Source organism: Stegostoma tigrinum, chromosome 30 (assembly GCF_030684315.1).
Source record: "Stegostoma tigrinum isolate sSteTig4 chromosome 30, sSteTig4.hap1, whole genome shotgun sequence".
In the NCBI taxonomy this organism is placed as follows: domain Eukaryota; kingdom Metazoa; phylum Chordata; class Chondrichthyes; order Orectolobiformes; family Stegostomatidae; genus Stegostoma; species Stegostoma tigrinum.
The window spans coordinates 43,724,313-43,968,105 of record NC_081383.1 but is presented as its reverse complement, the minus strand read 5'-3'; the positions used below and the strand labels follow the sequence as shown (position 1 = coordinate 43,968,105).

At 41.4% G+C, this 243,793-nt stretch overlaps 5 protein-coding genes and 1 pseudogene across 8 annotated transcripts in view; 2 read left to right on the top strand and 4 right to left on the bottom strand.

The window, feature by feature from the left end:
* Window positions 1-466: 466 nt before the first annotated feature.
* LOC125465955 (zinc finger protein 462-like) lies at window positions 467-63,740 on the bottom strand. Its single transcript, XM_048559989.2, has 10 exons — window positions 61,840-63,740; window positions 41,615-41,820; window positions 37,708-37,754; window positions 37,049-37,213; window positions 29,815-30,049; window positions 21,940-22,193; window positions 19,817-20,040; window positions 16,264-16,375; window positions 7,580-7,698; window positions 467-1,837 (listed from the first exon to the last, which is right to left on the bottom strand). The coding sequence occupies exons 1-10, from the start codon at window positions 63,622-63,624 to the stop codon at window positions 1,826-1,828; spliced, it is 3,159 nt and encodes a 1,052-aa protein (XP_048415946.2). The 5' UTR covers window positions 63,625-63,740; the 3' UTR covers window positions 467-1,825.
* LOC125465956 (uncharacterized) lies at window positions 63,669-88,157 on the bottom strand. Its single transcript, XM_059638542.1, has 4 exons — window positions 88,066-88,157; window positions 66,957-67,182; window positions 63,883-65,087; window positions 63,669-63,689 (listed from the first exon to the last, which is right to left on the bottom strand). The coding sequence occupies exons 2-4, from the start codon at window positions 67,147-67,149 to the stop codon at window positions 63,669-63,671; spliced, it is 1,419 nt and encodes a 472-aa protein (XP_059494525.1). The 5' UTR covers window positions 67,150-67,182; window positions 88,066-88,157.
* A 146-nt stretch (window positions 88,158-88,303) lies between these two features.
* Window positions 88,304-155,646, top strand: smim7 (small integral membrane protein 7). Of its 2 annotated transcripts, XM_048559626.2 has the most exons (6): window positions 88,304-88,324; window positions 130,702-130,862; window positions 137,349-137,390; window positions 143,757-143,809; window positions 148,672-148,762; window positions 151,439-155,646. In XM_048559626.2, the coding sequence occupies exons 3-6, from the start codon at window positions 137,359-137,361 to the stop codon at window positions 151,452-151,454; spliced, it is 192 nt and encodes a 63-aa protein (XP_048415583.1). In that variant the 5' UTR covers window positions 88,304-88,324; window positions 130,702-130,862; window positions 137,349-137,358; the 3' UTR covers window positions 151,455-155,646. The 2 variants fall into 2 exon arrangements, with proteins under 2 accessions (XP_048415583.1, XP_048415582.1); XM_048559625.2 differs by lacking the exons at window positions 88,304-88,324; window positions 130,702-130,862 and adding an exon at window positions 134,732-134,871.
* On the bottom strand, window positions 101,182-131,375 carry tmem38a (transmembrane protein 38A). The gene is made up of 6 exons (XM_048559624.2): window positions 131,028-131,375; window positions 109,108-109,264; window positions 105,149-105,333; window positions 104,748-104,835; window positions 104,089-104,206; window positions 101,182-102,415 (listed from the first exon to the last, which is right to left on the bottom strand). Exons 1-6 carry the CDS (start codon window positions 131,149-131,151, stop codon window positions 102,185-102,187), a joined length of 903 nt encoding a protein of 300 aa, XP_048415581.1. The 5' UTR covers window positions 131,152-131,375; the 3' UTR covers window positions 101,182-102,184.
* On the bottom strand, window positions 137,847-141,186 carry LOC132206097 (basic proline-rich protein-like; annotated as a pseudogene).
* A 29,799-nt stretch (window positions 155,647-185,445) lies between the features above and the next one.
* The window catches only part of crsp7 (cofactor required for Sp1 transcriptional activation, subunit 7), a 159,696-nt gene continuing 101,348 nt past the window's right edge, over window positions 185,446-243,793 (top strand). The window contains exon 1 of one of the 3 annotated variants that reach the window (XM_048559835.2): window positions 185,446-185,922. In XM_048559835.2, the coding sequence (XP_048415792.1) occupies window positions 185,860-185,922 (63 nt within the window). In that variant the 5' untranslated portion in view covers window positions 185,446-185,859. Of the gene's footprint in view, window positions 185,923-197,243; window positions 197,342-243,793 lie in introns of those variants that run through there. The other 2 variants (XM_048559836.2, XM_048559837.2) reach the window with 2 other exon arrangements.

Here is a 243,793-nt window from a genome sequence, read left to right as displayed (position 1 = left end):
TTGGTTGGAGACACATCTAGTTCTAGATGCAGTTGTGATATTGTTAGGATCCAAAGTCTTCGATGCATCCAGTGCTTTCAGCCATTTCTTGATTTTATAAGGAGTGAATTAAGTTGGCTGAAGATTGACATAAGTGACGTGGGCACCTCAGCTGGCAACCACAATAGAACATTGGCTTTTCTAATTTTAAATCCAAATTCAGAAAAAAAAAGTACAAACATCTCCAAGTATTTGAACAAATATTATAATTTCAATAATGTTTAACCAAAGAGAAGATAATTACATGTTTTAAAGACACAGAACATGAGCACTGAAATACTCAATTTAACACAAAAACATTTTATTTCAACAGAAATTAAATCCAAGTCAACAGTTATTTAAATGCAGACTTTTGCTCCAATACTGGAGAACTTAAGTATATTGTTGTTCTGTAAATCCTATCAGTACAACTAAAACAACCATCCATAGGAAAACTGCCAACGTTCTTAAACAGTGCACTTGGCAGGAAATTCATTTAATTCAAAATGCCATCTGAATTAAACTATTACAAACATAAACATTAAATGAAATTAAAGATTGTCTGGCTTGCTAGCTCTCAATTTCTACCGTATAGCTCTGCCATTTAATTTTTTAAACCCAAAAATTCATATTTTAATCTTGGGAAGGGTGACGTGTTTGAAGAGATTACACACTGAAAAGTACGTAGATTAGAAGTGTAATGGAATGCATAATATGTACATTTTTAATCAAATTAGTTGAAAACCATTGAATGTACATAGGAACATAACTTTAAATATCAAATTTATGTTTAATTTTGAAAGCTTTCTTCCACAGGTTTGTGTGCGTTCAGTGAAAGATAAAGTACAGGGAACAAATGCTGTTTAATGTTTTCTGGGTAGGAAAAGATGTCTCGCGATCTCAGGTTCATCATCAACTAGAGTTATGAAACTACTACAGAGGTCAACAATATGTTAATTTTGTCACCACAGTAAATTTGCATCTCTACTTCTGATAAAGTGAAGCAATTGCCCTTATCTCAGTTATTACACTTTAGCAAAAATGTTCTGTGGTTGAGAATTTGCTTTTCTTCACTGTTTTTTAATATCTTAATAACCTGCAAGGCATGGAAAAATAATGTGCGCACATATTGGAACATGCTCATCAACATACATGCATGTCTTGTTGTGAACTTCAATAAAAGTTGATAACTTTCAAGAATTGTCTTGATGTGAACTTTTGGTCAATTTAGAGTAGTTGCATTTAATCAATTTTAGTATTTATTCTAGAATGACAACTGCTAGAACTAGTGCAACAATAATTGGAATTATGATTAGCCAATCATATTCAAAGATGCAAATTCAATGAGCAAATATTTTATACACAGACATTATAAATTCCCACCATAAATATCAGGTCACAACACTTCCCAGTTATAATACACCAGAAGGCTGGAGATATAGAAATACTAACAGCTTAAATCAATTTCATAACAAAGGCAAATTCTAGTTGACAGATCACTGCTGTGGGGGAAAAAAGAAATGTTTTATTCAAACATACGTGCCATAACTTTTCATACAGAATTATAAAGCACGCACTCTCTATTTATAGGTCTTCCAAGGTTATTGTTCACCACATTAATCAAAACAAAATGCAAAGAACACAATTTTGCTTTTATTCCTCAGGTGTTTCAACAAGAACCACAACAATGATTGACAAAAACTCACTGACAGTATTTGGAAGAAGAAGAGTCCTGTTTTCCTGAAGATGTTGAGATTTCTGGTCTTCATTCACAAATTCTTTCTGGTTTCCTCTCAATATGTCCTCATCAACTCCCAAGCTGGTTATTGCAAATATAATCATTAGCAACAGTCACAAAACAAACCATCTTAAAAATTGCTAGATCCGTGTATCATTGTCCCAAAATAAATTAGCATTAGAAGGATCAGCAAAGTCTATCAAATTCAATCATCTTGCTGCCACAAAATCTGACCTCATATGAAGTTTTTTGAAGTGTGAATTTTCACTATCACTCAATGAGTTCACTCCAAGGGCACTGTTTCTAAACTGGTGGACTTGAGTTTCTCAGAATCATTCTCAAAATGGTTTCCTTCCCATTGGGATCAATCTTGTTGCAATTTCCCTGGTGTATCAATGATTTTTTTACAGTATGTGACTACAGTTCACTTGGTATGATCTGGTTAGTACATTGTGAAAGTCTCAGTGTCCTGTTTTGAAAGATTAAGATCATATCCAATAGCAAGTACCATACTGCAGTTTAAAAAAACACTGCTGTCAAGCATAGCATTTGAAGGCTATTCCCAGAGACCTGTATCTGCTATTTCCCTCCCTGCCATTTTATTTTGAACTACAGCAGTGGCAGTTCAGTATGAGGTTTTAACTGCAATCAAATTGGTGCGATTGGTTTTGCTTTGTGCAGTTACCAGATATTTTACAAATGACATACAGCCTAATAGTTTATTTCCATTAAAAAATACACACATCATGATTCAGATATTGAGTTTGCCACCACCGTATGACCTTTACTAATCTTCTTGAAAGGTTGAATAAATTGAACTTATATTTATTGTACACATGTTGAAGCCAAGATGCGAAACTGCAAAATTGATGATGTGAAAAAAATAAGTTTCCATAATACAAATCTGAATGCCTCCATTAAAACTTTGAGGCATGTTTCTCTACTGCTCTTCTTTTAGTGCCAAAAGCCAAACCGAGTGATAAACTTAGTTAAAAAAATTAACAGAAGTATTTGAAATAGTAAGGACCTGAGCTCCAATCGATGCATCATTCAACTCTCCTTGACCACCTCGCATTGCCATAAGCCCAATCCACTATTCACAAATACTCAAGAACACGAGTTTCTTCTTTTTGGACTAAATATGCTGGACATCCATTAACATGTTGCCACTACCACTGAGAAAGTTTGCTGAACCACATGCCAATTTGCTGAAGAGATGACCAGTGCATTTCTTGGCTTTTCAGAGACCTCAACAGCAGTATCCACACACAGCAGAACCTGCCAGCCAGAGGCCAGGAACTTTCAGTTCCTGAAGCCTGCTTATGGCTTACTTTTCAAAGAATCCAACAAAAAGAAGGTATGTCTTTTTCTTCAGAGATAATGGGAACTGCAGATGCTGGAGAATCCAAGATAATAAAGTATGAAGCTGGATGAACACAGCAGGCCAAGCAGCATCTCAGGAGCACAAAAGCTGACGTTTCGGGCCTAGGCCCTTCATCAGAGACAGCTCTCTGATGAAGGGTCTAGGCCCGAAACGTCAGCTTTTGTGCTCCTGAGATGCTGCTTGGCCTGCTGTGTTCATCCAGCTTCACGCTTTGTTATCTATGTCTTTTTCTTTACTACTTGTGGCATGGCACAGCAGGGAGAGGGGATTCAGAGGGTACAGCTTTCAGAAGCCGCCCACCAGCACCTTATCCATACTTCGGAATACCTCCAGTTTGACAGCAACAGAGAAACCCCCTCCCACATCAGGAAACCAGCAGCATTTCTAGGGTAAACACTTGGATAAATTGAGATTTGAGGCCCTTAAGTGCCTGCTGATTAACCACTGAAGTGCCATCAAGAAAGTCCTAAAACTTCTAAGCCAATACCTCCCCAGTGCCAACTTGTTCAAATACTTTATATTCTCACCAACTCTCCCAACACTTGCAGGGAGGGAAACATTGCAACCACACATGGTGATGGCGAGCACGAGGGGGCATAGCTTTAAATTGAGGGGTGAAAGATATAGGACAGATGTCAGAGGTAGTTTCTTTATTCAGAGAGTAGTAAGGGAATGGAACGCTTTGGTAGTAGGTTTGCCAACTTTAGGTACATTTAAGTCGTCACTAGAATAGCATATGGACGTACATGGAATAGTGTAGGTTAGATGGGCTTCAGATCTGTATGACAGGTCGGCACAACATCGAGAGTTGAAGGGCCTGTACTGTGCTGTAATGTTCTATGTTCTATTAGATACCCTTCTTCCATTTAAGGGTGTGTAGCAGATCCAATTATTAACTGCAGGTCAGAACTATTTCTCAGAGATAAGCCATACATGCAGCTGGGCGAATTAATGTAAAGGCACCATGCACTGCAGTAAATGGCCACTAAAGGTAAGATTATTAAGAGGTAATATTGCAAGCTACATGGTAATTTGTATGATTCCATTGAGATCAAATGGCCTTTTCCTGTAAGTTGCCTTGAACGTATAGTTTTTTTTTCCTTTTCCATTCCTGCTATATATTTACATTCTGAGATAGTAACAAAGGCGAAGCAATGATTATGGGGCACTTTGGTCTTCATGTATGTTACCTTGGGGAATGGCTAAACCCCTCTGATAATTAAACTAAAGCTCAAACCCCAATCTGTTATGATGGGATTAGGAGTTCCCCTCCAATAATTACCCACGAAACACCCAGAGAAGCTCATCTTTCCCCTCAACCTATTAAAAGAGTAGTTAAGAGAAGAAAAAAATCCTTGATCTACACTTTACAAGTAACAAGAAACAATTTATTTAACCCAACAATGAACAAATTAACAAAATGTCAAACAAACCAACAATTCACCCTTAGACTAACAACTGCTCTCTAACTAGTCTAAATTCTACTGGAATGCTGTTAAAATAAGGACAAGTACGACTAATATAAACCCAACTAATAAGAAACAATAAATTATAACTTAATCTCTCCAAGATCACACAGACTGTCTTCTGGAATCTTCTGTCATCTCTAGTCTCTTCACAAACATCTTTCTTCTGCTAATTCTGTTGTCAGGGTTATTTTATTTCTATAATTTCTTTATTGAGAACTTGGAGAGAAAATACAGTGGTACCTTTAATTAATTAGATGATCTTTCTTGGAGAGCTGAATGGTGCTTACTCTGGCAGAGGTGGCAGCTAGCTCTCTCTTTCAGACGGCAGTTGGCTCTCCCCAACTTTCCAAATATCTTTGTCTTATGTACCCGTAATGACATAATCAAATTCTTATAATATGATTGGTTTCGGGTTGTTAACACTATCAGATTTAAATTCAATTAGCTTTTTCTATCTAGGTGCTTTGTTTAAATTAATTGGCCAAATTCAAACTTGTCGTCTTGGAAAAATGCCACTTGGCTGTTCTATAGAAAATGTTTCCATTCAGGCACACTCTGTGCACCTCCATTTGTAAACTTTCAAGCACAGACGAAGCACAAGCTCTTAAAGGGGCCACAGCACTTTCTCTCCCACCCCCAAAGTTTTTTAACCAACAAGTTCTAACTCCCCGAGTTCAATTCATGAATACGCTACCCAACTTGGTAACGTGTAGACTAGGATGATCAAATCGACAAGAGGAGTTTATTTGCCAAACTAGAGACAAATCTATTTGAAATCTTGTATTATACAACTAGACTAACAAACATGCAGTTCTGGCTTCAAGCTGTTGGATCTATCCCTGATAAGGATTTTTGGAAAATCCTAATAATACTACTGAATTTCATGTTGAGTTTGAAAGTGACATACCAAATTACAAACACAAATGCTAAACTTAAAGCCAACTGGATAGGAATGAGGAGAGAACTGATGGTGAAAATCCATTGACAATAATGACGAGTGAAAAACAGAAGCTCAGCAAGAAAGGTCCATCCATGGCTCAATCAGGAAGTTAAGGACAGAAAAGATGCCACTTTCTACTTAAAAATCCTACACAGTCTGAACAACCTCTAACAATTCTGGGGCTCCAGTAATTCTCATTCATCAAAATGGAGTCGTGATCAAAAACAGTTTGTGAAGTACTGGCTGACAACCTAGGTTCCTGAAAGAGAAAATTGCAGAGATTGTGGCCATTCTAGCCAAGATTTTCCGAAAATCCTTAATTGGGAATGGAGCCATCAACTTGAAAGTCGTACCTGTTAGACTAACATTAGTCACTGGGAATTGCTGGAATTAATTGTTAAGGATGTCTTAGTATTGCACTTAGAAAATTCCTCGTTAGCTAGTGTTTTCCATTCTCAAACTTTGGGGTTGGACAGGTTTTTGAAGTTGTGCCTCCCCTATGATCAAAAAGGATTGGCCACAATGGTTTGCACCATGACAAGCTGCAGAAGGCCAGATTTGATGTATCACATAGATGAAATGCAAGCTGATTTATACTTGGTCAAGGAAACATTCATTTACCTGATATTACTCTTAAAGTATGCATTTCAATGAATCAGAGAGATTTTCAACTGGGTTAGCACAAATAAGGTGCAAAGTAGTCAGCCAAACTATTTCCAATTAAAGGGTACAAACCAAATATTTTAGTATTGTTTGGGCTTCTCACATGTTTAATTGCCATAGAGCCATACAGCATGGAAACAGGGCCTTCAGTCAAACCAGTCCATGCTGACAATAATCCCAAACTAAACTAGTCCCTTCCACCTGGACATGATCCTGGTCCATATCCCTCCAAACCTTTCCTATTCATGTACTTATCCAAATGTCTTTTAAATGTTGTAATTGTACACATCCTCTGGAAGGTCATTCCACACATGAACCGTTCCGTGTAAAAAAAAAATATGCCCGTCATGTCCTTTTCAAAATTTCTCTCCTCTCACCTTAAAAATATGCCCTTGAGTCTTGAAATCCCCCATCGAGTGAAAAGATGACAACTATCATTAACTCTATCTATACACCTCATTATTTTACAAACTTCCATAAGGTCACTTCTCAACTTGCTACACTCCAGTGAAAGAAGTCCCAGCCTATTCAGCCTCTCTTTATAACTCAAACTCTCCAAAATCAGCAACACCCCAGTAAATCTCTTCTGAACCCTGTCCAGCTTAATAATATCCTTCATTTAACTGGGTGACCAGAACTTGACACAGTATCTCTGAAGAGGCCTTACAGATGTCCTGTACAACCTCACCATGACTTGCCAACTCCAATACTCAAAGGACTGAGTGAAGGCAAGTGTGCCCTTTTAACCACCCTGTCTATATGTGACACAAACTGCAAAGAAATGTGTACCTGAACCCTTGGGTCCCTCGGTTCTACAACACTACCCAAGATCCTACCACTAATTGTATAACCCCTACCCTCACTTGTTGTACCAAAACACAATGCCTTGCATTTATCCACGCTGAACGCCAACTGGCGTTTTTCAGCCCATTGACCCATTTCATCAAGATCCCTTCGTAATCTTAGAAAACCTTCTTCATTGTCTACAATGTCACTGATTTTGGTGTCGTCTGCAAACTTACTAACCATGCCTTCTGTATTCTCATGCAAATCATTTAAAAGATTGTCTGAAATAATACAAAAAGGAAAGATTCTCTCCAAAAAAGAAATCAACAACTTCCTCATTGTAGGCAGAACACAGGGCAACACTGGTATATTAGGAAGAGGAAACAATGTAATTATGTGAAGTGCACACTTCATTGTTAAATGGTAGTGGATAAGCACAGAACTGCTACACAGGTTAGCCTTGAAATATTTAACATGAACTCTTAACAAGCTGGCCATCTTAATGTCTCAGTCTTTTGTTAAAAAAAAATTCGCTCGTCTTTGTAACTGGTAGAATTATTGAACAAATCAGTGCAACTTACGGAGTGTCTTTGAACGTGACATTTCCATTCTGAGTGATTCAGGAACCTTCGACCACAAAATTCACAGGGAAATTGGGTTGCTTTAGATGAACAATTATGTCTTGTGCACCTTTGAATTCCTGGAGCAACAGAAAACAAAGGGAACTTAACATGCCATTTTGTTTTATACTCATTTAGGGAATGTTTATTGACCATCTATAATTGGCCTTGAGAGGTGGTGAGACCAATTCCTGAACAGAGTCTCATTGCAATACATTCCCTTATTTATAGTAGATAACGAAGTGTGAAGCTGGATGAACACAGCAGGCCAAGCAGTATCTTAGGAGCACAAAAGCTGATGTTTCGGGCCTACCTTATTTATAGTAACCATTTTTGGAACAAAATAATGACATGGCCTATTGTGGTACTTACCATGAAAGCACTTTGGCTTTTGACAGGATGGCATTTGTTAGGTGTGTCCAGGTGGATCTTTTGCAACAATATGCAAGTAGTCCAACTATGGAATGGGCCATACTAGGCCTGGTATTGGGGAATGAACCAGCTAGGCAATGGGAGTTTCAGTGGGAAAGCATTTTGGGGAATGGTAACTATAATTCTGTAAGTTTTAAGCTACTTATGGATAACAGTAGCCCCTAGCATCAAAGTACTGAAATAGGAGAAGGCTAACTACCACAATATTAGGCAGAAACTGCGGAATGTAGATTGGGAAAGTCTGTTTGAGGGTAAATCCACATGGGAATGTTTTAAAAAGGCTAGGTGACTACAGTTCAGGATCAGCATGTTCCTATGAAAATGACGGATAAGGATAGCAAAATTCGGGATCCTTGGATAACAAGAGAAATTGACAGCTTAGTCAAAAAAAGGAGGCACTTGTTGGGTTTAGGGAACTGAAGACAGTCAGGGCCCCCTAAGAACATAAAATAGCAGGAAAGAACCCACGGAATTAGGAGGGCTAAAACAGGCCGTGAAATGTCTGCCTTTGGCAAACAGGATTAAGGAAAATCCCAAAGCATATGTACGGAGCATGAGGATAGTGAAGAAAAGGGTAGGTCCACTCATGGACAAAGGAGGGAATTTGTGTGTGGAGCTAAAGGAAGTCGGTGAGGTCCTTAATGGGATATTGTAAAATTCAGAACTTTAATTGTTCATGGGTTGAAAGAATCAGCAATAACTATGCCTGGAATAAATTGTTAAGGGACGAGGACAAACTTGCAAAGGAACTGAAAGCAATTAGCTATGCCTGGGAAAAGGAGGAGTTGAAGGTACATAAGTAAAACTGTTTTAACAACTGCTTGATAACTGGCTGCTTTAAGCCACAAGATCAAATGGTTGCCCTGCAGAAGAATTATAAGGAGTTAACTTCAGGAAAGTTGAGTCTTTAAATAGACAGTCAATACCTAACATAACAAGGAACAGGGAAGCTACTTTCAATAAGAAAGGATGCTGCAGACTTGCAATGTTTTGGATGAAAGAACATAACAGGATCGTGAATAACATCACACCATAAATTTTGAAGGACAGGCAATTGTATATTAATTCAACTCCAAGACTCCGCTGCAGCAAAACTTCAAAGAACAACCCTTCACAAGGACTGAATGCTGGACATGAAGAGAAAGGCATCATTTGTTGGACTCGTAGGTAAATTCTATCATAAATCCAGTAATTGGGTTGTGAGGCTTGCTTACTTGAAGGGTCTTATTTTGGTTGCTACATGCAATAAAGTTTAAAGAATTCTTTCAGTGTTTGATTGTCTGTGAGATTTCATAAGGTAGTTTGTGATAACATAACACAGCATTTTAACAAATACTTCGCACTTATATTCTCAAAGGAGAACAACGTGGCGGGTGGCAAACTTCAGGGTGGTCTGTTGATACTTTAGGGCATGTCAGTATTAAAAAAAGGCTGTGTGGGTGTTTTGAAAAGCATTAGGGTAGACAAATATCCCAGAATGCTGAGGGAGGCAGGTGAGAAAATTGCTGGGGCTACGTGCAAAATCTGTATCCTCTTTGCTCACAGGAAAGGTCCCAGAGAACTGGAGAATAACCAATGTTGTTGCCTTCTTTGAGGAGGGCAAGGCAGATAATCTGGGAAGTTACAGGCTGATGAGCCTTATGCCAATCATAGGGAAATTACTGGAGAAGATTCTTAGGAATGGGATTTACTCTCACTTAGAAAAATATGGACTTATTGGCGATAGGCAGCATAGCTGTGTGGGTAAGGTCATATCTCACAAACTTGATTAAGTTTTGAGAAAGTGACAAGGATGATTGATGAGGAAAGGGTGATGGATATTGTCTACATGGACTTTGGCAAAATCTTTGACAAGGTCCATCAAGGCTGGCTGATATAAAAGATGAAGTTACTTGGGATCTGCAGTTCGTTGGTAAGATGGTTGCAGAGCTGGCTTAGTTATAGAAGCTAGAGTAGGGATGGAAGGGAGTTTTTCAGATTGGAGATCTGTGACTAGTGGTGTTCCACAGGGATTAGTGCTGTTATACAGTCAGAGCTGTACAGCATGGAAACAGAACCTCCTGTCTAACATGTCCATGCCAACCAGATATCCTCAATAAATCTAGTCCCATTTGCCAGCATTTGGCCCGTATCCCTCTAAACCCTTCCTATTCATATAAACATCCAGATGCCTTTTAAAGTGTTGTAATTGTACCAGCCTTCATCACCTCCTCTGGCAGGTCATTCCATACACACAGCATCCTCTGCATGAAAAAGTTGTCCCTTAGGTCCTTTCAAATCTTGGCTCTCTCACCTTTAACCTATTCCTGTCCAGTTTTTTTTTTTGACTTGCCCATCCTGGGGAAAAGACCTCATCTATTCATCCTATCCACGCCCTTTATGATTTTGTAAACCTCTATAAGGTCACCCCTCAGCCTCCAACACTGCAGGGAAAATAGTCCCAGTGTATTTAGTTTCTCTCTACTGCTCAAACCCTCCAGCCCTAGCAACATTCTTGTAAATCTTTTCTGAACCCTTTCAAGTTTCACAACAGCTTTCGTATAGCAGGGAGACTAGAATTGCATGCAGTACCTCAAAAGTGGCCAAACCAATGTCCTGTAGAGTCACAATATGACCTCCCAACTCCTATACACAATGCACTGACCAATAAAGGCAAACATACCAAATGCCTTCTTCACTATCCAGTCTACTTCGGATTCCATTTTCAAGAAACTATGAACTTGCACTTGAGGGTCTCTTCATTTAGCAACATGCCCCCAGACCTTACCGTTAAGTGTATACATCCTGTCCTGACTTGCCTTTCCAAAGCATAGCACTTCACATTGATATAAATTGAACTCCATCTGCCACTCCTCAGCCCATTAGCTCATCTGATCAAGATCCCAATGTACTCTGAGTTTTGTAATACTTATGTATAAATTATTTGGATAGGAATATAAGTGGTACAATTAGTATGCTTGAGGATAACACAAAGATTGAGGGAGTTGTGGATAATGAGGAGGATTACCAGAGAATACATCAAGATACAGACAGGCTGGAAACTTGGGTGGCGAATTAGCAGATGGAGTTTTAATCCAGACAAATGCAAGGTGATGTAGGAGGGACATATAGTATAAGTGGCAGAACCCTTCGTAGCATCAATACACAGAAGGATCTTGACAAACATGTCCACAGTTCCTGAAAACAGAAATATAAGTGGATAAAGGTAGTTGAGAAGACATATGTCATGCTTGCCTTCATCAGTCTGGGCACAGAACATAGAAACTGGCAAGTCATGTTGCAACTGTGTAGAACTACAGTTAGGCTGCATTTGGAACAGTGCACACAGTTCTGGTTGCCACACTACCAGAACAATGAGGTGGCTTTGGAAGGGGTGCAGGAAAGATTTACCAGGATGGTGCCTGGTTTGGAGGGTATTAGTTATGAAGAGAGATTGGACAAACTTAGTTTGTTCTCACTTCAGCATCAAAAGGATAAGGGGCAACCAAACAGCTGTTCACAAAAAGGTGGGAAGCATGAATAGAATTGACAGTCAGAGTCTTTTCCTGGGGTAGAAATGTCAATTACTAGGGTAAAAGGGAGTAAGTTTAAAGCAGATGGGAGAGGCAGGTTTTTTTTTGAAAAAAAAGAGGGTGCAACGTGTCTGAACTATGCACAAAGGAGATGGTAGAGGGAGACACAATAGCAATGATTAAGAGGCATCTTGACACTTGTATGAATAGGCAGGGAATAGAAAGATGCAGACAATGCGGAGGGAAACAATTTTTTATTTTAGTGAGGTATCTTGCATCACGGAAGCTCGGTGGGTGAAGGGCCCATTCCTATGCTATGCTGTACTGTACTGTTCTTTGTTCCTTGTTCCTTGTTGTCAATACAGCTTTGGGTAAAGAAGAGTAAGTATCCCGATCTTTTGTAATTCTTGCAACTGTGAAGTTGTGTACTGTTTCTATTGTTAAAAGATAGAATTTTCTGAAAACTATCTGGTATGACCTTCTTGCGTTCGTCACATAAAGAAATGGAAATGAGGTAATCCAGTTCCACAGAGATCTTGCAACTGTCCTTATTGTGCAAGCTTGGTTGAGAAACCAGACTCATTGAAGGATTTTTTTCTGAGGGGCATTATGTTTGTAGAATTGTTGGTATCTTTTGATAACAAGATGTAGAGCTGGATGAACACAGCAGGCCAAGCAGCAGCAGAGGCGCAGGTAAGGAGACGTTTCGGGCATAGACCCTTCTTTTAATTGGTTATGATAGGTTATTGTTTTTGTGAACTCAATGTTTAGTTGCTCAAAATGAAGAGATGCGAAGTGCTCAAAGGCTGTTGACGTTTTAAGGTCTGCCAAATTGACATTTGATGGGGTTTATGGGTAGGAATAGTAAGTTTTTTTTCCAAAGTAAGATTTGTGAATGGGTGTTTTGAGTATTTTGAGCAGTTTCACTATGGTTCACTGATTTTGTATGCAGAGTATATTCGGTGAATGGGAATGGCAGGAACATGAGCTGGTATGTGAGCCATTAGGGATCTTGGAAAAAGGGTGGGAGGCATGAGGTGACATGTGTTAGGATGGAGAGAGCATTTGGGAAAAAGAATGAATGTGGGTAAGATACTTGCAGAGCTTTCAAAATATTCCCAAATCCAGATTATAGTTCACAACTGCTTAAAAAGTGCAACAAACCATGAGACTTGGAGAACCTAGCTCAATTCCACAAAAATCGTGAATAACTGAGATGCATATCCCCGCAACGGAACTAGTCAGGTCAGGAGTGCAGAGTGCAAGCAGCAAAAATTAGAAGTGCCAGAGCTGACAGTGGGAATTCAGCCTGTACGAGAGACACAGGAATGGTGATGGAAGATTTGGTCAGGGACAATTCAGTATAATTGTATCATGCCATGCTGTTACTTGCCGAGTCTGTAGGTGAAATTTGCAAACTTTGGTAGGAGTCCTAATGTCAGTGAAGAGGACTTTCAGGGTTAAATGGGCAGGATGCATCTTTTTATGCTTCTAGGACCTAGGAAGTTGTGACCCATTCATTCAATTTTATAATCATTTGAATTTTCTGCAGCATTTTGATAACCCGAGTGGCTTGCTAGGCCATTTCAGAGAGTGGTTAAGAGTCAATCACATTGTTACAAGTATGGATTCTCACGTAAATCAGACTGGGTGAAGACAGCAGATTTTCTCATTAGTAGTTGCAAAATGTTCTGAAAATCTGGTATGCTTGTGATTATCAGAATTTTATTCCATATTTACTAATTTAATTTAAACACCCCAACTATATGGTGGGATTTGAACGCACGTCTCCAAGCAGATTAGTCTACTGCTCGAGATTACTACTCAAGGATGATTACTGCTAGATTACCAACCCCTGTACTTGCTGCTCATGCTATCATAGATTCCCAGTCTCCTGTGCTTGCTACAGTGCCAATCACAACTTCACTTTCTCTTCTCCCTTTCCAGCTGTTGTTTATTTTGGAGGATGTGATGCTTACAGCTCACTGGTAGTACATTCCACATTGCTGCCCACCAGCATGTGTGTGGATTTTACAGGAAACATTGCTCACAAGTGTCTCAAAATATTGACCTTACTTATTGAGAAACCACAAAGAAAATTAAGTTGCTCTTCTTGATTAAGTCAGTTGTTTCAGCAAGAGGGGTGTTCTGCAAAAAATTCCAAGGTACAAAGCTGCATGAGAAAAAACTCCCAATTCAGCTCACTAAGCCAATGTGAAGCACGAAAGCATCAAGCTCAGGTTCAACATCCAATCCCGCCACTGACAACAGGCAAATGGTTGCAATGTATTATGTATTGAAGCTCTGCAGTGCTTCATCTAGGTTTCTTCAAGCAGCATAAATACAAATTCTTATAAACACTCCCCTACCTCCAAACTAGGGAACAGTATGATCTCAAAATTCCCCTTTCATTTCACAAACCATTCTAGCCTCAAAAAAAATACTCATTATTCCTTCATTGCTCCCTGTCCAATAACATTACAGAAATATCTTCAACTCATGGACTGCTGCAACTCAAAGAGAAGTCTAAATTGCCATCACAGAGTGATCAGAAAGCGTATTATATATTGGCTTTAAAATTCCATCTTCATGGAATGAAGAAAGAAGTAATGCTTTCTTCCACAAGTCCTGAATATGACGGATGCTTAGATAAGATCATTTTCCTGTTAAAAAGGTTTTGTTTTCCCTCTACAAATATGACCGTATTATATGAAAATAGTGGAATATTGAAGATGTGAAGAGCATTTTAAGGATTTGTATTTCTGTATTCATCACTGTAATGATGAATATGCAAAGATGCATATGAGGGGCACTTCAGAACTTTGTTTCACAACTCAGCCTTCTTAGTGGCCAAGCCCTACAACATTGTTACAGACCGGAGATGCATAATTTTATTTTAAGGGGGGATAAGGGAAGAAACTCTTCCTCTTGGTGGACGGATCAACAACCGGGGGCCACAAATGGAAGGAAAGAAGAGGAGGTTCAGAGGAGGTGTGCAGAAACATTTTTCAGCCAGAAGGTGGTGAGAATCTGAAACTCACTGCCTGTAAGTCTGGTAGAGGCAGAAACCCTCACAATATTTAAGAGGTATTTAGATGGGTACTTGTGATGCCAAGGCATACAAGGCTACAGGCCAATTCTGGAAAATGGGATGAGAATAATTAGGTGGTTGTTTTTGACCAGCACAAACTCAATGGGCCAAAAGAGCCTTTTCCTGTGCTGTAGACGTCTAAGACTTTAATGACAGCTCTTATTCTAAGTACTTACGGAGAATTGCGGCAAATGCATGAGTACAAATGTGAGAACACAAATGTACACATACACTAGCTTTTAGTAATGATTCATTTATCACTATCATTTGCATAAAAGGCCTGAATGTCAAGATTGCTATTCAAATGCAATGGTAATTGAGAGCGGAAGCCCACTGTACGCAGTAGTGTTATATGAATATAATTTAGTTCTTATTTTTAAGGCAAACAACATTTCCCTATTTTACATAAAACTTTTACAACAAAAAGTAAACAAAGTCATTTATGACAATTTGGTAAATAGTAAATAGTTGGTTACACTCCAGTGTAAAAAGCTACAAACTGCAAAACAGAAGCATCAACACCACCATTTTAGGAGAGAATAATTACAGTGCAACAGGCATACATGTTTTGATTATAAATATGGACATTGGAATTTATAATTGTAAAATGATCAGTACAAAGAAAAAAAAGAATACAGGTATGGACTATTTTCTAAACGGTGAGAAAATTCGCAAATCAGGAGTGCAAAGGGATCTGGGAGTGTTGGTCCAGGATTCTCTAAAGGTTAACTTGCAGGTAGAGTCCGTAATTAAGAAAGCGAATGTAATGGTGTCACTTATCTCAAGAGGGTTGGAATATAAAAGCAATGATGTCCTTCTGAGACTTTATAAAGCTCTAGTTAGGCCCCATTTAGAATACTGTCCAATTTTGGGCCCTTCACCTCAGGAAGGACATACTAGCCCTGGAGCGTGTCCAGCGGAGATTCACACGAATGATCCCTGGAATGGTAGGTTTAACATATGATGAATGGCTAAGGATCCTGGGATTGTACTCATTAGAGTTTAGAAGGTTGAGGGGAAATCTAACAGAAACTTACAAGATAATGTATGGTTTAGAAGGGGTGGATGCTAGGAAGTTGTTTCCATTAGGCAGGGAGACTAGGACCCGTGAGCACAGCCTTAAAATTAGAGGGGGTAAATTTAAAAGTGAAATGAGACGACATTTCTTCAGCCAGAGAGTGGTGGGCTTGTGGAATTCATTGCTGCAGAGTGCAGTGGAGGCCGGGACGTTGGATGCCTTCAAGGCAGAGATCGACAAATTCTTGATCTTACAAGGAATCAAGGGCTATGGGGAGAGTGCAGGGAAGTGGAGTTGAAATGCCCATCAGCCATGATTTAAATGGCGGAGTGGGCTTGATGGGCCGAATGGCCTTACTTCCACTCCTGTGTCTTATGGTCTAAAGGTCTAACTAAAATAAATGATTCTGAGGGCAGAAATGTGTGTGAATGAAAATTTTATCTGCCAGTTGGGCTGAGTATTGCATATAAATGTGTACATACATGATGCCACCATGTTTTACTTTGGACCAGGCTCAAGCTACCTAATCTCCCATGCGAAAAAGTCAACTTCATTCCTGCAAAAAAAAATTCAGTAAGTGATAAATTCTCACTTTGTTCACGCTGGATTTTCTTGAGTCTCTTCCTTTGAAACTCTTCAATTTCAAAAACTAGGTCTGCTTCATTTAGGTTCACCGCACCCACCAGATCAAAGTTGCATTTCACCTATTTAACAAACACAAATGTATTAATGGTTTTATGACAAAAAGTAGATGATTAAATGGATTCGTCATATGTCAGATGCATGCACAGTTAAAAATATTAAAATCAAGCATATATTATAAATATGTTATATTTAACTTGTTCATCATCAGTTTCAGTGGCATTTTAAACAGGAATCGAGTTATAAGAATGAAATTCTGCAATAGCCTTAGAATGTATTATTTTATCTACATGAAAAGAAACAAAGTATTCAGATTATTTCCAATGAAATAGAAAAAGAGCAGTTGCTTTTGAAAATTAAATGCATTTCATGTGGAAATGCTTGAAATTACATTTACTAACGATGAATTTTAGCCTTGATTTTGGGAATTAATGAATCAAACAGCTTTTTATAAATCAGATTTTAACCGAAACTTGAGACTCTTGACATACGATGATGACACTTTGTTAAAATGTATCTCAAACATGTTAAAATATTCATTGTCCACGTTTCTTGTTCATGAGATCATGCTCATTAGCTCTTAAATTCATGACAATTCTTGGAGAAATGCTAAAGGAAATGAATATATTAGTAATGCAAGTGTTCCACAAACTTTACTTTTGATCTGGAGATTTACTTTTCCATTATTTATGTTAGGCTTTTAATGCTTTTTTAAAAATATTAAACTTACATATTTGTCTGTGTCTTCATGTCCTACCATCCACTTGAGTGATGAGCTATTTAAGTAAAATGATGGCTCCAATTTATAACAATCAATTCCAAAACACTTCTTTTAAACTCAATTGTACAATAGAGTTTGACTCCATTGAATCACTAGGAGGCCACAGCACATATGGTACTTTTGTTCCAAACTGTAATTCCAAGTAGCCATGAAAATCTAGCAGCCCAGAGATGAAAGACAGCAGATTCTGCATTTCATCATGCGTAAGTCAAATGATAATGTAGGAATCAGATGTCCAAATGTAAAGCTCCAAGTCAATTTTGCTCTGAAAGCAAAATTTTTTTGTTTGCATTCCTCAAATCAAGTTCAAACTATATTGAAATATTTAAGAAAGCAAAATCAAAATCTTTCAATAAAAGTTGCATTGTAGGCAGTGTTGATGGTGGCATAAAATTGCCATAAGATTAAATGGGTAAAACAAACTATCACAATAGATTTCAATGTATGCAAGTGTGAGGCCATCCATTTTGGACCTAAAAGAAAATAGAACAAAGGTACTTCACAATGGTGAAAAGCTGGAACCAGTGATGGTCCAGGTACACGGAATATAAAATATCACAAGCAGATACACAGTAAAATTAAGAAAGCTAATGTCATGTTGACCATATTTCTTGAGAATTAGAATCAGGGGATAGAAATTATTCTTTAATTATTCCAGTTGTGGTTTGGCCACACATGGAGTACAGGGTAATTCTGGGAATCTTAACATCTTCAGAATGTAATTCCTCCAAAAGAAATATAGTGAAGATTTTCTAGAATGAAACCCAGGTTAACTTATGAGGAGATTAAACAAACTCAGTAAAATTGGAAAATGCTGTAAGGTAGTGGTCACATCTGTGAGGAACAGTTAGCATTTCAGATCAAGGATCTTTTGTAAGATCCTGCAAATATAAATGTTGTCTCTCTGTCCACAGATGCTGCCAGACCTGAAAAGTAGTTTCAGCACTTTCCTGTTTTTATTTCAGATTTCCAGTAACTCCAATACTTTGTTTTACTAGAATAAACAAAAACCCTATTGCAGGATTATATTCTCTGGAATCTGAATGTTAAGGGACTATTTGGTTGAAGTTTTTAATGATACTAAGGGGAACTAAGATACGGTAAAGAGAGAGAAACCATGTTTGGCAAGTCTAGGACTAGTCTAAAAATTAGACTCAGGCCTTTCAGAAATGATTTTAGGAAACATTTCAACATGTGAAAGGGTGGCAGAAGTTTGGAACACTCTTTTTGCAAGCAAACAACTGGTAATTTTGTTTATGATTGATAGATTTTGCTAACTAAAGGTTTGAAGGCATGAGGGGCAAAGTCAGGTGAAGTTGGGTCACTGCTCAATCTTTAAATTAGATAAATCTCCAGGGCCAGACAAAATGTATCCTAAGCTGTTGAGTGAAGTAAGGGAGGAAACAGCAAGGGCATTGACAATAATTTTCAATTACTCCCTGGATACAGAACAGGTGCCAGAGGGGAGCAGCCAATGTGACAAAGTTAGTCAGGGTGGAAGCAAAAGATAAAACGAGGAAAATATAGGTCAACTAGTCTAATCTCCATGTTGGGGAAATGACTGAAAACTATTCTGAGGGGCAGAATTAAACTGGCAGTTGGAGGGACAAGGATTAATCAAGAGCAGTCAGCATGGCTTTGTTAAGGAGAGGTCACGTTTGACCAACATGATTGAAGTTTTTGAAGAGATGACTAGGTGTGTAGATGAGGGCAATGAATTTGATATAGTTTAATTGGACTTCAGAAAAGCTTCTGATAAGGTCTTGTATGAGCAACTGATAAAGTCATCGAACCATATAGCACAGAACCAGACCCTTCAGCCCAACTCATCCATGCTGACCAGGTTTCCTAAACTAAACTAGTCCCATTTGTCTGCATTTAGTACATTTAAGGTAAGAGATATGTGAGGAAAAACATTTTCCACCAGAGGGTGATGGGAATTTGGAACTCATTGCATGTAAGGGTGGTAGAGGCAGAAACCTTCAAATGCATTGAAGTAGTGCTTAGATGTACACTTGCGGTGCCAAGGCATTCAAGGCTATACGCCAAGTGCTGGAAAACCAACTGCAAGGTGATTCGTGGCTGATTTTGACACAGAGTCTCCATCGGCTGAAGGGCTTTATTCTATGCTATAGATCTCTATGACTTTCCAAAAGTCATTGAATGGGAAAGCAGGCTCAAGAGGCTAAGTGATCTCCTCCTATTTCTATATCTTGAGAGATTATTTTATGTTTTTATAAACTTCACATGTAACATGATATCACTTAGTAGTACTATGATTAAAATGAAAATGATTAGGTTTCTTTCCTCATAATTGCATTTTTAGATCATAACTCAATTTCTACATTCAATGGGGTAGAGTGCTTCAAATTAAGCAAAATTCCAGGGAAGATGCTATTCCTTTAAGACTGAATTGACCATATACTTTGCCTCAGTGTATACCACAGCTTTGTAACAGTATTACACTCTAGTTTTCTGAAGTGGACAGTGACTATAGCATTTCTACAAATAAACGGTTAAAATAGAATCTAACATTTATTCCTCTCAACAACATTTTGAAATTAGAAGCTTAACACTTGAGAAATTATGACACAGTGAGTGTAGGGAATGTTAAAATACATTCTTCTTAAAATGGCATTAAAAATGTTCTCACACAAATATATTATCTATTGCTATTTTCATTTATTATGTAAATTCACACAGGAATAAACTCTACAAGTACCTTGTGCTGCTCCTGCAGGTGAGTCTCCAGTTCTGTCTGCAGTCTAGCTTCAAAGAAACAGAGGCGACATTTATATGGTTTCACTGGGCTATGGGTGTCCATGTGATGTGTTAGGGTGTCCTGACTAAGTGTAACAAATGTACACCAATCACAACAGTATACCTTCCCAGGTAAAAAATGCATCAGTTCAAGTTGACATTCTTCCACATAAGGCAGCTGCCCATCTGAAGACCAAAAACAGGCAAATGTCAGGAGGTTATATTTTTAACAAATGGAAGGAACGATAGCGATCAAACATATTGAGGCCTCTTCATCATTCTATTTCATGTTGGCACACCAACATTCAACAGGGCGAACTGTGACTGTCAAACCAATTCTACTGAAAATGCATAATTTTATCATAGAACCACTATCTAATTGCAAAAGCACTGAAAGGCAATATGATGTGCTACATCCTTCTCTCTTTCACAATCCTAGGAAGTCAGGAGCACTGCAAGAACAGGTCTCTTCATTGTAGAGTTCCTTTTATGAAGTCCAGCAAAATAGTAATAAAAATGTTATCAATCTACCACATGTATAACTTACTCACATTGTCTGGAAAAGACAATCTTGTCATTGACTCAAAGCTGCCTTTGCCTTTCAGCTTAATGGAAGAGACAGTCATTTATTTAAAGTCAACTCCCATTAAACAATGAATCAAATAAATTGTTTTTAAATGTTGTAAGAGGGGAGTTATCCAACAATGCAAATTATTTTTGCACTTTTGCTTCAAGGTTCATGATTTTAAATTCGTGTGCAAATAAAGCAAGCGTGATGTGAGGAAAAACTCATTAAATCAGGGTTTAGGGGATCGATTAGCTTAGCTGGCTGGACTGCTTGTTTGTGATGCAGACTGATAACAGTGTAGGTTCATTCCTACACTGGCTGAGGTTACATTGAAGGACTCTCCGTCTCAACCTCTTCCTTCACCAGAGACATGGAGACTCTTTAGGTTGATGGCAGCCATTTCTCTCAAACTAGTGGGTAGCTCTATGTTCAGTAGGACTATGGTGACGTTACCTTACCTTTTAGTTAGAATACAAAAGGCACTGCCTGGAAATGTGATGGATGTAGGTTCAATTGAGGAAAACATTTGATGATTATTTGAACAGATATGGCGTGCAAGTATATGGGGCAAAGGCATGAGATTGGCATTAAAAGGCAACAGACCTTATGCAAGCACAATGGGCCAAATGGTCTCCTACTGTTTCGTAACAGCTCTGTGATTCTGAGAGACATTTACATTGTGATTGGGATACTAGTAAAGAGGCATCTTTTGCTGCAAACGTAATATTTATGAAAATGAGGAGCAGATGGTTTTAGCAACATGTCTGAAACATCAAAGAGGACTGTCCTAAACTTTGACAGTTAGTCTTATTCCAGAGAATGTGAAAAAAAGCTGCCAAAGAGAATCAGAACTATAGAAGAAGTGGAACAGCACAAATGCAATGATTTCATTCTACTGGAAACTTGTGAGCATTTGAATTCCACGTAACAAAATATCATGTATTTGTGCAGATACATGACAGATGCAGAGTAAAAAAATGTTATTAAGACTCACTAGATACATTAAATTTTGAGCATATTCAACAAATCCATGAACACTAGTTATATCCTACAGACCTGATGGCAAGTCAAACAAAGTTATTTTTTTTAAAAGAAAATATTACACCGTGTAATACACACCATTATTCTGAGGTATAACCATGTTCCTCGAACACTGAAAATTCTAATTGGTGCAAAATTGTACTGTAGTTGGGGAAATTTTGCACATTGGAAAGTACTCTTCAGTTATGATTTGGCATCCTGTATTCTAAGATCAGTACAGATGTAATAATGTCCTTAATGTCAAATTTATTACTTTATCTAATTGGAAAGACACTTAATTATGCACTCTTCAACAATATTTATGTTCAATTTCAATGTAATATTGCACTTAATACAAGATAAAAGAAGATGCAAACAAATTATCTGGTTAAACACATCTGCTATCCACAAAATTTAAATTTCCAGTGCAGCATAGTGCTCTACAATGATTAGTCAAATGTGGCTATAAATATAGATATCTAAATTGAAAACCATACGTTTGTGCTCCAGAACATGATTGACCATTCTGCTTTTGTGCTTGGTGTAGTAGAGGCACAGAGGACAATGCAATACTCCAGACTGAACCTCAGCTGAAGTCAGATCAAAGTCTTCTTTTAAGTGAACTGCAATCGTACTTCCACTTCCAACCATATGACTTTCTACAAAGGTGTTTTTATCCATTTTCTTTGCAGAACAATTCTTCTCACCTACTGTGAGTTCACATACTTCTGCATGCTGAGAAAGGGCATTCCTGAAAATAATTTAAAGGAGAAAGGATGAAGACAGGTGTTGTATTACCTTTCTTCCACCACAGACACCAACACAGTCACTATATACTTTCTAACTTTTTTGTTATGTTTTGTCAGATAGATGCTTACTAAATTTTAAAAGACGGGCCAAGTGGAAGTATATTACAATACACAAAATACCTTTGAAAGCAAAAAAAACAAAATGCAGCAGTCTGACAAGAGCTACTGGAGTCAAAATAAATATTAAACTGAACCAGACTCTCTACAACCCACAGATTGTAAACGGGTTCCGTTCTTCAGTTTGTTTGCAAGTCGATTTGTACACAAGTTGGAACCATTGCCATTCATGAGCACAGGAAATATTCATATGTCAGATTTGTTAAATTACAACACCCCTCCCCGCAACAATCTGTATCAGGGATCGTTAATCAGACATTCACAAATTGGGGACCTCATGTGCTGTCAGAAAGTTCCCTGATACACACAGTCAACATGACAAAACCACAAACAGCATCACTAGAAGGCCAGAAAAATACAACCTTATAAACCAGGTAACCTCCCACCCAGAGCCTCTAAACTCAACATTCTCCAACCCTGCACGGCCCGTTTCTATCTCCTTCCCAAAGTCCACAAGCCTGACTGCCCTAGTTGACCCATTGTCTCTGCCTGCTCCTGCCTCACCGAACTCATTTCCATTTATCTCAACTCCATTTTCTCCCCCTTGGTCCAGGAACTCCCCACTTATGTCTGCGATACTAGCCATGCTGTCCACCTCCTCCAATTCCCTGGTCCCCAACACTTTATCTTTACCATGGACATCTACTCCCTATACACTTGCATTCCCCTTGCAGATGGTCTAAAGGCCCTCCGCTTCTTCCTGTCCCGCAGGCCCAACCAGTCCCCCTCCACTGACACCCTCATTTGCTCAGCTGAACTCGTCCTCAACTTCAACAACTTCTCCTTCAATTCCTCCCACTTCCTACAGACAAAGGGGGTGGCCATGGGTACCCGCATGGGCCCAAGCTATGCCTGCCTCTTTGTAGGGTACGTGGAACAATCCCACTTCCAAAGCTACACTGGCCCTATCCCCCACCTCTTCCTCTGTTACATCGATGACTGTATCGGTGCCACCTCATGCTCCCACGAGGAGCTCGAACAGATCATCCACTACACCAACACCTTTCACCCCAACTTCAAGTTCACCTGGGCCATCTCTGATACCTCTCTCCTTCTGGATCTCTATCTCTATCTCTGGAAACCAATAAGCATTCCAAGCCTACCAACTCCCACAACTACCTAGAATACACCTCCTCTCACCTCATCTTTCTACAAAAAGGCCATCCTCTATTCCCAATTCCTTTGTCTCTGCTCCTGAGATGAGGCATTCCACTCCAGTACATATCAGATGTCCTCGTTTTTCAAGGACCGCAACTTCCCCTCCACAGTGGTCGAAAACGCCCTTGACCGGGTCTCTCACATTTCCCACAACTCATCCCTCACACCCTCTACCCGCAATAACAACCAAAACAGAATCCCCCTTGTCCTCACGTACCACCCGGCCAACCTCCAAATCCAATGCATCTTGACACTTCCTCCATCTACAATCTGACCCCACCAAAGACATTTTTCCCTCTTCACCCTTATCTGCTTTCCAGAGGGACTACTCTCTGTGACTCCAGTGTCCTCTCCATACTCCCCACCGCCCTCAGCACTTTTCCCTGCAATGGCAGGAAGTGCTATGCCTGCCCCCACACCAGGTCCTAAGATCTTCCACATCAAACTTATGTTCACCTGCACATCTGCTAATGTGGTATACTGTATCCACTGTTCCTGTTGTGGATCCCTCTACATCGGGGAAACCAAGCAGAGGCTTGGGGACCACTTTGTGGTACACCTATGCTCAGTCTGCAACAAACCTTCCCAGTCGCAAACCATTTCAACTCCACTCCCACCCTCCCTCCCAACACACACTCCTCGGACGACATGTTCATCCTGGGCCTCCTGCATTGCCACAATGCCGCCACCTGAAGGCTGTAGGAACGACATCTCATATTCCGCTTGGGAACTCTGTAGCCCAAGGGTCTCAATGTGGACTTCACAAGCTTCAAAATCTCCCCTCCCCCTACTGCATCCCAAAATCCAACCCCACCTCCCTAACCATTCCTCCCACCACAAGCCCCAACCCCCTCTCCTACCCACTAACCTCATCCCGCCTCCTTGGGCCAACCTATCCCCTCCCTAACTCCCCACCTTACATTCACCTTTACTGGCTCCATCCCTGCCTCTTTGACCTGTCTGTCTTCTCTCTACCTATCTTGTCCTTTATCCATCGTCTATCCACCTCCCCGCTCTCCCTATTTATTTCAGAATTTCCCCACTCCTCCCCCATTTCTGAAGAAGGGTCTCGATCCAAAACATCAGCTTTCTTGTTCCTCTAATGCTGCTTGGCCTGCTGTGTTCATCTACAACTTGTTACCTTATAAACCATTTCGTCTTCAGCGAGAGAATTAGTGGAGTTTTTTTGAAGCAATACAATGAGGAAATCAAAGTTAATAATGTCACCAAGGCTGATATGGAAACTATGCCAACTAATGAGTATTTAAAAGATTTGTCCACAGAGTTGTTCTATACAAGTAGAATCTTTTTGTGCCCTCAATGATCTTGATAGTTTCCAACTTTCAAGCCCTGTTTGGATGAGGGGCACAAATTTCATACTCCCTGCACGCAAGCTCTCAATTACATGAAAGAGCATGTCTTATCTGAGCTGTAGGGGTCCTATATTTAACTAGAAGTTTGAAGTTGGAGAGTATCAGCAGCACTCTGAACTATAACAATTAAGTAACCTATAAGGAGATTGTGTTCAGGAAGGAAAGCAAGGTATGAACAAGTGTACAAAAAGAGCAGGTGCTAGCAAGTTTACAAATGTACAGAATGCCTGAATTTTATGATCAATTCTGAAGTTTGTGAGGGGAAAAAAGAAATCAACCTCGATTCTATATAGATGGACAGGAGATTGCCCGGCAGGTGAAGGTCCGCCTTATGGGCCCTACACTTTCCTTGGATTATTCTCTTTCCCTTCATGTGCTTGCAGAATATCTTGCGATTCTCTTTAATCTTGCCTACCAGTGTTTTGGAGATTAGATTAGATTCCCTACAGTGTGGAAAGAGGCCCTTCAGCCCAACAAGTCCACACCGCCCTTGCAGCAGCCCACCCAGACCAATCCCCCTATAACCCACACATACCCCTGAACACTGAGCAATTTAGCATGGCCAATCCACCTAGCCAGCACATCTTTGGACTGTGGGAGGAAACTGGAGCACCCGGAGGAAACCCATGCATACACGGGGAGAATATGCAAACTCCACACAAACAGTTACCTGAGGCTGGAATCGAACCCGGGTACCTGGTGGTGAGAGGCTGCAGTGCTAACCACTGAGCCACTATGCTGCCCCTCTCTTATGCCCATCTCTTGTTTCTCCTAATTGCTTTCTTAGTACACACTGCCACCTCACCACGCCTTCCATAATCTACCACAGCGTTGGTTGATTTGCTCCCTTTGTAACCAGATCATAGACCATAGAATTCCTACCTGTTGGCCCAACAAGTCCACACCAACCCTCAGTATCCCACCCAGGCCCATCCCCTATGACCCACCTAATCGAACCATGCAATTTAGCATGGCCAATTCACCTAGCGTGCACATCTTTGGAGGAAACCAGGGAACCCGGAGGAAACTCACGCAGACACAGGGAGAATGTGCAAACTCCACACAGACAGTTGCCAAAGGGTGGAATTGAACCTGGGTCCCTGGCGCCGTGAGGCAGTAGTGTTAACCACCAAGCCACTGTGCGATCATACTTACAACTCAACAGAACCCACGAGCAGAATTTCCAAGGTGGACAAATCATACTTGTTAGCAATTGACAGCCAATTACAATGACAACTGTTCACCTACTGGCTAGCCAATCAAATATCTCCATAAAAGAATTCTAGATCGTTTTCCAGGTTTGGACTCCATTTTAAAAGCAAGTGTTGTTAAACTGTTGTTGTTCTGATAGATTTTGTGCTTAAATTGAACAAATTGCATACTCTATTTTCCCCCCAATCCTATCTCTCAAGAATGTTTAGATGTTTGTCTGTGTTGTGAAGCATTTCCTGATTTCTAAGAGCATTTGAAATAAATCCGAAATAAGGTTTAGCTTTACTAGTATTGTTGTAGTCCTTAAAACAATCGAGCAAACACAGAAAATTTCATCACACTCCCGACTTATGCCTTAAAGATGGTGTCCAGGATTTGAGCAATCTGGAGGAGAGTTACGCACCTCCGAACTCCAAGCTTCTGACCTACTTTTAGCTACAGTATTTACATGGATGGTCCAGTTGAGATTCTCGGCAACAATAAGGTCCCAGGACGATGGTACTGCAGAATTCAGTGACAGCAATACCATTGAATATTATGCACAGATAGTTAGGTAGTCTTTTGATAGACATGGTCATTACTGTACACTCTCATGCTGCAACTGTTGTTTGTTATTATCTGCTCAACCATGATTGTTGTCCAGGCCTTTCTGCAATGCGGACAAGGATTATTCCAGTACTTTAGGAGCTGAGAGTGGCAGTAAACACTATGCGGTTATCCTTAAACATTCCTATTTCTAACCTGATATGGGATAGATCAGTATGTAGCCAATGAATCCAGCTGTGCTAACGACAATGCACTTAAAAACTCCGGCAGTGATGATCTTGGTTTTGGATTATTGGCCTCCAACAGTCACAGCCACCTTGCTTTGGGCTAATGCTTCTTTGTGCCATGCTGTATCAAATACTCCCTTGATGCTTCACAATAGCACTGCATTTTTGGTAAGCTCAAGCAATATTCTCCTTTAGTTCTCATTGAACCAGGGATTGGTCCCTGGCTTTATAGTCATGTCCCACCAGGGTCACAATCTATACATCCAAACTCATTATTCTGAGAGTATTACCAAATATTGACTGCTTTTTAAAAGAAGATATGCACAGTACCTTGGTTAACTTTCAAACCAAGGTCAAGCTAGCAGCAGAGTAGCAGCGCAGTGTGCAGGTTCCTGTCTGGAGTTCATCTACACCGTCTGTTTTTGCTTTTCTTTTCTTCTTTCATTACTTCTTTGCCCCTTACTTTAAGCTACCTAACCTCTGTGAAGAGCTCAGTGGCCTCAAAATGTCTAGTGAGTCTGATGCAAGGTTTCCCTTCCAGCGGTAGCAGCAGCGAGACCTGAGTTTGTGCACCCGTGGTGGAAGGAGGAAGCGGGAGTGCATTCCCAGCAGTGACAGAGGAAGGTGAGTTTGGGCCCAGTTGGGACCTGACAGCTTTGCCAAAATTGGCCCAGTGCAGACTCACAGTGATGTCAATGATAGAAGCAAGATGGTGCTGGAGAATGGTGACTCAATCTGGCTGACTGTTCCCGCAGATGTTGGTCTATGCACTGGACAGGAAGATCCAGGCCCATGGCTAAGCACTTAAGGAGGATTTATATTTCTTTATTTTTCTACTTCATAGCTAAGACTTTGTACCTAACACAGCACCAGGAAAGGTGACTTTGTGGAATTTTCACTGTATTCCCATATGCTGTACTTGTGTGAACTTGACAATAAAATCTAATTCTATGGTTGATAGAAAGCACTGATTGGGTTTCTGTACCAGCCAAGAATTATTATTTATTAATTACAAGGAATTAGACCACAGTTACAAATGAACTTGGCATATAACACTGAACAAAATTCTGAACTCTTGACGAACTCTCCATTACACACACAATAAGTAGGAAAAATAGATTCAGAGGTAGTAGGAACTGCAGATGCTGGAGAATCTGAATCTGGAGAAAAAGGGTCCAAAGAAGGGTCTAGGCCAGAAATGTCAGCTTTCCTGCTCGGCCTGCTGTGTTCATCCAGCTCTACAACTCGTTATCAAGGGAAAATAGATTATTGGCAGAGGTAGAACAACTGGGAAGTCAGTTTGGTGATCCTTGCTGCCTGATTCCAACGTTGTGTTGATCATTCTTCAGCTAGACAGACCCTTGGATGTTGAATGGTCTTTGTTTAAATGTTTGCAATGGCTTTTAAAAGGGAGAAAGTGGATGGTTCACTTGTAAATGCTCTTTGATTAATCTACTCAAAAAAGTCACAGCTCACAGCAACTGCTGGAAGAAAGGTATCAGAGATAATGGGAACTGCAGATGCTGGAGAATTCCAAGATAATAAAATGTGAGGCTGGATGAACACTTGGCCTGCTGGAAGAAAGTTAACTGGTTTTCTTCAAGTCTCAACGGAGTTTTTTAAAAAAAATAGCAGAGAACAGACAACTTTTGCCAAGAAGAACAGACACAGAAGTGTATGCAATTTTTTCCTCTCTATTTCCATAACCTGTTTCTTTCTCTCTCTCTCTCTCTCGTTTCATCCTGGTTGGTTCTTAGCTAACCAATCAGTTTCGCTTGAAAACTCCTCGGCTGGAGATCATATGCACATCGCCGGAGAAACAGAGTTCACAATAGGTATCAGATTGCTTGCTGTGAAGTTATTCAGCCAATACGGTAAATCCTGTTCCTAAAAGCAGTTCTCTCATTGCAGTCCACATATTTTTTTAAAGACAGAAATCAAAAAGACATCGTATTTTAATGGCAATGGTCAAGTGAGGGATTGCTGAACCATTAGGTAATAGATTGCTGTTGAATACAACTCTGCAATCTACAATTGCTGATGGCTGACATTTCTTTGGATACTATTTCTGAGAAGAATGAACAAAGAACAATTACAGCAAAAGAGGGTTGTTGGCCCAAGTTTGCACCGGCACTAAACTAAAAACCTTTCATCTTTCCGTGGTACATATCCCTTTTTTCTGCCTATTGATGTTATCTGTCAAGACGCCTCTTAAACGTTACTTTTACATCTGTCTCCATTACCTCCTCCGCAGCATATTCAGGCACTCATCGTGTGTGTAAAAACTCTTGCTTTTCATCCTTTATCTTAAACCTATGTCCACTAATAATTGACATTTTTACCCTGGGAAGAAGGCTGACTATCCACTCCATCCATAATGACGTTAAAAATAGAAGTTTCAGTCTTAGGAATCAAAACAGCTTAGAAGGCAGCTAAAATGACTCACCAAGTCATGCTGACACTCTTATGAGCAAATTAATCAGTAACATTCATGTAACCCATGTGTTTCTTGTTGCTGGCTAGAATTCCAGTCCTTATGGTCAAAATTTGAATACCCTTTATTATTGTTAGTATTTTATTTGCCACCTTCCCTCATTCAACATTTATTTTGAACAATAAACTATAACAATAAAAAAAATCTGTTGCTTGAGTAATGAATCCCATTGAGTTGGAACAGAATGAAGCAGCATTCAGCATTGCTGTTTGTAAGACTGATCGTTAGTATAGGTTGGCAGGATCCTCAGTCCTTGTTCAATTGGATATATTTACACCTACAAACCAATACCAATTAAATTCAAGTTTATATTAAAATATAAAATATATTTTGATAATTTTGCTTTCTAGAATGCAACTATGCAGTCAACTAAATGCCTAAAATTACACGTTAGTGTCAGTTCTGCTAATATATCAAAGCTTAGAAGGAAGCTTACTTTCTCCCACTAAAGAAGTGGCATTTCCTGCATTCAAAATACAGATTCTCACGATGTACTTTACGATAATGCTTCTTTACATTCTGGAAATGGCAAGTGGTGAAGTTGCAGAATTCACAAGAATAGTTCTTCACTTCTGGAGACTTTGGTAAGGTTTTCAATGCTTCAATTCTTGAGTCAGAAATCTGAACACAATCTTGACATTCACTGTGTGGAAACTCCAGAAAGACATTTTCTGAAATGACAAAGCATCTCTGTAAATCCACACAATAGCTTCAATCTACAGGAACAGAAAGTCAAAATACAGATGACATGTTAGATTCATCAGCAAATAAAGTAAATAAATTGCATTTATACTTCTCAGCCAAAGAAATACTTTTGCAGTGTAGTCGCTGATGAGCAAATGCAGCAGTCAATTTGTACCGAGTCAGGTTGAACAGTCGAAAACAAAAATTACATGACACCAGGTTATAGTCCAACAGGTTTGTTTGAAAACACAAGCTTTTGGACTGTTCCTTCTTCAGGTGTTAGTGACAGAGGTGGTATCAGACACAGAAGAATTTAAGTAAAAGATCAAAGAGTCATAAAACAGATGAGAATGTACTGAACAAACCTAAGATGGCTGTTAAACCTCGAATCACTTGGAAAGATGACACAGGTTTCGATTGATTAATATGCAAATCCCAGAATTTCTTTCAAGTCATTGCCCCAAGATAAGTAAAGGTTTTATCAGTATACCAGAGGTGACATCTTAGGTCAAACATTGCATTTTAGTTGTGAGGCCTTGCTTAGTATCTGCCTATGTTGTAACTTGGAGTCAGACTGGATTTATTTCTAAAGTAGGAATTTATAAAATGTCACTGACTGTCTACAAGTTGTGTGCTTTTTGAACAAAACAGAATGTATTACAAATTACAAATCTGTAAATGCAAATTCACCCGTGGAGGTGGGAGTATGCGTGTGTGCGTGCGCATGTATCTGAGAGACTGTGTGCGAGCGAGAGCGAGAGTAGTGAATTTCAGAGACCGTAGGGATGGTCGATGCTGGAGTCAGAGATAATAAGGTATTGAGCTGAATGAAAACAGCAGGCCAGGCAGCAGAGGAGCAGGGAAGCTGACGTTTTGGGTCTAGACCCTACTTCAGAAATGGGGGTGGGGAAGTGAGCTCTGAAATAAATATAGGAGGGGGAGGCGACGATGGAAAGTGGATAGAGGAGCAGATAGGTGGAGAGAAGACAGACAGGTCAAGGAGGTGGGGATGAAGCCGGTGAAAGTGAGCGTAGGTAGGGAGATGGGATGGGTTGGTCAGTGAGGATGGAGGAGCAAGTATGAGGGAGGTAAGATGGACAGGTCAAGGAGGCATGGACGAGCTGGGCTGCTCTTGGGATGAGGGGGTAGGGAGATTTTAAAGCTTATGAAGTCCACATTGAGACCATTGGGCTGTAGGGTTCCCAAGTGGAACATGAGGTACTGTGCCTCTGGCCTTTGGGTGGCATCGTTATGACACTGGAGGAGGCCCAGAGTGGACATGTCGTCCAAGGAATAGCAGGGGGAGTTAAAGTGGTTTGCAACTGGGAGGTGATAATGGGAACTGCAGATGCTGGAGAATCCAAGATAACAAAGTGTGAAGCTGGATGAACACAGCAGGCCAAGCAGCATCTCAGGAGCAGAAAAGCTGACGTTTTGGGTCTAGACCCTTCCCGAAATGTCAGTTTTTGTGCTCCCGAGATGCTGCTTGGCCTGCCGTGTTCATCCAGCTTCACAATTTGTTATCTTGCAACTGGGAGGTGTTGTCATTTGTCACAAACCAAGCATATCCGGTCCCTTGTCCACTCCACACTTCCCACTAGTCCCACCATCCCTGGCACTTTTCCCTGCAACTGCAGGAAGTACTACACGTGCCTCATGCCACCCCCATCACCTCTGTCCCAGGCCCCAAAAAAACCTGCTACATTAAACAGATGTTCACTTGCACATCTGCTAATGTGGTATATCATAGCTGCGGTTCCTGATGTGGCCTCCTCTACATCGGGGAATCCAAGCAGAGGCTTGGAGGCGGCTTTGTGGAGCACCTACACAAACAACACCACCTCCCAGTCGCAAACCACTTCAGATGATGGTGATCAAAAGGTGCCTCAGCTCCCATGACTGTACCGAAGCTTAGGAATATAGTGATTTGAACGAGATTGGCCAGATAGATCTCTTTGGCCATGAGTTCGCTGATTGGCCCAGGTTAACAGCCCCAATCAGGAAGTCCTGGTTGATCAACATAAACAGGGGTCTCAGAAATTTTCCTCATTTGAGGGACGGGCTCTGAGATAGCTGGTCAGAGTCCACGTATTGTGCACACGTGGATAAAGAGTGACTTGGTGACAGGATACCAGCCTCCATGCAGTTATATCAGGCTGATAAGCAGTAAATATTGTTCGTACCGCACAAATTTCAGGTAATGGTCATCTCAAAAAAAAAAGAGACAGACAATCTAATCACTGCCCCATGACAGTCAAGGTGTTACCATCACTTAATCCTCCACGATCAACATCTTAGGGGTTTGAACTGATCACAAGCTCAACTGAACTCACCATATACATATAGTGATGCTAAGGGAAGATCAGAGGCTAGGAGTATTGTGGTGACTCCCCAAAGCCTGTCCGTCATCTGCAATGCGCAAGTCAGGAGCATGATGGAAAACTTCCCACTTGCCTGGAAGGATGCAGCTCTAACAGTACTCAAGAAGCTTGACATCTTCAAGGGTAAAGGAGTCTGCTTGATTGGTACCACATCCACATGCATCTACTTCCTCCATCACCAACACTCAGTAGCAGCAGTGTGTATCATCTTCAAGATGCAGGGTAGAAATCCTTAGATTTCAAAAATTCTTAGACAGCACCTCTCAAATCTATGACTTCTTCTATCTAGAAGGTCAAGGACAGCACATAGATGAAAAACAACCACCTCAAAGTTTCCTCCAAGCCACTCACCATCCTCACTTGGAAATATATTGCCGTTCCTTCACTGACGCTGGGTGAAAATTCTGGAATTACCTCCCTAAACAGCAATTGGGGTCTACTTATAGCATATGGTCTGCATCAGTTGCAGAAGGTAGCTCATCACCACCTTCTCAAGGACAACTAAGCACAAGAATAAAATGCTGGCCGGCCAGTGACACCCACGTACCAGTGAGTAGAAAAAAAAAGACTATACTTCAAAAGTAGTTTACTAAAGTTTTGGAGTAGCCTGAAAAGATGACAAATTCTTTAGTTTCTTTCCTCCGTAATCCATTACTCATTTTAGACTTATAGAACAGTACAGTACAGGCCCTTCAGCCCACGATGCTGTGCCAACCTATTATCCTACTCAAAGATCAAAACTAACCTGCATACTCTTAATTTTATTATCAACTTGAGTAGCAACTTTGAGGGATCAATGGATGTGGACCCCAAGATCCCACTGTTCCTCCACACTGCTGAGAATCCTGCTATTAACCCTGTATTCTGCATTCAAATTCAACCTTCAAAAATGAATCACTTAATGCTTTTCTGGGTTGAATTCTACCTGCCACTTCTTTGCCCAGCTCTGCCTCCTATTAATGTCCCATTGCAACCTATAACAGCCCTCCGTGCTGTGCACAATTCCAACAACCTTCATGACACCGGCAAGCTTACTAACCCACCCTTCCACTTCCTCAAAGTCATTTATAAAGATCACAAAGAGAAGAACAGATCCCTGAGGAACACCACTGGTCAATGAGCTCCAAGCTGAATACTTTCCATCCACTACCACCCTCTGCCTTCTATCGGACAGCCAATTCAGTATCCAGACTGCCAAACTTCCCTGAAAACTACGCCTTCTTACTTTCTGAATGAGCCTACCATGGGGAATCTTATCAAATGTCTTGCTAAAATCCACGTACACCACATCTGCTGCTTGACTTTCAATGTGTTTTGTCACATCCTCAAAGAATTCAATCAGGCTTGTGAAGCATAGCCTGCCCCTCAAAGCCATGCTGACTATTTCTAATCAAAACTGTGCTTTTCCAAATTATCATAGATACTCTCTCTCAGAATCCTCTCCAATAATTTGCCCACTACAGAACTAAGACTGATTGGTCTGTAATTCCCAGGATTATCCTTATTCCCTTTCTTGAACAAGGGAATAACATTCGCCACCCTCCAGTCATCTAGTACTACTCCAGTGGACAGTAAGGATGCAAAGATCGTCGCCAGAGGGGCTGCAATCTTTTCCCTTGCTTCCTGTAGCAATCTTGGGTAAATCCCGTCCGGCCCAGGGCATTTATCTACCCTCTGGTTCTTCAAAGTTTCTTGCACATCCACCTTCCTAATATCAACCTGCTCGAGCATATCAGTCTGTTTCATGCTGTCCTCAAGCTAAAAAAGGTTCCCCTCACTGATGAATACTTATGCTGAATGTATACTCAGCAGGGCAGCATGGTAGCGGTGCTGCCTCACAGCACCAGGGACCTAGTGTGGAGTTTGCATGTTCACCCCATGTCTGTGTGGGTTTTCTCTGGGAGCTCCGGTTTCCTCCCACATTCCAGTGACGTGCAGGTTAGGAGGATTGTTAAGATGCCCATACTGCCCAAGGATGGGTAGATTAGATGATTAATCATGGCAAATGCAGGATTACAGGGAATGAGGTAAGGGGGTAGGGTTGGGTCTGGGTAGGATACTTTTTGGAGGGCCAAATGGCCAGCTTCCATACCGTAGGGATTCTATGATTCTATGTATGGAAATACAATAAACCTAAATATTTTAATTACAAGTTCCTTTTAGTCAATTCAGGCCTTAATTTAACTTCTCCAATGTAGCTAGAATTAGTTTAGTGTCTTGGTTAGCTATATCATTCACAACAGGTACTGATTTGCTCATTTTGGGTACATAAGACAGATGGAAGGATTCAGGGTATACCACATTATCTTCAATCCATCAAGCTGCTTGCTTCAAGAATCTTTGCGCTCATTGTACTTAGGCTACATGTTTTGCTGATAAAGGCTCTTCAGAAACAGCAACTGAACAGTGACTGTTTCTGATACATTAGCTCATACAAAGTGGTGAGTAAGGGAGAGAGATTTGGAACTGGCATGTTTTAAATCCTCTCCTGCACAGATCAATCAAGTTCACTATTCATGTATTTATATTAAAACACTCCTACTGGAAATTTATTAGAAGCAGATAGCTAACTACATTAGATTGCCCAATGATAATGGTTAGAGACATTTGGCGTTTTATTTGCACAATTCTGTCAATTATTTAACTGTCAAAACATACACAGAATACAAACTTGCACGGGGCAGAGACCAGCTGTGTCACAAGAAAAAAAATTAGTGCTATTAAAATAGAAGAAACAAATATAATCTACTAACCTACAAAAACAGATTACTGCATGAGGTGTTGTATGTGAATTCATTATCCATTAGTTTGATAAGCTAAAGATTTCCTCATATTTACTGTGACATTATTGTACATAGACAGTCATAGAATTCTACAGCATGGAAACAAACCTTTTGGTCCAACTCGTCTACACCAACCAGATATCTCAATCTGACGTAGTCTCATATCCCTAAACCATTCCTATTCTTATACCCAGCCAGATGCCTTTTAAAGGTTGTAACTGGACCAGCCTCCACCACTTCCTCTAACAGCTTGTTCCATATATGCATTCCCTTCTGCATGAAAAAGTTACCCCTCAGGTCCTTTTTGAAATCTTTCTCCTCTCACCTTAAACCCATGCCCTCTAGTTTTGGACTCCCTGACCCTAGGGAAGAGATCCTGGCTACTCATCCTATTCATGCCCCTCATTATTTTATAAACCTCTACAACATCACCGATCAGCCTCCAATGCTCCAGGGCAAAAAAGGCTCTAGCCAGTCAGTCTCTCGCCGTAGCTCAAATCCTCCAATCTTGGAACATCCTTGCAAATCTTTCAGCACCCTCTCAAGTTTAGCAACCTCTTTCCTAATGAAGGGTGACCAGAATTGTACACAGTATTCTAAAAGTGGCCTAACCAATGTCCTGCACAGCAGCAACATGGTATCACAACTTGGATACTCTATGTTCTGACCAATGAAAGTGTGCCAACTACCTTCTTCACCACCCTGTCTTCCTGCAACTCCACTTTCATGGAACTATGCACTTGCACCTCTAGGTCTCTCTGGAGCACACCCCAAGATCTTGCCATTGACCATATACATCCTGCCTGGTTTGCCTTACAAAATGCAAAACCACATGTTTATCTAAATTAAGTGCCATCTGCCACTTCTTTGCCCATTGGCCCATGTGATCAAGGTCTTGTTGTACTCTGAGATAATCATCTTCCCTCTTCAGTACACCACGTATTTTAGTGCTACCTGCAAATTTACTAACCATACCGCCTATTCACATGCAAATCATTTATGTAAGTGACAAAAAGCAACAGACCCAGCACCAAACCTTGTGATCATAGGCCTCCAGTCCAAAAAGCAACCCTCTTCCACCATCCTCTTTCTCCTATCTTCAGGCCAATTTTATATCCATTTGGCTAGCTCTTCCTAGATCCCGTATGAAGTAACCTTATTAACCAGTCTACCACACAGAACCTTTTCGAATGATTTACTGAAGTCCATACAATGTCTAATGCTCTGCTTTCAATCTTCTTTGCCTTTCTGAACACATGTACATCCTGTCCATCAGAATCCCCTCCAACAACCTACTCACCACTGACATAGGCTCACCAGTCTACAGTTCTCTAGTTTTCCCTTACAGCCTTCATTAAATAATAGCACCACATGAGTCAACTTCCAGTCTTCCACCATCTTACCAGTAGTTATCAGTGATCCAACATCTCGGCAAGGGGCCCAGAAATCTATTCCCTACCTTACCACAAAGTTCTAGTAAACGCCTAATACATAGTGTCATCACGTGGAATGCATCTGTAACGTCTTATGCAAATACAGCAATTGGCATGTACGTGTTAAGGCTTGTATATTTTTGAAATGGGGTTCAGCAGTGGACAGTCAAGTTGCATGGGGCAGGGGGAGTTAGTGAGGTGAGGATTTGGGCTGGGGAGGGGAAGGCAAAGAGGATCAGAGTGGGTGGGAGAAGTGAGAATCAGAGGTAGGAGTGAGAATGTGAGGCGTTGGGCAAGTGTGTGGGAGTGCCTTGAGTGGGGTGGAGAGGGGGCAGGGAAAGAAGAGAATGAGATGGAGGGTGGAGAGCAAGAAGAAAGTGCAGTCCTACCATTTAATGCTTGGTACATGTATTCTCCAGCTTTTTCAGCATCTGAAGCCGCTGCACGCAGTTTTGGCATAAGAAATCTTCCATGTACTTTGAGTGAATGAGATCTTAACTGTTCAATTACAGGGGTCGAGTATGAACACCTCGGGCATCTGTAATTTCCACCTTCTGCAACATTCATACAGAAAAACTACATTCAACTTTTAACACAATTATGCATCACTTTATTCACAATTATATTTTCTCATACAATTACTCTGATAAAAAGTGAATGCTCCTTCAATAAAACTGAATTTTCAAGTGTTTATGTACTATATAATGCTACTGTGGCTTAAAGACATAACTCACATGAAAAAAATCTATGCATTTATTGTATCAATAACACAATTATTGCAGGTAATTCTATGTAGTAATACGCTTGGAAGCAGTTTAGTAACTTTGCTCAGTCAGAACAGCTCTAAACGGTCTTTAAAATCAGCCAAGCTTAATGAATAGACAATAGGTCCTGGAATAGGCCATTCAGCCCTTCGTGCCAGCACCACCATTCATTATGATCATGGCTGATCATCCACAATCAGTATCCTGTTCCTGCCTTATCCCCATAGCCCTTGATTCCACTCAGCTAAGATTTGATGACAATCCTAAGCAAGAAGTCAAAATACCTGAGCTAGTAATCTGGATGTCACTTTTCAAGCCGCTCTTTCTTTTTCTAATTTGGGTAAAAGGAAGAAAGGGTTAGCTTTTTACAGGTAATTCAAAGCCCCTCTTTTACCTTGCTGTTCTTGACCATTCAAATTGATTTTTAAAAAAGCAATATTATCTGAATAGACAAGAATGCTGAGTTCTGAGTTACAAAGGGCTCTGGTTGTCCCAGTGCATGAATTAAATAAAAAGTTAGTATGCAGATACAACAAATAATTGTGAAAGCTGATAGAATGTCATCATTTGTTGCAAGAGGAATTGAATACAAAGTTAGGGAAGTTATATGTCAGTTATTCAGAGCATTGATGAAACCATATCTGGAGTAGTGTGTAGTATTGGTCTCCTTATTTCATAGAATCATACAATCCCTCCAGAAAACAGGCCGTTCAGCCCAACAAGTCCACACCACCCCTATGTAGAGCATCCCACCCATCCACCTACCCTTTCTCTGTAATGCTACATCTCCCATAGCTAATCCACCTAATTTACACATTCCTGGACACAATGGGCAAATCAGCACAGCCAATCCACCTAACCTGCACAGCTTTGGACTCTGGGAGGAAACTGGAGCACCAGTGGAAACCCATACAGACGCAGGGAGAATGTGCAAACTCCACACACATCGCCAGAGGGTGGAATAGAACCTAGGTATAACAGTGCTAACAACTGAACCATCGTGCCCACCCTTTAAGGAAGGGTGTGAATTTATTTGATGTAATTTCAAACACGGCAACCAGAACAAACCCTGGAATAGATCGGTTTGTCTTATAAGGCAAGGTTAGATGGTGGTTGTATCAATTGTGTCCACCCCAGTCCAACACCAGCATCTCCACATCACGGTATCCAATGGAAATTAAGAAAAGAAAGATATGACTTGATTGAAATAAATATCTTGAGGGGTATTGACGGGATGCATGTGGAAAGATTGTTTCCTATTGTGGAGGAATCACAAACTAAGGGTCACTATTTCAAAATAGGGATTGCCCATTTAAACCAGAGATTTTAAAAAAATCTTTTTCTCACAGAAGGTTCTAAGTCTTTGGACGTCTTTTTCTCCAAAAAGGTGGTGGAAGCAGTCTTTTCAATTTTTTAAAGGCAGAGTTGGATAGATTTTTAGCATGGGGTTAAAAGTTTATCAGGAATCTGACGTAATTAGATCAGCTGTGATCTTACTGAATTGGTGGAGCAGGTTCAAGGGGTTAAATGGCCTAATTCTGCTCCTAACTTATATGTTCATATCAATATTATAGCAAGATCTTTCAAGTATTTTAATATCTTTTAGTTCATTTTCACAACTTGACAACATATAGAACGATTTAAAATTTTTCACTTTCAGATGTTGCAAACAAATTGCTTCCTTCAAATTCACTTAGTTGTACAAAACTTTAATATTGCTGAAGACTGGGCAAGGGACAGGAAGAGAAGAGACAGACAGCCATAGATATTTTGCCAAGGCTTTTTGTCTTGCAGTGGCAGTCATCAGGACTAACGCAAGTAACCCAAATTTCAAAATACGACTCAAATTGGCCAATTTGTTACCATGAAGCAAGCAACAGGTAACTTTTTAAAAAATAAATTCATTCATGCGTACGGATTTTGATCCGGTGACACTCAGATAGTGATATGGTTTCAAGTCAGGACAGTGACTCGCTTGAAGGGGTTCTTGCAAGTGGTGGTATTCCAATGTATCTGTTGCCCCTATCCTCAAAAGGCAGTGTTGTGGGTTTGAAAGGTTGTGTCTAATGGTGAATTTTGCAGCATTTTGTACATGGCGCCCACAGCCGTTTTTCAGTGTTGGTGGTGGAGGGTCTGAATGTTTGAGATATTTGTGGAACGATAAACTTCCCAAACTCCAGTGACAAGTGGTGTCCCACAGGGTTCAGTGTTGGGGCCGCAGTTGTTCACTTTATATGTTAATGACCTGGATGAAGGGACTGGAGGCATTCTGGCGAAGTTTGCCGATGATATGAAGACAGGTGGACAGGCAAGTAGTGCCGAGGTGAGGAGGCTGCAGAAAAATTTAGACAGTTTAGGAGAGCGGTCCAGGAAATGGCTGATGAAATTCAATGTGAGCAAATGCGAGGTCTTGCACTTTGGAAAAAACAATACAGGCATGGACTATTTTCTAAATGGTGAGAAAATTCATAAAGCAGAAATACAAAGGGACCTGGGAGTATTGGTCTGGGATTCTCTAAAGGATAACTTACAAGTAGAATCCGTGATTAAGAAAGTGAATGTAATGTTGTCACTTATCTCAAGAGGGTTGGAATATAAAAGCAATGATGTGCTTCTGAGACTTTATAAAGCTCTAGTTAGGCCCCATTTAGAATACGGTGTCCAATTTTGGGCTCCACACCTCAGGAAGGACATACTGGCGCTGGAGCGTGTCCAGCGGAGATTCACACAGATGATCCCTGGAATGGTAGGTTTAACGTACAATGAACAGCTGAGGATCCTGGGATTGTATTGATTAGAGTTTAGAAGGTTGCGGGGAGATCTAATAGAAACTTACAAGAAAACGTATGGCTTAGAAAGGGTGGATGCTGGGAAGTTGTTTCCGTTAGGCAGGGAGACTAGGAACCGTAGGCACAGCCTTAAAATTAGAGGGGGTAAATTTAAAACGGAAATGAGGAGACATTTCTTCAGCCAGAGAGTGGTGGGTCTGTGGAATTCATTGCCTCGGAGCGCAGTGGAGGCTGGGACATTAAATGTCTTCAAGGCAGAGATTGATAAATTCTTGATCTCAAGGAATTAAGGCTATGGGGAGAATGCAGGGAAGTGGAGTTGAAATGCCCATCAGCCATGATTAAATGGCAGAGTGGACTCGATGGGCCAAAAGGCCTTACTTCCACTCCTATGTCTTATGGTCTTAAGCTCCTTGGCAATTCAAATAAGGATACAAGGTTTTAATGTATTTATTCCATTTGTAGATAATGCGTTCTTGCATACGAATGCATGCTGTTTTTATAAACTGAAAATGTGCCACATTGAGGTCAATTGTTTTCTTAAGTCAGTTGTTAGTGCAGCTATTGGCATACTCAGGATTATCCAGCAACTAGGCCCATTTACAAAGTTAAACTAACAGTAAGACATTTTGTTTTGGTCAAGTATGCTCTGTACTCTGCCTATTATGAACAACTAAACATGGTTTGATTTGATTAGCTAGTTATGAGAACACATGGCCCATGGACCTGCCAATATACCCGCACTGAAATTCTTTATCCGACTGCTGATGCGATGCCAGGTGCACAGACAAGCTGTAGAAAATAACTAATTGAGGATAAACAAACTGGTATAATGATACAGTCCTGAAGCTTTAGGAGTTTATATTTAAGTTTAAATTTAGGACTAAGAGTAGAAGTGGTTAAGTGCTGTAACATCTATGTGCGAAAGTCTCATTTTCAGAAATTATCAGAATTTTTGGCGGCACGGTGACCGTGGTTAGCACTGCAGCCTCACAGCACCAGGGACCCAGGTTTGAATCCAGCCTGGGGTAACTGTCTGTGTGGAGTTTGCACATTCTCCCCGAGTCTGCGTCGGTTTCCTCCCACAGTCCAAAGATGTGCTGGTTAGGTGGATCGGCCATGCTAAATTGCCCGTAGTGTTCAGGGGTGCATGGGTTATAGGGGATGGGTCTGGGTGGGATGGTCCAAGGGGCGGTGTGGACTTGTAGGGCCGAAGGGCCTGTTTCCACACAGTAGGGGATCTAATCTAATCTTATCATTCATTCAGAAATTATCAAAGCGGACTATATTTCCAATGTGTAAGGAATGAAGCAGTAACACAATTAATTGAAGTGAAACATCATTTGCCAACATGCATTGGGAACATAAACAAATCACATCTGAGTAAATAAATCAGCATTACCTGCCCTTCGTTATGGGATGATGGCATGTTTTGGATGTAAAGTGAATCTTTTCATGGTTACGAAGTCCTGCCAGAGCTTTAAAAAGCCGTGTACATTGCCCACAACGATATCCTTCCACTGCGGCACTGTCCTTCACTGTACTCTCCAAGTATGTTTCTTTCACCCGAGAAGTAGGATCTCCCCTCAACACCTCATTTCCTGTTGTCTTAAGGTGTGTAAAATGGCATTAAATTTTCCAGGAAGTAACTAAGAGGGATGTTTTATACTGCACTCTTAAAATATCTAAAATTTGCAGTTTAATGCTCCTATTGTACGCAAAAACTTCTCATATCAAGCAAAAAATGACTCCCCTTGACATCAAGGCAGTGATTGATCACATGATGTCAAAGACCTCTAAATCTGGGTCAATATGAAGCAAGAGGGAAAACACTCCACTGCTCAGAGTCATATCTGTTGTATATGGGTCTAAAACAGTTACTACTAAGGAGTGGGCAAAAAACCTAGGTCCTCAAAGAATAGACATTTCGGCCTCTACAAAGTCTCAGTAAAAATAACTAATTGCTGTGATAAACATAAATTATGCTGATAACATGCACTAAAGCATGGGTGCAATCTGCCCTCCCTGGAGTAGATGAGGGAAAATAACTGCATGCATTTGTTCTGTTGACAAAATTAGCTCTTTCTTCCCAGTTCTGCAATTAAACGCTGGATGAGAAAGTCCATGGGCATGTTTCTCAATTCTCCAGCAATTAAAACCCTTAAGTGGGCAATTAATGTCAGTTCAAGGGCCTCAACTTGCCCCCCAACTGATCACCTACCTCTCTAGTGAGAAAGGAAGGTGACTACTTGCCTAATTGGAAAACCATGGCAACCTATGGCCGAGTGGTATTATTGCTGATCCAGAGATCCAGATATGTGTTCTAGGGACCCAGATTCGAATTCCACCATGGCAGATGGATGTGAATTCAATAAATATCTGGAATTAAGAATTTAATGATGACCATAAATCCATTGTCAATTGTTGGAAAAACCCACCTGGCTCATTAATATCCTTTAGGGAAGGAAATCTGCCATCCTTTCCTGGTCTGGCCGACATGTGATTCCAGACGCACAGTAATGTAGTTGACTCATAACTGCCTTCTGGGCAATTTGGGATGGGCTGCATAGCAGTGACACCCTCATCCCATGAATGAATAAATAAAAAATAAACAGATTTGGGGACTTTTGATTTCCCCAGATATTGACAATTGGAGGTATGGATTACTGGGCAAGAGGGTGGCTTCTGAGAGGAAAAAAAAAATCATCCCGCACCCAACACGACCAAAAATAAAACCAAAAATTTACCTTCACCACTGACCACACTCAGGCTGAAGCTTAGAAAAGGGAACATTACATCCTATATTTTGTTGACATTATTGAGACATAATGTTGAGAGACATTATTCTACTTAAATCAGTGCATTTAAAAGAAAAATAGAATCCCTACAGCATGAAACAGGCCATTTGGTCCAACTGTCCACTCTGAAGAGCATCCCACACAGACCCAGCCCCCCACCCTATCCCAGTAACCCTGCATTTCCCAAGACCAATCCATCGAGCTTGCAGATCCCTGAACACTATTGGCAATTCAGCACTGCCGATCCACTTAACCTGCACATCTTTGGAAATAAGAAAACCAAAGAACCCAGAGGAAACCCAAGTAGGCATGGGGAGAATGTGCAAACTCCACACAGTCACCCAAGGGTGGAAGTGAACAAGGGTCCCTGGCACTGTGAGACAGTAGTGCGAACCACTGAACCACTATGCCACCCCATTCATTGTGATGATTATGGCTTCAGTGGTAGCAACTGTGAATTCTTCCTCAGCCAAACTACACTAGATAGGACTTGTACTTCCCTACACCAAAGAGGATTAAGGCAGCAACCTTTCTTACAAGCGGCAGCTTGCACAGCATAGTGAACTGGCACATCTATTCAGCAATATTGAGCACAAAGAAACAGGGCTGCTGTTGAAAGCCATTTGCTCCCAGTCCCTAGACTTCTCTGCAGGGGTTCCTGGCCCAACTATCAGCTGCTTCATCAATGAACTTCCGCCTATCAAAGTCAGACAAAGGAACGCTCAACGATCACTGCAGTGTTCATTTATGACTCTTAGGATACTCAAGTAGTTACAGTCCATATTAGCAAGACCTGGAATACATTCAAGATTGGGATGACAAACAGCAAATAAGTTCTGTACCATATAGTTTCAGGAAATCACTGATGAAAGAGAATTTAACCCATCTCCCCATTCATGTTCAACAGCATTTCTGTTGCAGAATCTTCCAATAACAACATGGAGGGGTTACTATTGATGAGAAACTTAACTGGACCATCCATATGAATATTATAGCTGCAAAAGATATTATAGAAAGAACATTGTGATGAGTAACTTCCCTCCTGATTCCTAAAAGACAGTCTACCATCAGTAAAGTAGAAGTCAGCGTTGCAATGCAAAAATTTTGATTTGGTTGGTACCGTGCAGTAATCTAGAGTCAATCCACCACTTTTAAAACATTTACTCTCTCCAACACCAGTACAGGTAGCTGGGTGCATTACACACAAGAAAGGTGTGTTGCAGCAACCTGCCAACACTTCTTTGACAGCACCTTCCAAACCTGTGACCTCTACCACCCAGAAGGACATAGCAGGAGATACAGCACTTGTAAGTTCCTCTCCAAGCAACACATCACCTTGATGTGGAACTAAATCATTGCTCCCTCACTGTGGCTGGGTCAACATCTGGAATTTCTTCAGGGTATACATACAGCAGCCCAAGGTGGTGGCTCATTATTATCTTCAAGGGCAAACGGGGATAGACAGGAAATACTGGCCTTATCAGCAATGCCCAAAAGAAAATAATCATATGTGCTCTGCTCAAAACAGGTCCTTGGTTCATAATCCTCTCCAATATCTGCGTCCTCTACCAGTCTTTTCCTTTCCCAATATCTTCCTACAATTTTCACATAACTCAGAATAGGTAGTTTTGATTATGATCATCCAACTTGAGGTTTTCCCACTCCAGCTCCTCTCAAGATATGCTCTGCACAGCCTCTGCCTAAGTTTAGGAAACATGCTTATTTGCTCTTTGTTCTTAGAGCCTTTTCATCCGTTAAGTTTTCTGTCCAGCTGACCTTTTCCCATTCTTCTCCAAATCCACATTTCAAAAGCTATTTGATAAGTTGGACTCCACTTTCCATTGGTTCCAAATCTCTCATCCATCCAAAACAACACTCCAAATTAATATCTTCACACTGAGAGCAAAATAATTCTAATGCTAGAGATCTGAAACAGAAACAAAGTGCTGGAGAAAACCAGCAAGTCTTGCTTCACCTGTGGAGAGCTCCAAACAAGAGTCACATTGGGCTAAATTAATTTAGGATATTTGGTTGGCACAAAGGGTCTGTTTCTGTGCTACTCATCTCCATGTGTTTCTCACTGCATTGATGCTGCCAGAGTGGCGTTTCTCCTGTACCTTGATATTATTTAGATAATGAGGAAGCTTTGCTAGCATGGGATGGAATACGTACCATAGCAAGAAATTATACAGTCATATAGCCATTCGGCCCAACTTATCCATGCCGACCACGTTTCCCAAACTAAACTAGTTCCATATGCCTGCGCTTGGCCCATATCCCCCTAAACCGTTCCAATTCTTGTACCTGCCCAAATGTGTTTTAAATACAGTAATTGTACTCACCTCTGTCACTTCGTTCCATGTACTGTTGTGGAGTTGGGTAGACTATATGTGGATTGGAAGAAGGATGTTAGGATTTGAAGTTTGTAAAATAAGGGGTGGGGGAAAAGAACAAAAAAAAAGTGTATGGTCCCTTTAAAAGATTGTGCTTTTTCTGTGCTCAGATTAAAAAAAAAGCCTTTGGGCAGCTTGAAGGTTGCAGGTGCATAGACAGCTTCTGAAATCAAAACATTTATATCAAGGACTATATGGTTAGCAATCCAGGGAGCCGTTTTGTTCTGTTAGCAAGGCAACCAGCTTGAATTTCAGCCAAATTATTTAAACCTGACGGGTTTGACAACATAGGACCAATCCTATTGTAAGAAATTGATATGTAAATGGTATAAACAAAGAAGGTATTTGAAAATTGGTATGAGAGCAATTGTCAACTGATAGAGTCAATTACCATCAGCTCTAAAAAGAAAATCACTGGCTCTCATAGAATTCTAAGCATTCAGTGTAACCATCATCTAACCAAAAGGTACAATGGCACTCTGAGCTAATATTCCTGATGCAGGAATTCGACGGAGTAAGGCGTTCCTCACTGAAGATCAGCAGATAAAACACAGTTCCAGAAGACGTATCCTGGCTGTAATTGAGAGATTAATTTTTAATATTTTGATTTCTGTAAGTGGAACTTATATTTATTGCAACAGCGCACCATTAGAATTTTGTTTTATTTGGGAATAGTTAGTTGTAAAAGGGGAATTATTTGATTTGTTAATGGTTCAATTAATTTGTTCACTGTTAGAGTTAGATAAATAAGTTGTTACTTGTTGATTATAGTGAAGAGTTCATGTCATTTAACATGTCCTTTATAACAGCTTAAGAGTGAGAGGAAGGTTATACAATTTTTCACATTTCTTTTAACAGATTATAGGGCGAGGCAAGCATCTCTGGGCATTTCAGTTATCAGAGGTGGGGTGGGGGGGGGTTCAACCTCCATGTTGTAACAATTTGCACCACCCTCTAAGAAAAAGTTGCCCCTTGTCTCCCTTTTAAATCATTCCCCTCTCATCTTAAACCTATGCCCTCAAATTTTGGACTCCCCTACCCTGGGGAAAAGGCCTTGGCTATTCACCCTATTCACGTCCCTCATGATTTATAAACTTCTAAAAAGGTTAACCCTTAGCCTCCTATGCTCCAGGGAGGAAAGTTCCTGCCTATCCAGCCTCTCTTATAACTACAGCCTTCCAGTCTTGGTAACATGCCTGTAAGCTATTTTTTTGCACCCGTAGCAGTTTAATAACATCCTTCCTATAGCAGGGTGAACAAAATGGCATGCAGTGGTCCAAAAAAAAGCCTTACCAATGTCTTGTACAGCCATAACATGACATCCCAACTCCTGTTATCAATGCTTTGACTGATGAAGGCAAGCATGCCAAATGCCTTCTTCACCACCTTGTCTACCTGTGACACCACTTACAAGGAACTATGTACCTGCACCTCTAGGTCCCTCTGTTCGATAACACTCTTCAGGGCCATAACATTAACTTTTTAGTCCTGCCCTGGTTTGTCTTACCCAGATGCATGCACCCGCATTAAACCCCATCTGCATTCCTGGGCCTACTGGCTCAATTGATTTAGATCCTGTTCTATTTTTCGACAACCTTCTTCACCGTCCACTATACCACCAAGTTTGGTGTCATCCGCCAACTTACTAACCATGCCTCCTATATTCTCACTCAAATTGTTTATATTAAATGATAGACAACAGTGGACCCAGCACTGATCCTTGCAGCACACCACTGATCACAAGCTTCCAGTCTGAACAACAATCCTCTACCACCACCCTCTGTCTTCTACCATCATGCCAATTTTGTATCCAATTGGCCAACTCTCTCGATCACATGTAACTAACCTAACTACAGGTAGTTCTCCTATAAGGCAACACCCGCGTTCTTGCACTATAGAAAATCACATCATAGGGAAAAAACAGGAAAAGAAAAATCACTAAGCCTGTACAGCAGAAAGTTCACATTATACAAAGTGTCTGCTATTCATCAATCGTGTTACAGGCAATTTGCATCAACAAAATACACATTATAACAGAACTACCCGTAACCAGTCTACCAAGGCTTCTATTGTGCTAAAAGCTTAAGTTCCTGGCTGCTAGAGTGCAGTCTTAGTGAGAGAAAGGCTCTCTCTTGAAAATCAAAAGGGGCAGATTGTTTCTTCTGGACTGGAAACAGGCAGGATTTAAGAATAATAGCCATTTCTCTGAATTGCATTCTTGCTAAAGGAGGTGTTGTGAGATGCTGTGAGATGTTGCCTACATTGGAACAATTGATGATTAGCATCATCATCTTAACTATTTCAATTGAGTTAAATCCATGCCAGTTCTTTTCATTTGTATTTTACTTGTGTTAAGAATGAAGTGTGTTTTGCTAAAGCCTAGCAGTGGACCAACTGAATTACATGTGGAACACAATGCCAGAGTCCATCATGAAGGATGAAATAGCACAGCATTTAAAAATACATTATAGAATGAAGTAGAGTCAGTATGGCTTCGTATCTGATCAACGTATTTGCAAGGTAACAGGCACAACAGACATACAGAAGCAGCAGATTTAATATATCTGGATTTCCAGAAAACATTTGATGAGGTGCCATACGTTACTTAATAAGAGCTCACAATATTGGGGTAGTATATTAGCATGGATAGAGGATTGGTTAACTAATAGAACACAGAGTTGGGATCAGTGGTATTTCCAGGATGGAAATCTAAAACAAAGGCACAAGAACAGTGTCAGCAGCAGTGGACTGGGAAATGAGTTTAGTAGCAAGGATTGTTAATGAACAATGACAGATGTTAAAGAACATAGTTCATGACAAAAGATCTCTCTCGTTCTCTCTCTCTGACTTAGATGAGGAGGGGGAATGTACTATAGCAAAGTTTGTGAATGATACAAAAAACAGGTCAGAAGGCAGGAGGTGTGAAAAACACAAAAATAAACAATAGCACAGAGGAATATAGTCAGGCTAAGTAAGTAGGCCAAAATTTGGCAGATGGAATACAATGTGGGAAAATGAAGTTATGTACTTTAGCAGGGAAAGGGAAAAAAAAGCTGAATATTAGATAGGAGGAGAAAGACTACAGAAAGCTAGAGAACAGTGGGATTTGGAAGTCCTCACTCATAAATCACAGAAAAGCTAGCATACAAGTTCAGCAGGTATTGAAAATTGGCCTTTATACTCTATTCACTTTGAAATAAAAGTATGGAATCTTGACAAAACTTTACAACACATTAGTTGGACCATACCTGGAATACTGGGAACAGTTTTGGTCTCTTTCCCTAAGGAAAGACATACTGGCATTGAAAGCATTCCGGAAAAAAGGTTCACTAGGTGGATCGCAGGTATGGAGGGATTATTTTATGAGGAGAGGTCAAATAGGTTGGACATGTACTCATTGAAGTTGAGAAGAAAGGGTCAACCTTACTGAAACATGTACAATGCTTAGGAAATTTGACAGTATATATATGAATAGGTTATCTTCCCTTGTGGGACAGTCTAAAACTAGAGTGCATAATCTTAGCATCAGGGATGCCTTGTTAAGGGAAAAAAATTTCAGAAAAAATTTCTGTCAAAAGGTGGTGACTCTGTGGAATTCTTTAGTGCTGATGGCTGTAAAGGCTGGGTCTTTAATTACATTCAAGGGCAAGACAGACTTTTAAATCAGTAAGGGAATCAAGGGTTTTATTTCACACATAATGCAAGTGCTTTGTTGTATAAGAGGCAGAAATATTTCCAGGTGTAGAAAGCGGTGCACAAGGATTTGCAGTCCAGTAATTAAACTCACATCAATTTTGATCTTATATTCATTTCCAGTTCTGTATTTAGCAAACCGTATACAAATCACGAACAAGCACTCAGCCATTTGAAATACATGGCATCGATGAGGCAATTATTTAAACATATCTAGTTCTACAAATGCCTTTTATATCTCAGAATGCTGTTTCAAGAATCATTCTTGTTGCGGTTCTAAGATATTCTATTTTTGATGGAGTGCAACAATCATTCTTGCTACTCTAAAGCTCATCCTACTAATACAAGCTGCATAAAGTTAGCTCATGCTACTTAATTTACAATCCTATAACTTCAAGCTGCCTCCTCATTTGAAATAACAAAGTGTAGAGCTGGATGAACACAGCAGGCCAAGCAGCATCAGAGGAGCAGAAAAGCTGACATTTCAGGCCTTGGCCCTTCTTCATTTCTGATGAAAGGTCTAGGCCCAAAACATCAGCTTTTCTGCTCAGCCTGCTGTGTTCATCCAGCTCTACACTTAGTTATCTCAGATTCTCCAGCACCTGCAGTTTCCATTATCTCTCTTCATATCAAAATAACTGTTTAACACAGAATGGGTATTTGCAACAAAATACCAACAACAGCAATGTCCTTCTCTATCACTGCTTATTATGATTAATTACATGAGCACATTCATCTTTATTCATTTCAATGATCTGCCTAAAATCTCCCTTCTCCAAATTACTATCCACATAAACAGGCAAGAGAGGTAACTCAGCGCATTATGCTTATGTTAACTCTCGAAGAAGAACTCACCTAGGGCCATTGCAGATCCTAACAACCTGCTGTGCAAAATGGGTTTTCCTTATATTGCTGTTGCTTCTTTTGCAAATCACCTTAAAATGTCATCCACTACTACTGGATCCTTATGCCTATGGGAATAATTTTGGCCTGTCTACTTCACTAGACCCCTCATGATTTTGAATACTTCTATCAACTCATCCGTTCCTGGGAGAACAGCCCCAACTTCTTCAACATCCAACTTCTGAATTTAGCCATTCCTGGAATCATTTTTGGGATTCTTTTCATTTTGATAAGTTACAGAGAAGGGGTCAAATTTTGGGAACTCAGAAGTGTTATCCGCTCATAGGCCAAATGATTTTGACAGAGGTTACCCTCAGCAATTGGCAAGAAACTGTGGCTCCTAGATCTTTATACAATAAACCATTTGAAGCCAAATAGGGACAGCTTTAGATTGCTAGGGCATTGGGAGCATTTCCAGGGAAGTGGGACCTATACAAGTCGAATATGTTACATCTGAACAGGAATGGGACCAGTATCCTCATGGGAAGGTTTATTAATGCTGTCAGGATCCAATTTAATTTAAATCTACCCTAAGTAATTCAGAAGGAAGAGCAGCCAAAATATGCTTAGAAGGTAAGGACTGATTAGGGATAGACAACATGGCTTTATGCGCAGGAAACACAGAATCTCACGAACTTGATTGAGTTTTTTAAGTTACAAAGACAATTGATGAGGCGGAGCAGTGAATGTTGTCTATATGGACTTCCACAAGGAGTTCGACAAGGTTTGGCATGGTAGACTGGTTAACAAGATTACATCACTTGGAATCCAGGGAGAGCTAGCTATTTGTATACAAAACTGATTTTAAAGGTGGGAGATAGAGGGTGGTGGTGGAGGGCTGTTTTGCAGACTAGAGGCCTGTGACCAGCAGCGTCCTGCAAGGATGAGTGCTGGGTCCCTTGCTTTTCGTCATTAGTATAAATGATTTGGATGGGAATATAGTAGGTATGTAATAATGCTGTCATTTTAAGAGATTTAAGAGTTAAGACCACTTGAGAACACAGCTTGGAAGGCCTAGGGTTTTTTTTTAAATGCAGCCTGAATGAGTGTAGCCAACTATCTCAGATCAGAATTTAAGTAGAATCACAAGCAATTGGAGTTGCAATAGAGTTGGAAGCTACGTTCAATGTCTGCTTGCCTGCTGCTGCTCTCTGAAACTTTCTCCCTGGATGGGAACTGCATGCACAAAACGGTGTTGGAATTTTCCTTTTTGCCAAGGGGTATGTTTATGGGCTACCACTGAATCCCCCACCCACACTTCGAAAAATCTGACCACAGCACTGTGTTCCTCCTCCCAGTTTACAAGCAGAGGCTGGGACAGGAGAATCCTTCGTGAAATGAAAGCGTCCGGTCCGAGGCGGCTCAAGAATGTCTCCGGGACTCCTTGGACTTGGTGGATTTGACTGTGTTCAAGTGTTGAATAGAAAAACTAGGCAAGTATCCCACCACCGTCACCGATTTCATTCACAAATGCATAGAGGACTTTGTACCAAAGAAGTCAAACTGACTGTTCCTCAACTGTAAACCTTGGGTGAACCAGAAAATCCACTCACTACTGAAGACCAAAGATGCAGCATTCAAGTTGGGTGACCTGGACCAATATATAAAAAAATCCAGATATGACCTTTGCAAAGCTGTCAGGGAGGCCAAGAGGCAGTACTGGGCCAATTTAGAGGCCCAGAGCTATCAAACAGACTCCTGGCAAGGTCTAAACGACATTATGGGATACAAAATGCAACAGTGTAAGATTGTAATAAAGACACATCCCTTCCTACACGCTCAATGCTTTCTATGCTCAGTTTGAGCGGAATACCAGTGTGATGACACCTGTTCCCTTAGTCATCACTTCAGAGGTCCAGAACATCTTCCTGGGAGTCAACCCTAGGTAAGTATAAAGCCCAGGCAGCGTCCCCAGCCAAGCACTTAGATCCTGTATCTACCAACTGGCAGAGGTATACATCAACATCTTCATCTCCCTCCTACAGGCTGATGTCTCCACCTGCTTCAAGACCATCATCATCCCCATATCCAAGAAAACACATGCAATGTGCCTTAATGACTACTGTCCAAAAGCTCCAAATTCAATAATCATGAAGTGCCAAGGGGAGCTAGTCATGACCCACTTCAACTCCAGTTTCCCAACCTGTGTCGATTCCCTACAGTTTGCCTACCATTGTAACAAGTCCACTGACAATGCCATATCCCTAGCCCTGCACTAATCCCTGGAACATCTGGCCAAAGATACCTACGTCAGATTCCTGCTTGTAGACTACAGTTCCGCCTTCAACAACTTTATCCCTTCCAGACAATCTCAAAACTGTGTGACCTTGGTCTGGGCTCTGTCCTCTGCAACTGGATCCTCAGCTTTCTGACCTACAGGCTGCAGTAAGGATAGGTAACTGCGCCTCCTCCATACTAACACTCAACATTGGAGCCTCCCAAGGATGCATTCTCAGCCCCCTACTGTAAGCCATAGGTGTATGCGGAGGTGTTGCCAAATTCCCAGTGAACACCATCTACAAGTTCATTGTAGTGGCATGGATATCTAACAGAGGAGTCAAAATACATCATGGATATAATCGAGGGCTTGGCGACATGAGGCAAAGAAAACAAATCAGTTTCTCAACTTTGGCAAAACTAGTGAACAGATCATCATTCTCCTTTCTTTCTGAAGTCAAGCCCCCATCTACATCAACAGAACTGAGGTGGAGCATGAACAGCATCAAGTTCCCCAGAGTGGCAATAACTGACAACCTGTCCTGGACTTCCCATGTAAATGCAACAGTCAAGGCACAACAATCCCCCTTCTTTCTTAGGCAGTTCAGAAAATTTGGTATGTCCAGAAGGTCCCTCACCAACTTCTACAGATGCACCACAGAAAGCATACTGTCCGTGTGCATAATGGACTGGTATGGCAACTGCTCTGCCCAAGACTGTAAGAAACAACGGAGGCATAGCCCAGGCCAACACAGAAGTCAACCTTCTAACTGTGGACTCTATTTACATGGCTTGCTGATGCAGAAAAGGCAGCCAACGTCATTGAAGACCCATCGCACCTGGGAGATGGCCTCTTACAACCTCTTCTATCAGGCAGAAAATGCAGAAGCCTGGACACTTACATAAGTAGGTTCAGGAACAGCTTCTTTTCGACCATGATCAGAATGTTGAATGACATTCAACTAGTGGAACCTACAATGTAACCTATACACCTCTAAGTCTTTTTGATCTGTACGTACTTTGCTTGCTGGGATCTGCCTGTACCAGTCACAAACAAAGCTTTTCACTGTATTTAAGTACACTTGAAAATTAAAAAAAGTCAATATGGGATGTCAATCAAGATAAGTTATTCTAAATTCCTCTTTCTTTGGTAGTATTTTAACTACAGTGTTTAAATAAGTTGTGTTTTGCTTAACGTGAAGTTGTTTGACCACTCGCATTACATCTGGACAGTCACTTCACATTGGACTTAAAAAAAAATTAGGTCTTCTTAAATTATTTTGAGGGGGGCTGGTCCACAACAAGTATTGTTAGTAAGTTGCAGATGACACCAAAATTGGTGGTAAAGTGGGCAATTACCTCTGAGTACAATGGGACCTTGATTAGATGGGCCAACAGCCAAGAAGTGGCAGATGGAGTTTAAATTTAGATAGATATGCAGTGTTGTATTTTGGTAAGGCAAATCAGGGCAGGACTCATACACTTGATGATAGGGTCCTGGGGAGAGTTCCTGAAAAATGAGGTGTGGAGGTGCAGGTTCATAGTTCTTCAAAAGCAAAGTCACAGATAGTCAGGATAGTGAAGGAGGAGTTCGGTTTGCTTGCCTATTTTGGTTAGTGTATTCAGTATAGGAGTTGGGAGGTTATGTTGCAGCTGTACAGGACATTGGTTAGGTCAAGTTTGGAATACAGCATTCAATTCTGATCCCCCTGCTATAGGAAGGATGTTGTGAAATATGAAAAAGTGCAGATGCAGAAAAGATCTGCAGGTTGGATAGTGTGAGCTATAGGGAGAGGCTAAAACAGATTGGGGCTATTTTCCTGGGAGCATAGGAGACCAAGGGTAACCTTATTGATGTTTAGAAAATCACGAGGGGCATGGATAGGGTGAAACAGCCGAAGTCTCTTTTCTCGGGGAGGGGAGTCCAAAACTAGAAGACGTAGGTGCATGGTGAGAGGGAAAAGATTTATAAGGGAACTAAGGGACAACTTTTTCATGCAGACGGTGGTATGTATATGCAGTGAGCTGCCACAGGAAGGGGTAGAGGCTGGTACAATTACAACATTTAAAAGACATCTAGATGGGTGCATGAATAAGAAGGGTTTAGAGGGATATGGGCCAAAAGCTGGCAAATGGGACTAGATTAATTTAGGAAAGCTCATCAGCATGGATGAGTTGGACCAAAGGGTCTGTTAACTATACTGTACAAGCCTGACTCTAAATTAAAATGCCTGACAGAGAGTCCGGAAGGCAGTGGAAAAAAAAGTTCAATCAGGCGAACTGGAATACATGTTCATGTAAGGAGCTGGCAAGTGTCTAAATATGGGAGCATTTTAGAGACATTTAGGAGAGTTGCAGGAAAAGAGAAGGGTGGACTGAGATTAAAAGCTCTAAAAAGAGGAGAAAGAATAATTTTACTACAATAAGATTTGCTCATTTGGACTGGGAACAGCTCCTTAGATAAAGCTGTATCAGAACATTCAACAAGGAAACAAGGGTACAGGATAAATATGTCCCCATGAAGGTAAATGCTGGGATCATGACCAGATATCTTGGACATTAAGAGACAAAATAAAATGTAGGATTAAGGGGAAAAAAGGAGAATCTTACGACAGGCACTGAGGGATCAATGCTGCAATCCCTAGAAGAATACAAAAGGGAGTTTGAAATTAGGAGAACTAAGAGTATAAGTGAAAAAGCACTGGTGGAGTAATAAAAGAAAATCTTACGGGGTTTTCTTAAAAAATAGTACCGCTATGGTATCTATAAACGTGTTCCAGAAGATGTGGGAACCATCCTCAAATGATGAGTCTACAGTCCTCATAGTGGAAAAGGATAATGCAGGTATAGTCACGAGGGTATGGAGGACTGTGAAATTTTACAAAACAAAAAGAGACACACAGAACAGGGAGCAGGATGAACAGACAGAAAGAGAGGGAGGCAGTGGGAACAAGAGAGACACACAGACAGAAAGAGAGGGAGGCAGTGGGAACAAGAGAGACACACAGACAGACGAACACGCAGAGACAGAAAGAAAGAGAGAGGCAGAGGAGGTACTATACGCTCAGCAGTCTTAAAACTGGATAAATTCAATAGCTTAGATGAGATGAATCCAGATTATTGAAGGTAAAGGAAGAGATGTCAGGAGCACTGGTAGCAATTTTCAGATCCTCTCTCACCACTGGTGAGGTGTCAGAGGAATGGAGGACTGAAAATTGTCCCGTTATTAAATAAAAGGAGGAAGGGATAGACCATGAAATTATAGATCAGTCACGCAAACCTTGGAGGTGGAAAATTATCAGAAAGAATTCTTAGGGACAGAATAGATCTGTACTTTGGGATATGGATTAATCAGGGATCATGATCATGTATTTATTAAGGAAAGATGACATTTGAGAACACAAAACATTGACATTTGTACATAAGGAGCAAGAGGGTAACTAGAGAAAGTTGGCCCACTCAAGGACAAAAGAGGGGAAGTTATGCGAGAAGTCACACAAAATGAGTGAGATTCTTAATGAGTATTTTGTGTCAGTATTCACCAAGGAGAAGGAAATGGAGGTCAAGTCGGCATAAGTAGGTGTGGCGGGGGAAGTGTTGGGTATTCTAAAAGGCATTAGGGTGGACAAGTCCCCAGGTCTGGATGGGATCTATCCCAGGTTACTGAGGGAAGCGAGAGAGGAAATAGCCAGGGCCTTAACAAATAATCTTTGCAGCATCCTTGAGCACAGGTGAGGCCCTGGAGGACTGGAGAATTGCTAACGTTGTCCCCTTGTGTAAGAAGGGTAGCAAGGATAATCCAGGTAATTACAGACCAGTAGCCCAATGTCAGTGGTAGGGAAGCTGCTGGAGAAGATACTGAGGGATAGGATCTATTTACATTTGGAAGAAAATGGGCTTATTAATGATTGGCAGCACGGTTTTGTGCAGGGAAGGTCATGTCTTACCAACTTGATAGAATTCTTTGAGGAAGCGACACAGTTGATAGATGAGGGAAGGGCTGTAGATGTCATACACAGGGTCTACAATAAGGTGTTTGATAAGGTTCCCTACATTAAGCTGATGGAGAAAGTGAAGTCGCATGGGGTCCAGGATGTACTAGCTAGATGGATAGAGAACTGACTGGGTAAAGGGGAACAGAGGGTTGTAGTGGAAGAGAATTTCTCAAAATGGGGAACCATGACCAGTGGTGTTCCACAGGGATCAGTATTGGGACCACTGTTATTTGTGATAAACATAAATGATCTGGAGGAAGGTAGAGATGGTTTGATTAGTAAGTTTGCAGATGACACTAAGATTGTGGAGTAGCAGATGGTATAGGGGACTGTCTGAAAATGTAGCAGAATGTAGATAGATTGGAGAGTTGGGCACAGAAATGGCAGATGGAGTCAATCCAGGCAAATGCAAGGTGATGCATTTTGGAAGATCCAATTCAAGAGCGAACTATACGGTAAATGGAAAAGCCCTGGGGAAAACTGATGCACAGAGAGATCTGGGTGTTAAGGTCCATTGTACCCTGAAGATGGCAACACAGGTGGATACAGTGGACACGAAGGCATATGCCATGCTTTCATTCATTGGACGGGGTATTGAGTACAAGATTTGGCAGGTCATGTTACAGTTGTACAGGACTTTGGTTCGACCACATTTGGAATACTGCGTACAGTTCTGGTCGCCCACATTACCAAAAGGATGTGAGATAACAAAGCGTAGAGCTGGATGAACACAGCAGGCCAAGCAGCAGAGGAGCAGGATAGGTGATGTTTCAGGTTGAGATCCTTCTTCAGAAATGGGGGAGGGCAACGGGATTCTGAAATAAATATAGAGACAGAGACGGGAGGCAGATGGAACGTAGATAAAAGGAGCAGATAGGTGGACAGGAGACACACAAGTCAAAAGGGTCGGGTTGGAGTCAGTAAAAGGTGAATGTAGGTGGGGAGTTAGGGAGGGGGTAGTTTGGTCCAGGGAGGACGGAAAAGTCAAGGAGGCAGCATAAGGTTAGTGGGTAGGAGATGGGGATGGGGCTTGAGGTGTATCTGCCTCCCCCCTCTCCCTATTTATTTCAGAATCCCCTTCCCCTCCCCCATTTCTGAAGAAGGGTCTTGACCTGAAACATCACCTATCCTGCTTGGCCTGCTGTGTTCATTCAGCTCCACACCTTGTTATCTCAGATTCTCCAGCATCGGCAGTTCCTATGATCTCTGCATCAAAAAAATGTGGATGCTTTAGAGATGGTGCAGAGGAGATTCACCAGGATGTTGCCTGGCATGGAGGGCGCTAGCAATGTGGAGAGTTTGAGCAGATTAGGATTATTTACATTAGAAAGTCAGAGGTTGAGGGGGAGGCCTGATTGAGGTCTACAAAATCATGAGAGGTATAGACAGGGTGGATAGCAAGAAACACCCCCCCCCCCCCCCCACCCCAAAGAGTGGTGGACTCAATTACTAGGGGCCACGATTTCAAGGTGAGAGGGGAAAAGTTTAAGGGAGATATGCATGGAAAGTTCTTTATGTAGAGGGTGGTGGGTGTCTGGAATGCATTTCCAGTGGAGGTGGTAGAGGCGGGCACAATAACAACATTTAAGATGTATCAAGACAGATACATGAATGGGCAGGGAGCAGAGGGATACAGATCCTTGGAAAATAGGCGACAGGTTTTGATAGAGGATCTGGATCCACACAGGCTTGGAGGGCCAAAGAGTCTGTTCCTTTGTTCTTTGTTTGTTCTTGAGAAATTTAATTCAAATGTTTTGAGTACGTAACCAGGAGTGTTGGTGAGAGTATTTCATTTAATATGGTTTCAGTGGACTTTAACAAATTTTTGATAAAGTTTCTCATGGCAGACTGGTCAAGAAAGAAACAACATATGGGATTCAGTGTGAAGTGGCACAAACTGGCTGCGAGGCAGGAAGCAGAGGACAATAGTAGATGGAAATTTCTAGGACTGGAAGTCTGTTTCTAATGGGATTCCACAAGACTCAGTGCTGGGGGCCCTTGCTGTTTGTGATGTATGATTTGGGCTCAAAACATGTAAGGTATACTCAAGACATTCACAGACGACAGGTAAATTATTAGGGTGGTAAAATGAGCAGGACAGCCATAAATAGCAAGATCTTATCAATGTACTGGTCAAGCATGCTACTAGATTATAATTTCATCTGCTTGATTTTTCAAAATTTATCATTTTAAATATAGTTTTGGGGAATTTACAATTTTGTGCTTTTATAATTGATTGACACACCTATTTCAAGTTTCCAACATGGGAACTGTTTTGTGCGTGTGTAAATTTTCGTTCCAATCAGTGTAATGGGGGAAAAAAAACAAATTTCATGGAGGGCCTTGAACAAGTTAGGTGGTTGAGATAAAGAGAATGAACAAGGAGTTTTAAATAAAAATTGCTTTATAAATTTTGGAAAAGCTTTTGACAGTGAATGGAATTACACCTGTGAAATAAAAACAAAGTACTAAAGAAACTCAGCAGGTCTGATAGCAGTTGTGGTAAATACAGTTCTAAACATCTGTAATGTTGGATTCAAAACATTAACTGCTTTTCTCTCCACAAATGAGGTTAGAACAGCTAGGGTTCTTCAGCACTTTATTTCAGATTTCCACCTTCTGCACTATTTTGCTTTTATTTAGCAGAAATTATGCTGTTTTAATTCCTAACATTTAGCATGAGAAAATGCTTTCTCATTTGTTTTACCTGTAGGCATGTTTGAAATGGCCGTTCTCAAAGCTGTGGCCTCGGAGCACTCTAGTACACACTCTAGGATCTGGCCAACAACAACGTTAGTGCTTGCAATTCACAATATCAACAAAATGCTGAAACAGCAGCTGCAGCTGAATCAAGTCAAAAGTACTGAGTTCAATGTCGAAAAACTACTCAGAAATCTGTGCGTCAAATTAATAATTTCTAAATGAGTTCATGCAGCTTGGCTTTTGCTGAGTTTATCTTACTCTAAGTAGAATACAAAAAAATTCAGGTTAATTAGAACATCTGCTTATTTCATGAAGATTTGAGATCTCAGTATTTTTGCTTAAAATTTCTATGTTAAAACAATTTTGACAAAGCAAAATAAATAGCTGCAGTTACAACTTAAAACATAAAGGAGAAAGTAGCTTGAAAAAATTACCATACCCAAAACAAGCTGAAACTGACAAAGCCCTTGAGTATAGAGAAATTATGAAGGCTAAAAAGGGGCCATGAAATGTCTTTAGCAAAACAAGGTCAAGAAGAATCTCAAGGCTTTTTGTGCATATGTTAGAAGAAAGAGAGAGTTGCAAGGGAAATAGTAGGCTCCCTCAAAGACAAAGGGGAGGAAGTTATGCGTGGAGCCACAGCAAATGGGAGAGATACTTAATAAGTACTTTGTATCGGTATCGATCTAGGAAGAGGACAGGGCTGATGCTGATATCAGGGAAGAGTGTGAGAATGCTCTACAGAATGTCAATATATTAAAAGGAGGAAGTTTTGGTATCCTAAATTGCAGTAAGATTGACAAATCTCCAGGGCCAGATGGGATCTATCCCAGTTTACTATAAGAAGCAAGAGAAAAATAGCTGGGACAGTAGCAGATATCTTCACATCCTCCTTGACCACAGGCAAGATTCCAGAGAACTAGAGATTAGCTTGTTCCAGGAAATAATCCAAGAATTTACAGGCCAGTGAGTCTGACATCGGTGGTGAGGGAAGCTCTTGGAGAAGATACCGAGGGACAGGATATATGCACATCTGGAAGAAAATGGACTAGTTAGTGACAGGCAGCACGATTTCATTTGAGGAAGGTCACGTCTCACCAACCTGATCAAATTTTTTGAAGTGACAAAGATAATTGATGAGGAAAGAGCTGTGGATGTAGTTTATATGGACTTTAGTAAGTTGTTTATCAGTCCTACATGGCAGATTGGTACAAAAACTAAAATCATATGGGATTTGGGGTGGGCAAGCTGAATACAAAACTGGCTTGGTCACAGGAGATAGTGAGTAGTGGTGGGAGAGTGTTTTTTCAGAATAGAGACTGGTAACTAGTGGTGTTCCACAAGGATCAGTCTTAGGCCCTATGTTGTTCGTAGTATATATATATATATATATATATATATCTCTGGAGGAAAATGTGGGTGGTCTGATCAGTAAGTTTGCAGATGACACAGATTAGTACAATTAGCAACTGCACCAACGATTATGAAAGGATAAAGCAGGATAGAGATAGATTGGTAATGGGCACAGGAGTTAGAGTTAGGAGGATAGAGTTTAATCCTGACAAATATGTGAGGTGATGCACTTTGGAGGATCAAATTTAGTTGTAAATTACACTGTTAATGGCAGAACCCTTAGGAACATTAACATACAGACAGATCTGGGCACGCAGGTCCACAGTTCCCTAAAAGTGGCACAGTCAGCCAAAGTGATTATATGGCACGCTTACCTTCATCAGCTGGAGCATACAAGAGTTGATAAAACATGATGCAGCTAAATCAAACCTCTGTTAGGTCAAATTTGAAGTATTGTGTGCAGTTTTGGTTGTCACATCACTGGAAGGATACAGAAACTTTACAGAGTGTGTAAAGAAGGTTTACCAGGATGCTGCCCGGTTTTAAGAGTATTGACTGTGAGGAAAGGTTAAAAAGACTCGGATTATTTTCACTGGAAAGGTGATGGCTGAGAGAAAACCTGAGAGAGGTCTACAAAGTTAGGAGACGCATACATAGGGTGGATAGTCAGATGCTTTTTCTCAGGGTTGAAGTTTCAATTACAAGGGACACAAGTTGAAGGTGAGAGGAGGAAAATCTTTAAGGAGATGTGTGAGGAAAGTTCTTCCATGCAGATGGTGGTAGGAACCTGGAATGCACTGCCAAAGGAGGTTGTGGAAGCAGGCATGTTGGCAACATTTAAGAGGCATCTGGATGATTACATGAATAGGGAGAGAATAGAGAGGGAATAGAGAGATACGGACCAAATAGGGGCAGAAGGTTTGGTTTTTAGTCTAGTCAGGGCATGATGATCAGCACAGGTTTAGGAGGGCCAAAGGGCCTGTTCCTGTGCCATACTTTTTTTTTCTTTTTCAAATTACGTATTTTTAAAATCAACTGCTCAGACACATTACGACACACCACTGGAGCCAACAGACCTAAACCCAGGCCTCCTGACACAGAGATCAGAACTCAACCACTGTGTCACAAACACCCCCATAAGCAAATAATTATTTTTTACATCAACCTTGTCAGAGATGTTTTTACACATCTGTGGGTGGGGCCTTGTCCCTACTGGAGAGCCAGAAGATCTGGGTGCCATTTTAAGACATGTACAGCTGTCCTAGGGGTGTATTACAAACAGACCTGAGAAAGTTCATTCAAATAACTATCTAATTCAGTTGAGCTTTTACACCAAGTAACTCTGTTCTTTATATTTTTGTTTCAACGGTATTCAAACCAAACAGGTCAACAATGGATTAAAATATTGAAGTTAGCTTGAACCGCAGGTGTATCTCCCTATTTAGTGCTGTGTGATTTCAAGCCGATAGGTTTGTCAAACACGAACAAAGATTGTATTGTTCTTTGTTTTTTTTTCCATTCTTATGTCGCCCCAAAAGGAATTAAAAACAATTAAGAATCAGTGAGTCATACCAGGTCTCGTTGTTGCCAGTCATCTTCAGCACCAAATATAGATTCCTGGACTGTGATTTTATTCAGAGGATCACCAAATTCACAAAAAATGTCACTGCTGTCAACATTTTGCTTTCCTGGCATTAGGTTGTATTCTACGCTCCGACTTCCAGGTCTGTTCAGTGGAAATTGTTTAGATGGCAATTTTGTTACATCTAATGAGTTTGCAGTCATGATGGCCTTCTGCCCATAATGAAATGGGCTGTTGTTTTGATTTCTCAGGTGTTCTCTGACAGGCACTGCCATTATTAAGTCTCGATCTCTTTTACAGCTGATCAATTCAAGTTCACTGCCATCACCAAAGGCTGAAGGCTCCTTGGTATTGACCACACTCATTCCCCACTCCAACATAGTCTTTACACATTCACTTCCATTCTTGAAATGTTTTGCTTCACAAAATTGTGGATCTAGGTTTGTTGTATGCAAATTGGCATGATTTTTACATTCAATAGTGCACCTATTTTGGGAATAAAATCTTGGATGTCGTAATTTATAGTGGAACAAAAGTTCTTTTTGAGTAATAGCCTTAAATGAACATAGCATACATATCTGTTTTTCCATACCAGCTTTCAGATCCTCATCACTGGATAGGAATGAGACAAGTTCATTCTGGCCTGTCTTGATTCCACGAGAGCTAAATTGAGGTTCAATATCATGGTATATGAGATAATGATTAATGAGTCCTTCCTGAGTTAAATGAGTATACATACACAAGGCACATTTGTAAAGAATATCAAAGTCTTCAACTTGAGCACAAGTAACACTCTGCCTGATGCAATAGTGTCGACAAATGACTCGTCTTGATGAGCAGGTAAAATTACAGAGCTGGCACTGAAACACCACCTGTGGCTCACTGCTAGAAGTGGAAGCTACTGGAGCCCTGACTTGTAAATTGCTGACATTTCTTCTCTCTGACTCTTTCGGTCTCCCATATTTAGTTACATTTGTAGATGTATGAGATTTTTGGTAATGCTCAAATAAAGAAACCCAGTCTCCACTGAATGAACAATGTTCACAGAAACACAATGTTGAAGATCCAGTAAAACAAGGAATAACTGAATCAGCAGATTTAGAATCAAACCAAAATAAGCTGTGCTTGGGCAAAGGTAAATCTAATCCCGTCTGCACAGTCATCTTACTGCTATATTTCTGGATCTTGGGGGAAGGTATGTTTTCTTCGGGGTGTTGTCTATGACAGTGTGACAGAACTGACATAATACTGGCACTTGAAAAAGGACAGATGTCACATTTGTGCAACCGACTGCAAACATTTCCTGGTTCTATTTTTGCACTTGATGCAAGACTGAGAATTTCTCTTTTGTCTTCTGCTGCTTTTGCAAAGTTTACGTTTGAAGTTCCATAATTTTGACAGCCTTGTGAATAGTTACCGTTATCATCTGTATCAGATAGCACGACTTCAATTTCAGCCATTGCATCAAGGAGATAATCATCATCATCACAGGAAGAAAACTCAGCAGCTCTTTCAATCTTCTGTTGCTTTAAGAAAGTGTATGCCTCCATCACCCACTTAGCCTGCTGCTCCTCTGTTGTTCTACAAAATGGAATGCTTCGCCTGGGCTTTGCTATTCGATCATTAAGCAATGCAACTGTTGGCCTGCATTTGATTGGTGATGCCACACGACTTTTCAGGTTTTCCACTATGGCTTCCAATGCCAGGCACTTACTAGAAGGTGGCAGAGTTTTAATATTCAGATCACCATAGGTTATCTTCTCATAAGACGTCATCAACGGTGAAAAATGTGAAGGAGCTCCTGGAGGATCTTTAGGTATTACTGAACTTGTTTTAGCATCTGAATCATTAGCCAGAAGATAAGGTATTGAAAATTGTATTTGATCATTAATCTGTTGGACGAATGACACTTCATGACATGGATTAACATGTTGCTTTCTTAAGCAATTTTTAGATTCAGTAATATCTGATTCACTAGGGCAAAGTGATGGATTTGCAACAAAAGGCATCAAATTTACATTTTCACTTCTTACACTCCTATCTGGTTTGAGTACTCGGGAATCCTTTCTTTCCAAGGGCAGTGGACCACTGTTCAAAATTAACTTTTTTAAAGTGCACTCCTTTTTACCAAGTTTCAGTGTACTTAAACCATTGGAAAACCTGACACAGCCTTTCAGTTTAGGACTTCTAACGTGGCTATGATGCATACTCCTCACGTGGCGCAAGACACAACGACGGTACAAAGTATGAAATCGACAAATAACACAATGAAACAAACATAGTCGTTTCACATAGAATACAGTTTGGCTGTTAAGTTTTAATGTTGTTCTGACTTTTTGCCGAAAAGTAAGATGTGTTACAGATTTCTGTCGCATATTCTTGGAAGGTTTGTCACCACCAGTTATTGAGATGTCACCCGAATTGCTTTTTGAGAGAGGGTTTTCACGTTCAATTCTACACAGTTCACTCTCTCTCACTATTGTCTCTGCATTCCGAGAAGCATAATTCATTGAATCAACTTGAGAATTGGAGTCCTGTTCTTTACATCCCAAGTACCCTGGCTCCATTGTGGAGATCGGAGTCTCTTCGTCACTTTCAAAGTAACTATGTTGTTCTTTTGTATGACCTTCAAAGCATTGTTTATTGAATGTGTCATGTTCACACCACGAACAGGGCATCTTACCAGTCTCTGCAACTAATTTTCCATCTACTTCCACTTCCATCCCATCTTTGTTTGGTTTATCAGGATTAATCTGTTTTGGCAATGTATTCTGTCCTCCATCCAGAGGTAAAAACAACGAACTTTCAGACAGTTCCGTTTCCTTAGTTACTTCCAACATAGTTTCACGAAGTTGTGAGAGACCCAGGTTTGTCATTTCCGGTTCCTCAGCACTTTTGAAGGGCAAAGTAGCGTCCTTTAGCAGATCTAATTCGGACTCCTTGTTGAAAATGTTGGGTTTATTGCATTCATTATCACGTGCAATACTACACACATCCGTCACCTGCTCAATGGCAAATGTTGCATTCGTGTTGGAAAGAGCAACTTGTTTGTTTGACTCTTCTAGTGTTTCTAATTTCCCAACTGTCTCACAAGAGGAATTCAGATATTCCTTGAAAGCTGTGCATCCATAAGGATACTCACCACTCATTTGGAAATGGTCAACTGATGGAATAACATGACTGCTGTGGATCAAGTCCTCATTCAAGTCACTCTTGTTCCCAACTCTCAAGCCTTGTCCTACACAGAGGGCGAATATCACAGTAAAATTACTTAGGATTATGTAGAAGTATACAGCAAAAGACAAACACTTAGTTTTAAAGAAATATCTCTGGAATCAGAATTTAACTGTTCCTGACTCCACAGGTGCTGTCAGGGCCACTGAGTTTCCACGCTATTTTCTGTTTATATCCAGATTTCCAGCATCCATTGTATTTTGCTTTTACTGACTGAAATAATTTATTCGTAACAATCAGAAATCTGTCTCATTTACTGAGACAGAGTTCGACATTTATTTATTTGGTGATCCTGAGAGAAACACTGGACAATTAAGTTGCAGATCAAAACAACAATTAACCCTATCTGGATTGTACTGTCCTGCAGATTCTATGAAGTCAATCCATCACTTCGCTCTGAAATTATATTGTCAGAGGCTGTAACAGTTAAAGCGACAGATGTTTTTAAGCATCTTTTTAAAGTATTTGAACACAGTTAAGATGGAACAAGGCAGGATGCTCTAAAAGAGAGAACAAATGTCTGAGCAGGGGTGGGGGGTGGGACAAGCCATATGTCATTTCGTCATAAGTGTCACTCCGCCACCACAATTGTCTCAACCAGGAAAATGACTGAAGGTACAGTCAAGTATAAAATAAATCATTAAAACATATTTGGAAGATCTGAATGAAAAATGAGCAAGATTATAAAATTCCAGAACAGAGGATGTTCCTAAAACAAAGTACACTAAAAAAGATAATAGGTAAGTCAATACATTAAGGCAGACATTTCCTACTCTGGATAGATACATGCCAAAATGAAATAATTCAAATTCACACTAGAGGAACAATTACTTGTCTCCATGTTGTTATTGAATGATTTTGGGACTGCAATGGATTCACTGTTCTTCCTTATATACGCAACTTAAATAGCGGCACCTTGGTGCACTTGGCAGAGTTTCAAAGCTTACAGACAACTGAAATTTTTGATATATTAGAAACTGTGTGGAGGTTAGCATAAAGGTCAAGGCATGTTGATGGATTGAATAGGCAATTGGCAGATTAAATTTAAGGCAGGAAAGTAGTAAGTTCTACAATTTTGTTAGAAAGAATGCCAAAATTGACATAAAAAAGGGCGCAATTATAAACTCTAAATGATGTGCAAGTGCATTTTGTAGTTGATAAGGAATGCAGTTTCCTGCACTTTATACACAGGGGTACAGAGCACAAAAGTAAGACAGTCATGTTAAACCCATGTCTGATAACAATATCTGACAATGTGTGGTGTGGGTGACCAGTGCCTACGGACTGTGCCCCATAGTGGTGGTGTCCAGGAAGGAGGTCCTTTGGAACAAATACTGAATTGAAATCACCAGGTACCCATTTTGATTTTCATGTAAAGATTTGTCAATTTCCAGCTCGTTGGCAGATTTACTAAGATAAGTTGAATATTAATGAGGCGTGTTGGGCCTTTAACTAGGTGTTTAACAAGCAACAATCCCTCCTAATTGACAATTCATCACTGCATGGCAAGAAACCTACCACATCACTTGTCAAAAGCACACAGGATGGCTTGTGAAGCTTCTGACATTTAGATAGGCCCCATCAGAAATTTTGCATGATTCTGCCACAAGTCTCACGGTATATCCCATATTGTTCTAACCTTTGAGATTCCACCCTGCATGTTTATAATAATGAAGTAGGAACATCTGGTTTTATTGCTATAATTAAGTACTCAGTGTATCCAACATATCCACTGAACAATGTTTTTCTTGACAGCAACGAGCTGCATTGCTTGCACACCTACCAGTACTTAACCTAATTCCATAAACTGAACACAGTTACATGCTGGAAAAAGAAGCAAAAGAAAATAACAGTTTTATGAATGCATTCTTACCAGGATTGACAAATATCTGCATGTCAGGCTGACTGGATTGTAAATTGGAGCATGTCGAAACTGGAAAAATCTGATTGGATAATTTGTCAGGAGGGCAGTCAGAAGGCTGAAAGTCTGTATGTGTCTCTAGAATGTGAATATCTAGCTCATCAATGCACGCTGTCCCCAAATCACAGTAACCACAATGGAACATCTCAATTGCAGTTGATCACACCTTTTGGAAAACCTTCTGAAAAAGAAAATAATGTTATCCTTCTTCCATTCTTTTCAGCAGAGGTGAAACAGCAGGATATTTGAATAGGAATTGCAAATCCAATCTCTTCCCAAATTTCCAGTTTCAGTTGCAATGCTTATGGGGTCAGGTGAATGAAGAGGGAATTTAAGAAAATGAGCAAGATATATCGAATAGTGAATTATCGCTGGCCCAAGCCAACACACAGCCTAGTTGTTCACTTTAGTCTTAAGGAATACATAAGACTTCAAGAGCAGAAGTAGATCATTCAACCCACTGTGTCTGCTCCATCATTTCTGCAGTCTTTCTCCATTAAAATAATGTTAAACTCTTCCATTCTTCCCGCCAAAGTGCAGGACCTCTCAGTTTGAGAAATTACATTCTGTCAAGTTTTCATCCACACACCTAACCAGTTTGTATACCACTCTCATCCTCACCTTTCCACCCATTTTTGTGCATAACATAGTTGGCAACATTACATTCATTTCCATCATCTATATCATTAATATATGTGATAAACAATTGTCCCCCAGCACTGATCTCTTTGGCATTCCAGTAATTACTGGTGGCCATCCTGAAAATGCCCCCCCATTCCAACTCTGTGCCATTTATTAGCCAATCCTCTACCCACACTCATACATTACTTCAATACCATGTACAGTTACTTTAAATACCCTAATGTGTGGTACCTTGTCAAACACTTTGGAAATCCCAGTACATTGCATCTACTGATCTCCATTCGTATATTTGTTATTCCACAAAACTAATAAATTTTTCAGCCATGATTTTACCCTCACGAGGTTATGCTGACTCTGAGTATATCAAGCATTTTTGAATACTCTGCTATTACCTCCTTTATAACAAACTCTAGCATTTTCCCTATGCTAAGGATTTAGCTAACTGGCCTATAGGTGCTAGGTTCTTGACTCCCTGCCTTCTTGAATAAGGGTGGTACGTCAGCAGTTTTCCCAACCTCTGTGACACTTCCCAAAGAGAAAGATTCTTTGAAATTATGACCATTGCATCCAACATCTCTGTAGCTACTTCCTTTAAAATCCTTGGGTGCAGCTCATCAGGTGTAGAAATCTGACCAGCTAACAGCCCCATTACAGGAAAAAGTACTATAGCTGATCTGCAATTCTTGTTATCTGTCTCTGACTCAAGGTTCTCACACTTGAACTGAAAGCTGAATTCAACATTGCTTAATGATCATTAAGTTTATTTCCTCACCTGCCAGCCTCTCCTCCCCTGCAATTATTTAGTATTTTTGGAATGCTTTTTTAATGTCTATTACCATGAAGATTGAAGCAAAGTATTCACTGAACTCTGTCATTTCCTGGTTCCCCATTATTTCCACAGCCTTACTCACCATGGGGGTCTATGTTCACTTTGGCCTTCTGTAAAAATATCTGAAATGTTTGAATTCAACATGTTATGGTCACTGGTCCCTCAGGGATCATTCATTCAGACGACTATCAAACCTGCCTCATTATCAGGTCCAAGACAGCCTGAACGCTGGATCCACAACATGTTGTTCTAAGAATTTCATGAATTTTTCCTTGTGGCTACCTTTGATTCAAAATTTCCCAATCCACATGAAGGTTAATGTCACCCATGATTAATGCATTGCTTTTTTTGTTACATGCCCTCATGCCCTGATTTATTGGCTGCTGTGCTAGGGGCCTGCAGACTGCTCCTAACAGTGACTGCTTTGGCTTGTTATTTCTTACCTCCAACCACATGATTCTACATCAACCAATCCCAGACCCTAATAGAAACACAAATGTTTTCTCTCTCCACATATTACCAAACCTGTTTTTCTACAGTTATTTTTTGTTCTCATTTTTGATCTCCAGTATCTGCAATAATTTGCTTTTTAGTCACCAACAACTCCAGTTTACCAGCAAGCTTTGCCATTTCCAAGGAACTAGGACACCTGCTAACCTGCCTGAACTCAAGTTTTGCACTCACAACACAATGAGTCTAAAAACTTTAAACTGAAATTATTTGAAAATTCTGCCTGCATGGACACCATCTGATCCGCTCTTTTTTTTCCTAAGCTTACTATCTTTGGTGCATGCATACACATGCGTGAGCACGTGTTTTAATGTCATGTGTTCTTGATGCATTGGTTTTAATAGGGCATAAAACATCAATCTCCTTCATGCCATATAACCTTGGAATTGGGTTTCCTGTTAGATCTGGCTACCTAGATTTAATTGAAGTGTTATAACTACGTGTCAAAAAAAATAGCATTTGCTTTGACTGACAGGGTGTGTTGATGAGAAAGGAGCACATCATCCTCCTCACCAAGTTGTAACATGGCAGTAGCAATCAGAGGCAGAGAGTCATATAACACAGAAAGAGATCCTTTGGTCCAACTTGCCCATGCCGACCTATATTCCTAAACTAAACTAGCCCACACGCCTGTATTTGGCCCATATACCTCTAAATCTTTCCTGTTCACGTAGCTGTCCAAATGGTTGTACTTGCATTTACCACTTCTGGCAGTTCCTCCTCCAGACAAATCACCCCATGTGTGAAACGTTGCCCTTCGGGTCCGTTTCAAATCTTTTCTCCTCTCACCTTAAAAATATGCTCTCTAGTTGTGAATCCACCCACCCCCACACTAGAGAAAAGACCTTTGCTATTTCCCTTATCCATGCCCCTCATGGCTTTATAAACATCGAGAAGACCACCCCTCAACCTATGCTCCAGGAAAAAAGTCCCAGCCTATCCAGCTCTCCTTATATCTCAAACCCTCCAGTCTCCACAACTTCCTGGTAAATCTTTTCTGGCCCTGTCCAATGTAATAATATCCTTCCTACAGCAGGAAAATCAGAACTGTTTCGACAAAAAGTGTTCCAAAAGTGACCTCAACATCCTGTACAACCTCATCATGATGTCCCAACTCCTTATATTTAGTGGTTTGAGCAATGAAAGCGAGCGTGCTAAATGCCTTAACCACGCTGTCTACCTGGGACCACACCTGAACCGCTAGGTGTCTCTGTTCGACAACATTTCCCAGGGGCCTACCATTAACTGTACAAGTCCTGCCCTTGTTAGTTTTACCAAAATGCAATACCTTGCATTTATCCAAACTAAACTCCATCTGCCACTCTTCTGCCCACTGGTCCAAGTGATCAACAGAAACTTACAGAAGTATCAATTTGGTACTAAATATTGCAAGATACAAGGTGTGCAGTAAAGGTAAGAAAAGAAGAAACGAAGTAGGGTAGGGGGTATTGGTTAAGAAGTGCAGTGCAATGGAAAATGTCTGTCCTGAAGGGGTCAAGAACAAAACTCATTTGGCTAGAGTAATGAATAAAAATGGTTTAATTGCTCAGTATTGTCTAAAAACCACCAAATAGTGGGAAAAGGTGTGGAATAACAAAGCTAGAAGGTAATTACAGAGAGTTACAAATATTTGTAGATTAGCTGTAATGAGAAACTTGTATTTGTCTGAATGTTAACCAGGACAGTTGCAGCGTAAAGTGCAGAGATACAAGCGTTCCTTGATTGAGTTCAGGAGAAATTCTCGACAGCAGACTGTGTCCAGTCCAGCAAGCAAAGAATCATGCTCAACCAGTGGAATAAGGTAGGCCAAGTAGTTTAAGTCCCTGCAGGGGAGCATTTAAAGGGTCAGTATTAGATTGTTTCATGAGATTTAGGATGATAGTGAAAAAGAACAATGAATAATCCAGAGCAAAAATAATTACCTGGGAGAGACAGCTGATTTCAAGAGGGCAAGAATGGACCTGGGCCAGATAGATTGGAGCCAAAAAGAAAAAGACTATCTACCTTCTGGGGATGGTTCAGACACAATCAAGGTGCATTCTCTCAAAAGCAAAAGGCAGGGCAAACAAATCCTCAGATCCCTGGATGAAAACGAAGATAGAAACTAAGATAAAGGGAAAAACTGTTTTTAAAACAGATGCCAGGTAGAAAATACAATTGAGAACCAAGCTGAATTACATGGTTCAGAACAGATATGACAAAGCAACAGAAAGAAAAAGGTATTTGGAGAGAGACTGGCAATACCATACAAAGGAAAACCAAGTCTTCTATAGGCACATACATAGTAAAAGGATGTTAAAAGAAGGAAGGACTAATTCAAGGTCATAAAAAGGGAATTACACAAAGCAGGAGCATGGCTAAAGTATTAAATAAATACTGTGTATCTGTACTTTACCAAGCAAACAGATGCAATCCAGAAGAAGGTGAGAGAGGAGAAAGTTCAGCCATTAGAAGAGTTCAAAATTGATACAGAGATGGTTGTGGACTGACTGTATTTAAAGTTGATAAAGCAATAGACCAGATGAAATGCATCCAAGGATATTGAAGGAAATGACTATATTAATTGCAGAGGCACTGGCCACAATCTTTCATTCCTGAGACCTGATTAATTGCGAACATTCCACTTGTTCCCTAAAAAAAAAGTAGCAAGGAATAGCCTGTCAGCTACAGACCAGTTAGTTCAATAATACAAGATAATATTAATAATCATATGGACAAATGTGCATAAATTAAAGATAGCCAGTGTGGATTTCTCAAGCCAAAAACCATGTCTAACTAAATTATTGCAGTTTATTAGGGGTATAGAGGATTAATGAGGGTAATGCTGCCGAGTGGTGCACAAGCATTCCAAAAAGATGTTTGGCACAGTACCACACAACACAAGACTCAAGTTCGAGCTCAGATTATGAGAGACAGCAGCAACAAGGATACAAAATTGGCCACATGATAGGAAACAGTAATTGTGAATGGATTTTTTTTGAGCTGTAAGTTCGAGGTGGAGTTATCCAGGAGTCTCGCTTTACTTGACATTGGCCTTGGAGCACAAGGCATCAGTTCAAAATTTGCTTACAAAAGATATGTTGTGATGAAACAGGAAAGAAAGAAAAAAAGGCAACAAGAAATGTATTTGATTCGGGGCAGCACAGTGGCTCAGTGGTGAGCACTGCAGCCTCACAGCGCCAGGGACCCGGGTTTGATTCCAGCCTCAGGCAACTGTGTGTGTGGAGTTTGCACATTTTTCCTGTGTCTGCGCGGGTTTCTTCCGGGTGCTCCGGTTTCCCTCCACAGTCCAAAGATGTGCAGTCTAGGTAGATCAGCCATGCTAAATTGCCGGTAGTGTTCAGGGGTGTGAGAGTTATGGGGGATGGGTCTGGTTGGGATGCTTCAAGGGGCGGTGTGGACTTGTTGGGCCGAAGGGCCTGTTCCCAGACTGTAGGGAATCTAATTAATCTATCAATTTAAAATTAACTCCTTTGGCTTCATGTTGAGTACTTTGGGCACCCCCAGCATGCAAATTAAATTATGCACTCACTGCTTTTTATTCGGGTATTGAGGAGGTTTCATGAACTGAAAAAAAAGGGAGAAAAAAAGATACATCCCTCCAACACCTACATTCATTTTGTCTCAAAGACACAACTACTTTCAAGGCAATTCCAGATATGGTCTTCTTTTTTCACTTCTCAATTATATTGTCCAATAATGCAACAAAAATAATACACATTCATTAGGTGCAAATCATGGAAAAGACTTTAGCCAAGATCACTGCAGAAGCTCATGCCATTTATCCCAAGCATGTCCAAGAAAAAGAAAATTTCTGAAGAAGGGTTTAGGCACGAAACGTCAGCCTTCCTGCTCCTTGGCCTGCTGTGTTAATCCAGCTCTACACCTTGTTATCAAAGAAAATTGGGGATCTTGCATTTCAAGTGTTTTACAGTATTAAAAAAACTCCAAATTTTATTTTCTCTCTCTCTCTCCTTAAAGACAAAAAACAGAGAATGAAATAAAGGCATGAGTGATACCAGTGTTAGGGAGACAACTGGAAAGCATAACAACACGTACTATATGTTTCTTGGAGAGTTTGTGGCTTATGACAGATTTTCAACAACATTTTATGAAATGCAGATTTTTTTGAAGAACTTACAGAATTTACTAGAAGAGTAATTGATCTGGCTGACAATGATTTCCAAAACATTTTTCATAAAATATCAAATATTTCCTGAGAGTACTCATGAAATTATTTAAATATTATCAAGCATGCATAAGTAATTGAAAACACAATGTCAGTTATTCATGGAAAGATCTGACAGAAACTTAGCTAAGAGCAGAATTCTCGATGGGGTCTTTACTGGGTCTGTTCATTTTCGTCATTAATTTTTCTATGTCCTTGCCTAGATAAAACTAGACAAAATTACAGTTGATAGATAAAACATTCATGAGGGTTAGCAATTTGGAACAGTCAGGCTGTAGATTGGTTTAGATAAATTGATAAAACGGGCCTCATATGGCAGACATTATTGAACATGGAAGTGTAGTCTTTCACATGGGGTTAGGAGAGTTCTTGAATGTCTATAACCATGATGCAATACTAATTAAAGATCAAACAAGGACCTCATTATATTAAGATAAAGTGAAGCAGCTGTAAAGGAAAGAAAACAGGGTGTTGAATTGCAAATAAGGGAAGCTTTCAGTGTGATGGGTAAATCACAAATGATTTGGCCACTAAGTGCCATATTTTCCTGTGAAGGCTCCAGCATCAATGTTCACTTTCTATGAAGTTTAGAAAGACTATGAAATTTAAGCAGGAATAGGCTATTCACCCATCAAACCTTCTCGATCATTTAATCAAGATTGCAGCTGACGTGACTGTGACCTTAACTGCACTTTCCTGCCTGCTTCCCATAACTTTTGATGATGTCAAAAATAACAATATATTTGAGGCTGTATTAGACGATTACCCTGGCTCCAATGTTATTTGTGATGAAGAATTCCAAAGGCTAACAATCCTTTAGTAGAAGAAATTCCTTCTTATCTGTTTTAAATGAGAACCTTTACTTGAAACTGTGCTCCAGTTTTGGATTTTCCATAAGGGAAAACATCCTGAACTGCCACTAATGCAAGTATATCATTGATGAAGTAGAGATTCCAGAACTGTACACAGCATTCATAAGTGCAGTCTCACCAAACTCCTGTACAGATGCAGCAAGATCTCCCACTTTTATACTTCATCCTGCTTGCAATATATATCACATTCCATTTGCCTTTCCAAATAAAGTTATTTTCAACAGCTGTGTGCTAATACTTTCTGATCTATAGGCAAGGACACCAAGATCCTTCCGTGCTCTGAAGTCTCTTTCCATTTTAATAATAATTTTGCTTTTCTATTCTTCTGGCAAGGTGGGCAACCAATGTGACAATATTACAGTTTACTGCATTACATACTCTTGCTACAAAACTTTTGTTCTTGCGTCAGCTTTTCCCACTTTAAGATCATCCTGCAGTCAACGTCGCAATGAAGCCAGTTGGAGCAGGATCGGAGTGAACCTGGGGGTAAACAGCAGCAGTGAAGCTTCCTGATAAAAGACGAGGTTCAAATTGTGATCTGCAGTAGCAGTGGGAGCAGAGTGATCCTTCAGTAAATTTAGAAGCAGAGCTCGAGGGGGAAAAAAGATGTGCTTAATACTACTTTTAATTGCTTACAATTTCTAAGGTCTTTGTTTTGGCTTTACAGTTTTTAAAGGCTATAGTGGAGAGGACCTCAAATACTTAAGGTTATTTGATTTTAAGAGCAGTCTAAGGATTTAGTTTAAAGATGTAAGGCACAGAGGAGAGCTCTAGTCTGCATTCTGGTACAGTTCCACTGCCCAGGATCAGAAAATGCGCAGGAAGTGTCTTCAGCTGCAGCTCCTGGAAGCCTGAGCTTCAGAGCTAAAGGGGCAACTAGGGATAGTCTGGAGCATCCACAAGGCTTGAAGTAGTGTGGATAGCACAGAAGTGGTCACTCTGCAGGCAAGAATGGAATAGATGATCACCAGCCAGAGAGAGAGAGAGAAAGAGGAAGAGGCAGCACAGGAGAGCCTCTGGCCATTCTCCTGAAAAACAGGTATACTTCTTTAGATGCTGTTGGGCAGAATGTCCTCTCAGAGGAAAGTAGCAACCGCCAAATTTGTTACACCATGCCTATACCACATGGGTGAGGAGAAATAAGCGCAGAAATGCAATACCAATAGGAGAATTAAATGTAAGAAGAGGGGTTTCTGTGGCTCCGAGACTCCAAGATGGTATACTGTCCCCAGGGTGCAACACATTGTCTCCAGCAACATACATATTAAAAACGATGAGTTGAAGCAGAATATAGGGAATTAGGACGTCAGTTATGAAGTACAACAAAACTAGCGATCTCAGGATTGCCAATGTCATGCCAATATAAAATCAGATGAATATATAGAGGCTGCAAGAGGGTGGGTTTCAGATTCCTGGGACATTAGATCCATCTCTTGGGACCGGGGCAAGTACAAGTTGAACTGGTTGCAGCCGAGTAGGACCAGGACCCAGGGTTGAATTTGCCAGTGTGGTTGAGGAGAGTTTAAACTAAAATGGCAGGGGAATGGAAATCTTTACAGGGTGAGGGAAAAGAGAAAAAGTACAGTAAAAACAGAAGACAGAATGGGAAATAAAAGAGATTGACAGAGAATTCAAGGGCAAGAGTTGAAAAGGTCCACAGTGCATAATAATGCGAATGGGGCTAAGAACATTTAAAATGATAAGTCTTAAGGCCTTGTTCTTAATACACAAGACATTCACAATAAAATGGATGAACTAGTTGTGCAAGTAGATGCAAATGGAAATGATATATTTGGGATTACAGAGAAATGGGTGTAGGGTGACCAGTGATTAGAAGTTAATGTCCAAAAGCATTCAGTTTTTAAGAAGGACAGATAGAAAAGAAAAGGAAGCAGGGTACTGTTGTTAGTTAAAAAGAGTGCATTAATGCATTAGTGGAAACTTTAGCTTCAATGAAGTGGAATCTGTATAGGTGGAGCTTAGAAACACAAGGGGCAGAAAACAACAGTGAGAGTTCTCTGTAGAATCCCAACAGTAGTGATGTTGGGGATGGTATTAAATACAAAATTAGAGTTGAAAGCAATAGATGTACAATATAATTATGGTCAGATTTATCTTACCTATAAATTGGGCAAATCAAATCAGTAACAATACTACTGAGGAGGAATTGCTGGCGTGTGCAAGAGGTGATTTTCTGACTCAATCAAAATGTTGAGGGCCTGACAAGAGGACAGGTCACCCCACCGTCATTGTGCAATGAGAAAGGGGTAGTTAGCAATGGAGCTATACAAGGTCCCTTGGGAAAGTATGACTGTAATACAACAGAATTATTAATTAAAATGTAGTTGATTCTCAGACCAGGGTCCTGAATCTAGATAAAGGAAATTGCAATGGTATGAAATGCAATGGAGAACATTACTTAAAAGGGAGGACAGTAGATAAGCAATAGCAAACATTTTAAAAGCATATGGGAGGAACAATAACAAGTTTAATTTCTGTCTGACACAAAAATAAAATGGAAAAACTGACCTGACCATGGTTAATAAGGGAAACTAGAGGTAGTACTAGGTCCTTGGAAAGGGTATACAAATTGGTCATAAATAGCTGATCTGAAGATTGGGAGCAGCTTGCATTTTAGGATGCAGGTGCAGCAGTTGGTAAAATAGACAAATGGTATGTTGGCCTTCATACTTAAAAGATAAGTACGGAGTAGCAGTATCTTGCTGCAGTTACCTTGATGAGATCACACTTGGAACATGGTGTACACATTTGACTCCATATCAGAGGATGGATGTTCTGGCTATGGTAGGAGTACAATAAAAATTTACCAGACTGATTCTTGGGATGGCAGAAATGACAACTGAAAAGAGATTGAATCTGTTAGAGCTACATTCATTGAAGCTTCAAGGAATGAAAGGGAGTTCATAAAAACAATTCCAACAGGAGTAGAGAGAGTAAATGCAGGAAAGCTGTTCCCAATGAATGAGGAGTCCATAAACAAATGTCAAAGTCTAATGATAAGGGGTAGGCTAAGACTGAGATCAGCTGAAATGTCTACACCCAGGGTTTGGTTGAGGCCAAAATGTTCAAAGCTTTCAAGGAATTAGACATAGTTCCTAGGGCTAAAGGGATCAAAGGGTATGAGGGGAATGGGAGACCAGGTTACTGAGTTGGATGATTGGCCATGACCATACTGAATGGCTCTAAGTGCCAAATGGCCTGCCTTCTCCGGCTCCCATGTTTTTTTTTAAAAAAGAAGAGAAACTCGCAAAATATAATCAGCTCTTATCAAGGTCAATACGATAAATAGTTGAGACCACAGCACTATTTCCTACTGCACTCCACAGCTTATAGTTTACTAATCTGAAAATAACCCATTTATTCCAATTCTGCTTTGTTTTAGCTGATCCTCCATCTAATTCCTAGAACAACTTATTCGCGTACGCAGTAACTTACTATGTGGTACCTTGTTGTCCAGTTCTCTGGAGCCTCACCTGAGGCCAAACACGATTCAAAGATAGCTGTTAAGGCCCCAGCTATTCTTTCCCCTGCTTCCCACAGTATCCTGGGATAGATCCTGTCCTGCCCTGGGTACTTTCTACCTTACAATATTTCTAGACACTCAACACTTCCTCTTTCATTATGTTGCCCTGCCCGAGTATTCACATACCTTCCCATACCTCCAAATCTCTCATGACCATGACCCTCTCTTTGATAAATAATGTAAAGTACTCATTAAAAGGATCTCACCAATTTCCTCCAGCGCCACACATAACCTCCCTCCTTTATCCAGGAGTGAGTCTAATCTTTCCTTAGCTACCCTCTTGTTCCTAATACATGTATTAATACCTTGGGATTCTCCTTAACCCTGCTGGCCATGGACATTTCCAAGTTCTTTTATCCCTCCTAACTCCCCGTTTAAACTCGTTCCTACTTCCTCAATATTCAAGAGCTTTGTTTTAGATGCCTAGTCCTTGGATGTGCTTCTTTTTTTTGACTAAGCTGATATTTTTCCCCCCGTCATCAAGGTTCCTGAATCCTGCCATTCCTGTCCTTCACAGGTGCATGCCGGTCCTGCACTCTTATCAACTGGTCTTTTAAAAACTCCCACGTCAGACATGGACTTAGCTGCTCCCAACCCACATTCTCCAATTCTTGCCTAATTCAGTTATAGCTGGCCTTCGCCTAATTTAACATCTTCATACAAGGTCCAATCTTGGCCTTATCCATAAGTATTCAAAGACTTAGGAAATTACCGTCACCATTTCCAAAATACTCCTCCACTGAATCTGTGATCATTGGCCAGGTACATTTCTCAGTACAAGGTCCAGTACGACCCCCATTCCTCGTTGGGCTTTCCACATACCGGCTAAAAAAGCTCTCTTGGATACTTCCAGCAACTTGCTCCCTATCCAAATCCACGACACAAATGGAGTCCCAGTCAATACAGAAATTAAGAACACTCACCACAACAACATTATTTTCACATCTTTCCAGAATCTGACTGCATGTCTCTTCCTATATCTCCTGCTGACAGCTGGGAGGATTGTAGTACAATCCCAGCACTGTGATTGAATCCTTCCTATTCCTGAGGTCTATCCATAATGCCTCACTGCAAGATAGCTCCAGGGAGTCCTCCCTCAACACAGCTGTGACATGTAATGCAAATCCACCACCTCTTTTGCTTCTTCCTGTCTCATCTAAAACACAGATATCTCAGAATGTTAAGCTGCCAATCCTTTCTCTCTTTCAACCATGTTTCTGTGATAGCAACAATTTTACAACTGCATGCACTAGTCCAGGCTTTAAGTTCATCCATCGTTACTGTTATACTTCTTGCATTGAAGCAAATACAATCCAAGCCTCCAGTTCTGCTGAGCTCAGCAACCTCTCCCTGACTGCTTTCCCTCTTAGCTATAATTTTCCTTAGACTCAAGCACTTCCTCAGTCTCTATACTAGTTATCTGCTGCTCCAGGTCCTATCCGCCTGCCATATTAATTTCAACCTTCCCAAGTGGCATCATAGAACCTTCCTGTGAGGATACTGATGACCCTCCAGTTTAGGTGTGATCCATCCTTCCTGCACAGGTCCCACCTTCCCTGCAAGACACCCCAATGATCCACATATCTGAAGCTGACCCCCTAAACCAGCTCTTCAGCCATCTGCTCAATTGTGTTGTCTGTTCCTAGCCTCAGGTGCACGTAGCATGGGACATAATCCTGAGATTACTACCCTAGATGTTCTGTTTTTAAGTTTACAACCCAAGTCCCTGATTTGTTGTTGCAGGATCTGGTCATTCTTTCTACCAATATAGACAATGTATTCTGCCTCTTTACCCCCTCTTCAGGAATGTTCTGTACCTGCTCAGAGATATCCATAACCCCAGAACCAGGGAGGCAGCATATCATCCTGGAGTCTCTCTTGCGATCACAGAAGTACCCATCTGTGCCCCTGACTATTAAATCTCCAACTGCTATTGCTTTACTATGCTTTGTCCCTCCCTTCTGTTGGCAAGACATCGTGCATTGCTCTGGGTGTTGCTGTCATCACCGGATGGGCAAACCCCTCATTAATATCTAAAACAGAGGACTTGTTTGACAGGGGGATAGCTGCAGGGACCCCTGCTCTAACTGCCTGCCCCACCTAGTAGTCACCCATCTACCTTCCTGTACCTTCAGTGTGACCACATTTCTATAATTTCTATCTATGCCGTTCTCTAACGTGTGTGCTCCTTTGTGTCTCCAATTGCTACTCAAGTCAATCCATTCGTTTAATAAGCAGCTGAAGCTGGGTACTCTTCCTGCAGATGTAGTCATCAGGCACTCTTAGCATCCATGACTGACAACATCTCGCAGATGGAATACAAAACCGCATCAACTGACATGACTAACCCTCTGCTGGCTGTTAGGTAGCTAAGTTTTAACTTGTAATCTAAAAATTACAGTTATCACTCTCTAACAAATAGCAGCACCACCCCCCCCCCCCCACCAACTTACTCACTACCTGAACTCCCTGTACTAAGTAGAAGATGAACTGACTGTACTAACCCTTTAGAAAAGCTGAGGTACTTAACCTGTACTGCAGTGAGATTCCTTCACTTGAAATGCAAAGTGTTCACTGCTCTACTTTTGCACTGATTTAAACAATGCTGACTCACTGCACACCACTCCCAGTCAGCTTCACAGCAATGTTGACTGCTGCACACTGCTCCCAGTCTCATTTTCAATTATTTTTAGAGTCACAGAGGTACAGCGCAGAAGGAGGCCCTTCGGTCCAACTTGACCATACCAACCAGATGTCATAAATTAATCCAGTCCCATTTGCCAGCATTTGGTCCATAATCCCTCCAAACCTTCCTACATGTTTTAGAATTAGAATATCTTTATTTGTCATATGCACTCAAAGACAGAAGTACAGCAGTACAGGGAATGTTGCCTCTTACGGCACAATCTTAGGTACAAAGTGCCTAGGCACAAATCTTAGATACAAAAAGGAATAGAAAAGAAAGAGTATCAGAGATAATGGGAACTGCAGATGCTGGAGATTCCAAGATAATAAAATGTGAGGCTGGATGAACACAGCAGGCCAAGCAGCATCTCAGGAGCACAAAAGCTGACGTTTCGGGCCTAGACCCTTCATCAGAGAAAGAGTAGTTGCATTACTTTACAGTGATTCATAGTATATGTTAAAAGGATAGACATTACAATCAAATAAGCAAATGACAAATAAAAAATTACATTGCAGTAGCTCATCACAGGGGCTTCCACACATGGTCTGACCACCCATGCCCAGCAACAGTCCAACAACTGTCTCCACTCCAAGCCTCGAGTCCACTCTGCACCGGCTCTCGGCTGCTCTAAGATTAGGTTTTCTCCAGGACTCATTTCCCTACACCGACCTCCAGTCTGGGACTGCTTCCCCGTGCTGGCCTTGGCTCCGGAATTCACCTCCGGGGCTCTCCAGCTCCTTCATTCCCCTCTGGTTAAGTCCCGGTCAAAACGTTGAAAAAAACAACCCAGACAGAGAGAAAGACAGAGAGAAAGACAGAGAGAAAGACAGAGAGAAAGACAGAGAGAAAGACAGAGAGAAAGACAGAGAGAAAGACAGAGAGAAAGACAGAGAGAAAGACAGAGAGAAAGACAGAGAGAAAGACAGAGAGAAAGACAGAGAGAAAGACAGAGAGAAAGACAGAACGGAACAGTGGAGCGTCTTAATCTGCTGCTATCTGCCTCCAATTATCAATGCTCTAAAATAGCCATCTAGATGCCTTTTAAAATGTTATTGTACCATCCTCCACTTCCTCTGTCAGCTCATTCCATACATAACCACCCTCTGCCTGAAAAATTTGCCCTCAGGTCCCTTTTAAAACTTTCCCCTCTCACATTAACCTATGCCCTCTAGTTTTCATCTCCACTACCCTGGGGAAAAGTCCTTAAATAGTCGCCCTATCCATGCCACTCACGATTTTCAAAATCTCTAGAAAGGTCACCCCTCAGCCTTCGACACTCCAGGGAAAAATCCCAATCTAATCAGCCTCTCTCTATAGCTCAAACCCTTCAAACCTGGAAACATCCTTGTAAATCTTTCCTGAACACCTTCAAGTTTAACTACATCCTTCCTACAGTAGGGAGACCAGAATTGATGTAATATTCCACAAGGGGTCTAACCAACGTTCTGGTGTGTTTCATTATTGTTTATATGCCTTCTTGATCTCAGGTGCTTACTTTTTGTTCTGCCTAATCTAAATCCCAATCCTTACATGCTTCCACATTTATTTAGTCTACTCTCCATGACCGAAACCTGCCCTCCAACAATAGAATGTGTTAAGGTCATGCTCTGCCGGTGTATTTTCTATTCAGCCCAAAGCTCCTCTCACAAAGGCAACATGTTTCAGTTCCCTTCCATGGAATGCAATGCAATCTCCGCAGATTAAGGAAACATATGTTTGAACTGCTCAGCTCTCCCCACTTCATCGTAGTCCTGGCCTGATTTGTCACACTGCTAATAAGCCAAAATGACCCACATGTCCTTAACTTTTAGTGCAGATGAAATAAATAAATCAAATTTCAAAATGTTAAAAAAAAATTAAAAGTTACTTTCAATTCTATAACTTTGTTCACTTCCATCACTTGGCTCACCCCATCTGTTGCTGAAACACTGAATGACACTTTTGGCACATCCACACATGATCACTTAAATATCTTCATGAACAGCCTCTTATCGATAGTCCCCCGCCTCTATAATCTTTAGTTCATTCAAAAGCCAAATTCAAAATATTTTTAAATAAATTGGCTTCCAACTTCCATATTTAAAAGTTTTAGCAAAGATCTGTAGCTCGGGTTACAGATGAGGTTGTTGACTTGCTTGTCGAGCTGGCTTGTTTCTGTTCAGACGTTTCATCACCATGTTAGGTGGCATCATCAGTGGAGCCTCTGATAAAGCGATGTTATTCTACTCTTCTTGGAATTTAAACTGTCCAGTCTGTACATGAACGTCAGCTAACAGCGAAACAGCATGACAAACTCTCCTTAGTATCGGAACATACAGACAATGAAAGCCATCAGTTTAACTGGGACAAGGTAAACATAGTAGCCCAAAACTAACACAGACATGCACGGGAATTCATACAGGCATGGGTCTCCAACCATACTTCAAATCAACAAACATACAGAATTGGACCCCATACACAAACTCACACAGATCAAAACCAGAAATGACAGCACTCAGCATAACAGAACAGACAGTGTAAATTTCAGGCAAATTGCTTCATTAGAGGCTCCACCTAGCATGGTGACGAAACATCTGATCAAAAACAAACCAGCTTGGCAGGCAAATCAACAACCTCAACTTCCGTATTTCTCTGGGTTATAGAGGTGTTGCATTTTTGCAATCCATGCCTAGTTCAAAAACTCCTCCAATAAATTTGTGTATGTAAATATGTCATTTGTACAGGAAAGGTGTGTCCCTGTGATCTTAATCAATAGTATCCACCTGCAAGCACAAATTCTACAGTTTATTCTAACCTGAACACATGTTAGCAATACCCAAGTAGTACAGAGCCTTCATTACAACGTAAAACATTTTTCTTTAAAAGCACTGAACATGTTGAGCATGAGAAAATTTTACCCATCAGGAAACAAAAATATGTTTGTCATCTTTAATGCAGAACAAGTTGGGAGAAGTCCCATGGCCCCTCTCTTTGGCCGTCATACTCCACACACCTGTCCAACATCTTTTTTAAAAAATGGAGATCAATTTCTGCTATCTTCTTAGGCAGAGGATCACAGATCCACACAAGTGAAATAAAGCTCTCATAATAATCAACTGCATGGGTACATGAATAGGAAGGGTTTAGAGGGAGACAGACCAAATGCTGGCAAATGGGACTAGATCAGTTTTGGTTATCCGGTCAGCACAAAGGAGTTGGACCAAAGGCTCTATTCCCGTGCTGTATGACTATAAGAAGTATGTGCCACTGGTATGGTGAGCATTTGTCGCCGTTCTCTAATTGTGCACGAAAATGAGTGGCCTGCTCGCATTTAAGGGTCAACATAATTGCTGTGGATCTGGAGTCACATATAGGCCTGGGTAAAGGATGGCAAGAGTTCCTTTGCTAAAGCATTTCATTGAACCATGTTATTCTTGATAACGATTGATGATAATTTTGTAGTCGCCAGTGAGACAAGTTTTATATTCAAGGTTGTATTGAATTTTTTAAAAAAAATGTAGACAACAGATCATTCCTTGGAAATAAAATAACTGCTTTCTTGGGACACTAAAAGCAACATTGGCCAACTGTACAAGAAGCTAGGAATTGGCTCAAGGCAGACAGCTATGCAAGCCATTTATGTTGATTGATCATATTAAATTGGTGTTAATGAGACAATGGGATGGAGATGGTAAGACAGGAAGTTTAAAGAATTCACTGTCAAACTGGATCAAGCCACACATATATGCAAACCATTTAGCTTGATTTACTATTTGAATAGGTGTTGATGGGACAACAATGCAAGGTTTCCGGTGGAACAATTGATCAGAGTTTCAATGGGACCGTTTTGAGACTGCCCAGCTCCTAAGGTTGGCTTAAATCAATAGGGGAAATTACAATATCCAATACTGCCTTTTCCAACACCCTTCTTGGGACAGAAGTGCAATTTACATGGAGGATCTGAGCTGTGTTGACTACAACGTTATATCAAACTGCTGTTGTTAAGTAATAGCGAGAAATCACAACACCAGGTTACAGTGGTGTTGTTACAATGGTATCAATGTGGACTTCACCAGCTTCAAAATCTCCCCTTCCCCCACCGCATCCCAAAACCAGCCCAGTTCGTCCCCTCCCCCCACTGCATCCCAAAACCAGTCCAACCTGTCTCTGCCTCCCTAAACTGTTCTTCCTCCCACCCATCCCTTCCTCCCACCCCAAGCCGCACCTCCATCTCCTACCTACTAACCTCATCCCACCTCCTTGACCTGTCCGTCTTCCCTGGACTGACCCATCCCCTCCCTACCTCCCCACCTATACTCTCCTCTCCACCTATCTTCTTTACTCTCCATCTTCGGTCCGCCTCCCCCTCTCTCCCTATTTATTCCAGAACCCTCACCCCATCCCCCTCTCTGATGAAGGGTCTAGGCCCGAAACGTCAGCTTTTGTGCTCCTGAGATGCTGCTGGGCCTGCTGTGTTCATCCAGCCTCACATTTCGTTAACCAGGTTACAGTCCATCAGGTTTATTTGAAAACACAAGCTTTTGGAGGGTGAGTCATTGTACAGAAGGACTGAGGCTCCGAAAGTGTCTTCAAATAAACCTGCTGGATTATAATCTGGTATCATGTGATTTCTGACCTTATCCACTCCAATCCAACACCAGCATCTCCACATCGCAAGTGACAGTAAGCCATTATACTTGGAGATGCGCTGGATAGCTGTATTTAAAGGGGACTACTCAAATCAAAGGACTTGCCACTCCTTCCGACAATATTAGCACCAAGATGCAGGAACCTTAGGACTAGAAGAAATTCTCAGTTTGGCCAGTTGCAATTGGGGTTGTATAAATTTCTTTACCATCTTGCGTTTCTAAAGTGGATTTTAAACTAGTGTGAGAACATAGACAGTTAAGAACTGTAAGGTTACTTGGGAAATTAGAGCGAAAGACAGCTTTCATAGAACTACATGCATACATCGTGTGTCAATGATAATAAACCATGTCCCTTGGTAGACCACGCCTCAAATAAGTACCACTAGGTAAATCACAAAAACAACACTTATTAAATTCTAAGATAGTAGGAACTGCTGCTGCCGGAGAATCTGAGATAACAAGGTGTAGAGCCGGATGAACACAGCAGGCCAAGCAGCAGAGGAGCAGGAAAGCTGATGTTTCGGGTCAAGCTCCTTCTTCAGAATTGGGGGAAGGGGATTCTGAAATAAAGAGAGAGAGAAAAAGGGAGGCAGGTAGAAGTTGGATAAAGGACAGACAAGTCAAACGGGTGAGGATGGAGCTAGTAAAGGTGATGTAATTGGGGAGCTAGGGTGGGGGTTCATCAGTCTGTGGAAGATGGGCAGATCAAGGAGGCGGGGATGAGGCTGGTAGGTAGAGGTGGGGGTGAGAGGAGTGGATAGGTGGGAGAAAGGATGGACAGGTTAGGGAGGCGGGGATGAGCTGCGTTGGTTTTGGGATGCTGAAGGAGGAGGGGAGATTTTGAAGCTTGTGAAGTCCACATTGATACCATTGGGCTGCAAGGTTCCCAAGCAAAATATGGAGGTGCTGTTCCTGCAACCTTCGAGTGGAATCATTGTGGCACTGCAAGGAGGCCCAGAAGGGACAGGTCGTCCAAGGAGTGGGAGGGGGAGTTGAAGTGGTTCGCAACTAGGAGGTGCAGTTGTTTGTTGCAAACAGAGCATGGGTGCTCCACAGCGGTCTTCAAGCCTCTGCTTGGTTTCCCCGATTTAGAGAGAGCCACATCGGGAACAGCAGATACAGTATGCTACATTAGCAGATGTGCAGGTGAACATCTGTTTGATGTGGAAGGTCTTCTTAGGGCCTGGGCTGGGGGTGAGGGGGTTGGTGTAGGGCAGGTGTAGCACTTCCTGCGGTTGCACGGAAAAGTGCTGGGTGTGGTGGGAAACATGGAGCTGTCAAGGGAGTCCCTCTGTGGGGAAGGAAAAAAACTTATTAAATTCTTCCAGTCACCACAAGAGAATTATCACCTCGGAATTATCCTAGGCCTCTGCACCATCAGTCCAGTGACATTGCCCAGCAACACAGTGGCTCAGTGGTTACCACTGCTACATCACAAGTGCCAGAGACCAGGGTTTGATTCAGGCCTTGGCTAGTTGTTTGGGAAAGTCTGCACCTTCTCCCCAGGTCATTGTGGGTTTCCTCCAGCTTTCTCCCACAGTCCAAAGATGTGCAGGTTAGGTGAGTTGGACATGGAAAATGTAGGGTTAAAGGGATAGGAGAGGGGGTGAGTTCGGGTGGGAAGCTCTTTGGAGGGGTCTCGATGAGCTAAATAGTCTGTTTCCACACTGTTGGGATTCTATGAATCAACTACTGTCTCTCCAAATTGGTAGACAATAAAACTTACACAATATTATATCAAATTGTGGTTTTGTCAAAATCTTTACAAGGAAAGACAATGTATAACGATTTCACAATGTGTTAAGATCTAACAGGTTCAGTAATTTCAAACCTGTTCAGAAACAAAAAAACTTAGAATCTACACTGCACAACGCAGAATTAAAGCATCGCTGCATTCTGTCCAATTTGCATCAAACTGCATTATGCATTAAAGGAGAAGGTGATGGCTTAATGATATTATTGCTGAACTGTTAATCCAGAGCCCGAGGTAATGTTTTGGGGATCTGGGTTTGAATCCTACCATTGCGATGGTGAAATTTGAATTTAATTTAAAAGAATCTGGAATTAAGAATCTAACGATGACCACAAATCCATTCTTTTTTAAAAAAGAACTGCAGATACTGTAAATCAAAAACAAAAATAAAAATTACTGGAAACACTCAGCAGGTCTAACATTTAAGAACAGAAATCAGAGTTAACGTTTCAGGTTCAGCAATCCTTCTTCAGAAGGATTCTGATGAAGGTTCACTGGGCCCAAAACTTTAATGCTGATTTCTCTTTATAGATGCTGCCAGGCCTGCTGAGCATTTCCATGAATCCCATGTTGATCATTGGGGAAAAAAAACCCAATGATTCACCTATGTCCTTCAGGGAAGGAAGCTGCTTTCCTATTTCATGCTAAATGTGACTCCAGGCCCACAGCAATGTGGTGGACTCTTAACAGCCCTCTGGGCAATTAGGAACAGGCAATAAATGCTAGCCTGGCCAGAAATATATAGAATACACAGACACTGGGTTGCATGTTTGGCAGATTCTCCTTGTTCTGGTATTCCAAATCTGGAATTTTTAAATTATTTCTGTTTAGCTCTTAAATCGCTTTGCAGGTTTCCACCCCCCGCCTTTTTTATTCCCTAACTCTTGCTTCATGTTGGTCTAACAACTTGCAATGGTCATATACCAACAATGTACACAGAAAAAAGTGATGGGGGTTGTTATTGACATAGGTCAGTGACAGCGTAGTTCCAACTGAGTTCTCGGCAGCAATTTCACCAAAATGTTCAACGTTCCTCATATCCCAAGTAGTCAATTGTCCTCAGCAGAGTCCTGACATAGGGAACATTTTAAACCAAACTGAAAGTGTTTACATTGAAACCCAGTACAGCAAAAAGTGCATCTAAACGGGAGATTGCGAACCCACTGTTGTCCAACTTACAACTGACACATGTACCTTCAAGCAACAGTGAAAGCTAGCGAGTGTGGGTGGAATGAGGCCCTTATTATCAGTCAGTTTTTGAACGATTCATCAAATATAGGGTAAAGCCAGTGGCCTCTCACTGGAAGGCTCATCCCAACCGCCAGATTCAAAGCCAACCAGGAGGGAAGCAGGTGGCCAAGCTAGTGAAAATCCGCATCTAGTCTATTCCCTACAACATTATCTTTACCTCGCACCCACGGCCAGTCCAAGAGCATCAATCAGAAGCTGTTATACAAACACCATATTGCCCGGCAGCCCTCGGCCACCACTTCGCTCTCGAAGACCCAAACGGCCGTTGGTGCTCCTGTCAGCATTGATAAACGAATGAGCCAATCAGAGCTGCCATACCGGGGTTGTGGGGGGCGGTTACTGTCACTGCACCAATCAGTGCTGTGGGCGGAATCGTGCACAGGTGAAGGCGGGAAAGGTGTGTGAGGGAGTTGGTGGTAAGTCAGATCTTCAGGGGGATAAACGGTTAAATAATGGTTATAATTACAGATTATATGACTTAATATTTTCTTTTGAAATGTTTTCAAGTTTGTATAGGGTGATTTTTTTTCCCTTGGGCTAGTTAAATGTACCAGACTGTCATGTCGTTGGTAGAGAGTTCGGAATTAATTGCGATGGGAGTACGGATCTCAGGGTGTCACATTGCCTGCTGGTCTCCAGTTGAATGGGAGTGACAATGTCAATCAGCCGAATGAAAAACAAGAATTTTAACTTGTGAATGTCCAATGTTTTGAGTGTACTTTGCGATTACTCCTAATTGATGAGAATGAGAAGCTGTTACGTCGGGGTTTTTAGCGAGTGAAGACCCAAATATTTTGGACAAGTTTAATGGTGAATGTGACTGAAAACGAACCCAAATAGTGCTTGCAAAAAGAAACTGAGTGAATCAAGCAAAAATGCCCACTGCATGAATAAACATCTCTCCAGTCCAGAACCCAAAATTGTTAAAATGTAGGAGGCCATTTAGCCTATTGTATCTGTGGTGGCTGTTTAAATGAACATCTAAACAAGTACCATCCTCTTGCCTTCTTCCTGTAACTATGCATTCTTCCTCTTCAAGGCCCACCTCTGTCTTGATGACCACTTAAAGTGAGAGCATAACACCTCATCACGTCGTAAAATGTCATTGGACTCCCTTGTCCTTGGAATCATTCTTACAAATATTTTCTGCACCCTCTAATAACATTATATTTTCCCTAAGTCTGAAGCTAAATCAGCATTTCATGAAGAACTTTTGGTCTTGCTTTTTCTCCCCAACTATGAAGTCCAAGATCCCATATTAATTATGTCTTAACTTGCCCTGTTGCTTCCAACAGTTTATCTCCAGGTCTATTTGACCCTGTATTTTCTTTAGAATCGTACCCTTTGTTTTGTGTTATACTTTCCCATTGACAGCTTTCTGCATTAAAACTAATTTACAAGATGCCCACCCTTCCACCAGCATATGTTCTCTTGTAGTCTAATGTATTACCATCCTCCCTCACTCATAATACTTATATGTTCTGTAATAACTACACAATAAAAATTGTGACTTGCATACTGAAGCCCATGTTATTAATATATATCAAGGAAAGCAGTGGCCCCAGTACCAACCCTAGGAGAACATCAGTACAAAATCCAGCCAAAAACAACAATCATTCATCAATACTACATTTAATCTCACTGAATCAACTTTGCATCTGTGTTATTGCTGAATATTTGATTTTTAAGGACTTCAATCATGCTGGCAAGCGCAGTAAGTCGAATTCAATGAAACGCTTCTTGTAAATCCATGTGCAGCACTTCGATCACTTTGCTCTCTACCACCTTCTCTTTTACTCATCAAAAACTTATCTATGTTAATGAAATATGATTTACTTTTTAAAAAAATAAGTGCTTTCTTTAATTAATCCCCACATGCTTAAATCATTGTACAGTTTGTCCCAGATAAGCATTTCTAAACACTTCTCTGTCATTGAGATGCAAATGACTGGCTTCCAATTGTTAGGTTTATTCGTACATTCTTTTTTGGAAAAGGATGCACATTTGTAATTTTCAATCCTCTGGCACCACTCCTATACCTAAGGACAATAAAGGATTAATTCTAGTGCCTCCATGTCTTCTACCTATCCAACCTAAGAATCATGAAGTGCAAACCATCTGATGCTGGTGACTTTTCAACAAAGTACAGACAACCTTTCTAGTACCTGATATCAATTTGGAGCCTATCTAGTATCTCAACTATCTTCTCTTTCACCCTGACTTTGGCAGCATCTTCTTTCTTGAAAAAGACAGATGTCAAAATTATCATTTAGTACAAAAACAAAATATTGTAAAGTTGGAAATCTGGTGCAAAAATTAACAACTTTGAAATATTCAGAAAATCTGGTAGCATCTATGAAGAGACAAACGGTTGATGTTTCATGTTAGTGACCTCCTGTCAGAGCAGAGAAAAATTAGATATGTAATAGATTTTGTGCAAACAAAAAGAGGGAATGTGGGAAGAACAAAAGGCAAGATCTGTGATCAAGCGGAGGGCAGGACAAAAGGTTTAATAGTGCAAAGCTGAAGGGAGTGATAATGGAAAAATCAAAGGAACAAATAAGATGTGCCTGCAGAGATGTAAATGGCAAGATGCTGATGTGATAATGCTGTCACCTTAAGAGGTTATTTTGTCCTTTCTTTTGAAGAGAGTTGTAAGGTGGAGGTAGCGAGCAAACTACTAAAGACCATTTGAGTAAACAGCTCGGGAGACCTTGGGTATTTTTGAAATACAGCCTAAGTGTTACAGGGTCAAAATGCTGAAATCAAAATCTGTCCCTTGAGCTTGTGTTGACCTTCATTGGAAAAGTAAAGCAGGCCGAGGACAGTAAGTTGCTTGTTTGAGCAAGATGGAGAAATGAAATGAAAGGCAGCAGGAAGCTCAGGAATGCAATCGTAGGCCATAGGACATTGAAGCAGAAAAAGGCCATTCAACCCTTTTGTGTGTGCTCCACCATTCAATGATATCACGGCTGACGTCATACTTTTCTTCATTTAACCCTGTAGCCCTTGGTCTCATTATTAATTAAATATCTGTCTGTTTAAGCCTTGAATATACTTAATGACCCAAGATCAATGTCCCTCTATGGTAGCGAATTCAACAAATTGACTACCTCTGATTTTAAAAGAAAGTTCTTCATCTCTGTCTTGACCATTTATGCTGAGATTATTCCCTTGTCCTATACATTCCACAAGTTGATGCAACTTCCTGCATCTAGCCTGTCAAGCTCCCCAATAATCTTGGATATTTCAATAAGGTTTCTTCTCCTCCTTCTAAACTTGAATGAATATAAGTCTGAGTCTACTCTCTTTATATCTAAGAAAATCCTTCCATACCCAGAATCAACCGAACGAACCTTCCCTGGACTGCCCCTTATATCAGTATATCTTTCTTTGGATAAGAGGCCCAAAACTGTTCACAGTAATCCAAGTGTGGTCTGACTAGTGCCTTGTATAGTTTTAGCGAACTCTATCTAATTTTATACACTACTTCTTTTGGAAATAAATGCCAACCATTCCATTTATCTTCCCTATTACTCGCTGAACTTAAATGCCAACATTTTGAGATTCAAGGACAAAGACTACCAAATCCATCTGTTTCTTAGTTTTCTGCAGTCTTTCTCCACTTAACTAGTATTCAATTACTCTGTCTCCCTGCCAAAATGCATAACCTCAAATTTTCCCACAGGGTATTACATCTGTCAAGTTTTTCCCATTCTTTTAACCTGCCTGTATTCCTCTGCAGACTCATTGTGCCATCCTCACTACTTGTCTTTTCGTGAGAGCCATAAATTTGGCTTCTACTTTTATATTGAAATAATCCTGGCCCCGGCACTGATCCCTGTGACACTCCAATGTTTCAGCTTGCTGTCCTGAAAATACTCTCTTTATTCCAAATCTTTGTCTTCTATTAGTTAACCAATCCTCTTACCATGCTAATGTACTTCCCTCAACATCATGGGCTCTTATTAAACAGGTTATGTGCAATACCTTATCAAACACCTTTTGGGTATCCAAATATATTATGTCAACTGGTGCCCCTTTATCCATTTTGTTTGTTACTGCCTTGCCACTACCTTCTCAAAGGCAACTAGGAACGGGTGATAAATGCCTTCCTAGGCAATGACACCCACCATCCTAGGAGTGAATTGTTAAAACAATACTGTAATAAGGTAATAAGTTCATCTCGAATGATCTTCCATTCATGAAGCCATGCTCATTGCTTAATGTTATTACACATTTCTAAATGCTTGTTATTACATCCTTGATAATAGAGTAATGTTTTTCCAATGATAAATGTAAAGCTAATATAAGCTAAGCCTATGGCTACCTATTTTGTTGTCTCCCTCATGTTTTAAATAAGGGTGTTACATTAGCAGTTTCCAATCCTTTGGGACTTCTCCCAAAACTAAGGATTCTTCGAAGCATTATCAGTACATCCACTATCTTTGCAGCTTCTTCTTTTAAAGCACTAGGATGTGGTCCATCAGTCCTTGGGTCTCAGTAGTCTTTAGTCCTACTGGTTTCCCCAGTACATTTTTTCTAGTGACAGTTAATGTAATTTCCAACCCCACTTTTGCCCTTGGATTATTTAGTAGTATTGGAATGCTATTAATGTCCCCCACTGTTTTTATTCATGTCTTCTACCAGTTCCTGGTTTCCCATTATTATTTCCCAAGTCTTGTTTTCTATTAGGCGATATTCACTTTCGGCCCCTGTTTCCCTTTTCGTATGTTTAAAGAAGGTCTTAATGTCCATGTTTATGTAGAGTCATAGAGATGTACAGCATGGAAACAGACCTTTCAGTCTAACTCGTCCACGCCAGCCCAGAAATCCTAAATAAATCTAGTCCCATTTGCCAGCATTTAGCCCTTATTCCTGTAAACCTGTCTTTTTCGTATACCTATCCAGATGCTTTGTAAATGTTGTCATTGTACCAGCCTCCAGCACTATCTCTGGCAGCTCATTCTATACATGCACCACTTTCTGTGTGACAAAGCTGTCCTTAAGCCCTGTTAATATCTTTTCCCTCTCACCTTAAACCTTTGCCCTCTTGTTATAGACCCTTGGGGAAAAGACCTTGTCTATTTGTTCTATGCATGCCCCTCATGATTTTATAAGTGTCACCCCTCAGCCTCCGATGCTCCAGGGGAAATAGCCAGAGTCAATTTGGCTTCTGCCTGTAGCTGAAGCCTCCAACCCTAGCAACATCCATATAGATATTTTCTGAACTCTTTGAAGGTTCACAACGTCCTTCCTGTAGCAGGGAGATGAAGATTGCATGCAGTATTCCAATAGTGGCCTCACCAATGTCCTGTATAGTTGCAACATGACCTCCCAACTCCTATACTCAATGCACTGACCAATAAAGGCAAGCATACCAAATGCTGCCTTCACTATCCTCTCCACCTGTGACTCCACTTTGAAGGAACTGCAAATCTGCACTTCAAGGTCTCTTTGTTCAACAACGTTCCCCAGGGCCTTACCATTAAGTGTATAAGTCCTGCCTTGATTTGCCTTTCCAAAATTTGGCACCTCACGTTTATCTAAATTAAACTCCATCTGCTACTCCTGGGCCCATTGGCCCATGTGTTCTCTGAGGTAATTGTGTTCGCTGTCCACTACACCTCCAACTTTGCTGTCATCTGCAAACTTACTCACCATGCCTCCTACATTCACATCCAAGTCATTTTTATAAATGACAAAAAGCAGTGGACTTAGCACTGAACCTTGTGGCACACCACTGGTCTCAGGCCTCCAGTCTGAAAAGCAACCCTTCGCTCTCGCCCCATCTTCTACCTTCGAGCCAGTTCTGTATCCAAGTAGTCAATTCTCCCCGTATTCCGTGTGATCTGACCTTGTTAACCAGTTTACCATGAGGAACCTTGTTGAATGCCTTACTGAAGTCCATATAGATCATGTTCACAGCTCTGCCCTCATCAATCCTCTTTGTAACTTCTTCAAAAAACTCAATCAAATTTATGAAACAAGATTTCCCATGCACAAAGCTATGTTGACTATCCCTAATCAGTCCTTGCTTTTCCAAATACATATAACTCCTGTCCCTCTGGATTCCCACCAACAACTTGCCCACCACCAATGTCAAGCTTACCAGTCTACAGTTCCTTGGCTTTTCCTATCACCTTTCTTAAATAGTGGCACCACATTAACTAATCTCCAGTCTTCGGGCACCTCACCCTCAATGACACAAATATCACAGCAAGGGGTTCAGCATTCTCTTCCTTAGCTTCCCTGGGGGTTGCATGGTGGCTCAGTGGTTAGCACTGCTACCTCACAGTGACTAGGACCAGCGTTCAATTCCCCCCTTGGGCGACTGTCTGTGTGGTATTTGCACATTCTCCTCGTGTCTGCGTGATTTCTTCTGGGTGCTCTGGTTTCCTCCCACAGTCCAGAGACGTGCAAGCTGGTTGGATTGACTATGCTAAATTACCGCATAGTCACCGGAGATGTGTACATTAAATGTGTTAGCCATGGGGAAATATTAGATGGGTGATGGATCTGTGTGTGATGCCCTTCAGACGGTCGGTGTGGACTTGTTGGGCTGAGGGGCTTTTTCTCTGTTGTAGGGATTCCCTATTCTATTCCCACAGAGATCTAGGGTACAACTGATCAATTCCCAGGGATTTATTCACTTTTATGTATTTTAAAATGTCCAACACCTCATCTGTAATATGGATGTTTTTCAAGCTGTTGCTATTTATGTCCACATGTTCTCTATCTTCCATATCCTTCTCCACAGTAAACACTGATGTAAAATACTCGTTTAGTATCTCCCCCAACTCCTGCAGTTCCACACATAGATGGTCTTGCTGATCTTTAAGGGGCCCTGTTTCTCTCCCTGTTACCCTTTTGTCCTTAATGTATTTGTAGAATCCCTTTGGATTCTCCTGAACCCTAATTGCCAAAGCTATCTCATATCTCCTTTTCGCCCTCCTGGTTTCCCTCTTAAATGTACTCCTACTGTTTTTATACTCTTCTAGGGAATCACAGATTTCTGCTATCTATACCTGCCATATGATGCCGCCTTACTCTTGATGAAAACCTCAATTTCTCGAGTCATCCAGCATTCCCTACACCTTCCAGCCCTGCCCATCATCCTAACAGGAACATACTGTGTCTGGACTCTTGTTATCTCATTTTTGAAGGCTTCCCATTTTCCAGCCATCCCTTTACCTGCAATCATCTGCCCCCCACCCCAAACAACTTTTGAAAGTTCTTGCCTAATACTGTCAAAATTGGCCTTCCTCCACTTTAGAATTTTAACTTTTAGATCCGGCCTATCCTTTTCCATCACTATTTTAAAACTAACAGAAATATAGTCACTGGCCTCAAAGTGCTCCCCCACAGACACATCAGTCACCTTTCTGGCCTTATTTCCCCACAGTAGGTCAGGTTTTGCACCTTCTCGAGTAGATACATCCACATACTGAATCAGAAAATTTTCTTGTATACACTTAACAAATTCCTCTCCATCCAAGCCCTTAACAGTATGGCAGTCCCAGTCTATGTTTGGAAAATTAAAATCCTTTATCATAACCACCATATTATTTTTACAGGTAACTGAGACCTCCTTACAAATCTGTTTCCCACTGACTATTGTGGGGTCTATAGTACAATCCCAATAAGGTGATCTCATTTCTCAGGTCCACACAAATAACTAGCCTGTACATATTCCAAAGGATATCCTCACTAAATACAACCATAGTGTTATCCCTAATCAAAAATGCCAGTCCCCTGTCTCTTGCCCCCCTTTCAATCCTTCCTATAGTATCTAGACCCTGGAGCATTAAACTGCCAATCCCATCCATCCCCGAGCTATTATATCCCAGGCCCATGTTCCTTACCATGTCCTGAGTTCATCTGCCTTACCTGTTCATCCTCTTACATTGAGATACATGCAGTTTAATTTATCATTCTTACCGTGTTCTCAACAGTGTTCTTGCCTTCCCTGTCTATTTGACTTACTCTTTTTCCCAACTCTACCAGTCTCAGACTGATCACTTTCCTCACTATCTTCCTGGGTCCCCTCGCCACTGCCCCACCCCTGCCCCCCTTTACTAGTTTAAATCCTCCCGAGCAGCTCAAGCAAGTCTCCTCGCCTGTATATTAGTTCCCTCCCAACTCGGGTGCAGTCTGTCCTTCTTATACAGGTCACTTCTACTCCAGAAGACATTCCAGTGATCCAAAAATGTGAATCCTTTTCCCCTGCACCAGCTCCTGAGCCTTGCATTCATCTGTTCTATTCTCCTATTCCTATCCTCACTAGCACATGGCCGTGGCAGTAGTCCACATATTACTACTCTTGAGGGACTGCTTCTTAAATTCCTGCCTAACTTCTCTCTCCTCAGAATCTTGTCTTTTTCACTTCCTATGCCGTTAGTTCCGATGTGTACAATGGCCGTCTGCTGGTCCCTCTCCCCTTTGAGCATATTCTGCACCCTCTCAGACATATCTTTAATACAGTCTTCAGGGAGACAACATACCATTCTGATGTCTCGCTGTCGGCAGCATCTTCTGTATGTGCCTGTAATTAGAGAGTCCCCTATCACAGTTAATTGCTTGCAACCTGGCATACTCCTCATTACCTTACAGCCAGTGTTGGTACCAGAAAGTTGGCTACATTCCTCTAAGAATCCATCATTCCCTACATTTTCCAAAACAGCATACTTGTTTGAGATGAGAGCCACAGGAGACTCCTGCAGTACCTGCCTCCCTTCCTACCTTTTCTGGAGGTGACTCAACTACTTGACTGCAACTTCAGTTTATCTCCCTCCCTGCAACTGCTATCCATCACATTCCCAGCTCCTGTAAATTCTTCACTGCCTCTAACTGCCGCTCCAACCAATCCATGTGATCCAGTAGGATTCACAACCAAACAGACTTCCTACAGACATGATCACCAGTAACATGGAAACTGTCCCTAATCTCCCACATCCAACAAGAAGAACAGGTCAGTCTACTGAAGGCCATATTTGCACCTTAATCTACAGACTCTGAAAATAGCACAATCTTATTGCTCTAAAAATACTGCTGCAGACTTAGTACTTGTGTTTTTATACTTTTAAAGTTTAGCCAAGAGAGGGATCTCAATAACCTATAATAAAAATAACTCACTCTACTCATTATTGTACATTTACAAAAAAACCAGTAAGGTTACACATTAAAAAGCCACTTTGCTGCTCTCCTGCTGTGAGGTCCTACACACAGATTTTTCCAAAGCCAGCTGTGAATTTCGCTGTTTGTTTATTTTTCTTAGAACTAACTCATTGATACTTGAAAACAGACTGCAAAGGTAGCAGCTGTGCAGGTTACTGCTGGGTGAGACAGCAGTGTAGGTTTCGTTCTCTGTTTGAGTCACTGCCAATGTAGTCACTGCCCTTTGTCTGTCTTCCTGCTTTTTTAAAAAGGCCATTGTTTTGATCCTTTTTCCATAAAGTTCCAAAGCAATGCAACAGCTTATAAAACAGTAATTACTGTTCCTGGAATTTGAAGAAAGCGGGTCCAACACTAAAAATACCTCAAAATAAAAAGAGGAGTGGCTCTTACAGCCACTTTTTCCCATCTTCCCTCTTGGATTTTGACTTATTGTTTACCCTCAGTTTATTTTCTCCATTTTGTTGGGTTTTCTTTGGCTTCTACAACATTTGTGAACAGAATGGTCTCTCTTTTGTAGAGGAGACAATGTCATGAGCAGCCAGTACAGGGTATACCAAATCAAAGTACAAGTAAGTTGCTGTTTCACCCAATAAAAAGGCAAATATTATGCCTCCTGAAAGGATCATATCAGGATGACTGAGGAATCAATCTGAGTATTGTAGAAGGATCACTTTCTTTGAATGAAGAAAGAAGTGGGAAGGTAAGGAAAAAATGTAGCAGTGGCATTGCTCTAGGGGTGTGGGTAAAACTTAGTGGATAACGAATATGGAGAGGAAATAAGAGAGGACAAGGAGAACACATATTTCTGGGAGGAGATCAAGAAGTCAGATCAGTGTACATAAAGTAGAATGGATAAGTTTTAAGGCCCCATTATTACTTATTTAGTGTCTCAACTAAATGTCCTATCCTTTTTGATACTGAATGAATTGGTTCTTAATTGAATCCATACACTTTATGCTGGTAGAAGATATGTGAATTCCCTTCCATTTTAGTAGAAGTCTTCTCTTAAACTTTTGTGTTTCATTATATTCACTTCCCTTCTGAATTTGCTACCATTAGCCTTGTTCTTTGTTGTATTACAACCTGACAACTGCCACACATTCCCTTTTTTTTGTTCATTTTACTTTGTCTCTTTAATCATTCCGGAGAATCTAGCTTTCATTCCTTACATATCAGCCTCATCCAAACAAGCTCCTGTTTATAGGTTGTTTTGAGGCTGATGTTGTAGAAGCATTTGAAAATTTTTAAATAAAAGGACAAGTTGTTGCCCAGAAACATTTTAACAGGCACCAGTGAAGATGACAGGGTCAATTACATCTTTTATGGCAGGAGATAAAGGGTTAAATTTTTTTTAATAGCTGGAAACAGTGAGAATTTTTTAAAATCCAGAAAAAATGTTAAATATATGTGTATCTGGCCTAAATTCTTAATAAGGCCTATCTTATTGAAATTGGGCTGGCTTCAGTTAAAATCAAATGCTGTAGTTTATTGGCATCATATAGATGACTTGTAGGCATCTTTTATGATGCATGTAGTTTTTTTTTGTAGGTTGGGAGCAGTGGCTTTGAAAACTTTGCCGTATTTGGATTCAAAGAAGATTTTGAAATTGAAAATCAAGTTTCAGGGGTTTTCAACTACCCAGACCCCCACCACTCTCTGGGTGAAAAAATGTTTTCCTCAAACGTTTGCTAAACATCCTGCCTTTCACCTATAATTATATCCCCTTGTTAATGGCCCTTTAACTAAGGGGAATAGCTGGTTTTTGTTCATCCTGCTTTTGTTCATGGCAACATCCTGGTGAATCTCTTCAGCAACCTCTCTAGTGCAATCACATGGCTTTATATGTGTCAAAAAAGTGTCAGTTATTTGGAAAATAAATTGCTACCTTATGCCTGTGGTCTTTTGCTAATTGAAATACTCTTGTAAATTTATGTTTTCTTTGCGTTGTGCTTTTAAATTTAATGGAGGGCTGATAATTGAGGACATGGATGTATATAGAATAGTGTAGGTTAGATGGGCTTCAGATTGGTATGACAGGTCGGCACAACATCAAAGGCTGAAGGGCCTGTGCTGTGCCGTAATGTTCTATGTTCTATGTTCTATGTATTTGTGAATTCTTCTAACTCTGCTTCTGTTGAGCCCAGATGCCCATAAATCACCACAATTACAGCAGGTCATGACCAAACGACCCAATATGTAAGTTAGTGAGAATGAAAAGGTAACCCGTGGAAATCAAAAAATAGCCCCTGGGAAAATCTCAAGAGGAGCCCGTAAAAATAATGATAGTGTTGCACACCAATTAATGAAACACAACAGCTTAGATTTTTCAAAAACTTTCAACAGCAGAGGCATTATCCATATAGCTCAAGATCCCTGAACATTTAAATCCCAGTTCAAACATAACACAGTTATTCAACATAACAAAGTGTGGAGCTGGATGAACACAGCAGGCCAAGCAAGCATCTTAAGAGCACAAAAGCTGATGTTTCGAGCCTAGGCAGTTTTCTCTGTCAAAAAAAAGCACTGTAATGTTACAGTTGTACAATGGTGTCAATGTGATCTTTATAAATGACTTGGATGAGGAATTCAAAGGGTGGGTTATTGAGTTTGCTGATGACATGAAGGTTGGTGGAGTTGTGGATAATGTGGAGGATTGTTGTAGGTTGCAGTGGGACATTGTCAGGATGCAGAGCTGGATAAAGAAGAGGCAGATGGAATTCAATCCGGGAAAAATGTGAAGTGATTTATTTTGGAAGATCGAATTTGAATGCAAAGTACAGGTTAATGGTAGGATTCTTGGCTTTGTGGAGGAGCAGAGGGATCTTGGGTGCTGGCTTGAAGGGCTGAATGGCCTACTCCACCTATTGTCTATTGTCATCTCTGTAGATCCCTCAAAATTGATGGGTTGTTAAGAAGGCATATGGTGTTTCGGCTTTCATTGGCAGGGGATTGAGTTTAACAGCTGCGAGGTTGTGCTGCAGCTCTATAAAACCCTGGCTAAACCACACTTGGAATATTGTGTTCTGCTCTGGTCGCCTCATTATGGAAAGGATGTGGAAGCTTTAGAGAGGGTGCAGAGGTGATTTACCAGGATGCAGCCTGGAATGGAGGGCAGGTCTTATGAGGAAAGGTTGAGGGAGCAATGGCTTTTCTCATTGGAGCAAAATAGGATGAGAGGTGACTTGATAGAGGTGTACAAGATGATGAGAGGCATAGATAGAGTGGATAGCCAGATACTTCTTCCCAAGGTGGAAATGACTCTCACAAGGGGGCATAATTTTAAGGTGATTGGAGGAAGGTATGGGGAGATGTCAGAGATAGGTTCTTTACACAGAGAGTGGTAGGTGGATGAAATGCACTGCCAGCAGTGGTAGTAGAGTCAGATACATTAGGAACATTTAAGAGGCTGTTGGATGGGCGCATGGATGATAGTAAAATGAAGGGTATATAGCTTAGTTTTGATCTTGGAGTAGGTTATTAGGTCAACACAACATGTGGGCCAAAGAGCCAGTACTGTGCTGTACTGTTGTATGTTCTTAATGTAATAATCAACTTATCTATGCAGGACAAAACCCTATAGGTTAACAACTCAAGAAGGAAAAAAGCACATTTAGCTTATCACACAGTATTTAACTACTGAAGACTGCAAGAAGATTTTTCTTTTTATTTCAAAATCTTGTGAGAAAAGAACTCAAGGACCGGATGATTTTTTTTTTGTTTACCCACTTGGGACTGAGTTCTCCCTGTGGTTCATTTCTCCTCCAAGGTGCAGTAAACCAGAATTACCAAAATAAACCTGACTCCATGAAAATGGAAGGGCATCTGAAATTCCCCCCTCTCAATTTTTAGGCAGGCAGGTGATTGCTTAGTGCAGTAGTGAAGTTGTACTACCCGCGATCTTTTCTTAGGGTTATAAAAATCCCACGTGAGAGGTGGGAATCCTGGAGACATGTCCTGGCACTATTTTTAAATCCCAATTTACATTCCAACATACACAGGCATGAATATTTGGGCAATATTGTTTGATAACTAGTGAATTTTGTTGTAGAAAACATAGCAGATAAGGGGCATTTAATATATTTCAATAAACATAAAATGTCTTATATTTAATCTTTATTATATTACATCTGTTTCATTTCTTGGAAGACCACAAATATAACACATTTCCTTACAATTTATTTTTTGGCAACAATGGAATACTCTCTACATTCACCTGATAAAGATTGTTTTGTGCATGTTTGTACAGAATTACAGGAGAATGCGGTTCTCATTTTTAAAACAAGGCACGTTGACCTACTTTCGGCCTGAATTTTCCTGAAGTGGTATTTTGGCAAATATTTGTGGAACAGATACAGCTGTTGCACTTTATGCAATAGATGTTGCTGAACTAGTAGTTAACACATACATGTGGCATTCCGCTGTCTATTATTCAATGGAAACTTTGACCTTTTGTTTGTCACAGCTCCACTGTCTGTACTGGAGTTAGTGTCTGCATTTCCACTGTGAGTCCAGAATGAGAACAATGCAGGTGCTCTAATTATCAGCAGAGGTCATTTCACTTTACCACTAGTTGGTATTTATAGCACCTCCATTTTGACTTTTGGCTGTCCAGTCCAAAGTCTGACATAATCCTGCTGGAATATAGAATTTATGTATGCTTTTACAAATGGTGACAAAATAAAGTTCTCTCCAATCTAATACAGTGTTGGCTAGATGTGAATAAAACATTTCCTCTTACATTGTTCCAACAATACACTCCATCAATTTTGGAAAAGAAAATGACTATTATCATTTTCTTCACATTGTGTAGCTGAATGGTCATTCAAAGACATTGATAAATCATTACCATACTAATGCTGTCTGCTTTATCTAGATGGAACTTGATGAGGAAATACATCCTTGGGAAGGATAGGCTAACTACTGTTTGTTCACATTTTTCTTTCCATTTAATGAGACAGACAAGCTCAAACGCAAACCCTAGTAGACTGTATGAGTACAATTATGTCGATTTTCCTCATAGTAACAGTTTCCAGATCACATTAAGTCCCAGAAATTGCACTTTCTGCACGCCTTGATAACTGTGGTGGGAGTCATATCACTTATTCAGTCTTTTTGCATTTCTTCTTCCTTGTCCCTTCATTAAGTTCCTCCTTTGTCTTGGCTGAGTACGGAGACAGATTGCAAGGGGTGCAGCTCTGTATATTGTCACGAGAGCAGACACGATCATGATCATCATAGGTACCACAGGCATTCCCAAAGATAATAGGGCAAATAAAGGCTTCAAGTGGAGCGAAAGGTGATCCATGGGAATGTGTTGCTGTCATGAATACCTAGAATGATAGATGTAAAAATACAATAGCTAGAGATATCCATTTATTTTTAACATTCGTTATTTTTCTCACATTATTTTAGTCATTTGCAAGTTTGGAATAGGAATTAGGCAGTGAAGTATGTTCCACTACTCAGTTAGATCTTGGTTGATCTGCACCTGAACTCTGCTTCACTAAGAAAAATCTAGTGAATGATACAGCATTGGCAGTGTTTTTGGGCAGAGGTCAAGATTTCCAGTACCCTTTGTGTGAAAATATTTTTCGTGATATCATTCCAGAATGGTTCAGATTATGGCCCCTTGACCACAGCAGACTTGTTATTTGATCTGACCTATTGAGCTGACTTACCTGTATTAAACTCCATCTGATACAGAGTTTGTCTAGAACATAGCACGTGCTGCAGATGTTGGAAGTCAGAGTCAAAAAAATGTGGAGCTGGAGGAGCACAGCAGGTCAGACAGCATCTGAGGTGCAGTAAAGTCAATGTTTTGGGTCAGGATCCTTCATCAAGACTGGGGAGGGGGAAGGGAGCTTGGAAATAAATAGAGGGAGGGTGAGGGAAGCTGGGGGATGGTAAGTGGGATAGTAATAGTTGGATGCAGAATGGGGGCTGTAGAGATTGGTCAATGGGAGGGGTGGAGCAGATAGGTGAGAATGGGATGGACTGGTTGCATCAGGTCAAGGAGGTGGGGACATCTATGTTTTGTCTTTTTTTTAAACTTGCTGCCTACATCTATAGCCCTTATTGTATCCTCTTACTGCGATTTGCAATGTATGGTGAAAATCTCAGTATATTCATCTCTGGATTTTTAAAAAAACTGTTATTGACTGGTGTGGTGAATCTTGTTGCTTCTGTTTATGAAACAATCACCAAATTAGTGTCATCCCAGTAGTAGTAGTATGATTTGTTATTTTGGTAGCATTGTGTATTGGTAAATTAATTGGTACAACACTGGCACAGAATTTTTTGGATTATTTCTTGGAGTATGTTCAGTGTCAACCAGAAGCAAGGTTTTTAAGACCTAGTAATGTTTAATGATGCAGGATTAATTAATAACTTCATAGTGAAAAGAGCCTTGAGCCAAAAGTAATCATAATGATAGAATCTCACTGGCATACTGTGGCAGCATTGTCTTCGATCTACAAGATGCACTTCATCGAATTACCAAGGCTCCTTTGACAGAATTTCATGCCTATAACCTCTATTACCTAACAGGACAAAGCCTTCAGGCATCCAGGAACACCATCCTGTGCAAATCTGTCCCTGACTGAAACATCACCCTTTACAATTAATGGGCCTGGAACTGGAAATCCTGCATCTCCCTATCTAACTGTACTTTGCATGTGTGCACACCACTTGGACCACGACAGTTGACCAGCTAGTAGTGGACCACCTTCTTGAGGCCAATAAGGAATGAACTGATGAATATTCATATTGCCAGTGACTCTCATTCCATGAATGAATAAAGACAAAAGTATCTTAATTGACAATGTTTTAATATACTGAAAGAAACACTGGAAGTTTTTAGTCACAATCAATATTGAGTTTCAATATTTTAATCTTTCATAAACTTTAGATTGGAAAGGAAAGTAACACTCTTGCATCCACTTGCATAGCATATCACATAGCTTAAACCTGTTTTTATTTTAGTCAATTGAAAAGATATATTTACCTTCGTAACAACCATAAAGATGGTGAACAGGAAGACGATATTGTGTTTGGATATGGGAAGCCAGCGGGCCTGCTGTAGGGTGAAGACAACAGCTCCAACCAAACTAGCTTTTGTTGGGCTATAAGAGATCAGAATAAAAATGTACAGTTAGTTTTGTTAGTTGTGTAATGTCTCCATTTTTGTTTTTTTTTTTAGTGACCATTTTTGTGCAATCAGTTTCCCACTTTTGGATGAGCTACTTTTATAATTGAAAAGCCCAGTGGATTATCTGCCTTCAGATTCTGCTAAAAGGTTTCAGATCAGCAGCAATGCTGTTCATTACTCTTCTGTTTCCTTGTGGAGAGGCACCTTGTCTTTGCTCAATGTCCTTACCATTACCCTCCACCAACTCCCCCATTTCCCCATCCTTCTTGTCTTTCCATATCCGGAGAACAGGACTGAACTTGCACATGTCACGGTATCCAAATACTGCACCATTAATTCCTCTACTTGGAAATACTAAAGAGGTGCTAAGGAGCTTTGAATGGCAGCACAAACCAGGTTTGAGTTAATTTGTTGCCACTTTACAGTCCATACTTCAAACATTCATTTTCTTTTACTAAATTGCTCAGGTTGTAAAATATGCTGCCCTTTTATTTTGTGCTGTAATTTTCACTTACAAGGACATATTGAGAAACTCATTTGTGTCAGGCTTCCAGACTCCACGAATCAGCTGCTCAAAGTTGGAGATCAGTGCAACTCCAGCACCTGTGAGGAACAAAAATAACAATGACCAGTACTAAGTAATGGCCTAAGTGCTCTGGATATTTTGTTGCCTTTGACTATGTAGCTGGGTATCTTTCAATATGGACTGCAGTTTCTCTGTCACAAAATTGGACATTTTGTTTCATGCCGATACCAAGTCCATTTTAGTTCTGACTTGAACAAGATGAATGTTTTTGGAGGAATATGCAGCTCGAGGGCAGTCCTTGGCTAGGGGACTGGTTAATACAAAATGACTGTATAGCACTGTAATATCCAGTGTAACATTTCAAAAATAAAGCAATAAAAGGCAACTTACCTTTGGCCCATCCAACCAAAGCCATTATGATCCATCCGTGGTGGTAAGCATGGTGTGCATGGACTACACCCACACTAATTTTGCGGACTCGCACCACCTCTTTCATAGCAGTGAGGACCAACTTCACAGGCATGAAGGCCACACATTTGTAGAAAAGGTTCAGTGGGCAATAAAAGATGAGGTACCTAAGTTGAAATAATGGTGTTTATTTCAGTAATGACAAATGTTCAATATTAGTAACTAAATCTTATTTAATTGGTGATATGTAAACCACATTAGTTTCAACAAATATACGGTTTTAACATGATTTAATGTCCTTAATAGAAGTTTTCTTTTCACCCGTTGTAGACTGAAATAGTAGGCACAGCAGGTACAAGCTGTGCCATGCCTTTGCTGGGTATTGAAATTCATTAAGTAAATTAGACAATCCTAAATGGAAGCAGCTTAAAATAGAAAGGGGGAAAATCAAAAAGGTAAGAACATTAACAGACCTCTCCCACTGCTTGACTATAAAGCAGTGTTTGTGGACACCGTGAAGAAAGTCACCAAGTAATGCCCTGTTGGTTCAGTAAAGTTATGTACTGTGTTAAAAGAGAGGGAATCAAGCCAATAGGTGACACACAAACCATGACACCTTTCTTTGTGCATAGAGTTTATTCACTACTCAGGATTACAGCTCCTTCCACACTCCAGTCTCCCTTTATATCTACCCCAGTCAATTTAATCAATTAATCCCAAAAACTATTTAACTACTTCCTGTAATAAGAAACACCCTTTTCTTTGAATAAAACGTTTGGAAACAAACAATCCTCATATTCTAGATCTTACCTTGTAATACAACTGCAGTAATCAGTAATGATATTTTTCAAATTCCACACACACAATCAATCTTTCATATTCCTTTCTCTTGAAACAAAATATGTTATAAATGCTCTTAGTCACAAAGTGACCCAAACAAAAGTTGATTTTTGTGTTCTTGTAATGCCTAGTATCAGCCTATGTCTAATTTCAGGATCTCCAAGATTACTTTTGTAAGACAATGTGTTAGCCACATTACATTCTATGGGCCATTTTTTTCTCAGATTGTCAAAATTTATAAGACTTTGTTTAGAATATTGGATAAATACACACGTGTCCTTGCTTCTGCTGATGTGAAATACCCTTTTTTTATTTTCTTGGCTCCTACCAAGAAAATATTTTTCCTTCTTTCCCACCAAGAATGTAATAAACTATGCTATACACAAATACCCAACTGGAGGATTGGCATGTGCAGCATCACTAAAAAGCTATATGTCTTCTGGGTCATCCAGGTCTGGAAAAACAGCCTACCTTCACTCAATATTCAACCCATAAACACATTTGTTTACTTCCTTAGTTCCGCAGTTTCTCTTCTATACTGCCTGCTTCTTTAAGTGGTTTCAAAAACGCTACCCTTTGAAACTTGTCACCTTGCAAAAGGGCAACTTTTATATGAAGTGACTTATATTACCAAGAGTATGTTTCTAAAAGAACTAAGATCTTCAAGATCACTTTTTCTGTGTTAGGGCAATTGACAGTTGCATCTGACTACCAGATTTTTAGTTGAAACAATATTCTGTCCATACCTATCTTTATGAAGAGCCTGGTGGTACCCTATTTGGTACCATAGTATATACTAAATTCTTTCCAGCACTCCAACTTTTTTTGTTTGGCATCCTTCGTCAACTTCTAAATAATTTGTAGTCACTAAAATGTTTCAGTGCGACATTTGATGGTGTTGTCGGCATTTCTGTCTTCTCTATTTTTTAGATTCTCTTCTTGTATTGATGCTTTCAGCCTGTATCTGAGTGGTGTCTTTTTGCCATTCCAATCGAATCCTCCATTCTTTGTGCTGCTGTTGAATACCCCAATTGAGCCAGAAGGTTGCTGGTAGTGAATATTCTTCAAGAATTTTTTTAATGCTTCTGATATCTTTTTCAGAAGTGTTTCTATCTGAAAATGGTTGAGACTCTAGTCCTGAGAATACATTACACCTGATCATCTTTTTAGTAAGTGGGTAGAAGAGGCAATTACCTTTTTCTCTTGGTCTAGCTTTAACCTATGTACACGTATCTGCTTCATTTTCCCATGGATTGCTAAGTTCACCTTAACGAAATGTCACTGGGAAGTCAACACTTTGCACTTGGTTTCAGCATTCTTCTCCAAAGTAACTCCAATTATAATCATCTGCCTGAAAAGAACCTTTAGTTTTCAATCCTTCCTTAGACTGCCATTTATGCTACTCCCAATGTCAATCTGCATCAAAGTCACTCAGTGAAACAGAAACCAAGACATCATTCTTTGTGGGTAGAATTTATCAAGTATTCAGCCGTACAGTTCCTTGTATGCACCAGTCCCACCTATTTCCTCTTTACAGCTTATTTTAATCAACCTGTTTGGATATGTTTTGATGCACCCCTGAAGGAGTTGTGACTTGAACTTGAGGTTCTTCTAACTTGAGGTAGGGACACTAGCGCCAAACAACAAGTGTACTTGTATCCCCTCCATATCTACCCAGTCAATTTAATCAATTAACCTCATAATCTGCTAAACTACTTGCTATATTAATGATTGCATTTACTTTCACAATGGTGTAACCATGGGAGGTAGGGAGGAACAATAGTATTTCTCCAATTTCTCTGAAGGTTGATCAATGAAACAGTTGGTAGCTAGGGGCTTGATGCCATTGTTAAGTTTAATTATTTGACAATGAGTGAACATAGAGTGATAGCTATGATCAGCCTCTTTTAAATCATTGATCTAACTTGTAATTATGCAAAAATAGGAAATATGGATTTTTTTCCTTTTTTAATATTGAATAATTTAGAATTTTACAATGTAAAAACAGGCCTTTTTGTCCACAGAAGCCACCTCCTGCATCAGTCCTCCTCAATTGCACAAGTTATCTAGTTTTTACAAATTCCTCATATCAATGGGTCCTTGACATAAGCATTTCCAACTTCTAGCTTTTTGTTGGATCTGCTGCTTCACAGTATTCTCATTTGAAAAACCAAGTGCAGTAAGCCAGTTTTAAAGACTATACTTGTCCCTAAGTTTTACTTGCCACTTGCTTCACCATTAGTGGCTGTTCTTTCAGTTGCCTAGTGGCGAAGGTCTGGAATACATCATTCACCTCTCTGGCTCTCAAATTCACTTCCTCCATGGAGACATTTCCATAAGATGTTGGAAGAGAATTAGGCCAGTTGGCCCATCGAGTCTGCTCTGTCATTCAACCATGGCTGAAAGTTTTTTGACATTTGACCTAACATTTCCTAATGTAGCTTAGTGTTACATTTTGTGACACAGAGTCATACAGTTGTGGTGCCTTGCACTTCAGCACATATACCACATATATCTCAACTCACCCTAAACCATATAAAAATAACAACAACAAAAATTCTAAAGCCAATTAGGGTTTGGGGAAAGACTTATAGCAGGTGATCTAGAAACATGCCCAGCTTTTATTTAAAGAAATTCAATAAATCAACATACCTACTCAAACCAACAACCTGTTTTGTAAATTCCTCTATCCTTACGCGATCAGTAAATATGAACACATTCTCCCTAATCTTTACAATTGGTCGATGCAAAAACATTTCATTTCCAGTAAGTTTATAAACTTTGGTCAAATTACTCTTAAATTTATGTTTCCCTAGACGTCCAGCTCTTAGAACCAATCTGGATAACTGCAGTGTTCTAAATTGTAAACTAATCCGAATGTCCTTCTCCATATTTATTTCTCAATATCACCAAGCAGAGTAGTATTTTAACGTGGGGAACAAACAAGAACAAACTTTGAGTTATTTTATACTGAATGATACTATAATTATACTTTCATACCCTCATGTTCTCCTCTGCCCACCAACCTGATTCTTATCACACCCACCCACAGCAAAAAAGTGAATTTAACAAAGTGAATGACAAAACCTGTGTTCACTCACCAAACAGCAGTTGCCAGTAAGATGTGAGAGGTGTTGTTAAAATAATGGAGGGGTGATTCTCCAAGCAGTACGTCAGCCATTATGTAACTGGCAAAGCAATAAAGCATTGCACACATCCATGAGGCAATTGGATTACGACGGGACACATCCACTGATCCTGGAAAAATAAAGAAACCAATTAGCCATTTTTACTCGTCATTTATGCTTTAATAATTGTTATTGAAGCTGAGATACCTTCCCTGCCCTTGATCTCCATCATGCCCACATACCATTTACAGCCAAAATAACTGAAAATTTGGTCCTTGCCTCTTTCCATGTCACCCTGAAATTGATGGTGCGAGAGTTATGAGAGACTTGGATTTGTATAATATCCATCATGCACTCAGCATATTCCAAAGTGCTTTTCAGCCAATTAACTACAAATTCTAGAGATAGTATTAAACTTGGCAATGTGAATTAAAGAAAATAAGCAGACTGGAAGCAGACAGACTGATGAAATAGGCAGAAACATTGCAATTATTTAAAACAATCTGGGATAAAACAACACGGACAGGTAGTTGAATCTAAATGGTACTATTTTGGTGGATGTGCATATTGCCAAAACTGGCGGTGGAAGAGCATGTTGTTAAGGCAGGTCTCTGTTTAGGCATAAGCTGGAATGTTGTGTATACAATTTTGATTATTTGGGAAGTGTGTTAACATCTTGGAGAGGATATAGAACATCCATGTATTTCCATGGAGGAAAGAATTCAGTTATAAATATGCTAAAATCAACCTGTTAAGATATGCTGTCACACACCTTTGGAGAAGGTGGAACTTGAACCCTGATCATTTGGTCCAGCTGTGGGTTCATTACCACTACACCACAAAAGCCCTTTGAATAGATTTATGTAATCACATCGAAGAAACTGATATAAGATGTAGGAGCAGAAATACGCCATTCAGCCCATTAAGTCTGCTGCATCATGTAATGAGTTTATGGTTGAACTAATAATCTTCAACTTCTCTTTCCAGCCTTTGATTCCCATAACCCTTGATTCTCTTACTGCTTTAAAAAAAAGTCTACCTCAGTTCTAAATATATTTAATGACACAGCCTTGCATGTGTTCTGCAGTAAAGAATTCTACATATTCAGTACCCTCTGAGAGAAGAAATTCCTCCTCACCTCTTTGCAAATGTATAACCCCCTTATTCTGAGATTATGCCCTCTGCTAGACAACCTAACAGATAAATGGGCCTAGATGATGATGGATATCCTAAAAATTTTCGATGAATGCAATGGGGTTTAAAATTACATTCTCTACAAGAATTGAAGATTCCCTAAGATCATCCAGAAATGCATATTTAAGCTAAATGTTGCGAAAGTTTGGCCTGTAGGGGAATACTTGTGCACCTCATTGTTAAATGAAAGAAATCCAAGCAATTGAAAGAACAACACGTTCAGGAACCAAAGTAAGCTGCTGAGACCATATATCAAAAGAAGAGAAAGGAACTCAAACAATCATCAATGAAGTTGATAGCAGGGTTGTAACGAGAAAAATGAAACGTAAAAATTACCAAATGAAAGTTTCTTTTGTTTGAAGTTTCTCTTTAAAAGTTAAATGTGATTTATTGCTTTGATTGTAGCGTGACTTATCTTGTGTAGTTTTGTCTTGAGTGTTGGCAGCATACAGGCATGTTTTGTTTTTGTTTGTTACTTACTTGTCCTTCACATGTGTGTGTCTACGCTTTGGTAAAAAATTGAGTTATAATTTTCATTTCAAAAGGGTTGAAAATCTAAACAACTCTTTGGCTGAAGACCCAAGAATATCACGAAAGGTTTGGCTCTTATGCATTCATAATGTATTATAGGAATTCATATTTCAAAGATGCATGTAAGTGTGACTTTGTCAAGTACGTTTATTTCAATTTGAGAATCTCCAGAATTGGAGTACTAAAATGTTATAAATTAAGGATGCTGTGGATTTATTTTGATTAAAATTTCCTTGCACAACTATGAAAGGCCCCAAAGATTTTGCTTTCATGAAAGAAAAGCTTCAGCCGTGAAGTTAGCTTTTCTGGAATGCGTGATAAAAACAATCAAGTTGTACTTTTATTTGGACCAATTTAACTTTACTTGTATTTTTTATTAGGATTTACGTAAAGTGTCACAATTATGTGTATCTGAGAATGTTTCATTCCACATTTACTGCAAACAAGCAGAGAAATTGACCCTTTCATTGACAGCTGATATTTTATTCACCATACAACAGTCTTACTTCAGTAAATATGAATGTATATATTGGGTACTATTTTTAAAGTTATAGACAAACTAATTGTTTGTGATCTTGCCTTTTGAAGAGGAATGTGGTTGTATTGGAGACAGTTCAGGAGATTGATTCCAGAGAGAAGTGGTTTGTCTTATGAAGAGATCAAGCAGATTAAGTCTATACTCTCTAGAGTTTAGAAGAATGAGAGGAGGTCTAATTGAGGTATATAAGATTTTAAAGGGATTTGATAAAGTAAACAGAGAGGATATTTCCTCATGTCGGGCAATCTAGAACGAGTAGTCATAGTTTTAGGATAAGGGGTATTGAATTCAAATTAGATGAGGAGAAATAACTTCTTTCAAAGTGCCATGAATTTGTGGAATTCATTACTCCTAGAGTGTGGTGGATGTCAGGACATTGACTAAATTTGAGGAGGAGATAGATGGCACGGTTGCTCAATGGTTAGCCTCACAGTGCCAGGGACCTGGCTTCAATTTCACCCTTGGGTGACTGTCCGTGTGGAGTTCGCATGCTCTCCCTATGTCTGCATGCGTTTCTTCTGGTTGCTCCAGGTTTCCTCCCACAGATCAAAGATGTGTGGGTTAGGTGGGTTGGCCATGCTAAATTGTTCATAGTATCTAGGAATGTGTAAGCTAGATGGATTAGCCATGGAAAATGTAGGGTTATAGGGATGGGGTGGGATGCTCTTTGGAGGGTCAGTATAGACTTGATGATTTGAATGACCTACTGCCACACTAAGGATTCTGTGATTCATCTAAGCACTTCTTAAAGATTGTGAGGTTTCCCACCTTAACTACCCTCCCAGTAATGTGTTCTGGATGCTACCCCTTTTTAAAATCCGTCTCTTCCACTTTAAAATTATGTCCCTCTTATATTGATCCTTACACTAAGGGGAACATCTGCTTTCTAGTCACCCTGCCCATTATCCCGCATAATCTTATAGACCGCTATCAGCTCCCTCACTACCTTCTTTGTTCTAATGAAAAGAACTTGAGTTTATCCAGCCTGTATTCACAGCTGAAATGCTCCATCCCAGGCAGTACTCTGTTGAATGCTTGTAACGGGAAGACAATGGCCTAGTGGTATTATCGCTGGACTATTAATCCAGAGACCCAGATAATGTTCTGGGGAACCCGGGTTCAAATCCCACCATAGCAGATGGTGGAATTTGAACTCAATAAAAGTATCTGGAATTAAGAATCTAATGACCGTGAATCCATTGCTGATTGTCAGGAAAAACCTATCTAGTTCACTTATATCCTTTAGGGAGGGAAACTGCCATACTTAAGTGGTCTCGCCTACATGTGGCCAGACCCACAGCAAAGTGGTTGACTCTGAACTGCCCTCTGGGCAATTAGGGATGGGCAATAAATGCTGCCTGGCCAGCGATGCCCTTATCCTGTTGATGAATTTTTTAAAAATCTCCTCTACATCCCCTTCTTTTCAAGCACATCCTTCCCCTGTTCTTATGCAGACTGACACTGGATTCTTTGAGATTTGCTGATAAAGGAATAATGCTATTGAAGCTTTTCTGATCTGAATTTAAAAAGCTTGCCAGTTATCTCAAGTCTACCTTGTTATCTCAAATGCTGAGAGGATGTTTCCCTGCATGGGAGAATCTAGGATCAGAGCACATTGTCCCAGATTAAAGGAGTGCCAATTTAAGAGGGATGTCTTCTGTCAGAGGTTTGAGAGTCTTTGGAACGCCTTACCACAGAGAGGTGTGGGAGCAGAGCCCTTGTGTGTTTTTAAGGCTGAGATAGATAGATTCTTGATCAGCTGAGGGAATTGAAGGTTGCGGGGAAACTGCAGGAAATCAGACATGAAAAATATTGGATCAGCGTGATCACAGTGAATGACAAGATTCGGCTCAAGTGGCTGAGCAGCCTATAGCTGTAACTATTTCTTATGGTCTTAAATTGAGACTAATTGTTTTCTGTCAATATGAAAAATCTATTTGTTTTAAGAAATTAAGAACTCGCCTGAATAGCATTTCTAGCTCCAACTGAAGGTGGGATCAGACACTGGCAAGGAGATAAAATTTCTGGCACAGATCATTGCGCTGTAATCTCATCAATAATCCTGGCACAGCCAAGTTTCACCAGCACTAGGAGCTTGTCCAATTCATTAGCTATGTAACCAAAAGCTCATTTAGCTCTTGCTGAAGAAAGTCCAGGTGCATGGAGGTAGACACAGATTAGGGTTCCAGTCACGCTGACCCAGGGAATTTGATTTCCATGAAAGGGAGAATTCTAGAGGGGGATTCAGCAGAAAACAGGGGGAATCCTTGTGAGCATATGAGGTGGGCACAGTGGTCAGTGAGATTTTAGCCCTTGAGGGATTTGGCATCTTGTTGGAATTAAAGAAGCATAAGACGAAGGAGACAAAGCTTCCAGACACAGTTGGGAGGCCACCTGATTACAAGGTAAGTAGCAGGATCACAGAAGCTGTTACATCCTGCAGGATTGCATTTCATTCCCGGCAATAGCTATTAAAGTCACTTTGGACTTAAATTACATTGGTTTTGAACTTTTTTGTCTCTCAGCTATGAATTTTAGTAGCATCTTGCAAAAGTGTAAATGACTCAGCAACTCACAAGTCATCTCGCAGGTACATTCAATTCTAGACAGATGGAAACTCGCAAGCAAAGGGCAGTGGCTTTTATTTTTATTGTTGAATTCCACCAAGATTAGGGCATCATCATTTGCACTCCCTGAACACGCTGTGTAGTCCATCAACAACAACAGCTTTCATTATTTTCAAAGTTCATCTTGTTTGAAGACAGATCTAGAGCTTCCATCATATGTAAGTTCACTTTCCTAGTAATTTTATGTCTTCTTCCTCTGCTGATCTAGGCTGCACAGCTAGAACCCCAAATTCCATGACTGAATTCTGTTCAGCAGGGGCTATCCCTTGATGAGATGCCATTCACTTACTACAATAACTCAACACAGAGGAGCTACAACTGAAACAGTTTGCTCACTGAGACCATCATCAAGCAAGCCATTAATCTTCTGAAAATGTGGTTCCCATGGCAGAGCAACGTACATCGTACACTTCTCATTCAGTCCCATTTTTGGCAAGGGCCACTAAAATATTATCTGCACTGGTGATAGTTCGTTCATTTCTATGATGACAGTGCTCAACCTGAGCTCTGCTCTGACAGCTTGGCTTAGTGATGATCAGATATCAGTTTTAACACTTCACTGTCTGAACTTGTAAGACACATTGAAGAGATCATGAGACCTAGCCTTGGAAAGCAGAAGCTTTGCAATACTGAGGCTTCCTCATGAAGCTCGGTCTTCAGAATGGTGTTGGCAGGGGCTGGTATTTAATAGACCGCTTTGATCTTAGGATTCCAGTCTCTTTTCCAACTTTCCACCTGGTATCCCATCTCATCTTCACAACATAATGTTCATCAGCAACCCTGATGATGTTCATGGCTCCCTCTTCCATTATGGTGATATCATGTGGCTGGGGACACCTTCCTCCTGTCTGAACATTCTTCCAAGCATTATGCACCCATCCTTCCTGCAAGGGTAACAAGAGATGGTACTGTTGGCCTTTGCAGCCAATATCAACAACTTATTGACCCCTCATCAAAGCTCATGAATATAAGTACCCTGGACTGCAGCCTGTACCTTCAGACAACTCAGCTGGTGTATTTGCTGAGGGTGAATATCTGACTTATCGTGTGAGTTCAGTGTTGCAGACATTTTGACAGACCAAATCAGGCCCTTGAATCTTTTCCAGCATTGGACCCAATTCCTTTAAATAAATTCTGGTCTGTTCTCTTTCTGCACAACTTCTATCCAATGGTCCCCTTCTGCCAGTCACTGGGAAGCGGGACTCTTTTTTCTCTCCCTTGATGAAGGCCTCCAGTTCTTCATCTGCAAAATGAGGGGAAACGAATCCCCAGATTTTGGGTTTCTGCACGCTCCTTGTTTACATCAGGCCCGCACATTTGCAGTCCCACCTCTGTTTCTTCTGTTAACCATTCACCCAAAGTGACTTCCAAATCATTAACAGCTCAACTCCATGATGATAAAATGCTAAGTCTGGTTGGTTCCCTTGGAAGTGAGACCTGGATCCAAGGAAACAGTCCCATCATTTGTTTTCTGCTGTCAGGAGGAAAATCTTGCCTCAAAACGCATAGCATATAGAAACAATTTGAACTAAAGTGTTTGCCTTACAAAGATTTCAAAGACTGGGCTCAACTTGTTTCTTTTCCCCGGACAAATGTTTAAGGAGGGAAATGTAGAAGCCACTTCCAAAACAACTGTATACACCATCAAGCATTGTTACTGAGTACAAAAAACTGACATTAAAGAGAATAATCACATTCTCAGTGAAAAGAAAGTCGTGGAAAGCAGAGTGGTTAAGAAAGCTGAATTCTGATTTCTGAAGAAGGGTCTCGACCCGAAACGTCAGCTTTCCTGCTCCTCTGAAGCTGCTTGGCCTGCTGTGTTCATCCAGGTCTACACCTTGTTATCTCTGAAAAGAAAGAGGACTTGGGGTAATATTTCATTACAGGCCTATCAGCAGTGACTCATTCCCTTAGTGCCTATCTTGCAGAGATCTCTACCTGGCCTAATGTTTCTCCAAAGTGCTATTACTGTGACAGGATGCTACTATCCAATGAGACTGAATCTGGCTTTTCAGGATGAACTTGAGGAGGTCAAGACCTTAAGATATGGTTCCAAACTGAAGCAAATCAGCATCAGTGCAAACAGCAAAATCAATGGTGTAATTGCAATGGTAGCAGAACAAGTACTGCCATCCTGAGAAAGGATAGCAAATTTGCATTCTGTGATACCATTGCCTGTCCCCCAGGATAGTAGCTTGCTGTCAGATCCTACAATCCTCTTTGAAAACTGGTGTTCGTAGCCATGATAGCAACTGACTGAGCCTTCATAATAATCCTAACTTGCACAATAGTTGGCTGAGCCTCCATGACTTCAGCTAGAAATTCCACTGTAGCATTTTGGATGGTTCTGGCTCATCCTGCACTGGAAACTGAGACATTGGTCATGGGACACTGCAGTATGATTGAGTCTGCAAGTCACAGAGTGGGCCAACATTTCTGTGCTGGGCTTCGTAGGTCTGCAGATAGCCCCATGCCTAGTTGGTGCCAGACTCCTCAATACTCCTTTATATTTGGTTACAGGTTGTGTGACAGGTTTGCTAGTGCATCGAGCATATCATTGTGCAAAACGATCAAACTTCTTCTGCATACCCTCCCATTGAAGTTCTCTTCTAAGTATTCTGCAAATCTGAAGTGTAACCTTGCCTTCCAACGTGGTGTGGTACCATGTGAAGATCCCTGTCTCTTAGCTATCCTATAAAGTACATGCGGTGTCAGTGCCTGAGATGGTGGCTGCAAGTGTAATATCTAGTGATGATGTCTGTTCATCATCACTGCCTTCTTTTACTTTGACTACTCCTGTGCAAAGTGATACTTCTTAGTTTCTAGAAGGAAGGAAGCAAAGGCAAGGCTGTATTGAGGGATGGGGTGAAAAGCAAAGGGTTCACATTTGAACACTGGCATTCACATTTTCAAATCCGTAGTGATGTGGGATGGGGAGGTAGTGGAATATGAGCAGAGGAAGCAAGTATAACCATGCCAGCCTCAGTGCTGGTATAATCTCAGTCATGACCCCTCAGTTGATAATGAGTAGTATAAACAGACCATGTGTTCTAATCAGAGATTTATGATGCTGCTTAGCCTGCTGTGTTCATCCAGCTCTACACCTTGTCATCTCATGTGTTCTACTCATCTTGGACTGTGTTCTTGTGTTTCTCTGTTGGTACAAGGATATGTAGGTGTGTCTGAAAGCATTGGCTAGAAACAACTTAGGCTGCCTTGTCCTGCAAAAGAGAGGCAAGCTTGTCAGTGACTGTTGTCTGGGTGAGTACAGACTAGGTGATGTGACTATCATGATTGAATATGTAAGTTATAAGATGTGGGCGTAAGGCTTGCCACTGTGTGAAGTGTGTAAGGATGAGATGAAAATGTGAGTGAATGTAACATTGTGATATAAGTTGAGAGTAACAGGGATGTGATGCATTAAGCAGTTGTGAGACTAGTAGCAGCTATCCATGGGAATTGTATTTCAGCTCATTACACAGGGGCACTTTGTTCAAAAAGAAACCAGAATTCCAGATATTCTGATAAAAAGGTTGCTATTTCAATCTAATAGCAATTTTTCACTCAGCAGAATACAGGATTTGCATGGAAATATGTTACAAGGTACAGTGCAGAGACAGGTTAGAAATCTCAGGTGTTTATTTGCCTTAAGCGTTTTAGAATCACACATGAGGAAGCCTTAGAAAATGCTGACCACTTCTTATGCCTTGGAAGTGTGCTGCCAACCAAAGCAGCTATTGATGAAGAGATCTAGTATCGTCTCCATTGTACAAGCACAGTTTTCAGCCGTCTGAGGTAAAGGGTATTTGAGAACAACAATATCAGATCTGATACCAAGATCATGGTTTGCAGAGCTGAAGTGGTTCCTGCCACCCACCCCCCATATGGTTCTGAGATGTGGTCTGTCTACAACAAACACCTCAAGACGCTGGAGCAGTATTACCAATGTTGCCTATGAAAGATCCCACAAATCTGCTGGGAAGAAAGATGCAACAACACTGATGTCCTCAACCAGGCCAACATCCCCAGCACCGAGGCACTGACCCCCCACCCCCTTGATCGGCTATGACGGGCTGAGTATATCGTCCATAGGACCTACATGAGACTCCCTGTGTGGGTGCACTACTCCCAGCCTCGAAATGACAGATGACAGAGGAAGCGCGTCAGTGATACACTCAAGGCCTTAATGGCGAAGCGCAGCATTTCCACTGACACCTGGGAGTCATCAGCCCAAGGCCGTCCAAAGTGGAGGAGGAGCATTCGGGAAGACATCGAACACTTTTTGAGGCTTGCTGTCGGGGAAAAAATGGAAGTGAGTTGAAAACAGCAAAAGCAGCGCGCTGCCACATCCATGTCACACTCTTCTCTTCCCGTGACGACCACCTGCCCCAAGTGTAACAGAACATCTGGTAGCCGCATCAGCCTGTGCGGCCACCTCTGGTCCCACCCTGAGATTGTAAGATAGTCGTCCTCACCTGCAAGAGACCACTGACAATGATGATGAGAATCACATATGTAAGAAGCATGTCTGGGAAAAGAATTGAGAAATATGATAAATATCAAGTGTAATGTCAGAATTTGACTCTGGTATGGGAAAATCTGATCATTCCCGTCCATTGTGACACCACGCCATGCCAGCAACGTTCTTTCTTGAGAATTCCTTGACATACAAATGCACAGCTATACTTTCTGATTTCTATACACATTTATTATTTACTGCTTCAGTTTTATTGCATAATGTGGAATATCTGTATTGACTGATGAATGATAGTTAATAATGTAGTATATCAGAGTGACTCATTGGGAGGTGAGGATCATCAGTATCTAAAAGGAAATGATCCATCATACTAAGACCAGTTGTACACAGGACAGTTATGTGAGGCATATTGTTTATCAGTGTTATCTAGTAATTGGAAAATGGAATGGAAAAAATGAGAGGACAACTGGCGTTTATATATTGACTTGTGTTTGACATATTAAAGCGTTTCACGCACTACAATTTGAAGACTTATACTGATACTATGGGTCAGAATGCTGGGTAAGGTGTGCATATTTTTGACTTGTGTCATATGTCAGAATGTCACTGGGAGGATAAAGAGGTTGCTGTACCTTCAGCAGATTCTTCCAACAGAAATATCTCTTGCTCCGCAAGGCCAATATTTATTGCTCATTCCTAATTGCCTTTTACATTGCTCGGCCATTACAGAGGGCAGCGAAGAGTCAACTATATTGCCAAGGATCTGGTGTCACAGGTGGTCCTGGAAAGGGTTGGCAGTTTCCATTCCTTAAAGGATATTAGTGATGATTTCCTGGTCACCAATTGAATTGAAATTTCACGAGCTGTCATGGTGGTATTTGAACTCATGTCTGTAGTGCAGTTCTCTGGCTCTCTAGATTATAATCAAGAGTTGTTACTGCTACGCCACTATCTGTCCCTCTCTTTCGAGTTACTTAGAAACTGAGGAAGAGATTGCAGAATATTTATTAACATCACAGAAAATGATAAAATAGTGAGTGGACATGTGAACTTGGATTCAGGTCTACCTAATATGTGATAGAAATCGGAGCTGAAAGTATGAAAAAATCAGAGGCTTATGCACCAAGCTTCATTTACCCAATATGTATTTTCGAATTGGTCTACAATAAGAACCAAGCTTATTTCTAGGATCCCATTTGATATTAGTTTGTTCAAAAGGCTGTACTGAACTCCTGTTTAACACGTATTATCATTTTAAAATTGATTACTTTTTAAATATCCTCCAACATACAAAATACTTAAAAATTTTCTTCTGAAGGCAAGATCACTATTCCAGTCTTGTTAATGGTAAACAAATTTATTATAAACTGTTTCTAATGGCTGTAAATGTGCAGGAGTTAATCTTCCCAAACAGCTGCTCTCAGGTCCATTATAGACTGATGAGGCTGCAGATCATGTGTAAGAGATACGGGGATTCTAAAAATATCATGATAAGATCACTTCCAACACCCTCATCCTGAATACCACCAATCCCATCCCCTGTCACCTGCTATACTCCTTCACCCAACTTGTCAGATGTAACCATAAGCAACACATATCTACTTTATGTGAAGACCAAAAGCAGTGAGATGCTAAGCTGCGAAATAACTTTTTTAATTTGGTAAAGAAATAAATTAGATTGTATATATGTTAATATATTGTTCAAAATCATTTAGGGTAATTTTAACTGAACTGGCCAAATAGCAACCCACTGACTTCAATGGAAATTAAAATTTACATGGGTGTAAAATCAATGTTAAAACCCAAATCTATTAGCTTTTGAACTGGAGGATTGTTTAATTACCCATGCCAAAATATTAGACTCACTCAAAAATAACCAAACTGTTGAACACTTTTGATGTGTCTGCTTTGCAATTTGGCAAAAATACAAGAATAAATATTTGAAAGCAGACAGGTCGCTTGTGAGACCATAATTGCTTAACTATTTTCTTTTTACTGAATTTCTAGATTGAATGATTATGTTCATTATTGTGTTAATATGTACCATAATGGAAGGAAAGGAGTTGTTTCACTGCTAAATCAATCCTGTTGAGACAGGAGTTGCCTGAAAGGCGCTCCTGATAAATTTGCATTTTTATCAAAAGGCAACAACTTTTATTGATATGTTTCTCATGCCTACAAAATATTTTTGAAATTATTTCCATGATATTTTGAAGTTACTTCCATGGGTAATTTCTTTGTTTCTAGTCTGGGACCATAAGCATGATATTTTCATATCTATGGATGCTCATCACAATCCAAATACAGCAGTGTTAATTCTTGAATGGAATTTTGATTTAGTGAGTGAACTTGTCCAACAGAGAAATATCTGCCTTGTTCTGGTGAAAGATCATTGGCCTAAAATGTTAACTCATTTTTTGTCTTGGATACTGCCTGACCTCCTAAGTACTTGTAGCATTTTCTACTTTCATATTAAATATTTGTTTTGGTTTGTATTTTATTAAATATCACAAAATATCAAACAAAAAAGAAACTATTTAGGTCATTTCTTCCACAGAGAGTACACAATAAACCATGTCACAGGTTCTTCTGCAAGAGGCTAGATAATATCTGGCAAACTTTCAAATGAACAAAACTGAAATTTGTGCATGATCTCTAAACACAACAATGGCAACTTCAAATATAACATTTATTCAGATCCAACTGATGGTCACCTACAGTTGGCATATTCATGGTCCCAAAGGGATGAGAATCCCAATTATTCTATAGAGTAATTGATTCAAAGATCATAGAATCCATACAGTGTGGAAACAGACCCTTTGGCCCAACAAGTCCACACCGAACCTCAGAGCATCCCACCCATATAACCCACCTAACCTACACATCCCTGAACAGTATGGGAAATTTAGCATGGCTATTCCACCTAACCTGCACATCTTTAGACTGAGAGAGGAAACTCGAGCACCTGGAGGAAACCCACGCAGACGTGTGGAGAATGTGCAAACTCCGCACAGACAGTCGCACGAGGGTGGAATCAAACCTGGGTCCCTGGTGCTGTGAGGCAGCAGTGCTAACCACTGTATGACTTCTTAACTCTACAGGTATTTCCGTAGCTTTTTCTTTTCACTTTTACACTGACAAAACTGTAGTGCCAAAGTTTTTAAGTTACTTATTTACTTTTCAACTTATGTAATTAAGATTTTGTGCCTGGATACTTAAGATACCACTGTTTCTGTCCAATTCATCTTCGGTTTTATTCTTGACCAGGTATTCATCCAGATTCTGGTTCGAAAGAACTAACATAACTGTAAACCCAACGAGAATCTATTCCACAGATAGAGAGAAACATGTTTTGATAATTGGCAAAAGACTGGTCGGGATCTTGAGTGCAATTCTTGAGAATGTAGCGAAGATGGAGTCAAATCAAAGGGAAATTAGGTTATGACTTAAAAAGGAGAAATGATGGGACTTTTGAGAGGAAGGTGGAGAATTGGCTGTAGGTGATATGCTTCTTCCAAGAGCTAAATTACTTCCTTTTGAGCTGTGACCACTCTTTGATTATTAAACTGGAGATTTGTTTTAAATATATTGCCAGCTTTAAACCCCTGAATTATGGATGGGAACTCCACAAATAAGTTTCCATACTGTCACTTTCGCTAAAACCAGATTATATTCACATCCAAATTTCTCCAACTCTAATTCTAAATCTGTCTAATGAGGCTGACATCAAAATTGTCAAAGTTGACAGCAGACAAGCAGAGGGACCAAGTGTGATTTTAATGCAACTTGTTGGTAAACAAATTGCAACACATACCGTTTTAACTGCTAATTCTTTTTTTCTGTCTTAAGGACTTGATTACAAACGCAAAGCCCCCGTACAATTATATTATTTAAACATATGCAATTTCAACTGCGAGTCAACTAAGGTCTGCATAGCCTTGGAGCATGCTGTAGGCAAGATAAGCTAGAACAGGATCAAGTTGATCTTCATTTTCTGTCCGGTCTTTTCATGATGGAAAACTAGGATCGCCTTAACCTCAGACTTGTGCACTTCCCCAATATCCACCACTATCCAAGAAGCCACTACCTTCCCATATCCCTGTCACTTAAACTATTCGGGGTCTGTTTTCTGGCAGCTACCTGCAACCATGCCATTTTCCACTCACACCTACTGCCTCCAAATCTTCTGCTTCAGCTTTAATTGGGAGCCAGTGAGGAGCCATTGAACTGAAGCCCAGGCCTCACGATCCATCTAGGCTGGATAGATTAGAACCCAGTTTAGCCCCCACATTCACAATGCTTGCTCCAGGTTCAAATGAGAATAACATACACAGTTTGGAGCATTGCCCACTGCTGCCACTGGAGAAACAAAATTACCTGTGAATCTAAGGATGTCAATAAACATGCTTCAATGTTGGGACTCTGCTGCCTAAAATTGTCACAACTACATTTACTGTTGTTTCTGGGATTTCTTCAGAAGCATAGATCAGCAGCATAAACAATTCTTACAATCTCATCTTGCTAAGTCTGTTTTATTTTAATCTTATAGCCTCTGCCTGGTTCATTGTTTAGTTAAAACTCAAGAGCCTTCTTATGTCCTCACCATCTGTAGCTCCCAACAATTCAGATACTTAAATTGTCAGTCCCCTGTCCCCAACACACAGAGAAACTTAATGCCTCTAATAATAGTTCTCTAATTCCACTCATATTTCAGAACCAGCCATTTGGCCTTCAAGCCTGTTCTGCCATTCAATAAGATCATGTCTGATCATCCAATTCAGCATCCCTGTTTCAATTTTGCTCCATATGTTTGATCTCTTTATCCCTAACAACTATATTGAACAATCTGGAAACCATCACTACTGTTATTTTCCCAACCTGCTCCAAATGCAAAATTACACACAATTTAAACTCATCAGTAAACACTGAAGAACTCCTGGCATCAAACACAATCCGCAAACGAATAACTCAAGTGTAATAATTGGAATCAGGTGGATCTGTTGACTATGAGATCCTTAATTGTGGTTGTTAACCTGGGCCAATCAGGAAGCCTTGGCTGACCAATGTAAACAGGAGATCCCAGCCCAACTGTTTGTTTTGTGGCGCTGTGAAATCTGGGAACCATGCATGTATTGTGTATGAGTGCTTGCACTCCCTTTCTAATTATCTGAAAGATCTCCTTTTGTGTTTTTGGTTGCACTTCAGCCCCAGCTCGTGATCTTTGGGCACCCGGTGTGGAGGGGAGTGGGGAGGTCAGAGGATCTCCTGGTGGTTCTGCTCCTGGGCCTGGCAAAGCTGGTCATTAATAGGTCCAGGCAGCAGGCCGTGGAGAGGATCATTATGGCCGACTGCCTGCCCCTTTTCCGTGGTGACATTAGTGCCTGGGTGTTCTTGGAAAAGGAGCATGTGGTGCCCATCAATTCTTTTGATATGTTTCAGGAGAGATGGGCACTGTGGGATGTGGAATGTTTTATTTCCCCTTCCAATTCCAATTTGATTTGATTCTTACCCTCCCCTTCACCTTTATGTTAACATAGGCATTGCCCCCCTGGGGCTCCTTAGTCACATGGGTTTCTTTCCTAATGGTGGTATGTTCATAAAGTTATTTACCCACACCTCATGTTTTTTACTGTGTCTCACAAAACAAAATAAAATTTAAAAAAAGACAGGAGATTAAAATCTCCTTTGATCAGGCGAATAAAAAATAAATAAATATAGACAAGGGATTTAGATTCTCCTTAGTTCAAGCAACTGACTCTGAGCTGGCTGACTACTGTGCTCAAGTAAATAAAGGGTGACTTGGTGACAGGATACCAACCTCTGTGCAGTTTTATCACAAGAGATTGATTGGAAATTTAAAATTATAAACTGATCCAGCACAGAAAGAGACTGTTCAAAGCATTGAGTATATGCTAGCCCTTTGAAAGAGCTCTCCAACTACTCCTTATCTGGTGATCATGCAACCAAATCCTGTAATTCTCTCCTTTTTTTAAGTGTAAAAACTATTTCATTATTTCGTAAATGAGCTGCTTTTCTTCTGTGGTTTTCTTCTCGACTTGGCTGTGTTTCTAAGTATCCACAAGTGAACGTGTAGAAAAAACAATGAAATTCAGATGTTTTAGTTGGCACAAAACTCGTATGCAAAAAATTGATCCCTAAAACTCTTAAGATCTATTCATCCAAACTTTTACTGTTTGGTGAAGATCAGCTTCCTCTAAAGAACAAAAACAGAAATTGCAAGAAAAATTCAGTTCTGAGGAGGGTCTCCGGACCCAAAATATTAACTCTGCTTTCTGCCCACAGGTACTGCCAGACTTGTTCAGTTTTTCGAGCAATCTCTTGTTTTTGTTTCTGATTCTCAGCAACCGCAATTCTTTTGGTTTTCACTCTAAATAATTCACTCTGTTTCCTGCCCCCATATACTGATACCATTACATTTATTGGAAGATTTGATCAGATCAGTATATATTTGTCCCTATGGCCTGACATTCCACTCAAATCCATATTTAATTAATATCCTGCTTTGTATTATCCAATGGAGCACTAGGTAATGACAGTTGAGAAACATCCAACTTATCCATCCAACTCAAGACCTTTATAAACATCTATCTTCTACTTTAGTCCTTAGTGACCTCTTACATTCTGACAAACATTATGAATGGAATATAACTTCTGCCAGAAAATCACTTTGAAGTTCAAAATAACCATTAGTTTCAAAAATCATATAACAAGGTTTGCAGATGACACTAAACTTGGCAAAACTGCAAACTGTGAGGAGGATAGACTGGAACTCCAAAAGAATTTGTAAAGTCAGTGGAGTGAGTCAATAGATGGCAGATGAGGTTTAGTGAAGTGTGAGAGAATACATTTTGGTCAGAAGAACATGAAAAGACAATAAAAGTAGGGGATATAATTCTAAAGAGGGTGCAGGAGCAAAGGGTACCCGTGTATATGTCTTGAAAGTGGCAGGACAAGTAGAGAGAGCAGTCAGTAAACATTGGACTTCCTTAAAAGGAGTACAGAATACAAGAACACGGAGGTGATGTTGAACTTCTATGAGACACTTGTTATTAACTGTGGATGCCATGTTATAGGAAAGACGTGAATGCATCGGTGAGAGTGCAGAAATAATTTTCAAGAATGATTCCAGGAATGAGAAACTTCAGATCTGATAAAGGTTTTCAAAATCATGAGCAGGTTGGATTGAGTAGATAGGGATAGACCATTTCTATTTGTAAAAGAAACAAGGATGACAAAGCATAGATTTAAAGTGATGCAAAGGAAGCAAGGGTGATAGGTTAGGGCCTGAATGCACTGCCTGGAGATGTGGTGGAGTTTGTGTTGAATTGTACTATTCACAAGGGCATCGATGATTATTTAGATAGAAATGGTGTGCAAGGCAAGAGATTAGCACTAGGGAATACCTTTAGTGGACTGAATGGCCTCTTTCTACACAGTTATGATTCTGTGAACACCTAAGCGTACAGAATGTTTAGAATCAGCGGCAATTTATTATCATCATCTTCTTCTTTGAGTCATATTTGAACAAAGTTTAGTCTTCAATTAATGGTAACACACTTTCTTCTATGTCGAAGATAATAGGTGGGATTTAATGGACGCAATAAGGGTCTGAGTCAGTAAGAGTCCCACATTTCCTGCCACAGGGTATGCCGGCTGAATTAAGTGTTAGGCACTTGACCCCTGAGAGCTGCCTGGCTGATCAGAGGCAGACAGTTCCGTAATGAAGGGAGAACAGTGGCTTCTATTGGTAATGGAGTGGGAGGAGATGGGGGATGACAGACACCAAGGGTATGGGGGGAGGAGGTGGGGATCCACAGAAAGGACAGGGTAATAGCTTTCAGTGGGCCTTACCCCCTCCAATACAACATCTCTCAATCAGTTCTGAGCGCCTTTCAACAAGCTACCACACCCCCTGCTCCTTACCATCACCATCACTACATCATCTTGGAAGCCAACAAGCAACTGCACTAGAGATTCTTGCATGGCATGACCCCACCGGCTACTGGGTTCATTGATGACTGAAGAACCTCAACTGTTGGTGGAGTGTGAAGGCCTTCCATTGGCCTTCCTAGCCCCGCTTAAGTGAGGAAGAAGCAGAAGGTGGAGGGGTCCACAACTACCACCCTCCTGCCCATTTAAAATGCTCTCCCTCCACTAAATCCATCTTGGGAAGGGCATTATGCTATGCCCCATGAGTTCCAAACCCACTTCAGAGATCTAAGCACAAAATCCAACACGATGCTGAGGGAATGCTGCACTATCAGAGGAACCATCTTGCAAATCATACACTAAACCACAGTATTGTTAGTCCTCTCAAAGGGAAGCAGGAGAGTCCATGGCCAATTTGAAGGGCAATGGAGATATCCCTAGTTCTTTGGCCAATAGGTGTCTAATAATCAAAATTTACTGAAATATATTTATTGGGCATTTATTGCTTTGGTGTTTGTTGGATCTTGTTGTGCACACTGAGTTTGTTGAAAGTGTGTGTGATGCAAAATAAGTGCAACTCATTTCCTATTTAAAAACACAATTCGCCTCTAAATGTTTCTAAGCTGATCAACCCCTGAATTTTGGGGTGTCATAAAGATAACCCTGATTAGCTTAGTAATAATTAAAATGTTATGACCTCATCCTTTAGCAACTGACTGTGCTGCAGCCTAATATGAGATCACTACCCATTTCCTAAGTGCATTTTCCCATCCACCTTCTGCCACCATCTCTCAAATTATTCACCTGATTTTCAGCTCATATGATTCAAGGGTTGTTCCATTGCAATGATTTCAAATACTAAGTTAGAAGATTTTTTAAACAGTGACTCATTACTTGATGTTTGAAGAGTGAAGTTTGGATCAGGATGGCAGTGAATCCTATTTGTACACAGCATCTATATAAATATCAGTAGAGCTAGGAGCTGAAATTATATCCTTTTGTAGGAGTTAACTTTTGACCCCACAGTTATACCAGATTATTTCACCTGTTGGTCTGATAACGTAGAATATTGTAAGTCTCTGAGAAAATGAAGACAAACCATCGTCTACGCTGTGTAACCTCAATACGCTTAACAGGGCTTGATGTCAATTGTAAGTTACTCCAAGAAATTCTTAATGGAGCCCATGTCTTGCTATAACTCTGATGTAGGTGGAACAAAGGTTTAGGTTGAGGCAGAGTAGGTGGGTTGTGACCGGAACCATGATCTCGAACATTCAGGAAGGCAATAAGAGGTATATTTGAAAGCCAATGCCAAGGATAATGGGCAAAGATGCGAACAATTGTTGGAAGAAACTTAGAAAATTGGTAAAACTGTGAAACTGTGTAGCCAACTGAACACACTATTCAGAAATCAGTCTCTTTTTTTTCAGATACTAAGGAAAGTATGTCCTCCAAGGCGTGTCTGACAATGAGACACAGAAATTAGATTTGAGGTTTGAGAAAAAAATGGCTTGTAATACCAATATAGTGCTATTTTGAAGACCCTTTATATAGATTTCAATGTAGCTACTTACTCTCCCAGTCTTTAAGTAGAAGATGGTATTCAAAAATACAAGATCTAAGGCTGTTTGAGAATAAGTTAGTTCAGGAAATAGTTGCATGTGGGAGATAGCAGTCCTATGGCTTGGGTTACAGACAGAAAAGTGAGAAGCATGAGCTGATGGACACTGGTCTATTTTATGGTGTGAGGCGAGGCCAGACAGTTGATGCTGATTTTTCTCAGGTGTGGAGTTGTAACCAAAATGAAAAAGACTCAAGGAAGTGCCTTCTTTAACAGCAATAGCAGGACTTGTCACATTCACCAATGCATTAATAAGGAGAAATACAGAGAATCGTTCATCCCAATACATCTGCATTGGCCTTTCAATTCCACATCCCTGCTTTTTGTTCATTATGCTGTTTGTCTTTGATTCTCTAGTATACGTTTAATTCCATTTTACAATCATTTCAGGAATCGACTTCCACCACCTTTTCAGATTGGGCATCCCGGATCTAGCAAGCCAGAAGATTAGGGTAGTACACTGACTGTGTTCTATGACCAGTAGTCCAGATCTCTGCAGGAACAATTGGAGGACGAGCTCATATTTTATCACTGTAACTGGGAAGTTTAAACTCAATTAAATAAATCTGGAGTGAAAAATTGTAAAAATTATATGGTTTAGGGAAGGAATTTGCCATTGTTACTGCCCTCTATGTAAGTCCAGACCGACAGTTGACTCTGGAATTGTCTAATGTTCAGTTATCTCATCGGCATTACATCGGCCTTACTAATGATACCCACATTTGATGAATAATTTAAAAACCCAAACAAGTCTGTGAGTTAAAAATATTTGCTCATCTCCTGTTTAGACCATTTCTCAAACATTAGCTTAAATTAAGGATCAGCTTGAAAGTTGGAATATTTTTTCTTTATTTATTTCATCAAAACCTCTCATTATCTTGAAAAGCTTTCGTGAAAATTGCATTTTAACTCTGTGCTCGGGAGAACAGTCCTAACCTTTCCAGTGCCTCTTCACATTTAAAGGTCCATCATCCCTGGCCCATACCTTTTCTGTTCCCTTTGCATCTTTCCTGAGGTCTGGTGCTGAGAACTATCCACAATACTCTAGCAAGACTTTAGCCACTGTTCTATAGTTTGAGCAAGATCTCTTAGCTTATATATTCTGTCCCTTTGTTTATAAACCCAAATAATTCATGTCATTTTGACCACCGTATTCAACTGATTCTATCACCATTTTGTATTTGAACATCAACATCTTTGAATCATTTCAGTACAGAGGAGGGCCTTTTGGCCCATGAAGTCTGTATTGCCAGAAATGCACTACTACCTACACTAGTCCCAATTTGCCATGACTCTTGTTATCTACACCAAGGTTTCCCAAAGTAAAGGTGGAACCCCAAGTGGGGTTTGTGAGTTAACATTTTGTGGACCCAAGCTCAAAGGCAGCAATGACCACAATGTAGATCTCATCAAGTTCCAACAATTGTACTCCTTCTTCAACAATCCCTTACTCTCACATGACTTATTCCCCACTCCCCCAGACCAACTCTCACATTTCTCTCTGAGGGGGTTGGACACAACAATTTTCAAACTTTGAAAATCAAGGTGGGAGCTTTAAGAAGAATTCCAGTTTTAAGAAAGAGATTGGATGAAGGAAAAGATGATTGTTAAAAATCCCAGCAGCAGCTCCCATTGTAGATGGAGCTAAATCCCATTCAGGAGGTGGAAAGGGATGGAGTGCAAGACTGGTCATGGTGAAAGGACGTTTGGGAAATATTACTGCTGTAACTTTTCAAACTTGAGCCATTTATAATCTACTGCCTTTTTGTATCTGTGCTCCCAAAGCTCTTCACACTTAAAGGATAAAAGAATAGGTGACAAAGAAAAAATAATTAAGTGTTCAAGATAAAGAAGTGGGAAGATTTGAACAATACTCAGAGATAGCAAGAACTGCAGCTGCTAGAGTCAGAGACAACACAGTATGGAGCTGTAGGGTCCAGACCCGAATCGTCAGCTTTCCTGCTCCTCTGATGCAGCCTGGCCTGTTGTGTTAAAGCTGACTACGGTGTTTTTGGTGATGGACCATGTACTCTGACATGGGGATATGAAAGAACAAGAAGCAAAATGGGAGTCTTCAATCTTGCTTTTATCGGCACCAACGTTTGTAATGACCTTTGAGCAAATTGTCCATCAGGCAGATTTAGCACTTGGAGGGCAACTGCCCAGATCAGGGAATTTTGGGTCTTTGTATGTTGATAGTATTGCTCTTTGACGTGAGCAGTTATTACTTTTTGATGTCTGATCAGAAATATTCAGTGAAGCATTAAAATTTGTTTTTTTTCCTTTAGATCCCTACACCATCTGTGTTTTCTTCCCTTTTGGTTTTCTTCCAATTGGAAATAGTCTGGTTATGAGAAAAATGTGAAAGTCAAGCTTCCTGCATCTATATTAAGAATAATGTAGCCTCGTTGCCCCTACTGGGAATTGGCAGGTATAATCCGGACAGCTGCAGCTATTCTCGGAGAATTCTATTTAGACTCTTCCCTCCTGACACATCAGAAGATTCCTGCAGATTCTGTTCATCCCAAGTGTGTCATAAATGATAATCAATGATTCATTGATAATTTGATTTCAGTTTTAAGGAAATGAATTGGTGAAGGAAAAGACGATTTTTAAATCCCTGCAGCAGCTCTCATTGCAGATGGAGCTATATCCCATTCAAGAGTTGGAAGGTGCAAGACTGGACTCTGCTTCTGGCCAGCATACTGAAGTTTCCGGGATCATTGCTGTTGTTCCTCAGAATTTATTACGATCACCAACAACATAAATAGCACAGAGTCATACCTTAAGGTACGTCATTTTATGGTTCATGGGAAAACGCCCCTTGCATTGCTAAACCAGTTAAAACACAGTAAATCCCACGCATAACAGAGCGCTGAAAACGATGCAGAGACCGCGATAACAAAAAACTGAATAGTGCCCTCAGTTACAGCAATGAGAGTGAAATGTACAGACCTGGTTCGTATTTTAAGTAGAGAATGGACACGATGTAATAAGCCAGGTCAAACAGCGGGAACATGGACATCTTAGAAAAATAAAGAGCGATTTCGCTCAAGTTCAGCACCGCCAGGATATCCATACTAAGGGAGTTCGGCGTTTGCAGCTCCTGCGTGTGATTCCGATAGCTGCTTCGACCAAATGCCTCTGAGTCTCGTCTCCAGTTCCTGGTCTCTGATGTCTCTTTCTCTCTCTCTATCACTCTCTCTCTGTCTCTCTATATCTATCTATCTATCTGCCTTACCCCAGCCGCGGTTGACAGTGTAACTGCCCCCAACCCAACCCTCGTCCCTCCTCGGCTATCACAAATAACCCCCTGACGTCAGGCACACAGCACACAATTGCACAGCAAACGTCTGATCCAAGCCAATCAGGGACTGAGTGTAATTGCAGCAGAAATAAACAGGACACACACAACGACATACACAGAGTCCTAAAAAGGCAGCAGAGGAAGAAGTCATCAGGTTCAGGCCAGTCAATAGGCAAGGCTTCACTGAAGGCAAATGTCTCCACGTACTCCTGGCCTCTTACGTGTGCAAGAGGGAGAGTGCAAGCCTGAGGCTCTAGAAATTCTGATAACAGCCTTTAAACCTGAACTCAAGACGTACGTTTTGTTAAACAGAAGCAACGTGCCGCAGATCTTGAATATTTGAAATTAAATCAACACAGAGATAACACCGCAAATGCTCAGAAGGTCAGGCAACGTCCCTGGTGAGAGACTCAGAGCTGGTGCTGAAAGGCAACAGCTTCTCAGATCAGGATTCCTGAGGGATCGAGATGTTAACCGAGACCCGGAAGAGTTTTTGAAAAATCGCCATCACCGCACCCACTTGCACACAAACCTGTACGGACAAAGTTAGAAACACAAAAACACACATTTAGAGCACGGAAAACAGACCCATCAGCCCATATGGTCCATTGGGACCAAGTTAACTGAACTGAACTTTGCCCACATTTTTTTTCCTGAAGAAGGGTCCAGACCCGAAACGTCAGCTTTCCCGCTCCTCTGATGCTGCTTGGCCTGTTGTGTTCATCCAGCTCCACGCCTTGTCATCTCGGATTCTCCAGCATCGGTAGTTCCTACTATCTCTGAACTTTGCCTACGGTTGGCTCACATCCCTATAGAACTTTACTGCCCAAATGTCTTTAAATGTGGTGATTGTACCTATCTCTACCACTTTGCCAATCCTGGAATATAAACTTTCCTCCTATCTTTCCCACGAACTGGAGTGCGAACAGATTTCATTTATTGCAATAAAAGGAACACAGCTCCTCGCTTTACAAAAGAAAAAAAATTGTGTTTCAATAAGCCTGTCAAATCCTGAAGGATATCGCAGCCTGTGAAATGTGGTCACTGTGGTAAAGGAGGCAGTCAATTTACATGCAGCAAGGTTACTCAAATAACAGCAAGGAAGCAGGAATTGCTGGAGAAATTCAATCGGTCTGACAGCACCTGTGGAGAAAAAGCAGAGTTAATGTTTAAGAGTCCGATTATGTAATGTTAACTCTGCTTTCTCTCTAAAGATGCTGCCAGAGCTGCTGAGTTTGGCAACTAATTTCTGTCTCAGATTTCTAGCATCTGCAGTTCTTTGTTTTATATTGAAGCAAGTGTAGAAGAAATAATCCAGTTTCTTTGACAGCAGCTGTCAGACCTGTACCTTCCATCACTTAGAAGGAAAAAGGCCTTGGATGCTGAAGAACAACTATCATACCCAGGTTCCTCTCAAGTAAAGCATTATTCTGTCTTGGAAATATACTGTTCTTGTTGAATCCTTGTTTCAAAGACATGTGGACTGTAGTGATGCAAGAAAATAACCCACCTCCATCTTAAGAGTAAATCGGATGGTCAATAAATACAGTCAAAGAGCTGTACAGCAAGGAGACAGAGCTCTCAGTCCAAGTCGTCCAGGCCGACCAGATATCCTAAATTAAACTAGTTCCATTTGCCAGCTTTTGCCCATATCCCTCTAAACCCTTCCTATTCGTGTACCCATCCAGATACCTTTTAAATGTAATCGTACCAGGCTCATTCCATACATGCCCCACCCTTTGTGTGAAAACATTGCCCCTTAGGTCCCTTTTAAATCTTTTCCCTCTCACCTATGTCTTCCAGTTTTGGATTCCCCCACCTTTGGGAAAAGACCTTGGTTATTCACCTTATCCATGCCCCTCATGATTTTATAAACCCCGAAAATAGTCGCCCCTTGGCCTCTGATGCTGCAGGGAAAATAGCCCCAGTCTATTCAGCTTCTCCCTTTTGCTCAAACCCTCCAACCCTGGCAACATCCTTATAAGTATTTTCTGAACCTTTTCACATTTCACAACATCATTCCTTTAGCAAGGAGACCAAAACTGGATGTGGTATTCCAAAAGTGGCCTAACCAATGTCCCATACAGCCAATAATATGACCTCCCAACTCCTATACTCAATACACTGACCAATAAAGGTAAACATACCAAACACCTTCTTCACCATCCTGTCTACCTGTGACTACTTTTAAGGAACAATGAACCTGCACTCCAAGGTCTCTTTGTTCAGCAACACTCCCCAGGATCTTACCATTGAACGTATAAGTCCTGCACTGATTTGCATTTCCAAAATGCAGTACCTCAAATTTGAATAAATTAACCTCCATCTGCTTCTCCTCACCCATTGGGTCATCTGATCAAGGCCTTGTTGTACTCTGAGGTAACTTTCTTGGCTATCCATTACACCTCCAATTTTGGTGTCATCGCAAACTTTACCAACCATACCTCTTAAGTGCACGTCCAAATCATTTATATAAATGGTGAAAAGCAGTGGACCCAGCACCAATTCTTGTGGCACTCTGCTGGTCACAGGCCTCCAGTCTGAAAAGCAAATCTGCCACACCACTCTCTGTCTTCTTCCTTTGAGCTAGTTCTCCCACTATTGCATGTGATATAACTTTGCTAACCAGTCTACCATGAAGAACCTCATCAGATACTTTAATGAAGTCCAGATAGATCACATCCCCTGCTGTGCCTTCACCAGTCCTCTTTGTTACTTGTTCAAAAAATTCAATCAAGTTAGTGGTATGCCATTTCCCACACACAAAGCCATGTTGACAATCCGTATTCAGTCCTTGCCTCTCCAAATATAAGGATTTAGAAGGATATAGGTCAAATTGGTCGAGATCAGATTAGGATATCTGGTTCGCATGGATCAATTGGACCAAAGCTCTAATTCTATGCTCTCACTTAATATGGTTGGAATTTAAGGTTGGTGAGGATTTTTTGCTGGCAAATGTGTTTCGGCATAGCTATTTTGGGAAAGAGGTTAGATTCGGGAGGGCGAGAAATCTTGGAATCCCTGCAGTGTAGAAGCAGGTCATCGAGTTCACGTGGACCGTCCGGAGCGAATCCCACTCCCCCGATCCCTGTAACCCCACATCTCCGATGGCTAATCCACTTAAACCTACACATCTTTGGACTGTGGGAGGAAACCCGCACAGACACGAGGAGAATGTGGAATCTCGGCTCGCTGGAGAGGCAGCAGTGCTAACTACTGAGCCACTATGTGCAGAAATACTCAGGGCTAGGTGACCCGCAGTAAGACCGTCTGTGGGTCACGTTCAGATCTGGTGGGGTTCGAGCGCGACGTCATTGGGCAAGTGACGTCAGGCAACGGCCAACCCAGCTTGCTGAAGGGAACTGACTTCCGTCGATTCCGATTGGTTGCTGGATCTGAAGCTTGCGCCCTGATTTGCTGTTCACCCACTGTAGGGTTCGGTTGTGCGGCGACGAGTTGGAGGAAAATGATCGGAGACTTCCTGCTGTTTGGGTAGGCCCGTGGGGGCATGAGGAGGGATACAGAGCTTGGCCGGGGGTGGGGAGAGGAGGAGAGCGAACCTGAGGGTTGGGGAGCAGTGAGCGGAATGGAATCTTCGGGGGGGGGGGGGGGTGATGGCGAGAAGTGGGAGCAAGGAACCCGGGGGGAGTGGGGGTAATGATGGGATGAAGGAACCTGGGGGCGCAGCAGTTCAAACTTCTGTGGCCTCGGCTTGTTGCTGAAAGAATCGTATAATTAATCTACAGTTTTTGTTTTAGTTTTCTAAACAAGCTCTTGAATCTGCTGGATTTTTATGCAGAACATTTTTCTCAGCAGTCAGTTTGACTTGAGGGCTAGCAGCAGATTGATCAGTATGCATGCAGATCTGATAAATGTGTTGCTGCGAGTCTTGAGGTGCACTGCTGTTGTTTGTATCTGTGGACCAGGTTCAAGTTTGACCTGCTCCGGAAGTGTGTAATAACATCTCCGAGCAGGTTGATTAGAAAATATCTAAAATTTCTTGCTAATCCAACTTGTTTCATTGCTTCCAAATTTGCATCATTAGTATCCTTGCAAATAGCCTTTTCAGTTTCAAAGTATTCACATTTAAAGTGCATACAGAAAAGTGTATTTTCATTAATCATCTTGAACTGTGCAATATTGCTTCAGTTGTTTTATTTCACACCTTCCTTTCAGAAACGAAGTTTGGTTTAGTCATTCCAGCGCTGTTCCAAACAGCCCATGCCAGGGTATATAATATTTTAATGCATTTCTAATACGAAGTGACTCGGCTTCTTGCTGTTTCCGTTATTGTGTGGTGCCTTTAGCTCTCAAATCAGACCAGAATGCCCTGTCTGAACTGTTCAACCTTTCAATGCACCTTAATTTCCCTTCTCTTTTATCTGATGTGAAATGCCAGAAATGTAAAGATCTTCATACATGATTTTTTGGAAAAAAACTTTTAGCCCTGAATTCCAATTAGCTAGTTTTGAAAGGCAAAGGCCGACTTAACAAATACAGTTTTTGATTTGCATGGTCCGGTTGTCTGCTGCATGTGATTTTTACCTATTCAATCCATTACGACAGACCACACCACAAGAAACAGCGTGGCTAACTGGATAGCACTATTCCTTCTGAGTCAGAAATTAGTTCAAGTCTGACTCGAGATTTAAGTGTACAACCTAGGCTGACACTTGAGTACAGTATTGAAGGAGTGCTGTCCTGCTCCTTGGATGAGATGTAACCCTAAATCTCTCAAAAAAAATCTGGTGACTATTTGTGAAGCTGGATGAACACAGCAGGCCAAGCAGCATCTTAGGAGCACAAAAGCTGATGTTTCGGGCCCATAAGGGTCCATAACTCGGATTCTCCAGCATCTGCAGTTCCCATTATCTCTGGTGACTACCTCATGGTTTTCCTGCATTACAGCATTGTCTACATCTCAAAAATACTTGGTCATAAAATTCTGGACCTTTTTCAGACACTATTGACACTCTCAGGAAATTTTTGTTCAGTTATTAATGAAAACATATCCCGTTGAATTTTTTTTATTTTGTAAGTATCTTTTAGCCCTGAATAAATTATACAAAGTAGATAGGAAATGACAAATATTTAGTAATTAATTTATCATTCACAACAATATATTCCCGTAACAAATAACAATCTCTCATTCTGTCCAACCATGGCAAATGAGACGAATAATAAGCCTGATTGGTAGGAGGGTTTTAAAATTCACTGAAGGGCAGCCATGAAATTAATGATGAAGTGAAGGTAGAATATGTATCAAAAATGGCATTTTAAAAGTTTCTGTAGGTATTTACTTAAGGAAGACATGAGTTTTATTTGGGTCTCTTAGTGGCAGGGACAGAAGAATTTGTAATTAGCAATAAGAACATTTTTATAAAAGCTCATTCATGAGCTGTAGGTGTCAGTAGATAGGCAAAGAGTTACAGGCAGTCCCTAGGTTGCAAATGGGGTTGGTTTGCAAGTCGATGTTTCTGACTTATGGACGCAATGAAGAACAATATAAAGGAGCAGTTAGTAAGTACAGTTCATATATTGGATCTTTAAATTACATCCCTACGTGGGATTGCGTTCATAAGTACAAATATTCCTAAGTCAGACGTTTATAAATCAGGAACCCCCCCCAAACGAATATTTGTAACTAACATCACAGTAGAAATCATAAAAATGGAGATGTATTAGGGAACTGAGGGTGTAATAAAATGAAATCTGTTGGCATCAGACCAAAAGACATTCAACGTTTTTGAATATTTGTGGAGAATTCTTAAAAATTTAACTGCAACAGTAAAACTTCCTGAACTAATCACGTTCCTCCTCTCCAATGAGAAAGCTGAATTTTTAGTCACTTGGTTGTGTCCTGGCAAATAGTCAATGAAAAAGGCAACCAGCATTGGTAGATGGTAAAGACGGGTAAATTATAGCTAAAATTATTGCATCTTGTGTTCACTTTGTTTAATCTTTTGCAGCACCTTGTTGATGAATGCAGGAGCTGTGCTGAACTTCAAACTGTGAGTATGCAAATCTGTCTGGAGGTGGAACCAGGCTGCAAAATACATAGGTGTCATGTTTAGAGATGAGCTTGGAGGTCTTCTGTGCAGTGAGAGTAAATGTGGTGACATTATGGGCACAAGGAGCATTCATGGCACAGTATGATGAGCTAGTCATTAGCCCAGAATTCTCCCACCTAAAGGCAGACAAATTGTCTGTGTGCAGCAACACATTTTAAATGGGTGGTGGGGTGGTGGGTGGGTGGGGGGGGGGGGCGGGGTTGGTGGGTGGGTGGGTGTGGGGGGGGTGGGTGTGAGGGTGGTGGGTGGGTGGGTGTGGGGGGGGTGGTGGGTGGGTGTGGGGGGGTGGTGGGGGGCGTGGTGGGTGGGGGGGGGTGGTGGGTGTGGGGGGGGGTGGTGTGGGGGGGGGTGGGAGGGTAGGGGGGGGGTGGGGGGGGGGGTGGGTGTGGGGGGGGGTGGGAGGGTAGGGGGGGGGTGGGGGGGGGGTGGGTGTGGGGGGGGGGGTGGGAGGGTAGGGGGGGGTGGGGGGGGGTTGGTGTGGGGGGGGGGTGGAGGGTAGGGGGGGGTGGGGGGGGGGGTGGGTGTGGGGGGGGGGTGGGAGGGTAGGGGGGGGTGGGGGGGGGGTGGGTGTGGGGGGGGGGTGGGAGGGTAGGGGGGGGGTGGGGGGGGGGGGTGGGGGGTGGGGGGGGGGGTGGGAGGGTAGGGGGGGGTGGGGGGGGGGGGTGGGGGTGGGGGGGGGGGTGGGAGGGGTAGGGGGGGGTGGGGGGGGGGGTGGGGGTGGGGGGGGGGTGGGAGGGTGGGGGGGGGTTGGAGGGTAGGGGGGGGGTGGGGGGGGGTGGGAGGGAGGGTAGGGGGGTGTGGGGGGGGGGGGTGGGAGGGGTTGGGGGGGGGGTGGGAGGGGTTGGGGGGGTGGGGGGGGGTGGGGGTGGGGGGGGGGGTGGGGGGGGGGTGGGTGGGTGTGGGGGGGTGGTGGGTGTGGGGGGTGGTGGGTGGGTGTGGGGGGGTGGTGGGTGTGGGGTGGGTGTGGTGGGTGTGGGGGGGGTTGGGGGGGGTGGGGTGGTGGGGGGGTGGGGGTGGTGGGGGGGTGGGTGTGGGGGGGTGGGTGTGGGTGGGTGGGTGTGGGGTGGGTGTGGGGGGGTGGTGGGGGGGTGGGTGTGGGGGGGGGTGGTGGGTGTGGGGGGGGTGGTGGGTGGGGGGGGGGTGGGTGGTGGGTGGTGGGTGGGTGTGGGGGGGGTGGGGGTGGTGGGGGGGGGGTGGTGGGGGGTGGGTGTGGGGGGGTGGGGTGTGGGGGGTGGTGGGGTGGGTGGGTGGGTGGTGGGTGGGGGGGGGTGGGGTGGGTGGGGTGGGGGGGGGTGGGTGTGGTGGGTGGGTGGGTGTGGGGGGGCGTGGTGGGTGGGTGGGGGGGGTGGTGGGTGTGGGGGGTGGGTGGGTGTGGGGTGGGTGGGTGTGGGGGGGTGGGTGGGTGTGGGGGGGTGGGTGGGTGTGGGGGGGGTGGGTGTGGTGGGTGGGTGGGTGTGGGGGGGTGGGTGGGTGTGGGGGGGGGTGGTGGGTGGGTGGGGGGGGTGGGGGGGTGTGGTGGGTGTGGGGGGGGTGGTGGGTGTGGGTGGGTGGGTGGGTGTAGGGGGGTGGGTGTGGGGAGGGGGGGTGGTGGGTGTGGGGGTGGTGGTGGGTGGGTGGGTGTGGGGAGGGGGGGTGGTGGGTGTGGGGGGGGTGGTGGGTGGGTGGGTGTGGGGGGGGTGGTGGTGGGTGGGTGTGGGGGGGGTGGTGGGTGGGTGTGGGGGGGGTGGTGGGTCGGATGGGTGTGGGGGGGGTGGTGGGTGGGTGGGTGTGGGGGGTGGTGGGTGGGATGGGTGTGGGGGGGTGGGTGTGGGGGGGTGGTGGGTGGGTGGGTGTGGGGGGGGGTGGGTGTGGGTGGGTGGGTGTGGGGGGGTGGTGTGTGGGGGGGTGGGTGTGGGGGGGTGGTGGGTGGGTGGGTGTGGGGGGGGTGGGTGTGGTGGGTGGGTGTGGGGGGGGGTGGTGGGTGGGTGGGGGGGGGATGGGTGTGGTGGGTGGGTGGGGGGGTGGGGGGGGTGGGTGTGGTGGGTGGGTGTGGGGGGGGGGTGGGTGTGGTGGGTGGGTGTGGGGGGGGGGTGGTGGGTGGGTGGGGGGGATGGGTGTGGTGGGTGGTGGGGGGGGTGGGTGTGGTGGGTGGGTGGGTGTGGGGGGGGTGGTGGGTGGGTGGGGGGGGTGGTGGGTGTGGGGGGGTGGTGGGTGTGGTGGGGGGGGGGTGGTGGGTGTGGGTGGGTGGGGTGGGTGTGGGGGGGGTGGGTGGTGGGGGGGGGTGGGGGTGTGGTGGGGGGGTGGTGGGTGTGGGGGGGGGTGGTGTGGGTGGGTGGGTGTGGGGGGGGTGGGTGTGGGGGGTGGTGGGTGTGGGGGGGTGGTGGGTGGGTGGGTGTGGGGGGGTGGGTGGTGTGGGGGGGTGGTGGGTGTGGGGGGGGGGTGTGTGGGGGGTGTGGGTGGGTGTGGTGGGGGGTGGGTGGGTGTGGGGGGGGGTGGGGTGTGGGGGGGTGGGGGGGTGTTGGGGGTGGGGGGGGGTGGGTGGGGGGGGTGGGGGGGGGTGGGGGTGGGGGGGGGGTGGGGGGGGGTGGGGGTGGGTGGGGGGGTGGGGGTGGGGGGGGTGGGTGGGGGGGTGGGGGGGGGGTGGGAGTGGGGGGGGGGTGGGGTGGGAGTGGGGGGGGTGGGGGTGGGGGTGGGAGTGGGGGGGGGTGGGGGGTGGGAGTGGGGGTTGGGGGTGGGAGTGGGGGGGGTGGGGGGTGGGGGTGGGAGTGGGGGGGGGTGGGGGGTGGGAGTGGGGGTGGGTGGGAGTGGGGGGTGGGGGGTGGGGGGGGGTGGGAGGGGGGGGTGGGGGGGGCGTGGGAGGGGGGGGTGGGAGGGGGGGTGGGGTGGGAGTGGGGGGGGTGGGGGGGGGTGGGAGGGGTGGGGTGGGGGGGGCGTGGGAGGGGGGGGTTGGGAGGGGGGGTGGGGGTGGGAGTGGGGGGGGTGGGGGGGGTGGGGGGGGGGTGGGAGGGGGGGGTGGGGTGGGAGGGGGGGGTGGGAGTGGGAGTGGGGGGGGTGGGGGGGCGTGGGAGGGGGGGGGTGGTGGGGTGTGGGGGGGGGCGCGTGGGGGTGGGGGGGGGTGGGGGGGTGGGGGGGGGGGGGTGGGGGGGTGGGAGGGGGGTGGGGGGGGTGGGGTGTGGGGGGGGCTGCGGGGGGGGTGGGGGGGGCGGGGGAGTGGGGGGTGGGGGTGGGGGGGGGGGCGGGGGGGGTGGGGGGGGGTGGGAGGGGGTGTGGGGGGTGGGAGGGGGGTGGGGTGGTGGGTGTGGGGGGGGGGTGGGGGTGGGGGGGGGGTGGGGGGGTGGGAGGGGGGTGGGGGGGTGTGGGGGGGTGGGGGGGGTGGGGGGGGGTGGGGGGGTGGGGGGGGTGGGGGGGTGGTGGGGTGGTGGGGTGTGTGGGAGGGGGGGGTGGGGGGGTGGGGGGGGTGGGTGGGGTGTGGGGGGGGGGTGGGGGGGGTGGGAGTGGGGGGGGGTGGGGGGTGGGGGGGGTGGGAGTGGGGGGGGGGGTGGGGGGGTGGAGGGGGTGGGGGGGGGTGTGGGGGTGGGGGTGGTGGGGTGGGGGCGGGGGGGTGGGGTGTGGGGGTGGGGGGGGCGGGGGGGTGGGGTGTGGGGGTGGGGGGGGGGGGTGGGGGGGGTGGGAGGGGGGGTGGGGGGGGTGGGAGTGGGGGGGGGGTGGGGGGTGGGGGGGGTGGGAGGGGGGGTGGGGGGGTGTGGGGGTGGGGGGGTGGTGGGGTGTGGGGGGGGGCGCGGGGGGGTGGGGGGGGCGGGGGGTGGGGGTGGGGGGGGCGGGGGGGTGGGGTGTGGGGGTGGGGGGGGGCGGGGGTGTGGGGGTGGGGGGGGCGGGGGGGGGGGGGGTGGGGTGGGGCGGGTGGTGTGCGGGGTGGGGGTGGGGGGCGGGGGGTGTGCGGGGGGGTGCGGGCGGGTGGGTGTGGGGGTGGGGCGGGGGGGGGGTGGGGCGGGGGGGTGGGGTGTTGAGTCGGGGGAGACTACCAGGGGAAGGCCATAGCAGAAAGGTCTCTGGCACTGCGCCTGGCTCTGTGGCACAGAAGGGAAGGGTGAAGAATAGGAGACCAATTGTCGTTGGGGATTCAATAGTAAGAAGGCACAGACAGGCTGTTCTGTGGACACGAGCAAGATGAAAGCTTGGTATCTAATCTCTGGTGGCAGAGTCTGTGACGTCTCGGATCATGTCTTCAAGATCCTTAAGGGGGAGGGTGAGCAACCAGCAGTCATGGTACACATCGGGTACCAATGACATAGGTAGAAAAAAGACTGAGAATGTGATAAACAAGTACTGCGAGTTAGGTTGGAAGCTGAAGTCCATGACAAACAGGGTAGGCTACAGGCTGGTGTAGGAGGGAGGGCTTTCGTTATGTGGATAATAGGAGCACATTCTGGGGAAGGTGGGACCTGTACAGTAAGGACGGGTTGCACCTGAACTGGAAGGCCACAAATATCCTGGAAGGGAGGTTTGCTTGAGCTACAGGGGACAGTTTAACCAAACTTGGAACTACGATGTGGCCATTACAGAAACTTGGGTAACTCAGGGACAGGAATGGTTGTTGGAAATTCTGGGATTTAGATGCTTTAAAAGAAATAGGGAAGGTGGTAAAAGAGGCGGGGAGTGGCATAGCTAGTCAGGGCGAGTATAGCAGCTACTAAAAGGCAGCTCGAGAATGATATGTCTACAGAGTCAGTTTGGATTGAGGTCCAGAACAAGAAAGGAGCAGTCACTTTGTTGGGGTTTTTTTACAGACCCCCTGATAGTTGCAGAGAAGTGGGGCAGCGGATTGGGAGGCAGATACTGGAAAGGTCCAGATGTCACAGGGTTGTAGGCCTGTGCTGGTCGATGTTCTAATGTTCTCCAACGCTGTCCAGTTTGTGTGTTTCGCAAGTTCTGGCCTTTTCTTCAGGCCCCGTTTCTCATGCTCCAAAACCGGTGCCCTTGTTCCAGCTGCCTGGTGTGTAAGCTCTGGAATTATCTGTTGAAACTACTGCACCTCTTTTATTTTTTGTCGGGTTCAAAATGAGGTTCGGATGTTGTGTATGGTGTGGGGTTTGGCCAGGAAAGTGGAGTTGTAGCCACAATTAGATCAGTCTCGATCCTGTTGAATGGTAGGACAGGGTTGAGTGTCGAATGGCTTACTTGTATTTCTTATAATCTTAAAACACTGCTCAAAGCTCATCTCTTCAGCTCATCAATGGGTCACCTGTCCTGCGATCTCATCTGACCCCATGTCTTGTTGTCTTGATAATGTTGCCTCTGGTGAAGTTCCTTGGGTTCAGTCACCAGTTTAAAACAAAAATGAAGAATAACGAATAATCTTGATGCTGAGCAAGATTTCCAGGCAGTCTGTTGGTGGAGATGCTATTTTGACTGTATCCTCATGGAATACTTGAGCAAGAGTGAAACAGGCCATGTTTTAAGTGGCCCCAACTTTAACTGGCGAAACCTGTGAGTTTCAGTCCGTCATGTGCATTGCCACAGAAGAATCACAAGTACTCTGCTTATATTTGCCATCTGTTTTGAGGGCCATGCTCTGATCGTATTCTATATGTCATCTGTACCTGTACTCTGATTATAGTAATAAGATATGTGTCAAATTCAGGGTAAAATATTATGGCAAAATATTTTTCCCACCTAGTCCACACTACAGAAGGTACATGCAACTATAGATTTATGCAGTTTGTCTGCTGTAAGAGTCTCTTAAGAAAGCACTTTAGGTTTTTCTCTATCGAACACCAGTGGAAGATGGACCACCTCTGTATGGATGGAAGAGAGCAAATTGACGTGAGGGGATAGAGGTTGTCGGTGGGACAGAGATAATAAATGGAGAGTAACATAGAGAAGGAGATAGAGGGAAGGATAGAAGTTGGAGATGGGCAGATTTTCCTTGTAATCTATGTATCTTCAAATTGTTTCTATGTTCTCTGTGATTATCAAGATGATCTTCATGCTATAAGCTGGTATGGCTGTAGACTTACTGTTTTAATGTTTTGTGTTTGTCACACCTTCTTATAAAATAATGCCTTTGTAAAGCACTGCTACTCCCCACACATTGGCATCTATGTCGCAAGATGTGCTCTGGATTCTCTTGAACAAAGGAAGCCATCAGCCCCACCATTTACTTAATGCCTTTGTGCTTGTGTCTGATGCAGTGCAATGTGTCCAGTGTCTCCTTCATACCTGTATACTCTTTGAAGATATTAAAGCTCTCTTTAAGGTAGCTTTGGTTATTTTTTATCTCACTTAATTGCACATTGAATAACTTTTTAAAAAAAATTTGCATTCCAGAAAGAGAAGAGAGCTGCAGGGTTTTGGAGATGATGGACGTGAAACAACAGCGGGTAAAAATATGTATTTAATTCTGACCCAACAGTAATCATCGAATCCCTTTCAGCCTTTCAGCCCAACAAGTCTACACCAAACCTCAGAGCATCCCACCGCCCCCCCCATAACCCACCTAACCTATACCTCCCTGAACACTACAGGCAATTTAGCATGGCCAGTCCACCTAGCCTGCACATCTTTGGACTGTGGGAGGAAACCCCCGCAGACACAGGGAGAATGTGCAGCCACCACACAGACAGTCGCCTGAGGCTGGAATCGAACCTGGGTCCCTGGCGCTGTGAGGCAGCAGTGCTAACCACTGAGCCACCGTGCCACCCCTATAAAGAAGGCTCCACCTAGACTTGAACTCGAGTCATAGGGCTCAGAAACCAGTGCACTCGCCATTACACCATGGCAACCACAGCCACGGTAATGTCACAGTACTAGTTATTGAGGGGGGCAGCATGTTGGGGATTAGGTTCCAAGGCCCACCCCGTGACAGCTGGTGAAATTTATATTCAGTTGATAAAATATGGAATTATAAAGCTCTTCTCTGTAACAGTTACCATGAAAACTATCATTGATTGTCACAAAACTACGTCCTTTAAGGGAAGGAAATTTGCCAACTTAACCCAGTTTGGAATCACAGCAATGTGGTCAACTGTTAACTGCCCTCTGAAATGCCCAAGGAAGCCATTCAGTGCAAGGACAGTTGGAGATGGGCAGTTCAGTAATACCCAAATCCCATACAGGAATTTAAATCTGTAACTCTCGCCTCTGTCATTGAGGTATGGGTTATCTCACTGGCTATCATGTTTCCCCTTGCTGCACTCAGTCCATCTCTCTGCCCCCTCCTGAATTCACTTATCCCACACATGCCATTTGTATCCATATTGCTGATTAGTGGATACACAAGTTTTGAGAATTGCTTTCATTCAGGTTTGACTTGTGACTGCCCAACATTGTTTCGTTTCGGTATCAGCTGTTGAGTGTGTTGTTTCTTTTGACTTTTAGCAGTATCAGATACAGTATTTTGTACATTTGTGGAGCGGAAATCTGGTTGGGTAAACACAAGTTCACAGCACAGGATCTGAGTGTAAAATTGGTGGGCCATTTGAGAAAAGGGAAACTCAGAGTTTGAAGGTTCACAGCTCTGACAGAAACTATTCCATAGCAAGAATGATAAATACTTGGATATGAGATTCTCCAATGAGAATGAAGAGATTTGAAATGCCTGTGTGATAATCAAATAGGTAATGTTGCATGCAAAGTGGTGCACATTCCAATGCCTAGCCACTGGGGGGCATTCTCTGACCATGTTTCAGAAGCCCTTGCTCATCTGCACCTTGTGTGTGGTTTTGCAAAAATTCAGAAATTCCAGTGGCTTTGTCCAGGATTTTATGTCCACTGAGTTGTTAAAAGCAGACTTCAGAAGATGTAGTTGACCCAAGTTTCTGGGGTTGCATTGTCTAATTAAAAATCGACAAAAGCATAACTGAAGAAAGAAGGTAAGTTGAGAGGCAGAAAGTCTGGGTGAATACTTTTTAATTCTGTGTGCTCGCCATTTTTGAAAAAAACTGCAGTTTTGCTATGTGAGTATTTTGAAGGGTTTACCTGATGTAAAGATCCCAGTTTGCAGTGTTCCTGGTTTTATGATGTTGGCATTTATGGCTGTGAATTGTATCCCAGTCAGTACCTAGTCAATTTGCTTACACCAGAGGTAGATATGAGACAGGAGAAACCCCAAGTGATCCTCAGGGCAAATGTCACTCACCTGTTCCTCACAAACAGGTGACATTTAATCACATGCATGTCTGAAATTACTCATTGAAGAAGAAGCATGCTGTCTAGTTCAGGATGAAACACGGTCCCAAGAGATCAGATCTTTGTGGCTTATGTAGTTAATTAAGGTGCATTTTGCTCCAAACTCTCTCTGATTGTTTTTTTAAAAAAAAGTCACTTTTATATTTTTCTGATTTCTTCAATTTATCTGAATTTGATATTCCTGTTTTGTTCTGCTTTTTTCACCATTACATTTAAAATTTACTGTCGAACAACCATCCACATATCCTTCTTTATGATGTAATATTTCTGTGAATCTCTGAGTCCTTCTTTCTCTCTGCTTCTTTTCTTCTCCAGCACCTGGGACTTGCTGGAGAGTCTGCGTTCCAGCTGCTGCTGTCTTGCATGTTCATTGAGTAGGATGGGGAAGGGGATAATTTACCTGGCAATGGTTAACTCCCTGGTGGACTTGTCTTAGTGGAATTAAATACAGCTCTTGTGTTCTTATGTTTTATTGAGGGAGTGTTTTGCACTTCGCTATCTGTGGTGCTTGTTGACTAAATCAGTCTATTTTTAATGTGTTGCCTCAAAATCCTGCCAGTCACCTTTCTGTGCTTCCCTCAGTGGCTCACCACCTCTTTATGTATTAGAAACGTTTGTTTATTTATCACTTTGGATTCTTCCTCTTCACAGTTTTTTTTTAATGTTCATATATAGTCTTGACCACACACACTTTTCCTTTCCCACACATTAACTGATTAGGGAAGTTTTTCTTTCTTGTTCTAGTTCACTTTATAGTTCTAATTACCTGAGAATGCTTCCAGAATTTCCCTGGTGGATACTGTTTGGAAGAGATAGCGCAGATGTGGCAGATTCGACCTTTTGATCCTGGCTATCTTCTAACCCCACCAGGGTGGGTCCAGATGCCCACCCCAGTAACTTGTTGCCAATCTTCATCCCTATAATGAAGTGGAACTTCTAAAGTGATGCAAATCTTAAAATACATGTTTAACGCCCTTGATTAGGAAGGCAACCCAATAGTTTCTGACTAACGTGAAAGCACTAATGACAGGTACGCACTGCTGCGATCATTATGAGATGAAAACCTCCTGACCATTTTGCACTTAAAAAGTCTTGTGTTAGAATAGCACTTTTCTTGACCTTAACATAATCCGAAAGGTCTTGACACCCAAATAAGTAGCTTTTTGAATTGTGTTCATTGGACCATTGTGATATGGGAAACAAAACAACCAAATCTGTGCTCAGAGAGACTCCATAAAAAGAAACGTGATGTACATGAATCTGCTTTGGTTGTATTGTTTCTGAAATAAGTAATGGGCCAGAACACTGGACCAAATACCCTGCCTCTTAGAAAATGCTGGGGAATGCTTTGTGTCCACCTGAGGCAGCAGATGGGATTTTATTTAATGCCTCTGTTCCAATTACGTAGAAAATGCTAATATCATTTCAAAATTACAAACATTCAAAGGACAAGAGAAGAGGTAATAAAAACAATAATTACAATAATATATAATTATACTGCTATTATGTTGAGGAAAGTATCAGAGGGAAACTAATGACCAGTAGGTCTCCTGCGCCTGGTTGGTTGTGTCCTAGGATATGAAAGGAAGTAACTACAGCGATAGTGAATGTAATGGTAGTAACCTCCCAGGAGTCCTCACATTCCCATAGGATTGAAAAATGGCCAATGAAACATCTTTTTTGTCCTGTTTCTTTTTAAATAGAGGTAACTCTAGACCAGTTAGCTTAACATCTGTTGGTGGGAATATATTCAAGTGCATTATAAAGGATGTAATAGTGGAGCGTTTAGAAACATACAGTATGATCCAGCAGAGTCAACATAGCTTGGTGAAGTGGAAATCATGCCTGACAAAGTCACTAGAATTCTTTGAGCTTACTAGAATTCTTTATCATGCAGGATAGATAAAGGGGAAAAAGTAGATATAATGTACAGTATTTGAATTTTCAGAAGCTACCTGAGAAGTTACCAACATCAGACCACTTAATTAGAGAAGAGTTTATGATGTTAGGGTAGTATATTAGCACAGATAGAGGATTGGATCAGTCATAGAAGACAGAGTTCGGATAGAGGGTTGCATTTGGATAAAGGATGATAATCTGTAACTCATGGAGCACCACAGGGATCAGTGCTGGGGCCACAATTATTTGCAACTTAGATGGGGAAAGTGAATGTGCAATAGCCTAGGTGAGAAGGCAAGTGAGGATGAAAGAGTTAGAAATGTATAAATAGGTAGGAAGAAACTTGGCAGATAAAATATAATATTCAACATGAGGTTGTGTACTTTGACAGGAAAAATAGTGGACCTGTGTAAACGAAGGGAGACTGCAAAAAGCTACAGCAGAGAGGGATGTGGCACCACATCCACAAACATCCATTTTCTCCATCACTGGCACTCAGTACATGCTGCTCTTACTAGCTACAAGATGCACTGCAAAAATTTACCGGAGATCCTCAGATGGCACCTTCCAAATCTACAATCACTTCCATTTAGAAGGACAAGGGCAGCAGATACCCAGGAACACCACCACCAGCAAGTTCCCCTCTGAGCCTTTCACCGTCCTGACTTAAATACAATATGTGAACTGCAGCTCACCACCACCTACTCGAGGGTGATTAGTGACCAGCAATAAATTCTAGCCAGCCAACAACGCTTACATCCCACAAATAAATTAAAAAAGAATATTTGGGATTCCTCGTCTAGGAATCACAAAAAGCCACCATACAAGTTTAGGTAATGGGGAAGGCAAGTGGAATGTTAACCCTATTTCAAAGCAAATGGAGTGAAAAATACGGGAATTTTTCTCAAACTATGGACAGTATTAGTCAAACCACTGCTGGAATATTGTGAACAGTTTAATCCCCTTACCTCAAGAAAGATATTCTGACATTTGAGGCAATCTTTTAGAGAAAGTTCATTAGTCTGATCCTGACTAATGGATGGACCGACTTATGCGGAGAGGTGAGCAGTTTGGGCTTGTACTCGTTGACGTATATAGAATGTACTGAGACCATTAAAGGCACTATCTAAACGCAGGATTTTTGCTTCTTTCTCAGGTGATAACATCAAAGATTTTTTGCTGAGTCTGCGCTACTTTCGGATCTTCATTGCCTTGTGGAATATCTTCATGATGTTCTGTATGATTGTGTAAGTGCAGAGACTGCCATTTTCCTCATTGGAAGTTTTTTTTTTAAACAAAAGACAATTTAAGAATGACTAAATAAATAAGGAGAGAAGGGGAGGTGGACCGAAGATGGATAGAGGAGAAGATAGGTGGAGAGGTAGGGAGGGGATAGGTCAGTCCGGGGAGGATGGACAGGTCAAGGGGGTGGGATGAGGTTAGTAGGTAGGAAATTGGGGTGTGGCTTGAGGTGGGAGGAGGGGACAGGTAAGAGGAAGAACAGGTTAGGGGAGCGGGGACGAGCTGGGCTGGTTTTAGGATGCACTGGAGGGAAGGGAGATTTTGAAGCTTGTGAAATCCACATTGATACCATTGGGCTGCAGGGTTCCCAAGCGGAATATGAGTTACTGTTCCTGCAACCAACGGGTGGCATCGTTGTGGCACTGCAGGAACCCCAGGATGGACATGTCGTCTGGGGAATGGGAGGGGAGTTAAAATGGTTCGAGACTGGGAGGTGCAGTTGTTTATTACGAACCGAGTGTAGGTGTTCTGCAAAGCAGGCCCCAAGCCTCCGCTTGGTTTCCCCAATGTAGAGGAAGCTGCAGCGGTAACAGAAGATGCAGTATACCACATTGGCAGATATGCAGGTGAACATCTGCTTGATGTGGAAAGTCATCTTGGGTCCTGGGATGGGGGTGAGGGAGGAGGTGTGGGAGCAAGTGTAGCACTCCCTGCGGTTGCAGGGGAAAGTGCTGGGTGTGGTGGGGTTGGAGGGGAGTGTGGAGCGGACAAGGGAGTCATAGAGAGAGTGGTCTCTCCGGAAGGCAGACAAGTTTGGGGATGGAAAAATGTCTTTAGTGGTGAGGTCGGAGTGTTCTGTTTTGGGGAGGGAGTCCCAGGATTTTGATCCAGTGAAACTGAAGGAGCAGGATGGTAAGTGCCTTGGAGAGGAACCTGCAAGTAGTGGTGTTGCCATGTGTCTGCTGCCCTGGTCCTTCTAGATGGTAGCTGTTGTGAGTTTAGAAGTTGTTGTCAAGAGGGTCTTGGTGAGATGCTGCAATGCACCTTGTAGCACACTGCACCCACGGTGTGTTGGTGATGGAGTGAGTGAACATTTGAAGATGGTGGCTAGTGTGTAAGTCAAATGGGCTGCTTTGTCCTGGATGCTGTTGAGCTTCTTGAGTGTTGTTGGAGCTACACCTGTCCAGGCAAGTGGGGAGCATTCCATCCCACTCCTGACTGGTCATTTGTGCATGGTGGAGAGTCTTTGGGAAGACAGGAGATGACATATTGCTAACCTCTGACTGCTGTTGTAGGCACAGTATTTTATGGCTATTCTAGTTGAGTTTCTCGTCACTGATAACCCCCAGCATGTTGTTAGTTAGGGATTAGGTGATGGTGATTCCATTGAATGTCAAGGGGTGCTGATTAGCGCCTCTCTTGTTGGAGATGGTCATTGCCCGGCACTTACGTGATGTAATGTTACTTGCCACGTATCAGTCCAAACCTGGATGTTCTCCAGATCTTGCTGCAAATGGACACAATGCATTGGCAGTTAAGTTGTCTCAAATGGTACTGAACATTGTGCAATCATCAGTGAACATCCCCCGTTCTGACCTTTTGGCAGAAGGAAGATCAGTGATGAAGCATTTGAAGTTATTTGGGTCATGAATTTTGACTGGTGAGAAGATGGGCATGTCTATGGAGCCTCCTTCTCCACTGAGTTCTTTAATTGTTCACTACTCCTCACAACTAGATATGGCAAAACTTCAGATCTTGGATCTTTCCATTGATTGGGGTCATGTGTTCTTAACTGTTGAAGGCTTTTTTTCTCTGCTTGGCATGCAGGTAGCCCTGTGTTGTTGCTTCACCTGGTTGATGCCTTTTCTTTAGGTATGCTTGGTGCTACACCTGGCATTCCTTCCTGGACTCTTAATTGAACCAGGGTTGAGCTGCCAGTTTGATAATGGTAGAGTGGAGGATATACAAGGCTTGTAAATTGTTGTTTAATTCACCCTTACTGCTGCTAATGGCCCACAGTGCTCATGGATTCCTGGGTTTGAGCTGCTAGATCTGTTTGAAGTCTGTCCCATTTAGCATGGTGATAGTGCCTCTTTCCTCCATTTAAACCCTTTTTAAAGCTCCCTCTTTGACCAAGCTTTGTTATCTGCCCTAATACTCCCTTCTGTTTCCTGGTGTCAAATTCTCTTTATAATTTGCCTATGCAGTTCCTCAGTTGCTTTATTAAAGACACTATATAAATGTGAGTTGTTGTTGCTGTGGCCCAGTTAACCTTTCAGCCTGTGTTTGGTGCCTTGACACCGCATGTGTTCAGCCTCCAATCCTAACAACCATAAGTCGTAGAATAGAGCCTAGCTGCTCCAATGCAGGCAACTCTTCCAGAAAGACTTGTCTAATACCAGAGCTCAGTCAGGGGTCAAATGAACTGTGAAGAGATTCTAGGAAAGTGGAGTGTAATGAACACCTGGGACCAAATCAGACCTACAACCTGTAAAGCTATCTATGCTGTGAGGTGCTTTGAAACACCCTGATGTTTTGAAATGCTTTGCCCTTGAAGATGCATTAAATCATGTTTGCTGGAACATCTTGAGTTATCTAAGATCATTCTTATAAAGTCATTGTGTTAAAAGTCAATTTTGTCAAAACATATGGCTGATTTTTTTTCATTTGTTGGTTTCCAGATTATTTGGATCTTGAAGCTTACCAATGCAGCGAAAGTGATGCAATTCAGGACAGTCCCCGGATTTGAATTTGTAGCAGGCTCTTTACCTTTCCTCTATAATTTTTACATTTGTTCAGTCTAGAGGGTCAAGCGTGTATTTCCAGGTTTGAAATTGTACCTATTCAAAAGTCTGTGTTCTGTAACAGCAGCTATCTGGGTAGCCATCCCAAAATTTTCACCTCCTTTGATAAATCGTGGTTAGAAAATTTTCCACACACTTTCACACTGCACAATGGGAAGACTTGGTTGTTGATATTTATCTACATAGTTCTATTGAATGTATCCCAGTTAAATACTAATCCAGATCGAGAAAGTCAGGCATGCTGCGGAATTCTGCCAGAAGCAAATACTTCATGAATATTTAAGTTATGTTGTGTATGTAAACAGGTTGTTGCTATCTTGGCAAGTTAATTTTGCTTTTGGAAAGTAATTTTCAAATGGACAATTGCATTGGTATTTAGAAAAGAATACTTGCTTTCGTACGAATGATAGTTCAAACTGTAAGTACACCCTTTGCAATCAGACACGAACTGTACAGTACGCAATCTGCAAGTTTGAAAAGCAATGTGCTGCTTTGGTCACACTGGTCCTGACTGGCTCAGAAATAAGAGCTAATTAACACATAGTGTCTTGTGGATATCAGAGATGTTGAGGTTTTATTTGTGTTGAAGTCCCTCCCAATCTGTAGCTCTCTCATAGTGCACCCTCTTTCAGTGATATTTTTAACATGAATTTTAGCTGTATTTTCCTCCCAGATAACAATGGGATGTGTGCAATTGGAGAGTAAACACACTAAAAGTGATTTTTGAAACTGCACCACAAAAAATTCTTTTGGAATTTTCCAGTAGAAATTTATTCACATTTATCCTGATGTTATGTCTCTAGCCATTAATCTACTTGCACGTACGTAAAATAATTGTTTGACTTTCCTTTGTCTGAGTGAGTTAGTAGCTGAGGTGCAGTAGTATCCTAATTCTCCTTACAGATTTAAACTTGTTGTCATATTTGTGTTCTTTGCATGCAGATTTTTAACCATCATTTAACCAGCACCAAGTCCGTGAAATGAACACTTTAATGAGCTGTAGTTTGTCACCAAGAAGAGTTAATCACGTGCTGTTCCCTACAATAAATCAGTGATGGTAGTGATAATATTCATGGCCTGTGCCTCAATACTTAAATCTAGCCACACTGACCCAGCATCTTATGCCACTGTTTTCAGGATGAGTGCTTTTTGATTGCATTAAAAATGGAATGCTTTCAAAATGTAACCAAATCCTTTGGTTGACCATTGATCTGTGCTGCAAGCATGTGTTAGAAATTCTATCCATAATTTATACATTGATCATTCTCAAAGCAATAATCTACATCCACTTAATGCTTGAAAACTAAAAGGAGTAACACTCCTCTTATCAACAGGACAGTGGGGACCTGTAGCATCTGAAGATGACATATTGGATATACCGTGCTCTGTTAGGTGAATGGAAAAATCAATTACAGAAATAGCCTCCAACAGATGAAGTGAGAGAACACATTTTGACTTTAGCAGAAGAATTGTTACTCTGCCCTCATGTCATAACATGAATAAAGTGAAATGCTATAAATTGGCGTTGGTGTAGCAAGCTACATGCTTACAAATCCTGCTTTGCCACTGATGTTTGCACCAATCTCCATAAACGTTACCATTTGCACCATTAAAATGAAACTAAACTCAAAGCTGTAAACTTTTACAGTGAGCACATTCTGTAAAATGAAAACCTGTCAATTGATTTCAAATCCCTTGAATTCTCAGAAAGCTATTGAAATGAACTTTCACTATGTATAACTCTGTTATCTATTTGCCTGCAGATATTTTAAATCTAAGAATGAGATTGGAGATTTGGTCATATAGAGCATTTGTATATCTGATACACCATGTGTAGATACCATTACGGTGTACCAAAGTCATCGTATCTGGTATGTGATCACAAAAACTAAATGCAGCAAAACTGGATTCTGAGAGTGAAATGTATTTTTTAACCATATTTGTGTACTGTATCTGAATGGATGCAGTGAACACTTTATTGCTTATTTATATTTAAAGTATTTGTGACCTGCTTCCATTTCAAGTACTTGACCATGTAGATCATCACATTTCAATGGACTAAGAAGGGGAATAAAACAGGGTATTTGAAATACATTAGCTTGTGCATTGAATGCAGCTTAACTATTCAGACCATGTTTATAGCCTGAACTCTCAATACATCATAGCAGCATCACCATTGTTTCTTATTTCAATGGTTTAAAATTATTACACTGCAATACTCAAATGTTTCTCCTTTGATATTTTTCTTAAATCCCTTGGCTCCACATGGAGTCCCTCATCTTTCTATTCCAATCAGTTTAGCAATAATTGCAACCAGTTAAGCCTAACAGCTACTGGAAGGCACCATTGTCAAATATCCAAGTATTGGGCCCGCAAAGTGTATTTACTAGTTTGACCAAATCTTTGGATAATTGGGAGGTAATGCTGAAGTGGAAGTTAAAATTTCCTGAAATGTAGACAAGCTTGTTTACCACACAACTTCCCAGTGTCTTTCTGGTGAGCTAGCAATGTAATCTGATGTTCAGGAAAGCATAATAATGCTATCTGTTTAGGCCCAACAGGATTTATTAAAAGTAAATCTGGCTTCAAATTTTCTATAGCTGCAAAGATCCCAATGTAAAGTGAATTTTCTCAGTCTTGGTTGTTTGTTGATCTACAGTGTGATAACTAGAAGTGCTTAATCCTACAACTGTATTTTAAATAGTAACATTAATTCACTTACCATATTCTTAATATTTGTGTAGCAAAATAGTTTTCTTTTCATCTATTTCTAAGGATTGTGAAAGTTCACTGCTGATTCATGTTTGCTTGGTACTCAGTTTGTGATCATTTAGTGTAAGCTCCAAAGATTAAGTTGTATTACATTTACTAGTTGGTGAGTGACAGTGATTTGAGGTTCATAGATCATAGAATACCTACAGTGTGGAAACAGGCCATTTGGCCCAACAAGTCCGCACCATCCCTCGGAGAAGCATCCCACCCAGACCTATTACCTAATTTACACAACCTTCGACACTAGGGACAATTTACTGTGGTCAGTCGACGTAGCCTGCATATCTTTGGACTGTGGGAAGAAACCGGAGCACCTGGAGGAAACCCACACAGACACAGGGAGAATATGCAAATACCACACAGACAGTCACCCAAAGCTGGAATCAAACCCGGGTCCCTAGAGCTGTGAGGCAGCAGTGCAAACATGGTGACTCAGTGTTCTTCATACACATCCAATTTATAAAAAGACTCTCTGCATTATCTCCTCCTTCACCATTCTTTTACTGTACTTTGCAAAAATATATTTTATTCATAAAGTTTGCAAAATAAAATTTAGGAAACATTGACTTGAAAATTACTGTAATAGCAATAAAAGCAAACTTACACCGTATTACATTCTTAGCCATGTTTCACTCTGAGGTGCCTCAACACAATTTCAAAACACTTAGTACTGACAATGTGCTTTTTAGGCATGCAGCCCTAAAGGTGCAATGCACTATCAAACTTAGTGCCACAAGGGATTAGAAAATCAACATGTTAATGAACAGGAGCCATTCAGTCCACTTGTTCCTAAAATTTAGCACTCATGCAGAGTTTGTGAGCATTGCTTTCCTCTTATCCCTGCCCAGAACAACAAGTTAAATAAATTCAAAATCTGTCCATTTCCTTTATAAATATCTCAACTTAGCTACGTGATAGTTTTTAATTCACAAACTACAAAACATGTAGCAATTCATTGGATTTTCAGCTTTGCTTGTGATCCTAGGCCAATTATTTTTCTCTGAAGTACAGGAGAGTTATTGAAGATTTTAGTAACTATGCGCTAACCAGAAATGTTGAGATCTGAAATGTGGTGAGATTTAGTGTGCTGCAATTCAATCATTTTGGTTGCTACTGGTGTCTTGCATTTTTGACAACATGGCTAACTTTTTAACATTTAAAGTCAATAAAGACTTTTAAAATTATGTACTTGGAGCACTTGGTGCCTTGTTGGGATGATCCACTGTGGTTATGTAGATTGTGGTTCAATCCTAATAACAAAAAGCTGAAATAAAATCTACCAATGATGGGACTTATTTCTTAATCTCATGAAATTGATGGTGTTCCCAGCGTGCAATGTTTAAATTTCAATACTGAATGACGAAATTTATGACTTCTGTTGATTCACCGACCACATCACCACTTCTGCTTCCATCACATGACCATTCCCATACACATACCCAGTCCTCGCTCCAGTTTTACACTAAGCTCCGGCCCCAAGCCCTGCTGGGTATTCACCATTGCTCCAGACCTCCCCCTTGCTGAAGATAAATGGACAGTCCTTTGTGGAGGACTCGGTCCCCACACACCCACACGTCAACGAATTTTGCATATGTCTAGATGTGGAACTTTTTTTTCCCCACTGTCTGCACCTCTGCGCCTGTTACTTCAAATGGGAATACAAAACATACTATGCAGACTCCTGGACACCACCCCACTGCCTCCTACCCTCTTTCAACCTCCTCATCTCCAACTGCCATTGTGACATTGACCGCCTGAATCTCTCCACCCTTCTCACCTACTCCTTGCCAGCAGAACGCATAGCCCTCCGCTCCAACTCCACCCTTACCATTAAACCCGCTGATCAGGGAGGCGCCGTCGAAGGATGGCATACAGATCTCTACATTGTTGATTCCAGATACCAACTGTCAGACACCACCTCCTACCGTCTGTTTGATCATGACTCCACTCCTGATCTCCAAACCATCATCTCCCAGATCACAGCCTCCAACCTAATAGTTCGCCAAACCTACACCACCCATTTCCATCTCCTACCCAAAACCCACAAACCGGTCTGCCCCAGTCAACCCATTGTCTTTGCCTGCTTCTGCCCAGTGAACACATCTCTGCCCACCTCGACTCATTTTTACACACACACACCCCATTCTCCCCCTCTCCCTGGTCCAATCCAGGTACTCCCCACCTGTATTTGGGACACTACCCACATCCTCCTGTCCTCCACCTTCTCCAAGACTTTCAGTTCCTCGGCTCCTAACATGTCATCTTCACCATGAACATTCAGTCTCTACACCTGTGAGGAGGGCTTGAAAGCCCTCCATTTCTCCCTTTCCTGTCGGTCCAACCAGTTCCCCATTCCCCCACTATCACTCTCATCCACTTGGCAGAACATGCCCTCACCCTCAACTTTTCCTTTAATTCCTCCCACTTCCTACAAACTAAAGCAATGGCTATTGCAGGCAGCTATGCCTGCCTCTTTGTAGGATATGTGGAACAGTCCTTCTTCTGCATTACACATTGGCACCATCCCTCACCTCTTCCTCCACTACATGGATGACTATCAATGCTACCTCGTGCTCCCACGAGGAGCTTGAGCAGTTCATCCACTTCACCAACACTTTTCACCCTGACCTCAAATTCACCTGGACCATCTCCGACACCTCCCTCCCCCTCCTGTATCTCTCCACCTCTGGCAACTGACTGAGCACCGACATCCATTTCAAACCCACTGACTCCCATAGCTACCTGATGACACCTCGCCCACCCTGTTGCAAAAATGCAATCCCATGCTCCCATTCCTCTGCACCTGTGCATCTACTCCCAAGATGAAATATTCCATCACATATCCTCCTAATTCAAGGACCGTTTCTTCCTCTCCCATAATTCATAATACCCTCAACCACATCTCCAGAATTATCTGCAGTTTAGCCCTCAAACACCCTCCCCACAACAATAAGGATGAGTTCCCCTGTCCTCACATATCACCCCACCAATCTCCAAACACAATGCATCATCCTCTGCCATTTTGACCATCTACAATCAGAACCTACTACCAAAGCACCCCTATCTGCTTTCCACAGGGACCATTCACTCTGTTGCACACTCCCCACCAACCCCACCACACCCACACCTTTCCCTGCAACCACAGGAAGTGCTACACCTTCCCCTACACTTCCCCTCTCACCTCCATCCAAGGCCCCAAACAATCATTCCAAACCCAACAGGGTTCACCTGTACATCTTCTAACCTGGTCTATTGCATCTGTTGCTCCTGATGTGGTCTCCACCATGACCAAGCGGTGACTTGGTGACCAGTTCGCAGAGCATTTGCACTCTGTACGCTCCAATCAGCATCACCTTCTGGTTGCCAGCCATTTTAACTCACCCTCCCACTTCATTGGTGACAAGTCCATCCTGGGGCTGTGACAAAGAGGCCACATGTAAACTGGAGGAACAAGTTTTATATTCTACCTCAGGAGTTTACAGCCCAATGGCCTCAACGTAAAATTTATCGGCTTCAAAAACTCCCCATCCCTGGCCTCATCCCATGTCCAACCCTCCCTCTCATCCCCACCTCCTTGACCTTACACAACCTGTCCATCCTCCTCACCTATCCACCCCACAATTCCCATCAACAAATCTCTACAAATGCCTACCTGGATCCACCTATCACCATCCCACCTACCTTCCCTCAGCCCCACCCCCACCACTATATATTTCTGCCCTCTCCTTGCCCTCCCTAGTCCTAATCAAGAGTCCTGACTGGAAACATCAACTTTCCTGTTCCTTGGACATTTTCTGACCTGCTGCGCTTCCCAACTCCACATTTTATCAACTCTGATGTCCAGCATCTGCAGTCCTCACTATCTACTATTTATATTTTCTGTAATGAATGCAGTTCTTCACAAGGGTTAGGAGCAAGACAACGGTTATTCAGCTCTTCAAGTCTGTTCTGCCATTTACCAAGGTCATGGCTGATTTAATTATGATTTCAAAGCTCTTCTGTATGTCCTCGTAACCTTTTGACTCTCTAATCTGACAAAAATCTATCTGACTCAGCCTGAAATATACTCATGGATCCAACTTTCTTTGCTTTCTGGGGAAGAGAATTCTACAGAGTAATAATCCCTTGAGAGATAAACATTCTTCCTCATCTCAGTCTTAAATGGCAGACTCTGCTTCTTAGTTTCAGCTAACCACCCCACTGGCCTCTTGACATCCACCTTGTCAAATCTCGTCAAGATCTTTTATGTTTCAATAACATCACTTCATTCTTCGAAAACTAAGGAGTATAGGCCAAACCGGTCTAACCTTGCCTCGTGCTAATTTCTCTGTCCCTGGAATTGGTTGAGTAAACTTTATGTTTGCCATTTCTAATGGAATTATATCCTTTCTTAAGCCAGGAGTCCAAAACTGTATTAGATATGTGCTAGATTGCAATCTCACTAAGATCTTGTGCAGCTGTAACAACACTTTCATACCTTTGTACTCTATTCCACTGGCAAAAAAAGTTTAACTTCTTGTCTCAATCAGTTGTTGTACCTGCAAACTGACTTTTTATGATTCCTGTACTAGGACACCCAGATCTCTCTGTACCATAAAATTCTGCAGTCTCATCCTATTTAAATAACATACTGCTTTTCAAATCTTCCTAGCAAAGTGAACATGTCACATTTTCCCATGTTATACTTCATTTGCCAAGACATTGCCCACTTAAATAATCTACAACAGAATTTAAATAGCTTACATCCTCTTGACAACTTTGTGATCTCTGCATATTTAGAGAATTTAGCACCAAACCCAAAATGTAACTTATTGTCTAGGTATCTTAATTAGATATGGCTAATTTTACAGTAACTTTAGAACTTCTGCATCGATTGCTCAAGATGAACAAGGAAATGTCCATTTTTTTAAAAAAGCTAATAATCCAACAATCAATAAACTGTTCCTTGAAGTAACAAATTGTATTGGTATTTCAATTAATCGTGCCATACAGTGGGATAAGTTGGCACATGTTTGTCCATGTCAGCAGGGAATTTGAGTCAATTGATCAGATGCCCAAGGGGGAGAGAGTCGTGGGGTGAGCTAATATGCCTTGTTCTGAAACAAGTCCCAGTGGAGTACTGTTGCAGTGATGAGAGAATAGGTGTTGCTCATTGCCAAAGAAATAGAAAAATATAAACACTGGGCTCCTGTATTAAGATGTATGACCCTTTTTTATATGGCAGTTACTTATATAAGATTCAAAATTAAATAATTCACTCTCCATGAAGCAGTTAGAGAAGTTTGAGGGATGTGATAAGATGCTAACCTTTGTTTTTAGCCCTTGAAATGACAATGATTTATAATAGTAAAGAAGACATTGGTGACTACTTAAATACTAACCAGTGCAGTCTTTGATATTATTGAGGTCAAGATGAAAGTCGTGTTTCTCTTACAATTTAGGACATCATGCAACAACCCTCTGTGACATTTTTTGAAATTTTTATAAATAATTGTCTCTACTCCACACTTCTCTCCAATAAGAAAAAGACTTCCGATATAAGTTTCTTCCAAAGATCTGAAATAGGCAAAGTTTCAAATGCAAACTTTTATCGGTCCTGTCATTTGTTTCCCTGCTATGTCTCTCCTGAGTCTTCTCTGCTCCTGAAAATAAAAGGTTCACAGTGGAAAATATCAATGGCATACCAGAACTTCAAGAGAGTCAACGGACAGAAGTGATTGTAATGACTATCACTAAGAAGAAGGTGCTGGGGAAGTTGAAAGATCTGAAGATGGATAAATCACCCGGATCGAATGAACCAAGCCCCAGAATTCCGCAGGCGTTAGCTGAGGAGATTGTGAAGGCATTGATTGTGATCCTTCAGGAATCACTGGAGTCAGGGAACGCCCCAGAGGATTGAAAAAATGACTAATGTCACATTCCTTTTTAGGAAGAGAAGGAGGCAGAATAAAGAAAATTATAGGCCGATGACCTCGGTCATTGGTAAGATTTTAGTGCCCATTATTAAGGATGAGATGGGAGTATTTGGAAATGCAAGGTAAAATAGGGTTGAGTCAGTACAGTTTCATGAAGGGGAAGTCATGCCTGACGAATCTGTCAGAATTCTTTGAGGAGGTAATGAGCACATTAAACAAAGGGGAGCTCGTGGATGTGATCTATTTGAATTTCCTGAAGGCTTTTGACAAGGTGCCACACAGGTGGCTGCTAAACAAGATGAGAGCCCTTGGTGTTAGGGGCAAGATATTGGCATGGATTTGCTGACTGGCAGAAGGCAGAGAGTGGGGATGATGGGTCTTTTTCAGGATGGCAGCTGGTGACTAGCAGGAGTCAGTGCTGTCACGTTATACATGAATGATCTGAATGAAGGAACCAAGAGCATTATTCCAACATTTACAAAGATAGGTGGAGGAAGCAGGGAGACTGCAGAAGAACTTGGACAGGCTAGGAGAATGGCAAAGAAGTGGCAGATGGAATACAATGTGGGAAAATTTGAGATTATATGCTTTGGTAGTAAGAATAGAGGCATAGACTATTTTCTAAATAGAAACATAGAAGCACAGATGATAGCAGCAGGAGGAGGCTATTCGGCCCTTTGAGGCTGCTCTGCCTTTCATCATGGCTGATTGTCCAACTCAATAACCTAATCCTGTTTTCTCCCCATAACCTTCAATCCCATTCACCCCAAGTGCAATATCTAGCCGCCTCTTGAATACATTCAATGTTTTGGCATCAACTACTTAGTGGGGAAAGGCTTTGGAAATCTGAGGAGCAAAGAGACTTAGGAGTCCTAGTTCAGGATTCTCTTAAGGTTAACATGCAGGTGTGCTTGGCAGTTAGGAAGACAAATGCAACGTTAGCTAGAATACAAGAGCAGGGATGTACTGCTGAGGCTATATAAAGGTCTGGCCGGACCACGTTTTGATTATCGTAGCCATTTTGGGCCCCATATCTGAGGAAGGGTGTGTTGACCTTGGAGGTAGTCTAGAAGAGGCTTAAAAGAATGATCCCAGCAATGAAGGCCTTGTCATATGAGGAACAGTTGAGCACTCTGGATCTGTACTCAATGGAGTTTAGAAGGATGAGGGCAAACAAATTGAAAATTACAGATTACTTTCAGGTCTGAATCAAGTTAACATGGAGAAGATGTTTCCACTAGCAAGAAAGATTAGGATCCAAGGGCACAGCCTCAGATTGGAGGGGCAGCCCTTTAGAACTGAGATGAGAAGGGATTTCTTTAGCCAGTGGGTGAATCTATAGAATTCTTTGCTGTGGAGGCCAAGTCATTGAGCGTCTTTAAGTTAGAGATGGATTCTGTTCCTGTATCTGATGGTCTAATGGCTAGATGAGAATAGTGTCAAGGTCAAATAACCTGCCTGCTGCCCTTGCTAACATTTTTGATTTACCACGTGTGTATCCAATTAAAGGGCTGTTAGAACACATTTTTGGTTCTACACATTCAGATCAGGATGCTTCTGTTTGCTTGCTATTTCTGCCAATTTCAGAAGAGAAAAGCTTCCATTCCAACTTTGCACCATTATCTAGTGATTGCTCGAGAATGATCTTGTATCTCTGAATAGGTACAAAAATTTAGATGTTCTAGAGCAGAGAAGAATAAAAATGTATTGTCATGTGTACTTTTACATGAAAAATACAGTAAAATATTTTATAAGTCACTACCACAGTGCCTATATTAATAATCTTAAAAGTTAAATTAAGACAAAGTCCATCACATGCTCTAGCAAACCAAAATTGACTGATGCTAATACAACAATTCTAAATGTGCACTTTTATTTTGTTGCCTACTATTCCCAAAACAAAATGGATTTTGAATGCCTGGCAGCTTGATGATGCAACAGATGTGTGTGTTGAGTTAATGTGCCATGCTAGCTGGTCAGCTTCTTGAATTGCTATGGTGGTTCTGTTAATTAAGTACTAATGTAGAGGTGTAACATTAAATCCCTCATGCTATATCCTAAAAACCCAACTGCTTTCTTTAGGAAAGGAAGCAGACCTTTCTTACTCAGTCTGGCACATGGGTGCTTCCTCTGAAATTGTCCAGCAAGCCATTCAATTTTATCAAGTTATTACAAAAAAACTACTCAGCATTGACCAAATTGTTGGACCTGGCTACGTCAAAGGCACATCCAGCCCAAACAGCCCTAAAAAGGGAGGCGTGGGCCTAGTGGTATTATTGCTACACTATTAATCCAGAGACCCAGGTAATGTTCTGGGGATTAAGGTTTGAATCCCAACTGGAATTAAGAGTCTAATGATGACCATGAGTCCCACCTATGTCAGATGGAGGAGGTTAAAGTCGATAAAAATGTGGAGATAAGAATCTAATGATGACCATGAAACCATTACCAATTATTAGAAAAACCCATGTGGTTCACTAATGCCCTTTAGGGAGGAAAACTGCTATCCTTACCTGTACAGCCACATGTGACTGCAGATCCACTGCAACATGGTTGATTCTTCATTGCCCTCTGGGCAATTAAACCTAGAAACATAGAAAATAGGTGCAACAGTAGGCCATTTGGCCCTTGGAGCCTGCACCACCATTCAATATGATCATGGCTGATCATGCAATCTCAGTATCCCATTCCCACCCTTGCCCCATATTCCTTGATCCCATTAGCCACAAGGACCATGTCCAGCTCCCTCTTGAATACATCTAATGAACTGGTCCCCAAAGCTTCCTGTGGTAGAGAATGCCACAGATTCACAACTCTCTGAGTGAAGAAATTCATCATCTCAGTCCTGATGTGAAGGTGCTTTTGACCTGTACATCTCAGTCCTGAATGATTTCCCCCTTATTCTTAGACTTAAGGATGGGCAATAAATGCTAACTCAGCCAGCAAAGCCCACATCCCATGAACATTTTTTTAAAAAAAACTTCACTCCAGTCCTGCTGCATTATCATGCTTGGATAAGTCATGTTTCACGGGCAGGACAGAATTTGCCAGGGGTAGGTAAATGAAGGAATGGTCTTGGCAGTTATAGAATATAGAATCCCTACAGTGTGGAAACAGGCCATTTGGCCCAACAAATCCACACCACCCCTCCAAAGAGTATCCCACCTAGACCCAACCCCACGTCAGTTCAATCTAACCTAAAAGTCCCTAGACAGTATGGGCGATTTAGCATGGCCAATCCACCTAACCTGCACATCTTCGGACTGTGGGAGGAAACCCAACAAAATTCCACACAGATAGTGGCCTGAGGCTGGAATTGAACTCAAGTCCCTGGTGCTGTGAGGCAGTAGTGCTAGCTACTGAGCTACCGTGCAACTCCTCAAATTGACTCTGGACTCCAGAAAGCTTCACTGAATCAGGTCAAACAAAGGAAGTGAAGAATTCCACTGATCACAGACTATTGCCTCCACTCAGTTCTTCTTCATTTTCAATACCACATGGCAGAAGTAGCAGTGCCTTATTGCAATTACACAGAGCTTTGCTGAGACCACACCTGATGTATTGTGTGTAGTTTTAGTTTTCCTACCTCAGAAAGGAATACTTTCCATAGACAAAGTGCAGTGGAGGTCACTTAGACTGAGACGAGAGATGGCAGACTTCCCTATAATGAGAAATTGATTCAACTGGTTCAGTAGTTAAGAATGATGACAGGAGATCTGGTTGAAATATAAAAAATTCGAACAGGGCCGGACAGTTCAGCTATAGGAATGATGTTTTCCTGAACAGATCTAAGATTCTCTCTCACAAATACACAGATCCCATCCCTTTTCTGCTTGTCCTTCCAAAAGGTTGAATATCGTTAAGTAATTGGATCCAGATTTTGGTGTGCCTTTAGCCACACCTTGTAAGTACAATTAGATCATACCCACGTACTTCTATTTGTGACATGCCATATGCATTCAGACAGAATGCCTTCAATGTTGCCTTTTTGACATTATTCAGTCTTTTGATCCTATTTAATGTTGGCATCTTTTCCCACTGCCTCACAATTTCATTCGCTACTTTTCTACTTCCCAGGTGTGCAAAATGGGGTTAAGGCAGTTGTTGTGATTTATATGGATTCATCAAAGTTTTTGATATGGTCCCACATGGGAGACTGATAAGGAAGGTAAAACCATGTGATCCTGGGTAGATCCCCTAGAAGATGGATCCAAAATGAGCTTACTGGCAAGAGACAGAGGGTAATGGTAGAAAGCTGTTTGTGTGATTGGAGGTTAGATCCAGGTTTAGGTATCTTACTGTTCATTATCTATATAAACAATGTAGATGAGAATTTGTGGGGATTGGAAATCATAAGTACGTTTGCAGATAACGTGAAGCTTGGCTGTGTGTTGACAATGTGGAAGAAAGTTTGGGGTTATGGGTAGATTGTTTAGATGGGCAGATATATTGCACTTTGGAAGAAATAACAAGACAAGGGAGTACTCAATGAATGTCACCTCACTAGGAAGCTCAGAGGAATAGATAGATTGCAGGGTGTTTATCGACAATCCCTGAAGGTAGGGCAGGTTAAGGGTCTAGGCCCGAAACGTCAGCTTTCCTGCTCCTCTGATACTGCTTGGCCTGCTGTGCTCATCCAGCTGTACACCTTGTTATCTCAGATTCTCCAGCATCTGCAGTTCCTACTATCTCTCAGGCATACAGAACACTTGCCTGCCTGTCACAACCTGCCTGCCCTGGTCGACCCATTGTCTCAGCCTGTTCCTGCCCCACCGAACTCATCTCCACCTGTCTGGACTCCATTTTCTCCCCTTTGGTCCAGGAACTCCCGACCTACATCCGTGACACCACCTATGCCCTCCACCTCCTCCAGAACTTCCAATTCCCTGGTCCCCAACACCTCATTTTCACCATGGACGTCCAGTCCCTATACACCTGTATTCCGCATGCAGATGGCCTCAAGACCATCTGCTTCTTCCTGTCCCACAGGCCCGACCAGTCCCCCTCCACCGACACCCTCATCTGCCTAGCCGAACTCTTCCTCACCCTCAACAATTTCTCTTTCGATTCCTCCCACTTCCGACAGACAAAAGGGGTGGCCATGGGTACCCACATGGGCACCAGCTATGCCTGTCTCTTTGTAGGTTACGTGGAACAGTCCCTCTTCCGCACCTACACAGGCCCCAAACCCCACCTCTTCCTCCGTTACATTGATGACTGTATCGGCACCGCCTCTTGCTCCCCAGAGGAGCTCGAATAGTTCATCCACTTCACCAACACCTTCCACCCCAACCTTCAGTTCACCTGGGCCATCTCCACCACATCCCTCACCTTCCTGGACCTCTCAGTCTCCATCTCAGGCAACCAGCTTGTAACTGATGTCCATTTCAAGCCCACCGACTCCCACAGCTACCTAGAATACACCTCCTCCCACCCACCCTCCTGCAAAAATTCCATCCCCTATTCCCAATTCCTCTGCCTCCGCCGCATCTGCTCTCACGATGAGGCATTCCACTCCCGCACATCCCAGATGTCCAAGTTCTTCACGGACCGCAACTTTCCCCCCACAGTGATCGAGAACGCCCTTGACTGCGTCTCCCGCATTTCCCGCAACACATCCCTCACACCCCATCCCCGCCACAACCGCCCAAAGAGGATCCCGCTCGTTCTCACACACCACCCCACCAACCTCTGGATACAACGCATCATCCTCTGACACTTCTGCCATCTACAATCCGACCCCACCACCCAAGACATTTTTCCATCCCCACCCTTGTCTGCTATCCAGAGAGACCACACTCTCCGTAACTCCCTTGTTCGCTCCACACTGCCCTCCAACCCCACCACACCCAGCACCTTCTCCTGCAAACGCAGGAAATGCTACACTTGCCCCCACAGCTCCTCCCTCACCCCTATCCCAGGCCCCAAGATGACTTTCCATATTAAGCAGAGGTTCACCTGCACATCTGCCAATGTGGTATACTGCATCCATTGTACCCGGTGTGGCTTCCTCTACATTGGGGAAACCAAGCAGAGGCTTGGGGACTGCTTTGCAGAACACCTACGCTCGGTTCACAATAAACAACTGCACCTCCCAGTCGCGAACCATCTCAACTCCCCCTCCCATTCTTTCGATGACATGTCCATCATGGGCCTCCTGCAGTGCCACAATGATGCCACCCGAAGGTTGCAGGAACAGCAATTCATATTCCGCTTGGGAACCCTGCAGCCCAATGGTATCAATGTGGACTTCACCAGCTTCAAAATCTCCCCTTCCCCCACCGCATCCCTAAACCAGCCCAGTTCGTCCCCTCCCCCCACTGCACCACACAACCAGCCCAGCTCTTCCCCGTCCCCCACTGCATCCGAAAACCAGCCCGGCCTGTCTCTGCCTCCCTAACCTGTTCTTCCTCTCACCCATCCCTTCCTCCCACCCCAAGCCGCACCTCCATTTCCTACCTACTAACCTCATCCCACCTCCTTGACCTGTCCGTCTTCCCTGGACTGACCTATCCCCTCCCTACCTCCCCACCTATACTCTCCTCTCCACCTATCTTCTTTTCTCTCCATCTTTGGTCCTCCTCCCCCTCTCTCCCTATTTATTCCAGAACCCTCACCCCATCCCCCTCCCTGATGAAGGGTCTAGGCCCGAAACGTCAGCTTTTGTGCTCCTGAGATGCTGCTTGGCCTGCTGTGTTCATCCAGCTTCACACTTTATTATCTTGGATTCTCCAGCATCTGCAGTTCCCATTATCACTTGCCTTTATCAGTTGAGGCATGGATTTACAAGGGCAGGGAAGGTTTGTTGGAGCTGTCCAGAACTTTAGGTTGGTCACAGTTGGAGTACAATGTGCAGTTCTGATCACTACATTACAGGAAGGATGAGATTGCAGTTGGGTGGGGGGAGGGGCAGAATGTTGGCTGGCATAGAGAATTTCAGCTCTGAAGAGAGGCTGGATAAGTTCTGGTTGTTTTCATTAGAGTCGACAAACGTGTGGGGGCCTGACAGAGTTGAGTTAGATTATGAGGGGCAAGGACAGTGTGAATAGAAAGCAAATGTTCCCTTCAATCAAAGTGTCAATAACAAGGTGGGGGAGGGGCATAATTTCAAGGTGAAACACAAGAGTTTTACAGGAGGTTTCAGGAATATGTTCTTATCCAAAGAGAGTTGGAATCATATATACACTGCCTGGGAGGGAAAGAACCTTTGAATAACTTTTAAAAACTCCTTGGATGAGCACTTGAAATGTCATGATATTTAAGGGTCTGGGCCTAGTGCTGGTATAGATTTAGTGTAACATTAGTGGTATAGACTTGATAGGTCAAAGGGCCTCTTGTACTGTCTGATTCTATGATTACCAACGTTGATTTTGTCCTTTATAAATTCTTCTTTGATTTCCATCTCTCTGATAATCTAATACCACTACTCAAGAAAGGACGGAGAAACAAGAGGGTGAACAATACGACAGTTAGCCTGACATTCAGGCAAGTGCTGGAATCTATTCCAAACACAGAAAATGCTGGAGAAACACAGCAGGTGTGCCAGCATCTGTGTAGAGAAATACTGAGTTAATGTGTCAAGTCTAGTAATACACTTCTCCATTGTGAAGAAATCAGACTGGTCTGGAAACATTAACTCAGTTTCTTTCTCCACAGATGCTACCAGAGCTGCTGAGTTTCCCAGCATTCTCTGGTTTGTTTCAGATTTCTAGCATCTACAGTATTTTGCTTTAATTCCTTGTATCTATTATTGAGGAAATCTTAAAATTGACTTAGAGACCCAGAGTATGATCAAGGTTGTAGTGGTTCACAGAATTGAGTTTTTTTCAAGATGTAATCAGCAGTGTAGTCAAAGGAGAGCCAGTAGATACAATATTCTTGAATTTCCAAAAAGTATTTGTCACAGTGCCACACAAAAAAAAGACTCATGTAATTGGGAGTAAAATGTCAGTCTCAATGGAATATTAACAGACAACAAGCAGTGAGTAGTCAAAATGGGCATTTTCAAATTATCATGCTGTCACTGTTGAAGTGCCACAGTGATCAATGCTAGGGTGTCAACTATTTATAAATTAGATTTATGACTTAAGATGAACCAACCAAAAACTGTACCTAAATTTATTGACAATACAAAGTTCTTCACCAGCAGGAGCCATACCTAGCACAAACAAAAGTGCTCATAGTTGTTAGTAGCAAACCATCTCAGCTCTGGGACATCACTATAGGAGTTCCTCATGGTAGCATCCAAGGTAAACTACCATTCAAATGGTCCATTGATGATCTTTGTTCCTTCAGGAAGTCAGAAATGGGATGTTTGCTCGTGTCACAAATTGTATAATTTCATTTGCAAATCATCAGATCATAGAAGGCCATTCGGGCCATGATGTCTGCACCAACCCTCCAAACAGCATCCCACCCTGATCCAGCCCCTAACCCATCACTGTAACCCTGTGTCACCCATGGCTAGCCTAGACTGCACATTCCTGGACTCTTGTGGGCAATTTTCTAGCATGGCCAATCCATTCAACTGGTCTAGAGACACGCTTTTTGCTTTCAAAGTGGATGTAAAATTCGATCGTATTGTGGTCACTGCTTTTAGTCTGAGGTAATTGATTAAAACAGTTGGATTGCACAGTACCAAGTCTAATAAAACCCTTTTTTTCTGAATGCTTTCAGATATGCTACTCTAAGAAACTACCTCAAAAGATTTTTTCAGTTTATATGTAGATTAAAGCCACTCATGATTATTTGAAGAAATTTTCGAGACCTGCATCCTCCACCTAGGTTGTTAGCTGACAAGTTACATTCACAACATATAACTGCTAGACAATAAACATTTCCATCTTTTCTTAACATGGCTAGTGTTTATTAAAATGACTGATGGGAGGAATGTTCTGGTAATAAAGCCCCACTCTCCACAATCTGTACCATTTGTACAAACGTTATAAGTCAATAACCAAAATGTCCAAATTGTTTTTATTACTACTATTTAGAATAAAAGACATTTCCACCAGGTTTCTTTAATAAACTCAAAAAATAATTTGTTTATCATTGAGGAAACGTGTTATTTTAAAAGATGGAAAAACTAACAATGAAGTTTATTTCAAAATTAAACTATATCCCCTTAATCCCAAACACATTCACATGACAAACAAAATGTAGTTGCGCAGACCTGTTAAAACAGGGAAAACAAGAGTGTGCTAAGGGTCCGAATCAAAGGACAAAATGGAATAACTTATCAAGATTTTCCAAGATACTTGTTGACTAGATCAAAATGCTGACCACCATACAGTGAGGAAAATCTTCAGTTCAGGTGGAAAGATAGTTAGATTTGGTGCTTGAATAGAAGTAGCAATTCAATTATCATGGTTTATGAGGTAGTCAGAGAGATTGACTTTTGGAGCATTCTCAGATTCTCAAATATTTCACTGAGAATATGGCTTTGTTTTAAGATTTCTTTTTAGATTTTCAGGAGGAAGTGTTTTGCTTACTGCAAATTTTGGAGATTTTATCTTTTACTGATACAGGTATATTGAAATTGACGCAAGAAGAATGTTGGAACAAATTATTGTAGATGCTGGCATTTGCACTGTGATCGCCAGCACTTGTTATTTTTAGTCCAGAAGAATGTCGCTAGGTAATCTCAGGCCACATTTCTTACAAACCAACTTTACCCAGCAATTAAACCACTGAACCTTATGTCTTGTCTCTCTTAAAAGCTTTTAGTGTCTCCCTTCCAGTTACATGCCTTTTCCTTAATTAGCTGGTGAGTCACAGCTTGCATTAATGTTGAATCATTCCAAGAAATGACACGTCCCTTCAAAACCTTGGTAAATTCTTCGAATCTAGAATCTCCAAACAGTGCGTTAATTCAGTTCCTCATGGTCCTTAGATATAAATACACATTCCCAACAGCTTCATCTACATAATGCACTGCAGCTACTTCAACAGTTACTTCTAAACTTATAACCTCTACCACTGAGAACAACAAGAGCAGCTTGGGAACATAACAGCTGCAACTTCTTCTCAAAGTCAGCAACATTCTGAATTGGGATCTATATCACTGTCAAAACCTTAGAACTCCCAACATAAGGCCACTGAGAGAGTAACTTCACCACACATCAGTTCACAAAGTAACCAAGGCCGATTATAGATGGTCAATAAATGCTGGTCTTGCCTGTACACTCCATTTTGTGAATGAATGAAATTAAAAAAAAGGTGTCAATTGTAGTTAGAAGTATATTATTGGTGTCAGATCTTTCCCTGTCTCTCTACCACACATTTTCAAAGAAAATGGAGCATGTATTGGATCAGGAACTTCCTAGAAATTCTATTTAATCCCTTCACATCCTTGGTTCAACAGCTGCACTTCATGCACATGAGCAATGTTCAATCAGCGAGTCAAATTATAAATGACAATTTATTCAACTATGAAATTTGTTACAGTCAACTCCCATTCCTTCTCAGAGTTTCAGAATAATGAGTGGAGTTCTGGCTGATTTCATTTTTTTTTCACTTGTCTTTACCCTCAAAAGAAATTAATTGTAACTCTTTCTCATCACTCCAGTTAAGACCAGCCCCAATACAGAGATCTGATCAATGAACTGTTTACAAAGACATCTTAAGCTACTCCTGAGACATCTGATGAATTTTTATTTGAATCAGTAAAGGAAGGAGAGATGCAGAATGAACAATAATAGAACACTGTTCTCTCTTTAAAATAAAGTGCATAAATCCTTGACACATAATCAACATCATTGGCGATCCTTCTCAGATGAGAATGACTTTCTTCCACTCTCAGGATGAGTTTGTTGGTGGCTGTACAGACAAATAACAACTTCTTCAGGCTCTGTAACTTTTGGGACACATGGTAGTTGCTGGAAGGGGTGGGTGGGGCATTGAGGTGGCAGCATGTTCCTTACACTATTTTTGTCTGGCTTCTGCTTTTTCCCTACAACAAATCTTGATTTGCTCAACACCTGTCTGGGTGCTCCTCCTCCACTTTGGATAGTCTTGACCTAGTGGTCTATGGGAATGCTGCACATGGCCAGTGAGGCTTCGAGGGTATCACTGAAGTGCTTCCTGTCCATTTGCGGCTTGTCTGCCATTTCGAGCACCTGCTTTGGAGTCTCATGTTGGTCATGCAGACAAGCCCAGGCCACTGTATCCAGTCAAGGCTGGTTAGTACCTCAAAGCTGAGGATGTTGGCCTGGTCAAGGACGGTGGTGTTGGTGCATCTTTCTTCCCAGCAGATTCCCAGGATCTTGCACTGGCAGCGTTGATGGTCCTGCTCCAGCACCCTAAGATGTATGCTGTAGACAGTTCACATCTCAGAGGGCAGAAAGCACTGCAATTCTGTAAACCATGAGCTTGCTGTTGAATTTGATGTTATTGTTCTTGAACAACCTTTCCCTCAATATTCCAACCCATCTGAGAATTAATCAATGCTTGTTCACAACAAAGCCAAGAATTCACAAAATCTTTCCACGTTCATTTCGTCAACCAGCTTAAAATTGCATCAGTGATAATAGGAACTGCCGATCTGGAGAATCTGAGATAACACGGTGTGAAGCTGGATGAACACAACAGGCTAAGCATCATCAGAGGAACAGGAAAGCTGATGTTTCATCTCTGGACCCTTCTTCAGAAAATGAAGAAGGGGCCAGACCAGAAACATCAGCTTTCCTGTTCCTCTGATGCTGCTTGGTCTGCTGTGTTCATCCAGCTCTACACCTTGTTATATTAAAATTCCATCCGTGTTTTTAATACTTTGCACAATGTGCCACTGAAGATTTTACTGGACTGATATTCTTTAATTATAAATTCTTGTTTCTGTCCTCTTTCATGGAGGAGAAGGAGACAACTAAAATGGATGTATAATGATTAAGTTGGGTATCCCATGTGGAATCATAATAAAGAGCATGATGGAAGGAGCTTTACATCAGATCTGGTCTGGGATTAGCAGCACTCAGTACCTGAATTATATTTAAGTGAAGCTGCAAGCCAAAATGAATGATTTTTTTTTTGCTTAACCCCAATTATCACAAGGTCCAATCAATGGGTATGTCTAAAGAGTAAATATATTTGGGGAAAAAAGCAAACACCCATGAATACTGGAAATCTGAAACAAAACAGAAATATCTGGAGAAACTCAGTTGGTCTGGCAGCATCCATGAAGGAAAAACAGAGTTAATGTTTTGGACATAGTGACCCTTCTTCAGAACTGATCGTAGCTCATACTTCTGACAAGGGAGGGAAGGGAATATGTGATGGTAAAGGCATTCCTTTGGAGGTAACAAAGATGGCAACTTACAATCATTTGGATGTGGAAGCTGTTGGGATGGAGAGCAAGGGCCAGTGGATCTTATTGTTGTCATGGAAAGGAAAAGAAGAGGGTGAGGGCAGAAGTGCAGGAAATGGATGTGACATGGCTAAAGGCCCTGTTGACAATAATGGGTAATGCCTGGTTGAATAAAAAAGTGGACATTTCTAGGTCCCCGTTTGAAATATGGCATCAACAGGATAAATACCATGAACGTAGAGAAACTGAGAGAATGGAATGGAGTCCTGACAGGAAGCAGGGTATGAGAATGTATCATCAAGATAACTGTGGGAGACTACGGGATGTATCTCCATAAAGGAAAACACAGCCCCTGAGGAAGGGAAAGTATGAGTCAAAAATGGACCCGGTGAAGCTGAGAGATGAATGGAAATTGGAAGCAAAATTGAAAAATTTTGACAATTCCAGATGAGAGAGGGAAGCAGTACAAATAATGTCATTAATGTACTGGGGAAACAGTTGTGGGGAGGGACTGAGTAGGAATGGAATAAGAAATGTTCCACCAACCTCACAAAGAGTCAGGCATAACCGGGGCCAAGGTGGATATCCGTAGCCAAACTTAGATCTGAAAAAAGTGAGAGAAGTTCAAGAAGTTGTTCAAAGTGAGGATGAGCATGGCTGGACAGAGGGGGTGGTGCTGCAGGTGGACTGTTCAGGCCTTCTTTTCAGGAAGAAGCAGTAAGGTCCAAGACCATATTGTTGGTGAATGAACGTGGATAGGGATCAGGGATCTTAGGAACTGCATGTTCCTAAGGCTGTGAGGAACTCATATTCCGCTTGGGAACCCTGCAGCCCAATGGTATCAATGTGGATTTCACAAGCTCCATGCTTCTCTATTATTGTCACATGTACTGAGATACAGTGAAAGATACTGTTTTGTGTGCTGTCCCAGGCAAATCATACCATAAGTACATCAGGTATTAGAAGGGAAAGCAGAATATAGTATTACAGCTAAAGAGGTGTAGAGAAAGATCAACTTTAACATTTCCATTCAAAAATCTGATGACAGTGCAAAAGAAACTGCTTTCGAATCTGTTGATACGTTTTCAAACTTTTGTATCTTCTACCTGATGGAAGAGGGTGGGATAGAGTATATCTGGGGTGGGAGGGGTCTTTAATTATGTTGGCTGCTTTCCTGAAACAGCCAGAAGTATAGATCAAATTAATGGATTTTCATCAAATTGTCTGTTTTTGTTTGGTTCCTGTGCATTAGTGAGAAGGGGCACTGAGTTCAATTTCATTGGCAACATCTGGATGGATTAAAAGAGATATACATATAGGCATAGAATAGAACTGGATTGGGAGTTATATGCTTGTCATGTGTACCTATGTTATATAATAAAATATATATATAGGGGATGGCTCTGGTTCTATCTCACCACTACTGGGATTCTGGAATAGAAACAACACAAATTTCTCTCCATACTCTAGGTCACTGTTTACCAACATCATTAAAAAGAAACAAATTATCAATGTCAAAGGGTGACAGTTAGATTCTCGATTGTTGGAAACAACCAGTATCTGGCATTGGTGTGGTATGACCATTACTTGCCATTTGTCAGCCCAAGCCTAGATATTGTCCAGACCTTGCTGTATTTGGACATGGACTGCTTCAGTATCTGAGGAGTCATGATGCTGCTGAAAATTATTTGCCTATGCATCCACATTTTTATTTAATTTATTAATTCATGGGGGGCATTGCTGGCTAGACCAGCATTGCTTGCACAGCCCACATTGTCCAGAGGGCAGTTAAGAGTTCACCACAATAGTATGGGCTGAAGTCACATGTAGGTCAGACCAGATAAAGACAGCAGATTCCCTTTCCTAAAGGATATTACAGAACCAAAAGGATTTTTACAATTAAAAGTGGTTTCATTGTCATTATAAGATTCTTAATTCCAGATTTTTATTGGATTCAAATTCTACCATTTACCATGGCAGGTTTGAAACCACATCCTCAGAATATTACCCAGTTCTCTGGGTTAATAGCTAATCCTAGCAATAATACCACTGGGTGATTGCCTCCACTTCTGACCTTACTATAGAGTAAAAGTCATTAATGAGGTATTTGAAAATGATTGGGCCTAGGCCACTACTCTGTGAAAGTTTTGCATAAAAGTTCTGCAGATGAAATAACTGACCTTTAACTATCACAATTATCTTCCTTTGTGCTAGGTATGAATCTAACCAGAGGAGTGTTTTCTCTCTGATTCCCATCATCACCGGTTTTGCTAGGGCTCTTTTCTGTCACATTTGGTCAAATGTAGCCTTGATGCCACTTTAACCTCATCTCTGGAATTGTGCTCCTTAGTCCACATCTGGACCAAGGCTGTAATAAACCAAGTAGCCCTGGCAGAATCCAAACTGAACATCAGACAGGAAGTTATTGCTAAGCAAAAGCTACTTGATAGCACTGTTGATGACACCTACCATCATTTTACAGACAATGGAGATTAGACTGATGGGTAATAACTGGCCAGGGTGGATTTGTCCTGCTTTTTGTGTGCAGGACATACCTGGCCAATTGTCCACGTTGCCAGGTAAATGGCAGTGTTGTAGCTATACTAGAATAGTTCAGCTCAAGGCATAGCAAGTTCTGGAGCACAAGTCTTTCGGACTATTTGCAGAATGTTGTTATGACCTTTGCAGTTTCGACAACCTTCAGTTGATTCTTGATATCACATGGAGTGAATTGGCTGAACAACTGGCATCTGTGATGCTGGGGACCTCAGGAAGAGGCCAAGATGAATCATCTACTTGTTTCCAAGATTGATACAAATGCTTCAGTCATTTCTTTTGCACTAATGATCATTGAGAATGGAATCTTTGTGGAACATCCTTCTCCAGTGAGTTGTTTAAGTTACCATCACCATTTACATCTCGATGTGGCAGCACTGCACAGCTAAGATTGATCCTTTGGTTGTGGGATTGCTTAGCTTTATCTATTACTAGCTGTTTATGCTGTTTGGTACACTAGTAGTCCTGCTTTGTAGCTTTATCTGGTGCACACTTCATTTTTAGGTGTGTCCGGTGTTGCTCCTGGCATCCTTTCCAGAACAAGGGTTGACTCCCAGGCTGGTTGGTAATGTTAGAATGGAAGATATGCTGTGCTATGAGGTTACAGATTGTGTCAGAGTATACTTTGGCTGCTGATGGCTGACAGCAGCTAATGGACGGCTTTTGTTGAATTGCTAGATCTATTCAAAGTCTGTCTCATTTAGCACATTTACACTACCACACAACATGATGGAGGGTTCTAATAAGGATCCGGGAATTTGTCTCCACAAGGACTGTTCAATGGTCACTCTTACCGATACTAACTGGACAAATGCATCTGCAGCAGGTAGAATGATGAGGATGAGGTAAAGTATATTACTCAGACTTGACCAGCTCACTGAGTCATGGTGGTACCAAATCACTCTTCGTGTTTAAGCCCCCAACTTGGAATGCATTCAACACGCTTATCACTCTCAGTGCTTCCTTTAACATGGTGGAGTACTGATTCATCAGCTGTCAGGAACAGGTTGCATGGTGATCATTGGGAAGTTTTCTTGCCCATTCTTGATGTGATGCCATGGAGACTTCACGGGATTGAGAATGAATGTTGAGGATTCCCTGGGCAACTCACTGCTGACTATATATCGCCGAACTGCTGATAGTACAGAACATACACAGGAATCATGATGGTGTTTTCTGGACATTGTTTGTGAGGTATGTTTCCATGAATACAATTATGTCATGCTGTTGGTTGCTTAGTCCAGGACAGATCTCTGAATTATAGCCCATAGATGTTTGTAAGGAAGACTTTGCAGGGTAGACATGACTGGTGAGTGCCAATGTCATTTCTGGTGTCTTGGTTGATTCCAGCTATTCCCACTTTCATATTTTTAGACATTGTAGTGGTTGATGCAACTAGTGGTTACTTACTAGACAATTTCAGAAGTTACTTAAGAGTCAAACATATTGCTGTGGGTCTGGAGTCACATATGCGACAAACTAGTTTACTACCCTAAAGGACATTAGGGAAAAACTGTTATATAAATGTGAGTTCTTTCTATGAAAATATGATTTGATTTTTTTACTGTCACATGTGCCGAGGTACAATGAAAAGTGTTCTATTATATGTGTTACAGCCAAATTGTACTATATAAATGGATCAAGGTAACAGAACAGAGTGCAGAATACAGTGTTACAGCTGCTGAGAAGGAGTAGAGAGAGATCAACATTAACATTTAAGAGGTCAATTCAAAAGTTTGAAGAAGAAAACTGAATTATTGAGATTGAACTGACTAACTAGTAACAAAGTATTAACATCTCTCTATATGAATATAGCTGTTGTTTGAAAATCAGGATGGTGGGGATATTAAATTTGCTGCCACTCTTCTCACAGCCATCATATCGAGAAAACAAAGCTTCTATTTATACATTGCACTGTTAGTATAGATTTATAGGTTGAGGGCGACCTTATAGAGTTTATAAGGTCATGGAGGCACAGATAAGGTGAATAGGAAGGGTCATTTCCCTAGGGTGGGGAAGTTCAAAACTAGGGAGCATACTTTTACAATGAGAGGAGAAAATTTTAAAAATCCATGAGGGGCAACTTTTTTTACACAGAGATGGGACTGCCATAGGAAGTGGTGGATGCCACTTTGAAAAGACATTTAGGTAAGTGCATGAATAGAAAAGGTTTGGAGGGATATGGGCCAAATACAGGCAAGTAGGATCAGTTTAGTTTGGGAACATGGTTGGTATGGTCTAGTTGGACCAAAGGTTCTGTTTCCATGCTGTAAGACTGCAGTATGACTATGGAAATAATTATTTTCTAAGTAAAAATGTTATTTTGTACACAAACACTGCAGCTGATTAACAAAAAACAAATTCCTGAATGAAAACAATGAGGTAAAAGATGTTATGGCTCATATGTTGAGTTTTAAAATGTACTTCATTACATTAAGTACTCTATGTCACTTGTGGATACTGTAAGCTTATTATGTCTTAGAAGTAGATTTTGTATCAGTTTTGCGATTATACTATTTTGGAAAATAAATTAAGATTTGCACAGCCTGCATTGCTTATAAAATGATTAAAGAAAATCAGAAAGGAGAGATAGGTTGAGAGTTGAAACAACACATACTGTCTTTAACCACTTAATGCCACTGCTAATTCATTAAGAATTGATTTTTAATGTTGTGGTTTACCAGAATAACTGATTTCAGATAGTTTACATTCCAGTAATTGAAACAATTTGTAAACTGCGATGCAATAGTCACATTTTAGAGGTTTTTATCAGCACAGTTCTAACACAGAGACTAAATGTTTAGTTAGAATATTCAAAACACCAATGAAAGATATCAGGCACCTGCCTTCCTTCCCATAATTATATTGAACCAAATTACACATCACTACTGAGTATGAACTATTTGAATGATTGATGGGAAGATGGCATATATAACAAACTTAACATTAGTCTTCCCCTTCAAAGACCAACAACAAATCAAGAGAAAACACCTGATTCTTGGATATTGGACACCCAAGCTTCATTCGTTACTGGAGCAAATTTGATATTCTAGGTTCCTGGAATAACAATTAAAATAGTTTACCTGATCTTATGACAAATATTGGAAATATGATGTGGAAAAAAACACACTGCATTTTGCATCAATTGGAGATATTAGTCAAGAGTTTTATCTTATTATCCATTGATATCAGCAGTTTATGAAATATCTGGAATGCCCATCAGTTTCAGCAATGCTAGTCCAAGGCTCAGATAACTCAGCAACCAAAGCCACCATTGAAGAAAAGTTCGGAAAAATTATCAAAGCCAGCTACAGATTCAATGTATGCTGTGATAATCAAAGGGGTTGCTGAGTTCTATCTAAACATTCCACTTGCATTCACTTTGGACTTGCAGTCAACATTCAAATCACATCAACCTCCAAAGCCAACACCAGACAGTGAATCCTCAAACTGCAGCTCATTCAACCAGGGTGATGTGGAGAAGACAATGCACTTCCTGAAGGAGATATTCTGATGCACGGGGGATGTTGCCTTACAGGATACTTCAGATAGAATATGCTGCATAATCCTAGCATGCTCTGTTCAGCACAACTGAAGCAGGCCAACAGGAGACATGATGAAACATTTGAAGGCTTTTCATTATTTGATATACTTACATTGAACAATGAGATTCTGTTAAGCTATACTGAGTGTTGGGCAATGAATAGCACTCTCTTAGACAAGGTTCTAAGACTGGATGATGTTAAGGATGGATAACCTATGCAATTCAGTTCTTAAAGTGCAATACATTTCCAAATTGGCACCCATATTTACAACAAAATATCAGTTGTGCCACATACATGCCCTCTGAAGCATTTCTTTCTTCCTCTCCCACTAAAATGTACTATGAAAATCTGCTCCAGGCCTAAAGTGCTTGATCTGGGGTAAAATGGTGCTGGCAGGGGAAACCAAAGAGGCCAGTACTTCCGCCATTGCTGAGAAGAGGACTGTGAGATCAGGGCACCCTCAATGCAGAGCTAATGAGGTGAGTAGTGGAGAATAATTTGATAGACCTAATGGAGAGAAACACTTCATGAAACTTGTCAAAACTGAAACTGCCAATTTGTGATAAAATTCAGCCATTATTTCCAACTGCCATTTTTAATAATCATGTGTGCCAACTTTGCAATTATGAGGGTATAAGAAAAAAAGTTTTGATTAACAAGTTGTTATGACCAGCAATGTCTGATTTTAGGGGATGCAAAGGAGAATTGGATAAATTCTGGATGGGTCAAAATTCCACTGTTATGAAAGAGGACTGGGGAATGGGTTTGATCAGTTACTTCTTTCAAAAAGCTAGTAGTGACATAATGGGCCCCAAAAGGTGACATATAAGTCTATGATTATAAATTCTTTCGATCACATTTACAAAGGAAACAAACAAAAACAAATATGCTGAAAATAATCAGTATGTCAGAGAGTCTCAATGGAGTGAGAGAAAGACGGAGTTAATGTTTCATGTCAGTGATTCTTGTTAGAATGGCAAACACTTAATAGTTTTCAAACATATACAAAGGCAGGAAAAAGAAGGAAGAACAAACATGGTCTATACGATTGAGGGTTTATGACATAGTGTAAGGCAGACATGATATTTTTAAAAATCTGTCAATGGGATGCAGAAAACACTTGCAAAGCTAGTGTTTATTGCTATCCCTATTTGCCTGAGAGAAATTGGCAGTGTGCCTGCCGGTACACACACAGTGTTATTAAGACAGGATTTCCAGGAATTTGGCCAAACAAAAGTGAAGGAACAACAGGGTAATCCCAAGCCAAAGTTCTGGAACTCCTTCCCGAGCATCATTGTAACTGTAACCATACCAAACAGACTGTAGCAGTTCAAGAAGCCAGCTCACTACTATGTTCTCAAAGGTAGTTTGTGATATTCAATAAATGCTGGCCCAGTCAGAAAAACACATATCCCAAATGATTCAAGAAAGGTCATGGTGGTGTGTGGTTTAATGGGGAACTTGCAGGTGGTGGTGTTCTCATTCATTTGCTGGTTTTAACAAGGTGTGGAGCAGGATGAACACAGCTGGCCAAGCAGCATCTTAGGAGCAGGAATGCTGACGTTTCGGGCCTAGACCCTTCATCAGAAATGGGGGGGGGGAAAAGGATTCTGAAATAAATAGGGAGAGAGGGGGAGTCGGATCCAAGATGGATAGAGAAGATGGGTGGAGAGGAGATAGACAAGTTAAAGAGGCGGGGATGAAGCCAGTATAGGTGAGTGTAGGTGGGGAGGAGATAGGTCAGTCCAGGGAGGACGGACAGGTCAAAGGGGCAGGATGAAGTTAGTAGGTAGAAAATGGGGGATGTGGCTTGAGGTGGGGGGAGGGGATATGTGAGAGGAAGAACAGGTTAGGGAGGTGGGGATGAGCTGTGCTGGTTTTGGAATGCTGTGGGGGGAGGGGAGATTCTGAAGTTTGTGAAATCTAAATTGATACCATCGGGCTGCAGTTGAGAGAGGAGGTGTGGGGGCAAGTGTAGCACTTCCTGCGGTTGCACCCCACCATACCCAGCACTTTTCCCTGCAACCGCAGGAAGTGCTACACCTGCCCCCCGACCCCCACCCCAGGGCCCAAGAAGACTTTCCACACCAAGCAGATGTTCACCTGCACATCTCCTAATGTAGTATACTGCATCCACTGTTCCCGTTGTGGCCTCCTCCACATCGAGGAAACCAAGCGGAGGCTTGGGGACCGCTTTGCAGAACACTATGGTCGGTTCACAATAAACAGCTGCATCTCCCAGTCGCAAACCATTTCAACTCCTCCTCCCTTTCCTCAGACGACATGTCCATCCTGGGCCTCCTGTAGTGCCACAACGATGCCACCCGAAGGTTGCAGGAACAGCAACTCATATTCTGCTTGGGAACCCTGCAGCCCAATGGTATCAATGTGGATTTCACAAGCTTCAAAAGCTCCCCTCCCCCCACCACATCCCAAAACCAGCCCAGCCGTCCCCGCCTCCCTAAACTGTTCTCCCTATTTATTTCAGAACCCTCTCCCCATCCTCCTCTCTGACGAAGGGTCTAGGCCCGAAATGTCAGCTTTTGTGCTCCTAAGATGCTGCTTGGCCTGCTGTGTTCATCCAGCTCCACATTTTATCTCAGATTCTCCAGCATCTGCAGTTCCCATCATCTCTTCCTCTCACCTATCCCCTCCTCCCACCTCAAGCCGCACCCCCATTTCCTACCTACTAACCTCATCCCGCCCCCTTGACCTGTCCCTCCTCACTGGACTGACCTATCCCCTCCCTACCACCCCACATACACTCACCTTTACCAGCTCCATCCCCGCCTCTTTAACTTGTCTATCTCCTCTCCACCTATCTTCTCCTCTATCCATTGGGATCCGCCTCCCCCCCTCTCCCTATTTATTTCAGAACCCTCTTCCCCTCCCCCATTTCTGAAGAACGGTCTAGGCCCGAAACGTCAGCATTCCTGCTCCTAAGATGCTGTTTGGCCTGCTGTGTTCATCCAGCTCCACACCTGGTAATCTCGGATTCTCCAGCATCTGCAGTTCCTATTATCTCTATTACATCTGCTGGTTTTGTATGCTTAGATGGTAGAGGTCACAGGTTTGGAAAATGCTGTTCAAGGAATCTTAGTGAGTTGTTGTAGTCCATCTTGTGGATAGGAAACAAAAGTTTAAGGTGGTAGATGGATGTCAAACAAGTGGGTTCCTTCATCCTGGATTTTGCTGAGTTTCTTGATTTTGTTGAAGCCTTACTTGGAATTCCACAGCACACATTATTTGTAGACGGTGGGCAGGTTTAAGGAATCAAGGTGTGAGTTACTTGCTCCCAGCTGTCTCATCTACTCTTGATCCAGCTAATTTTATAGTGAATGGTAATGCCTTGAATCTGGAAAGTGACAGTTTAGCAACAATAATGCCATTTAATGTAAAGGGGGGAGATGTTTGTTATTAGATTTTAGGAGCATAAATAGGCCATTCAGTCCATTAGTTTGCTCTGCCATTTTGAGATCACGACTGATCTGATAATACTCAATCATGCTTTACTGCCTTTTTTCCATTATCCTCAATTCCTTTACTGATTAAAAATCTGCCTATCTCAGCCTTGTTGATCCAGCCTTTACAGCCCTTTGCAGGAAAGAATTCCAAATTCACTATCCTCTGAGAAGAAACTCCTCATGTGTCTTAAATGGGTAACCACTTAGTCTGAGATTATATACTCTCTGATCCTAGACTCTCCCTCAAGAGAAACAACTTTTCCATAACTATCCTCCAGGTCCCCTAAGTGACTTGCATGTTTCAATTAGGTTGCCTCTTATACTTTTAAAATCCAAGGAGTTCAATCTCTCCTCAACACATTTCCCCTGAGTTCAATTTTGTGGTCAATCTAATGCCACACTTGCTACCTGATGTCAAGGATGGACATACCATTCTTGACTTTAGTATGAAGGTCTCTGCATGGCTGTCTAGCCAGGATATGCTTGTGCTGTTTGTAATGTATTGATTAATGTCAGGTGGTCCATTTGTTTATATTCTTATTCAACTTTTCAACTGGGTATGGTTTGCTTACTAAGCCATTTGAAATGTCAGTTAAGAGTTAACCACATCGCTGAGATGTGGAGTGATACCTACCAGAGCAGACAGTCAGCATATTTCTTCCCTGAAAGATACTAGTGAATCAAGTGAGTTTGTTTGTATGACAATCCAGTATCTTCATGATCATCATGACTCAGACAAGCATTTTATTGTCGACTTATTAAATAAATTTAAGTTCCTTTGTGATATAATTTCAAATTATGTCACCAGAGTATTCATCTGACCTCTGGATTACTTTTCTCGCAACATTATCACATGTTGTCATTTCAATTCATTACTGCAATTCCACCACAAATTCAGTGGCCACAGCCTGCATCACACATTTGCTTCTAAGCAGTCCTAGTCCCCAAAGAACAAAAGCAAAATGAAAACGAAAAGCATCAGAGGAACTCAGCCGAACATGAGACCATAAGACATAGGAGCAGAATTAGGCCATTCAGTTAACTGAGTCTACTCTGCCATTTGATCATGGCTGATATGCAACAGAGTAGGATTCCTCAGCCAAGCTCATCTGCTCTATCCGTTTCTTTTCTTTTTTCCTCTCCCTGTTTTTTTCTTTCTGGCCTCCTGTCCTCGGGCAGCATTGGCAGCGTCCAGGGCGAAAGCCAGTGTAAACTCTCAGTCCTATGGTGGCATCGACTCTGGCCCCAGGGTGGACATGAAGTCCTGGCCTCAGTGTGGGATTGAACTCCTAGCTTTGAGGTGAAGCCCGGTGTGATCTGAGTTGGAAGACCTGTTGTTCTGAACTCTTGTTTCCCTGTTTTTCTGGTTAATTGTTGGACTTTTAATTTCTTTGTTTTTCAGAATTTTTTTCCCTAAGGAATTTGTACTTGAGAATCTGTACCTAGGTACCTAAGTTGGTGCTGTAATTGGTGAGTTGTAAACTCTTCACTGTACTCATGTGAGTATGTGACAATAAAGCTAATTCTAAATTTCTCAACCCCATTCTCCTTTCTTCTTCCTGTACCCCTTGCTCCCCTAATTAGTCAAGAACCTATCTACTTCTGTCTCAAATACACTCAATGGCTTGGCCTCCACAACCTTCTGTAGCAATGAGTTCCAAGGACTAACCACTCTGGCAGAAGAAATTCCTCCTCGACATTCTGAGGCTTTGCCCCCCAGGTCCTATTCTCTCCTACTAATGGAAACAGCTTCTCCATGTTCACTCTATCCAGGCCTCTCAGACACAGTAAATTTCAGTGCGATCATCTTCTACACTCCTTCTAGTACAGACCCAGAGTCCCCAACCATCCTCATAGGATATGCCCTTATCCCCGGATTATTCCTGCAAACCCCCTCTGGATCTCCTCCAATGCAAGCACATCCTTCCATATGGGGGTCAAGGCTGCTCACAATATTCCAAATACAATTTGACCACAGCCTTTCACAACCTCAGCAATACGCTCTGTTCTTGTATTTGAGCCCTCTTGAAATTAAAGCTAACATTGCATAGCCTTCTTAACTGCCAACCAAATATGCAAAGTAACTTCAAGAGACATCTGAACTAGGACGAAGTCCCCTTGTACTTAAGATGTCCAAAGCCTTTCCCCATTTAGAAAATAGTTTACACATTAATTCTTCAAATCAGATACCTGTGGAGAAAGAAACAAAGAATTAATATTTTGAGTCTTATAACTCTTCTTTGGAACTGAACAAAAGCACAATACTGTGGATGCTAGAAATCTGAGATTAAAAATAGAAAAGACTGGAAACATTCAGCAAGTCAGGCAACATCTATGGAGAGAGAAACAGTGTCAATATTTCAGGTTTTTCACTTCAAAACTTTTACCTAATGGAGAGTCATTGACTTGAAATGTTATCACTCTTTCTGTCTACAGATACTTAATGACCACCTGAGATTTTCCAGCAATATCCTCATTTCATCAGCAAAAAAAATCCTGTGTATATGAAAAGTGCTGAAAATCCAAGTCTTTCTTTTTGTAATTAATCACCATATTCCATAGAAAGAGAATATAATTGCTTAAACTGAGACTGAATTATATTCAATATGTTTTGAAGGAACAATATCAGACTGGAAACATTAACTCTGTTTCTCTGCTACAGATAGTGCCAGATCTGCTGAGTTTCTTTCCACGTGTCTGTTTCAGATTTCCAGCGTACACAGTATTTTATCTGTACTCATGGTATCCTTGGGCTCACTCTGTCACCGTCTCCACAATCTCGCACTCGGTCATGGCACCCAAAGGACATGTGCTTCCAGTCTGGACACTGACTTTGCCGAAACGTCAGCTTTTCTGCTCCGAAGATGCTGCTTGGCCTGCTGTGTTCATCCAGCTCTACACTTTGTTATACTGGCTTTACCCTGACAAGTCTGTTATGAAGAAAAGATCACCTCATAAACTTCTGGAGAATCTCTTCCCACTTACAGTCTCGTCTCATGAGTTCTCCTGGAGACGCTTTCCGAGTGGTTCGTCACCATGGCAACAACCGCCCGCTAACAGACCGGCCACGTGCTCATCACCCCCAGAATGGTTGGCGACCCCAACAAATCTGCGCCTGCGCACTCCGAGGGGGTATGAATGACGTCAGGATTGCGACGTGACGGTACGGCGCAGGACGTGCGAAAGGGACGGGGTAATGGAACTGGAGCGAAAGTACGGGGACGCGCCCTAGCGCGCCGTTATTCTGTCTCCGGCGCACGCATATGGCGGATGATGTACTCGCGCGCGGTTTGTGACGCACGCGCGTGTGCGCGCAACCGGAGCGCAGGCTTCCCGTGGTGCAGCGCGCGGCCTCTCAGTTAGACTCGGTGGAGAGTGAGTGTTAGCTTCGTTTCGCTCTGAGCTGTTCTCTGTTCGGTGGCGGCTGCTGCTGCGGCGGTGTTAGTGCCGGTTCCCTTCAGGCAGCTGACGGACAGCCGGGAGAAAGTGAGGCGCACACTGGACGCACGGAGCCACCCGAGAGCGCTGCGGCGGAATATGACGGTTCCGAGCGGCCCTGCTGCAGCCGCCGCCGCCGCTCTTCGCAGCCACTTCCTCAGACTCTGCGCTTCTTGTTAGCGGGGCTTCCATCCCCGTCCCTCTCTCCCTCTTCCCTCCCCATCTCCTCTTGCCCCCTTCCTTCTCCCCTCCAAACCCCCACCTCGTCCCCTCCACTGCTGCGCCGCCGCCGCCACACTGCCGCCAAATGACACCCACCCCGCAGCAGATCAAGGACCAGCTGCTCCAGGCCATAGACAAGGATGCCAATGTAAGAACCAGGCCGAATGCCTGCACGCAAGCCCCTGGTTCGGGCCTGTGACGGCCTGGGGTTGGTCTGTGTGAGAAAGCGTGTGTGCATAGAAGAGAGTGAACGCGGCCTAACGGGACAGGCTTCGAACCCAGGCCCGCGATGAGTGAGTGAGGAGAGGATTGGAGTGAAGTGGTTGTGGGTAATGGGTAGAGAGCCTGGGCTGTATTACGGCTTGTTCAAGGCTTGGGGGAATTAACCTCCCAGCGTGGAGCAGCAGCAGGATTCCTCTAAACCGTTTCAACTCCCAGCTTCCACGGGGTTTTACAACACACTCTGGGTGCATCTAGCATATCACAGTTACACTCAATGATTCGTCCCAGCATGTATAAAGCGTTTAAGCATCTGCTAATGCTTGTGGTCATCCAAATTGTTGGGAAGTTACTCCTATTTAAAATGGTGACCAACTGTTGTACTCTTTACTGCCTTTTTTAAAGTTAACTGTACATAGTCCTTATGAGATGACATTGTACACATTGCCTGAAATGGGAAGTTTATTTGGTATATATCTATTTATTAATCAATAAATCATTTGATTAAATTGGAGATATAAAATTAAACTTTTGCTTCTGCAACTCTTACCCCTACCCTAAAACAAAGAAAGCTGGGAGTTGGAATGAAGTCATACTGTGGCTAATGTTTCAGCGGGAGGGCATTGAATTCAGTATTTTCACGTTGAAGTGGTTGCTTCAGTGTCAGGGAAGTACATACGGGAGAGCAGATAAAATAGGCAAACAGGAAGTGGCTACTGGAATGATGGGTAACTTGGAGCTCCCGACTAACATTAGCACAGAGTAAATGTAATGGGAATGTACTGAATTTTAGGATAATTCTAATTTAACTTGTAAAAATTTGCTGGAATTTTTCACATGAATCTTCTGAGCTTCCACAAATCAAGATTTATTTTGTGTGGTGAAGTTACAACTAAATAGTAGAGGAATTCTGCTGCTGTATATTTGACAAATGTGATTGTTTCACTATTTCCAAAGTTGTTAGTGCAAATGAAGGTTATACTCTACTCGTTGATAATCTGTGCAGACTTGTGATAACTGAATAATAGGTTTAAACCAGAAAACTGGTTCAACGCATGTGTTTGTGTCACTAAGCTCTTATGAGACAATCTGAATTTCGGAACATTTGCAAAGTGTTGTTATAGTGTTCAGTTCCAAAATCAAATTTCTTGCTGCTCATGATATAGAATAAAGTGAAACTTGTGCATCTCTTTATGAAGCGGTAAAATTTGCAGTTTATCTCTGAGACTCAGATTTGCTGAGGAAGATTTCTTTCATATGGTGAATTGGATCTGCTAATTAGTGTTGGTCCAGTTCTGCAGTTTTGCATCTAAGTATAGTTTACAGCTATGCATAGTTTATTTGATTCCAGAGAATGTTGAGGAAAATTTTACAATCTTAGAAACTTGCAATATGTCCATGCCTGCATTCATACTCTGAAAAAGCAGTTGAGATTCCTTTTTCTGATGAAGGGTCTAGGCCTGAAACGTCAGCTTTTGTGCTCCTAAGATGCTGCTTGGCCTGCTGTGTTCATCCAGCTCCATGCTTTGTTCTCTGAGATTCCTTCTCCTTTGCTTTTTGACTGTGCCACTGAGTTCCTTGATGTCAGTACCTGTTCACCTCCCTTTCAAAGCTATTAATAAAATCAATTTCCATCATCTTGAGTAAATGATCCAGATTTTGATACACTCAGCTTTTCTCCAACAATTTTGAATATGTCAAGTCTAGATATTGACTCACTAGAGCAAATGTTTTCCCCTTTCACGTAACCTGCCATGTATCTATTAGGAAACATTGAAATCTCTGTTCAAAGGAGAGAGAAGGATCTCATCCGTGGTAACACCCTGGTAAATTTCCTCTGTGCCCTTTCTCGTGTCTTTGTATCTTTGCTGAAATGTGATGCCCAGAATTGACTGCAATGAGGCCTTAACCTTTGATTTATAATGTTCTGCCATAATCTCTTTGCTTTTCTATTTGGTTCCTTTGTTTATAAACTCAAATAATCCATGTGCTTTAACTACATGATTAATTTGCTATGCCGTCTTTAAGATGAACATCAGGGTATCTTTACTCTTGTACACTTTTCTAAAATTGTGCCGTTGTGTGCTTGATTTGTTAGTTGCCCACAATCTTCACTTCAGTTGAGTTTGATCTGTTGTGCTCCAACCCATTTCACCATTCTGTACCAACCTGAAGGCTATAAAACTGTGTTTATCATTGACTACTTTACCTTGGCTTTCATATTATCTATAAGCTTTAAAAATCTATCATTTATAAAAATTGTGAAGCATGGTTCATGAGTAATTGATTGTTTTTGCAAACCACTCTAAATGCCCTCCAAGTGTGAAAAATGTTTTTGCTGCCACCACCTATTGTTTTCTTTCATTGAGCTTATTTTTGTATCCATGCCAACATTCTCCCTTTATTTTTATGGAGTTCCAGCTTCTGAATAAGGCACTTTTTGTCCCAAACGTCCATGTTTGCAGTGGCTGCTTCATTACTTTGATCAACATTCTTCAATCTTATCAAAGAATTCAACTAACTTGGTCAGACGTAATTTGCCTTTATCAGTCTATTCTGGCTGTTTGAGATTAACTCAAATTTCTACAAATAAAGTTTTAGTCCCCTAGATTCCAGTGTCTTTCCCAATGCTGATTCTGTGGACTATGTAGTTTATTGGTTTATCCTCCCTGATTTTTCAGTATTAGTATAATATCAGCAGTTTTGCAGTCCTCTGGCACTGATCTTCAATCTAGTGAAGATTGATCACAATATGTCAATGTTGCTTGTAATTCTGCCTTTGCTTTTGACAGTGTAGGATATCTTCATTTGGATCCGCTGACCTTTCAACATTCAACTGCTCTTCTCTATTCCTGTTCCATTGATAACTGTTGTCTCCCCGTTTAGTGTAATTTTCACATCATCCATTCCCAGGTACAAAGCATCGTTTAGAACCTTAGTCAGGCCTCTGCCTCTATGTAAAGATTCTCATCCTGCAACTACTTCTCTGGCAAGTGGCTCTCAATTTTTGTATAAGTTGTTTGTGTTTCATTTAATGTAGCCTTTATATTATTGCTTTTTTTCAATTTCATCCTGTACTTTCTCGAAGATTTCTCGTTATTAATAGTCTGACATTGGTTGTAAGCCTTCTTTCATTTCATTTTAGACTTCGAAGATGCATTAGATGCCCTCCTTTTCCCTTCAAAGAAGTACTTGCCATGACTAACTGACCATTTTTTTCCTGATTAGCTCTCCGTTGATATCTGACTGTTTCATGAGTCCTAGCTACACAGTCCCTTCTTAAATAATTTGAAATTGGCTTTTTCCCAGTTGAGCATTTTTGTCTTGATGTTTTTGGCCTCTTATCCGCAGTTACTTTGTGGTGAATCTTAGTTAAGTAACACACTGTAGTGCCTTCCACTTCCGTACTTTATTTCCCAGATCCAGATTCCTTCATTCCTTGTTAAGGTGGAGTCATTATGATAGTTCTCCTGTGCACATACCTTTATTAGAAATTCTTCCTCCATGCCCTTAGAATTTGCCCAGCCTGTATTGGGGTAGTTGAAGTCTTGTAATGTTTGTACTGTTTTTAATATTGCATTTGAAATTTAGCAATCAATTTCCTGCTGTCATCTCCTTACTCCTGTGCAAGGGCTGGCTTCCTTACAAGATGTTGTGCTGGTGCTATCACTGCTGTTGAATATAACAGTGTACCACATTGGAGTGTTTGCTTTCTCCAATTCTGGGAAATATTGCCCATTTCCTAGTGATTTTAATATTTTTAATGTGTGTGATTAACTTTAGCCATCTTATGTCCTAACGCTTTTCTTGCATTTATTTGAATTCTTTAGACTAAATATATTTCATTTTTGCCATCACTCATCTATAGATTTATTTATGGCTTTGTTTTTTTTCCCTGCTGTTTATTCTCATTTATTCAGACCCAAATGTTTTCACCAAATGATGTCTAAAGATTTTAAGAATCACCCAAGAATTGGCTGGCATCATTACTCTTAATTCTTGAACTTTCAGAAGCAGCTATCCAGCATGAAATTTGACACAGTCCACAAAAAAACGAGAAAACATTGTGGTACTGACTAGACATAGAACATAGAACAATACAGCGCAGAACAGGCCCTTTGGCCCTCGATGTTGCGCCAACCTGTGAACTAACCTAAGCCCCTCCCCCTACACTATCCCATCATTATCCATATGCTTATCCAAGGACTGTTTAAATGCCCCTACTGTGACTGAGTAAACTACATTGGCAGGCAGGGTGTTCCATGCCCTTACCGCTCTGAGTAAAGAACCTGGCTCTGACATCTGTCTTAAATCTATCACCCCTCAATTTGTAGCTATGCCCCCTTGTACAAGCTGAAGTCCTCATCCTTGGAAAAAGATTCTTACTGTCCACCCTATCTAATCCTCTGATCATCTTATATGTCTCTATTAAATCCCCTCTTAGCCTCCTTCTCTCCAATGAGAACAGACCCAGGTCCCTCAGCCTTTCTTCATAGGGCTTGCGCTCCAGACCAGGCAACATCCTGGTAAATCTTCTCTGCACCTTTTCCAGTGCTTCCACATCCTTTCTGTAATGGGGTGACCAGAACTGCACACAATATTCCAAATAAGGCCGCACTAGTGTTTTGTACAGTTGCAGCATGACACCACGACTCCGGAACTCAATCCCTCTACCAATAAAACCTAACACACTGTAAGCCGCCTTAACAGCATTATCAACCTGGGTGGCAACTTTCAGCGATCTATGTACATGGACACCAAGATCCCTCTGCACATCCACACTACCAAGAATCTTTCCATTGACCCTGTATTCTGCCTTCCTATTATTCCTCCCAAAGTGGATCTCCTGACCTTTATCCGTATTAAACTCCGTTTGCCACCTTTCGGCGCAATTCTGCAGTTTATCCAAGTCTCCCTGCAACCTGCCACGTTCTTCCACACTGTCCACTACTCCACCGACTTTAGTGTCATCTGCAAATTTACTAACCCATCCACCTGTGCCTGCGTCCAAGTCATTTATAAAAATGACAAACAGCAGTGGTCCCAAAACAGATCCTTGAGGCACACCACTAGTGACCTGACTCCAGGCTGAATATTTTCCATCAACCACCACTCGTTGCATTGGTTGTAACCACAAAGGACCAAATGAGATTCAAGAATCAAGCCCAGTAGTGTTCCAATCACCAACACTGGCGCAAGCAAAAGTTAAGTTTTCTATGTTGTGTGTTCCTTTTGATATGGATTGAGGTTGATATTATGATTTTTAATCTGCAAGAGTGTACAGAGGAGGGGTGGCAGGAAAGTGGAGTTAAGACCACAGCCAAATCAGTCATAATCTTCTTGAATGATGAAGCATGCTCAATTGACTACAGTCTATCACTTTTTAAAATGTACTTTCTTGACTGATGTCTGGTAGAATTTGAAGCAACCAATCCTGTTCTTTTTCATTTAATTGCAACATTGAGAGTCAAACCAATATTGAGCACTTAAAGAAAGATCCTATTTTGGTCCATTAGTAGAAAAAACAAACTATTAAGGATGCTGGATGCTAAAATAAAAACAAAAAGTGCTGAATGAGTCTTTGGAGAGAGAAACAGTCAGGATTTTAAGTTGAATATGCTACTTCAGAGCTTTTGAACTGTCAGAAGCTTAACTCATTTTCCTTCTTCACAGATGGTCCCAGGCCCATTGAGTATTTCCAGTGCTTTGTTTTTATTCCCTTTTGGGATTATTGTTGATTTTCATTGAGGAAGTTTCTCCTCCAAGGTCAATGATGTATATTCATCAGTCTTTTCTACAGATGAGTTCTTGTTATTGACCTCTGTCAGGATGGACAGTTTTATGGGGCACTAGCACCTGTTGGTATTATATTGCAATTTTCAGGCTGTGTTTGGTTGCCCAGGGCATTTGAGCACAGGCATAAAGAAGTCTTACTATAGTTGCACAAAGTTCTGGTGACACCGCACCTGGACTACTGTGCGCAATTTTGGTTTCCATCTTTAAGGTGGGATATACTTGCATTAGAGGTAGTGCAGTGAAAATTTAACAAACCTCATCTCTGTGATGAGAGTTGTCCTGTGTGAACCTGTGTAAACTGGGTCTGTATTCCCTGGAGTTCAGAAGAATGAGTGGGGATCTCATTGAAACACTTGAGATCTGGGTGTTGGTGTTGTTTGCTGGGCCAGCATTTTGTGCCCATCCCTAGTTGACCCTGAGAAGCAGATGGTGACTGCAAGCATTGAACCACTGCAGGGCATTTGGTGTAGGTAGACCAACAACATCAAAACGAAGTGTGTCTACGATTTTGGTCCAGTGTCGCTTAAGGAATGGCGATATTATTTCCAAGTCAAGATGATGAATGGCTTGGAGGAGAACTTGCAAGAAGTGGTTTCTCACGCATCTGCCCTTGTTCTTAAATATGAATGACTACATATTTGCAAAGTGCTGTCCAGGAGCAATGGTGAATTTCTGTCAAGTATCTTGTGGATGGTATACTTGTACTGTTCGTTAGTGGTTTTGGGCGAGTGAGGAAATGTGATAGCGTAGATACTGAGATGTTTACCCTGGCTGTGGAATCTAAAATGAGATGTCCCAGTTTGGGTTATTTGTTTCAGCCTGAGATGTGGAAAAAATTCCTCACTCAATAGGTTCTGAATGTTGGGAATTCTGTAATCCAGAGGATTGTGGATGTACCATATAGAACACCTTTAAAGGTTGAGATGGACAGGCTTTTGTTGTCTCAGGGAAGTGAGGGCTATGTTAACTAGACAGGAAAATGTTGAAAACAAACATCAGATTGAATGGCAGAGCAGGCTTGATTGGCAGCTTAGTTTTTTTTGTTCATGTTTCATGTGTTATCATTTCTGAATATGATGATCCAGAACATGGTAGAACTTACCCTTACTTTTTTGTCAATGTATTGAATGTTGTTTGTGTTAAGTAAACCATATTTTACTGGAAACAAATATTTTTGCATTTTTTGACTCCCTAGGAAGATTATTTGGATCAGAATGAAGGAAGGGTAATTTTTACGACTTTATTTACATCGCAATTAAGCTTCTTGTAAGTCCCACTGTTGAGTATTATTAGGTCTTGCTATGGCACAAGAAAAACTGTTAGGTTCCATTTTGGAGCGGAATGCAGTTACAGTTGCCTACTCATATGGAAAGGAAGAAAATCCCAATGAACTGGGTAATTATCAGTACTGGGCAATTTTGTTTCCTGCATAATTCATTTAGATATTTCTGAATGAAAGAAATTTCGAACGCTCAGCTGTCAAAAAGTAACATCCATTTTTGTGTAATGTCTAACGATAAGACCTGGGCTATTTTGCTAGCTGCTGCCACCTTGCATTTTAATCCTTTTGCTTTGACTTAAGTGTGGAAAATGTTCTCTGATGTCTTAGTTGACTGGATTTGTCTCGAGTGTGAATCAGAATCCAATACTAAATTCCAGTCAGTCTTCAAATCTCTCTCTCTCTCTCTCTCTCCCTCCCTCTCTCAAAATGGGCATTTCGATTACTCTGATCCTTGGGTATAAATTAATCTTGCCCGATTTTTTCATAAAGTGGATTACGTGAGCACACCCAGCAGATCTTGCTAATGTTTTACATGAAAACATTTCTCAAATCAGATAGTAAGCCGTCATTAAAATAAAACTTGGCTGTTAATTTTTCAATGTAAAATTTTTGTGAACAATGTCATAACTTCCATGATCACACTATTGAAGCATTCTATGTAAAGCCTATATCCAGCATAACCATGTTTTCATCAAGTGTTTCAATATTGTGGAAATTTTAACCATCTCTTCTGTGCATGTTCTGTCTAATGCTAATTTAATGTTCAATAACCTTGGGAGGAAGAGAGACTATATCAAGGGATTCTATCCTTCAGGGGTACACCCTATACAGAATCCATCTGACTGGAACTTCAGGCCTTCAGAAACTGAATCGATTTGGGCAAAAATAAATTAATGCTCCAGGTGAGGCCTTGTATGCTGTCACCTGACAGTACCTCTGTGATTTCTCAGTGTCTCAAAGATTGTCCCATGATTTGATTTTTCCCCTCAAACCTGCTGTAATCCAGATCATTTCAGCATTGCATAGGATCTTTCCTATAAGGTAGGTCTTGTTACTTTCTGATTTTCTTTCAAGTTCTTGCTTGTGCCTTCATTACGTTTTCATCATTGTATTGTGCTTGCCAAGTATTATCAGTGTATTAACAAATTAATAGTGATTTTAGATGCCTTTCTGAAATCTTTCTCAGTAAGTTTTTAAAGGAGTGTGAATCTCTTTGGGTATCTAGGATGCTCTTAAATCTTGAAAAAAAATGAAATATTTTTGTGTGATTGATAAATAGTCATATCTTTCCACTGTGATACATTTTTGGAAGAAAACAGAAATAGGAAACTTACCTAAGCAAACTTAAGATTTAAGTGAATTTATTTCTTGAATTGCTTCATGATTTCCATTCCACATATTTTTCTATATTTTTCACGTTTTCCTTTCCCCCCATCCAAATCAAGATTTATTTTTGTTTGGACCAGAATAGCCACAATCAAAAATGAAGTCGCCTGTTATCTGGGTTCCAATTCAGTTTTCATCAATTGCCTGGAGTGAGAGGCCATTGAGATATCTTATCTATTTTCTACTGACGGGATGTAGTTATATAACCCCTTTGAGAAAGATTGGGTTATTGAAACTAAAGAAAACATCTCCATAATTATGCAGGTTAAAAACATAGAACTGTGTGCTGTGTAACAAATGGTAGTAAACACAATTCACTTAAAACTGTGAAATGTTTGGCTCCATCATATGTTAAAATGTCATAAATGTCCTCGACACTGTCAAAGAAATGGCTGTGTTTCACTGTGGACAGGGTTTGAAATGCATTTTAGACCGAGTTGCCAAAATTGGGATTATAGAAAAACTGAGCAAGCATGAGGAGCCAAATGATGTATTTCCTCTTCATTTCTTGGGCACAGGGTCACTTTTGAGTGTTCAAATTATATGCTTTTGGTGCATCGCACCATTGTCAGACAGGTGGTGAAGGTGCTTACAGCCCATATTTCAGGAACTTTACATGACTTCATGAAATGCCCCTTTATGAGCATATCCAACTATGTAACTGGCGGTTAATGTAAAAGAATGGCTAAGGTGCAGGACTTTTTGTTATGGATTTGTTGTAAATTACTGAAGAAATCAAGTAGCTCTGACCCAGTAAACTAAGTTTTCAGCCTTGATTATGTGACCTGCTGATGGTTTGCTGTTTTCTACTGCCTTAAGAATGATGAGTTACAAGGGTAACCCACATACTTGTAAACAGGAAAAAAGCTTTTTGTCTCTCCAGTCAGTATACATCCTATAGAATTTTGCTTCTGATTTAGAATGTATCGTGATAAAACTCAATTCATAATTATGTATTAAGACTATGAACAAAGCAATTTCACGTTTGTTTGTGAAATGCAAAGTTATTCACTTCATTAGTCTGCTGGTGATATCTGGCTTAAAACCTAATTAAAGACTCAGCCCTTTCTAATTTTTTTGGTGAATGCCCTGTTTCATGATAAAGCATTGAGGTTAGTTACTGGAAATCATGTGTTTTTTTTTAAAGTCTGAAATACTGTAACACTAGTACACATAGATGAAAATTCTGTTAAAGACCATCAACCCACTAGTTATGTGGCATTTCATCTTTGAATTTTGTGTTGCACCATCATGCAAATATAGAATTTTGAAGGGGTTAGAAAAAGTACAGTAACAAGACAGTGAACAAAATATTAGTTTTGCAGGTGATGCAGGTTTATTACTTGGCATATATTTGTTGAAGTCTTTTGATATTTTTTGGATTGTTTAGTTTTGCACTAGTTCTGGCGTATGCCAGAGCTGGATAGGAGTCTGCCATCTGAGTCCACTGGCTATCAATATATTTTTTGGATTGTAAAATTAATACATGCTAGCATGCTTACACTTTCCAAAGGAATGAATCAAGATAAAGATAACTGAAAGGCACAAAGAAGTAACATTGAGAAGAGCTTGATTTTGATTATTTTGGAATGTGACAATTCATGATAGCAAAGCTTAATTTTGTCACTTTAAAATCAAGGATGTAACAGATAGTTATGATGTTTGAGTAGTGCAAAATAATGAAATACAGTATGATCTGGTTTAGCAGTGTTTGGTGTCTAGAAGCCTTATCTGGCTTGAGATGCTGAGAGGTTTCTACCCTTTGGTTGCTTTAATGGCATGTTTTGAAAGAACAAATTTCCAAGTGGCTTCGTTCTGATATTTTGAGGCAATTTGCAGTTTTATATTGAAGGAGAACATTGTTATGCGGAGTGCTAAAGTCCTTGGGATCTTTCCTTCATTTAAAACTTCTCTTAAAGATAAAAGAGAAATGAATAAATGAAAACCAGGAAGATATGAGTTCCATACTGAAACTAGAACACTTTGCAGTGACACTGGTTGAAAAGTTGCCTCTGAAAATTTATACCTATGATGAAAAACAGCAGTGTTTCTGTATGGATTTGCAATTTCTTATTAGTGTGAAGATTCTCGGTCTCTTGGGACATTGGAGCAAAAAAAAGGCACTTCTGGCAGACAACAAATATTTTCATGTCTGCAACTTGTCAGCCTTTTATTCTGAAGTTTTAATTTTGAGACTTGCTTTCCAATGCCTGAAGTTACTACCCTATTTAATGGGATGCTGTAAAACTCGTAATAATTCTACATGCTTTTTACTTTTTTTAATTTAAAGCATGCCACTTAGAAACCCTATATTCAGATCAATATTATCTAACAGCTGAGCAGTATTTTTGACCTGCTAAACAATTCACCTTGTTCAAATACAATTGTGCGCTGCTGTCCCATTTGAGTTTTGGGCCACCCATCCTCTTGTGAAACATTTTTACTTCTGGGTATTATTTAGTTGCATTTCTTAACGTCAACCAAGTTTCAGTGCTTTGAGTATCCAATCAGTTGCACAGAGAAAAAAAATCAAAGCTTGCTCTGTCTAATCGAGGTACTTTAAATATGACAGTAGAACTGCAGAGCTGCCTGGTAAATCTTCTAATTTCCAGAAGACTAGCGACATTACACAAATCTGCCTGTCAGGTGGCGGAATCTTGGAACACACTTGTGATATTTATGTATATCTGCAGTGTTGGGGTGTAGCAAATTGCGTGTTATTTATGTAGCTAGGATGCTGCCCCTTTAAGAGAGCTAATCAGATGACCCAGAAGGGCGGAGAATGGGCCTGCGTACACCCGGCTGTGGAGGTGGGGACGTAGTAAATTGTGTTCCAGTTCAGATTTACAATTCGTCTACCTTGTGTACAATTTCTGGTTTCCAAGTAAGCACGAAAACAACAGAGGGCATGCTATTTTGAAATAATTCAGTCCAGAGCCTCAGTTGATTGTGCATTTCTTGACATTTATTGTTGTAGTTTTCCTTTCTGCTGTTTGAACAAAATGGCATTTCTACAGTGTTATACATATTCATATCAAATCGTGAACGTTTGTGTTTTTTTTAACAGCAGAAAAGGGTGGTAATTTGGTGTGTAACAGCATCAGTTCATGGTTGTAATGCAAGCTATTTTAAAGGACCGACTTGATTTAATTGTATTCATTTTGTATCATTGGAAACCTAACACAGCTGATCTGTACATATTGAGGATTCTGTCAGTAAATGTAAAGATAAGAAAGAAACAATACAAGATGGGTATCAAATGTTAACAGTTTGCTGTCACTTAGAACGTAGAGCAGAACAGGAACAGGAACAAAAACAGAAGTTGTTGGAAAAGCTCAGCAGGTCTGGCAGCATCTGTGAAGTAAAAAATCCGTTAACGTTTTGGGGCTGGTGGCCCTTCCTCGAACTCTGTGTAGGAGCATGCCCTTCAGCTCACTGTCTGCACTGGCTAAATTAATCCTGTTTGCCTGCGCATGGGCAGTATTCCTGTATTCTCTACCCAATCATCTAACTTAAACATTGCTATCGTATTTGCTTTTACCACCATCCTTCTGAGTTTAAAAAATATCTTACCTTGTGTATGTGTATGTATATATATATCTCCTTTTAAACTCTGTACCTCCACTCTTAAACATCTGAAGGTTACTTTGAAAAATAACTTAAAAAGATGGACAACAAGGCTGCTGCTAACATGGATCCTGAAGCAAAATGCCATTCTGTTTGGTCCAAATAGCCTTTGCTGGCATTTTGTCCTTCACAAACAAGCCTAGGAGAATGGCAAGCACAGTCTTAGATTAGGTAGATACTGGAGAAAATGCAGCTAGGTACTGAAGCTGAATGGCCATTTTCTGTGTTGTGACGTGGCTAATTAACTTTTATAAGAATCTCAAAATCAACTGATTTGAGGGTGTTTATTTTTTACAAATTTGAGACTTCTCACATTAACAGTGTTTAAGCTGTTCTGATTAGATCTTTGGAAGGATGCAGGAGAAAAAGATTGTCTTAAGGTTTGTGCGCAAGTTGGAAAATAAGGATGGGTAAGGTAAACTATAACTGCTGTATGGAATTTTTGTATGCCAAATCTTTAGAATTGTATCCTTGCATGAGCTTGCATTGAGAAGTACCAACATTCATAAGCTGGACACTGGTAAATTAGGGACCTTCTGTATAGTTTAGATGCTTCCAATTCAGTAAATGAACTTCCCACCTCAGTCACCTTGTCCAGTCTGCTCCTACCTTTTACTCAAATCCATAAACAAGACTTGTGCTGTGTACAGAGGAAAATATGGGCAAGTTACACTGTTCCAAAATGCTAAGAAAGCCAGTGCAGACATGATGGGCCAAATGGCCATTTTCTGTCTGTAGCTTGTTGATTCTGTAGGCAGGGCCTGGTAGGATTGCCATTGGTGAGTTGTTCTGAGTCCATAATTCAATAAATTTCTTGAAATAAGTTTGTACACTTTGCTATTTTGAATTGAAAGTTAAGGTTTCCGGTTTATTACCATAACCACTAGTATATGCTGGTTTGGTTGAAATTTACCAGTTGTATTTTCTCATTCAAACTTCAAGTGACTAGTTTCCTTACTAAACCTTAATTATTTTTTGTTACCGTTTCTTTGTACGATGGAATGGAATGTAATGTTTACTGTCTAATTCAATGGAACAAAAATACTGTTCACAATTTGATGACTGGCCCTTATTTTTAAACTGGCTCTATGACCAGAATGGTATTTCAAATCTATACTTGAGTCCTGAAATCTGATTTTACTGTGTAAAGAACCACATCAATATAATTCAAATAGTAATTCAAATTCTAACCCATTTTTATTGGATCTGTAATATGTATTATCAGTTTGATAACTTTTGCCGACAAGCTGTAATGTTGTTGACCGTTAAAGGATTAGCTTGCATAGATTCCACTCAAAAACAACAATTCTAATTCTAATTTAAAAACTTGACCACATGCTTCAGTGGTGTGTAGTAACACCTCTAAACAGGTTGATTAGAAAATATCTACCTGGTCGCTATTCTCAACTTTGGGTAATCCTTTTGGATGTGGGACTTGAATTTTGGCCACCTGATCCAGACTAAGGAAAACTGGCACAAGAACCCTGCAGATACTTTGTTGTAGACTGAATTAAAAGCTATCTGCATAAATTGTCACTAACCCATAGCAAGTCATGCTGCCAAAGCATTGCTGCAGGCTGAAGTATGCATTTCGGTGGAATAGTGCTGTGTAGTTGGTGCGCAAACTGCCCAAAATTACGACAAATTTGAACCATTCATTGTTCTTTAGAACTTCACAGATTACATTGACATCTCCTAAGCTTCATTTTTAGAACACAAATTTTGTGAATCATATGGAATTTTTCCAAATAGTGGTTGTTCACTTGCAAACTAAGATTGAATATAACTGGCATCAGTCATGTTTGACCCCTTTGTCTCCTAATTCCCGACAACAGAATCGTACATTAATCTTGAAATATCTGAATGACTTGAGTAAGTAAACCAATCTGTTGTGTAAATCAGATGCCAAGAGGAAACCAAAATATCTTACAGACATGAGTTTAGACTTATTATAACATAGAACAGTTCAGCACATTACAGGCCCTTCAGTCCACAATGTTGTGTCAAACTTTTACCCTAAACCCAAGGTCTATCTAACCTCCACCCCTACCTTTATATTGTCATCCATATGCCTATCTAATAGCAGCTTAAATGCTCCTAATAATGGCCGTCTTCATTACCCTCTGTCAATGCATTCCATGCCCCAACCACTCTGAGTGAAGAACCTACCTCTGACGTTTCCCATATATCTACTACCACTCAGTTTTAAACTATGCCCCCTTGTAATAACTACCTCCACCCTAGGAAAATGTCTCTGGCTGCCCAGTCTATCTATACCTCTGATCACTTCGTACACCCTCTATCAAGTCACCTCTCATCCTTTGTTCTAAAGAGAAAAGCTCGAGCATGCTCAACTTTTCGTCATAAGACCTTCCCTCCATTCCAGGCAACATCCTGGCAAATGTCCTGTGCACCTTTTTCCAATGCTTCCACATCTTTCCTGTAATGAGGCGATCAGAACTGGACACAATACTCCAGATGTGGCCAAACCAGGCTTTTGTATAGCTGCAGCATAACTTCACGGCTCTTGAACTCAATCCCTCTTGTTAATGAAATCTAACACACCGTCCGCAGCCTTAACAACTCTATCCACCTGGGTAGCAGTTTTCGGGGAACAGTGGACGTGAGCCCCAAGATCCCTCTGCTCCTCCACATTCTAAGAATCTTTTCGTTATCCCTGTATTCTGCTTTCAAATTTGACCTTCCAGAATGAATCACCTCACACTTGTCAGGGTTAAACTCCTGCCACTTCTCAGCCCAGCTCTGCATCCTATCAATGTCCCTTTGTAACCTGGAACTATCTCTAACTCTGCACTATCCACAACTCAACCCACCTTTGTATTGTCCAAGAACTTACTAATCCACCCGCCCACTCCTACATCTACACCATTGACAAAAATCAAAAATAGAAGAGGACCCAGAACAGATCCTTGTGATACACTACTTGAACTGAGCACCATGTTGAATATTTTCCATCCACTACCACCCTTTGTCTTCTAAGGGTCAGCCAATTCTGAATCCAATCTGCCACATTCCCCCCTATCCCATGCCTCCTTACTTTCTGCATGAGCCTACCATGGGGAACCATTTCAAACACCTTACTTAAATCCATGGATACCACCTCCAGTGCTCTACCTTCATCCACGTGTTTGGTCACCTCTTCAAAGAATCCAATAAAGGTCTGTGAGGCATGATGTACCCCTCACAAATCCATGCTGATTATCACGAATTAAACTGTGCCTATTCCAAGTGATCATAAATCTTATCTCTCAGAACCCCTTCCAATAATTTGCCCACCACTGAAGTAAGACTAACTGGCCTGTAATTTCCAGGGTTATCCCTGTTCCTTTTTTGAACAAAGGAATGACGTTTGGCTCTCTCCAATCTTCTAGCACGATACCCGTGGATGGTGGGGACGAGAAGATCACGCGATCTCTTCCCTCGCTTCCCAGAGAATTCTTGGATAAATTCCGTCAGGCCCGGGGGACTTGTCTATCTTCAAGTTCCTCAAAATTCCTAGTACGTTTTCCTTATTAACATCCACTTCCTCTAGGCTAGCATTATTAAATTGAGTAGGTGATCTAATTTCTTTTGAGAAAATTATGTTGGTTTATTTTGTGTATAAATTCTGAAATCGTGGATAAGAGATACGTAAACAACAGCATGTAACAAAATAATTTTGTTTTAATTTTCTGGGAAGGCAAGCATTTCAGGCAGGATGTTGGATTACGGTACAAAGATCTAAGGTAGAATATCGATGGCTATGACGAAATTGTACTCCATTCAAAATTATGACTAATAAACTTAGTAAGATGAGAGGTCTGGAAGTGGAGACTGGCAATTATGACATCGCTGAAATGAATTGGTGCCCTCCATTCAAACTAAATTTGAATTTATGCAACTGTGTGATTCTATAACCAACTAAACAGCACTAACCAAGTTAATCAATTAATTCAAAATGTATGGCCAGCTACTTCCAAAAGACTAAAGTAAAGCAAGCCCAATATGCAAAGTAGTTTGTGTGAGGGAAGTTAAATTCTTTGTTATTAGAGAGGTTGTGGAACTTTGGATTGAAATCTGTATAGTAGCTCTTCATGTCATCGACCTATTACAGGGTGTTTAAAATTTCTGTGCGTCAGTTTTTTTCTAGATTAATTTTAGGCCAAGGTTAAATGCTTTTTAATATTTAATTTCTATAATGATAATGAGCTGGAAGGTTCGTTTTCAGACGTTTCGTCACCATTCTAGGTAACACCAGTGAGCCTCCGAAGCGCTGGTGTTATGTCCCACTTTATTTATCTGGTTAGGTTTCCTTGGGTTGGTGATGTCATTTCCTGTTCTTTTTCTCAGGGGGTGGTAGATTGGCTCCAAATCAATGTGTTTGTTGATGGAATTCCGGTTGGAATGCCATGCTTCTAGGAATTCTCATGCGTGTCTCTGTTAGGCTTGTCCTAGGATAGATGTGTTGTCCCAATCAAAGCGGTGTCCTTCCTCATCTGTATGTAAGGATACGAGTGATAGTGGGTTATGTCGTTTTGTGGCTAGTTGATGTTCATGTAGCCTGGTGGCTAGCTTTCTGCCAGTTTGTCCAATGTAGTGTTTGTCACAGTTCTTGCAAGGTATTTTGTAGATGACATTCGTTTTATTTGTTGTCTGTATAGGGTCTTTTAAGTTCATTAGCTGCTGTTTTAGTGTGTTGGTGGGTTTGTGGGCTACCCTGATGCCAAGAGGTCGTCATTTCACAGAATCTCACAATTGCTGCACCTAGAAAGAGGCCATTTGACCCTTTTTTTTGCTTGCACCAGCGCTTCATACAAACATCTTTGACTGTCAATCTCCTTTTCCCATGACCTTGGCATTATTTCAGTCCAATTAGTCAGTGAGTGCCATCCTACGTACCTCCACTGGACCTGCCTCTGCCACATTTCAAGCTGTGCATTCTGTGCCGTGACTATACACTGTGTACAAGTTTCTTTTCCTCACCTTGCATCTTGTTTGACTAGATGTGCAGTGCTGTAGGAAACTGGTATGCGCACAGTCCAGGAACCCTTGATCATCAGTGCCCCTTACACTGTAGTTACCCAGTCTCAATATTGGAAACTGAAATCCCCCATTGTAACTACTGTAATGCTTTTATCATTCTGGAATTGGTCTGTCTGTATGTTGTCCACAAGTTGGACTATAGATATTACCAAACAGTGTAATTATACTCTTATTTTCCCTTAGCTCTAGCCAAATTGACAGTCCTTGAACTGTGTCCACCGTAGCACCTTCCTTCAGCACTGCTGCCAAAGCTTTTCATCTTGCATTCATTGGAGCAAGCTCATGAACTTCAAATTTTGAATAATCACAATTTATACTGCAGGAAAAAAGGATTCTGCTTCGCAAGTTTAATTTGTTGGAGCTGTAGTCATGGAACAATGAAGGAATTACAGGCACCCCAACTACTGGGTAATGCAAAAAAATACAAACTTATATATTCCTTTCATTTTCAGAGAACTGATCCCTGTACGTGAATGTATGTTGCTTCTCTCAATCTTAAACGAGCCATGTTACAAACTCTGAGTAGGGCCTGCCGATGCTGGAGAATGTGAGATAACAAGGTGTAGAGCTGGATGAACACAGCAGACCGATCAGGAAAGCTGACTTTTTGTGTACAGACCCTTCTTCAGCTTTCTTGCTCCTTTGCTGCTTGGCCTGCTGTGTTCATCCAGCTCTACACCTTGTTATCTCATGTTACAAACTCTGTTGTTTATCTTCACTTAGTTAGTAATGTAGCTGTAGTGTACTCTGGATTAATCACTAGCCTCGCGCTGCAATTGAATGGTCCGGCACATTCCTCACTGTACAATTAACATGAAGCCAGGAGGCCAATTCAATTTCAACAAGGAACAACCTTGCCATAGAGGTACTGCTGTTCTGCAGGTGCAACACGGTAGACAATCTGCATGCTATCACTACAGCTAAGTGATCCCACAGCTAATGAGTCTCTGCACCCAGAATGGTCATGGGCAACTAACAACAGTAGAGAGGAATTTGCACAAACATCCTCATTCTCCATGATGTAGAGGCCAGCAGTTCAGTGCGAAGACCCAAGCTTTAAAATACAGACATCTAAATTTCTCTTTAGCTAGAAGTGCCGAGTGAATGATGTACCTTGATCTCCTTGAGGTTCCCCAAATTTAGCAAAATTCATTTGCTCTGATTTCAAAAAAACAGTAAAGGCATTAGATGCAACCAAAGGCTTTCAAACCTGATAAGGTTCTGTCTGTGATAATGAAGACCTGTGTTTCAGAAATAACTGCTAAACAGGCCATGATGGAAGATTGTTTAGGTATGTCATGTGCATAAAAGAAGCAGAGAGAATGGAGTATAAATGTGTGGAGGTTTTGCTAAAACGGTACATGATGGTCAGACCACAGCTGGAATGCTTGACAGGGTAGGTGCAGAAAGGTTCCCTTTTATGGAAGAATCTTGAGCTAGAGGGCATAATCTCAGAATAAGGAGCAAGCATTTAGATAGAGATTAAGAATTTCTTGAGGGTAGTGAGTCTGCAGAGTGTTGTTGAGACTTTGAGGCAGAGATACTTTTAATCAGGAAGCGAATCAAGATTTATAGGGAAGAGCAGGAAAGTAGAACAAAAACAAGTTGCTGGTGAAACTAGATCTGGCAGCATCAGTGTTTCAAGTCAGCAGAACCCTTGGATACAGAAGTTGGGTAATGAAGAAGGATTTAAAAGTTGGATCTATAGCCATTAAATTTATTAGAGCAAGAGATGATTTAATTGAAACATATAGGATCCTGAGGGGATTTAGAACATAGAACATTACAGCACAGTACAGGCCCTTCAGCCCTCGATGTTGTGCCGACCTGTCATACCGATCTGAAGCCCATCTAACCTACACTATTCCATGTACATCCATATGGTTGTCCAATGATGACTTAAATGTACCTAAAGTTGGCGAATCTACAACCTTTGCAGGCAAAGCGTTCCATTCCCTTACTACTCTCTGAGTAAAGAAACTACCTCTGACATCTGTCCTATATCTTTCACCCCTCAATTTAAAGCTGTGCCCCCCCCGTGCTCACCATCACCATCCTAGGAAAAAGGCTCTCCCTATCCACCCTATCTAACCCTCTGATTATTTTATATGTTTCAATTAAGTCGCCACTCAACCTTCTCTCTAACGAAAACAGCCTCAAGTCCCTCAGCCTTTCCTCGTAAGACCTTCCCTCCATTTGAAATGGCAAATGCTGAGAGGATGTTTCGTTGGAATTCGTTGCCTCACCTGAGCATATTAATTAAAAAGTAATGCTAATTTGCATTCCTGACCGACAAGAGAATCAGTATAGGGAGTAGGCAGTAACACCAAATGGTGGAGCAGGCTAGGGGACGTGTACTTCTATTTTATGTGGATTGAGTAGTTTTTGGATTGTGTAGCTGGCAGTGATTCTAGCGATTTAAGGTGGGGGGGCAAGGACATAAATGGCTTTAAAAATAATAAGAATTTGTTAAACTAAGACTTTTGGTTCATTGCAATCCAATGTAAGCCAGCAACTAAAGGACTGATGGTTGGATAGGTTCTGATGCGTTATTAAGTGCAGACAGCAAATTCTTGAATAACTTCAAGCTTAGCGAAAGAAAGTGAAACTAGGTATGTCTTCTGAATAGTCTAATCTAGAGGTAACAAAGGTATAAATGGGTGTTTCAGCATATTCTTGCAAAATCTGGCAATGTTATTAGTGGTGCAAGTATGTGTTCTTGGTGATGATGTGAATATTTCGGCAGGGAGCACAAACAGACTGGGATAGTTACCATTTTGCTAGGGAATGTAATGGAATTGATGGCTGAAGTGAAATTTTCATTAGGGATGGATAAAATAAGTGCTTCTCAGTGTTTAATTGTACAGTCACAACAAGATGTTGGATGAAAGTCTCATCTTTTCAAAATGCAGTAAGTCATTAGATGTGATCATTAGGCAAGAGATCTTCCACATACCTGTAAAAACAAAACTACTTTCATCTGATTTTACTAAGAGGCAGCATTGTACAATCTATAAGATGCACTGCAGAAATTCTCTAAGGCTTATTGAAAACATCATCTCGTCCCTGTTGGTGAGAAGAGCATAGAAAGTGGGTTCATGACTGTCTGCACATCTGTATCCCACCACAGCAGGCAAATATCTCATCCAAAGGACAGCACTTTTGATAATGCAGCACTCAGTATTGTACTGGATTGCTCGTGCACGTTGTGTACAAATCTGTAGCATGAAACTTGGACTTGTAACCTTCTGGTAAAAAGTTCAGAATACTGGAAACATAGAATCCCTATAGTGTGAAAACAGGCCAGTCGGCCCAACAAATATGTACCGACCCTCAGAGCACCCTACCCAGACCCATCCCCCCGCCATAACTCACCTAATTTACACATGCCTGAACACTACGGGCAGTTTAGCATGGCCAATCCACATCTCTGGACTGAGAGGAAACTGGAGCACCTGGAGGAAACCCAAGCAGACACAGGGAGAATGTGTAAACTCCACATAGATAGTGGCCTGAGGGTTGAATCGAACCCTCCTCCCTGTTGTTGAGGCAGCAGTGCCAACCACTGTGCTGCCCCATACTACTGTTGGATAAACTAATAATAGAAGTATGCTAAATGGGAGTTAATATTTTAGTCTGATTACTGCATGCTTTAAGTCACACTTGTTTTTAATATTTTCTCTCCTGCATATTGTATTCTGGTTAAGTGATACCTTTTAACAATTCCCACCTTGCCTTGCTGTTTCCTCTTAAATAATAAACTAATCAGAACTAGGAGCAGGAATACGCCTTTTGGCCCTTCAACCCTGCTCTCTCATTGTAGTCTGAACTCCTTTGCCTCCTTGTAATGCGCACTTGTCAAGTAAAAATCTGTTTTAACTCCCATTTCCCCTCTTCTCCATTAAAATAGTGAGACCCCCTTTGTACTTAGACCATGCTCCTGAATGTAGATTCCACCCTACTCCATATAGTTTTTTTTCTAAGAAAACTGTTTTGTGTTCACAGATGCTGCCAGACCTGCTGTGTTTCTCCAGCATCAACAGTTCTGTTTGTTTTCATATCGGTTCATACAAGCCCCCATCAGAATTTTGTTTCAGTCTTGTTGCATTATCCTCATTATTCTAATTTTGTTTAATGCTCAATGTTCCCTCATTGTGGGAATCTGTCTGGTGAACCTCCTCTATATGGTGTTAATTGTAAGCAGGTTACTTCGAGATCAAAACTGAGCATAGTTCTCTAGGTGTGAACTCACTGATGCCCTGTACAGTTATGATTTCCTTGCTTGGAAACACCATTTCCCTTATTTTAAAGCCCAGCAGATGATTTGCTGCTTTAATCACTTGCCATGCCTGCATGTTAACATTTTGTGGTTCTTCTGCAACAATTCCCAGAATCCTGTGCTGTAATATTCTTCAGTCTTTGTGTTTTGAAATAAAATCTCCTTTTCGTTTTTTTGCCAAGGTGAATAACTTCACATTATCCCACTTAATATTTCATTGCCAAATTTTACTCCTTGTTAACCTGTTTGTCGCTTTGCAAACTGTGTCCTTCTCTCTACTTGCCTTCCTACTTGTCTTTGTTTTCAGCAAATTTGAATTACCATACATTTGGTCACTTCATTTCAGTCATTCATATAAAGTGTAGATAGTTGAGACCCTAGCACTGATCCCTTTGGAACTCTTTGTTTACAGTTTACTAGCTTAAAAATGAACTCTTTATTTCAACTCTACTACCTTGAAGCCCAGATAGAGGATTGTTTAAATTAATAGTCAATCCCAGCACCATGAGCTCGTTGTGTTGTAATCTCTCATGCAACCCCTTGTTGCAACCTTCTGATAATTCAACAACATTAACTACTTATTCCTCTTTAGCGACTCATCTTTTGAAAAGATGATTTTTGCCTATTGTATTGTAATTTTGTAAATGTGCTGTTACCACTTCAATGGACCCTGCATTTGCTCAATTGTAGATGTTGAAGTAACTTACCTATAGCTTCTTGGTTTGTTTCCGTCAAGAAAAAGGTGTTGCATTTGTAGTTTTCCAAGATTGATCTTTCCATAATCTAGGGACTTGAAGGATTGTAGCCAGTACATTCACTATGTTTGTAGCCACTTTCCTCTTCCCATTTTCCTATAGTGATGGTTGTTTCAAATTCTTCCCTTTTGCCTCCTGACTTCTATTTTGTTTGGATGTTTTGTGTAATGTTTACCATGAAGTCAGTTAAAAATAATTGTTTGAAGTCTTTGTCATTTCCACGTTTTTGGAGGATGAGACCGCTTGCCTTTGCCATGCTTTTCCTTCTGTTCTTACTGGTTTAAGACCATAAGACATAGGAGTGGAAGTAAGGCCATTTGGCCCGTCAACACCACTCACCCATTTAAATCATGGCTGGGCATTTCAACTCCACTTCCCTGCGCTCTCCCCGTAGCCCTTGATTCCTTCTGAGATCAAGAATTTGTCGATCTCTGCCTTGAAGGCATCCAACGTCCTGGCCTCCACTGCACTCTGTGGCAATGAATTCCACAAGCCCACCACACTCTGGCTGAAGAAATGTTGTCTCATTTCAGTTTTAAATTTACCCCCACTAATTTTAAGGCTGTGCCCTCGGGTCCTAGTCTCCCCGCCTAACGGAAACAACTTCCTAGCGTCCACCCCTTCCAAGCCATACATTATCTTGTAAGTTTCTATTAGATCCTCCCCTCAACCTTCTAAACTCTAATGAATACAATCCCAGGATCCTTAGCCGTTCATCATACGTTAAACCTACCATTCCAGGGATCATCCGTGTGAATCTCCGCTGGACACGCTCCAGGGCTAGTATGCCCTTCCTGAGGTGTGGGGCCCAAAATTGGACACAGTATTCTAAATGGGGCCGAACTAAAGCTTTATAAAGCCTCAGAAGCTCATCGCTGCTTTTATATTCCAACCCTCTTGAGATAAACGCCAATATTACATTCGCTTTCTTAATCATGGACTCTGCCTGCAAGTTAACCTTTAGGGAATCCTGGACCAACACTCCCAGATCCCTATGCACTTAATGTCTGTTCATTGTTTATTGTCTGTTTTTGTATTTTATGCTAGTGTTTACTTCCTCCTCTACTTTCTTGTTCATGACTTGGTAGTTATCCTTTGTTTTCTAAGATTTTTCCAATTCTCTGGTACCATTAATCTTCACAGCATCGTATGCCTTTCTTTTAGTCTGCCATTCTTAATTTGGTAGTGTAATACTTAAGTTTAGGCAAAACAAGTCTTTGTTCAGCAATATTTCTCATCTTGCACTCAACAGGGTCATGAAGGAATTGACTTCTGATCAAAGGTTAAACAGGTTGGGACTCTTAACTTGTTGGAATTTAGAAGAATTGAGAACTGATATCATTGAACCATATAGGAATCTTAAGGGGCTTGACAGGGTAAATGCTGAAAAGGATGTTTTCCCCTTATGGACCAGAGGGTATGGTCTCAATAAAGGGGGTGCCAATTTAAGGTGGAGATAAGGAGGAATTTCTCCTCTTCCAGAGTTGTCTTTCGAGCTGCTTGTTGCAGCGAACTATGGGCATTGAGTCCTTGTGTATATTTAATGTTGAAAAGATTCTTGATCAGTTGGTGAATTGAAGATTATGGGGAAAGGGCAAGAAAGTGGACATGTCAGGTCAGCCATGATCCTGTTGAAAGACAAAGCAGGTTTGAGAGATAGGACTGCTTACTCCTGTCACTATTTCTTGTGATGTTACATCTTGGCATGGCTCATGTGAGCATTGTTCCACGGTATTTTTCCCCAGTAGGAATATTGTTGCCTCTTGAATTGGAATTTGCTTTTCTGCACCAGTCTTTGAGCCATGCTCATTTTATTTATTTTATACTAGTTTAATTAATAATGCAATGCTTATTATCTGAGGTTCTGCTTTTTAATTTGGCCACTTTTGATTATACCCCCTTCTTTCAGACTTCATGGTCCTACACATATCTTTGGACCCCGCATTCACCATGACAATGTTTGCTTCCCCTCTTACTCCAAATTCCTCCCCAACCCCAAGGAGTTTGCGGACCGTGGCATTTGGCAGATGGTGCACTTATGTAGATCACCCTTTCAAACTGTTGATTTCCCCTGAATATGTACGGTGCTAGTCATTTCCATTTTACTTGAATAGGCTTCTGCAAAGTGGTGGTGTGATCACCTTACTCATCCTCCCTGCTCTTGTCCATGCACGTTACAAAAGCATCTCACCTGTTACACAAGTGAAAGAGCTAAAGATCCTATATTGCTGCCTTCTGTGTTCACATCAGCTCCAGTAATAGTCTCCTGTCCTTTTAAAGCAAATCAGAAGCATCTAGTCGCATGATTGCCTCTGGGTAACTTTGCTCTTCCTTGATGTGTTGCAGCTTCTAACGCTCATACTCCAGCTCATGAACCGAATGAAGTCCTTCACACTACAGCTATTTATTGCTCGTGGTTGTAGTGAATCACTGGTACTCACTAGCTTCCACATGCCACAGCTGCAACATCTTTGCACTCTCCTTCAGCTTCGTACCTTGTGTTCACTCATCTCTATTGTAACGTGTCCATTTAAAAATTCCTTTCTGTTTTAAAACCAATCTATGGTCTTGGCCATCAACTTTGCAATTCTGACATTTGTGCATTCTTTCAGTTCTGTCCCCTTGACCATCCTGAATTTGATTCTGATCACCATGAGCTGTCAGTTGCTAGGGCCTGAGGTTTTGAAATACCTCCCTTAAACAACCACCTCTTGTTCCTCCTCTTGCTGAGGAATCATGGGGACCCCTCTTGCATTTGCTACATGAATGCTGTGGGGTGTTTGTGCCATATGGATTCTGATTATTAGAAGTAAGTTTTACAATATAATGGATAAACTTTACTGCACATTGTTAGAACAGTAATGTAGTGTTCAAAAGCATGGAACTTTGGAGCTATGTTCGTTTAATAAAGCCCTGGATATCTCTGTCTAATTTAAAAATAAATGTGACTGGTCCCTAACCAGATCATTCTCCCCGTACCTTTGTGGGTTTTCTCCAGTTTCGTCCCACAATCCAAAGATGGTCTTGAACAAGGCAGTTTCAACAGGCATGGTATTATTGGGACTCGGGATTAACAGTCCAGCGATAATGTTCTAGGGACCTGGGTTCGAATCCTGCCACAGCACATGGTGGCATTTGAATTCAGTAAATATCTGGAATTAAGAATCTAGTGATGACTGTGAATCTATTGTTTGTCAGAAAAAAATCTGATTCATTCATGCTGTTTAGGGAGGAAACTGCTATCCTTACCTGGTCTGGCCCACGTGTGACTCCAGATTCACAGCAACATGGTTGTCTCTCAAGTGCCCTCTGGGCAATTAGGAATGGACAATAAATGCAGCCTAGCCCGTGAATGAATAAAGGATGTAACATTCTTTAAGAAAAATGGTCCACCTTTGCTGTTTATTGCCAATGACTTCCATGTTAAGTAATTTTTTTTTTAGATATCTGCTCTGTGGCTTGATGCTGATCTATAGAAAATCACTGTGCCAAAACCATGTGTGACACTAACGTTTCAAGTGACAAATATTATTTAAACTTGTTAACATTTTTATTTCTATGACCAACATTATGAAGTCGACAGGAATACATTTACTGCAACATTTTTCCCCTACTTGTGAGAAATGGGCATCGGTGGCTGGCAAGCATTTATTGACCATTCCTAGTGGCCCTTAAGATGATGGAGAGCTGTTGCTTTGAACCGCTGCAGGCCACCTGCTGTGGGTTGACCCACAATGCCATTCAGGAGGGAATTCTTGGTTTTTGACACAGCAACAGTGAAAGAATAACGATCTCTATGCAAGTCAGGATGGTGAGTGGCTTAGGGACCTTTTAAGGTGGTAGTGTTCCCATATGTTTGCTCCCCTTGTTCTTCCAGATGGAAGTGATTGTGGGCTTGGAAGGTGCTGTCTAAGGATCTTGAATTGAATGCTTGTTGTGCATCTTGTAAATAATGGTACACGCTGCTGCTACTGAATGTTGGTGGAGGGAGCAGTGTGGATGTGGTGCTAATCAAACTGGCTGCTTCGACCCAGATGGTGTCACGCTGCTTGTGGTGTTGGAGCTGCACACATCCAGGTATGTGGGAAGTATTCCATCACACTCCTGACTTGCCCTTGTAGATAATGGGCAGGCTTTGGGGAGTCAGGAGGTGAGTTATCATCTCAGTATTCCTAGCTTCTGACCTGTTCTTGTAGCCACTGTGTTTATGTGCCAAGTCCAGTTCAGTTTTTGATAAATGCTAACCTTAAGGATGTTAATAGTAAGGGATTTAGTGATGAAGATACGTCAAGGGATGGTGGTTAAATAGTCTTTGATTGGAGATGGTCATTGCCTGGCATTTCTCTGGCATGAATGTTACCTGCCACTCGTCAACCCAAGCCTGAATCTTGTCCAGATCTTGTTGCATTTGAATGTGGACTGCTTCCATATCTGAGGAGTCATGAATGGTGCTGAACGTTGTGTAATTATGGGCGAACATCCTACTTCTGACCTTATGGAGGGAACTAGGAAAGAAAGTTATAAAACGTTGTACAAAATTCTTTTGAATGTCAATCTACAGATTAATCCATTTGAGGCTGAGATGCATAAATTTGGTACTAGTGTAAGTAGAGTGCACTAAGCTGTAATTTTGGTGTAAGATCATACGACATTGGTGCAAACATTAGGCTATTCAGCCCATTGAGTCTGTTCCACCATTCAATCATGGCTGATAAGTTTCTCAACCCTATTCTCCTGCTTTCTCCCCATAACCCTTCATCCCGTTGACGATCAAGAACCTATTTATCTCAGTCTTAAATATACTCAATGACCCGGCCTCCCCAGCCTACTGTGGTAGTGAATTCTGTAGATTCACCACTCTCTGGCTGAAGAAATTTCTCCTTATCTCTGTTCCAAAAGGTCTTCCCATCGTTGTAAGGGTGTGCCCTCGGGCCCTAGTCTTGCCTACCAATGGAAACATCTTCACAAAATCTACTCTGTCCAGAAATGTATTTTCATGCTTTTTGATTTACAGCTGTTGGTCCCTGTTGACTTTAAATATTTGTGTAGTTCACATTCACAAACTGATCTGATCTGTTAGACTGTGTAGATTTTTGCTGCCTTTCCACTGTTAAGCAATCAATAAGGCAGATAACGTTATAGTTTTTAAAGGTAAAGTTACTAAAAAGGAAACTGGAAGTTGGTACACCAATCAACTGCTCATAGATTTCTGCACCTGAGAAGATGTTGGTATAAGGAACCACCGTTCTCCATAATGTTTAGCATCAGAAGATATGACGCCACTAACCGCCTCCAAAAAAAAACTGGGTCTGCTCGACAATGAGACCATGGCTGACCTGCAATTGAGTTCCGAATTCCTATCTTTTATTGATTCCATGCAGTTCAGTTCCTGATTTTTAAGTTGGCTTAGAATATTCTTTGTGACCTAGTCTCAGCATCTTTCTGTAATGAAAAATTGAATGATTGTTTGTGGATGAGGTACTAATCAAGTGGACTGCTTTGTCCTGGATAGTGTCAAGCTTGAATGTCATTGAAGCTGCACCCATCCAGCAAATAGCGAGCATTCCATCACAGTCCTGGCTTATGCTTTGTAGATGGTGGACAGGCTTTGAAGAATCAGAAGGGATTACATGCTGCAAGAATTTTAACCTGTGACTTGTTCTTGGAGCAACAGTGTTTGTGTCTAGCTTCTGTTCAATTGCAATTCCCAGGTTGCTGATGATGGGAAATTAGCAGTTGTAATACCGATGAATGTCCAAGGCTGAGAGGTTCTGTCTTTTGAAGATGTTAATTACCGATGCCACACAACAGCTACTTTCTACTTGGCAGCCCAAACCTGCGTATCATCTAGGTCTTGCTGAATTTGGACATGGATTGACGTGAAAATGTCCTGTAAGATGGAGGTGGAGTAGGGCTTGAGTCTGGGGGTCATCTTCTCCATCCACTTACTTTTTCCTTTGCATTTTCTCTCTCCCTTGCATTTTTTCCTTTTTAAAAAAATTTTACTTGCCTCTTGGGAAGAATTAGTTTGCAGTAATGGCGTCCATTGGCAATGACAAGTGGATCCAGCAGTGCAAACACAAGTAGGCCCAGCAGCATGGATTTGTGGTAGCAGTGTCAGAGGCGAGTTTGGATTCCTGGCAGTTTCTGACAAGATGGTTCTAGCACCAACTCATGGTTGCTGAGACAGGGGCAAATTTCACTTCCTGTTGACATCTGCATCTGGCGCAGATTCATGTAGGTGTGGCACGGGTAAGTTTTTGGGCCCAGTATGAGATCTGGCAGCATCAGTGGCATGGCATTGACAAAGCCCATCGACTCAGTGGCGAAGGTGTTGGGTGGAGGCAAGTTGGCATGAAGGTGACAACTTTTTGTTTCAGCAGCCCTGCAGCGAAAGGGGCTCCTGCTTGGCCACTAGGCTGTTGGTGGAGCACTTAACAAGAAGGTCTGTAAAGTTGAACACCTTTTTATTTCTTTGTTCTGCCTTTGTATTCTATGTTTCGGTATATTTTTGTGTTTTAAGATGGTGCTGGAGAGTTGTGACACTATATGGTATTTGTCACTGTAATCTGTGTTACAAAGCACACAACAATAAATAAATAAAAATAAATTGCTTCAGTAACTGAGGAGTTGTGAACGATACTGAATGTTCTGTAATCATTGCTGAAGGCCCATTTTGAACATGTAATGGAAGGAATGCTGAAGACGAAGCAATCAAAGATGTTTGTGTAGGACATTACCCTCAGGAGCCTTTGCAGTGATGTCCTGGATGTGGGATGACTGGCCTTTAACAACTGTAATCATTTTCCTTTGTGCGAAATGTGACTCCTCCAGATGAGAAATTTCCCAAAATTCCCATTGACCCTAATTTTACTAGGGCTCCTGATGCTGCACTCAGTCAAATGTAACCTTGATGTCAAGGGCAGTCACTCTCACCTCACGTCTGGAATTGAGCTATTTTCTCCATGTTTGAACCAAGACTGTAATGAGGTTAGGAGTTGAATGGCAGAACCCAAACTGAATGTCCATGAGCAGGTTAATGGTAAAAAAGTACCTTTTGATAGCAGTATTGATAACATTCTCCATTACTGATACTAATACTCTCATACGGATGACTAACAATAGACTGGGGTATTAATTAGCTCGGATAATGTGTTTTCTTTTTCTGAAGAAGGGCCCAGACCCAAAAGGTCAGCTTTCCTGTTTCTCTGATGCTGCCTGGCCTGCTACGTTCATTCAGCTTGTTATCTCAGACTCCAGCATCGGCAATTCCTACTGTCTCATCAACTAGTTGGTTTGGGTTTGTCCTTCTTTCTGTGTGCAAATATACCTGGGCAGTTTTCTACATTGTTTATAGAGTGTCAGTGTAGTTGCTGTGCTGGAACAGGTTGGCTAGAGGTGTGCTAATTCATAGAGCAAAAGTCTTCAGGACTATTTTGCTGGAGTGTTGTCAGGGCTCATAGTAATGGCACTATCCACCGCCTTTAGCTGTTTTTTGATGATATGGAGTGAATTGAGTTGACTGAAGACCGGCATCTTTGTAGGGGTTCTCTTGAAGAGACTGAGATGATCATCTACTCAGCACTTCTAGCTGAAAATTACTGCAAATGCTTCAGCCTCTTGAGCCAATTTGTGATGCCACCTACAGTGAGTTTAATTGTCCACAATTATTCACAATTGGATGTGACAAGGCTGCAGGACTTGGAACTGATGTGCTGTCTAGGGAATTGCTTGTGCTGTTTGTAATTGTGTTGTAGCTTCAAAAGGTTGTTGTCTCATTTTTAGGTATGTCTGGTGCTGCTCCTGGTATGCCCTTTTGTGCTGTTCTTTTAACCAGGGTTAGTCCTTGAGTTGATGACAACAATAGAGCAGGGCAAATACTGGATCGTAAGGTTGCAATACAGTGTTTTGGAATGCAATTCAGCTTCTGATGACCCACAGCACTTCATGGATTCCCAGTCTGAAGTTAGTAGATACGTTTAAAATAATCCATCTTGCACGCACAATGCATAGAAGAATGAACATGGGCCTTTATCACTATAAGGTCTGTAGTGGTTACTTCTGTTTGTAGATGAATCAATGATAGATAAATTGATGAGGATTAGGGCATGTTGGTTTCTTTGCCTGCAAACCTAGCAATGCCCATTGGGACTTGACCGGCTAGGTCAGTAGTCGTACATTGAAGCCTCACATTCAAAGCACTATGTGCTTACTGGCCTCAGTGCTTCCTCCAGTTAATGAAGGCATGCCAGATACTTCCTTTGAATTATCTATAATAACATTTTGCTCATGGTTTTAGTTTGACTTCCAGTGATGGACTTTGCAGCTGCCAGTGGCTAAACACAGGACAGAAATTACCTGTAACTTCTTCCTGTAACTGTTCTGTCTCTTCACCCGTGATCACAGGAGGTTTTGATGTAGTTAAAGCTATGAGGGCCAGTTGGCTCAACTGGTTGGACAACTGGTTTACAAAGCAGCAATGACACCAACAGTGTGGATTTGATTTCAGTTCTGGCAGAGGTCACCATGAAGGCCTTTCCTTCTTAACTTCTCCAGTCCAAGGTTGTGCATGCAATGTGGATTGGCTGTGCTAAATTGCCCATAGTGTTCAGGGATGTGTAGATTAGGTGGGTTATGGTGGGGTGGGTCTAGGTGGGATACTTTGAGGTTCGGTGTCGACTGGTTGGGCGGAAGGGCCTGTTTCCACACTGTAGGGATTCTGTGATCCTCCCCTCACCAGAGGTGTGTTGATCCTCGGATTGAACCGCCACCAGTTTTCGAGAGAGTACAGTGCTATGGACCTCTGGGACTAAGGCAACTTTGCTTTTGCTTATACTTGGTTTTTATTGCACTCTGTGGAGGGAAAAATATATCTTGAAGAGTTTAAATAGCTCCTGGGTTCCTTATTATAGATTTAGCTGCATGATTTGAAGATGTTTGCCTTCACCCTCGGCACCTATCTCTTTGATCAGAGAGGGGAGACATTGGGTGACTCTCAGCTGCCCTTTCTCAATGCTGGCTACTTCCCTTCCTTTCTTTTCACTTGTTTTTACTCCACCACCCCCGCTGCTTTCTAAAGTCTGTGCTGTTGAAGGCAAAAAGGTTTATTTGTGGCACCATTCAAAATCAGCTATTATTGATGCCTGTCTAGGTGTTGAAGTTGCTGCCCTAAATTCTTTCAAGAGAATGACCTCTCAGAAGAAGTATTTACTCCTAATGCCTGTATCATTCCAATATTCATATTTGAACCTTCATGTTCAATGCCATCATTGTGGTTCTGTTATGTTTCGAAGTGCTTTCCCTATTTTGTGTACGCAGTGCTTCTTCACTGAACTGATTGGCATGATCCATGTAACAGTACATTGATTCACTATGGAGATGACTGAAATGTCAAATATAAGTTTGTTAGAGATGACAATCTGCAGATTCAGGAACCCAAGGTAGACAAACAGGAGGTTTGAAGGACATAGCAAGCCAGGCAGCATTTGGAGGAAAGTCAACATTTTGGCTATTACCCTTATTCAAGACTGGATGGGGGCGCAGTGGAGCTGCAGATGGGGGTGGTGGAGGGGTGATGGTGGTGATAGGCGCCAGTAGTAGGTTCAGACTAGTTGGTTGATGGAAGGGCTTGCTGAGTTCAAATAAAAGTTCAGTGGACAACGTATCATGTTATAGATGGTATGAGACATTGCTATCTTTTAATACAGTTTGTAAAAATGGAAGTAATTTTTGAAATTTTGTTTAATATATGCTTCTCTTTAATTGCAACTGATTTCTCTGTTTTTATTCAGAATTTGTATCAAACAAAGAATCACAAGTGTGCAGAATGTACAACATCATTTTGAAGTTGCACTGAAGTAGACAGTGGTATATTTTGTTGACATCAGTAATTTAAACATTGTAAGCTTGTCATTTGCATGTTAATTTGTATATACATAAAAACTGAAGAAATTACAGTTTGCTATATGCAACATCTATTTTTATCACGTAAAAGCTGCATAGACATGAATTTTACTGTTCTATAATGTCTAAGATTTAGTTTAATGTTGGTGATTTTCCCAAGTTATTGATGGTGACAGGGCAATTAATGAGTGAAGGCAAGATACAATCTCTGAAAAGAATGGTTCAATCTGTGTAATGCCTTGCCAAATACATCAGAGCGATTTATTCTGAAATGATAAAATGCAGCAGCAATTACAGCTACTGATTGCAGCTGTAATTGCTATTGCATTTCTAGCATCTGTTCTGCATGGTGGCTCTTGCATAGTGCACTGAACTCTTATTAGCTTGGCTTCATTTCTGCTCAAAATATTGCATAGATTCTCCCTGGAGCCGGCTTCAGGTTTCCATTTCGTAATGTCTAACTGTGAACACATCTTGCACCATTGTGTATTTGAACAGGAAAATCTCATAACATTCCTGATGCAGAGAACAGGAGCCAATTAGTCTGTATTTGGAGACTGCATTGCAAGACTGAACAATATTAAAATTTGCTTTCTGTTGTGTTGAATTTCTGCTCAAGTGCTATCAGTTTTGCATATATTTTTTACATAAAGTTTGGGATACTGAATGAAATTACCTGGAAATGTATTCTTTTGCGACCAAGTTTTATAACTGCACTTGAACGACAGTTCCAGTTAGATCTCCAGCCACTTGGGACTTGCACGTTGCAACTGCTGCACAGATACAGATGATCAGAACTGAATTTAAGTACTGTTCAGCAAATCAGTTGAACAAAAATTAAGCTGTTAATTTCATTAGAATGCAGTATTCTTTGTTCAATGTAAAATATGGAGCCAAAATCTCATCATCCAGTTTTCGAATATACGCTGTTTTCTTCCAATTTCTAGTACCTATCCCAAAGATCAGTTATTTGTAGCCAATTGTGTATACAGGGGATCTCTTACCTACGAATGGCCAGCTTATGAATGCTTGTACTTAAGAGCATGATCTCATGCAGAAAGGTCATTTTAAAGATCTGACGTGAGCATTTTCTCTACTTACAAACAACTTCTTGCATACGAACGCGAGCAGATCTTGTTCACAACTGGGGGACTGCCTGTACTTAAAAAATGAAAATTGGTTATATTAAATAGTGCAGTGAAAATAAGTGTAGCCCAAATTTAGGCTAGGTATAATTGAGAAATTCAATCTACGTTTTATTTGTAATGTTGAATTTTTTTCAAGATTTCTTCAAGTCGACATGCTAAATTTGTACAGTTCTCTAGCATTCCAATGAATGATCCCAGATTTTCCCATTATGCTGTTGGATTAACTATCTCATGTCCCTCTAGAGTTGTAACAAGAAACAACTGGGATGTATAATTTTTCTACAAAATCCCTTGACTTGTAACCTGAATCAGGGTCCATTTCTGTGGTGATGGAGTAGTGAATTGGTACTTGTGGCATTACAACATCTTGGGATGTTGGATTCACCTTCGATCAAAACGACATACCTTGCCATTTGTGGATTTGTGACCGTGAGCTTGCTTTTTATGGGTGTATCAATGATTGACAATATAAGCTGATTTGCGTTGATATATTTTGAACTCTAGTTGACATCAATGTGCTTATTTAGAAATGCCAACCCTTTCTTGGCTATCTTAGAATCTCAGCGTTGACCTTGTATCAAGTCTGTTGCTAGTTTTTAGCTAAATCATCCTGTTGATTTTAGCTATGTGGCAAATGAAGTACAAATTCACACCCCTGTCTTTCAAGGCTCTTCCAGTCCTCACCAGCGGTATTAAATATAACATTTTTTAAATATCATTTTGTTGGTATTCTTAGTGTTAGCTACATTTTTGTCCTCTGCTTCATCACTGTCTCAGTCTTCCCCACTAGCTCCTCGCCATTCAAAGTTTGAGCTGTTGCGGAAATCGTGACCCATGTGCCTTTCTTGAATAACTATTCTATTATTTGTGTGCCACAGAAGCAGTTATTTTAGTTGGACAATTGCCACCAAAACCCAGTCTTGTTATGCTTGTCACCCTCTGAGAAGGTAGTTCTGGATAATCTAAGATGTGTGTTACAATTTTACTTTGAGTTACATAGACATTATTTGTCACTTTAGATTCAGAGTTGTACAGCATGCAAACAGACCCTTCAGTCCAATTTATCCATGCTGACCAAATATCCTAATTTAACTTAATCCCTTTTGCTATTATTTTGCCCACATTCCTGTAAACTTTTCCTATCCATGTAACCATCAGATGCCTTTTAAATGATATTGTGCCAGCGTCCATCACTTCCTCCAGCAGCTCATTCCGTGCATGCACCACCCTCAGCATGAAAAGTTGCCTCTTAAGTTCTTTTTAAATCTTTCCCCTCTCACCTTAAACCTATGCTGTCTAGTTGTGGACTCCCCTATCGTGGGGCAAAGAATTTTGGTTATTCACCTTACCTATGCCCCTCATGATGTTATAAACCTCTAAGATCACTCCTCAGCCTCCATTCTGCGGAAAAAAGCACCAGCCTCTTCAGTCTGTCTGTATACCTCACACCCATCAACCCTGGCAATACCCTTGTAAATCTTTTCTGAACCCTTTCGAGTTTCACACACCTTTGTTAAAGCAGGGACACCTGAATTGAATGCAGTATTCTAAAAGTGGCCTAACCAATGTTCTGTACCTCCCAACTCGTATAGTCAATGTCCTGACTAATAAAGACAGGCACACCAAACACCACCTTTGCTACCCTGTTTACCTGCAAATCTAACCTTCAAGTAACTGCACCCCCAAGATATCTTTGTTCAGCAACACACCTCAAGGCCTTACTATTAAGTGTATAAGTCCTGTCCACCTTCTAAAAGAACAAAGAAATTTTGCACCTTTAATAAACATGTTTGTTTTTGTCAGTTGGGTTAGGGGGATGATGCTCAATTTATTGTTACCTAAAGGAAAATCATTTGCCTTCGGTGAAACTGAAGAATTGTGGCAACTAACTGCATGTTTGCAACACTGAATATACTGAAAAGTAATTTTGTCGCATTAGAAATTCCACTTGTTCAGTTTAAGCAGCTAGCTTGTGTGCGCGTGCTAAATAATTGCATAGGTGTTTACTTTTTAACTTGGCTATATGAAGAAAAATACTTTGTGGATACTGGAAATATGAAATTAAAACAGTGCTGGAAATATTCAAAGCTTGGGCATCACCTTTAAGGAGGAAGAGTCAGTGTTTCCGGTATTGTCTTTAGACTAGACTTTGAGTAATTTAGCCGAATAAAACAACTTGCATGTCCAAGACATGAGTGATGTACTTTTGCAGGACAAACAAGGCAAGAGAATAGAGTTATAGTCATAAGCACAGAAACAGACCATTCAGTCCAACTTATCTGAGTCAACTGCATTTCTCAAACCAAACTAATCCCATTTGCCTGCCTTAGTATAGGCCCTTTGGCCCACAATGTTGTGCCAAACTTTTACCTTAAACCTAAGGTCTATCTAACTTGCACCCGTACCTTATACTATCATCCATATGCCTATCTACTAGCTGCTTAAATGCCCCTAATGAGGCCGACTTCACTACCCTCCAGCAATGCATTCCGCACCCCGGCCACGCTGAGTGAAGAACCTACCTCTGACGTTTCCCCTATGTCTACCTCCACTGACTTTAAAACTATTCCCCCCCCTTGTATTAGCTATCTCCACCCGAGGAAAAAGCCTCTGGCTGTCCACTGTATCTATACATCTGATCATTTCGTACACTATCAAGTCACCTCTCCATCTTGCGTTGTTCTAAACAGAAAAGCCCACGCAGTCTCCCCTTTTCTTCATAAGACCTTCGCTCCATTCCAGGCAACATCCTGGTAAGTCTCCTTTTCACGTTTTTCCAGTGCTTCCATATCGTTCCTGTAATGAGGTGACCAGATCTGGACACAATACTCCAGATGTGGCCAAACCAGGCTTTTGTATAGTTGGAGCATAACTTCACGGCTCTTGAACTCAATCCCTCTGTTAATGAAAGCTAACACATCATATGCTGCCTTAACAACTCTATCCACCTGGGTGGCAGCTTTCAGGGAACTGTAGAATGAGCCCCAAGATCCCTCTGCTCCACACTGCCAAGAATCTTTCGTTGACCCTGTATTTTGCTTTCAAGTTTGTCCTTCCAAAATGAATGTTCTAACTGTACCCACATCTACCACTTCTGTGGCAGTTCATTCCATTTAAGCACCACCCTCTGCATGGAAAAATTTGCCCCTCTGATCCCTTTTGAATCTTTCCCTTCACCTTAAACCTTTGCCCTCTAGTTCTGAACTCTCCAACCCTCGGGCAAAAGCCTTTGCAGTTCATCTTATCTCTGTTCCTTATGATTGTATAAACCTGTACAAGGTCACCCTGAATCTCTCCTGCAGTGGGGGTGGTGTGTAAAAGGTCCCAGCCTATCCAGCTTCTCCTTTGTAACTCTAGCACCTCCACACCTGCCCAGTCTCTAACACCCTTGTAAACCTTTACTGCATCCTTTCCAATTTAATAATACCCTTTATGTGGGAAGCTAGTCAGAACTGCGTGTAGTTAACAAAAGTGGCTGTACCAGTGACTTGTACAGCTGCAGCATGTCATCTGAACTCTTATACTCAAGGCAGTGATGAAGGAGGCCAGGCATGCCAAATACTACCCTGTCTACCTATGACACCACTTTCATGGAACTATGTACTTGCACCCCTAAGTCTGTCTGTTCAACAGCACTCTACAGTGCCCTACCATTAACTGTAAGTCTTGCCAAAATGCAACACGTTCATTTATCTAAATTATACTCCACCTGCCACTCCTCAGCCCATTGGCCCATCTAATCAAGATCCTCAGAGTTATCTTCACCACCCACTATACCACCAATTTTGGTGTCAGGTTAAGCCATCACTAGTTGTCTCAGTCTGAGAGTGCAGTAGTATGATTTGATGAGACTGTGATGACTTTACTGGTATACTTGCCTTTATTAGCCAAAGCGTAAAGCTCAAGAACAGGATAGTGATGTGGGAAGTGTTGTTGGAACTGTTTAAGATATCAGTAATGCCACCGCTAGTGTCATTTGGTTCTGGGATCCACGATATAGGAGGAGTGTGATATCATTAGCAAGGTCGCAGAGGACATTTTGTATGGTAACCAGAATGGCGTTGAAATAATTACTGGCAGTACGCTCAGCCTGATCAAAATAAAAGTATCATTAGTCGCTTGCTAATGAGTAAATTGACCATCTAGGAAATCCAATCCGACTATTCATGGGTTCTGTGGGTCCTTTCATGATTGATAAGCCTGATGCTAGAACCTCACCTGTGACCACACATTTGGCAATGTTTCCAGGAGGAGGAATTGGTCCATGGCCTTGATTGCTGGCATTCCTTTCTCCGGTTCCTTTTCCACAATTCCTGGTATTGATGGATCTTCTCGAAGAATTCTGTTCCTTTGTGCAGGTGTATTCTTCAAGTCTATTTCTTACGAACAATGGTCTCCCATGCATTGACACCTGTGGTGCACTTCTTGAGGGAAGGCTTCAAGGGTGCCTTTGAAACATTTTGTTCCTCCTCCTCGCATTCAAGTGCCTCACTTGTGCTGGGTTAAGATGATTGGCTCGGCATTCGGAACTTGGGCATCCTCAGCACATGGCCAGCCCTTTGGAGTTGGTTTTGGGTGATCCTGGGGTTTGGTGTGGACTTGATGGGCTGAATGGCCTGCTTCCACACTGTAGGGATTGTATGAAAGATTGTATGGATTTGATGCTGCTGCTATTAACTGCCGAAGGGACAGTGATGTTAATGTGTCCATACCCCCAACTGATACTGAGAAACCACCAAAGTGTTGGTGGCTCTTAAGTGATTTGAGATGGCGTCCATGCATAGTCCAAGTTTTGGAACCATTTAGAAGAGTTTGAAAGGTAACTCTATCAGAAACAATGAACCTGACATCAGCACAAGTTGATAGCTTTTCCCAGAAATGAGTGGCGACACGAAGGGCCAAATATGGGTTTGACGTTCTGTTTGTAAGTAATTTTGTCCTTTTCTATATCCTTTACGCAAGTTGCCATGTAAATGAAATTATATAATTTAGGCTTCTGTTTTACTTTATTTTAGGACAATAATAGTTCCTGTCATTTTCACCCAAGTTGTCAGGTTTGACCATAGAAAATTGGAAGTAAGCCACCTCACTGATTTGAGGCACTTAGGTATTGCTAGTTGTGCCTGGCTCATTCCTGGAGCTCAAGGGGTGGATTGGTTGCTGGGAGTTAGTTTTCCGGGATGGTCTTTACAGATAGACAAATGGCAACCTGTCACTTAAATAGAATTTTATTGGCCCCATTCCAGCAGTTATCCCTGTGCATGCTTCAATGTGTGTGTTGGCACGTTTTGATACATGGGTTGAGTGAGAGCACTTTATATGTGCTAAACAAACTTTCCAGTGTAGAATTGTTTAGTTAATTTCAGAAGACAGGTAATTTTGAGTTCATATGCATCAGTTCTCCTATACGTCCTACCTGGTTGACAAACCCAAAATAATGGGGTTAAAAAAGAATTTGCATCTTACACTACTGTTGGACCCATTTCAAATATATGGAGATGCTTAAAATGATGAATTTCATTGGTTGCTGAATTTCATTGGTTGCTGAATTTCATTGGTTGCTGAATTTCATTGGTTGCTGAATTTCATTGGTTGCTGAATTTCATTGGTTGCTGAATTTCATTGGTTGCTGAATTTCATTGGTTGCTGAATTTCATTGGTTGCTGAATTTCATTGGTTGCTGAATTTCATTGGTTGCTGAATTTCATTGGTTGCTGAATTTCATTGGTTGCTGAATTTCATTGGTTGCTGAATTTCATTGGTTGCTGAATTTCATTGGTTGCTGAATTTCATTGGTTGCTGAATTTCATTGGTTGCTGAATTTCATTGGTTGCTGAATTTCATTGGTTGCTGAATTTCATTGGTTGCTGAATTTCATTGGTTGCTGAATTTCATTGGTTGCTGAATTTCATTGGTTGCTGAATTTCATTGGTTGCTGAATTTCATTGGTTGCTGAATTTCATTGGTTGCTGAATTTCATTGGTTGCTGAATTTCATTGGTTGCTGAATTTCATTGGTTGCTGAATTTCATTGGTTGCTGAATTTCATTGGTTGCTGAATTAATAGAGGGGGAAAAATAAAACACGTGATTGACTGGTTAGTAACATTTCCTACTTTGGAGGTAATGGTTGAGAAAGAAAACTAAGTGTCTTGCCTCCTTTAATGCTCAAAATTTAAAATGACACTTGGGCCAATAACACTGACGTTTGAAAAAGTGTGTGCTGTACTGAGGTAACCTGACACACACGACTGATGCAACGAGAGGGTATTAGATTCTTTGTGTGGTGGGGTGGGTCACAAACTTTGAGGCAACAATGGCTGATCCTCCTCCTTCCTGTTGTACACAGTCATCTTCCTTTTCTGTTGCACACAATGACAATTTTTATGCCTTCTCACAGTGGAATAATTTTGTGCAAGACTGCTCAGAGGGTGTAAATTCTGATAAGTTGTATAATCTTTTTGTACCCTTGACTTTCTTTCAGGGTGATGACTTGATATGGTGTGTTTCTTAGTTTCAGAAAGCAGGGTCCATTTTATAAACTAAACAAAGTGAAGGGAGGGGAAGAGAGTTTATGTAAGTGCAGATATGCTCATGCCTGCTGTAAGTGAGTAATCATTGGCCTTGGTGACCTGTGGATTTCTTTAGTTGGAGCATTTTTAAGATGTCACAGTCATAGCTTTTGCAGCCAAGAAGTATTGGAAGGATTAAAAAATGAGTAAAGGCATTTGTGCAAAAAAATTGTGAACACTAGAAAGACCCACAGCGTATTAGTTGCTCAGATTTGAGGATACATTAGGTTATATTTCATATTGGCTTGGTTAAAACCTTGCAAGGAGGCTATGATTGCAATTTTGACATTGAATGTGATGGGGTGCCACAAGAAGGGTAGAGTTGAACAGCGAAAGTAGACTTCATTGCCTTTGCCTGTTAACTGATACTTTATATATGTAATATATAGTTCAAATTACCTTTTCCTTTTTAATGTGGACTGTATACCGTCAAAACATGTGTAGGTTGCTGTATGTACTGTTCAGGCAGACTGGTAATGATTTTGTAGCCCACAGTTGAGCTTTGGCATCCCAGCAACAACATTTCATCATTGTCTGTACCTGGTTATAATGTAGTAATGAGCTGTGTATTGTGCTCGACAGTCACTGCTATTATTCATTTTCCCAATGAAATGCTACAACTTAATCAGTGCTTTGTTTTGTGTTACATACAACAGACTGCACTTAAGCAAATATTCCAAAGAATGGTACTATTTTCATGCAAAGTTGTACTGTTTGTCTTTCATCACTTTTTTCCACCAAGCATACGGTTTACCATTGTTTTGCATTTTTTTAAAAAGCATTGAAGTTTTGCCTGATTGATGTAACAGTTCAATGACTTGTCCAGAAGAAGACTAAATGACTGTTCACTAGCTATTTGATGAGCTCCATTGAGTGCAGTGCAATATTTAATGGTCTGCAGCTAGTTCTAGTCATACTGTACCCGAGGCAATGTGACAACCTTTGGTATTGACAAGGCATTGGCACACCGATGTGCAGTTCATTGTTTGCTGACAGCAACACTGGTGGTTACACGTTTGTACAGAAGTAGTGCATCAGTTTGCTTTGTATCAATCAACGCTCCTTCAAAATTAGAGGAAGTAGATGTGTACAAGATTCTATAATGGAACAGCACAGTAAGATTTCAGACACTTAAAGGAGATCAAACAAGGGAATGTACTACTTGTTACGGTTGAATGTTCCCAATAAGTAAATAGGAGGGATTCTACAGTCTTGTGCCCATTTATATTCTTATCACCATGCCTGCTAGCTTGATTCAGTTGATAGCAATTTTGGTTCTGATTACAAGCTTGTGGGCTGAACTTTGTTCCAGGACTTAAGGACATAATGTTGGCTAATAATGAAGTACTGTTCTGGGGAAATGTGGAAGACTTTTGTAAACAATTTATACATGAAAAACTTTGAAGTTTGAGTATTATGTAATAGAATATCAAAATGGCATATCTAATAAAACAAACTTTATGGTTACAGTTATGTTCAATGGCCAAACTGACACAATTGTCCTATTCTTCCCACTCCCCTACCACACTTCCATGTTATGTCTGATTGCAGTATCATTATTTTCAAATCTCGCCAAGAACGGTGTGAGTCTGTCATCTTGCTTCTGTTGCTGCACCACCTCTTCTCATTGCTTTGGACATGCTTTGCTCGCACCTTGCTGTTGCAAGTATGGAGTTATTCTGAGGTTTGACCCATTACTTATCACATGGTGTCGATCCTGTACCAGTGAAAAGCATGATCTCTCAGCAGTGAAGCTGTAATAATGTTGAAGGTAGCACATTGTATGATTTCAGTGTTGTGAACTCTGACACAAAACAGTGAGATGGATTAAAAGGTATTTTTAGAAAATTGACTACCACCAGTAAAAAAAAATACAAAGGCAAAATGAGAAAAAAATTGACTATTAATATTATGGTGGAAACGCTTACCATGATTTGCTGTCACCATGTTAGGAACAGACATCACTTACTTAGCTTATGTAGTTCTGTTCTTTCTCCCCCATTTGAAAATCTTTTGGAAATAAGTGAACCGATACTACCTTGATCTTCGAGTTTTTACGTAACTGTGTGCTGCTGATAAATGGTATAGTAATTATCAACAGGCTCTCTCGTTCTAAATGAAAACAGTTATATCTGAGAAAGATAAAAGTTTATTATTCTATACTTTGCAAATAATTTTTGAGAAGTTTATTATTTTTAGTTTATAGCTTAATCTGATGTGTATGTACCTATCTTTGATTTGTGTATAATGTTTTGAAAAGAAACCCTGTTCTTCCTGGCTCACCTCTGGGAGCTGTTCTGTAGTTAGCTGCTTCTCTTCCTTAATGATATCACTGGATGCAAAGATCTTCCATAGCTACCATCAGAATTAAATTCACGCCTGGAAAGGTGAAATCCATGCACCAGAAGTTGTTAGGCCTATATTTCTTAAAAGTGCTGTTGACCACAAAATATGGATAAAGTTTCTCTAAAATGGTTAATGTTTATAACAGTAAAGAAAATTGTTAATATCATGACTAAACTAAATAAAACAGAGAGCTGCGGATGTTGGGAATTTGAAACAAAAACAAATTGTTGAAGAAGGGTCCCGACCCGAAATGTCAAACTTTCCTGCTCCTCTGATGGCTGCTTGGCCTGCTGTGCTCATCCAGCTTCGCACCGTGTTATCTATGTTGAAGAAACTCATCAGGTCTGGCAGCATCTATGGAGAGAAAACAGAATTAATGTTTCAAGTTTGTAGAACATTACAGCACAGTACAGGCCCTTCGGCCCTCGATGTTGTGCCAAGCTGTCATACCGAGTGACCCAGTTTGAAAAATGGACCTGTTGCTAAACCAGAGTTTTTCCAGCATTTCTTGGATGAACTGTTAGTTTTGGGCTATTTTCTTGTTGCTGCTTTTGTATTACATTTTAATTTTCATTGATCATTTGTCCACACCTGTAGTGTATTTTAACTAATTGTGGTAATATTATACAATGTATTTGGATACATTTGCTGTGAAATACGGAATGTTTTTATGTAAGGTTGTTGGAATGACCAGAAAACCTGATGTAAATTTTTAAGACTGTCAGCATTCACTAGTTAATTTTGTGGTTCATTGTCATTACTTAAGTAGGTTGTATTTGAGGAGTAAATTGTCATTTAGAAAGCACTGGCAACATGAAGGCGACATCCTTGGGCTACAGCTGTAATAATGGTGCACGTGAAATGTGTCGAGCTAATTTGTGTTTCTTGTGCAACAGTAGGAATATTTAGCAATATGAAGCACAGTACCAGTTTTCTGTTTTTGAAGAGTTCCTTTTTTTTATTGAGCAATGTTGTGTAAATCCACAAAAGGTATATATTTGCAGTATTGCTGAAGTATGTGCTTGAGTTGTGGCATAATGTATACTACGACATGATTTTCTGTATTTAGTTTTTCTGATGCTGGTGTTTTACTATTCATTCATATGTGGGTGACTGCACATACATTCCTTAACAGGAGTTTCCTTTTGGTATTTCAGATTCATTCTTCATATTGTGGAGCCTTAAGGCTCCACAAGTACTTTTGAAATTCATGTTATCGTTTGATTGTGTCTATCAGTAGCTATATATTTGAACAGATCTTGCTATTTAGAATGGATGAACCAATCAACAGCGCTATGATTAGCCTCACCAAAATTCAAGCTCGCAAAATTCAAGCAAGGAAAGCAAAGTTCAAATGCAAATCAAAATTCTGTTGCTCAGATCTATTGATTTATTGTTAGGGCTCATGTTCCACAAACTGGATATTCCTGTTTTGTAGTCACTGGAATAACGTTCGGGATTCACTGCGGCTACCGTGTTCTAATTTTCGCTTATACGCCAACAATTTCTCATAGTGCCTGCCCCTTTGCTAACTTTAAATTCCCCTTTAGACCTTTTGAAGCTGTTTCTTGGAACAAACAGCTATCATCTGTGGAGAACACTGGTGTTATAATGTATGATAATATTGAGATCAATAGAATCTGTTTAGCTGCAGGCAAAAATAAGCAAACACAACAGGGAACCACTGTTGAAACTCTTAATAATGCAAATGCTGAAATGTCACAATCAAAATTCATTGTTCAGCATTAATTGATAATTAAATTGGTTGGTTGTTTGAAGTTGGAAGGAAATGGTCCTTGTTAGTTCTGTACATTTGAGTGTTTGCATAATGTTGCAAACATGCACAGGCATGGAACTAACTGCAAACATTTTTAACGGATCTGAGGAGGAGTTATGTATTACAATCACGTCACAATGCATGCAGAATAACAAGATAACAAAAAGTGTGAAGCTGGATGAACACAGCAGGCCAAGCAGCACCTCAGGAGCACAAGAGATGCTGCTTGGCTTGCTGTGTTCATCCAGCTTCACACTTTGTTATCTTGGATTCTCCAGCATCTGCAGTTCCCATTATTTCATGCAATACAATGCATGCAGAAGCCTGGATCGGGATATTGTTGAAACTCAAGGATTTCCCCTTAAAATTTGAAAACTTATTTGATTCTTGATCAAAGTAAGTTCTTTCAGCCTAAAACTTAACAAATCAAACGCTATTGTTTGTTTTAATATCTGCCACTATCTGTCTGGAGGCGGTGGCCGAGTGACATTGCCTGGGTTTCTGCATTAATAATCTCTTGGAAGTGTCCTGGGAACATTGGTTCAAATCTTTCCATCGAAATATTGGAATTTAAATTCAGTCACAGAGTTGATCTTGAGGAAACTATTGCTGATTGTCAGGGAAACCCATTTAGTTCACTAATGTCCTTTTAGGAAAAGAAATTTGCTACCCTTACCTGGTGTCTGGCCTACATGTGACTCCAGATCCACAGCAGTGTGTTTGATTGTCAGCTGCCTTCTGGGCAATTGAGGATGGCTAGTATTGTCCATGTCCTGTGAATAAATTCGGGGGGAGAAAAAATGGTTGTCTGTCAGAGTAGAAGCATAGCCTAAACTCTTCAACAGTGCATGACTAAAAGCTAGCAATGTGTTTAGTAGTTTTCAGTTTTTTTGCAGTCTTTGGCAAGTCAGATCCAATAAATTTTAAGCTTGTGTCACTTAATCTTGCTTCAGTAACTTTTTTTGGTTGATGAGAATGAACTGCAAATGACTGAGCCATGTTTAGTGACTAGTACAATTTTTCAATAGATTATTGCATTCAACTTCCCACTGAACACCTGCCTGAAATTAACTTGTGGGAGGAGCTCCATAAAAATAAATCCACAGCATCAGAAAAGTCAGCAGTCATTGTGAAGTTGTGAATTTCAGGTAAACCAAAAATTTTAGACTTTTATTTCAGAATAGCTGCTTTTGTAGTTTTGTTTTTTCGAGTCACTTTATACCACAAGTAATATTTTTGTAAAGCGGTTTGAAAGGTCTCAGCTGAGGCATTTCGTGCTTCAGTCAAGGTTTTACCTGTGTTTCAAAAAAATCAAATTAAATTAATTCTCTTCCTTTGCACAACCTGAGATTACCAGGTCCATTATAATTTTGCCTCATGATTAAAAGTTGTAGTGGAAGTAAATCAAGCATGCACTTAATATTTTGGGACTTTCCCTCAAATTTCCAAAATGTATGTGAAAACCTACAACTTCAACGAATTTGTCATGGAGATCAACACTGTCTCTGTCAGAACAGATGCACGTTTAACAATGATGTAAAAATATCAATGTCTCTTTCCAACTCACTTATGAGCACTGTTCATTCAAATTTCATTCCTCCAGCTGCTCAAACCACATTTTTGACTGATCAATGTTCACACTGTTCAGAATCTCTTGATGCAAGGTAGTATCCCAGCCTCTGGATGAGAGAGCCTGAGTTCAAGACCCACCTGCTACAGTCTTAACATGTTCATATAGGTTATTTTAAAACTAATTTATAACCGTTCTGCAAAGGCTGATCAACCCTTGTCATCTAAAAACATGTTTTTAATTTCCTCATGACCTGTGTTCAGTTTTAACATGTATGCTCTGGTGGGCATTAGTGGACCAAAGTATGATTTGTTTAGTAGTTTTTGTCTTCAAACCTCATGCTTTGGGAATTATTTGGTGTGAAGGGGTCATTTACTATCCTATTTCTTTTTGAGCTTCTGACAACTTGGATTACATGTATGGATACAAGCATTGTCTTTGGCAATGGCATTGTACTTGTTCTAAACAAAGTACAAAACTTGATTCAATGATTTCAATCTCGTCTCCCACTCAGAATGTTTTATGCTAAAGCTCAATTTGGATTGTTGTTAAAGAGCAAATAACTTTGGCCACAGTCAGGCATCCATTCAGGAGTTAGTGTCACTCTCTAATCCAGACAGCAAACAGCAGTCAGTCTGTTGGCTCCAGAGTGGCTGTCTAGGGCTAGGGCTACTTCAGGGACTTGCCCAGGGCTGACTGGTTATGTTGGTCAAGGGGATGGGTCACAATCAATGTTGAGTCTGTCCACAGAAACTAAGGAACATGGGCTGTGGAGTTAAAATTGCAACCACAGCCATGGTATTGAACCACTGTAGGTTAGTCTTCAAAACTGGAACTGGAGGCTCTGGGCAAACTCTGCCCAATTATGAAAGGGATGGCAGGATTTCAAAGGGGTCAATATTATAACTTACTGGGGTAGTACAGTGGATATTAAACTCTGCTGTTCCTGGAGTCAGGAACTTGTGGAGCTTTGTATATTTTATAAAATCTTTACCTCACCCAAAAAATGTAAAGATTTTATAAAGTATGCAAAGTTTCACAGTTCACCCGGCTTTCTGTCCTAGGTTGACTTTAAAAAAGCATGGTCCAGGTTTCGCAATTGAATGAGAATTACTATTTATTTTTATTAATTAGACTCTCTCTATAGGTAAACAGTTACAAACAACTAGCATATGACATTACTAACTAAAACACAACGACTGATGGCATGATAATGGAATGTGAGGCTGGATGAACACAGCAGGTCCAGCAGCATCTCGGGAGCACAAAAGCTGACGTTTCGGGCCTAGACCCTTCATCAGAGAGCTGTCTCTGATGAAGGGTCTAGGCCCGAAACGTCAGCTTTTGTGCTCCTGAAATGCTGCTGGGCCTGCTGTGTTCATCCAGCCTCACATTTCATTGTCTTGGATTCTCCAGCATCTGCAGTTCCCATTATCACCGACTGATGGCATGAACTGTTATAAAGGGGATAAACAGGATTGACAGTCTTTATCCCCAAGCTCTTTTGTTGAGATGGTCCTTATGATTGAAGCAATTTTCTAGCCAGCCGAACAGTCATGTTTCTGTAGATACTTCCTCTGGTAAGAGACCCAAAGTGGTTGGTTTCCTTTTTCAAAAAAATGTTATTGACTAATCAGTTAAAAGTCACAATTTACAACAACTGTTGCAGGAAAAATAAACTGGTTTACTTAAGGTTTACTGTGAGTTGTGACTATAGACACCAGTGAGACTATTCCTGAGCTGGGCAAGAACCAACACTGCTTTGTCTGTAACTTGTTACCAGTTTCAAGGCTTCCAGTTAGCTGAAAAACCAATCATTGTTAGCAGGCAAAATGGTCTGCCTTCAGTAACTGGTCACTAATCTAGCAGAAAGCTGCATCTGTACACCCTCGTTGGCTCCAAATTATCTGTGACTCTGCAATTATTGGTTGTTCAAGCAATTGTTTACACAATGCCTGCAATGCTTTTAAAACTGTTGTTACCTTTTCATAACACTGAATTTTAAAATGGCCCACTTTTATTCAGTCTCCAGTTTTTAAAAACATGAAATAAAAAGAGACAGTCCACAAGACTGCAAAGGTGCACAAAGAAAATTATCTCTTGAATATGCAAACTGGCAAGATTATTTACTTTTGAGAAGGATTGGTACAATGCTAGGAGATAGCAAGAACTGCAGATGCTGGAGTCAGCCGATAGTGTCGAGCTGAAGGAGCGCAGCGGGCCAGGCAGCATCAGAGGAGCAGGAAAGCTGACGTTTTGGGTTGGGATGTTCTGATGAAGGGTCCGACCCAAAACGTCAGTTTTCCTGCTCCTCTGATGCTGCCTGGCATGCTGTGTTCCTCCAACTTCACGCTGTATTGGTACAATGCTATACTGTTTGTAGGGAGTGGCAGGAAAACTGTAGTCATTTTATTTCTAAGTCGGGGTGGTGTGTGACTTGGAGAAGGCTTTACATTTGGAGGGCTGTGTTGGGTTTTGAGATTACAGATTACATTGAAACATTTTTTGGTCATGCTTTGTTAATTTTTAACAACTTTTTCTGATATTACCACTAATCGTTGCCCATATTGTAAGTTTTTTTTTCGTTTTTCTTTCAGCACAGTATTATCAGCTTCGTTGATAAATCATATGTGGTCATTCCTTTCCTGGACTCCTTCTGTGATATGTCTTTGCTGTGAGCCCTGAACTATTTTCATAAATGTCTGTCATTGTTCCTCAGCTGTTTTACTGCGAACCCCCTTTTCCAGGCCACTACAGCTAGCTTTCCCCTCATTCCTTTGTAATTACCACTATGTAAATTTAGTAGTTGTCTCCAATGCAGTGTTTCTCCCTCTTAAATGGAGTGTTCAATTCTGTCATGATATGGTTGCTGTTTTACTTAGAGGGCATTTATTAAACCTGCATGATTACAACTACCTTTGTGACTTTTCCCAATCTTCATGAAGATCAAAGTCCTCCATGATTGATATACTTTTTTTAACATGTCCTCCAAAATGTTGTCATCTATTCTTTGGCCTACATATACCTCTACACATCTGTTGACAAGTGCTACCAGTGCCGTCTTCCTCTTGTTTCATATCTCCATCTGTATGGCTGCGGTGGTCTCTGATCCATGATCATTTCTTCCAATTGTGCTTATTTCATCCTAGGCTAACACAGCTACCCTACCACCCTTTCCTTTCTGCTCTCTGAGAGTCGCATATTCCTGAATATTTAGTTCCCAGCTTTAGTCTCTTTGTAACCGTGTCACTATTATACCCATTAACCTCTCTTTGTGCAGTTAACTTATTTGTTTTATGAATTCCACAAATAATCTCAAGTAACAAGCTATTAATTTTGCCTTTTTTAACCATTTGCTCCCTTGACCCAATTTGCTGTCATTTTTCTACATTTGTACACTCTGTCCCTGTTCAAGTCTGGGTGTGCTTTCCAAATAGCTGCCCTGTAATTGCACCACACAATTTCCAGCCGACAACGAGCTCCAGGATCTAACCGTCTCTTGACATTCAAGGGCATTAACATCACTGGATTCTTCATTATTGCTACGACAAGTGCAACTGACAGTCCTAAATTAGCTGTCAGAAGAGTCCTTGGCACATCCAGGAATATCCAGCAAGCATTGCCTAAAGGCAAATCCCATCTAATGTCAGGTCCTGGTGAGTTGTTTGTAAATATTGTCTTATAGACAATAGGTGCTGGAGTGCGCCATTCGGCCCTTCGAGCCAGCACCACCATTCATTATGATCATGGCTGATCATCTACAATCAGTACCCTGTTCCTGCCTTATCCCCCTAACCCTTGATTCCACTATCTTTAAGAGCTGTATCTATCTCTTGCTTGAAAGTGTCCAGAGAGTTGGCCTCCACTGCCTTCTGGGGCAGAGCATTCCATATATCCACCACTCTCTGGGTGAAGAAGTTTTTCCTCAACTCTGTTCTAAATGGCCTACCCCTCATTTTTAAACTGTGTAAGGTTCTTGTTGGATACAGTCAGTATCTTTGGGACTGGTCAAAGGGATGACGTTTGATAGGTTCTGCTAATTTTTGGGGTATATAGCCTAACATACTGGTATAACCAATTCAGAGCGAGCAGTTGGGCTTGCGTAATTGCACTCTTGCATCTGTTGGAGGCTATGTATTAACGCACAGGGCCCTGACACAGTCATGGTAAAAACAAAATACTGGAAATGCTTAGCAAGCCAGACTGCATTGGAGAGTGAGTTACCATTGGAGGCCTATTATTAGAACTGAAAGAAAATTTAATACAAATGTTTTTATGCAGATACAGTATAGAGTCCAGGAAGGGGACCAGCACCCCCCTCTTGTCCCCACCACCTTGACCTGTCCGTCTTCTCTCCCACCTATCTGCTCCTCCCACCTCACTGGCCAACCCCCACTTCCAACCTACACTCACCTATTAGCTTCATCCCTGCCTCCTTGTCTTCTCTCCACCTATCTCCTCCACTATCCACCTTCTATCACCACCTCCCCCTCTCTATTTCAGAGCCCCCTTCCCCTCCCCCATTTATGAAGAAGGATCCGGACCTGAAACGTCGGCTTTCCTGCTCCTCTGGTGCTGCCTGACCTACTGTGTTCATCCAGCTCCACGCTTTGTTATTGCAATACCTGTGATCTGTTACTTCACAAGTGGACTTCTAGAACTCTTGCTGCAGGAAGATGGTGAAGTAAACTAAGCTCGAAAATAAAAGTTCCAAGATCAATTACTAGTGTAATTCTGAAACTCTTTTTATGCTGAAGAGGGCAGGCTGAAGAGCTTAGTGCAGGTATTGAAATAACCAAGCTCTGAATTTAGAGGATCAGCTAATATTTAATTGTATTTGCTGTATAGCAAGGGTAAGATGTATATAAGCTGGAAAATGATATTTTTCAGTATGGGTGTGGGAATGGTTTCACTTGTCAGATTTTGGAACAGTTTACTAGTTCTGGTGATTAGGTACAATCTTTCACACTTGCCTCATTAGCACTGTCTTCAGCTTGAAGGTACATAAAACAAGCTACACCTCTGGGACTCAAAGATAACAAAGTGTAGAGCTGGATGAACACAGCAGGCCAAGCAGCATCAGAGGCCTGAACCATCCATCCTATTTATTTCAGAGTCCCCTTCCCCTACCCCATTTCTGAAGAAGGGTCTAGGCCCGAAATGTCAGCCTCCCTGCACCTCTGCTGCTTGGCCTGCTGTATTCATCCAGCTCTACACCTCGTTATCTCAGATTCTCCAGCGTCTGCAGTTCCTGCTGTCTCACCTTGTGGGGTGTTTTCCACAACTGCTTATAAAATTAGTGGTGCTGTAGAAACAATTTAAACATTGCCTTCAGCAGTTAAAACTGCTATTTGTGCCTATGGGCAGCTGGTAATTGGGAGCCCTGCCTGTGCAAGTGAGCAACACGGTTATCTGATAATTTCCCACTTATGGACTGTTCTGAGTATTGGAGACTATTTAATGACCATAAAATAGTTAAAAATGACTAAATTCAACTTGAATGCCTAGGAGGTTTTTGTAATGTAAACACAGCCTGGCTAACTTCCGAAACTTGTTGTTCGCATGCGAACTGTTTAATCAAATTTTCTTTCCTCTTTGCAAAATATTTTGAGCTCAGATGGTTAATTTTAGCATGAGCATATTGTTTTACATCAGGAGAACTAGAGAACAACTAGAGAGAATGTGTACCTGTTTACATATGTAATTAAACGTTTATCAAGGCTAATCACTTCGTACACACGAAACACTGCATTTACCCAAATTTCAGCTTTCCTCTCTTCTGGTTGTATTATTTGGCAGCAGGAGTTTTTGTATTTGTGTAATTATTGGCCAAAAGCAAAGGTGATATGTTAAATTGGAGAGGTTAACTGACATCTTCCTTTAGAAGCGTTGTCTTGTAGGATATTGAATTATTGAGCCGTCTGGTACTCTGGAAGAGTGTAGGCTTGCCTTGTGCCTTTGTGTAAAGTTCTTAATGTTGCAGCTTGTTTGCTGCTAAATATGAGTGAGAGTTGAGGGCAGTATGAGAAAAGAAAAAAGTAAGAGTGCCTGATAAGTAATTACTCAAATTTGTGAGAAAGACTAGTCTTGGAATATTCTGTAATTTAATCTGAAGTAACTACTGTTGCAACATAAACAGGAAAAAAAATACTACGCAGATCACGTAGCAGCTGTGGAGAGAAACACAATTGAAGTTTCTAGTTGATGGCAGTGCTTTCAGATGTAACTGGTTTTAAGGAAACTGAGAGGTGGGAAGGAAGGCATTCTAATATACATTTTGGTTGGCAAGAAGAATTTTAAAAAACTGAAAGGAATAATAGTGCAAAGAAAATGAACATGGTAAAGAGACAAGTAAAGAAGCAATAAATGGATTTAGTGGAGATATGTTTGGCCACGTGAGAAGTGTAACCAGAACATGTTTTTACAAATAAGTAGCAGTTGCTGCAATCTGAGATTTTTGAACTCCCAATTACTCGAATAAACTATAAAGCCTCCGTCCAAGGCCCCAAACAGTCCTTCCAGATCAGATAGAGATTCACCTGCACTTCATCCCCTAACTTAGTTTATTGCATCCGTTGCTCCCAATTTGGACTTCTCTAGATCAGGAAGACCAAAACAGACTAGGAGACTGGTTTGTGAAGCATCTGAGCTCTGCAAGCACAAATGAACCGGACCTACCCCCCTCCCCCCCCCCCCCCCCCCCCCATATGTCCATTCTTGGCCGTAAACTGGAGGAACAATACCTGATATTTCTTCTTGGGTGCTTTACACCCCAACGGCCTAATATTGACACCCAGTTTTATTTCTGAGCTCTCCTCCAATGCTGTCCAAAGTACTGTTTTTCCAGCTCCATGTTTACTGACTCTGGCTTCCACTGTTGACAGTCCTTACTGTCTCCTAACCAAAATGGCGTCCATTGGATTTCGTTGAAACAGTGTACGAGGCCGAGAACAGAAGACACAAAAGCAATGCAGTAGACAATGCACGTGGGAGCTAGGGGACAAGTTTGCAGACTCAACGCAGGTACTGAGCATGGGGCTCACACAATGTGTTTACATCACCCAAATTTGCACTTATTCAGCAAATGAGACTTGCTGCATTGTATGAGGCTCCTCCAACTTTGGACACTGTTGGAGCAGTGGGGCACCTCTAAACCTGATCAGTCTATATCAATGCAGCACGTTGGATGTGTGGCTAAATTTGGACTAGACATCCTTAATCAGAGTCCACTACTTGATGTAAAATGTGACATAGGTGGAGCAGTGGTATGTGCCTTTAGACAGTCTTCAGTTTCAACTCTGACTGAGATTTGCTTTCTCCAGTCAGCTCTGTTTCTGTTCGGACTTACTGTAAATTTTTTTTTAACAAATCCTGTCATGTTGCTTCCTGCTTTATTTTAAAGATAGGTTGCAAGTTATTCCATCGTTTTTTTTAAACTTTTTGCTACTTCTACCCTTCATTTGGATTTATTTAATTTCTTGCTTTTTTTTCAGTTTCTTCAGTTCTGTTGTGTCTGCACCCAGAATATTGTGCTTTTTCACAGAATCTTTCGTTTGCTTGAAATCAGCTTTTCATATTTCAACCGAACAGTAATTGCCATTTATGTAGCAAAGTTTCAAATGTAAACTTTGAAACCATAATTAGGAGAGTGCACTAAAATAGTTTCAGTGTAGCACATGAATGTGGTGGTCAAGAAAGCACCACAAAACCTCTTCAGGAGGCTAAGAAATTAAGCTTGCTAATATTTACAGATGCACCATAGAAAACATCCCATCCGGATACATCACAGCTTGGTATGGCAACTACTTTGCCCAGGACCATAAGAAATTAGAGTTGTGAACACAGCCCAGTCCATCAAGCAACCTAACCTTGCACCCACTGACTCCATCCATGCACTTCAGTGCCTCAGAAAGGTAGCCAACATAATCAAAGACCCCCGCCACCCTGGTTATAATCTGTTCCAACCTTTTCTGTCAGGCAGCAGATACAATATCTTAAACACGTGCAAAGAGATTCAAGAACCGCTTTTTCCCTGCAGTTATTAAACTTCTGAATAGATCTCAAATTTTAAATTTAATGTTGCTGTCACTGTTTGTGCACCTTTGCAGCTGTAATAGTGCATTCCTCCCTCTGTTCTGTACCCTTATACAGTTTGTATGGTATGATCTGTCTGTATTGCATGCTAAGCATACCTTTTCATGGTACCTAGGTACATGTGTCAAAAATAAATCATTGTAACTTGTCATAGGAGCTAGTTTTGTTTTAGTAGGATGTCTGATTAATATACAAAAGGTGAGAGTGATTAACCCTTAACATCAAGGAGCTATAACACGTGAGTGAGTGTTGGCAAATGTTTAGTTGAAGTCATATCTGTGGCAAAGAAAGGTAGTTGCGGTTGTTGGTCAGCTATATTGGCTCTATGGCATCAATACAGGAGTTTTTCTAGGTTGGTGTTTTTCATTGACCTGTTCAGACTGACTTTGATACACCCATGGTAGTAGGTGGGACATGAATCCAGGCCTTCTAGCCAGTTCCTGAAGATAGTGACCTCAGCCCAGTCATCTGCTTCATCAATGTCCCTCCACCATCGTAAGGTCAGAATTGGGGATAATCATCATTCATGACAACGCCTATTGAAGCATTTGTACTGGAATGCATCAAAAGCTGGTAAATATCCTGGTTTGTGCTGACAAGTGCCAAATCAAATATGCAGCATTCAAATGTCAGATGTTGATCATCCCTCATAAGAGAACATCCAACCATTGTCATTTGACACTCAATCGCATTACCGTCATTGAAAGCCCCATTATCAACATCCTCGGCGTGACCATCACGCAGGAACTGAACTGAGCAAGCCATATAAATAGTGTAGCTACTAGAGCAGGTCAGAAGCTCGGAATCCTGCAGCGAGCAACTCTTTTTATTCCCCAAACCCTGTCTGTCAACTCTCAGGCACAAGTCAGGAGTGTAATGAAATATACCCCCTTTTGCCTGGATGAGGTCAGCACCAACAACACTCAAGCTTGACACCATCCAGGACAATGCAGCCTGCTTGATTATGTCCACAAGCAATAACTCTTTCCATCATCGCTACTCAGTAAAAGCTGTATGCACCACTGCAAGGTAATCTGCAGCAAGGCTCCTTAGCGTCTTCCAAACCCAAAACTGCTACACCTAGAGGAACAAGAGCAGCAGACACATGGGGATACTATCACCTGCAAATTCCCCTCCAAACCACTTACCATCCCGACTTGAAAACATCTTGCCGTTTCTTCAGTGTCGCTGGATCAAAATCCAGGAATTCCCTCCTTAATAGCAGAGGGCCTACCGCTGCAACTGTTCAAGAAGGCAAGCAGTGTTGGACATTATATGCTGCCCTAACCAATGATGCCCCCATCCAACAAATTAATTTTTAAAAAAGATGAGCAGCAGCATCATAAATCACAAAATGGAAGGTTACAAGCCATTTAATGATACGTGTGTGACCTCTGTGTTGTGCAGTGAATTTTGATTCTCATCTGCCAGAGAGGGAGTATCTCATATTCCATTTGTTCTGGATAATTTGGCTATCTAAGCACCTCTCTGGAACAATACACACTGGCTTGAAGTTTCAGTAATTCTCACTCCATTAGTTTCAAACATTTGGGTTGTGAAGCTTTTAAGGAAAGAGACTGCATGAGCACATACATTACAATGGTACTGAATTGCAGGGATTTGAGATAAAGCTTTTTCTGATGAAGCAAACAATCATGGAGCAGAATGTTGTGAAAAAAGATTTTTTTAATTCCTTCGTGGTTGGACCAGCATTTATTGCCCATCCCTAATTGCCCATAGGGCAGTTAGTAGTCACCACATTGCTGTGGATCTGGAGTCACATGTAGGCCACACCAGGTTAGGATGACAGATTTCCTTCCCTAAAGGACATTAGAAAACAAAAGATAACATTTTTGTTCACTGAATTTGACTATTTTAATACTCACATGGCTGATGTCTGCCATTTTTTCCCTCCCAATAAGCCTGAACTCATCAAAAGCGCAGCTCACCCATTACTCCAGTACTCACTGAATAACTTTGCCTTTGAATCTGTTTAGGAGCTGAATTTAAAATTTTTATCATGCATTTAGTCTCTTCTCCAGTCCTACCCATCTCAGTGATCTCTTCCCACAATTATCTGAATAATCTGTGTGCTCTTTCAAATGTGATATCTAGTGCATCACTGGTTTTGTTTTGTCCAGTGTCATTGGCCACACTAACTGTTGCCTAGGCTTTCAGTCATCCCTAAATCTTTGATCTTTTTTTTTCTCCTTTTTAACAGCCCCTAAAATCCACTGTTTTGACCAACATTTACTCCTTGTGTTTTCTGTGTCTGTGTAGGTCAGGGATAATATGTTTTGATGTCAGTGTGACTTGGAACCTTTTTAATTGTATGAATGAGTACAAATGATGAATATTGGTGGCCAAGAGTGTTCAAGATAACTGGTTTCTAATTGAAGTGTTTATAAAGTAGCCATTATTTAAGACCTCGGCCCTTAAGTAGAGTTATCACTGTTTTGGTTTTGTGAAGTTGATTTTAAGATTGAGAGTGTCAGAAAGAAATTTTGACTAAAGTTTTTGAGAGCGCACAGAATGTAAGTTAAATGGCAAATTAACTGCCAAAAAGCAAGATAATTGGGATTTTTACTGAATGGAACTTTTACAACCTATGAGGCAGAAGGCCAGGGGCCACAAGTGGATTGAGTTCAAATGCAAGGGTTCACTCCAGCGGTAACAAGATGTAGAGCTGGATGAACATAGCAGGCCGAGCAGGAATGCTGACGTATCGTGCCTACATCTTGTTATCTCGGATTCTGCAGCATCTGCAGTTACTATTATCTCTGATCTACTCCAGTGGTTTTCAGTTTGTTGAACTCTTCAGGCCAGCTGAAGTGGAAAGAAGTCTTTAAACTATTTTTGCAGTTCATGTCATCAGATTTGAAAACGGCCTTCATTTTCACTTAAGGTAGTAAAGAAAAAGTTAAATTGCAGCATGTCTTGGGGAGAGATAGTAATTGAGAAAATCGCACTGGGTAGATATGCAGGAAGTCGTGGAAAAGGAATTTTTCAACCTTGTAGTACAGTGAGAGATTTTAAGATGACTGAATTGGGTTGAGTATCTATAAAGGATCTTGCTGGGAAAAGGGTTGAATCTTTTTGGCTAAGATCATAAGTCACACAGCACCAGGTTATGGTCCAACGGGTTTATTTGAAATCACAAGCTTTCAAAGCACTGCTCAGTCATGTGGAGTGAAGACAAGCACACAGGCACAGAATTTATTGGCAGAGAGATCAAAAGACTGAACAAAAGGTGAGAGTGGAGTCTGGGTACGCTGAATAATCCAGTCTCTGCAGGTGATCTGAAGTGTCAGACTGAGAGTGAAGTGTCATCGGTTGAATAGCAAGTGAAGGGTGATGACCTATAGTCCAATTAATTGGGCCAGAAAGATAATTACAAAAAATTAAAAATAAGATTGTGCCGGAAACAAACCAAATGGCTGGAAAAACATAACTATGACTTGCATCCTGAGGATCTAACTGAAGTGACAAGTAATCCAAAACTGTACAAACTAATTAAGGTAGAGAGATCATAACACATTATCAAGGTGGTAATGTCAAAAAAGAACAAGATGGTGGGGTTACATGTGGTGTGACAGGAGCCCAAGATCATGGTTGAAGCTGTCTTCAAGGATATGGAACTTGGCTGTTTCTGCTTGGTGATTCTGCATTGTTGTAAGCATCCTCCAAAGGCCACCTTGGACGATGCTTACCCGAAGATTGGAGGCTCAAATATCTTTGACCACTGAAGTGTTCCCTGAACTGGGAGGCAATAATCCTGTCTGACAATTATTGCAGTGTCCATTCATCCGTTGTCATAGTGTATGAATAGTCGCATCAATATACCATGCCTCAAGGCATCCTTGCCTGCAATACCTAAGGTAGGTAACATTGGTTGAATCACATGAGCATCTGCCAATCCCACTTGTGATGGTAGTATCCATGTCTCTTTTTGCTGTTTATGCTAAGATATTTTCAAATTGTCTAGTCTTTTTCCTTTTATGTAATTAACTTGTGTTATTTGGTTAAATATACATTGACAGCTTTTGGTGAATATGTTCAATGATTGCCATAATAATGAAATTGCAAAATTAAAACTTATCTCCCAAACCAGATTTCTCTCTGGGAGGTGACTTGCTCAATATTGCCATGAAATGGATCACAACAGTATCATTCGTCTTGATATGGATTCAACTTGCAACAAGTAGAAATTAAACTTAATTTGAT

Coding starts and splice junctions, on each gene's coding strand:
- LOC125465955 (XM_048559989.2), bottom strand. CDS start 63,624: ATGACGTCTTATGAGAAGATAACCTATGGTGATCTGAATATTAAAACT. Junction 37,755..41,614: donor CATCCCATAACGAAGGGCAG/GTAATGCTGATT, acceptor TACCCAAATTAG/AAAAAGAAAGAGCGGCTTGA. Junction 37,214..37,707: donor CATCCAGATTACTAGCTCAG/GTATTTTGACTT, acceptor TGAATGTTGCAG/AAGGTGGAAATTACAGATGC.
- LOC125465956 (XM_059638542.1), bottom strand. CDS start 67,149: ATGTTCCATTGTGGTTACTGTGATTTGGGGACAGCGTGCATTGATGAG. Junction 65,088..66,956: donor GCAGATATTTGTCAATCCTG/GTAAGAATGCAT, acceptor CCCTCTGTGTAG/GACAAGGCTTGAGAGTTGGG. Junction 63,690..63,882: donor TACTCAAACCAGATAGGAGT/GTAAGAAGTGAA, acceptor CTAATGATTCAG/ATGCTAAAACAAGTTCAGTA.
- tmem38a (XM_048559624.2), bottom strand. CDS start 131,151: ATGGATATCCTGGCGGTGCTGAACTTGAGCGAAATCGCTCTTTATTTT. Junction 105,334..109,107: donor TTACTGGCAACTGCTGTTTG/GTGAGTGAACAC, acceptor ATTTCAACTTAG/GTACCTCATCTTTTATTGCC. Junction 104,836..105,148: donor TTTGGTTGGATGGGCCAAAG/GTAAGTTGCCTT, acceptor TGTTCCTCACAG/GTGCTGGAGTTGCACTGATC.
- smim7 (XM_048559625.2), top strand. CDS start 134,846: ATGATCGGAGACTTCCTGCTGTTTGG. Junction 134,872..137,348: donor GGAGACTTCCTGCTGTTTGG/GTAGGCCCGTGG, acceptor AATCTTTTGCAG/CACCTTGTTGATGAATGCAG. Junction 143,810..148,671: donor TGGACGTGAAACAACAGCGG/GTAAAAATATGT, acceptor CTTCTTTCTCAG/GTGATAACATCAAAGATTTT.